The 251,260-nt window shown below is 37.8% G+C and overlaps 1 protein-coding gene and 1 pseudogene across 1 annotated transcript; both read left to right on the top strand.

Moving 5' to 3' along the window:
- Positions 1–71,185: 71,185 nt before the first annotated feature.
- Cngb3 (cyclic nucleotide gated channel subunit beta 3) lies at positions 71,186–245,460 on the top strand. Its single transcript, XM_051198109.1, has 18 exons — positions 71,186–71,296; positions 78,910–78,967; positions 99,670–99,796; positions 161,157–161,314; positions 166,118–166,267; positions 167,447–167,655; positions 175,454–175,504; positions 177,351–177,437; positions 185,530–185,594; positions 186,285–186,407; positions 190,169–190,310; positions 194,955–195,114; positions 197,824–197,921; positions 218,282–218,365; positions 225,164–225,282; positions 241,984–242,130; positions 242,443–242,617; positions 245,308–245,460. The coding sequence occupies exons 1-18, from the start codon at positions 71,186–71,188 to the stop codon at positions 245,458–245,460; spliced, it is 2,217 nt and encodes a 738-aa protein (XP_051054066.1).
- On the top strand, positions 150,871–152,175 carry LOC127232376 (TBC1 domain family member 20-like; annotated as a pseudogene).
- Positions 245,461–251,260: the final 5,800 nt, after the last annotated feature.

Genomic DNA, 251,260 nt, shown 5'->3' with positions numbered 1-251,260 from the left:
TTGCAGATAAGGAGGAGTGATGATCAAAGGGTTCAAGACGAGGCTGGAGAAACCCATAGAAACTGCTGACCTGAACAAGGGGGAGCTCATGGACTCCAGTCTGATAGCTGGGAAACCAGCATAGGACCAATCCAGATTCCCTGAATGTGGTGTTAGTTGGTAGGACTGGATACTCTATGAGGCCTCTGGTAGTAGATCAGTATTTATCCTTAGTATATAAATGGACTTTGGGAGCCCATTCCACATAGAGGGATACTCCCTCAGCCTAGACACATGGGGGATGGCCTGGGTCCTACTCCAAATGATATGACAGACTTTGAAGACTCCCCATGGAAGGCCTCACCCTCCCTGGGGAGCAGAAAGGGGATGGGATTGGGGTTGATGATGGGAACAGGGGGAGGAGGGCAGAGTATGTGAACTGGGATTGATATCATTTCAAATTTAAATTAGAAAAATTATATAAAAAGATTTAAGTAAATAAAGGATACAAATTTAAGTCCAGTAAATTTCAATAATCATTTTTTTCAAATACACAAAATAAGACTGGCCTGCTTATAGAAAGAAATTTAAACAAGGACTTAATTACTACCTTCCAGAAGTATTTATTGTAAAGATTGCAGTGGATAATCTACAAAATTCCTTTCAAATGTCAGTGAGTTAATTCATGATTTATATAGGTGATGTGATTATGAAACTAACAATAAACATTAATGATCCTTCCACAGAGCTGTGTGCAAAAAATCCCTATAGGCTTGAACAGACAGCTGTCACTGGCTTTCCTTTGATCATTTTATTTCTATCACATTTCAATAATCTGTACTTAGGAGCTCCTTTGTTGATTTATTCTATGCCCTTATTTTTCAATTCAGAGAAAATTTAAAACATTTGGCTTTCTTAAGTGTCTTTCAAATGTTCAACATATTCTGCATCAAATTACTATTCATCATCATTTTTTCAAAACCTTAAATTAAGACTTGATTTTAATTGCTTCTCAATTATATCTTACACCACTCTTTTGAGTTAGTTAATTTAAAGGAAGTGAAGTTCCTAGGAAGGAATAGCTTTAGATTTAACTTCTGTTGCAGTTATGAAACAGCTCCCTCAAGCAAGATAGTTTCATGTAACTTGGGGTTTTATTATTATTACTTTCCTCTCAGTTGTCACCTTAAATTTCCAAGTTTACCAATTCCTTTTCAAAAATAATATATAGAAATTAATAAGGATTCATTAGCTGTCACAGGTATAACACAAATTAGAGCCATATGCTTATTCTAATTATAGTTGCAAAGATTTGAAATAGTATGATAAAATATTCATAAGTGTTCACAATTTCAAATTTGAAAGCTTTCCTATCTGATTGTGCCCTTCTTCACTTCCTGTAACAATTTAATTTCATCCATCAAACATACATAATAAGAAAAATGATTGAGGTGGGGTAGTGATGGGGATAAGAACCATATTTATCAAATATCCAGTATGTTGCAGGAACAGTTATAACAGGCTACATGAATTAGGTAACCTCATTCTACCCCAATTCTAGGGGAGATGTTCTATATTTTGTCATCATATAGACAAGAAAATGGAGGCATATCAGTGTTAAAATGTGTTATCATGCTTTCTATTTCTGTGATAATCACATTGACTAAAAGAAATAAGGGGGGGAGTGCTTAACTTATATTTCCTCATCATAGTCCATCACACAAAGAAGTCAAGACTGGGGGTCAGGTAGAAGCAATTCGGGAAGCAAGGAGTGACCTGGGGGGGGGGAACTTATTTCCTGGCTTATATTCAACTGTCCTTATACATCTCTGATCACCTATGCAGGAATGGTATGGATGGCCCACAATGATGCTTTTACAGGACGAAGCATATGTTCTTAATCATGTGGCATTCATATTTTTTCCTAAATTTCACTCCTGTCAAGAAGTAAACAGATGACTTCTTCACCCTGCTTCCCCAGCTGTGATCTAAGAACACTGTTTTAAAACACCTGTAAGTCCGTATGCAGGTGAACTAATAATCACAAATAACTACTCTTGACATCATCTTTGCAAAAGGTAAAGTGAAAACTTCCAGTGAGGAAAATTTACAATGAACACAGGGCTGCAGATTTTAAAATACCGCAGGCTTCCTCCCATCTTCAGGAGACAGAGAACTTCTGAAGAGAAGCAAACCTGAAAGACAGGCCTTTCTATTCAAAGTAGGAAGTAAGTGGAAACTAATAGGCACAGAGCACACAGACAGCTGTGAAAATGTCTCCAAATTGTCTTGTCATTAAAGACAAGCTAAGAGCAGACTGGGAATTCAGGACTCTCACAGCCAGACTAGATTTTTAGGAGGCTATCAGTTGGTGAGACAGGATGAGAGAAGAGGCTGAATCACAACAGCCCCAGATCTGCCAATCTTAGATATCTGCAAGGAAGCAACAAGTCCAAAATGTTTCATTAACAGACACGTACGTGGTACTGTGAGAGTGGCTATAGGCCTGTAACTCAAGTATGTGGTGACTTCATCAATAGCCTTTTTTTTATTTTTTTTTTTTTGTAGTTTTATTTTTTTTCTTAAAAAATGTATTCTTTTTCCCTCACTCCACTTCCCATCCTCCCAGGTTTTTGCCCTTTCCATTTCTTAGAGGGGGTAAGGCATCGCTTGGGGAGTCAAAATCTAGCATATCGAGTTAAGGCAGGACAAATCCCCTCCCCTCTGTATCAAGGCTGAGCAAGGCATCCCACCAAAAGGAGTGTACTCCTAAAAGTCAGTTCATGTCCCTGGGTTAGGTCCTGGTGCCCCTCCCCAAAGATCAAATCACATAACATTTAGAGGGTCTAGTTTAGTCCCATGCATGTTCCCCAGTTGTCAGTCCACAGTCTGTAAGCTCCCACTAGCCCAGGTCAGCTGTCTCTGTGGTTTCCCCCATCACGGTTTTGACCCCCTTTGTTCATATGATCCCTCCTCCCTCTCTTCAACTGAAATCTAGGAGCTCAGCCCAGTGCTTTGCTGTGGGTCACTGCATTTGTTTCCATCAGTTACTGAGTGTAGGTTCTATTATGACAACTAGAGCAGTCACTAATCTGATTAAAGGGGAAGGTCCATTCAGACACCTTGTTCCTTATTACTAGGAGTCTTAGCTGGGGCCATCCTTATGGATTCTGAGAATTTCTCTAGCATCAGGTTTCTCCCTAACTCCATGATGGCTCTCTCTATCAAGGTATCTCTTTCATTGGCCTCCCACTACCCAACACAGTCTTCTTGATCCCCCATGTTCCTATCTCTCATCCCCTCTCTTCAAAGCCCCATCCCAGTTTACCCAGGAGATCTTAACTATTTTCTATTCCTGGGGACCTCCGTGTGTGTCCCTCTAAGGATCCCCCTTTTTAACCTGACTTCTCTGGGGTTGTGGATTATAGTCTTGTTATCCTTTTATTTAGATTTAAAATCCACTTATGAGTGAGTACATACCAAGTTTGTCGTTCTGGGTCTGGGTTACCTCACTTAGGATGGCTGTTTCTAGTTCCATTTTCCTGTAGATTTCAGGATGCATTTGTTTTTTGCCACTGAGTAATATTCCATTGTGTAAATGTACCACATTTTCTTTATTCATTCTTTGGTGGGCGGACATCTAGATTGTTTCCAGGTTCTTTTACAAATAATGCTGCTATGAACATAGTTGAGCAAATGTCCACGTGGTAAGACTGTGCATCATTTTGGATTTTATGCCCAAGAGTCTATATATTGCTGGATCTTGAGGTAGTTTGATTCCTAAAATCATATTGATTTTCAAAGTGGCTGTACAAGTTTTGCAAGATGCTACTACTCACTCCCACCCCCAATGGAGGAGTGTTCCACTCGCTTCACAACGTGTTTTTGATTTTGGCCATTCTGACAGGTGTAAGATGGTATCTCAGACTCATTTTGATTTGCATTTCCCTGATGACTAAGGATGTTAAACAATTCCTTAAATGTCTTTTGGCTATTTGAGAGTCTTCTGTTGACAATTCTCTGTTTAGATCAGTACCCCATTTTTAAATTTGATTATTTGGTGTTCTGGTGACTAGCTTCTTGAGTACTTTGTATATTTTGGAGATCAGTCCTCTTCGTACCATTTTCAAAGTGTCCCATAAGTTTGGGTATGTTGTACATTCATTTTTGTTGAATTCTAGGAAGTCTAATTCCTTTATTTCTTCCTTGACCCAGGGGTGATTCAGTTGCACATTCTTTAATTTCCATGAGTTTGTGAACTCTCTGCAAGTAGTGCAGACTTTAAGTCATGGTGAGCTGATAAGATACAGGGGGGGGGGTATTCTAATTTTTTTGTATGTGTTGAACTTTGCTTTGTTACCAAGTATGTGGTCAATTTTAAAGAAGGATCCATGAAGAGCTGAGAAGAAGATGTATTTTATTGTGTTTGAGTGGAATGTTCTGTAGATGTCTGTTAAGTTCATTTGACTCATCATTGTATCTGTTAGTTCTCTTATTTCTCTGTTAAGTTTCTGACAGACCTGACCAGTAGTTAGAGTAGAGTATTGAAATCTCACACTATTAATGTATGTGGTTTGATGTGTAATTTTTCTTTTACACATGTGAGTGCCCTTGTGTTTGTGGCATAGATTGAGATTTCATCTTGGTGGGTTTTTCCTGTGATGAGTATGAAATGTCCTTCTATGTGTATTTTGGTTAATTTTAATTTGAAGTCTACTTAGGATAACTACACCAGCAAATGCCCATTAGATTGGAAAATCTTTTCCCAACCTTTTACTTTGAGGTAATGTCCATCTTTGAGGTTGAGGTGTATTTCTTGTATGCAGCAGAAGGATGGGTCCTGATTTCATATCCATCTGATGTCTATGTCTATTTATAGGTGAATTGAGACCATTGATATTAAGAGATATTAATGAACCTGTTATATATGGTTTTATTGGTGGTGGTGGTGGTGGTGATGTTAGTGTTTGTGTGTTTCCCTTTGGGGTTTGATAGTGGGATATTATCTATTGCCTGTGTTTACATGGATGTAGCTAGCTTCCTTGGGTTAGAGTTTTCCTTCTAGTACTTTCTGTAGGGCTGCATGTGTGGATAGAGATTGTTTAAACCTGGATTTTTCATGGAATATCCTGTTTCCTATGTCTATTTTAATTGAAAGCTTTGCAGGATATAGTAGTTTCTGCTGGTATACGTGGTCTTTTAGTGTCTGCCCCTCCAGGTGTAGTTGAGGTCTTTTCCTCCAGGTGCAATTCCTCCAGGCCTGTGGCTCTGGTGGTTGCTGGTACAGCTTTCCCTTCAGGTGTCAGAGGAGTCCAGGGGTCTGGTGGTCACTGGGGCAGTGGTAGGGGATGGTTGGTGGCAGAGTGTGTTGCTGTCTGGTCACTGGGGGATACAGTGGCTGTGGGAGTTGGGGCCTAAGACCTACATACCAGAGATCTCCAGCTTGGATCTCAAACACTCACTGTCCCTCCAGTTCCAAAGGATACACTGGTGCAGCAACAAGGTATGGTTGGTGGTCCTGCAACAAAGTCTTAAGGACAAGTTCAGGCCAGAAGGGAGATGTTAACCAATAGTAGGTAATAGCCTGAAGTGTTTGGAGTCTATGGAAACTCATCTAACAAGAATTCATAAAAGATAAGCTATTTCTGACAGTGGGCTTCCTATTGTAACTAGTAATGGTATTGTTAGTCTTATAGATAACTTCATTTTAACTCTGTGTGTGTGTGTGTGTGTGTGTATGTGTGCATTTGTTATGAAGCTTCTACAGTCATAGGTTTCTTATAATTTTTCGGCATTTAGTGTTATTTTTAGTGTTATTTATGCTTTCCATAGTCCCTTCTCTAGCCTGATTTCACATCTCCCACCCCAAGTTAATGCTATTCCTTTAACTCTTTATATCACCGAATGCTATCTTCTTCTTTTTTTTTTTTTGAGGCCCTCCCTGCCCATGGCTTCTTACTAATTCATTGACCTTTATGGGTAACCTAAATGAAACACATATCTGAAGATTCAAGGCAGATATCCACAAATGAGAGAAAACATGTAACCAAAAGACTACCTCGGTTCCTATCATATGATCCGATATAGTCCAGATGAAAGTCCTCTCTTAAAGCAAAATGAAGATTAATATGAAGGACTCATACAAGGCCTTTATTAACATGCTAAAATAAAAGGAATGAGTGGGCTGAGACATGTTATAGTGCTTAAAAGAACTTAATGTTTTGCAGAAGACTGAGGTTCAATTCTCAGCACCACATGGTGGCTCACAACCATCAATAAGTCTAGTTCCAGAGGATTCAATACCCTCTTCTGAACTGTACAGGTTTTAGATATTTTCTTTTTTAAAAGAAAGAAAGGGGGAGGGAGGGAGGAAGAAAAGAAGGAATGAAAAAAGGAAAAAATGAAGGAGTGAAAAAACAAGAAAACTGAGCAACTTCCAAGAAAAATAGAGACAAAGGAAAGTGAAAATTACGAGTGTATGACCAAGATTTGGTAAATGGAGTAGATAATCCCAAATGCCAAACACTGAAAATATAAAAGCATGAGGTCTTTGAAAAAATAGAATGCATACAAAGGGGAAGCATGACATGATAGATCTTAGAAGGGGAAGAAAAGCAATGCCATTTTACAAGTGAAAGTCCATATCTGACAGAATAAGGTAATTAATATAACCACTGTCACAATAAAGGGTCTGAAAGGTAGTGCTAAACAAAGGAATCTCAGTACAATTCTTTTTTTTAAGGAGGAATTAAAATGAATAAGAAGAAAATAATGTCTATGAAAGATAAATGAAATTCCAGTAGATGCAAAATTGTTATTAATGCAAAGCAAACCCACGTAGAAAAATAAATGTTTAGTTGAAGAAAATGAAGAAATCTCAAGTCTTAAATCTACAGAGTCATAAAACACTTCCAGGGGAAGAAAAGCACACACAAAGAAAGGTTTAGCACAAAGGCCCAAGTGAAGCTCCCCATTTTCACCATTAAGCTGAGAACAAGGAATGGAACATCCTTTAAAATTATAAGCCAAGTCCTTTAATTTAAAGTTTGAAAATACTCAAAATAAAATGGAACTTACAGAAGAAAAAACATAGAAATATGATTGTTTTACTACTAGAATAAGAAGTTAGTGAACACTGTTGGAAAACAGAATAAATGTTCTATATAAATATGTAAACATAAATACAATCACTAGGATAAAATAATAATTACAAATACATAATAAATTATACCATATAAGAAAGCAATAACACAAATTCAAGACAATGCTAAATTTCTCAATTAAAACAAAAATTAAGGCTTTTTCATGACTCCCATCACCAGGCCTTGGCTAGAGGTGAGTCTGGGACCAATCTGTGTGGAAACTCCCCTACACCCTTCCCCAGGAACTTCCTGGGTTGGCCCCAGACCCCCCTGCCCCTGTGTACTGTTCCCTTCCAGAGCTCTCTTGGAGCTCTGATACAAAGCCACCCACCCCCAACAAGAGCCTGCCCTCCCCCTACCCCCTGCCTTACCCTGCCCACTGTCCCACTGCTGTGGTCGAGCACTGGGACAAAGGATTGAGCCAACAATCCTGCCACCTTTGGGGAAATTCCTGGAGCTGCTCTGAGCACACTAGACCTGCCTATCCACTCAGGACCACATGTGTGGCTTCTGATCCACACCTCCAGTCCTCTACTAGAGCTCCAGGCCCCTCCCAAAGATCTGCTTATCCCCACTGGGCCACTCTGATTTCCTGCAGACACAATCCTTGGCACCAATCACAGGGCCTCTGCCAAAGAGGCCTCAGCTGGAGAGTGCTAGGCCCAGGCTAGATCTGCCCATAAGCCTACAGAATGTCTTGAGTCCCAGCCTTCTGGATCCTTGACTCCCAACACCAGTCTTCTGCTGAAGTCTGATGTTTGACCCCGAACACTGGGCCTCTGCCTGTGGAGAGACCTTCTAGATAGCTTGGAGCACCCAGTGCTACAGACATCAAACCTCTGAACCACCTGAGCCCACCTGGGGATTACCATAGAGAGAAGGAAAGACCCCACCAATACCTACTGGAAGAAGCTATGGGAAGACAGCAATACAAAAAAAAAAAAAAAAAAAAAAAAAAAAAAAACACCTAACAATAGAAAGACAAGCATAACACCACCAGAATCTAGGGAATCTACACCAACTAGACCTGAATACCTCAAAGCAGATGAAGCAGAAGAGAATGACTTAAAAGTTATCATCATAAAAATGATAGAAGACCTCAAAGAAGATTGAGAAAATCCCTTAAAGAAATGGAAGAAAAAAACAAACAAAAAAAGTGGAAGAAATAAACAAATTTCTTAAAGAAAGTACAAAAAGCCAAGAAAAAAAATAATTAAACAGGTGAAGGAAATGATTCAAGACTTGAAAACTGAAATAGAGACAATAAAGAAAACACAAACCAAAGGAATGATGGAAATAGAAAAGCTGGGCAAAAGATCGGGAACTACAGATGCAAGCATAACCAACAGAATACAAGAGATGGAAGAGAGAATCTCAGGCGCAGAAGATAAACTAGAGGAAATAGATTCATTAACCAAAGAAAATCATAATCCATCAAATCCTTAATACAAAACATCCAGGAAATGTGAGACACCATGAAAAGGCCAAACCTAAGAAGAATAAGCATAGAGGAAGGTGAGGAAGCCCAGCTGAAAGGTGCAGAAAACATATTCAACAAAATCATTGAGGAAAACTTTCCCAATCTGAAGAAGGACACACCCATGAAAGTACAAGAAGCATACTGAATACCAAATGGACTGGACAAAAGAAAAAAAGACCCTTTGACACATAATAATCAAAACACCTAACACAGAGAATAAAGAAACAATATTAAGAGCAGTGAAGGAAAAAAAGCCAGGTAACATATAAGGCCGACCTATCAAAATTACACCTGTCTTCTCAATGGAAACCTGCAAGGCCAGAAGGTCGTGGATAGATGTTCTACAACTACTAAGAGTCTACGGATACCAGTCCAGGCTAATATAACCAGCAAAACTCTCAATCACTATAGATGGAGAAAACATGATGTTTAATGACAAAGCCAGATTTTCACAAGACATATCTACAAATCCAGCCCTACAGAAAGTTTTGGAAGGAAAACTCCAACACAAGGAAGTTAACTATGCTCATAAAGACATAGGCAATACATAATCCCACTTCACCAGGACCCAAGAGTAAAGCAGGACAAATATACTTACAATACCACTGCCAACAAAAAATCTAAAACAAACAAGCATTAACAATCAATGTTCCTTACTCTCCCTCAACATTAATGGTCTTAACTCACCTATAAAAAGACACAAGCTACCAGAAAGGATACAGACAGAAGGATCCATCCTTCTGCTACATACAAGAAACACATCTAAGCTTCAAAGATAGACATTACCTCAGGGTAAAGAGCTGGGGAATGATCTTCCAATCAAATGGGCCCAAGAAGCAAGCAGGTGTGGCTATCCTAATATCTAACAAGTTAGACTTCAAACCAAAACTAATCAAAAGAGATGAAAATGGTCATTTCATATTCATCACAGGAGAAATCCATGAATACAGTCTCAATTCTGAACATCCATGCCTCAAATACAAAGGCACCCACATTCCTAAAGGAAACACTACTAAAACTCAAATGTCACATAAAACCACTCTCACCACTAGGCAGGACCACCAATCAGAAACTCAACAAAGAAAAAAAAAGAAATAACAGAATTTATGTCTCATCTGGGTTTAACATACATCTATAGAACATTCCATCCAAACACAAAAGAATATAACTTCTTCTCTGTTCCACATGGAACTTTCTCTAAAATCAACCACATACTAGGTGGCATTACAAACATCAACAGATACAAAAGAATTGGAATAGTCCCCTGTATCATATCAAATCACCATGCTTTAAAATTGGAATTCAACAACACAAATTGCATAACCCTACAAATTCATAGAAAATGAAAAATGCACAATTGCACCATACCTGGGTCAAAGAAGAAATAAAGAAAGAAATTAAGGACTTTCTAATATTCAACGAGAATAAGGACACAACATACCCGAAGTTATGGGACACCTTGAAAGCAGTGTTACGAGGGAAGTCCATTGCACTAAGTGGCCATATGAAGAAAACAGAGCATAGTCACATTAGAGAATTAACAGCACAACTGAAAGCTTCAGAACAAAAAGAAGCAAACTCACCCCGGAGGAGTAGATGCCAGGAAATAATCAATTTGAGGGCTGAAATAAAAAAAAAAATAGAAACCAGAAAAACAATACAAAAAAATCAATGCAACAAAGAGTTGGTTTTTCTAGAAAATCAACAAGATAGACAAACCTTTATCCAAACTAACCAAAAAGCAGAGAGAGAGAACATGCAAATTAACAAAATCAGAAATGAAAAAGGGGACATAACAATGGACACAGAGGAAATGCAGAAACTTTATAGGTCATACTTTGAAACCTGTATTCCACAAAATTTTGAAAATTCAAAGGAAATGGATTGATTTCTGGAAAACTATCACTTACCAAAATTAAATCAAGAACAGACAAACAACATAAATATACCTACAACCCCCAATGAAATAGAAGCAGTCATCTAAAGCCTTTCAACCAAAAAAAAAAAAAGCCCTAGATGGCTTCAGTGCAGAATTCTACCAGAAATTCAAGGAAGAGCTAATACCAATACTTCTCAAATTGTTCCACACACTAGAAACATAAGGTTCATTGCCAAACTCTTTTTATGAGGCCACAATCAAGTTGGTACCCAAGCCACAGATAGTCACAACTAAGAAAGAAAACTACTGATCAATATCCCTGATGAACACTGATGCAAAAATATTCAATAAAGTACTGGCAAACCGAATCCAGAATACCAAGAATCTACCATGACCAAGTAGACTTCATCCCTGGGTTGCAGGGATGGTTTAACATAAGAAAATCTATCAACATGACCACCATATAAACAAACTGAAAAAGAAAAACCATATAATGATCTCCCTAGATGCTGAAAAAGCCTTTGACAAAATTTAACACCCTTTCATGATAAAGGTCCTGGAGGGATCAGGGATAACGGGAACATACCTAAACATTATAAGAGCAATAAAAAAACCAAACAGCCAACATCAAACTGAATGGAGAGAAGCTTAAGCCGATTCCTCTAAAATCAGGAACAAGACAAGACTGTCCTCTCCATACCTCTTCAATATTGTACTTGAAGTTCTAGCTAAAGCTATAAGACAACAAAATGAGATCAAGGGAATCCAAATTGGAAAGGAAGAAGTCATATTGTCTCTATTTGCACATGATATGATAGTTTACATAAGCGACCCAAAAAACTCTACTGGGAACTCCTACAGCTGATAAACACCTTCAGCAAGCTAACAGGATACAAGATAAACTCCAAAAAAAAAAAAAATAATAATCAGTAGCCCTACTTTATTCAGCCGACAAAGGGACTAAGAAAGAAATCAGAGAAACATCACCCTTTACAATAGCTACAAACAACATAAAGTATCTTGGGGTAATGCTTACCAAACAAGTGAAAGACCTATATAATAAGAACTTTGTGACTTTAAAGAAAAAATTAAATAAGATACCAGAAAATGGAAATATCTCCCATTCTCTTAGATAGGTAGAATAAATATAGTAAAAATGGCAATCTTGCCAAAAGCAATCTACAGATTCAATGAAATCCCCATTAAAATCCCAGCACAATTATTCACTGACATAGAAAGGATAATTATCAACTTTATATGGAAAAACAAAAGACCCAGGATAACCAAAATACCCCTGTACAATAAAAGAACTTCAGGAGGCATCACCATTCCTGACTTTAAGCCCTACTACAGAACTATAGTACTGAAAACAGCCTGGTATTTGCACAAAAACAGACAGGAAGACCAAGGGAATCCATTCCAAATACTGGTATTAATGCACACACCTAAAAACACCAGATTTTTGACCAAACAGCTGAAAGTATACAATGGGGGGAGGAAAGCATCTTTAACAAATGGTGCTGGCACAACTGAATGATGGTGTATATAAGACTGCATGTCTGTCGCCATGCATAAAACTCAAGTCCAAATGGATCAAAGACCTCAACATCAATCCAGCCACATTGAACCTCTTAGAAGAAAAAGTAGGAGGTACCCTTGAAACAAATTGGTATAGGAGACTGCTTCCTGAACATAACTCCAGGGGCACAGACACTGAGAGAAACAATTAATAAATGGGATCTCTTCAAACTTAGAAGCTTCTGCAAGGCAAAGGACACAGTGGACAAGACCAAAAGGCAGCCCACAGACTGGGAAAAGATTTTCACCAATCCTATATCTGACAAAGGGCTGATCTCCAAAATATACAAAGAACTCAAGAAACTAGTCAACAAAACACCAAATAACCCTATTAAAAAATGGGGTACAGAACTGAAGAACGAATTCTCAATAGAGGAAATAAAAAAGGCTGAAAGACACTTAAGAAAGTGCTCCTCATCCTTAACTATCAGAGAAATGCAAATCAAAACAACTTTGAGATACCATCTTACTCCTGCCGGGATGGCTAAAATTAGAAACACCAATGACAGTCTGTGCTGGAGAGGATGTGGAGAAAGGGGAACACTCCTCCACTGCTGGTGGGAGTGCAAAATGCTACAGCCATTTTGGAGATCAGTAGGAATTAGTTTACCACAGGATATGGCAACCCCCTCTTAGGCATATACCCAAAAACATGTGCTCAACTATGTTCATAGCAGCATTATTTGTAATAGCAAGAACCTGGAAACAACCTAAATGCCCCTCAAATGAAGAATGGATAAAAAAGATGTGGCACATCCATACAATGAAATACTACTCTGCAGAGAAAAATAATGGAATCTTGACATTTGCAGGTAAGTGTATGGAACTGAATTAGGTAGCCGAGTCACAAAAAAAGAGGAACATGGTACATACTTGCTCATATATGGATTTTAGACCTAGAGCAAATGATCACCAGCGTACAATTCATACTGCCAGAGAAACTATGGTACAAGGTATATTCTAAGAAATTTATATAAGGTACCTCACAGTAGGGGTAAGGGACAAGTCCCCCAGTGCACATGGGAAGGGGGGGCATTGAATGGAGAGGGAACTAGGAGAAAGAGGAGAGGAGAGGAAAGCATGTAGGACTGGGAAGATTGAGTCAGGGTAGGAATAGAAGACAGAAAAGAGAAAGAGGAAGAGAGAGAGAGAGACAGAGAGAGAACATAAAATAGGGAGTCATTATTGGTTTGAAGAGAAAACTGAACCTTAAGAAATGTCTAGAGAACTACAAGACTGTCTCCAACTAACAATTTGAGCAACCATGGAAAGGCTACCATAAATACCCTTCCTGGATAGTGAGATCAACAACTAACTTATCCACCATAATGGAGCCCTCATCTAGTACCTGTTAGAAACAGAAGCAAACACCCTTAACTAAACACTGAGTCGAAATAGAATCCAGATGCAGAGAGAGAGGACAAGATCAGGTTGCATAAACACATAGAGACAGCTGACCTGAACAAGGAGGAGCTAACAGGCCCCCTGACTGACAGCTGGGAATCCAGCATGGGACTGACTCAGACCCCCTGAATATGGGACTCAGCTAGAAGGACTGAGCAATCTAAGGTACCTCCGACAGTGGAATCAGGATGTATTCCTGGTGCACAAAAGGGCAGACACATCCCCCATGGAGGGATACTCCCTTAATCTAGAGACAGGAGAGAAGTCCTAGTCCCAACTTCAAATGAATTGACAGATTTACATGACCCCACGTAGATGGTTTAGCCCTACGTGTGGAGTGGGGGGGGGTCAGGGTGCATGTTAGGGGGCAGAGAGGTTAAGAGGGAAGAAGAGTGGGAGGGAGGGTGGCTGAGGGAACTGGAATCGACATGTAAAATAAGATAATAAATAAATTTTTTAAAAATAAGGAATTCAATAACATGATAACATAAAGATTTTTCATTGAATGCTAAATCACCTTTTTGGTTTGTTTCACAAAACACTCATAAATTAATCAAGACAGTTACTAAAGATAGGCAAATATATACAAAGCAAAAAAAATATATGCTAAAGCAACTTTTATTTGAAACACCAATGTAAAAAATATATGCTGCAAAAAATATGCAGTCTAACTCATATAACAATAATTATGTTAAAAAGCATGACAATGACAAAATAAGGATCTTATGACACACAAGAAAGTTATCTGTTAACATTTTCAATATGTGGCCTCTGTAAATATTACATGTTGTAGGAAATGCTCATATTATTGGGTTAGGCTAACATAACTTAAATTAAGAAAAAACAAACATTTACAGAGATAAAATAAATAATGAAAAGAAGTTTGTATATTCCAAATTATTTGTTTCAAATAAGAATAATAGATCGTAAAATATAAGCTCTCTAATTCAATAGAATTATTTCTATTTCTTATCAGTAGCTCACACAGAACAATATTTTTCTGCTATGTCTCACTGCTAAGTGTAAATTATGGAAATACTAATAATTTTTAACTGAATCCATGTACACACAAACACAAATGAAGGAATATAAAAGGACATAGTTTTTAGGGGCCAACAAAATGACTCAACAGGTAAGCCTGACAACATGCCTCATGCCTGATTTCAATCTCCACAATCCACATGGTGGAGGGAGAGAACCAACTTTTGCAACTTCTCTTCTAACATACTGGCTTTTTCACATGCATTCCCACATATACATATATAGACACAAATACACAGACAAACAAATATACATACAGACACACATGCATAAATGTTTTAAATTAACTTTTAAAAAAATTATCGAACTAGAAGTAAATTTTTAACTAAGCTTTTTCAAAAAAATTCTCCAAATTTGTTTCTTTTTGTTACAGGAGTAAATATTCGCATCTGCATTGTAATTTAACACTGCCATTTATAACAATATATAACACTTGTATAAATGACCTACTTAGAGCTAGAATCATTTTTGTCTTGTAGGTGGATTATAAGTACATTGAATTTTAATATAGAATTTTTAATATAAGACTATATGTAATAATAGTTCATTACAGCATATGCAAATCTCATATGTAAATGTACTTCCAATCAGAAATAAACCAACCAACCAGAAATTTAACTCTATAAAACTTCTATAAATCAGAAATAAATAGTCACACTCCCTAACATTGTATAGCAGAAACAAAGTACAATGAGTTCATTCTTTGATGAATGAACACTTCATTCAGGACAAGTGAAAAGAGTAGGGCTTATCATTTGCATAAATCAGTAATGGAGCAGTGTCTCCCCAGACAAAAAAAGCAGGAGATTTTTACTAAGGAAATTTACAATGCTCATTAATGGTAAAGGTGGACAAACTCCTTAGTATGCATACTTTGGGGTTATATTTCTTCATATATTGCAGGTCAACAAAATAGCACATGAGAATATCTTGGGTAAAGTATTGATAATACAATGAGCTATGTTAAGTCTCAGTCATCTTCAAAGAATGAGTCAGGACAACCCAACAGACTTGTCTGGTTCCTTGGATGTTTCACTGGAGAATACAATCTGCAATAAAAAATAGTATTGAAGGAATAACAAAAATCATCTAAATGGGCAATAAACACACACCCATGCACACACACACACACACACACACACATACACACACACACACACACACACATGTGCACACGCGTTGGATATTCCTAAAGCTGCCTTGCAGTTAGCACCACTACAATGTTAATAAGTTGGCTAATGAGAACACTCAATAAAATCTTGAGTCAATGGCAAAAATTTGTAAACTCTCTGCTTCAAAATTGAGTATACAGATTGTAACAAGTAAAACTGGAAAACTATCTGATAAATCTCTATATAGACATGAAAGAGATGGGCAGAAGGTGTGTTAACTTTCTTACAAAGTAAAGTTATCCTAGTTCAAGCAAACTCTCTTACATAAATCCAAATAAATAAATAACTGAAAAAATAAATGTATCTTATAGAAGGATGTAATTCCATCAAAATTTGGTAGCAGATGAAATCTGCTCAGTATGAGCAGAGGTTTAAAGGTTAAAGAGCAGTATGAGTACAGAGGATAAATTCTTACTTGTTACTAAACAAGAGGTATTTAGAAACAAAACCTGCATATTGATTTAAAAACTACAACCTTCTTCAATAAAGCATGTTGCAGCAAACATCCCTGTCTTTTGAATAGTATTTTAACCTCTAATCAGACTAACCAAAGATTAAATCAAAACATATCACTATAGCTTTATGTGAAACAAGATTCACAATTTAGAAAATATACTTAAAGAGTTCATATATATATATATATATATATATATATATATAATACATTAAAAATATATGTCCCACTTAACTTAATCTTCAAAATTATATATTATCATTTTAATGAAAATGAGTAGTTAAGGCTTAAAAGGGTTTAAGTAAATCTTTCTTTAGTTATCAAATAAAAAGAAAGGAAAGCAGACACTCAGCAAGCTAGACTTTTGCAATTTGGGACTGATATCAGCATATCTGGGTCATTGCTCCTAGAATTCAACCCTGAATGTTTTTTTCTAGTCTCATTCTTGTCCTTATTGGTACCCTAAATACAACCTCTTGTAACCTCTAGAGCATTCATCCATGTGGTTCCATTGCACAGAAAGATCTTACTGAAACAGTTAAGTAATATTAGTATTAGTTAATGAATATTAGTTTGTATTCACATTTCCTCAAAAGGCATTAAAGATACACACCAAATCCCTACTAAATGACTTGTTACCAGTGTGGAATATTCTACCACCTAGCCGTGTTTTCAGCTACCATTGTCTTCACTACTACTGAGAATTACCAGAAATGTGAAAGTGTGGGATGTGATCAATAAATATTAGTTTGTCATGCATACCCATATACAAATTTATCTACAAGAACAATAATATGAGAAATGTATTCTTTTTTCCTTCCTCGTTATAACTTTTATTCATAAGGACTCTTATGAGTTTATGACTCTTCCTAAATCAATTTGTGAAATGACACTTTATCTGTGAAATAGTGTTTAGCTTCTACATCTCTATAATATGGAAGTGAGTAAATCTATAGTATTTGCAAAGAAAGATAACAATCAAAAACAAGAAAACATTGCTCCTATCAAAGGAACTTTTCTTTTCCCCCAAGGATCAGCAATTCTTTATTTGTCATCAGAATAATTTTGCAAATATGTGTCATATTTAAAGAATTCTCATCACTACAGAGAATATAACCTCACATGCCTGAAAGGGGTACTAGTCAGTTATTCCAAAGCTCTGATCCTAAGGTCCAGTATTCTCCATCACAAGCAAATTTGTATTCTTCATACTTTCAATTAAAGAACAAACTCTAGTTGAAACACCCCCTTGAGATAAATTTTTACCAGAATATATCTATGTGAAGATTTTGAAGAGTATTTCCAATGCACAATAATCATATTCATTCCTCCATGATAATGAATAATTCCTCAAACACACATCTTATGAAATTCAGAACTGTGAATTACATGCTGAAATCATATAATTAATAATATACAAAGCGATGGTTAGAATTTTTATTAATAGAAAAAGATAACTGTGGGAGACAAAAGGAATTACGAACAATGAAACTATTACAGTGGATTGTCTTCAGAAACAACAGCATCTCTCCCCCACCCATCCTAAACTTCAGAATTCCCCTCAGCATCTTCCAAGTGAAAAAGCAGTGGTCAATGGCACTTGCATACAATTTCAAAGGCAGAATTAACCACTAATCATATTGTTTCCCCTTTGCAGGGGATAAAAATTATAAACTTAATTGATTTTAGCTAGTGAGATTGAATATTTTGCATAAACCTCTGGATGGTTTCCTAGGAGTCACATTAGCTCTGTTCTGAAGGCAAATAAGAACATGATCAGAATATTTTAAGACTTTAGAGACTTCCTAAATACTAGAACCCCTGAAAATACATGGAAATAATGTTCTTTGTTCTTCCAGTCTTGCCAGTGACATCCTAAGTGTCTAGTTGCCTACATTGATTCTTGTTATGCTTAGGTGTTGAACCTACACTCTGGTTTTCATTGTGATTCTGACAAAACTTCACATGACACTTGCTGTGGTTTTCTAATTAGCATCTTTTGAACAAATTAGTAAGTGTGTGACTTTGGCTGCTGACTTGATTAAGCCCCTGAGTCTTACTGTGCTTATTTACTTGAATTACAACTTCTGTCTACTGCCCACACAAGGTACTACTCAACCCAAGACATTTACATTTACTATTCTCACAGCATTTCTTCATTAACCATATGAAGACAGGAAAGAAAAATGCCATGGCTCTCATTCTCCAGATGGAAAAAAAAAGTATCACAGGAAGGAATACTAATAAGTGTAAAAAAAAAAAATGAAAGTAAAACACAGTACCCCACCCCAGTAAAAGGCTGAGTAAACCTTGAAACCTTGCCCCTCTTCATTTGTCTGTATGATCTTATGAGTCAATAATGTAGTTGACAGTCCCCACCAGAAGGTTTTAGTGCAGTCACCAGTTTTTCTCAGTAGAAAGAGTAAGCCCATGGAATAAAATAAAATTATCATACAGAAAGTCTTTAGACTGGATCTCTGTGAGCTAAGACATTTCTTTTAGTTGATCATCTTGCTTGTGAAACAATCCAGATGTCTGGGAAAACCCAGAACTGGCTTTAAAACTGAATTATAAAATTCAAATTTTTATCTCATTTCTTTACCTACCTCTGACTTTTTATTGCTTACCATTTAACTGAGCCTTTAAGTCATCTTTAAAAAGCTTTAACCATTTCTAGAGTCCATTTTACCTGTATTGGTCAGACACCAGTATAATACAAGCAGGGAGCATGTGGCATGAGAATTTCATTCTGTCCCTCTTTCCAGGGTATTCTAAGCAATCCCAGATTCCCATGGACACCTGGAAATGCCCCCTATCCTTTATGAGGATATTTTAAAAGTCTAAATAGACATGTCACATTTCAGAATTCATATACTCATTATTAAAAGTATTATGCTCAATCAAAACTAATAAGATATTTTTGTGCGTCTGAAGCAAAACCATGATGAGCAAGATCACCTGCCTCAGGAGGGTGACTGATTCACTCTCTGTTAAGTGCACAGAGACCAGTAGAGTCATCTTCCAGAGCTTTCCAAGAGCTCCACCAGGGGGATCTGGATCAACACTATCTCCTTATAAAAAAATATAAACACATATTTTATCTTTGAATATACAGCCATCTAAATTTAGAAACTCATTCTCATGAATATTTAAGTAATCAGTAAGCTGTAGTAATCATTCCTATTTTATAATTAAACAAGATGGGTTTTATTTTTAATTTAGGGTAAGTTTTTTTTTAATCTCTCTCAGGCAATCAAAGCAATTCTTGATGAATGTGTGATTTATCTGGTAAGAAACATCTACCAAAAGAAGACAGTATGCTTTGGGGGGGTGTATTAAATCAGATAAATTTTGACTGGTATCATTAAGATGATCTATAATTTTTTTTAATTTCCAAACTACAGCTTTACATGCCAAAATACAGACCATTAGCATACATATCTCTATGAATTTAGTGCAATACAAAATAGGAATACGGAATTACTTCCCTGCTTGCCCCAACACCTACTTTTTAATTATTTTTTATTATTTTGCTAACAAACTAAACATTTTAATAAAAAATCATGCCATTTGTATTTATCCATTCTTATGTACAATAAAGACAAAAGATTGCATTGGCTTACCTTAGCCTTAAAACATAATTACACAGAGATTTAGTAATAGATTTTTTTTCCTGTGCTTAAAATAATAATAATTCTAAACCAGCTCTGAAGGAATAGTCTCTGGAATGAGATGTGAGCATTTCATACTTAGAAGCAGGTAAGTAATGAAGACCATACTAATCTTTTCTAGTCTTGGTGCTGTGCTTGTTAGCTTAACAACACGGGGTTATCTATCCCCGCATAACACTGGTATCAAAAATATCATTGGCTGTTAGGTTCCATCATTTACTGTGTTTTAAAACAACACGTATTGTTAAGCGTTGTTGATATAAACCACATCTAGTACATATTGGTGTCCTTGATACAAATACGGATATTTTCGTGGAGCAGTATTCCATAATGAGTAACTCTTCTTCATCAGCATAAAATTGCCTAAAACTTGGCTCAAAATAAAGCATCCCATCTGCTGCTTTGCACTGCTTCTCTGAATTTCTCACAGAAGCAATCTAACTCGGGGAATTTGTCATGTCCTCCAGGCAAAGAGCATGAATTGTTTTCTGTAACTATTCCCACATCACTCACAGTTGTTGGGTGGCATTGAACAGTAATCTGGAATTATTAAGGAATATGAATCTTAAAAATGTATATTAGGCCTAAAATTTTTTCAAGTACTTTTAAGAAGGGATTGTCCCCTCCAATTGCATTGATTATAACATATAGGGAATTCATTGCCCAGTCAGTTGTTTGCCTGATTTTGTCCCTTACTTAATCCAGTCTTTTAGTATCATAAGTTTATTTTGAATCAAAATTATATTTGTAAACAAAACAATAATCATCTTTGTTCTAACCATCTTCTAGGATTTTGAACTCAAACTAATCATCGGGCAAACAATGGTCATTTCCTGTCCTCAGAGAGTTTGAAGTCTAGAAATGATAGAAGAGACATAAAATATAAATGTAACACACACATCAGTGCTAGAGCCGGAGGCACACAGAAAGGTATAGAATCTTAGAAGACCTGAGCTCAAATCTGTGGAAATCAAATCATTTGTTGTTTAGGATGTTCTCATGAATTAAACTCCTGTATAAATATGAGTTGTCACAGTTCTATCCTCAGTCTAATGACAGAACAGAAAGTTCAGGTAGTTGGAAGGACTGGCATCTTACTTTGCAGGACAAATTATTGAGTACTTTTCCACTTTCTGTGCTTACAATTGTCTTAGGTTTATTTGCCTAAGAATCCTACCTCAACTTTATTTCTGAAGTTAAATGAGTATATATATTAAGGAAGCAATATTAACATTAAATCCAAATTTCAAACAATTGAATATGATTTACCCAATTTTAAAATAAATCAGCAGGTAAAAGACCTTGTCACCAATCTTGACAACTGCAGTCCAAACCAGCAAGAGGAGAACTCACCTATGCAAGTTATTCTCTGATGCACATGTGTGCATACACACACACACACACACACACACACACTAAATACAAAACAAAAACTTAAAACTCAAGTGGCAAAAACATAAGTATTAATTAATGCTAGTGGTTCCATATCTTGGAAGAGTAAACAATTTGCAAATCACACATCAAATATTGTATTTCTCAATAAAAAGGTAATGTGTTAGAGTCAGATTCTGGGTAGAAAACACATATAGCCTAAGTAGTTGCTGTCAAAACAAATTTAATAAAATGAGTTAAGAGTTCACAAAACCAGTGAAAACCAGTTACATTGTTGGAACAATAGATCAGAGAAAGTCCCTACTGATGTTCACAAAGTAAAGGCTCACAGACCTCTGCTACCAATGGGCCTGAAACTGCCTGTAGCCTCCAAATGGTTGGTGTAGAGAATGCTGGGAAGCTCCTGGCAGGATTTCATACAGCCCCATCTGTTGAAGCCCATGAACATGCCTGCAGGGGCAATAATGGCTTCTGTTGCTCTTCTGCTTTCCAAATCTTGCAAAAGAGCCTCTCATGGGTAGAATCTAATCCAGAACCCTGCTGGCACAGACTCAGGAAATGCTATTACCAGGAATCTAGGAGAAAACATAGGAAGGAAGAAATGGTGCTAAATTTCCATCAGGCCGTCTGGCACAGGTCTCTAAAATTCAACACTCGTTTATTAAGAATACTTTTCTTTCATATTTTAAGGATTTATAAAATTAGCCCTTGCTCTATTTCTCATCCTATGCCAGCCTAGGAAGCTTATGCATGTAATTCATTCCCTACTTTTTTCCCATTCTGGAATTGCTAGGGAAATGCATGGTCAAGTTACAAGAGCACTGCCAACAACTACAGACAGGTACTAAAAGCAATGCTTAGTCAACATCCTGAAAATGCTAAATCCTCTTCCCTAATTTTATTTAAAAACTCTTTTGAAAAATCTTTCAAAATTATTGGAGTTCATTCAAGGAAATACTTATGATTTTTATAAAACTCACCAAATTTTAAAAATCAATATAGTAGTTACAATGGGCAAATGTGGACAAATACAGTGATGAGTATGTATGAATCACTCATAAAAATTCCATTATGAAGTGAAAGTAAAAAGAGAAAAATAGTAATATGTTTGCTTGTTACATACCACATTAATTATAAAAACTAAAACTGCAATGTAATATTACACATACACTAGGGATGGCTCACAAAACCACATTTTCTACCTTCAGAGAGGTATAGCTTAGCAGTTGTGTGAATCTTGACTTTCCAGGCCTCATCTTTCTCACCTCTAGACACTGACAGGATGAAATGAGATGATACACATTGAGCTTTTCAAACAGTGCTGACTGTTAAAAACAAAAAAAAACCCAAAACCTTGGGTGAATATTTTCTGTGATTGTACAGTTCAACAAGTACTCTATGAACATCTTCTTTATGCAAAAACACCATCTTAGGCCCTAGTAGAAATACAATACTGAAGCCAGTGAGCAACAAGACAACTGGCAAGATGAGAGTCTGGTAAGAGTGCCTGTTAAACCTAACCATTGAGTTGGATCTCTGAGAATCACACATGGAGAAGAGAAAACGGGCTCCTGAAATTATCTTCTAACCTGCACACATATACTGTGGCACACACAAATACACACACACACACACACACACACACACACACACACACACACACACAAAATAAGTAAATAAATAATTCTAAATAATTCTTAATTTTATTTTTTTAAATCATAAATCAATGAGCTTGCCTACATGGGGCTCATATTCTAGTAGAAAACAAAGGACTAGTAATATCAGGAGCAAAATCACTGGAAGTCACAAGTCAAGCAAGAGAGGGTATAAAAGGTGACTGAAACTATACATCAAATCGATAGAAAGGTCTGTCATAAGTGGTGACCATAGCATAAGAGATTTGGTAACAGTAAGTTATACTCATGCCACTGTCGAGAAGAGGGATGACCAGAACTCTGAAGCAGGCATGATTACAAAAGCAGCACATGCTGGTGCTCCCAGGGAGTGTATATGTGCAATAGGCTGAGCTGGAGAGAAGCTACAGCACATGTGGTCAAAAACAAAATGTGGAAGCCAGTGTCCAGGATAAGATGAGAGGCAGTCATTGAGTGTGTGAACCTCAGAGTACGGTCTGCTTACATTTTTATCTCAATGCCTTGCTAGTACCCATCCTGCAACCAGGGAAGCCAGATCATAGAGAAACTTCTAAACCACTTCAGAAGTTTATTAAATTTGAAATAATAATTAGAGAAGTTGATATGAACTAATTGATATTTGAAGAATTAACGTGACAGAATACGGTTGACAATGAGGATGACACCCGAATCTCTGAAAATGTACATGTGTTTTTCACATTACAAAGGAGAAGTACTGATGCTATTCATAGGAAGATTATCCAAGACAACAAACCAGGTATGCCTGATGTAACCATTTAAACTAGAACAAAGAAGCAGAAAAATGTCAAAGTGATTATGAAGGCACTGCTAGACATTTCTATGAAAAAAGTGGCCATGGTCCAAAAAGCAGGGAAATACAAACAACTCTTCCCCAAGCAATTCCACAGGAAAGCTCAAGTGTGCCATCATATTCTTAAGCCCGGTTAGACACCCATTAGGCTTCTGGAAAATAATATTCTAAGATAATATGTAGTGTGATATTCACTTTATCTCCTTTTGTGGCACTGACCACACCCATTGGGGGGTGGAGCCAGGCACAGAGGTAACCTGGGGAACTAGTTGGGAAGAGGCACACAGGAGAGCTCTCTCTTGCAAGCCTCACAGGGACAGGAGGACATCCAGAGGAATTCTTGGAAGCAGGAAACTGTTGGTGTTCACCTGTCTCTGTTGAGAGTTATTTCTCCCTGAATAAACATCTGTTCGGCATAATTGTTTATCCTGATCCACATGAAACCACAATATCTTGTGTCAGAAGCAGGATCTGGATTTTCTCCAGAAGCCGCTCCCCTCCCCCACCATTCCCAAATGGGCAGGGTCTAAGCAGGTGGACACCCCACAGCGTTGGGACATTTGCCTCTGCCCTAAAACAACTTTTCCTCCACAGCAACCCTGAGAAGGCACTCGCTGCTTCTCATTTTTGCCCATTTCCCCACTTTACATTCACTCAGAGCTGCATGGCACCTGCCCTACTTGTGTATTTACTGTGGTTAGCCCTGTGGTCCCAGCAATTCCACAAAGCTCCTTTTACTCATTTGTCTAACAAAATTTCACTTGCCATAGTTTGTTAAGAGCTATTCTACAGGGACCAAGATCAGAAGGATCATCTGCTGCCACACACTATTTGGTGGGATACCTCCAGGGGCAACTACCACAACTAAAACCATCAAAGTTGCAGGACAGCAGAATTACACCTTAGTTAATTGCAACATTTTTCGCAATTTAAGTTGATATAATATCTGAGATAAATTGTCCCATAACTATAGCAGATATCTTTCAATGCAGGACTTTAGGAATTCTTTTAATTCTTGTATAAAAAGAATGTTAACAGAAGAAAATCATGACTTAACCAATGTACACATTTTTTTTTTTTTTGGAAATAGCAATGGGTTTAATCATTACTATGATATTTTTAAAGAAATGGTTTTAGATTAGAGCAGATAATAAGGAACTTGTACAAACCATAAGAGAGTTAGTAATAAGAATTCAAAATATGGAAAATGACAATGGAGAGTTCAAAATTAGAACACAAAACATAGATTGTTAAGAAAAAAAGGTTCAGAATATTGAAAAGGATAATGGAGAGTTTAAAATTAGAACTCAAAACATAGAATGTTTAGAAAAACAGATTCAGAATATTGAAAATGACAATGGAGAGTTCAAAATTAGAATGCAAAGCATAGACTCTTTAGAAAAAAAGGTTCAGAATATTGAAAATGACAATTATGTGAAGCAATTATTAGAGTCATGGGCAAGGAATAACAAGGTAACCCCTAAGTATTGGGATCAATTAATATCAGCTGTCCTTGAAAACTCCATTCAATTAGAGGAGAGAGGAAGCAAAAGTTCTTGAAATACAGGGTTAAAGAAAGGTTATAAAGCTCCACAAGAAAAAATTATTGGTGAGGGTCTTTATGCTGACCCAGAAACTCAAGCTGCCTATGATGACCACACCTTGTACAGCAGCTTTAAATGCTTGGGACAAGGTTCATGAACTAGGGGAGAGGATAGAATCCTATACTAAGATAAGGCAAGGACCAAGAGAACGCTTTAGTGTATTCCTAGAAAGGATGTCTAGGGCAATACAATTAGAGGTAGCTAACACAGATTCTAGGCAAATATTCATAGAATCATTACCTTATGAGTATGCAAATCCACAGTGCAAACAGGTGCTTTGTCCTTTAAAAATCAAATCAGCACCCTTAGGCAAATGGGTCCTATATACAGCCAACATTGAGTAGAATGGCAATAATACTAAAGCTTGGGTAGGAGAAGACATATCTAAAGACCTGAGAAGACATCAAGATAACAGAGGTCTTAACTATGGTGACATAGAAGCTTGGGTAGGAAAAGCCATCTCCAAAGGTTTGAAAAGATAAAAAAAAAAAAAAAAAAAAAAATGTCAGATGTTTTAACTGTGGTAAGATAGGACATCTAAAAAGAAAGTGTAGGCAAATTATTTCTAGAAATAACACTCCCAAGAATGAATTTAACAGAAGGCCTCAGCCTCCTGGGTTATGTAGAAGGTGTGGCAAAGGCGGACACTGGACCAATGACTGTAGACCAACTAGAGACAAGCAAGGAAACCCTTTAACAGTGGGAAACTCCTTGGGGGACCTCTCGAAGGCCCCCATGTCAAAGATGTTCCAAACGTTCCCACTTATAGTGGAGGAAGTTGAATCAAACATGAAAGAAGAAAACAATAAATGTATATTTTGGCAAACCTCTATAAATTGTCATAGGCCTAGATTGACAGTTAAAATGAATAATAGACTATTTAAAGTAATACTGGACACAGCGGCAGATGTAAATATCATAACTAATAAATCCTGGCCTCCAAAATGGCCCCTGCAAGAGGTAAATGTTCAATTCTTAGGAATTGGAAACCTGTCTCAGGTAAAATAGAGCACAAGATGCATTAAATGTATAAAACCGGAAGGACAGAGAGGAAGGTTGAGACCATATGTGGCTGATGTAGCAATAAACCTATGGGGTCATGATCTATTAGAGCAATGGAATGCACAGATTAATATTCCTCCAGTATTACATATGAACCATAAACAACCTCATGAATGTGGAAAAAATATTATAAAGAACTATACAAGACAGACAACAAATATCCAGGCTGTACAAACCAGACTACAAGTGCTGAACAAACAGAGGAACCTAAAGCACTACCCTTAAAATGGCTAACAGATGAATCTGTATGGGTAGGACAATGTCCTATGACGTCTAGGAATTTAGAGGCTTTAGAAAACCTGGTAAAGGAACAGCTAAATGTTGGACATATCGAGGAATCAACCAGCCCTTGGAATTCTCCTGTATTTGTTATCAAAATGAAATCTGGTAAATGGAGAATGCTTACACACCTGAAAGCCATCAATAAAGTTATCCAGCCAATGGACTCTCTACAGCTTGGAATGCCCTTGCCTTCTTTGATACCTAAAGAATGGCCTATTATAGTTATTGATTTAAAGGATTGCTTCTTCACTATACCTTTACAAAAACAAACTAAAGAGAAATTTGCCTTCACGGTACCTAATTACAATAATTCTCAACCGGTAAAGAGATATCAATGGAAGGTTTTGCCACAGGGAATACTAAATCACCGCACCTTGTGCCAGGGCTTTGTACAAAAACCTCTAGAAATAATTCGGAAACAGTTTCCACAATCCATAATCTATCATTACATGGATGATATATTGTTAGCTAACTCTAAAGGAGAAATATTAGAAAAATATGTTGAGAAAGTAAAGGAAGTTTTACCTCGCTGGGGATTACAAATTGCACCTGAAAAAAAAAAATACAAAAAAGAAAAAAAGAGTCTATCAACTACTTAGGATATAAAATAGGTCTACAGAAAATTAGACCACAAAAAGTATAGATCAGGAGAAATCACGACCAGACTCTTAAAGATCTTCAAAAATTACTAGGATATTTGAAAAACTTGAAAATGGCCCCAAAAGGAGACAAGGACTTGAATAGCCCACAAATACTATCAGCTGCAGCTGAAAAGGAATTAGAATGGGTAGAAAAGAGGATACTAGAAGCACATGTGGACCGTGTGGATCCAAACCTAAACTGTATTCTGGTTATATTACCATCTAGAGAATATCCTTCAGGGATTTTTATGCAGAGAGAAGATATCATATGAGAATGGATATTCCTACCACATAAACAGAATAAAAAACTGACTTGATTATATACGGTAAATTAAGACTTCGTCAGCTAACAGGAAGGGACCCAGCAGAAATTATAGTACCTTTAACTAATGAAGAAAGTTCTTCCTTTTAGAAAGATAATTAATATTGGCAGAGAGCATGCAGTAATTTTTGGGGAATGATTAGCAACAATTATCCCAAAAGTGAAAGAATCAAATATATGAAGAAAACGATTTGGATCCTTCCACATATTGTAACAAAAACACCTATTTCTGTAGTTCATACATTCTACACTGATGCAAACAAATCAGGTAAGGCAGGATATAAATCAGGAAAAATAAGGAAAATGGTTCAAAGCCCTTACAATTAAGTACAAACGGCAGACTTGTATACCATTCTCATGGTACTTATGGATTTTACAGAACCCCTCAACATAGTTACTGACTCTCAATACACAGAGAGAGTCCTCTTACACATTGAGACTGCAGAATGTACTCCTGATGATAAGGAATTAACTTCACTGTTTATACAGGTACAAGATACTATCAGAAAGAGGACTCATCCTATATATATAATACACATCAGATCCCATACAGGTCTGCTAGGTCTCTAGCACAAAGCAATGATGAAATTGATCGGTTGTTAATAGGAAGTGTGCTAGAAGCCTCAGAGTTTCATCAGATACACCATGTGAACAGCAAAGGTTTAAAAAAAGGATGTTTCTATCACTTAGCAGCAAGCCAAGGAAAAAGTAAGGAAATGTCCTACTTCCTCATTCTATAACCAAACTCCTTTACCACCAGGCAATAACCCTAAAGGTATAAATAGAAATGAAATATGGCAAATGGATGTGTTTCACTTTGCAGAATTTGGAAAATTAAAATACATGTATCATACTATAGATATATTTTCAGGGTTTCAATGGGCAACTGCTCTGAGCTCTGAAAAGGCTGATTCTGTTATCACACACCTATTAGAGGTAATGGCATCCCTGCACAAATAAAAACTGACAATGCTCCAGCATATGTCTCCAGCAAATTGAAACAGGTTTTTGAGTATTATAACATAAAGCACATAACAGGTATACCATACAATCCTACAGGACAAGCTATAGTTGAGATATCCAATTGTACTTTAAAAGAAATGCTCCATAAACAGGCAGGAGGAAGCAAGACACCCAAACACAGATTATATAATGCTTTATTAACATTAAACTTTCTTAATGCTGATGAAAAAGGAAAAACAGCTGCAGAAAGACACTGGACAATAGAAAAAACTTCTGAACTAAATCAGCCAGTGTACTTCAAGGATGTATTGACCTCAGAATGGAAACCAGGATATGTGTTACGTTGGGGTAGGGGTTTCACATTTGTATCTACAGGAGAAGAAAAACTATGGATACCATCTAAGTTAATCAACATCCTAGTTAAACAAGAGAAACATCTTAATGAAGAGAAATGACAAGTCATCCAACAAATTAGGTCCCATGAGATGTGCAGAGACCTCACAAAGCTAGGGGAAGTGTTATGTTCTTGTTCTTACAGGAAAACAGAGAAAACCTATCTTCAAACAGCCAAAAGAAACTGAACATGTAGTTACCTACAGAAGAGAAGACAGCTCTCCAGAAACAATCACTTAATGAAGAGGAATATGATTTATGGTAAAAATATTTAATTCTAGTAAACTATTTCTATACAGAAACCTATTTCTCTTTACTATCTAGTATTCCTGTAGTCCAAATTCATGTAAACCAATGCTGGCTTTGGAGTTGGATTTGGCTGTCCTTCTCTAAATTCAAGCAGGTTGTTAAGATTAAATTGACGGTTTCTGCCTTAAATCAAGAAGCCAATTGGTATAAGGCAGAAGAAAACAAAATCTAGGGACTTGTTCACTTATAAGCAATTTTCTCTCTGAAATTTTCTCGTATACATTTTAATGCTTATTGTAGACTTTCCCTAATGCATACCTTAAAATTTTAAAATTTTACTGTAATATTGATGTTTAAGTTTCCACAAGGAATACTAACAATTCCTAACAGCAATCTTTGAACTCTCCAGAAAGAAGATGTGGCCCATGTCATCATTTCCACTTGACTCAACCTGATGCATCTGGACTACAAACATCACCCTAAAACCAATTTAAGACTGTTTTGCTTGAGACAACTCATGACTAGCTACCTATAATGGTGCACCTTCTTATTACACCCTGGCCAGAATTTCAAACTGAACTGCAGTCAAGCATTTTCTGCCATACAGTGACTAGCTACATATGTCACAGCCAGTTCTGTTGAGAAATTTGGTTGCTAAAAATTTTCTTCCCACAGGATCCCATGGAGCAATCATCGTTCCATTTCAGCAGGAAGTAACCTTAAGATAACAACGCCCCCTTTCCCTACTCTTGGGATTTGTGGATAATATTCATCTTCTTTGGGTTGGTTTTAGTTACTTAGGGCCAGGTATGGAAAGTGATGCTTAGACTCGGGTTTATCTTTTAGACAGGAATAGGATATGTTTGGGAAAGATATGGTTTAGATAGGATATAGATAGATTAGCCTGTCTTCTTGTGAATTATTGAGTAAGAGTGAGATAATAGTATTGTATAGCTTTCATTGTTATATATTCTTATTTGTGGTAAGCTATGTAAAATTAAGTTTATTTTCCCTTCCTGGAAGAATTGTATATTATATTGTGTGAAATCTTTCCACTTATGATGTTTTATGCACATTATTCTTACCATATTCTATGTACGTATACTTTTACTTATGTTCAAGACATTTTGTATATTGATACAATTTATGCACATTTATTCTTGCCATATTCTATGTATGTATACTTTTCTTGTATTCAAGACATTTTGTATATTGATACAATTTGGGATATTTATCATGCTTCCCTTTATAGTTCTACCTCTTGTTTAGACATTTCTACTCTTCCTCTATTTTAGGGATTTATATGTATGTATATATACATAGTTATACTGTTTAGGTATTTGTCCCTGCTTTACTCAGGGAAGTTTCATTCAGTTTTTTAGCTAAGTTCCTGAGTCATACAGATTATCTTCACTCATGTTTCCTTTACCTATGAGATTAGTCAGACATAGATGCTTAATCTTCAATCACTTCATAGACATGGCATTTAAATGTTTTAATTTTAGTACTGCGTTGACATGAGGCACTATTGCTCCTGACATCACCGTGCACTTTCCCGAAAATATGTTGGACACTGTTGTTGCTCCTTCTGGAGTTCATCCTCACTTCGGCTAATGGACTCTTGGGCAAAGAACTGTCCCCACCTTGACCACTGATTTGGACATGCAGTCCTTTTTGCTTGCAGCAGACAAATATAGAAGACTGCTGAACCTTGCCAAGTTAGGGTAAGACAGCTTTTTATCTCCCTGCTGTTGTTGTGGTCTGTCAAGTACTCTTGGCCTTAGCCAAAACTGGGTGTACCAGTGTTGCTTTGAGACCTTGCATGACTGTCCTGGTAGCCTGCTGTTTCTGTCCTCTCTGCACCTTTTGGAAGTTGCCCAGGTACACTTCCTGTCTACCCTAGTATAGTTATTTTCCTTCTCAGGTCTTGATGAGGTTGGAGATTAAACTATCACAACTATTATTCTCTCTTTCTAGTTAGATATATGAGGTACTAGACTTAAGTTTTCCAGCTTAGGACAACTCTATTGTAAATTCTGTTATGCCTTCACCCTAGGACTAGAAATGTAGGTCGTTTTGTTCTCAATTTTCATTTTCTTAGAGCACACTTGTTATTCACTGTTTTGTATAGTTTTGTATAAAACCTAAATCTTTTCTTTAGACTAAAATGGGAATTGTAGTGGGATATTTACTTTGTCTCCTTCTGTGGTACTGACCACAACCATTGAGGGTGGGGCCAGGGGCAGAAGTGACCTGGGGAACTAGGTCGGTAGAGGCATGGGAGAACGCTCTCTTGTGAGCCGCTCGGGGACAGGAGGACATCCAGAGGAATTCTTGGAAGCAGGAACCTGTTGGTGTTCGCCTGTCTATATTCTGAGTTTTTTCTCCCTGAATAAACATCTGTTCACCTAATTGTTTATCCTGATCCTTATTAAACCACAATAATAATAAGCTCATGTCTTCTCAGGTATGCTAGAAGAGAAAAAACACATGGTCAGTGTGGCTGATTCATGGCATTCAGTCCAGTGTCCATGGCAAGAAGACCTGCTGAGGCTACAACAACTTAGTGTTTATTGTGCTGTTAGAGACAGTAACAAGTGTATTCAACAGATTTGCTACATGGAGACTAAACACGAGGATAAACTGTGGTGATATGATTGAGGATGGTCCCCATAGGCTCGTATATTTGAATGCTAAGTTACTGGGCAGTGGCAGTACTTGAGAGGAGGAAGTGCATGGCCTTGTTGGAGTGTGTCACAGGGGGTAGCTTTGAAGTTTCAAAAGCCCTAGCCAGGCCCAGTGGCTCACTTTCTGCTGCCTGCAAATCCAGATATGGAACTCTCAGCTATCATGCCTCCCACCATGGTGATAATGGACCAAGCATATGAAACTGTAAGCAAGACCCAATTAAATTATTTCTTTTATAATAGTTGTGGTGGCCAGGGTGTCTCTTCACAGCAATAGAACAATAATTAAGGAAAACTGAGGACAGACAAGTACATGGTGTTTCAACACCAAAAACAACACTCTATCACAAAAGAAAAACTAACATGTTAAAATATTTCAGGTCCTCACTAGACCTACTATGAACACTTTGATCTGGTCTCTGGCTGTTCTTCCCAACTTTATCTTCTAACCCTCTCTTTCTATAAGTCCATCAAATACATTTTATGCTGATTCCAGATCTTCAGAGATACTGAGTATAAATGTTCTGAAATTTCTCTGATGAATAAATTCAAAGGGCTAAAACATGACCCATGGTAACAGAGTATAAAATTAAATGAGAATTCAATAAGGAAATACTCTAAAATCATGTACACCATTAAGCTGGAAACCCTAAAAGAAATGGATAAATTTCTAGATTCATTCAAACCACCAAAGTTAAACCAAGAAGTCAACATAAACAGACTCTAAAGGATGAGACTGAAATAGTAATAGAACACCTCTCAGATTTAAAAAAAAAAATAAATAAGTTCCAGATGGATTCATAGTAGAATTTTACAGACTTCAAAGATTTACATTTCTCTTTAAACTATTCAATACTGAAACACAAGGAGCAATTGCAAATTCAACCTACTTTTATGAAAGCAAACCAGGTAAACACATAAGAGAAAAATACAGGCTAATATTCCTGATAAACATAGACTTACAAAATATTTTCAATAAAATACTTGGAAAGAGAATAGACATAAAGATTATACCCCATGAAAAACTAGGCTCTATCACAGAAATGCATAAATGGTTCATCATAATATATGCAATTCAATAAATGTTATAAACCACAAAAGTAGATTTAAGAACAAAAATTATATGATCATGCCCATAGATACAGGAAAAAATAGCCTTTGACAAAATCCACCAGGCCTTCATGATAAAACATTCTAGAGATTTGAAAAATAGAAGAAATAAGGCCCCCAAGACATTAAAAGATGTATAAGAAAACCCCACAACCAACATCATCCTAAATGGAAAAATCCTTGAAGAAATCACGCTGATGTTGAGTATGAGACAGAAATATAAACTAGTGCCATTCCTTTTTAATATGATGCTCAAAGTACTAGATGGGGTAGAAAGGCAAGAGGAGAAAATTAAAGGGATCCAATTAGGAAAAGAAGACGTCAGACTTGCTGATATGTGTAGCTCTATATCTATATGTGATTTTTCCCCTTTTGGCTCTTGTTTATTTGTTAGTTTTATCCTCTTCAGGTTTATTTTTTTTTTAATCTTATTTTATTTATCTTTTTCTTCAGATACCTATTTGTTTTCTAATGTAAGAAAGCATGTGGATTTGGGTGAATAGGAAGGATCTAGAAAGAGTTGTGGGGTGAAGCATAATCAATATATATTGTATAAAAATTTTTCAATTTATTAAATCTAAAATAGAAAAAAATAAAATGTAGAAGCTTATAATATGGCTCAACAGGTAAGTATCTGCCCCTAGCCTGAGGAGCTGAATTGTATGCCCAGGACACACATAGTGGGAGTATAGAACCAACTGTCAGAGGTTGTTCTCTTACTTTAACATGCACACTGACTTTGGAGACACACATAAAATACATAAAAATTTTTAAATGTAATTTTTAAAATTGCCTGAATCCAAAGGATATTTACAAGAGAAATAGATAGAATAATTTGTGTGTGAGAATGTGTGTATGTGTAGTATAGTGTATTGTGTATGTGGTATAGGTGTTTTGTGTGTGTGTGTGTGTGCATTGCTTGTGTGTTACTGTTTGTGATATGTGTTATAAGTGTTTATGAAAATACATTCTATGGTTTGTGCATGTGAAACACACTATGTATATTTAAGTTTATGATGTGTGGTATGCATGTTTGTGAGAATGCATCATGGCTATTTGGGTATGTTATGAGTGTGTGTGTGTGTGTGTGTGTGTGTGTTATATGTTGTAAGGGATTGGTTAATATAATCACAAAGACTGAGAACACCTACAATCTGACATATGTAAACTGAAGGTCGAGGAAATTGGGTGATATAAATCCACTCCAAATCAAGTAAGTTTATAATGTCAATTCCCACTTGTACTCCAGAAGCCCAAAAATCATGAATACTAACATTCAAAGTGATAAGAAAATGGATATTTCAGCTTAGGTAGAAAGCAGAACTGACTGTTCTTCCACCATGTCTGACCTTGTCTTATGTTAAGAACTTCAGCAGATCCCACAATTGTGAGGATAAATCCCTTTATCCCTCTGAGCCCTATGAGTCAAATACTATCAGCTTCAAAAACACCCATACAGAAACATCCAGAACTATTACTTTTTCATCTATCAAGGTATGCCTTGCCTTAGTCAAGTTGAATCATAGGATCAACAATAACTAGTTTCTCCACTTGACAGTATGTATCTCACAAATATACAATAATGCTTGATTAAAGATTTATGTTTTAATCTTCATTTTTAATGATTCCAGTTTTCTTTCTAAAATAAAACAAACAAAAAAAGACCAACTTTTATTTCTTTAATGTATATAAATTCTTAGACTAAAAAGACTAATGGATGTTTGCTTTCCAGGGACATCTTCACTAAATGACTAATCTAAATATAAAAATATATCTGATTTTCCCATGGAAGGCTTCACCCTCCCTGGGGAGTAGAAAGGGGATGGGATGGGGCTTGGGAAGGGGAAAGGGGAGAAAGGGGAGTGAGGGAACTGGGACTGACAAATTTAAATATATATATATATATATATATATATATATATACACATACATATGTACATATATTTAAATATATGTATATATATTTGTATATATGTACATATGTATGTATGTATATATATATATATAGAGAGAGAGAGAGAGAGAGAGAGACAGAGAGAGAGAGAGAGAGAAAGATGTGTACAAGGAAGCCCACCTTAGAAGACCAGCTCCTGTTCTCACCTACAACCCTGGGAATGGTAAGTGTGGGATAGTTTCCAGTGTCCTGTTCAGATTGTCCTGAGGATTGAGGACTGAAGACTAAGGACTGACTGTAGGGGAGCCTGCCCTAGGAGACCAGCTAACCCAGAGTCAGACAGCATGCAAGTAACACCTCCAAGCACGGAAGCCCATAAGTGTGGGCCTGTTTCCAGCCTGCCTTCCAGAACCCTTCTATGAGCTTCTTGAGGACTGAGGACTGCTTGCAGGGGATCCAGTCCTAGAAGACCAGCCCATCCTGAATCTTCCAGCATCCTGGCCCAGCCTCAAACCCCAGGAGGAGTCCTGAAACCACCCACTAGAGTAGGAGAGCCATCAGAGTATAAGCCTTGCTTGGACCAACCAGAAGAGAACCTTGGTCCCATACCCACCAGAAGAGGGAGAGACCCTACCAGTAAACATTGGAAGAAGAGATTAGTAGACCACAATATAAGAACATAATCAACAACAGAAAGATTAATGTGATGCCAGCAGAGTCTAGGGACCCCAGATGAGCAAGAAATGAACATCATAATACAGATGACACAGAAGAGAACGACCCTAAAAACAACTTTATAATGATGATAGAGACCCTCAAAGATGTAATAAGAAAATCCCTTAAAGAAGGGAAGAAAAAAATTCAAGAAATGGAGGAAAAGACAAAGCAAAAATTACAAAACACAATTCAAACACTGCAAGGTTTGAAAGCTGAAATTAAAAAAAAAAAAACACACAATCTGAGGGAATACTAAAAATAGAAAAGTTAGGCAAACAAACAGGAAATACAGATGCAAGAAAAACCAACCAAATACAGGAGAGGGAAGAAAAATCTCAGGCATTGAAGATACACTAGGAGAAATAGATTCATCAACCAAAGAAAATCTTAAGACCAACAAATTCCTGACACAAAATATCCAGGAAATATGGGACACCATGAAAAGGCCAAACTGAAGAATAACAGGTATAGAAGAAAGTAAAGAAACCCAGCACAAAGGTGTAGAAAATATATTCACCAAAACATAGAAGAAAACTTTCCCAACCTAAAGAAAGACATGCCAATGAAAATACAAGAAACTTACAGAACACCAAATAGGGTGGACCAAAAAAGAAAGTCCCCCTTGCCACATAATAATGAAAAAACCAAACATACAGAATAAAGAATATTAAGAGCAGCAAAGGGAAAAGGCCAAATAACATATAAGGCAACCCTATCAGAATTACACCTGACTTTTCCATGGAAACACTGAAGGCCAGAAGGTCCTGGAGGGATATTCTGCCAACACTAAGAAATCATGGATGCCAGCAAAGCTTTTAATCACTATAGATGGAGAAACCAAGACATTCGATGACAAAACCAGATTTAACAATACACATTAACTAATCTAACCCTATAAAAACTTCTGGAAGGAAACCTCCAACACAAGGAAACTAACTACACCCACAAAAGCATAGGCAATAAATAATCCCACTTTACCAACATCCAAAAGAAAAATGGGGGGGGGGGACCCACAGAAATACCAACAACAACAACAAATCCAAAATAAACAAGGAATAACAATCAGTGGTCATTAAAGTCCCTGAATACTAATGGTGTTAAATCGCCTTGAAAAAGACACAGGTTAAAAGAATGGATATGAAGACAGAATCCATCCTTCCGCTTCATACTAGAAACACACCTCAACTCCAAAGACAGAAATCACCTCAGAATTAAGACTTTCCAATCAAATGGACCCAAGAAACAAGCGGGTATAGCAATACTTATATCTAACAAATTAGAGCCAAATACAAAGGAAACCACATTTGTAAAAGAAACATTACTAAAACTCAAATCTCACATAAAACCTCACACACTTATAGTGGGAGATTTCAACATCCCACTCTCAATACTAGACAGGTCCACCAGACTGAAGCTTAACAAAGAAGCAAAGGAACTTACAAATGTTATGACACAATAGGATTTAACAGACATTTATGGAATATTCCATCCAAACACACACACACACACACACACACATATTCTTCTTAGCTCCACATGGAAACTTCTCTAACATCGACCACATATTCATCAATATAGGTACAAATTATCAATAGGTACAAAAATATTGGAATAACCTCCTGCATTTTATCAGACCACTATGCTTTAAAGTTAGAATTCAACAACAACACAAATTTGAAGAAAACCTACAAACTCATGGATATTGAACAATGCACAGTTGCACCATTACTGGGTCAAAGAATTAATAAAGAAAGAAATTAAAGACTTCCTAGAATTCAATGAGAATGAAGACACAACATACCCAAACCTATGGCAAACTTTGAAAGCAGTGCTAAGAAAAAAGTTCATAGCCCTAACTGCCCACAAGAAGAAACTGGAGAATAGTCACACTAGAGAATTAACAGCACAATTGAAAGCTCTAGAACAAAAACAAACAAACTCACTTTGGAGACATAGACACTAGGAAATAATCAATTTGAGGGCTAAAACTAGGAAAGCAATACAAAGAATCAATGTAACAAAGAGTTGGTTCTTCCAGAAAATCAACAAGATAGAAAATCATTTATTCAAACTAACCAAAAAAAAAACAGAGAGAGAACATGCAAATTAACAAAATCAGAAAAGAAAAGAGAGAGACATACCAGCAGACAGACACAGAGGAAACCCAGAGAATCTGCAGGTTATAATTTCAAACCTGTAATTTGCAAAATTGGAAAATTTAATAGAAATGAAAAAAATTCTGGATAAATATCACTTACCAAAATTATATCAAGACCAAGTAATCAATTTAAATAGACCTATAACCCCTAGTGAAATTGAAACAGTCATCAAAAGTCGCCCGACCATAAAAAGATCAGGGTCAGATGGTTTCCATGCAGAATTCTACAGAAATTCAAAGAACAGCTAATATCAATACTCTTCCAAGTGTTCCATACAATAGAAGCAGGAAGGTCATTGCCAAACTCTTATGAGGCTGCAATTGCCCTGGTATCCAAGCCACACAAAGAGACAACTAAGAAAGAAAACTACAAACCAATATCCCTCATGAACACTGATGCAAAAACAATAAAATACTGGCAAATCAAATCAAAGAACATAACAGAGAAATTATCCACTATGACCAAGTAGGCTTTATCCAAGGGACACTGGGATGATTCAACATACTAAAATCCATTAATATAATCCAGCATATAAACAAACTGAAAAAGAAAAACTACATGATCATCTCACTAGATGCTGGGAAAAGCCTTTGACAAAATCCAACACCCCTTCATGACAAAGGTCTTGGAGAGATCAGGGATAAAAGGAATATGCTTAAGCATAATAAAAGTGATGTACAGCAAATCAACAGCCAACATCAAACTAAATGGAGACAAATGCATGGTGATTCCTCTCAAATCAGGAACAAGACAAGGCTGTTCACTCTCTCTATATTCCTTCAATATTGTACTTGAAGTACTAGCTAAAGCAATAAGACAACAAAGGGAGATCAAGAGGATACAAATTAGAAAGGAAGAAGTGAAACTGTCACTATTTGTAGATGATATGATAGTTTACATAAGGGACCCAAAAAACTCTACCAGGGAATTCCTACAGCTGATAAACACCTTCAGCAAAGTGGCAGGATACAAAATTAACTCAAAAAAAAATCAGTAGCCCTAGTACATGAAGATGATAAAGGGACTGAGAAAGAAAGCAGAGAAACATCACCCTTTGCAATAGTCCTAAACAACATTAAATATCTTAAGGTAATGCTTACCAAACAAGTGAAAGACCTATATATCAACAACTTTGAGTCTCTAAAGAAAGAAATTAAAGAACATATCAAAAAATGGGAAGATCTCCCATGCTGTTGGATAGGTAGGATGCACATAATCCAAATGACAATCTTGCCAAAAGCAATCTACAGATTCAATGCAATCCCCATCAAAATCCCTACACAATTCTTCACAGACCTTGAAAGAACAATACTCAACTTTATATGGAAAAAACAAAAGACATGGGATAGCCAAAACAACCTTATACAATAAAGGAACTTCCAGGGGTATCACCATCCCTGACTTGAAACTCTATTATAGTGCTATAGTCTGAAAAACAACTTGGTATTGGCACAAAAAAAAAAAAAAAATAGACAGGTAGACCAATGAAATCGAATTAAAACTCTGATATTAACCCACATACCTATGACCTCCTGAGTTTTGACAAAGAAGCTAAATTTATACAATGAAAAAAAGAAAGTATCTTCAACAAATTGTGCTGGCATAACTGCATGCTGTTGTGTATAACACTGCAGATAGGTCCTTATCTATCACCATGCACAAAATTAAGTGCAAATGGAACAAAGACTTCTCTCACATAAATCCAGCCACACTGAAACTCTTAGAAGAGAAAGTGGTACAGGAGACCGCTTCCTGAACACAACACCAGTAGCACAGACACTGAGATGAACAATTAATAAATGGGACCTCCTGAAACTGAGAAGCTTCTGTAAGGCAACAAGACAAAATGGCAGTCCACAGAATGTGAAAAGATCTTCACCCACCCTACATCTGACAGAGGACTGATTTCCAAAATATACAAAGAACTCAAGAAGATAGTTACAAAAACATCAAAGAATCCAATTAAAATTGGGATACAGAACTAGAGAATTCTCAATAGAGAAATCCAAAATGGCTGAAAGACATTTTAAAAAGTGTTCAACATCCTTAACCATCAGAGAAATACAAATCAAAACAATTCTGAGATACCATATTACTCCTGTCAGAATGGCTAATATCAAATACACCAAAGAAAATTCATGCTGGAGAGGTAGTGGAGAAATGTGCACACTCCTCCACTGCTGGTGTGAGTGTAAATTCATACAGCCACTTTGGAAATCAGTATGGAGATTCTTCAAGAAAATGGGAATTAGAGTACGTCAAGATCCAGCAATTCCACTCTTAGGCATATACTCAAAACATGCACATTCATACAACAAGGACATCTGTTCATCTTGTTCATAGCAGCATTATTTGTAATAGCCAAAACCTGGAAGCAAACTAGATCCCCCTCAACTGAAGAATGGATGGAGAAAATGTGCTACATTTATACAATGGAATACTATTCAGCAGAAAAACACAAGATCTCCCAAGCAAATTGGGAGCATGGAGGGTGGTGAGAAGGAGTTAGTAGAAAGAGGAGAGAAGTGGGCATGAGAGAACAGGAAGATGGAAACTGGAAAAAAATAGAGGAGAACAAAAAAAGAGATACTATAATAGAGGGAGCCATTATAGATTTAAGGAGAAATCTGGCTCTAGAGAAATGCCCAGAGATCTACAAAGATGAATCCAACTGACAATCTAACCAATAGTGGAGAGGCTATTGTAAATGACCTTCCCTGTAATGAAATTGATGACTACCTTATATGCCATCTTTGAGCCTTCATCTAGTAGCGGTCGAAGCAGAAGCAGACACCCATAGCTAAACACGAGCTAAATTCCTGGAATCCCATTACAGAAAGGGAGGAGTGATAAACAAAGGGGTCAAGACCAGGCTGGAGAAACCCACACAATCTGCTGACCTGAATAAGGGGAGCTCATGCACCCCAGTCTGATAGCTGGGAAACCAGCATAGGACAGACCCAGACTCCCTGAATGTGGGTGTTAGTTAGGAGGACTGGTCAGTCTATATAGCCTCTAGTAATGGATCAGTATTTATCCTTAGTATAGAGATGAACTTTAAGAGCCCATCCCACATAGCAGGATACTTTCTCAGCCTAGATACATGACAGACTTTGAAGGCTCCCCATGGAAGGCCCCATCCTCCCTGCGGAGAAGAAAGGGTATGGGCTGGGGTTTAGTGTGGGTAATAGGGAAGAAGGGTGAGAAAACTGGGATTGTCATGTAAAACAACTTTGTTTCCAATTTAAAAGAAAAAATATTATCATATAAAAATAAATAAATCAAAATAGACACATGCAATCAAGAATTACACATTTAATTTAGAAACATTACACCAAGGATATAGTATATGGGTTTTATTTTTTCAGCATGAAACATTTTGAAGGCATACAAAACTTCAAAATAATGCATTTTCCATCAGTGCTTGGCCTAGAAGTTATATGCTCAGAAATAACACAGAATGTCAATGCGCAAGGCATTTCAAACATATAAAAATTTTTATATGAGAAAAATATGGAAGTACTTATGATCTAAAGCTTTCATAGTAATGATCTCCGGTGTTCTGATCCTCATTGTTCCAAGGTTTTAATGCAGTACTTACAAACAGCCCCCAAAACATGTGAATCTGCCAATTAAAAAAAATAAAAGTTAACAGGAGCTAGGCATGGTAGCACATTTCTGAAATCCCCGCACTCACAAGGCTGAGGCAGGAGGGCCACCACAAGTTCAATACCATCATGAGCTATGTAATGAGTTCAAGGCAAGGCTAGTATATGTTGTAGAAGTTAGGTGTAGGTGGAGTAGGGTGGGGACAGGGAGGAAAGAAAGGAAGAAAAAGATGAAAAGGAAGAGGGAAGGAAGGGGAGAAGGGAAGGGAAGGGAAAAAGAAGGGTGGTTATTTATTTAAATGTGACTGCATGAAGAAGAGTCTAAATAAGGATTAACAGACTCTATCAAGAGAAAGAGAAATTTGAGAGAAATTTATAAAGGTAAGAGTCAAGAAAATTGGAGTGACAAGGACAGCAACCCAGAGAAAAGAATTCCTTAGTGAAGGGAAGGGAAACAGAAAATTTCAACAGGCAAACCAGATGGCTCTAGTGAAAGATCAGGAGTCCACATTCATGGCAAGTCCATAGCTCTCATGTCTCAAAACCAGTTGGGGTGTGGTGAGACTGTGACTTGAATCTGAACCGTGTAGTGAAGACAAAGGACAACCCTAAGAAAACTACTTGAATTCAATCTGCCACATCCCCAGGGCTGGTGACAGACTTGGAAAACAGTTTTTGAGTACTAGAGGACCAAAACAGAGCAAGCCAAAAGGTGTAGATGGCAGAGGGCTTAGCTCAAGCAGGAAACTGAGTGAGGAAGGTAGCCCTACTCTTAGTGGCTGAAAACAACCTTCATCATACAGACAGTAAGTCTGGAGCCTCAGGTCTGCAGCTGGATCAGCCTCTGGAGACCTGCCTTTTCTCCCAATCACAGCTATCCAGTCTGTCAACTCTGAAGCACCAGAATCTGCTTGACACCTGAAGCTGCATTCCTCTAGCAGGATGATTAAGACTTCAGATAGCTAAAAGTGTGAAGATGGGTCTCCTGAGTGTGTATGTATATCCCATTGCTGTGGTTACCTATTATACTCTCAACATACTTGGGAGACGTTGCCCAGCTACAATGTTAGACTCACAGGATAGTACATGCTGGAGAATCCTGGGATTGTGAGACAATGCCCAGTATATGGACACACAAGTTAAATGTGGCCAAAAGAAACCGCTGGGCATGCAAAAAGGTAAGCAAGTACAGTGAAGGCAAATGTGACAGACAGCAAACATTTGCCCAATACAAGCTTACACCAACACCAGCAAAAATATCTGAAGCTTCGGAGTCCAAACTTCAACTGACTCATTGCAGTTCTATGGAGAACATAGATATAGGCAAAACACTCATACATAAAAACATAAATAACCAGCAGGTCGGTGCACACCTTTAATGCCAGCACTTAAGAGGCAGAGGCAGAGGCAGTGGCAGGTGGATCTCTCTGAGTTTGAGGCCAGCATGGTCTACAAGAATTAGTTCTAGGACAGCTTCCAAAGCCACAGAGAAACCCTCTCGAAAAACAAACAAACAAACAAAAACATAAATAACCAAATAAATACCTTTTATAAGGTAAATAATTCAATCCAGGGCCTGAGAGAAAATTCAGAAAGAGGAGAAAAAAATCAGTAAAATTAATGAGGAAATTTACAACATAGATGAAAAGGAATGCATCATGGAAGACAAATATATCAAGAAAGTTGATATTAAAAAAAGTAATAGAATAGAATTAAACACAAGTCAATGAAATAAAATTTAAAGTGCAGGAGAAAGCATTACCAATGCCAATAGGTTCTATTAAGAAGGAAGACTAGCAGGGATGGAGGACATCAACCAGAGAAAAGATGACCAGGGTCACAACAACCAAGTAGTCTGGGATATAATCAAAAGACAAAGCCTGATAACCTGCAGAATAAAAGTAGGAGTGGAGATAAAATTGAAGGCATAAAAAATTTATTCAGAAAAATTGCATAAGAAAAATATTTTCAATATTGAACAAAGAAATGGTCATTGAAACACAACAGGAGGCATGTAAAACAATGAATAAACATGGCCAGAGAAGAACTTCTCAATGACATACTATAGTAAAGATGTAGTAAAGATACAAAGCAAAGAATTACTATTAAAACAATAAGGAGAAACAGCAGCTCTAATACAAGCACACACTATATTAATATTAGATCTCTCTAACAGCCCGAAATGCCAAGAAAGCAAGGAATTATGTATTCCAAGCTCTGGAAGTAAATAATTCAAACCATGTTTTCAATATCCAGCAATGCTGTCTTTTAAAATCAGTGTAGAAAACAAGACATTTCAAGACAAGCACAAATGAGGACAGTTCATACCAACCAAGTCAGCACCACAGTTATACTCAAATGAATACTGAGAAAAAAAGAGAAAGAAACTGCAGTTCAATCATGAAAACATAGAAGATATATTCATTAGATGAATAAATAAGCAAAAAAACAGAAGAAATATATTAGAGTAAATCAATAAACTAATAAGGGGGAGAAAAAGAAGAGTAAGAATAATTACTGAAACCAGAAAAAAAACACTAAAATTAAAGTATTAAACTTCTCAAATTACCAGCATAGAGATATAGGTTACCTTACTGTGGTGGCTGGCTTTGTGTGTTAGCTTGACACAAGCTAGCATCATCAGAGAGAAAGAAGACTCCGTTGAGGAAATGCCTCCATAAAATCCAGCTGTAAGTCATTTTCTCAATGGGGAAGGACCCAGGCATGGTGGGTAGTGCCATCCCTGGGCTGGTGATCCTGAGTTCTATAAGAAATCAGACTGAGCAAGCCTGTAAGTAGCATTCCTCCATGGCCTCTGAATCAATTCCCATCTCCAGGTGCCTTCCCTTCTTGAGTTCTTGTCCTGAATTTTTTTCGGTGATAAACAGCAATATGGAAACATAAGCTGAATAAACCCTTTTCTCCCCAATTTGCTTTTTAGTTGCAGTGTTTCATTGAAGCAATAGAAACCCTGACTAAGACATTTACTGAAAACAGTAGAACCAAGTATCTGTTGTGGTCAAAAAACACACCTCACTGGTTAATACCCACAAATTGAGAGTCAAACAATGTATGTCAGTTCAAGTAGATAAAAACCAAAGCAAACTGGTATGGATGTTCTTATGTCTGATAAAATCTCATTCAAACAAAATTAGAAGAAAAGACACTGCAGATTAATGAAAATAGCAATCAATCCATCAAGAAGATAACATTATAAAATATTTGTACCCAATTGTGGAGGGTCCAAGTTCCATAAAAAAAAAAGCTGTATTTGGCATAAAATACGTGATGTTTTGCTAAAATAATATAGTGGGTGGTTTCAATACTATATTCTCATCTTCAAAGAGGTCATCCAAACTAAAAATAAACAAATACACTTCAAAGTCAAAGTACACATCAAATGGGCCTAATAGATAATTGCAGAATATGCTATCCAAAAGAAACAAAATACACCTTCTCACTAGCCTAGGAAACACATAGGTCACATTATAGATCACAAAGTAAATCTTGAAAAACAAAAGGGAACTGAAATAACTTTGTATCTTATTCAATGTAGTAGGAAAAAGATAAGTTCATGTTCAGGGCAATCCATTCACAGTAGCAAGAAATTGGAGCCAGCTAGCTGTCTATCAATTGATGCATAGATAATGAAATTGTTATGCTTACATACAATGAAATTCTATTCAGTCAATAATGGTGAAACTGTGAAAAACACTGAGTGACGTGAAAGGCCTAAAAAGATAAACAGTGTATGGTTTCTCATATGCAGAGCCTATCATCAAAATTGTATTTGAGTGCCTGTGGAGGACAGGAGAAAGAAAGAAGAGACTCTCAGCAGGTGAAAGAGTAAAATGGGATATGAAAATAGTGCAGGATTGTTAGGCATGAAAAGATAAACAGAGTTGGGACAGGAAGAATGAAGAAATGGGAAGTGCATGAAGGGAGGGTTAATAACTAAGAATGTACAACAAGTGACAAATATCAAAACCTACTACCTTACAAATGAGTTTAAAAATGAGTTAAAAATCAAATTTAGAAAATTAAAATCAAGAAGAGATTGGCGTGGTGGTAGGACCCTTAGGGTGTAGACAATGCTGCTTCCAGAAGTTGGATGCTTTTAAATAAGGATATTACATCCATCAGAAGCAGAACACAACTTCTCAGCAACAGTAGAAACTTCTCTAAAATAGGCCACATTCTAGATCACAAAGTGAATCCTATAAAAACAAAAAAAGACTTGAAATAGTATACACTCCACATGGGTATAATATAACAAACCTGGTCAAAAATATTGGCTATAAAGTGCATAGGATCAGGGGAGGAATATATTATTATTTTTATCCAACTGCCTTCTAAACATTGGCTTTATACTCATAGAACAGTACAACTTAGCCTCAGACAAAGAAGCCCCCATTTTTGTGGAGGGCGTTGATTAATGCAAAGACTCCTATCTGATTAAACTGCTAAGCATACGAGACTAACAGTTGCTCAGCCTTAAATGACTTATCTGTATTTTCCATATCTCAAAGCCATGAGAAGAAAGGAAAATATCTTAAAGGAGCTAATGTGAGAAGAGAATAAAAAGAAAAGCAAAACACAATGCATGTGGTACAAAAGCAGAAAGGGGCTTTATGTGGGGGGAGGATGGAGAACTACAAGGGTACAGTAAGGAGAATGGTAGAGGGCACTGTAGGGATGAAAAAGATCAAAATGCAATGACATATGTATATGTGAGACAGACAAAGACAGAGGAAAGTTATTTGTAATAAAACAACTTTGTACTCTAACTGAAAAATAATGTTTTAAATTTTATGCTCTTGCAAAACATTTTTCATTTTAACAAAAAAGGAAGTGAGCAATACAGTAATTTTTCACCAGGCTGAATACATGCTTCTATTTTAATCCATTCAAGTTAATTTGACCAAATTTATGCCCCTTATCTTCACCCTCTGAGCCAGTCTATGGGATTAATAACAGACTATATCTGACGTACTCTGTAGTAATAAAAACATCCAATCTAAAATGTCACCTCGACAGTGGTGTATATGCAGGAGATGTGAGAGCTGTGATTTAATGGATTGGGGATGTTGTTACTGTAAGTGAAGGATAAATGAATAAATAAATAATCAATGGGTATGTGATCATGCATCTGTAATCCCAGGATGTAGGTGGAGCGGAATGACACAGGAGACTATAAGCTTTAAAACCAACTTGGACTATGTAATATAACCCTATCTAAAGTGAAAAGGTATGAAAGAAAGATGACAACCAATGACTCTAAACTAGAAATAAATTCAGAATAGAATTCAGTATGTATAAACACCTAAGAAAAACTTGAGTCTGTTATTTCCTTTTTTGGTGGACACATGGGAGTGACATTTGATTATTAAACCCTTGTCTGAGTCTGAAACTCTCTTCCTGCTACTGTAAAATGGATTCCAAGTAATAAAGGACTGCATCATAACCGGTGCGGGTTTTTTGTTTGTCTTTGTTTTCTCCCTACAGTTATAGTACATTTTTCTAACAAATAATGGTTTACTAGACTTGATGAAATAGAGCAGAATGGTGGCCAAATCTATTACCTCCACTCCTGCCAGCAATCATACACTCAGCATTCAAATTATGCTTTGAAAATAAGATGAAAGTGTAGAAAATCACCATGCAATAACCTATTGTATGCCTCTGTAAAGAGAAATGCTATCTGTCCTAAAAATAAATTACTTGTAAACTGCTGAATTGGGAGTTTGGTAATGAGATTAGGATGACGCCTCAGCAGATGAGGACAAATAATAGCACATTCAAATAAATCCTATCATCTCCTTATAAAGAATAAGTATAGTAACAAAGGAGGAATAACTGCAGAAGCCAGAAAGTGGTGTCTAAAAGTGGCTATCAGGATGCTACAGAAGGCATGTCCTGATACCAGAATAACTATTTAAATGGATTTTTGCAAATACAACCCAACTGAAGACAGATGTACTGGACCAGCAATATTCCAAATCATTATCTCTGGACTGATCCATGTCCACCAAGGATCAATCTCCCAGAATTTATTGGGCATTACTTTAGTTTTGCTCAGAGAAAAAGGAATTTAGCTATACCACAATAAACATGCATCATATTCCACCTGAAAGTTTAATATTTTGAGTTGCAATTAACAAGTGAGCATACTGGACAATACACTTGACTCTTGGGAACTTGGTTTGATAAGAATTCCCAAAGAATATTACTTGGGAAAACTTGGCAAATTAGCTTCCTGGCCTGCAGGGAACCTGACTCAGCAATGTAATGATCCTATCAAATAACGGATCTGACCTTGTCTAATCTGCCAGTCGGCTCTCCACATACGTACTTCCTTAACTGAAACAATTACCAAAACTCATGTAACAAAACTCTCAGCAAAGTAAGAATGGATTGTTCTATGCCACTTCTTATATCATTATTTCTTCCACAGTACAGGTTCTTAATCAAAAGCTACTTTGTTTTCCTGGATTTCATGTTGATTAATCTTAATATCACCAAGCAATTGGAAGATGGTATTATTTATGGTTCCTGTTTGAGCCTTTAGGAAGAAAAATGCAGCATAAACTTTACTGTGCTATCTCACCCAGACCATATCTTCAAGATGGGCCTATAAGGGACCTAGTACAATCTCATCTACTAATAATGGGGAAGGTTAGATGAGTAGCAAGGAGGAATAAATACATCAGGTAAAATAAGCTATCTAATATTAAATGACTTTAAAGTAAACTTTTCCTATACAAAAAATGAGTTGTAACAACTGTTTAAGTCAGTGTTTCTCAAACCAACATGCATCAGGATTAAGTAGAGGGTTTTAAAAACACAGATTGTAGTGATCCACTCCACAATTTAATTTTAGAGAACCAGGCATTTCTAGCCAAGTAGCCAGATGTTACTGACACTGACACTGGTCAGAGGTTCACCACACTTGAGGACCACTGTTTTTGTTAAAAGGAGCTTAAAAACTAATGTAAAAAGTAAAGGATTTAAAACAGTTCTTGTTAGTGGAAACTTGGAGTCACTTGTGTGTTGTTGTTTTCACTTTAATTACTAAAAAGTCAATGTAAAGAATCTGGGTAAAAGGAATAAGCCCAGGTCAACATCTGCATGTCCTTCTTGAATTCATTGATTAATTACTTAAAGGCTTGTTACCTCCTCTCATAGATTCATGAATCTCACTTATTGCAGCATTGTAGTTAGAAACATAGAAACCATTTCAACTCCAGTACAACACCCCTGGGTCTCATTGATAAAAAAAAAATAATTATAGTACCTTGTTCCTCCAGTGGGAGTAGGTCAGCCCTATCACATTGACAGGACAATTAAACATTTGCTATGAAAGTGTATTAGCATCTCTTCTGTATATCTCCCAAGAGGCCTCTCCAGCTTTGTACCAAGTTTCCATCCTTTTCAAAGAGTTTTTCATTGACCTCAGATTGCCTCAAAGTGTTATGTCACAAACAAAACTATACAACAGAAACTTTCTCCTTGCTACTTATGACCTGTCCTAGACACTTCTTGTCCATGTACCAAAATTCTGAACAAAATTGCGTGTCCCACCCAAGTCTCACTACCTCACAAGACTATCAGCAAATCTGACAAACAATGGTGCCCTATGAATCCTGAACCTTTCCACTTCCTTTGTGTGGCCCTTAACTCCTGAGACCCATTCTCAAACACTGCAATTGGATATTCTTAAAATATCTGTTTTGCAAAATTAGCATTAAAATTTTTTTCTCCCAGGAAATTAGAAATTGTAAATTTCAAATACTTTTAATCTAAAATGATTTTATTATGGAAATAACATTAAATAAAAATACCCACTTATTAGTTAAGATCTCCTGGGGGAGTAGAAGCAAGTAGATGATGGATGGGAACTTGAAGAATCCCATTGGCACAGTTAGGGGAGGTGTGGAGAGGGATACCAATGAAAGAGATATCTTGGTAGAGGGAGCAATTATGGGGTTAGGAAGAAACCTGGTGCTAGGGAAATTCCCAGGAATCCACAAGGATGACCCCTGCTAGGACTCCTACCAATAGTGGAGAGGGGGGCCTAAACTGGCCTTCCCCTATAATCAGAGTAGTGATTACCCTAATTGCTATCATAAAACCTACATCCAGTAACTGATAGAAGCAGACTCTAACCCATATAGCCAAGCACCGGATTGAGCTCCTGGAGTTCAGATGAAGATAGGAAGGAGGGATCATATGAGCAAGGGGGAGTCAAGATCATGGTTGGGAAAACCACAGAGAGCTGACCCAAGCTAGTTGGAGTTCATGGACTATGGGCTGACTGCTAGGGAGCCTACACAGGACCAAACTAGAAACTTGGAATGTGGATGTCAGTTGTGTAGCTTGATCTGTTGGGGTACACCTGGCAGAAAGGCCAGGACGTATTGCAGGTACATGAAATGGCTTTTTGGTCAGCCCTGATACAGGGGGGAGGGGCTTTTCCTGCCTCAATCTCAATTTGGTGTGCCAGACTTTCAATTCCACAAGGGAGGCCTTATCCCCTATTAGGAGTAGATGGGGTTGGGATGGGGGGGGGGTTGAGGAATTGAGGGGGCAGAAGAAGAGAGGGAGAGGGAACTGGGTTGATATATAAAATGAAAAAAAAATTAAATAAAAAATAATACATACTTATTGCCTTTATATACAGGAGGAAACTACATTTCAAAACTATAAGTTGCTTAAATGAATAACTGTTTAATGCTATAACTGTCTCACCAATCTTCATTCTCTAGCAGGAAATATTCTGTTCTCTTTGTTTGATCAGGTTGCCTCTTTCTAATGGCTCATAATGATGACTCTACTACGAGTAAAAATTATGCTAAGTATCCAAATTCTGAGTAGAGAAAGTGAACACACTAGAAATTGATAACACACAAGCTTACTTTCCCACTTTGCCCATGAACAGGAATGAACAAGTTTGTGAAGTAAAACGAACATAGCAAAAACTTTACAAAATTAAAATTTACTTTCATAAAAAAAGAGGATTTAGAAAACATACATTAAATATACCAATAAATATCAAGCAATTTAAGTCCTAAAAAAGTTATTTTAAAAATAATCTCTTTTGTTTGGGGAAATTATAATATAATTACATAATTTCCTTCCTCCATGCCATTACATACACCCTTGCTCTCAAATTCATGGCATCTCATTCTTTAATTGTTATTACACATATTTGAGATTCAAATTTTCATAAATACACAAATACAACCAATTCAGTGTGTTTATTGTTTCTTGTACATTTATAATTTCAGGGACATTCAATTGGTGTGTTCTTCCCTGGGAGGACTGTTTTCCAATTCTCACCCAGAAGCAGGGAATGATGCAGAGGCCATGGAGGGGTACTGCTTATTGGCTTACATCCCATGGCTTGCTCAGCCCACCTTGTAGAACCCAGGACCAGCAGTACAGAGATGGTACCACTCCCTATGGACTATCCCTTGCATTGGTCACTAAATAAGAATTGCCTTAGAGCTGGATCTAATAGAGATATTTCCTCAGCTGAGTCTCCTTCCTCTAATGACTCTAGCTTGTGTCAACTTGACACACAAAATCACCCAGTACACCATAAAACTTAGCATGTCTATTGGTGTCTTCCATCCTTCCCCAAGAAAATTACTCTTAGTAACAGATGGAGACAATTACAGAAAACTAGAATTTATTAAAATGCACAGTTGTTGACACACATACTTTAGCAGCAACCAAGAGCTATCAAATTGGACTTAAGACCTGAAAAACAAGATGTAAACCATACCCGGTTCTGAAAACATAGCCAATTTCCCAGGGCTAGAGAAGTCATGAATCTTGGAGAGGAAACTATAACTACCACTTTACTAAACAAGCATAATCCATAACTTTATCCTAAATACATGTCCTTATACTTATATATATTTAGTTCTCACCACTTTTCAAGGAAACTTCCTTTGGCAATACATGGAGACAATTACAGAAAACACAACTAATCAAAATGGAGCCCATTGCCAGTGGATACATCCACAAAATTTATATATCATGTCTTCATGTAGTAAAAATAAAATTAAAAAGGTGCTGGATTGGGTGACTAGGTCACTCAGTAAACTGCCTGATGAACAAGCATTAAGACATGAATTTGAACCATCTGAATGCATATAAAAAGACAGGCATGGTGGTACATACCTATAATAACATGCATAGATTGGGGAGGAGACAGGCATGGCTGGATAGCTCACTAGCCAGCCAGCCTGTCTGTTACATGCACTTTCCAGACAGCCTGGTCCCAGAGCCTCTTCAGTCCCAAAATAACACAAAGAAAAGCTATATTAGTTATAAGGCTGTTGGCCAATGGCTAGAACTTCTTATTGGATAGCTCTGTCTTAATATTAACTCATTTCTATTCATCTAAGTGTTTCCATATGGTCTTATCTTACTGGAGACTCCTCTTTACTACATCTCCCAGAATCCTACTTGTCTCCTAGTTCCATCTATCTTGCTTTCCTATTGGCCAATAGGGCTTTATTCATTAACTGATAAGAGAAACATATATACAGAATGACATTTCCCATCACCTGTTCAAATTAATGAGGCTCTCCAATAAGAGCCATTGTCTCAAAAATTAAATTGGAGAGTGCAGAAAACATCCTGATGTTGACTTCTGGCCTATGCATGCCAGCTTTTAGTCTTCATATATACTTACACATATGGACATATATCCCCTCACACATACCCAGATGAACCCACACTAACTACATACAACTACAATACATACCTATTTATTTTCTGAGAAAAAATAATGGTATACAACAAAGGTGGCCTAAACCTTAGAATTCTCCTAACTCATTTTTCTGAATGCTGGAATTCCATGTGTGTAGCAGCTAATTTGCTAGCCCTGCTTTATTCCCTTCTCGATTTTTCTGTTCTTTGCTTCCTCCTTCTCCTTATAATTTTCCTTCTGGTAGGCTATCACAAAAACATAATCTGACCTGGCTTAAGTTTCAACCTCCTGAGAGCTGGAATGGTTTTAGGTTATCTTATTTCATCTCTATACCCCTCTGTCATTCTATATTTAATAAAAATTTCATCTTTCCTACATCCTCATATCCCTACTGTTCTAATTTTCTATACACTTTTTCCTACTTTTTTCTCTAACAGTAGCAAATATATTAGTGCACAGGAATATCAGGTTTTTTATTACTTCATAAAAGGGTTGACATATAAGATATGATTATATTTTTATTTGAGTCTTCCTGTATTTTCACATTGTGCCTACTTTTTAATAAGAATTTGTTTCAAGAGAGCATTTTTCAAAATTTAATATGGATTGAGCTATGATCTCTAAGCCAGCGCTCCAGAAAATATGTGGAGAAGTCCTTCAGAATAATAAAAAAATAAACCACCTATGGCTGCAGGAAAAAATAAACCACACTACAATGATAATTAATCAAATGAGGAATAGGAAAACATCCAACATTGTAAAGTCTTTTCGTTTTTAAATATAACTTTTGATTTCAGCTTTCACTTTATTTATTGCCCTTTATCCCTCTGAAGTGTGTCTGCTTCTTTTTTGTCCTAGAGTTTCAGGTGTGCTGTTAAGTCACTAGTATAAGATCTCCAAATTCTTCATGAAGGCACTTAATGCTATGAACTTCCCTCTTAACAATTGTTGTGTCCCATAACTTTGGGTATGTTGTGCATTCATTTTCATTGCATTCTAGAACACCTTTATTTCTTCCTTGACCCAGTGGTAATTCAGTAGAGAGTTGTTTAGTTTCCATGAGTTTTTAGGCTTTCTGTAGCTTCTGTTGCTGTTGAATCCAGCTTTAAGCCATAGTGGTCTGATAAAATACAAGGGATTATTTAAATTTGGGGGAGTATAAGACTTGTTTTGTGGCCCAGTATATGGTCAATTTTGGAGACAGTTCGATGCAATGCTGAGAAGAAGATAAGTTATTTTTGTGTTTAGGTGAAATGTTCTGTAGATGTTTGTTAAGTTTATTTGAATAATAACATCTGTTAGCTCTGTTATTCATCTGTTTAGTTTCTGTTTGGATAACTTGTCCATTGACAAGAGTGTGGTGTTAAAGTCTCCCACTATTATTACATGAGGTATGATGTGTGATTTAAGCTTTAGTAATGTTTCTTTTTCAAGTATGGATGCCCTTATTTGGGGGGCATGGATGTTAGGAACTAAGATGTCATCTTGGTGGATTTTTCCTTTGGTGAATGTGAAATGCCCTTCTCCATCTCTTGATTAATTTTGGTTGGAACTCTGTTTTGTTAGATATTAGGATAGCTACACTACGTTGCTTCTTAGGTTCATGTGATTAGAAAATCTTTTTCTAATTCTTTACTCTGGGGTAATGTCTACTTTTGATGTTGAGGTTTTATTTTTTACTTGTATGCAGCAAAATGATGAATCCTGTTTCCATGTCCATTCTGGTAGCCATGTTTTCTTATTGGTGAAATGAGTTCATTGATATTGAGAGATATTAATGAGTAATGATTGTTACTTTCTGTTGTGCTGTCACTGCTGGTGGTGCATGTATGTCTTGTGTGTGTGTGTGTGTGTGTGTGTGTGTGTGTTTGTATGCATGTCTATGTGTAACTTTTATTGATTTTTTTTGTGGGTTTCACATTATGAATTCAATCCCATTTATCTCAATTCACCTCAAATCTGTCCTCTGATCTTGCCACCTACTCCCCCAAATCAAAACCAAATTTAAAAGAAAAACCAAAATCCAGACAAAACAAAGAGACAAAACAAGCACACTTTTCAATAAACTAAATACTGGTTGTTTTAGTACCTCAACAAAAGACCCAGGATAGCAAATTGAATTAAATTAAAAAAAAAAAAAAAGATCACAGTCAATTTAGTTGGGAGAAGCAGAAGCAGACTGGAGATGGCTATAAAAAGGGAGGAAAAGGTAAGAAATGATGAGATTATATTTAATAAACTTTTAACAAAGAAACAAATAGATAAAACCAGGATTTCTCTATTGGTTACCTCTAAGAAACATATCTCACCATCAAAGACACAAATAACCTTAAGGTCACAGGAAGGGAAAAGTTATTCTAAACACCTTGTTCTTCATAAAGATACAAAAAAAAACCATGTTTCAATTGGATGCATTTTTGATATATAAATTATATTTCAATAAAAAAAACCGTAGAATACAAAAAAATACACTATATAAAAAAAGTCTCTTTAATAAATGGTGATGAGAAAACAGGATGTCTGTAAGGAGCAAGGTTTTTCCTCCTGCCGCCTGGTCTTGTCCCACCACCACACCAGCCCCAATTAACACACTGAGACTCTGTATTTGATATAATGCTGTTGGCCTGGTACTAGTTTCTTATCAGCTAGCTCTGTTTTAAGTATTAACCCATTCATGCTGATCTATGTATTTTCACATGGTCTCCTTACCAGGGAGTGGGGCATGCATCTGGTCTCCCCGGTCTCTCCATGCTGACTCTTCCTTATTTCCTCTTTCCTCCATGTCTCCTAGTCCCGCCTATCTTGCTTTCCTATTGGCTAACAGTGCTTTATTCATTAACCAGTATGAGAAACACATATACAGAATGGCATCTCCCATCAGATGTCCACATGTAAAAGAATGAAACTCATATCCTAAGTATTAACTAGATACAAAATTCGGCTTCAGGGTCTGTGACATGGCTCATTAGGTAAAGGCTCTTAACTCTAAGCCACATGACCCAAGCTCCAATCCCAGAGCCAAAATGGTAGAAGAGAACTGGTTCCTACAAGTCCTCTGGCCTCCATATATGTACACAAGGTCAATCATGTGTGGGCACATCAAATAAATAGAACATAAATTTACATTCCAAATGAATCAATGATTTTAATGTAGGACTTGAAAATCTGAAACTGTTTAGAGAAAAGAGTTGAGACAATGCATCTTTAAGCATAGAAAGACTTACTGTATATGACTCTAGTCACTTAGGAAACAATGCCAACAACTGGCAAATGGACCTTATGAAATTAAGCTCTACATTGCAAAGGAAACAATTAGTTAAATAAAAAAAAAACATACAGAAGGAAAAAAAGTCTTTGCTAATTATACATTTGACAGAAGATTATTATCTAGACTATACAAAGAATGCAAAAAAACTAAACAAGAACTCAGACAGCCCAATCAGAAAATGAGCTAATGAATCAGACAGTCTGTTCTCAAAAAAGATTAAGTACAAATGGCCAATAAATATAAGAAAGCAATACTCAATTTCACAGTCCTTCTCAGAAATGCAAATTTCGACTTAATTGAATGTCTCTGCCTGTACCACAGGCAGAAGCTTTGCTTAAAGTTCCTATCTCTCTCCTGTCTTGTCTATGTCAAAATCTCCTACAGCAACTAAACAGCTGAAGTCCTTCATCAGAAGAATGAGCTTCAAAACCACTGGTACAAGTCTGAGGAAGCTTTTTAAGCAGTAAGAACAGTCATCTACTGTGCGATAATGAGAGACCCAAACACCAAGTGCTCTTGAGGCTTCAGGTTTGTCTCTTAGCCTCTGTGGATGAGGTGGATACAGCCACAAGTGAAAGACCACATTAGGTGCATGGAGAAAAATTAAAAAAAAAAAAAAAAACAAAGAGAGCTATGTCAAGGGAAGAGTGTCGAAGACCAGCTGCCCATTTAATTATCAAGTGTATCTGCTGGTATTAGAGAAGATTCTGAAGAACCTTGCCTGTGAGTTCATTTTGAACAGTACCCAAAAGTTAAAGGAACTGAAATCATGACTGACAAATATAGCAAAAAAGAAGAGAAACTCTGTTTGTTGTTTGATGACTATGACTCCATGGATAAGATTGTCATTCGGATGCTATGAATGAATACAGCTGTGGTGTAAGGAAATCCCTGCCAAAGCAAAAAATGGCTCATGCTTTATGTACCAAAGAGGTGAGATGATTTTGGAAAGTTTGGTGGTTTTGGTGGCAATGACCATTTTGCTTATAGAAGAAACTTTGTTGGTCATGGGTAGCCATGGGTAGTCATGATTGTAAGAAATGAAAGCAGTGGGGATGACTAGTATGGACTTGGTAATTATGTAAGCAATTTTGGAAATAATGTTATTGCCAATGATTTTGACAATTACAATTAATATTTCAAAGTTTGGGCCAACAAAGAGGAAAAATTTTAAAGACAGAAGAGTTGGTTCCTATAATGGTAGAAGTTATTATTTTTCATATATTTTTTGATTTAGAAACAATCACATTGTACATATCATTCTCTGTCCCTCCCAACCTCCCATGCCCCTCCAACCCACTCAACCCCCCACCCACTCCCCAAGGATAGTGAAGCCTTTCATGGGAGATCATCAACGTCTGTCTCATCATTTGTGGGAGGGCCTAGGCCCTCCTCCATGTATTGGGCCAAAATAGTATTCCTCTATGGAGACTGGGCCCCAAAATCCATTTGTGCATGAGGAATAAATACTGTCCCACTGTGAGAGGTTATATAGACTTCCAGGCCTCCTAATTGGCAAACACATTCAGAGGGCATATTTCCAGGCCAAGAATGATTCCCCAGCTTTATGACTGGGATCCATGTGTTCTCACTAAGTCACGCTTCTGTAGGTTTCTCCACCACAGACCAGCCTGGTCTACAGTGATAGTTCCAGGACAGGCTCCAAAACAATACAGAGAAACCTTGTCTCAAAAGAAGAAGAAGGAGGAGAAGGAGATGGAGAAGGAGAAGAAGAAGGAAAAGAAGGAGAAGAAGAAGATAATCATTGATCTCCTTATAGGGTAAAGGCAACACTTCTGCCTAGATTCTTAGTTGGGGTCATCCTGATGGATCTCTGAACTTTTCCCTAGTGACAGATTTCTCTTTAAACCTATACTGGCTCCCTCTATTAAGGTATCTCTTTTCTTGCTCTCCTCTATCCCATACCAATTCAGTCTTCCTGAATCCTCTTGTTCCCCCCCCACTTCTCCCCTTCTCTTTTTTCCAACTCACTCCCCTCTCCCCCCCCCAATGCCCCCAATTTGCTCAGGGGTTCTTATACATTTCCCATTCTTTGGAGGACCATGTATTTCTCTCTTAGGGTCCTCCTTGTTTCCTAGTTTCTCTGGAGGTATGGATTGTAGGCTCCTAATCCTTTGCTCTATGTCTAATATCCATATATGAGTGAGTACATATCATGCTTGTCTTTCTGTGACTGGGTTGCTTCTCTCAGGATGGTATCTTTTACTTCCATCCATTTTCCTTTGAACTTCAAGATTCAATTGTTTTTTTTTTCCAATGAATAATACTCCATTGAGTAAATGTACCAAATATTCTCCATCCATTCTTCAGTAGACAGGCATCTAGGTTGCTTCCAGGTCCTAGCTATTACAAACAACACTGCTATGAACACAGTTGAACATATGCCCTTGTTTTATGAGTGTATCTTTTGGGTATATGCACAAGAGTGCAACTGCTAGATCTTGAGGTAGACTGATTCACATTTTCCTGAGTAACCACTATACTGATTTGCAAAGTGGCTTACAAGTTTTCACTCCCACTAGCAATTGAGGGGTGTTCCCCTTTCTCCACATCCTCTCCAGCAAGACTGTCTTTGGTGTTTTTGATTTTAGCCATTCTGACAGGAGTGAAATGGTATCTCACAGTTGTTTTATTTGCATTTCCCTGGTGGCTAAAGATGTTGAACACTTTCTTAAGTGTCTTTCAGCCGGCTTAGATTATGCTATTGAGAATTCTCTATTTAATTCTGTGTCCCACTTTTTAATTGGATTGCTTGGTGTTTTGATGACTAGCTTCTTGAGTTTTGTATATTTTGGAAATCAGACCTCTGTCAGATGTGGGGTTGGTGAATATCTTTTCCCATTCTGTGGGCTGCTGTTTTGTCTTGTTGACTGTGTCCTTTGCCTTATAGAAGCTTCTCAGTTTCAGGAGGTCCCATTTATTAATTGTCGATTGGCAGTGCAGTGTCTGTGCTGCTGGAGTTATGTTCATGAAATGATCTCCTGTTCTAATTTGTTCAAGAGTTCCTGACACTTTCTCTTCTAAGAGATTCAGTGTGGTTGGGTTTATGTTGAGGTCTTGAATCCATTTGGAATTAAGTTTTGTGCATGGTGATAGATAAGCATCTATCTGCATACAAGCATCCAGTTATTCCAGAACCATGTGTTGAAGATGCTTTCTTTTGCTATTGTATACTTTTAGCTTCTTTGTCAAAAAGCAGATGATCATAGATGTGTGGGTTAATATCTGGATCTTTGATCCAATTCCATAGGGCTACCTGTCTATTTTTGTGCCAATACCAAGTTGTTTTCAGGACTATAACTCTATTATTTTGCTAAACCACAAAACTAAGATGAGTACAGCAGGAACAGTGGCATTGCAGAAGGTTCTAATTATTGCCAGGGAACAAATCTTAGTAAGAGAGAAAAGCCAGGAAATACAGGAAGCCACAAATTACAACAAATTTTGAACTTAGCCAACTACAGAGTGAGCATAACATAACAGCTACAAAGGTGACATAATTTAGATAATACTCTTGAGCTATGTTTGGATTAAATGTGGAATAGGTTATCTTCATTTCTGTTACATGAAATATGTAAAGCATTTCAACAAGGGATTTTCTTTTTTTATTTTTTATTTTGTTTTTGTTTTGTTTTGTGTTTTGATAATATTTTTATTTAAATTTGAAACAAGCTGTTTCACATATCAATCCCAGTTCCCACACCCTCCTCTCCTCCCCTGTTTCCCCCTCCCCCAACAACCCCCATTCCATCCCCTTTTTCCTCCCCAGGCAGGGTGAGGCCTTCCAAGGGGAGTCTTCAAAGTCTGTCATATCATTTAGAGCAGGGCCTAGGCTGTCCTCCATCTGTCTAGGCTGAGAGAGTATCCTTCTATGTGGAATGTGCACCCAATGTCCATTCGTCTAATAGGGATAAATACTGATCCACTGTCAAAGTCCCCAAAGACTTCCCAGTCCTCCCAACTAACAACACATTGAGGCAATCAGGGTCAGTCCTATGTTGGTTTCCAAGCTATCAAACTGGAGTCCATGAGTTGCCCCTTATTCAGGTCAACTGTTTCTGTGGGTTTCTCCAGCCTGGTCTTGACCACCTGATCCCACCATGCTCCCAATTTACTCAGGATATCTTGTCGGTTTCTCCTTCTCCAGGAGACCAAGGTCCTCCTTGATTCCTTGCTTCTGGTGGTATGGATCGTAGGCTGGTAATCCTTTGTTCTTTGTCTAAAATCTGTATATAATTGAGTACATACCCCCTGATCCCCTGATCCAACGAGAGCACCCTTGGAGCTCTGATACACCCCCACACATCCCCACCGTGAGCCTGCCCCCTCACACCCTGTGCCCTACCCTACCCACTGTCCTGCCGCTCTGGTTGAGCACTGGGACAGAGGGTGGAGCCAACAGTCCACCCTACTTCGGAGACTCCTCGGAGCAACTCTGAACAAAGAAGACCTGCCTATCTACACGAGACCACCCGTATTTTCCACCTGCTTGGTCTCTGACCCCACCTCCAGTCCTCTGCTGGAGTCCCGGGCCCCTCCCGGAGATCCGCCTATCTCTGTAGGTCCATTCTGAGTTCCTGCCTGCAAGATCCTTGACCCCCAAATCGGGGCCTCTGCTAAAGAAAGAGGCCTCAGCTGGAGAGTCCCAGTTTCCAGTGAGATCCAACTATCCTGCAAAACCTTCCCAAGTTTGAGCTCAGCCTTTGTCCTCTTCTGCCAGCTATTGGCCAGAGTTGAGTCTGGGCCCAATCAGGGCTGCCTCTCCCCTACAACCTCTACCCCCCCAACCCCCTGGGATGGCCCCTGATCCTGCTGCTCCTGTGTCCTGTCCCCATCGAGAGCACCCCTGGAGCTCTGATACACCCCCACACATCCCCACCGCAAGCCTGCCCCCCACACCCTGTGCCCTATCCTGCCCACTGTCCTGCCACTCTGGTTGAGCACTAGGACAGAAGGTGGAACCAACAGTCCACCCTACTTCGGAGACTCCTTGGAGCAACTCTGAACAAAGGAGACCTGCCTATCTACACGAGACCACCCGTATTTTCCACCTGCTTGGTCTCTGACCCCACCTCCAGTCCTCTGCTGGAGTCCCGGGCCCCTCCCGGAGATCCGCCTATCTCTGTAGGTCCATTCTGAGTTCCTGCCTGCAAGATCCTTGACCCCCAAATCGGGGCCTCTGCTAAAGAAAGAGGCCTCAGCTGGAGAGTCCCACTTTCCAGTGAGATCCAACTATCCTGCAAAGCCTTTCCAAGTTTGACCTCAGCCTTTGTCTTCTTCTGCCAGCCATTGGCTAGAGACATTGGCTAGTGGCATCTTCTACTGTATCCACAGCCCTGACCCCATCCCTGGGTCCCTGTCTGCTGAGAAACCTCCTATAGAGCTTGGATCACTCAGAGCTACAGATATTGACTCTCTGACCCACATAAGCCCACAGGGGAAGTACCATAGAGAGAAGGGGAGACCCCACCAACACCTACTTGGAGAAGCTATGGGTAGACAGCAACACAAGAAAACACCTAACAACAGAAAGACAAGCATGACACCACCAGAATCTAGGGAATCTACACCAACTAGAATGGAACACAACAACAAAGCAGAGGAAGCAGAAGGGAACGACTTAAAAATTACCATCATAAAAATTATAGAGGCCCTCAAAGAAAATGTGACAAAATCCCTTAAAGAAATGGAGGAAAAAACAAACAAAAAAGTGGAAAAAATGAACAAATTCCTTAAGGAAGGTACAGAAAGCCAAGAAAAAATAATCAAGCAGGTGAAGGAAACAGTTCAAGACTTGAAAACTGAAATAGAGAAAATAAAGGCAACACAAACTGAAGGAATGCTGGAAATAGAAAAACTGGGCAAAAAATCGGGAACTAAAGACACAAGCATAACCAACAGAATTCAAGAGATGGAAGAGAGAATCTCAGGCGCAGAAGATAAACTACAAGAAATAGATTCATCGACCAAAGAAAATCATAAATCCAACAAATCCTTAACACAAAACATCCAGGAAATGTATGACACCATGAAAAGGCCAAACCTAAGAATAATAGGCATAGAGGAAGGTGAGGAAGCCCAGCTCAAAGGTGCTGAAAACATATTCAACAAAATCATCGAGGAAAACTTTCCAAATCTGAAGAAGAACATGCCCAAGAAAGTACAAGAAGCATACCAAACCCCAAATAGGCTGGACCAAAGAAAAATGACCCCTCGACATAAAATAATCAAAACACCTAGCATGCAGAATAAAGAAAGAATATTAAGAGCAGCGAAGGAAAAAGGACAGGTAACATATAAAGGCAGACCTATCAAAATTACACCTGACTTCTCCATGGAAACCCTCAAGGACAGAAGGTCCTGGATAGATGTTCTAAAAATATTAAGAGAACACGGATGCCAGCCTAGGCTACTATATCCAGCAAAACTCTCAATCAATATAGGTGGAGAAAACAAGATATTTAATGACAAAACCAGATTTTCCCACTACGTATCTACAAATCCAGCCCTACAGAAAGTATTGGAAGGAAAACTCCAACCCAAGGAAGGCAACTACGCCCACAAAAATGTAGGCAACAGATAATCCAACTACACCAGAAACCAAGGGTAAAGCAGAACTAATATATTCACAATACCACTGCCAACAACAAACCTAAATCAAACAAGCATCAACAATCAATGGACCTTACTCACCCTCAACATTAATCCTCTTAACTCACCTATAAAAAGACACAGGCTAATAGAATGGATACGAAGACAGAATCCATCCTTCTGCTGCATACAAGAAACACATCTAAGCTTCAAAGATAGACATTACCTCAGGGTAAAGGATTGGGAAAAGATTTTCCTATCAAATGGAAATAAGAAGCAAGCAGGCGTAGCTATCCTAATATCTAACAAGCTAGACTTCAAACCAAAATTAATCAAAAGAGATGAAGATGGTCATTTCATATTCATTACAGGAGAACTCCATCAACACAAAGTCTCAGTTCCGAACATCTATGCCCCTAATACAAAGTCACCCACATTCGTAAAAGAAACACTACTAAAACTCAAAGCTCATATAAAACCTCACACACTTATAGTGGGAGACTTCAATACACCACACTCAACACTAAACAGGACCACAAATCAGAAACTCAACAAAGAAACAAAAGTAATAACAGAAGTTATGTCTCAACTGGGGTTAACAGACATCTATAGAACATTCCATCCAAAGACAAAAGAATATACCTTCTTCTCTGCTCCACATGGTACCTTCTCTAAAATCGACCACATACTAGGAGGCAAAACAAACCTCAACAGATACAAGAGAATAGGAATAGTCCCTTGTATCTTATCAGACCACCATGCTTTAAAATTAGAATTCAGCAACAACACAAATTGCAGAAAACCTGCAAACTCATGGAAGCTGAACAATGTGCAATTGCACCACTCCTGGGTGAAAAAAGAAATAAAGAAAGAAATTAAGGACTTTCTAATATTCAACGAGAATGAGGACACAACATACCCGAAGTTATGGGACACCTTGAAAGCAGTGCTACGAGGGAAGTTCATTGTACTAAGTGCCCATATGAAGAAAACAGAGCATAGTCACATAAGAGAATAAACAGCACAACTGAAAGCCTTAGAACAGAGGGAAGCGAACTTACCCCGTAGGAGCAGACGCCAGGAAATAATCAACTTGAGGGCTGAAATCAATAAAATAGAAACAAGGAAAATAATACAAAAAAATCAATACAACGAAGAGTTGCTTTTTTGAGAAAATTAACAAGATAGACAAACCTTTATCCAAATTAACGAAAAAGCAGAGACAGAACATGCAAATTAACAAAATCAGAAACGAAAAGGGGAACATAACAACAGACACAGAGGAAATCCAGACAATTTTCAGGTCATACTTTGAAAATCTGTATTCCACAAAAATTGAAAATTCAAAGGAAATGTACAAATTTCTGGATAACTATCGCTTAGCAAAATTAAATCAAGAACAGACAAAAACTTAAATAGACCTATAACCCGCAATGAAATAGAAGCAGTCATCGAAAGCCTTCCAACCAAAAAAAGTCCAGGGCCATCAACAACATACATCCAGAAGACACTAATAGATTGGTGGTAAAAGTGGGACATTTGCTCTTAAGGGAGTTGATAGTGAAGTGATTACAAGAATTTGGCATACTCTAGGTCTATAAGGTTGAAACCTGGAAACCTGGGATGAGATAGACTCTGAATCCTGGATAAAGAACTAGTAGTCATTCCCTAGTGATATTTCAAATTGATACACATTGAAATTCTCAGACCTGAAGGATGTTTACAATGAGTCTTGTAAATTTAAATGATGAGAAACAATTCACACATGCAAGGTCAAATATCAACATATGTATATATATATTTGCTTTTATCATTAAAAAATCACCAAACTGCTAAAACTAGCAACTATTTCAATAGCAGTTAGATGTATATTTTACTGGAATAAATAATATCCTAGTCCAGCTCAGAAGTTCCTGAGACATTAGAGCAGATTATTCATAAATTTAGAACATAAAAAACAAAAGGCACCATTAAAAGCAGCTTAAGAGGAAAGCTAATTGTAGATACACAATCTCTTTTGGGAATTAAACTTTTAATCTCCTTACGTAACACTAAATCATGACGTTCAATTAGCTGAAATGCTATTAGTTAGCTTACTGGATGAAAATGAATAAATACACAATTATAGTCTGTACTTGGTACAAAATACTGAAGCAAGCTAATCAATTTTATAAAATAAAGACACAACTTTACACACATACCTCATCCATAGTCACAGAACAAATCCATCACAGCATGATTACTGTTGATAATATACCAACATATGGATTTTTTTCTAAGCATTTATTTTATTAGTCACAGCCTAAATCAATATAGTATTAATTAGTCACAGATGCCACTTGCTATTAACGATTTACTGAAGGCACTTTTACTTTTTAATATCTGTTAAATTTGCTGATCATACATTTTAATTGTAAATTTAAAACTTGAAGTATTATAATCAAAGAAAAAGAAAGCATTTCTAGTTGCTGAAGTACTACATTTAAAATCATGTTAGGGTGCAAATTTCATTTTCACATGTAGTCACATTACACCTGTAGGTGACAGAACAAAAAAACAAAATCTAATATTTTAAATTTGGTATTATACAAAATCATCATGGCAAATACTTCTAAATAGAATTATACATATTTTATGATTTAAAAGTTCCTTTGAGTATCAGTTTCTATAACTCCACTTTATGGATTTGTGGGTCATTAAATATTCGATGCCATCACCCATACATAAACACTGAGTCGAACTAGAACCCAGATGCAGATTGAGAGGACAAGACCAGGCAGCCGAAACACATAGAGACAGCTTACCTGAACAAGGAGGAGCTAATGCCTCCCCCCCAGACTGATAGCTGGGAAGCCAGCATGGGACTGACTTCGGCCCCCCTGAATATGAGTCTCAGCCAAAAGGACTGAGCAGTCTAAGGGACCTCAGACAGTGAGCCAGGATGTATCCCTGGTGCACAAAAGGACCTTGCTAATACATGCCCCATGGAGGGATACTGCCTTAATCTAGAGGCAGGAGAGAAGCCCTAGTCCCTACTTCATATGACCTGTCATATCTACATGACTCCAACTGGATGGCATTCCCCTACATATGGAATTGGGGTGGGGGGATGGGATGGGAGGGTGGTTAGGGTGCATGTGAGATGGCAGAGAGGGTAAAAGGGAGGGAAGGAGGGAAGAAAGGAGGGAGAGAGGGAGAGGGAACTGGGATCAACATGTAAAATAATAAATTAAATAAAAAAATGCTTTGACTCCAAAATTTAAGTTCAAGGACAAGTTATTTGGAAAAAGGATTTCTATTTTGTTTCCACAGAAAATGAAAAGCTGTGGATTCCTTCCAGACTAATGTGATTTGAACAAGGCAGACCACCTGAAACAGAGTACCAGGTGATCCTACATTCAAAATAGCTGGACAAAGCATCCTTACATACTACAGCCAGGATTTCTGCATCTTCTTAGAATCCCCCATGACAGTGCCCCTTACCAGCAGGAAGTAGTTTGGAAAGAACAACGCCCAAATTCCCAAATATTGTCTATAAATGCTTGATTTCATTTAAATGGACTTAGTTATATAAAATAAATAAATAAATAAATTCTGGCAATAGACAAAAAAAAAAGAAATCTTAATGTACTAAGTTTTATTTAAGTACTTATAATTTAGCCTAAAATTAATAGTTTGATAATTCCATAAAACAAAAAGAACATTCCCAGTTCTGTGAGGGACTTTATATGAATCTCTTAGAATACTCCCTGTATCCTAGTTCCTCTGGTGATGTGAATTATAGGCTGGTGATCCTTTGCTCTAGGTCTAAAATCCATATATGAGTGAGTACATACTGTGTTCCTCTTTTTGTGACTGGGTTACCTCATTCAGGATGTTTTCTTCAAGTGCCATCCACTTGCCTGAGAATTTCAAGATACCATTATTTTTTTCTGCAGAGTAGTATTCCATTGTGTAGATGTGCCACATCTTCATTAACCATTCTTCAATTGAGGGGCATCTAGGTTGCTTCCAGGTTCTTGCTATTACAAATAGTGCTGCTATGAACATAGTTGAACAGATGTCTTTGTTGCATGGATGTGAACCCTTTGGGTATATGCCTAAGAGGGGGATTGCCGGGTCCTGTGGTAAACTAATTCCCATTTTCCCGAGGAACCGCCATACTTATCTCCAAAATGGCTGTATGAGTTTGCACTCCCACCAGCAGTGGAGGAGTGTTCCACTTTCTCCACATCCTCTCCAACATAAGTCATCACTGGTGTTTCTAATTTTAGCCATTCTGGCAGGGGTAAGATGGTATCTCAAAGTTGTTTTGATTTGCATTTCCCTGATAACTAAGGATGTGGAGCATTTTCTTAAGTGTCTTTCAGCCTTTTTGATTTCCTCCATTGAGAATTCTTTCTTCAGTTCTGTACCCCATTTTTTAATAGGGTTATTTGGTGTTTTGTTGACTAGTTTCTTGAGTTCTTTGTGTATTTTGGAGATCAGCCCTTTGTCAGATATAGGGTTGGTGAAAATCTTTTCCCAGTCTGTGGGCTTCCCTTTGGTCTTGTCGACTGTGTCCTTTGCCTTACAGAAGCTTCTAAGTTTGAAAAGGTCCCATTTATTAATTGTTTCTTTCAGTGTCTGTGCCCCTGGAGTTATGTTCAAGAAGTGGTCTCCTATACCAATTTGTTCAAGGGTACCTCCTACTTTCTCTTCTAAGAGGTTCAATGTGGCTGGATTGATGTTAAGGTCTTTGATCCATTTGGACTTGAGTTTTGTGCATGGCGACAGGCATGGGTCCATCTGCAGTCTTCTACACACCCTCATCCAATTGTGCCAGCACCATTTGTTGAAGATGCTGTCCTTGCCCCATTGTATAATTTTAGCTGTTTTGTCGAAAATCAGGTGTTCATAGGTGCATGGATTAATATCAGGATTTTCAATTCGATTCCATTGGTCTACCTGTCTATTTTTATGCCAATACCAGGCTGTTTTCAGACCTATAGCTCTGTATTAGAGCTTAAAGTCAGGAATGGTGATGCCTCCTGAAGTTCTTTTATTGTATAGGGTTGTTTTGGCTATCCTGGATCATTTGTTTTGCCATATAAAGTTGATTATAATCCTTTCAAGGTCGGTGAAGAATTGTGGTGGGATTTTAATGGGGATTGCATTGTATCTGTAGATTGCTTTTGGTAAGATTGCCATTTTTACTATGTTAATCCTACCTAACCAAGAGCATGGGAGATCTTTCCATTTTCTGGTATCTTCTTTAATTTCTTTATTTAGAGTCACAAAGTTCTTATTATATAGGTCTTTTACTTGTTTGGTAAGCATTACACCAAGATACTTTATGTTGCTTGTGGCTATTGTAAAGGGTGATGTTTCTCTGATTTCTTTCTCTGCCTCTTTGTCGTCTGAAAAAAGTAGGGCTACTGATTTTTTTGAGTTTATCTTGTATCCTGCTAGTTTGCTGAAGGTGTTTATCAGCTGTAGGAGTTCCCTGGTAGAGTTTATTGGGTCACTTATGTAAACTATCATATCATCTACAAATAGAGACAATTTGACTTCTCCCTTTCCAATTTGGATCCCCTTGATCTCCTTTTGTTGTCTTATAGCATTAGCTAGAACTTCTAGTACGATATTGAACAGGATGTATTCTAAGAGATTCATATAAAGTCCCTCACAGAACTGGGAAGGGACAAGTCCCCCAGAGCTCAGGTGAAGTGGGGGAAGACAGCGAAAGGAGAGAGAAGTAGGAGAAAATGAGGGGGAGGAAAGGAAAACCTGTGCGACCAGGAAGATTGAGCCTGGTTAGGAATAGAAGATAGGAAAGAGAGAGAGAGACAGAGACAGAGAGAGAGAACATAAAAGAGGGAGCCAATATTGGTTTGAAGATAAAATTGAACACAAAGAAAGGTCGAGAGAACTACAAGACTGCTCCCAACTAACAATCTCAGCTTCCGTGGAAAGGCTATCATAAATGCCCTTCCCGGAGAGTGAGATCAACAACTAGCTTCTCCATGGAGCCCTCCACTAATGCCTGTTGAAAATAGGAGCAAACACCCATACATGAACACTGAGTCGAACTGGAACCCAGAGGCAGATGGAGAGGACAAGACCATGAGGCAGAAGCACATAGAGACAGCTTACCTGAACAAGGAGCTAATAGGCCCCCAGACTGATGGCTGGGAAGCCAGCATGGGACTGACTCCGGCCCCCCGAATGTGGGTCTCAGCCAGAAGGACTGAGCAGTCTGGGGGACCTCAGACAGTGGAGCCAGGATGTATCCCTGGTGCACAAAAGGACTTTGCGAACATATCCCCCATGGAGGGATAACTGCCTTAATCTAGAGACAGGAGAGAAGCCCTAGTCCCTACTTCACAAGACCTGTCAGATCTACATGACCCCAACTGGATGGCATCCCCCTGCACATGGAGTTGGGGTGGGGGGATGGGAGGGGAGGGTGTTTAGAGTGCATGTGAGAGGGCAGAGAGGGTAAAAGGGAGGGAAGGAGGGAGAGAGGGTTGGGGGGGAGAGGGAGGGAGGGAGAGGGAACTGGGATCGACATGTAAAACAATAAATTAAATTAAAAGGATGCTTTGACTCCAAAATTTGAGTTGAGGGACAAGTTACTGGGGAAAAGGATTTCTATTTTTGTTTCCACAGAAAATGAAAAGCTGTGGATTCCTTCCAGACTAATGAGGTTTGATCACACCAGACTGCCTGAAACAGAGTACAAGCTAATCCTACATTCAAAACAGCTGGACAAAACAGCCCTACAGACTACAGCCAGGATATCTGAATCTTCTTCGAATCCCATCAAGACAGCGCCCCTTACCAACAGGAAGTAGCTTGGAAAGAACGACGCCCAAATTCCCAAATATTGTGTATAAATGTTTCTTTTCATTTAATTGGACTTTGTTATAAAAAATTAAATAAAGTAAAAAAACATAAAATAAGTGCCTTTGGTCTCCTTCAGGAAGTTATCTGATCTGTAGCTTATATACAATATAAACAGAGTTGTAGTATGTGATCCTTGCTTACTACTAATACTGCATTGCAGTTTAACAAATCTGTGCTGTGGGTTTACTGAGAACACTATGCTGGCCACAGAAACTGCTTCTTACAGAGATTGACTGGATGTTATTTCTGCCTGCAGCATCCTACCCCAACTGCACAGAGAATTTCCTGTCTTCAAAACGAATCATAAACAAGATGTCCTCAGCAAAGCTCCAGACTCTTATTTTATAATACACTAACACAAAAACAGACCAGGTTACTGTTTACATATGCTGGTACAACAGTCCTCACATGCCTCTGCTGTACAAGTTGTGATGATAGCCTCTCTCCCTCGCTCCCTCTTTCTTTTTATTTTGTTCAGTATTAACAACGTGACAAATATTTATTAAGTACTTGATTTGTACAAAATATTTTTTCTAAGTCACTGTATACACTACCATATATACTCTTCTCCAAATTTGATTGACATTTTCTCTGAATGCTTATAACTGAAAAAAATACCTGTAATTTAATCACCTTTTTCTGCCTTATGGAGTACATGTACTCAGTACAGTCAATTTTCATGGCTCAGCAAATATTCATGATTATTGTCTTTTCCTAGAAATATATACTGCTCCAATAAACAGACTTCTGTTTGTTTACTTGTAAGTCATTTTAGGGGGTTTAATGGACTGTTTACTGGTTATTTCCTTTATAATTGGTAGTTGTTCTTCTCTTTTGAAATTATAGTTAGGACATTTGAATTTAGTTCAGAGGAATCCCAGAAAAATGCTTAAATTTTCCTAATAGTCATAAATCAAAACAGGACTACAGTTGCTTTTGTAAAGTTTAAGATACTCTACTTATTGAAGCATTCAGCTTTATTGAGCACTTGTGTTCTTATTGCATTCCTTTGAGGGAACACAACTATTGTGATTAAATTTTCTTCTTGTTATCAGTCATTCCAGGTAAGGCAGTCTTTTGATTACTTGGGGGTGAGCTAAAAGAAGCTTACTTAAAATACTAATCTGTCTTACAAGTGATGTTGTAGACACCACAGATGGTAAGAAAAGGACACACAGTGATGTAATGTTGAAGTATAAATCAGGTGGTAATAAAGTGCCATATTTCCTGTGACCAGTAATTTAGTATCAGCAAAGCTTGACCACCATGATCTTTTAATTGCATTAAGTTTTCTTAAGCAGGAGTTTCATACTTCTTCAAGATACAAAGTGAAAGAGAGGGAAATGGGGTTTATACAGGTGTTATTGACATGCTTAAATAATCATGTATATGAAATTATCAGAACCAGTGCTAGAGGATCCACTACAGTTTTTTACTTAGTAGGAGTCATCTTCAAAAAAAGCTACCTTGCCTTGAAGGATTTATCAGTCCGTGATAGGATTTTAGATATTCTCACTGGGTGCTAATTTAGGGTGGGAAAAACTTTACCTCCTGTAGCTCTCAAGTCAGTTTTGTTTCCTGCTGAGTGGTAGGTTGAGGCTTTCTGCTTTTCTGAGGAAAAACAAGATGCTTTCTGGAAGCACTAAACCCTTAAGGCTAATATCCAAAAGAAAACATTCAATAGCTCAGAAATCAAAGAAATTTGAGCTCTGTGTAGAGAAAGAAGTTTCCCTATCAATTCTTGATCATGTTTCTGTAATTCTCAAAGGTTTGAGAGATGAATCTACACACACAAAGACTAGATCCTAAGGGCTTTTCAGCCAGTGATATGGAATTAACCAATGAATGAACAGACTAGGGAAGTTTAATAGTAAAGTCATGTTTCGCCACTACAAATGGGCACTTAGGCAAAGCAAATCATTTGCTTTAAATTTGATGGATACTTCATTTATTGATCATTCACATATATACCTTTATTTAAAATAAGGTACAGGTAGGAAAGTGAGCAATTAGAAAGGAAGAAAGCAAGTCAGTGGGCAATTTGATCATGTTTAAACAATTCAAATCCACTTGTTTAATCCTCTCATCTTAAATTATTCACAGGGGCATTTTGTTTCTCAAAGGTTTATAAACAAAGTGTAAATCACCCAAGTAGAAGCAATTTACTTCTTTTAAGCCAAAGCCCTGCCTAGCTAGGGAGTCACCTGAAGGAATTAACCAGAACAAAATCCTGATTAAACAGTTAATTGGCTTGTCTACTAATGGAAAGAAAAACAAAACGCATCTCTCTGCTTCAAGATTCAGAGTCACAAAATCAGAGGTGTTTCAGAACTGCCTGAGAGAAGATGCTTAAATCACTGACAGTAAAATTCAACAAAGTGAAGCCTATGGAAGGGAGGACTGAGGATGAAACCTGCCCTCACCTGAGTGGTCAGTCTCAGCCATCTACAGCCCAGGTATGTCCTTTATGTTCCTAAGGCAGTCTTGAGTCTCATCCTTTGTCTACTAATGGGTGCTAGTAAATGCTGCCATGCTGAAGATAGCTCTGCAGTTTTACATGGTAACATCGAGGTTGAGTACTGTTTTAGCCATGTTCTTATTAACTTATATGTCCTGTATAAGCATATTTTAAGAGAGGATAATACAGTTTAGGAGATGCATTTGGACTTGCCAGACCTTTAAATATAATTGTTTTCTCACAGGTTACACAGAAATAGTTAATAGCTGCTCCTCCTAAAGAACATTCGAGTTTTCTGCAGTAACTATATACTACACACTGTGTCAAGCCCTTTCCAAGTACCAGTATGTGTGAGACAGAATCCTGTTCTAACACTGCTAACGCACACCTAGAATGTGGCTGAGGCTGTACTAGACCCCATCCCATGGCCATTACTACAGAGACTTCATCATCAGCCAGACTGCGGGGTGACAGAGGAATGGGGGCTATGAATGAGCCCTTGCAGATAAGGTTCCCAGAAGCTACAGGGCACTTGAAAGAAAACAGGAAGAAGAGGAACATTTCAAGAGCCATCTCACCCCAAAGCAGCAATGCTGGAGGACAGCTTAGCTCATGAACAGGCAAAACTCTGGGTATAGCCAGTACCATGTGGCAGCTGTGATACTGGGAATTAATCATGAGACCTGCTGGCATCAAAAACTCTTAGCAGTCATGTCTGGAAATTCTTAATATCTGTCCTTTCTAAATACATGTGGGAAATAGATAAAACATGATTTTTTAAGTTCTATATTAAAATATGCTAAATGCAACAATCACAAAATGTTAAAATGCTATTTACACCTATAACAAACACATTTCAATTGTATATAAATAAATAAAAATAGTGTGAGTCCTATAGAGACATACCTAGAAAGAATTCAAATTGTAATATGCTTTGAAAAGTATCCTTAAAAGTTCAATCAATCAGAAAGTTCCTGGGTAATTCCAGCTTACCAACAGCTACTAACTACCAAAGTACAAAGTAAGCCCTATAAAAACATGTTCCTTCACTTCTGAATATGATGTTGCTCAAGTAAGTCAATATTTATGCAACATATAAAGACTATAATGAAAATTTTTTACAAATAATATCAATACATGATAAAAATAGTTGTTATTAATATTCATAGATTGTCTAAATCCTTGCCTCCATATCTATGTGCACATAATTAGCCATTCAAACAATTTTATATTTGATGGGAAATAACAGAAGTCTTGCCTAATTCAATGGTAACTGTGACTGAGAAACTTATAAAGTTATGTGATAGTGTTTAGTTCTCATAAATAGTATCTAAGCTTCCATATTACAGAACAGGAGACGCTCAAAGACATTGTTCCTAGCTGCTTCCTCAACTCTTCTCACATTCTTCTCCATATGGATACTTCTAATTTCATCTTTCACCCATACACAACCATATCTTGGATATTTGTTCTGGCTCTATCATCCACCTGACTTTGTAAAGACAAGATCCACTTCCCTCAAGATCTCCCAAGAAAATTGGGAGCATGGGGGGGAGGGAAGAGGAAGGTAGGAGGAAGAGGAAGGGAGATGTGGACATGACGAAGCAAGAAGATTGAGTCAGGGGAAGAATAGAAAACAGCAAGAAAAGAGATGCCATGATTCATGGAACCATTATAGGTATAAAGAGAAAACTGTCACTAGAAAAGTGTCCAAAGATCTACAAGGATGGCCCTCAATTGACAATCTAAGCAATAATGGAGAGGCTTCCTTAAATGTCCTTCCATGATAATAAGACTGATGACTGATGCCATCCTAAAGTCTTTATCTAGTAACTGATGGAAGAAGCAGACACCCACAGCTAAACACTGAGCCAAACTTATGGAATCCAGTTGCACAGAGGGAGAAGTGATGAGCAAAGAGGTCAATACCAGGCTGGAGAAACCCACAGAAACAGCTGACCTGAACAAGGGGGAGCTCATGGATCCAGTCTGATAGCTGGGAAACCAGCATAGGAATTACCCAGACCCCCTGAATGTGGGTGTTAGTTAGAAGGACTGGGCAGTCTATGGGACCTCTGGTAGTGGATTAATGTTTCTCCCTAGTATACAAATAAACTTTGGGAGACCATCCCACATAGGGGATACTCTCTCAGCCTAGACACATTGGGGAGGGCCTAGACCCTGCTCCAAATGATATAACACAGATTGAAGGCTCCCCATGGAGGGCATCACCATCCCTAAGGAGCAAAAAGGAAATAAAATGGGAGTGGGTGGAGAGAACAGGGGAGGGAGGGAGGGTGCCAGAACGGGAATTGACAAGTAAAACAAGCTTCTTTCAACTTTTTGTGTTTGTGTGTGTTATTTTTTTATTTTACATATCTATCCCAGTTCCCCCTCCCTGCCATGCACTCCAACACCCCCACACACATACCATTCTCCACATACACACACACTCCACAGGGAGGGTGATGCCTTCCAGAAGGGATCATGAAAATCTGTCAAGTCAGTTGGAATAAGGTCTAGGCCCTCCCTCCTGCCTCTAGGCTATAGGAGTATCCCTCCATGGGGAATGTGCTCTCCAAGTCCTTTCCTGCACCAGTGATACATGCTGGTTCCACTGTCACAGGTCCCTCAGTCTGCCCAGGCCTTCAAACTGAGACCCACATTCAGGTGCTCTGAGTCAGTTAATGCTGGGTTTCCAGATATCAGTCTAGGGGTCCATGAGCTCCCCCTTCATAGGTCAGCTGTCTCTGTGGGTTTCTGTAGCCTGGTCTTGACCCCTTTTGTTATCACTCCTCCCTCTTAGCAACTGGATTCCAAGAATTCGACTCAGTGTTTATCTGTGGGTGTCTGCTTCTGTTTCCATGAGCTACTAGATGAGGGTTCTATAATGGCATATAAATTAGTAATCAATCTCATTATCAGGGAAGGGCATTTAAGGTAACCTTTTCACTGTTACTCAGATTGTTAGCTGGGGTCATCCTTCTAGGCCTCTGTACATTTCTCTACAGTCAGTTTTCTCTTCAAATCTATAATGGCTCCCTCTATTATGGTATCTCTTATTTTGCTCTAGTCTATTCATCCCCTGACTCAATCTTCCTGGTCCCAGGTATTCTCCTCTCTTCCCCTTCTTTTTCTCCTAACTCCCTCCCCGTTCACTGGCCTGACAATCCCAATATGCTCAGGTGATCTTGTTCCTTTCTCCTTCTGTGAGAGATCTTACACAAATCTCTTAGGTTCCTACTTCTATCCTAGTTTCTCTGGGAATTATAAGCTGGTGATCCTTTGCTCTATGTCTAAAATCCATATATGAGTGAATACATACCATGTTCCACTTTTTGTGACTGGGTTACCTCACTCAGCAGGGTTTCTTCAATTTCCATCCATTTGCCTGTGAATTTCAAGGTTCCATTGTGTTTTTCTGCTGGATAGTATCCCATTGTGTAAATGTACCACATCTTCATTACCCATTCTCAGTTGAGGGGCATCAAGGTTGCTTCCATGTTCTTGCTATTACAAATAATGCTGCTATGAACACAGTTGTACAGATGTCTTTGTTGCATGGATGTGGATCATTTGGGTATATGCCTAAGAGTGGAATTGCTGGGTCCTGTGGTAAACTGATTACCATTTTCCTGAGGAAATGCCATACTGATCTCCAAAATGGCTGTACAAGCTTGCACTCCCACCAGAAGTGGAGGAGAGTTCCCATTCCTCCACAGTTTCTCCAGCATAAGCTGTCATTGGTGTTTCTAATTTTAGCCATTCTAACAGGAGTAAGATGATAGCTCAGAGTTGTTTTGATTTGCATTTCTCTGATGGCTAAGGATGTTGAGGACTTTCAGCCATATTGGATTCCTCTATTGAGAATTCTCTATTCAGTTCTGTACCCCACTTTTTAACAGGGTTATTTGGTGTTTTGACAACTAGTTTCTTGAGTTCTATGTATATTGTGGAGATCAGCCTGCTAAGGTAGTTTTTTTTTTTTTTTTTTTCCTTGTTGGTCTGGTCCCACTGTAGTGCCAGCCTCAAATAACACACAGAGAGCTTTATTAGATTTAATTCTGTTGGCCAGTTACTAGTTTTTTATTGGCTAGCTCTGTCTTAAATATTAACCCATTTCTATTAATCTTACAGGAGAGAGGGCCCAGACCTCTCTTCTCTCAAGTCTCTACATGTTGACTCCTCCTTATTACTTCCTCAAATCCTCCTTGTCTCTTAGTCACACCTATCTTGCTTTCGTATTGGCCAACAGTGCTTTGTTCATTAACCAATAAGAGAAACATATTTACAGAATGACATCTCCCATCATCAGCCCCCTGTCAGATGTGGGGTTGGTGAAGATTTTTCTCATCTGTGGGCTGTCATTTTGTCTTGTTGACTGTGTTATTTGCCTTACAGAAGCTTCTCAGGTTGAGGAAGTCCAATTTATTAATTATCAATCTCAGTGTCTGTGCTACAGGTTTATGTTCAGAAACCAGTCTCCTATATCAATTTGTTAAAGGATACCTCCCACTTTCTCTTCTAAGAGATTCAGTGTGGCTGGATTTATATTAAGGTCTTTGATTCATTTGGACTTAAGTTTTGTGCATGACAATAAACATGGGTCTATCTGCAGTCTTCTAGACAGCATCATCCAGTTGTGCCAGCACCATTGTTGAATATGCTTTCCTCCTTCCATTGTATACTTTTAGTTCTTTTGTCAAAAATGTGGTGTTTGTTGGTGTATGGGTTAATATCATGATTTTCAATTTTATTCCATTGGTCTACCTGTCTATTTTTGTGCCAATACCAGGCTGTTTTAAGGACTATAGCTCTATAGGAGAGCTTGAAGTTGGGGATGGTGTTGCCTCCTGAAGTTATTTTATTATACAGGGTTGTTTTGGCTATCCTGGGTCTTTTGTTTTTCCATATAAAGTTGAGTAGGATCCTTTCAAGGTCAGTGAAATATTGTGCTGGGATTTTGATGGGGAATGCATTGAATCTGTAGATTGCTTTTGGCAAGATTTCCATTTTTACTGTTTATTCTACCTGTCCAAGATCATGGGAGATCTTTCCATTTTCTGGTATCTTTTTTAATTTCTTTCTTTAAAGACACAGAGTTCTTGCTATATAGGTCTTTCACTTGTTTGGTAAGCATTATCCCAAAATACTTTATGTTGTTTGTGGCTGTTGAAAGTGTTATGTTTCTTTGATTTCTTTCTCAGCCCCTTTATCATCTCTAAATAGTAGTGATACTAATTTTTTTGAGTTAATCTTGTATCCTGCTACTTTGCTGAAGGTGTTTATCATCTGTAGTCCCCTGGTAGAATTCGTTGGGTCACTTACGTAAAGTATCATATCATCTGCAAATAGTGAAAGTTTGACTTCTTCCTTTCTAACTTGTATCCCCTTGATCTCCTTTTGTTGTCTTATTGGTCTAGATAAAACTTCAAATACAGTATTGAAGACATATGGAGAGAGTGGGCAGTCTTGTCTCTTCCTGATTTTAGAGGAATTGCCTGAAACTTATCTCCACTCAGTTTGATGTTGGCTGTTTGGTTTACTGTATATTGCTTTTATTATGTATAGGTATATTCCTGTTATCCCTGATCTCTCCAAGACCTTTATTATGAAAGGGTGTTGGATTTTGTCAAAGGCTTTTTCAGCATGTAGTGAGATGATAATATAGTTTTTCTTTTTCAGTTTGTTTATATGGTGGATCACACTGATAGATTTTCGTATGTTGAACCTGCAACCCAGGGATGAAGCCTGCTTGGTAATGGTGGATGATTTCTCTGATGTGTTCTTGGATTTGGTTTGCCAGTATTTTATTGAGTATTTTTGCATCAGTGTTCATGAGGGATATTGGCCTGTAGTTCTCTTTCTTAGTTGTGTCTTTGTTGGCTTGGGTCCCAAGGTAATTGTAGCCTCATATAAAGAATTTGGTAATGAACCTTCTGCTTCTATTGTGTGGAACACTTTGAGGAGTATTGGTATTAGCTCTTCTTTGAATTTCTGGTAGAATTCTGCACTGAAGCCCACTGGCCCTGGGCCTTTTTTGGTTGGGAGGCTTTTGATGACTGTTTCTATTTTATTAGGAGTTATAGGTCTATTTAAGTTGCTTATCTGTTCTTGATTTAATTTTGTTAAGTGATAGCTATCCATAAATTTGTCCATTTCCTTTGAATTTTCAATTTTGGTGGAGTACAGGTTTTCAAAGTATGACATGAAAATTCTCTGGATTTCCTCAGTGTCTGTTGTTATGTCCCCTTTTCATTTATGATTTTGTTGATTTGCATGTTCTCTCTCTGGTTTTTGGTTAGGTTGGATAAAGGTTTGTCTGTCTTGTTGATTTTCTGAAAGAACCAACTCTTTGCTGCATTGATTGTTTGTATTGTTTTCCTAGTTTCTACTTTATTGGTTTCAGCCCTCACATTGATTATTTCCTGGTGTCTACTGGTCCTAAGTGGATAGGTGGGTCCAGTGTGCTCAGAGCAGACCCGGAAGTTCCAGGGAGGTGGATTGGGTTGTTGGACCTGCACTCTGGCCCAATGCTCACCCTGCACACAGTGGGCTCAGAAAGACAAAGGGTGAGGGGCTAAATAAATTTTTAAAAAATCCACTTCCCCATTTTATTTGTCCTTTTCCCTTCCTTTCTACTGTAAAATGATTAGTTTTAAGTGCATTTCTATTTTCCATTGATATATATATATACACACACACATACACACACACATACACACACACACATACACACACACACACACACACACACACACACACACACACACATCGGTGATAGGAGGACTAGAAGTATTCAGTTGTATGTGGATAGTCATTTGTGTACATGCATGAAAGTCAGAAGTCAGCCTCATTCAGGTGCCATTCTTCAGGAACTTTCTCACACATACTGAGACTTACGGCCCACCATTTCAGCTACGTTGCTGTCCTGGAAGGTTCATGGATCTGTTAGAATGCAGCCCCCACTTTAGGATTACATGTATCTGCCACCTCATCTATCCTTTTATGTCAGGTCTTCATGCTTGGATACCAGTCACATTATCACATTACCAACCATCTCTCCAGCCTAGTCACAGTTTTGTTACCTGTTCCCCCTACTAGTGTTTGGGAGCCTATGTTTCTGCATTATAACCTGTGTTTTGTGTCAGTTCATCCCTCTAGGTGCACCATCAGATATCCACTGGCCATATCTACTCTGATATAACTCCATTTCAAATGAAAATATCGATTAAAGACATAAGCAAAACCATGAGGAGAACAAAGTTAGTAATGATGGGATGAATCTGCCACCTCCTCCCATTGTTTTAATTCTACCACTAAAGAGCCTGATGGACCAATACTAGTGTGATATGAGGACCAAAATTTGGAGGACCATGGGCCAGAAAAATATTGACAAATCATCTTGTTAATTGTGGTAGGAAAATGGTCAAATCTGATTCAAAGTTACTCAATGATAAGGCCAACAATATCTATTTATTTTAAAGATTTTAGGAAATCATAGATAGATGTTCAGTTTTAATAATCACATTGATATCTAAGTAATAATAGTGACATTTTATATTAAACTTTATTTTAGACTAACTACAATATCTATTTTGCTTCTCAAAGGGAGAAAACAAAAGTGAAACACCAATCACATGTGAAAAGCCACACACCAAAGAACAAGGTCAGAATGTTACCTGTAGGGGGGGAAGTAAAATATGTGTTTGTCTAAAATATGTTATTTGATTTAAAAAAATGTCCTTATCCAAGCAAATTATTGAAAGTTATAGACAGTTTGAAGAACTGAATTATTTGTGAAAATATTACATTTTCTATCAGCCTCTTATTCATTCATTTAGTACAATCACAGGATACTGTGTCTTGGGCAGAGGTATACACATGTATGAGTGTATGTGGGATGTGTGTGAGACAGACAGACAGACAGGCAGACAGAGATGTAGATATAGAATTGCAAATGTTTCTTTGACTGTACAGGTATGGAGGCCAGAGGTTGTCATCAGGTGTCTTCCTCAATTTCTTTCCATCTTATATTTTGAGACAGGGTCCCTGGCTGAAACTGGAACTCACCACTTTTAGCTATAATGGCTGGACAACAAACCCTAGAGATGCATTATGTCTGTCCCCCAATTTTGGAATTACAGACTTAAATACTTAGCTTTTATATAGGTGTTGAAGATCAGGGCTCAGTTTCTCAAGCTTTCCTTTACCCAGTCCTTTACCCATGTGCTAGATACCATTCCATGGCCTTGAGGTACAGTTATGATGATATATAACAATAGCCAAAATCTTTGTTCCTGAAGAAATGATGCTGCAGGGAAAATCAAACAGATCTTGAGAAGCGCATCATGAGGAATAAAATTCCAGGCAGTGAAGAGTTATTAAGACAATAAAGCACGTGTTTCAAGCTTCATTGCCCCTCTTCTCTGTACTTTCTCAACTGGAAAGTTCATCTGCCTTATGCTGCACACTCAGTTCTGCATGGATAACTCCAACAGCATATCAGGACAATTACTATTGTGAAACTCAATCCAGTATTTTCCAGCTAGCACTGTATATGTGTATATATGCATATTTTGCAAAAAAAATATGATTAAAATGATTTTTCTTTTTTCTTTCTTTTTCTTTTTTTTTTTTTTTTTTTGGTTTGTTTGTTTGTTTTTGAGGCAGTGTTTCTCTGTATTGCTTTGTTGCTTTGGCACTCACTCTGTAGACCAGGCTGACATCACACTCATAGAAATCTTCCTCCTGAGTGCTAGGAGTATAGGCATGTATCACTATCATTTTTTTTAATCTACCCCCAGCTCAAAATCTCACTCTTGCTTTATTTCTCTACCATAAGTTCCACAAGGTCTATACCTCATCTGCCTTAGTAATATTGCAGAAATTTATTACTTACCTTAAACTCTCAGCAAAGTGTCCTGAGCCAGGCCTTTATTATTTAAGTCGTGCCTATATGGACCTCAGGCACTAAGTGGTGTCTTCTATTTAGGACTCTGTTTCACTCAATTTTTCTCCTTTTCCCTCAAGCACAAATGCTATAAGCGTATTATTTTCCTGCAACTACCACTTTGATCCCACACCTCAGCTCAAGAACTGTGAGTGCCATGATAGTGCCTTCAGGACAAACAGAAATACCTTCACTTGGCTTTATAGAACCCAATGAGCTCTATTCTTAGCCTCTCTTGTCAGCACATCTCTCCTGTTTCCCCCTCTATGAAAGCTACATGCTGACAAAAAGAAATAACAAAAAAAGTGGAATATAGTATTGTTTAATATAACAACACAAAATTATTGACATAAAGGCAGAAAAAATTTTATATTTTGTTATACAGTCTTTATAGTGATTTGTATTAAGTCAAATGTTTGAAGTGAGGTACAGTCAATTTCTATTTGCCTGAATTTCTTATCTCTAAGAAAAAAATAAGAAATATGTGAAAACCATAGGCAAGTCTGCAAATAAAAGGTTTTCAAATCAAGTTAGGAACACAGCTGAGTGCTACAGGACTTGCCTAACATGTGAAAATCCTGGAATCAGTCCTTAGCCATGATGGAGAAATGTTCATTTAAACTAACAAAGAAAAAAAAAGATAAGTTGTTAGTGAATCAATTCCTATGAAAGAATACTGCTCAATTCAGAAGTATCCTTCTGAAAACTTGGCCCCATCCTCACTGGGTATGGACTCTTTACAAGATTCTGAAAAAAAAAACCTGTGTGAAAATAACTTACTGACATTAGCAGATAGATATGCTGCAGACATGAACAATTGAAAGGAAATAAGATTTTCCCAGTCAAAATAACAACATTATAATGATCCTGGATTTTTCTGCCACTTCAGTCTTATATTTTTATGATTTTACATTCTTCTCTCCATATACTTTTTTCAAAATGAAGAAATCTCTCTAGGCTTCTGAACAAACTTATTTATTTATTTTTCAGGAAATTCTCGGTTTTTACTGCTCCACTCATATTATTAAAAAAAAAATGCTTTGTGTTTTTAAGCAAATGAGGTGTTTCCATCACTGCCTTCCTTTCTGGGTTTCATGCCAGGTATGCATCACTTACCTGAAGACAAGCTAGGGAAGCATTCTGCAGAAGTTATACCTCTCAGATGCCATATACAGTCAGTTCTCTTAGCCTATCCGTTTTAAATGTTTACATGATGTATCGGAAAAAGAAGGCTTTATTTGGGTTAAAAACTCACATATAAAACTATCACCAAGAGTAAGAGTCATGTTCCAGAAGATATAGTTACAACAAAGGAGACTTGATCTCACTATTTTACAAGTGTGTGTGTGTGTGTGTGTTTGTGTGTGTGTGTGTGCGTACACGTGCCTGCATGCGTGCCTGCGTGCATGCGTGTGTACAGGCACATATATGCCACTGTATGTACATAGAAGTCAGAAGGCAATTTTCAGTAATCAATTCTCTAAATCCACCTTGGATTCTGGGATCGCTTTCAAGGTCTTCTGTTTATGTAGAATCTATTTTGCATGCTGGTCCATTCCACAAGTCCACTCTTGATTTTCTATTAATTTTCTGCATGCATGAAACAAAATATAATGATATCAATCTCACCCCCCACCCTTCATATTCCCCTAATACATCCCACTCCAAACTTCACATCCTTTTTTCCCAACATAATATTTTTATTAATCAATTGGGAGTTTCGGATAATGCACCTCAGCCATGTTAACTTCCCGGTCTCCCCCAGGCCCAACTTTCCCAACACTTGTAACCTACCCCCTCAAAAAGAAGAAAATTTAAAAAAAAAAAAATGAAGTCCAATCTCTGTCAGCCATAAACTCACTGGAGCAAGGTCAAACTCCCAGTAGCCAGCCCCTTAAAGAAAACTGAGTCCTCCCACACTCTCATTCCTGCCAGAACCCATCAACTGTGAAGAGCTACACTTCAGGATCCCTACCTCAATGTTTTAGAGCTTTTTCACTGGCTTCCTGTCTAGAATGTTGTGTGTGTGTGTGTGTGTGTGTGTGTGTGTGTGTGTGTGTGTGTGTGTGTGTGTGTGGTTGGAGATGTTAGAAGAGACAGAGTTTGTCACAGAAGCCTTCTATGTCTCTCATCCTCAACTGTGAGTCTGCAGTCATCGAAGCCACTGCACAAGTAGCTTCCTTGCTCTTTATAGTCAGCAATAGCACCACATGGCTGCTGGTGTCAGCTTACACCATGACCTCAGCAAGGTCTCTGGTAGCAGCACAGACAATGAACATCAATATGCCCTCTAGTGGGAGCACAGACAATGGACGCCTACATGGACCATGAACATCAACAGAGCCCTCAGCTGGAACATCACCTTTTTTATTAGCCACTAAGTCCAGTTAAGACTGCCCATATAGACACTTCATGCTTTTCCTTTAATCAAGTGAATATCATTATTCGATAATCAAAAATCCATTTTGTGGTATGTGTTCACATGAGTGTGTGCCTATGAGGATGTATGGGTATGCATATATAAATGTTGGAGATCTCTGAGTATGTATACACACACACACACACACACACACACACACACACACACAGACACACACACCTAGAGGAACAGGTATCTTCCTAAATTGTTTTCTACCCTATTTTTTGAGAGGAGGTCTCTCACCGAACCTGAAAACTTTAGGATTCTTCTTGGCTGTCTGGTCAGCGAGCATCAGGAATCTGATTGTCTCCACTAATCCTCCTCAGACACAGTGCTGGAGTTACAGATGCATGCCCATGTTTATGAAGCTTCTGCCTTATGTTTCTGTGCTTGTTCAGCAATGCACTTTAACCACCAAGCCTTCTCACTAGCCCCTTAGATCCTCACAGTTTTTAAAACATGTAAGCTTTATTTGCCAGAACAAAAAGATTTTCCATGATGAGTATAATCTTGTGGTCTATTGTGAGGCCTCTGGGAAGGGGAAAAAATACCTTGTTGCCTATCTGAAATAAAGAATCCAGAGCAACAAGTAGCATGGGACTTTACAGAAGAAAAATCACTCAAAAAGCCTAAAATTCTCCTTTATTTAACAAATTTTGTTTTAAAAAGCAGGTGAAAAAAAAATGTATGTGGTTTAATTTCTTGAACACCTATAAAGCTTCCAAAAAAGTTTTGCCTCAAAATAAAGAGAGGGGAGAAACAGAGAGACAGAGTCAGAGAGGAAGAGAAGGAGAGAGAGAGAGAGAGAGAGAGAGAGAGAGAGAGAGAGAGAGAGAGAGAGAGAGAGAGAGCCCTCAATTGGTAATACAAAACAGAAAATAATAGCAAATGGGAATACTGAGGAATGAAGAAACACTACAAATTTATAGGAGCCAAAAGAAGCCAGGAAAACAAAAGCTACACTACAGAGTTATCAAAATAATTCAAATGATGCCTTTTTATAATGAGTTGTTAGAGGATACAAATGGTTTGAAAATACAGCTGTACAAATACAAACACACACACACACACACACACACACACACACACACTCCTTAGTAACATAAACTAAGAATCACAACGTTAGGATAACAAAATTATCCTTAACCTCATTATCTGTATATAATGAAAACCTTTCATAGCTGGTAGTAAAAACTCTTTGGTGGAGTTTCATTTAACAGAGAAGCATTTAACTAAGGAAAACTGATGCAATTAACTATACAAACAGCTAGCTTCAAAATTTTCAGTTAGGACTAAGATATATTTAAGGAATTTTATCTTTAAAAAGCAAAAGTATTAGTATTTGAAGATAACATGTGATACATTATTGATATTTTATTTATTTATTTTTCTTATTTTACATATCAATCCCAGTTCCCTCTCCCTCCCTCTCTCCCACCCTTCCATCCCCGCCCCGATCACCCTCCCATCCCACTCCCTCCATCATTGAGACCTCATCTAGTAGCTGATAGAAACAGAAGCAATATTGATATTTTTATTTTCTTCATTCAAACACAAAAGTGCAATGTCACAAAATCTGCAGGTGTTGGTTTTTGATTCTAGAATTCTTATTTTCTGCAGAACATGGTTCCATTTATATCTATCATGGAAATGAAGAATGCATGACCTTGGAATCAAATAATTATAACTTATTAACATCCTCTCTTGAATTTAAATGACTACTTTTAGCTTTTAGCTCACTTAGATTAAATATTTCTTTAAAAATAGCAGAACCTGTAAAAATATGTGAATGACTTATGTAAGAATGATTTATTTATTTTTTCACTTTGAATTTTTTTCTGTTATATATGTTCATATTCATTTTTTTAATTTTTAATATTTTTCTTATTTTATATATCTATCTCAGTTCCCTCTACCTCCCATCCTCCAATGTCCCCAAAAATCCCCCCTATCCCATCTCTCATCTACTCCCCAGGGAGGGTGAGGCCTTCAATGAGGGATCATCAAAGTCACTCAAATCAGGCAAAAAGCCTAGGCCCTACCCCATGTCTCTAGGCTAAGGGAGTATCCCTCCATGGGGAATGTGCTCCTGAAGATTGTTCCTGCACTAAGGATACACTTGATTCCATTGTCAGAGGTACCATAAACTTCCAAGGCCTCTTAACTGAGACACATGTTCAGGGGTCTGGATAGGTCTTATGATGGTGTCCCAGCTGTCAGTCTGGGGTCCATGAGCTATCCCTTGTTCAGGTCAGCTGATTCTGTGGGTTCCTCCAGCCTGATTTTGACCCCTTTCCTCATCCCTTCCCCCTTTCTGCAGTTGGATTCCAGGAATTTGTCTCAGTGTTTAGCTGCTTCTATCAGCTACTGGATGAAAGGGCTCTAGCATGGCATATAAGGTAGTAGGTAGTCATCAATCTCATTATCGGGGAAGGGCATTAAAGGTAGCCTCTCCACTATTGCTTAGATTATTAGTTGGGATCATCTTGTAGGTCTCTGAACTATACCCTACTGTGAGATTTTTTTTCTTTAAACCAATAATGCCCCCCTCTATTATGGTATCTCCTTTCTTATTTTTTTTTCTATGCTTCCCCACACGTAATTTTACTGCTCCTTTGTGTTCTCCTCTCTACTCACTCCTCTTCTTCCCTTTTCTTTCTCCTAATTTCTTACCAACCCCCACCCTGCCTACTCCCAGTTTGCTCAGTTCTTGTCCATCTTCCCCTTCAGTGAGGGACCAAATATGTCTCTCTTAGAGTCCTCCTTTTTCCTAGCTTCTCTGGCAGTGTGAATTATAGGCCAGTGATACTTTGTTCTATCTCTCAAATCCATATATGAGAGAGTATATATCATTTTGTTTGTTTTTTGTTTTGTGACTGGGTTGCCTCACTCAGGATAGTTTCTTCTAGTTTCATCCATTTGCCTTCCACTTTCAAGACTTCATTGGTTTATTTTGGTTTTTGTTTTTATTTTCCACTGAATAATACTCCATTGTGTAAATGTACCACATTTTCTTTATCCATCCTTCAGCTGAGGGACATCTAGGTTGCTTCTAGGTACTGGCTATTATAAATAATACTGCTAGGAACATACTTGGACAGATGTCTTTTTGCATGAATGCACATCTTTTCGGTATATGCCTCACAGTGGAATTGCTGGATCTTGTGATAGACTAATTCCCATTTTCCTGAAAAACTGCCATCATGATTTCCAGAGTGGCTGTATGAGTTTGCACTCCCAATAAAAATGGAGGAGTATTCCCCTTTCTCCATATCCTCTCTGGCATAAACTGTCTTTGGTGATTTCATTTTAGCCATTCTGACAGTAGTAAGATGGTATCTCAGAGTAGTTTTGATTTTCATTTCCCTGATGTCTAAGGATATTGAGCAATTTCCAAAGTGTCTTTCGGCTATTTTAGATTCCTCTATTGAGAATCCTCTTTTTAGTTCTGTATCACACTTTTTAATTGGATTATTTGGCGTTTTGGTTACTAGCTTCTTGAGGTCTTTGTATATTATGTAAATCAGCCCTCTGTCAAATGTGGGATTGGTAAAGCTCTTTTCCCATTCTGTGAGCCTTACAGACTATAGCCGATTTCTACATCTTCTTAGGATCCCCATAACAGCGCCCCCTATCAGCAAGAAGTAGTTTGGAAAGAACGACGCCCAAATTCCCAAATATTGTTTATAAATGTTTGTTTTCATTTAAATGGACTTGGTTATAAATGGGTAATGATCACAACCAATTCTTTTTAAAGGTAAAAAGGGGATTATGGTATAGATATGAATACTTTGTTTTGGAATGGATTTTCATTTATTGATACAATTTAAGGTCAATTTTGTGATTAAGTATATTTCTCCTCTTGTTTAGATGTTGTGTTTATATAGCTCATTTAGAAATGTAATGTATAATTTAGTACAGATTTTACATAGTTACCTATAATAATCAAAACTTATAGCTTGGTGAGTTAGGTTTTCAAGATACACAGAGATGTATTTGAGATAAAAAGGCATTCTTCAAACCTTTCAAAGACCTACAAAATATGGCATTTAAAATGGTTTAGGGTTTTTGTGACAGTGAGACATAATTGCTCTTGACAATACCACCTGCACCAAAAAGGAAGATGGACATTAAAGAAACTCTTTATGGAGTTTGCTTCCAATATGACAAGACTAGCCATTTGGACAAGATACTGCTCTTGTCTGGACTGTTTGACTTTGTGATATATAAACTGGACATGCAGGACCCACAGGAAAGTGACTCCTGATTCATGATGGACATTGCTACAGAGTTCCTGCTTCATGGAAGAGTCTGCCAGACAATCTACAGGACACAGAGAAAAGTAACTGACAAACTGCCAATACAAGAAGACAGTTTAAAGTTTCCTGCTTTGCTAAAGACTCTGCCAGACACACTATGGCCTATGGGCTGAAGATGAAAGATTACAAATAAATTTCGGGTAACCAGACAGTGAGTTGTCTCTGTCATTTCTAGAGTTTATATACTATCCTTCTGTGGTCTTTGATGGAGTTAAAGACATAATTATGGTTATAGTTTTCCTTAGTTAAGCTTAAAAATAAATTACATATAAGACTTTAACTCACAAAGATAAAATAGATAATGAAATATTTTCTTCAAATCTTACTAAATGTTAATGGACTAAATAATGTTAACTGTGATTCTTATGTGGTAACTGTTATGTGATATATTTTGTTATGTTAAGGTTAAAACCCTTCTTTTTATTTAGACAGAAAAGAGGAGATGATGGGAGATGTCATTCTGTATATGTTTCTCATACTGGTTAATAAATAAAACACTGTTGGCCAATAGGAAAGGAGGATAGGAGGGACTAAGAGACAAGGAGGAAGAGGAAGTAGTAAGGATGAGTCAAGATGGAGAGTCTGGAGAGAGCAGTATGCGGCAGCCGGCTCCCGGTAAGAAGAACACGTGGACATACATAGATTAACACAAATGGGTTAATAACTAAGGCAGAGCTAGCTGATAAGAAACTAGTACCTGGCCAATAGCATAATATCAAATACAGAGTCTCTGTGCATTATTTGGGGCTGGCGTGGCGGCGGGACAAGACCAGGCAGCGGCAGGCGGAAAAACCGTACTCCTTACAGTGTCCTTTGCCTTACAGAAGCTTTTTGGTTTCAGGAGGTCCCATTTATAATTGTCGATCAAAGTGTCCATGCAACAGTGTTATGTTCAGGAATCAGTCTCCTGTACCAACTCATTCATGGGTACCTCCCACTTTCCCTTCTAAGATATTCAGTGTGGTTGGATTTATGTTGAGGTCTGTGATTCATTTGGACTTAAGTTTTGTACATTGTGATAGATATGGATCTATCTACATTCTTCTACACACCAGCATCCAGTTGTGCCAGCGCCATTTGTTGAAGATGTTTTCTTTTTTCCATTGTATAATTTTAGGTGGTTTTTCAAACATTGAGGGTTCATCGGTATGTGGGCTAATATTATGGTTTTCAATTCAGTTCCATTGGTCTACCTGTCTACTTTTGTGCGAATGCCAAGCTGTTCTCAGGACAATAGCTCTATAGTAGAGCTTGAAGTCAGGGATGGTGATGTCACCAGAAGATTCTTTATTGTACAGAGTTGTTTTGGCTATCCTAGATCTTTTGTTTTTGCATATAAAGTTGAGTATGGTTCTTTCAAGGTCTAAGAACTGTGCTTGGATTTTGATGGGTATTTCCCTGAATAGATACTTACTTTTAGCAAGATTTCCACTTTACCTATGTGGATCCTGCCTATTCATGATCCATTTTCTAGTTTATTCTTTAATTTCTTTGTTGAGAGACTCAACATTCTGCTATACAGGTCTTTCACTTGTTTGGTTAGTATAACCCCAAGATACTTTACGTTGTTTGTGGCTATTATAAATGTTGATGTTTTAAATTCCATTTTACTTTCAATTTGTGTTCTCTTCATTGTCTCTATCTCATTGTTGATTTCATTCTTCAAATCCTAAATTAGCTTAGTCATTTCATTCAGCCACATACTTTTACTTTCTTGGATATAATTCAGGCATCTATTGTCAGCCTCTTAGAGTTCAATGAAGTGTTTATGTGTCCTTTGAATTCCTTTGATAAAAATTATTGTTGTTCTTTCTAATTCTTTGTTCTCCTCTAATCCTTTGTGCTTAGCTGTGAATCTCTGTTTCTGCTTCCATCAGCTACTGGATAAAGGCTCTATAATGGCATTTAAGTCATCAATCTCACTATAGGGGAAGGGCATCTAAGGTAGCCTTTCCACTATTACTTAGATTCTTAGTTGGTGTCATCCTTGTGGAATCCTTATGGATTCCTGGGAATTTCCCAAGTGCCAGGTTTCTCGTTAAGCCCATAATGACTCCCTCTATCAAGCTTCCTTGCTCTTCCCTGTTCTTCCCCCAACTTGACCTTCCTAATCCCTCATGTTCTCTTCCATGGTGTAGAAAGGGAGAAGAGACCATCAAAGGGGTCAAGACCATGCTGGGGAAACCCACAAAAACAGCTGATTTGAGCAAGTGAGAGCACATGGACTCCAGATTGACAGCTTAGGAACCTCCATAAGACCGTACCACTTCCCCTGAATGTGGGTGTCAGTTGAGGGATGGGGACTTGGGCAAAGGAACCAGTATTTATCCCTAGTGCATGAACAGACTTTTGGAGCCCATTACTTATGGGCTCAGCCTAGATACAGGAAAGCCTTGATACAGGGCAGGCCCCAAATGATGTGACAGACTTTGATGATTCCCCCATGGGAGGACTCACCCTCTCTGAGGAATGGATGGGGAGGATGTGGAGGTGGTAGGGGGGAATGGGAGGACTTAAGGAAACTGGAATTTATGTGTAAAATAGTATTGTTTTAATTTGAATAAAAATAATTAAAAATATATAATTCTTTGTTCTTGAGTACAGCTAGGTAATTCTTGTTAGAGGACACCTCTATAGGTCTAGTGGATTTAATGGAAAACATGCTTTCTTATCCATTCATGTTGCTATCATTTTTATGATTTGGCATAGGCTATCTTTCTTTGGTTGTGCCTCTGACATAAGAATCTGCCCTGCCTTAAATTAGGCCAGTGTAGAGCTATGTTACTGGAGCTGGGGAAGATAAATCTGATGGGTGAGCTGTTTAACTTGACAGGCAAAGATGGCTCCCAAGCCAGAGGTGTGGAGTGAGGCTTGTGGTATAGAGCTGACATTGAGTAGAGAGGAAGATGGAAGAAGAAAGAAGCTTCTCACCATTCACAAGTAGCTCATGAATAAGCTGAGGGATCTGAAGTCGGGCCTGTAGGTGTAGAGATGGCCATGGGAGGAGGGAAGGCAGTAAGAGAAATGATAAGAGAGGTAGTTATGTCTGATGGTGTAGAGAAGGCCATGGGAGGAGAGGAGACAGGATAGAAGAAGTTAGGCTTGTGGATGTAGAGATGCCGATGGGAGGAAGAGAACCATAAGAGATGGAATAGGAGAAGGAATGGTGACTTACTCTGCAAAGGTGGCTCAAAAACAAAGAGAGTTCACAGCCAGGTTTTGGGGAAGGCTTGTGGGTATGCAGCTAGCAGTTGGTAAAGAAGGAAAATGTTACTTTTTTTACTCCTTTTAATTTTATTTTTATTGAAAATAAAGTTATTTTCTTGCAATATATTCTGACTATGGTTTCCCCTCTCTCATCTACTCCCAGATCCTCATCCCTATCCTTCTAACCCCATGCCAAAAGGTAAATAATAAAAGACAAATAAACAAGAATAAAACAAAATGAACACACAAACAAAAAAGGTTACAAAGAAAGAGCAATGTGTGCATGTGCACACACACACACACACACACACACACAACATAAATTCAAAATGTGAAACTACAATATACATGCAAAACATCACTAAGAAAAAAAATTCCCAAGGAAAGCCAATACTAAACTTTTAATGCTCAAATGTTTCTTTTCTTTTTAATAACCAAAACAAAATTCTGAGCTCTTGCCCCATTTTGTACTAAAGATAATATAGTGTCCACTAAATAATCACATGGCAAGTGCTCAGTGTTGTTCATACAGGGGAAAACTGATGTCTAGAGACAAATTTCTGAGTCTGGCAATGTTTCAGTTAGCCCCTGAAATTTCTCTTCCTCTTTGCCTATTATGCCTTCCCCTGACTATTGCTTTGTTTTGTTTTTGTTTTTGTTTTTCTGTGAAGTGCATTCCCATTTTTTGAAACAGTTGGTTTTTTTCTTCCATAATATATCCTGATTATGGTTTCCCCTCGCTATATGTTTCCCAGGATTTGCCACCTCCCCTAGTCCTGATCCACTCTCTTTTTGTCTCTCAGAAATAATCATGTTTCTAAGGGATAATAATAAAATAAAATAAAACTGGGAGGAGTAGAGGGAAGGAAAACCATAATCAGGATATATTATATGAGAAATGAATGTTTTCAATAAGAGGAAAAAAATGTTTAAAAGAGAAAGAAGTCAATCTTCAGTCTTGTCACTAATAGTTAACACACATGATTTAATTTTCCCTGTGAGTAATATAAAAATAAACCAATTGAACTAAAATTCACTAGTCTGAAAATCTTCTCTATGTAAGACCAACTAGTTTGTGTAGAACCCAGCAAGGATATTACCACTAATTTTAGTAGTGTGTCCACCTCTATAGCCATCAGCAAAACAATAATATGAGTATATTTTAATTATAAATTTTGTTGCAAACTATTCCAGTATTTCTCTGCTTCATCCAAGCAAAATTCAGTCTTATATAGTAAACAATTCCATTTACTGAACTGAAGTATGCTTTCAAAATAATATCAGATATGATAAACACATTGAGAAATAATAAACTTGTCTTGTGAAATTTCTGAAAATAGCAAAAAGCAAATATGAGTAATTCCTCTGTTTTGCAATGAGACAGAACATCCCAGTGTCAGGAAGTCATCATAAAATCTTACTAATAACTAGAACTAAGGAGACACTTAGGGAGTAGCAAGGCAGCACTAAAAGCTAACTCCATCTTTGGCCCTCACTCCTGGTGAATGTGGCTTCATTGCTAAGTGATCAGATTCCTCTGACTATTCATTCTGCACTTCCTTAATTTCCACATACTTATCTCCAAATCCAAATTATAGTACAGGTCCTCTCAGTTTTAGATAACACAAAGCCCTTCACACCATCACAGGTATCACCAACTGGCTGAGGATAGGCCACAGTCTTTAGGTCAAAGATGTAGCCATGTGCATCATCAGTGAGCAATTCCTGCATGGGATGCAGAAAGAGCTGCTCCATTGAAGAGAGAAAATGAAATAAGGAGAAGTTATTAGAAAAAACAACCTTATTAGAAATATCCACTAGAAGACCACAATCTAAGTTATATACTGACTGCTACTACTAATCTCATAAACTTAAAGAGAATCTAAACAACATAAAGATGGTGTTTATTTTTTCTTTTACATACTATTTTTTGTACTTTGCATGATTTAAATATACTTTTAGTTGAATTGCTTTTTGTGTTTTTTCTGCTAAGGAATGCAGCTGACTCATAAGAAATCACATTATGTTTTCCCGAGTCTGAGGCAGTATTAAGTAAATGGAAGCTCGTGTATGATCCACATATAAAACTGCTGAGGAGACCTGAAAAAGTTAATATAAACTTTTTTAAAGGCAATTATCCAGTCTGACTGTTGGAACACTGTGTTTATATTGATTTTTCTCAAATGGAGTCTTTATCTAATCCTCACAGAAATCCCCAAGACAAAAACATTTTTCATTTTATGGATGAAGAAACTGCTACCAAAAAAAACTTTCCAGCATCAGCCAGAGAATTAGAGAGAATTAGTAATGTAAGGAATAGAGCTCTTTATTCATTACCTGGGTGCTAGTAACTCACAATGTTCCTTAATATCTTCTCATAAAACGTGTTTTCTGGATGAATTAAGTTCAAGAAAGGGCCCTTCAAACCAAGTCTGGCATTGAGACAAGATCATATGATAGTCACATTCTCTATGCTTGATTTGCTCACTTTTATACCTGAGACAATATATTCCATTGTTTAAAATTCTCAAATATCCTTTCAAGTCTTTATGTCACTTTAAGATTAAGGACTCTAACCCACCTGACTTTCTATAGCATAGTGTCTAACATCCTCCTGATACCTCCAGCACAGGAGGCGTGTTGCCTCCCAAAGCAACACACTATAATCTCAGAATAATTGCTAGAATGCTTTGTAAATCCATGGAAAGATCCATATTTTGCCTTCATAAGAACTGAATCTTTATTTTTCTCTTTGGAAAAGAATTTCAGTGAATTTGCAATGACTCTTAGACCATTCACATATATGAAAGATTCACACACACACATCAAATATTAGGAGACACATGTATGTACTGCACTCATGTGTGTGTCTGTGTTGTGTGTGTGTGTGTGTGTGTGTGTGTGTGTGTGTGTGTGTTAACTGGTCCAGCCCCACAGCACCCCAGACCTGTGGCTACAGACACAAACTTCATGCCCAGTTTTCAGCTGAATGCTGGAGATCTAAACTCAGGTCCTCACCTATGGACATAAGGCACTTTACCCATTAAGTTATCTTAGATTTTAGCTAAGTTTCTTTAACATTCCTTAAATGGTCTGAGTTCCAGAATTCTTACCAATATTGAGTCCCTTGGATTTTCAAGATTACCTCCTCTAGATTTTATATTTTCCTTGTTCATTTATGAGTATCAGAGATAGCTCTTTTGAGAATAATATTTTAGGATAAGCTACTTTGTTGTCATGTTTGTCATCTTTCCTGTCATTTGAAAAATTACAGATTTATAATATAATTTTAAGCATAGTCAAAGTGAGAAATCATTCTAAGAATGTAATGCAGTTCAGCAACTATAAATTTATCACATGGTAAGTTAAACTCATTATTATGGGTGACATAAGATAGACACTTATTATGTACTTATTAAAACTATACTTATCATTATTGTAATTCCAAATGTCTATCCATTGAGTAAAGGTATCATTCACGTATGTGATAAAAATACCAAACCTTTAGGAAAATAAACAAGACAGTGGCTGCCAGTATCTGCCTCAGAGCTCCACGGAGTCTCAGAGGCTCCAAAAGGTCCTGTGGCTGTCGAAAAGGAGTCTGAAGAGCCTGCAGTAGCTTGGAAACAAATAAAAACAAATGTAGTCTTATAGGATGATGTTTTTAAAATGGATTCATGAAACTGGAAAGAAAGATGGCAGAACAGAATCACACTAGGGAGAATGAAGTGTCTATACCCTTCACTGCCACATTACAGTCAGCAGCTAGGATGACAGAAAGTTATCCTGTCATCAGATTCATGATGTGGATGCTGGGAACAAAACTTGGGTCTTCTGCAAGAGCAGCAAGCACTTTTTACTTCTAAGCCATCTCTCCAGAAAGATTTGTCTTTGACACAAAGTTCACAATATATTTGGTGTCCCACAATTAGAAATTCAACCAAAGGAAATCATGCCCTATGATAAACGTTCTAATAACAAAAGCATTTTAAATTTTCTGTTTGCATATGCATCTAAAAGAAAACAAGTTGAGTACATTTCTCACTTAAATATTATCCCAAAATAAGTTTTTGCTTGAATCCTTTCTCTTCTAGAATTTAGTTAGTGCCACTGATAAAATGCAGAAGGTTGATGGATTTCACATCATTTTCTACCTGAGTTGAAAAGACAGGCAGATGTTTCACATCTGCTCTGATTTCCATGATGCATCACTGCATCAGGCCAAGGAAAACTGGAAGTACATTACACAAGCCTTATGTGACACACTGCCAGTCTGGAGACAGGCATGTGGAGGGTAAACTCAATAGCAATTTTACACATTTAACAAAGGCAACCATGTCATAACACTTTGATTCTAAGTTTAAGTATCTGCTATGGGCACACATTCTGGGTGTGTCCCAGAACAACTGCACTGATGAGATCTGGCAATAGTGATGTCATGTCCAAATTACAGGAAGTCATACACTATCCATATGACCCGTTGTCTGTGTGTGAAGCTAACAACCAGCTCACTGTTTAGCTCTGTACAGTTGACAAACTTCCCCTAGATCTGAGAGCAAGATTTGCCATATTTTATATTTCTCTTTCATGAGGATTATTTAAACACTCTGACCATCTGTTCCCACAAGTAACTCTCTGTGTGAATAAAAAAGACACCCTCACTACTCACAGTTGATAGGCACCCTTTTTGTTCTAATCCTCTTGATTTGCTTTAAGTTGTTCTACTCTGAATTCAAGAACAGGTAATGCTGACTTCTCATCTTCATCAACAAACTATAAAATACTTGTTTCATAATTAATGGTGTATCCACAAATTGAGTTAGTCTTTAATTAATTCCTAAATCTCTTAGTATTGTCATAAAATCTGTCACTTTAGAAGGGTGAGGTAATGGCCCTGGAAGATATACAAAGGTATAAGGATCTACTTAGGGATAATCCAAAATGTGCTGTTGATAAAGATCTTAGTGAAAAAGAAAAATCATGTTATTATTACCAGCATAAAGCCATACTGCATATGTACTTGTGCTATAAATGTATGTGGTATAGCAGATACTAATGTAGATTTGGAAGAGTTTGTACCTAAAGAGATAGCTTAATGGTTAAGAATGCTTGCTGCTATTCCACAAGATGTAAGTTCAGTTCCCAGCACATGTCAGACTCATAACGACCTGTAACGCTAGTTCCATGGGATCCAACACCCTCTTCTGCCTCCATAGACACCCCAACACTTGTGGAATACACTCACAGCTCACAAAGACACACACACATACACGTAATAAAAATAAACCCTTAATTATAAAAGAAAACCTCTTCTCCTGGAGTCCAGTTGCAGAGTGGGAAGAGTGATGAACAAAGAGGTCAAGACCAGGCTGGAGAAACCCACAGAAACAGCTGACCTGAACAAGGGGGAACTCGTGCACCCAGTCTGATAGCTTGGAAACTAGCATAGAACTGATCCAGACCCCCTGAATGTGGGTGTTACTTAGGAGAACTAGGCGGGCAATGGGACCTCTGGTAGTAGATCAATATTTATCCTTAGTATATTAATGGACTTTTGGAGCCCATTCCACATAGAAGGATACTTTCATACTTTCTCAGCCTAGATACATGGAGGAGGGCCTAGGCCCTGCTCCAAATGATATGACAGACTTTGAAGATCCCCTGTGTAAAGCCTTACCCTCCCTGGGGATCAGAAAGGGAATGTGATGGGGGTTGAGGGGGGATGGGTGGAGGGGAGGGTGAGAGAACTAGGATTGATATGTAAAACAAGCTTGTTTCAAATCTAAATTTAAAAATTATCATTAAAAAAAGAAATAGTCAACTGTCACACTGTTTTACAGATTCTGCCTAGGCTAAATACTAACAACTTTTTGAAGTCATATTTAAAGTTATATTTTTGTGGTCTTTTTTAAACAGGTGTTCCTACAAAGATAAATGGACTTACAATGACCTATAAACACTATTATATCCAGACACCTATGAAAAGGCCATGATAACTTTAGGTTCTCTCTCTCTCTCTCTCTCTCTCTCTCTCTCTCTCTCTCTCTCTCTCTCTCTTTCTCTGTCACTCTGTGTGTGTGTGTGTGTGTGCACACACTCAGTCTTCAATGTGTCCAATCCATAAATGCACTACACATACACAAATGGAGACTTAAGAATTCTCCTTTGAAATATACAGTAACTCTGTCCATTATGAATATGAGAAAGGGTAGGCTACCACATTTTTAGGCAACTAGAATAATATGGTATGATGCTGGAGGTATGGGGAACAAATAATTCTTCTGTTGGATATAGAAAACTCTTAAAACAAAACATGCCTTGACACAAACACATAGGGAGCACAAATCCTTCTATCAAACACAGTTCAGCGCCACCAAAAGTGTCTGTTGTTCTTTTGCTCTGAAAGTTACTGGCTACTGATGAATTAATTAACATTCCATACATGTGTACCAGGACAGAGAACATGCTGCACTGCAATTTTGGGGAAGAATTCCAACACATTTCAGTGTTTCTTCTAGAAGATGGTCCTTGCACAGTTGTAATTACACTGGTGTTCTTTAGCACTCAAAATAATGTAAACACTTGGAGAGTCCATTTAAACATAATGAGAATATATTTAGTACCATATTTTTCTATCTCGTAGAAAAGTACTATAAATCTAGGATAAAAGTGGTCACCTGGGAAAGTCAGAAACTCAAGCTTTCTTAACCACAAACTTTTTAGAAATTGTAAGCAGTGACTCAGTTTTTATTCCTGAAACATATTTCTGAAGACTTATTGCACTGGAAGATTTTGAGGAATCATTGAAAATTTTATGTTAAAGGTCTTTATAATAAAAACTTTTACAATGTGATCACTCCTGATCTATCAATTTTATACATCTATATTTTTAATATTAGGTTGGTTTGTTTTACCTTTTATTGAAAATAGATTCTTTTCTCATATAACATATCCTGATATCAATTTTTCCCACATCTACTCCTCCCTGTTCTTCTCCACATCCACTCCCAACCTGATCTAATCCCTTTCTGTCTCTCCTCAGAAGAGAACAGTTTTGTAAAGGTTAACAAAAACATAACACAATAAAATATAATAAGATAAAACAAAAGCCATCACATCAAAGTCAGACAGGGTAAACCAACAGAAGGAAAAATCCCAGGAGAAGGTGCCAGAATTAGAGACACACTCAAAAGTCCCATACAAATGCTAACTGAACGCTGTAATATGTACAGAGAGGACCTGGGAAAGACCTGTGCTTACTGTTTCAGTTTCTGTGAGTTGATATGAGCTTTGTTCATGCTGATTTAGAGGGCCTTGCTTTCATGGTTTCATCCTTCTCCACTGGCTCTTATACTTTTTCTACCTCCTCTTCCAAAAGGTTCCCTTTGCTCTGAGGGGGAATATTATGGGAGCATCCCATTTAGAGCTCTGTATTCCAAGATCTCTCTCTTTCTCTCCATAATGTCTGGCTGTGGGTGTCTGTATTTGTTTCCATCTGCTGTAGGAGGAAGATTCTCTGATGATGGCTGAATAAGGCACTAATCTATGAGTATAGAAGAATAATATTTGACACTAATATTTTTTTTAACCAGTAGTATTTGGTTTTACACTAGCACTATGGGCTGTCTAATCTTTGTTTTTGTTGTTGTTGTTTTGTTTTCTTTTGTTTTTTTGCTTGTTTGGTTGGCTGGTTTGGTTTGGGTTTTTTTGTTGTTGTTTTGTTTTGTTTTGTTTTTGTTTTTTGTCACCAAGGAGTGTTAGGTATAGATTCCATCTCATAGAGTGAGCCTTAAGTCAATTCAGATGTTGGCTATTTACAAGCTTTGTGCTACCATTACCCTAGCATATTTTGCAAGAATAAAGCCACTGTAGACCAAAGAGTTTGTGTCTAAATTAGTATTTATATTTCTCTTTTGGTACCCTTCAGAGTACCTTCCTGTACCAAAGACACTAGGGTGTAGGGATAAAGGTTCAATACATGGACCAGCTCTATCTCTGCATGTTTAATGACTCAAGTGGATGTTGTCTCCAGCAATGGAGCCAAGCCATCAGTTTGTGGAGAGCAACCCATTGTCTTGCCAATATTATAGATTTGTTTGGGATCTCCATGGGAACTCTTTGGCCAACAACTCAATTGGATGGAACCCAGTTCAGGTACTAGATGTTTAGTTTCATGACAAAAAAAAAAGTCCAACTGGGATTCCATCCCCCCATTATTTGTACATTTGGATCACCTTCCAATATTAGTAGATTTCCACTGCACTAGGTTTCCCTCTACCTCTCAATTATAGCTGTCTCCCTACATTGCCTCCCTATTGTGACATAAACATTTTATACACTGTGAAGATGTGCCTTTGCCAAAGCACCTTCTGATTGGTTTAATAAAAAGCTGAATATACAATAGCTAGGCAGAAGATAATAGGTGGGACTTCTAGGGGGAGAGAGAGGGACTCTGGGATGAATCTAGGCACATACGAGCCACCAGAAAGACACAGAAGGAAGCAAACATACATTATGGAGGAAAGGTAATGAGCCACTTGGAAAAATATAGATTAGTAAAATAGTTTAATTTTTAAGTTATAGGAGCAAGTTGGAAAGAAGCCCAAGAAAAAGAACAAACTTCTATAATTAATAATAAGTCTCTAAATGATTAAATGGGAGCTGATAGACAAATAAAAGTCTGATTACACCTCCCTAAACTGTATCTTCCTGCCCCCTCACCACCTGATCTATTGCAAAACAATAATATTGATGATTGAGTCTTGTTTACAATTTCCCAAGTATAGTACATCTGCTTAAAATAAATTACTTTGGATAATGAACAAGCATTCAAATTTATCTTTTTATATTTTATAATTAATTTTAATATCTAACTATTTACTGTCTTTAACTTCTATAATTCAGTTACTTACCAATGAGGTGATTATTCTCTGAGCAAATAGCAATTCTTAATCTCAATTAGAGTCATACTTTATAGATCTGATGGAAAAAAATATTTCTGAATTGAAATTAGAGCTATTATATACTAGTTGGTGTTATTTCTATAGAAAGATAATCAAATCAAATTTAGAAATTTGATTTCATAAAAATTAGAATGTGAATTCTACATTAATGCCAAGGACATAAAATGACTGCTTTTTTCACTTTAATGAGTCTATCGTGAATTGATTTTAGTCATGAATCATGAATACTGTAATAAACCCAACATCACCTTTTGAGTGCCTAGAGCTCATTCTCTGCTTTGTTGCTATTACAAGGCATATACCATTTGAAACTTTTGTAATGTAGTAAACAAAATTTTACTATACTTTTCATTGGTCTGGCAGTATCTCCAGTTTAGCCCTCCTGTGTGAGGAGTCCTCCTGGAAAATTTTTATGGAAAGAGAATCAGCATCTCCAGTAAATTTTTGCCAGATAAAAGTGTGTCAAGGGTGTTTCATGTTTTTCTATTTAATATAATTTCTTTAACATAGACAACATCACTGAGGAAAATTCCTTCAGAGATTTCAGCACAGATCTTGACTCTGAGTGTTCATCAGAACCCACTGGAACAATGTCTGAGATTGAGCAAACCAGGACTAAGGAAGAAAGGCCATTCAGGTAAGAACTTCATGAAGCACATAGCAAGGAGATGTTGTTCGGGCAGCAGGAAAGGGGGGAGTGAGGGTTCTATTTCCCTCTTTAGTTAAGCAGGGAGTTAAGCAAACCACAACCACATCAGAACCTTACCTAGGAAACTAGATGAGAAATGAACAATTAACTCCATCCAGCAGTTCATTTCGCCTCACTGATCATCCATGACTACTAACCAATGTCCAGGCCCCCATTTGGCTGTATGCCAAACTCACACACCCACACAAACAGGCTGCCACATATGTGAGACATCTTACCATCATGGAAACAGCCCACATATTTACTAGACTTATAGGTTTTAAAAATAATTTTCCAAGTTCATGAAGAAATCACTATTTTGATTCTGTAAGCATTATAGTATTCCAGAAGGCTAATTATGATTTCTTTGGTAGAAAAAGAACAGCATGATAGCCAAAGACAATTAAAGAAACAGGCACTCTGTTTGCCACTGAAAGAATAGTTTTATAAATAGTGTGCATAAAATGACTTGAAATATCACCGAGATTTAAGTTTAAAGGTGAACCTACAAATTCATGCGTGTGCACACATAGAGAGGGAGAGAGAGAGACAGGGAGAGAGAGAGAGAGAGAGAGAGAGAGAGAGAGAGAGAGAGAGAGAGAGAGCTAAGAGTGCCTTCATTTTGCAGCTTGGCATGGTGTTATGTGCCTGATGATTCAAGTTGAATTGCTTAGCTACAGTTGCAGTAATTGCAATGGGTGTATGAAACAGTGAGAACATAAACTTTTCTTTTTTTAATTAATTTATTTATTTATTTTATATAACCAAGTCCATTTAAATGAAAACAAACATTTATAGACAATATTTGGGAATTAGGGCATCGTTTTTTCCAAACTACTTCCTGCTGGTAAGGGGCGCTGTCATGGGGGATTCTAAGAAGATGCAGAAATCCTGGCTGTAGTCTGTAAGGCTGCTTTGAAACATAAACTTTTCTAACAGGCAAGAAGAATTGTGATTTGAAGGACAGTGAAAATAATCTATTCTTCCAACCTACCTCATCCCAAACCATACTACTTTTCTTCTATGCTCATTGCCCCAGGACTTTGTTAAACCATTCACTGCTTATGGAAATCTTTATGAGTATCTAGGATTCAGCATACTTCTGACTGAACAATACATATTAGAGAATGCATTGTCAATGAGCACCAGCTTGGCTGCATATGAAGATAAACATGAGCTTTCTCACACAAAAACCAATATTTGACAAAAAAAGTAAAATCTAACATGATTTATGCAGAGAAAAGATTCTAAATTCTGAGTTAAAGGCTAGATTTTACAACAGAATATACAAGTACTTATATTAGTTAGATAGTTATTGATGTTTATAGGAGGCTTTTCATTGCTATTAGTGGGTCACTATTATCTTCACCCTGCAGAAAAGCAACCAGGGAACAGAAAAGTTAATTAGTTTCCTATAGTAACAGGGTCAGCTCAAATAAAATTACATTGCAGAAGACTGAATTCCTGAGTGGTACGTTTTCTTCCTTCCTACCAACACACTCTTCTTTAATCAGCAGCTTAACCTCTGAACTAACTTTATTTTAACTTATTTAAGCTTTTGCAGTAAGCTGTGATAACAGCTTCTCAAAAGAGCTGAAGTGGAATCCATACTGTTTCCTCTGCTTGCTCTGTTAGCCCCAACAAACTCCTTCCCATTCCTCTTGTATCTTCACTTCCTTAGGCTTTCTCTGACATTCCTAATTGGGTCATACTCCCCTCTGTAAGAGCTCTTCTATGGTGTATATCTCTGCAGGTATTCATGTGATTGTCTGAAGTCATCAAGCTCCTTCTTCTCTCCAGTGTATGCTTCATGAAACTAGGAATGACATACCAATACCAGTTCAATGGCTGCCACAAAGTAAACAATCAATGGATATTGATCACATTAATCAGTGAATGAACCTAAGCATACTGAACTTGTTTCTCCAGAACTCAATAATTTTCAAAACTTTATAGCTCAACAGTAGGAGAAGGCTAAAGTATAAACACCCAAGAATTCCTACTCAATTTCAGCTTCCTTAGGAAGAGTGAGCATGGCCAGCACTTTACATAGCTCTGGAGGAAGTGATGCTAGCCTCAAAGGGCTCAATTCTTCACTCTTTCCTGGACTATACGTCACCCTAACTATTCTGGGCTAACAAAATGTTCAATCTAGTTATTTTTTGTTCCTGACAGCTCTCTCTGCAGTGTATGTAGTAGCAATACAGATTAGGAATTATTGACAAGCTATGAGCTACACTCAAGCTAGCAAAATGCTCTTGCTTTCTTGGGGATGGAAAGTTTGTTTGTATCTTTTCTCAAAATTAAGATAGAATAAAACATGCACTAAAGGGCACACTGGAATCTCTGCTGACATATTTGATTAAAGCTAAAAGAAATGGTCTGATGCCATGTGAGAATTACAAAAGTTCTCTGTATTGACCTCATATCAACCAGTGCTACCTAGCTAGAACCATATAAAGAATAGTGTTCTACATATGACATCAAAAAGAACTCTTGAAGGGAAATATTATTGCACAATATTCCTATTGAGTCAAAATTCTTTTGTTACTTGCAGTTAACAAAAAACAGTATCTTCAACTTTGAGCAACATCAAGTCTAAAGTTCCCCTACTTGAAAATCATTAATGGTTTAGTTGATTATGGGCTCAGAGTAGTTATGTGAATAACTATTCATTGTTTCCATTTCTAAGTTAGGAAAAATATACTATTAATAAAATATTAACTTGAAATTATTTGAAATACATTTACTTTATTGTCTGAGAATCTCTGGGAAAAAGAGACTATTGGTCTGGGATAGTTAACCAATATTTGGGGATATTGTATGATGTAGATTTGCAATTTCCCTGTAATAACTGCAATGAGATATTACTGGTTGCATATTGATTTATGTCATGTTCAGAAGATGGGCAAAGGAGAATACCGAATAGATAAGGGCAAAGACACTGCCACATGGAACAGTCACAGTTTTCTATAACAGAAACCAATAACATGTATACATAGATGGAAAACATATTAAGAATTGGCTCATGATATAATAGAGGGGGGAAAGCCCTGGTCTTTATAGCCAGCAAAGAGATAACCAGAAAAGCCAACCAAGGATGAGTTAGAGAAGTTCTTATCCAAAAGCAGCAAGCACAAGACTCAAAGAAATCGGTTTTCAGTCTCCTATGTGAAAACAGGAAAAGGCAAATATTCAAGTTCAAAAATTTAGGCTCTGGAGACCTGCCAACTCAGTGACCCACCACCATTGGGAGAGGCAACTTGCTTTGCTTGCTCTTATAATGCATTTGTACTTTTCATCTAAAACACACCAGTAATGTTTTTTCATGTATCAAGGTACCATGGTCCTGTCAAGTTGACATATAAATTATCTCAATATTTCCATCCCATTATACACATAAAGGAACTGAAGGCATGCAGATGCTAGATTTTATGCTTCTAATATAAGAATCTCCTCACCTCTGCACATTCTTCTTGTCCTGCTAAACTCATGTATACTCAAAACTCTTAAACATAAATTTCTGTCCATTTGAGCACAGATACTAAATACCTTCATTCTGTTATAGAGTGAACTGCAAAGTTAACTATTCAAAAAAAATAAGCATTCAGTTAACAAAATAATCCCTGTGACTTGGCTTCAAATATTGTTTTTTAAGAAAAGAAATGTGAGCATAAATTTAAGTGCAGTGTGCCTACTTTGTTATTTATTTAAACACAAAAAAGAAGTGAAAATGTTACAAATGTAACAAATACATTTCTGTGATATTTTTAACTTGTCCTATATATGACTCTAAAGGAAGTCTAAAACTATTTTCCCATTCAGAATAATAACACTTATCTCAAATATATGTCAGTCAAGGAAGAGATGTTTTTTAAAGATATCTCAGAACTGCATGTCCACACTGATTATTGGAATCCATTTGTATTAAAGTAACTTTCAGATCTCTTTCCTTTTTTTAACTTTTCACATTTTCTGAATTGTCCATCTGAGGAAAAAAATTCTCTGTAAATCTTTCCTCAAAAATAAAAATCAATCAATTTGTTATCTTGTCAGAGAATCATTTAGCTCCTAAAAGACACAGGCTTCATTCTAGGAAGACCCACTGATGCCATTTGTTCATTCCCAAGAAGAAACATGTCTGTTTTCAGCATTCTATCTCAGCACATCCTTATTTTCTTTGGAAGGCGGGTGTTCGAGACAGGGTTTCTCTGTATTGCTTTGGAGCCTGCCTGGAACTACTTCTGTAGACCAGGCTGGCCTCGAATTCACAGAGATCAGCCTGCCTCTGCCTCCTGAGTGCTAGGACTAAAGGCGTGCTAAAGGCATACTCCACAAATGCCTGGATATCCTTTTTTTTTTTTTTTTTTTTTACATAAAAAAAGGTACAGTTTGATAGACACTAATGAATACCAAGCAAAAGATGTGTTTTGCCTGGAAATGTCAAATAGCTACATCTGAAAGGGGATACAGAGCTGAATGGTTGATAGGTTAAGTGGTTAAATGACAAACGAGCAAGTAAGTAAAGCATTCAGTGCCTGGGACAGGATGGGGTTGAGTCACAACTGACTTCTACAATAGAGGATGCAGTTTTCACTGCTACCCAGGATGGTGAGAATGAAGGTTATTTCTATGAATAGCCTGCTCTGTTCATAATAGCAATCAGTCTCTATTTGGGTGACTTTAAATAGGCAATCATTTCACAGCAGGAACAATGAGAGGAGAAGAGAATTCTGAATCTCATCAGCACTCATAAACAGGGATGTTTATTGTTCTGTAACTAGCAAAAGCAAGAATCGCTGCAGGAAAGATGCTTGAAAACCCATATGTGACTTTATAGCTGAAATAGGAAAGAAATGTCAGCTATCAAGTTTACAAATATAAAATGAAGTTCATACTGCAATGATTTGTAAGCTTGCGATTTTTAAATAAATAAATATAGGGAAACCAGCCATGCATTTGCCAGTTTTGAGTGAATTAGTGTGAAAATGATGTGTTAACACTTGTAGTCCTAAGTTAAGTCCCTCTATGGTAAACAGAGTCTTTGTAATTAATCATTGAAAAATGCTTAGAACTGGGTGTGGTAGCATATGCCTATAATCCCAGCACTGTGGAGGAAGAAGCAGAAGGTACAGGACTTAAAGAATAGACTTTGCTACACAGTAAATTTAAGGTCAGCCTGTGTTACATGAGACCCTGTCTCAGAAAATAAATGAATAAAATTAAAACTCTAAAAATACTTAACAGATTTTTAATCCATTTTCCATAATGACTATTGACTTCTCACACTAGCCATATGATAGATTAATATCTATTAAAAACTCTTCACAAGAAATGATTTAAAATATTAGCTAAAACATAAAATCATACTTTTGTGGCATAGCTAAAATGGTACAAAATTAATGAGATTTATGAAATTTTAAAGAATTAGGTTTGTTCTTGGAATTTTGTTGATATTCAAATGGCCTGGATGTGAATTAAAATGCAGTTAGTGAGACAGCACCAGGGCCTAAACTGGACAGAAGGGAAAACTGAAGACCCCTTCACAAACCAGGGCTCAAATTAGTAAACCATCAGCAAGTAAACTATCCTCAAAACCAAAGTGAAAATAAAACTTTCACTTGTTCTAACTCTAATTGAGGAGAGGGACTTTGATCGAACAAGGAATAGATAAGACAAAATAGGACTTGAAAAATGAGAAAAGAAAAAAAATAAGATGGACATGGAAGGTCATGAAAATGACAAGAGAAAAAAATTACTTCCCTGGGGATTGTGAGCTGTGAGTCAGTATTCAAAAAGGACCACAACAAAAATCCCTGACATCTATCTCTCATCAAAAAAATTTTAGATCAGTTAAAAACATAACATTTAGGAAGAGTAGACACCAGGAAATAATCAAAGTGACAGCCAAAATCAATAAAGTAGAAACAAAGAAAACAATACAAAGAATCAAAGAAACAAAGAGTTGGTTTTTCAAGAAAATCAACAAAATAGACAAAGCTTTCTCCAAAATAACCAAAACGCAGAGAGAGAACATGTACATTAAAATATCAGAAATGAAAAGGGGAAAATAACAATGGACACTGAGGAAATCCAGAAAGTCATCAGATCATACTTTGAAAACCTGTACTACACAAAATTGGAAAATGTAAAGGAAATGAACAATTTTCAGGATAGATATCACTTACAAAATTAAATCAAGAAAAGATAAGCAATTTAAATAGATCTAAATAACCCCTAATGAAATAGAAGCAGTCTTCATAGAAGAGTCTGCCAGACATTCTGCAACACACAGAGAAAAATGACTGACAAACTGCCAATACAGGTGGACAGTTTAAAGTTTCCTGCTTTGCTGAGGAGTCTGCCAGATACACTATGGCCTATAGGCTGAAGATGGAACATTGCAGAAGAACTTCAGGTGACTGATCAGGTAGCAAGATGTCTCTCTCATATCTAGAGTTCTGTGGTATTTGATGGAGTTGAAGACACATAGTTATGGTTATAGTTATAGTTTTCCTTAGTTAGGATTAAAGATAAGTTACATATAAGACTTTAGACTCAATAGAAGATAGAATATTTTCTTTAAATCTTGCTAAATGTTAATGGAATGAATATTATTAACTGTGGTTCTTATTTTCTAACTTTTTTGTTATATATTTTTGCTGTGTTAATGTTAAAACCCTTTTTATTTTAGACAGAAAAGAGGAGTTGATGGGAAATGTCATTCTGTAAATATGTTTCTCGTATTGGTTAATGAATAAAGCACTGTTGGCCAATAGGAGGGACTAGGAGACAAGGAAGATTAAGGGATAGGTAGTAAGAGAGTCAACATGTAAGACCAAGAGATCAGAGGTCCTGATCCTCTCTCTGGTAAAAATAAAACCACGTGGAAATACTTAGATTAATAAAAATGGGTTAATATTTAAGACAGAGCTAGTCAATAAGAAATACTAGTAACAAACTAACAGTAACAGGCTAATCGCTTTATATCGTAAAAAAAAAAAAAAAGAAAGAAAGAAAGAAAAAAGAAAAAGAAAAACAGAAATAGAAGCAGTTATCAAAAGTCATCCAACCAAAGAAAGCCATGGGTCAGATTGTTTCAGGCAGAATTCTAAAAACAATTCAAAGAAGAGCTTAGAAAGAGAACTACAGAACAATCTCCCACATGATCATTGAGCCAAATATACTCAATTGCAAATTCAAGAACATATCAGAAAAGTCATTTGCAATAATCAACTAGACAACCAGGGATGCAGGGATGGTTCAACATATGAAAATCCATGAACATAATTCAAATGTAAACATATAAACAAACTGAAAAAGAAAACCACATGATCATCTAACTATAAGCTGAAAACACCATTGATAAATTCCAACACCCCTTCATGACAAAGGTCTTGGAGAGATCATGGATAACAGGAACATAACTAAACATACGAAAAGCAATATACAGTGAACAAACAGCCAACATCAAACTAAATGGAGGGAAACTCAATGCAATTCTTCTAAAATCAGGAACAAGACAAGGCTGTCCATTCTCTCCATATCTCTTCAATATTGTACTTAAACTACTAGCTAGAATAAGAAAATAAAAGGAGATAAATGAGAGACAAATTGGAAAGGAAGAAGTCAAATTTTCAGTAATTGCAGATAATATGATAATTTACATGAGTAACTCAAAAAATTCAACCAAAAGAACTCCGATAGCAGATAAGTACCTTGAACACACTAGGCCCGCCTATCCATGCAGGATTACCCTGAGTCTCCACCTGCCTGATCTTTGACCCCCATCGCCAGACCTCTGCTAGAGGGAACTTCCTAGATACACTCTCAGAACACTAGACACACCTATCTGCACCGGACCATCTTGAGTCCCCGCCTGCCAGGTCTTTGATCTGATCCCTGGGCCTCTACTGGAGGAGCACCCTGAACCCTGCCTGCCTGAACTTTGACCCCCATTGCTGGGCCCCTGACTGAGAAGAGAACTCCTAGAGAGCTTGGACTACACAGAGCTACAGACATCAAAATTCTGACCCACTTAAGCCAAACAGGGAGTAACATAGAGAGAGAGACCCCACCTGCATCCACTGGAAGAAGCAATGGGAAGACCACAATACAAGAAAACACCAAACAATAGAAAGACAAGCATGACACCACCAGAATCTAGGGATTCTACACCAAATAGACCTGAAAACCCCAAAGCAGATGAAGCAGAAGAGAATGACTTTAAAATATCTTCATATGATAGAGGCCTTCAAGGACGATGTAAGAAAATCCCTTAAAGAAATGGAAGAAAAAACAAACAAAAAAATGGAAGAAATGAACAAATCTCTTAGAAAGTAAGGAAAGCCAAGAAAAAACAATCAAACACTTGAAGCAAACAACTCAAACAGTTCAAGACTTGAAACTGAAATAGAGATAATAAAGAAAACACAAACTGAGGGAATACTGGAAATAGAAAAACTGGGCAAGCGATTGGGAACTGCAGGTGCAAGCATAACTAACAGAATACAAGAGATGGAAGAGAGAATCTCAAGGACTGAATATAAAGTAGAGAAAATACACTCATCGACCAAAGAAAATCTCTTTTCTTTTTTCTTTTTTTTTTATTTAATTTATTATTTTACATGTAGATCCCAGTTCCCTCTCCCTCCTTCCTCCTTCCCTCCCTTACTTTTACCCTCTCTGGCCTCTTCACATGCACTCTAACTACCCTCCCCTGCCATCCCCCCACCACAGTTCCATATGTAGGGGAATGCCATCCAGTTGGGGTCATGTAGATCTCACAGGTCATGTGAAGTAGGGAATAGGGCTTCTCTCCTGACTCTAGGTTAAGGCACTTATCCCTCCATGGGGGATGTATTTGCAAGGTCCTTTGGTGCACCAGGGATACATCCTGGCTCCATTGTCAGAGGTCCCTTAGACTGCTCAGTCCTTCTGCCTGAGACCCATATTCAGGAGGGCCTGAGTCAGTCCCATGCTGGCTTCCCAGCTATCAGTCTGGGGGCCCATTAGCTCCTCCTTGTTCAGGTCAACTGTCTCTATGTGTTTCTGTAGCCTGGCCTGGTCCTCTCCATCTTCATCTGGGTTCTAGTTCGACTCAGTGTTTATGTATGGGTGTTTGCTCCTGTTTCCAACAGGTATTAGATGAGGGCTCCGTGGATAAGTTAGTTGTTGATCTCACTATCAGGGAAGGGCATTTATGGTAGCCTTTCCACGGATGCTCAAATTGTTAGTTGGGAGCAGTCTTGTAGTTCTCTAGACCTTTCCTTGGGTTCAATTTTATCTTCAAACCAATATTGGAGTCCCTCTATTATGTTCTCTCTCTCTCTCTCTCTCTCTCTCTCTCTCTCTCTCTCTCTCTCTCTCCTGTCTTCTATTCCTAACACGACTCAATCTTCCTAGTCGCATGTGTTTTCCTGTCCTCCTCCTTGCTTTCTCCTACTTCTCTCTCCATTCACTGCCCCCACTTCCCCTGTGCTCTGGGGGACTTGTCCCTTCCCACTTCTGTGAGGGACTTTATATGAATCTCTTAGAATACACCTTGTATCTTAGTTTCTCTGGTGGTGTGGATTATAGGCTGGTGATCCTTTGCTCTAGGTCTAAAATCCATATATGAGTGAGTACATACTATGTTTCTCTTTTTGTGACTGGGTTGCCTCATTCAGGATGGATGGTTTCTTCAAGTTCTAATCATTTGCCTGCGAATTTCATGATACCATTATTTTTTTCTGCAGAGTAGTATTACATTGTGTAGATGTGCCACATCTTCATTATCAATTCTTCAATTGAGGGACATCTAGGTTGCATCCAGGTTCTTGCTATTACAAATAGTGCTGCTATGAACATAGTTGAACAGATGTCTTTGTTGCATGGATGTGGATCATTTGGGTATATTCCTAAGAGGGGGATTGCTGGGTCCTGTGATAAACTAATTCCCATTTTCCTGAGGAACCGCCATACTGATCTCCAACATGGCTGTACAAGTTTACACTCCACCAGCAATGGAAGAATGTTCCCCTTTCTCCACAACCTCTCCAGCTTAAGTTGTCATTGGTGTTTCTAATTTTAGCCATTCTGGCAGGAGTAAGATGGTACCTCAAAGTTGTTTTGATTTGCATTTCCCTGATAGCTAAGGATGTTGAGTACTTTCTTAAGTGTTTTTCAGCCGTTTTGATTTTCTCTATTGAGAATTCTTTCTTCACTTCTGTACCCCATTTTTTAAATATGGTTATTTGGTGCTTTGTTGACTAGTTTCTTGAGTTTTTTGTATATTTTGGAGATCAGCCCTTTGTCAGATATAGGATTGGTGAAAATCTTTTGCCAGTCTGTGGGCTGCCATTTGGTCTTGTCCACTGTGTCCTTTGCCTTACAAAAGCTTCTAAGTTTGAAGAGATCCCATTTATTAATTGTTGCTTTCAGTGTCTGTGCCCCTGGAGTTATGTTCAGGAAGTGGTCTCCTATACCAATTTGTTCAAGCGTACCTCCTACTTTCTCTGACCAAAGAAAATCTTAAATCCAAGAAATCCTTAACACGAAACATCCAGGAAATGTGAGACACTGTGAAAAGGCCAAACTTAAGAATAATAGGCATATAAGAAGGTGAAGAAGCCCAGCTCAATAGTGCAAAAAACATATTCAACAAAATCATTGAGTAAAACTTTTCCAATCTGAAGAAGGACATGACCATAGAAGTATAAGAAGCATACCAAACACCAAATACACTGGACCAAAGAAAAAAGACCCCTTGACATATAATAATCAAAACACATAACATACAGAATAATGAAACAATATTAAAAGCAGAGAAGGAAAAAGGCCAGGTAACATATAAAGCATACCTATCAAAACTACACCTGACTTCTCTATGGAAACCCTCAATGCCAGAAGGTCCTGGATAGATGTTCTACAAGTACTAAGAGTCCACTGATGCCATCCCAGGCTACTATACCCAGCAAAACTCTCAATAACTATATAGAGAGAAAACAAGATATTTAATATCAAAGCCAGATTTTCACAATGCTTATCTACAAATTAACTATGCTGACAAAGACATAGGCAATAGATAATCCCACTTTACCAGAACCCAAGGATAAAGCAGGACAAATATATTCAAATACCACTGCCAACAACAAATTTAAAACATTAACAATCAATGGTCCTTACTCTCCTTCAACATTAATGGTCTTAACTCGCCTTAAAAAAAAGACACAGGCTAACAGAATGGATACAAAGGTAGAATCCATCCTTCTGTTGCATACAAGAAACTCTAAGCTTCAAAGGTAGACATTAACTCAGGGTAAAGGGCTGGGAAAACTAAGAAAGAAAACTACAGACCAATAATAACCCTCATGATGCAAAAATACTCAATATAATGCTGGCAAACAGAATACAAGAATACATTTAGAAATCATCCACCATGACCAAGTAGGTTTCATCCCTGGGTTGAAGAGATGGTTCAACAAAAATCTATCAATGTTATCCATCATATAAACAAAATGAAAAAGTAAAACCACATGATCATCTCACTAGATGCTGAAAAAGCCTTTGAAAAATTCAACACCATTTCATGATAAAGGTCTTGGAGAGATAAGGGATAACAGGAACATACATAAACATAATAAAAGTAGCATACAGTAAACCAATAGCCAACATCAAACTGAATGGAGACAAGCTTAAGACAATTCCTCTAAAATCAATGACAAAACTAAGCTGCCCTCTCTCTCTGTATCTCTTCAATATTGTACTTGAAGTTCTAGCTAAAGCAATTAGACAACAAACAAAAGGTGACCAAGGGGATCCAAATTGGAAAGGAAAAAGTCAATCTTTCACTATTTACAGATGATATGATAGTTTACATAAGCGACCCAAAAAACTCTACCAAGGAACTCCTACTGCTGATAAACACCTTGAGCAAACTAGCAGGATACAAGATAAACTCAAAAAATCAGTAACCCTACTATATACAGATGACAAAGGGGCTGAGAAAGAAATCAGAGAATCATCACACTTTACAATAGCCACAAACAACATAAAGTATCTTGGGGTAATGCTTACCAAATATGTAAAAGACCTATATAGCAAGAACTTTGTGTCTTTAGAGAAAGAAATTAAAGAAGATACCAGAAAATGTAAAGATCTCCCATGCTCTAGGATAGGTAGGGTAAATATAGTAAAAATGGCAATCTTGCCAAAAGCAATCTACAAATTCAAGGCAATCCCCATTAAAATTCCAGCACAATTCTTCACTGACCTTGACAGGATAATCAACATTATATGGAAAAACAAAAGACTATTGTAGTTTAATAAGGATCAGGATAAACAAATAGGCTGAATAGATGTTTATTCAGGGAGTAATAACTTAAAACCTAGACAGATGAACACCAGTAAGTTCCACCGGATGCTCTCCTCTCCATGTCCTGCCAGCAAGAGAGCTTTCCCAGGTTCCTCCTCAGATGTAGTTCCACAGGTCACCTCAGCCTTTGGCTCCACCCCCCAATGGGCATGGTCAGTGCCACAGAAGGAAACAAAGTGAATATCCCACTACAGTTCCCCTTTTAGTGTAAAGAAAAGATTTAGGATTAATACAAAACTATATACAAAACAGTAAATAACAAATGTGCTCTAAAAAAGGAAAATCAAAAACAAAACGACCTACAAAAGACCCAGGATAGCTCAAACAACCCTGTTCAATAAAGGATGATCAGGAAACATCATCATGCCTGACTTTAAGTTCTACTACACAGCTATAGTCCTGAAAACAGCCTGGTATTGGCATAAAAATAGACAGGTAGACCAATGGAATCGAATTGAAAATCCTGACATTAACCCACACAGGGACGAACACCTGATTTTTAACAAAACAGCTAAAAGTATACAATGGGAGGAGGAAAGCATCTTCAACAAATGATGCTGGCACAATTGGATGATGGTGTGTAGAAGGCTGCAGATAGATCCATGTCTATCACCATGCACAAAACTCAAGTTGAAATGGATCAAAAACCTCAACATAAATCCAGACATAAGGAACCTCTTAGAAGAGAAAATGGGAGGTACCTTTGAACAATTCAGTATAGGAGCTTGCTTCCTGAACATAACTCCAATAGCACAGACACTGAGATTGACAATCAGTAAATGGGACCTCCTAAAACTTAGAAGCTTCTGTAAGGCAAAGGACACAGTGGACAAGACCAAATGGCAGCCCACAGACTGGGAAAAGATTTTCACCAATCCTAAATCCGACAAAGGGCTGATCTCCAAAATATACAAAGAACTCAAGAAACTAGACAACAAAGCACTAAATACCCCTATTAAAAATGGGGTACAGAAGTGAAGAGAGAACTCTCAATAGAGAAAATCAAAAAGGTTGAAAGACACCTAAGAAAGTGCTCAACATCCTTAGCTATCAGGGAAATGTAAATCAAAGCAACTTTGAGAAACCATCTTACTCCTGCCAGAATGGCTAAAATTAGAAACACCAATGACAAATTATGCTGGAGAGGATGTGGAGAAAGGGGAACATTCTTCCACTGCTGGTGGGAATGCAAACTTGTACAGCCATTTTGGAGATCAGTATGGCGGTTCCTCAGGAAAATGGGAATCAGTCCACCACAGGACCCAGCAATCCCCCTCTTAGGCATATACCCAAATGATCCACATCCATGCAACAAAGACATCTGTTCAACTATGTTCATAGCAGCATTATTTGTTATAGCACGAAACTGGAAGAAACCCAGAAGCCCCTCAACTGAAGAATTGATAAAGAAGATGTGGCACATTTACACAATGGAATACTACTCTGAAAAAAAAAATGGAATCCTGAAATTCGCAGGCAAATGATTAGAACTTGAAGAAACCATCCTGGATGAGGTAACCCAGTCACAAAAAGAGGAATGTGGTCTGTACTCACTTAAATATGGTTTTTAGATATAGAGCAAAGGATCATCAGCCTATAATTCACACTGCTAGAGAAACTAGGACACCAGGAGGATTCTAAGATATTCATATAAAGTCCCTCACAGAAGGGGAAAGGAACAAGATTTTCTGAGAGTATTGGGAGTGGGGAGGGACAGTGAGTGGAGAGTGAGCTAGGAGTAAGAGAAGGGGAGGAGTGTAAAGTACTTGGGACTAGGAAGATTGAATTGGGGAGGAATAGAAAGAGAAGTGTGTGTGTGTGTGTGTGTGTGTGTGAGAGAGAGAGAGAGAGAGAGAGAGAGAGAGAGAGAGAGAGAGAGAAGAGAGAGAGAGAGAGACCATAAAAGAGGGAGCCATTATAAGTTTGAAGAGGAAACTGACTCTGGAGAAATGTCCAGAGACCTACTAGACTGACTCCAACTAACAATTTGAGCAACAGTGGAAAAGCTACCATAAATGCCCTTCCCTGATAATGAGATTGATGACTAACTTATCCACCATCATAGAGCCTCATCTAGTAGGTGACACCCACAACCAAACACTGAGCCAACCTGGAATCCAGATGCAGAGATGGGGGACAAGACCAGGCTACAGAAATACAGAGGCAGCTGGCCTGAACAAAGAGGAAGCTAATGGGTCCCCAGACTGAAAGCTGGGAATCCAGCATTGGAATGACTCAGACCCCCTGAACATGGGTCTCATTTAGAAGGCCTGGGCAGTCTAAGGGACCTTTGACAATGGAACCAGGATGTATCCCTGGTGCACAAAAGGACTTTGGGAATACATCCCCCATGGAGGGATGCACCTTTAACCTACAGGCACGAGGCAGGTCCTAGTCCCTAATCCAAATGACTTGACAGATTTAGATGACCCCTCCTGGAAGGCATCACCCTACATACAAAGTGGGGGGATGGATGGGAGTGGAGGATGATTGGGGGGCATGGGCGGGTGGGAGAGAGGGCAGGAGGGAAGGAGGGACAGATGGAGTGAGGGTGGGAGGGAGGGAATGAGGGAGAGAGGGAAAAGGGGAGGGAGGGAGGAAAGGAGGGAGAGAGAGGTTACTGGGATATATATGTAAAATAAAAATTTAAAAAACACCTTCAAAAAAGTGGCAGAATACAAGATTAACTCAAAAACAAACAAAAAAAAGTGATCTACTATATATAGACAATAAATGGACTGAGAAAGAAAATAAGAGAATATCACCATTTACAATAGCCACAAACAACATAAAATATCTTGGGGTAACTCTAACTAAACAAGTGAAAGACCTGTATAACAAGAACTTTGAGTCTTTAAAGAAAGAAATCAAAGAAGATACCAGAAAATGGAAAGATCTTCCATGTTCTTGGATAGGTAAGATCAACATAGTAAAAATGGCAATTTTACCAAAAGCAATGTTCACATTCAGTGCAATCCCCATCAAAATACTATCACAATTCTTCATAGACTTGAAAGAACAATATTCAACTTTATCAAAAAAAAAAAAAAGAAAGAAAAAGAAAGATAGCCAAAACAACCCTATACCATGAAGGAACTTCCAGAGGCATCACCATCCCTGTCTTCAAACTCCATTACACAGATACAGTTCTGAAAACAGCTTGGTATTGGCACAAAAATACACAGGTAGACCAATGGAATCGAATTGAAAACCCTGACATTACCCCACACACCTACAAACACCTGATTTTTGACAAAGAAGATATAATTATAAAGTGGAACAAAGAAAGCATCTTCAGAAAATGGTGCTGGCACAATTGGATCCTGTCATGTAGAAGATTGCAGATAGACCCATATCTGCCACCATGCACAAAACTTAAGTCCAAATGGATCAAAGACCTCAACATAAATCCAGCCATACTGAACCTCTTAGAAGTGAAAGTGAGAGGTACCCTTGAATGAACTGGTACAGGAGACTGCTTCCTGAATGTAACATCAGTAGTACACACACTTTGATTGACAATTAATGAGTGGGACTTCCTGAAATTGAAAAGCTTCTGCAAGGCAAAGGACACAGTCAACAAGACAAAACAATAGCCCACTGAATGGGAAAAGATCTTCACCAACCCCACATCTAACAGAGGGCTAATTTCCAAAATATACAAAGAACTTAAGAAACTAGTAATAAAAACACCAAATAATCCAATTTAAAAGTTGGGTACAGAAGTAAATAGAGAATTCTCAATGGAGGAATCCAAAATGGCTGAAAAACACTTAAGAACGTGTTTTCATCAGGAAAATGTAAATAAAAACAACTCTAAGATATCATTTTACTACTATGAATGGCTAAAATCAAAGACAGTATATGCTGGAGAAGATGTAGAGAAAGAGTCACACTCCTCTTCTGCTGGTGGGAGTGAAAACTCATATAGCCGCTTTGGAAATCAGTATGCAGTTCCTCAGGAAAATGGGAATCAGTCTACCTCAAGATCCAGTAATTCCAGTTTTAGTCATATACCCAAAAAAATGGACATTCATGAAAAAAGAACATCTAACTATGTTCATAGCAGCATTATTTGTAATAGCCAGAACCTAGATGGCCCTCAACTAAAGAATGGCAGAAAAAAAAAAGGTAGTACATTTATACAATGGAGTACTACTCAGCAGAAAAACACAATGGAATCCTAAAATTCGCAGGGAAATGGATGGAACTAGAAGAAACCATCCTGAATGAAGTAACAAAAAGACAAACATGGTATGTCCTCTCTCATATATGAATTTTAGACATAGAGCGAAGGATTACCAGCCTAACAGAAAAGCTAGGAAACAAGGAGGACCCTAAGAGAGACATGCATGGTCCCCCACAGGAGGGGAAAGGGACAAGATCTCTCAAGCAAATTGGTAGCATGGAGCAGGGGAGAGGGAGTTAGGAGAAAGAGAATTGAAGAAGAGGAGGGCAGAAGTGGGCATGAGGGAACAGGAAGATTGAGACAGGAAAAGAATAGAGGAGAACAAGAAAAGAGATACAATAATACAGGGAGCCATTACAGATTTTAGGAGAAATCTGGCACTAAGGAAATGCCCAGAGATCTACTAGGATGACCCCAACTAACAATCTAAGCAATAGTGGAGAGGCCACCTTTAATGCCCTTCCATGATAATGAGATTGACAACTACCTTACATGCCATCCTAAAGCCTTCATCTAGTAGGTGATGGAAGCAGAAGCAGACACCCAGAGCTAAAGTCTGAGCCAAACTTCCGGAATCCAGTTACAGAGAGGGAGAACTGATGGGCAAAGGGGTCAAGACCAGAATACAGAAACTCATGCACCCCAGTCTGATAGCTAGGAAACCAGCATAGGATAGTCCCAGACTCCCTGAATGTGTGTGTTAGTTAGGAAAACTAGTCAAGTCTAGGGGGCCTCTGGTAATGGATGAGTATTTATTCCCAATATTCTAATGGATCCCATATAGAGGGATACTTTCTAGACACATGGAAGAGGGCCTAGAGCCTGCCACAAATGATATGACAGACTTTGAAGAACCCTCATGGAAGGCTTCACCCTCCCTGGGGAACAGAAAGGCAATGGGCTTGGGTTTGGTGGAGGTGATAGGAGAGGACTGAAGGGTGAGGGAACTGAGATTGACATGTAAAACAACCTTGTCTCAAATGTAAATAAAAATTTTTAAAAACTTTGAAAAAAGAATAAATTCTTATCAGAACATTATTATGAACTCACCATAGTAAAATAAGAAGACAATTAGCCACTGATAAATCCAAATCTTTTTATTCCTAGTTATATTTTCTCATGGCCTTAAAAACTTAGGCAAACTTGAACACCTTCTAGAGGTCACATGCCATGATATGAACATAAACAAATAAAATTATTATAATCTTCAGAAAAAAACAAAAAGAAAGAAAGAAAGAAGAAAATGTGGTACATTTACACATTGGAGTACTACTCAGGGGGGCGGGGGAATGGAATCTTGAAATTTGCAGGAAAATGGATGGAACTAGAAGAAACCATCCTGAGTGAGATGACCCAGTTATAAAATAAAACATAGTATGTACTCACTCATATATGGATATTAGACATAGAGCAAAGGACCACCAGCCTACAGTCCACACCTCCAAAGAAGCTAGCAAACAAGGAAGACCCTGGAGAAGGAGAAAGGGACAAGATCTCCTGAGCAAGTTGGGAGCATGGGGGAAGGGGAGAGGGAGTTAAAAGAAAAAGAAGGAGAGAAAAGGAAGGGAGAGGAGGGCATGAGGGAGTAGGAAAATTGAGTCAGGGAAAGAATAGAGGAGAGCAAGAAAAGAGATACCATTTAAGAGGGAGCCATTATGGGTCTAAAGAGAAATCTGGCACTAGGGAAATGTCCAGAGACCTACAAGGATTACCCCAACTAACAATCTAAGCAATAGTGGAGAGACTACCTTAAGTGCCCTTCCCTGATGATGTGATTGATGACTATGTTATATGCAATCCTAGAGCACTCATCCAGTAGCTGGTGGAAGCAGAAGCAGAGACCCACAGCTAAACATTGAGTTGTAGAGTGGTAGAGACAGAGGAATGATAAGCAAAGGGAAACCCACAGAAATAGCTGACCTCAACAAGGCAGAGATCATGGACTCTAGACTGATACCTAGGAAACCTGCATAGGATGGAACTAGACACTCTGAATATGGGTCTCAGTTAAGAGGCCTGGGCAGTCTATGGAACCTGTGACAGTGGAACCAGAGTGTATCCCTAGTACACAAATGGACTCTGGGCATCCATTCCCCATGGAGGGACACTTTCTTAGCCTAGAGACTCAGGGAAGGGCCTAGGCCCTACTCCAAATAGCTTGACAGATTTTGATGATCCCTCATGGAAGGCCTCACCCTCCCTGGGGAGTGAATGATGGATGGGATGAGGGGGTTGTCTGTGGGGCGCATGGGAGGGAGAAGGAATTGGGATCGATGTGTAAACTATTTTTTTAAAATGTTAAAATTAATATAAAACATTCTTGAGGAAGGAGTGCTAGTCTGCCTAGTATTGCCATTTGCCTGAGTCAAGTATAGAGATGGGGAAGGACATTTCCCTGTGAAAGTAGCTGCCAGAAGTTGGGTACTGTGAAAGGAATGGGATTTCCACACAGTGAGGGGTTATTTACAGGGCAGGTGGCAGAACTGGTACACTGATTTATAGCATTTAGATTTTCAAGAAACAAAAAGATGTCAAAGTAATCTGGACAAGGGCATGCCAGTTGTAAATCATTGCCATCCTCTCTTGGTGAGCAAGAAAGGAACTTGAACATTTTGTCATTCAATAGCCAAGATGTTGGTAATGGAGCACTTGCTGGAGCTAGTGGATTGGTAGAGGAACCGGCCAGTTCATCTCAGATGTTGGCACTTGGCACTTGTTGTCAAAGCTACCCACCTTGAAAATGAAACATCTTATGTTTGGTTCTAGTAGATTCAAAGAGGAATGACAACTGGGAGTGTGTGTGTGTGTGTGTGTGTGTGTGTGTGTGTGTGTGTGTGTGTGTGTGTGTTCTTTTAAAACTTTGTAAGTGTAGTTTTAGGCTAAAATGTTGTTCTTATTATAAAGTACTTTTTCAAACAAGAAATATTTTCCTACCCATGAATTGTCTCAGCCATTCTTTTTTTTTATATGAAAGGTAATGTTTCTGTTTATTTTTTTCTGTGTTTCATTATTCCATAGTACCTGAACACTATGCTATACAGTGTGGCTAAAACATAAAACTGAAGCTTAATTGCATAATAATTCTAAACAAGTAAGTGTTTTCCCCAATGGTGCTGAGACAGAAACAGTCTACAAACTAGCTTATATGCCAACAATCAGCTTGGTGAATGGCTTCTACCTGACCTAGTGATTTGTTTCATTTTAAGTCTGCATACCCCCACTGTTCAGCAGTGCCCTGATGTATGTGGACAAGTCATAGAACAGGGCAACTTGCACTGGTTATTGTAAGATAGAAACAGCAGCAGAGCCAGGACTCTGCTACTTTGCAGTGTAGAAGCAGGCAGTAAGGCTGGTAAGTAAACACAATGGGAGGCTTTGGAAGAAATGGTCCATATGCTTCCACTATAAAATGTAATGCATGTCTGTGTGTTGTGTAGCAGTTTTCCCCATGCTGAAACCTCCCATCCTGGAGGGATTCTCCTTAAGACTCAGGATGTTCTAAAGACATGGATGCTCCTTGAGCCTCAAGAATAGAGAACTCCTAAGTCTCTATGAAACTGACTTATTGCACAAGGCCTCTCCATTCCAGAGTTAATAGAAATATTAAAGACTGATGAGCAGACTTGGGCAGCTGGGTTGCCTAGAAGAGAGACATTGACCTATTGGGATGCCTCTAAGTCATGCAGAGAGCTTTGGGGCTCTAGTTGCATGCTTCATTGCCCATGCTGTGGTGGGGTTTTGGTGATGGAGCTGTCATTCAGTTATTTCTGGACCTCTAAGGAACCCCTCACCCATACTCCTATAAGCAACCTCAGTAAACTTAGTGGCTCATCAAGTTGAACTTTGAAGGTATCATTTCTTTAGTTTGTCACTGATTCCTATCAAGAGTGAGTAGATATTTGCTCATGTCTCCCTGAGAACAGTGCCACACAGTACTCTGTTGTGGCTCTTTCATCAGCATTTACTTCTATTTCTCTGAATTAACTAAGTATGATATGTATAAGACTGATTCCTCCATTGACATGTTCACACACAGACACCACTCCAACAACCTTTCCCTTTCTCTCCTATAAAAAAATATATCATTTTCTCTTCTTTGGATTTTTATAGACAAATAAGCATGTTATAGCATTTTCCACACTTAATGGCAGCAAAATGACTCCCTGAGCACTATACAAGCAGTCACTTACTGCCCTGTTTCTCTCTGCTATCTCATAGCAAAGTTCCTCAACTAGTTACCTATATTTACTTTTTCTAGCTAATCTTATGCCATGATCTCTTAAACCTGCTTGAACCAGGATTTTACCTCTTCATGTAACCCTTTAAGAAAGCTTTATGGGTTTTTGCTAGACCAGAATCCCTAGGTCTTGCCTTATCCTACCTATCAGCAGAGATTGACAATTCATTGTCTTCCATCCCCAGATGTCATTCTATTGGGTTGATACCTTACTATCTTCTCTTCCTCACTAGTTAGTAACGGCTCATCCTCAACTCTCAATCTCTAAATCATTTTTATGTATGTTTTGTTATTATTTTACAAGTTCACACACACACACATGCACGAACACACATATGCACTCACCCCCATGCCCAGGAGATATTCAGAGTTGTTAACACTCCCATCACATTCTCCCATGCCTCATCTCTCCTGATGAAATCCTTGCTCTTTTCAAGCATTTTCCTAATCTGATGGATTGTTTTGACCCCTGAATCTTATTATTGATGTTGGCAGGAGCATGAAGATGTTATTTACTAAAACATGGAGAATCTACCAGTTGGTATGACACTAAAGAAAGTAACAATCCCTTCCTTAGCACTTATTAACTGTGCGTATTCCCTCAGTGAGGCTTGGGTTCTGATCAACCCCAAAGCCATGCATGATGAAATAAGTAGTGGTAAATCTAATCTTGTGCAGGTCTTATGCAAGTAAACACAGCTATAGTGTGTTTTGAGTGCTATTCTGTATTCTGTACAGAACTCTCTATTTCACACCATTCTTCTTCATCCTCTGGGCCTTGAGTTCTTTCCACTCCCTCTAATGCTCTCTAAACCTTGGTAGAGGCTTTTTACTTTCTTTGTTAGTCATATGTTCTCTCAGGATATGGTTTAATCCAGTCCACTGGCATTAAGCAACATTGACACATGAGAACTAGTACATTTCTGTGTCAGATTGGATCTCTGGCCAGAACACAGGTTGACTTACCAGTTGCCTATGTGCTGTCTTCACTTTGTTGTCAACCAGATATATCAAAATGAACATGTCTAAAACCAATCTTAATCTTCTCAGCTCTTCCAAACCTACTCTTTCTATGGAATTTCCCATTTCAGGATAAGGCATCTTTATTCAGTCCTTTGATCATACTCTGTAGTTAACCCATGCTATTTCTTTGGAATAGATCCATACTCTATCATATGCTACTTGACTTATCACTGCTATTACCCTGGCCTATCCTCTGCCATACACCTATTGCTAGAACCTAGTAACTGGTCTTGTAGCTTTCATTTTTCACCCTCAAATGAACTACATTTAACAGAGTAGATGGATAGGCCTGTGAGAGTGAAAATCTACAAGTCACCCTTTTCCACTCCAGAGTCTCCATGGCATTTCATCTCATGCTGAGTAAAATCTGAAGTATTTATGATGTCTCTCAGAGATCCATGTCATCTGCCTATCAGCTCTCAACACTCACTGTTTCTGTACCTTAAGCTTCCTTTTCTCCTGTCCTTTCTCTGTGACCCAGTCACATTAGTATAGTCTTCCTGAGATGCCATGCTTCTTTCAAAGTCTGCTAAAATACCATCTTGTTGAAAGAGCCTTTTCTGACCACTGTGTGAGAAATAGATAGCAATAGCTCACCCTCCTCCTCCTGTCTTGCTTTTGAACATAGCATTTGTGATGACCTATATACTATGCCTCTGTAAATGTGTACATCATCTTTCTCCCCCCACTATAAAGTAAAATATTTCAGGATGAGATATTTTATGTTTATTTCTATAGTCTTATTCTATGACTATGATAAATAAAGGCTAAATGAATATATGAATGAAAGAATTAAATCTCCAAATTGTATAATTTTGGAAGGTAGATAGCATGTTTCCTATAAATCTGTGAACATTCTTAAGTCTTTCCATTTAAAATATCATATTAATTTTCCTTAAATAACTCCATCCATATCCACGAATAAATCTAAACAAGCTGCATATCTGATTCCATAATGTTTTGATCATAAATATCATTAAATGTTTCCTAGTTGATTATACCAAAGTCACAATTTAATGTACTCTTAAGTCATTTAAGGTCAAGAGCCAAATTGAACTCTCATGTTTTAACTGGCTGTACAAGAACAAAAAGAAGATATGCATTTGATTTCCTCTCTACAACTGTTGGTTTCAGCTGCAGTTATTTTAATGACTCAGGTGAAAGCCAGATATGGAGACAGAGCTGTAATAGTAGGTGATCACAGTAGGTGTTCTGCAAAATCTAGGACATGATTTAAAACTTGAATGAAAGGAAAGCAATGGTTTAAGCGAGCATCATTACACACCACAAGGACACCAGGTGGTACGAAACCATAAGCCTTCTATTCAGGGCAAAGCTAATTGGAGAAAGACTGCTTCCCCCAAGATTAAGACACAAGTGTGTCCACATGAAAGACTTCTAACAGCTGCTGTGCTTCTACCTATTTGGGAGTGCAATGCAGTGTTTTCCTCACACTGACTAGCAAGGCCTTTCCTCACATGCTTTTATAATTAGAAGCAGAGAGTATTGCTGAAAATAATGAATGTTTTGTCTGAAGCCTATCAACATGTGTTTTGAAAGGAACTGAAAAGGAACATATGGCTCAAGTACACTTAAACAGGCCATGTTATCTGGTAGAGAAAAGGACTACGCATTGCATCCACCTTCTTAGGCAATACAACTTCTATTCAATCATCACTGTTTTCTGCTTAGATCAGTTAGCTGGTTTCAGCGATACCTGAAAATGTACTTCAAGTCCAGCTTTGAAAGATAATTTTCTAAATATTTACTGAAGAATATAAACCACAATATGAAGAAAAAAAACTATAGTTAACATACTTAGTTCACTACCAATAGGAGGTACCAATTTAAAAAAAAAAAAAAAGTACTGAGATAACAAGTCCTTATAATCTCCAACGTGGTGAAAATCAAACCACATAAATATCAGTTACTGAAGTGTCTCTCTTTGTCCACTCATCATCAAGAGTCTGCACTACCCACTATCTTTAGTCTGTGTCTCCCTAGGACCCAAACTATCTGAACAAACTTCTGTGTTGAAGCAGACCCAAATTCAGTACATCTGTCAATGTTCCAATGCATTGATCACCAAGGTCATATATTAAAGCATCTGTAGCACCACTCAGGAAAGATAGCACTACTCTCCAACCCTCACCTTCCTGTCTGCTCTAGCCTTGAGATCTCCTCTGCCCTTGGAACTCCACTTAGACAAAAATAAAAAAAATAAAAAATAAAAAACAAAACAAAACAAAAAAATCTGTATGCAGCTTTTCTCTCTTCTGCTTGCTGCAGAAGCTTACATGATTAGCTTGAACCCAGACAGATAATCCAGGATAATTCCCCCATTTGGAGCACTGTGACCCACAGGTTCCTGCTGCTATGTTTTCACAGACTGTAGGGGTGAAGATGTGATCCTTGGTCCTGGGGAGCATTCTGCCAGTGTCTTTAATTGTCCTCATACCCCAGAGTTATTTGATGTCAATAATTTTGTTTGTTGACCCATATTATAAAGTGGGCTGGTAAACATGGAGAAAGACGGAACACAAAACTTGAATAATGAAAGCTTTCCAAGACTGTGGGTTTAATTAGCCAAAGAGAAAGACTGCCTCGTCCCTAACAGAAATACATAGGAGACTTCTTCTCACTGTGAAATATTGGCAAAGGACTTGAGCAGATAATTAGAAATCCTAGACAATGCGATTCTTCCAAGGCAGTTTTGGGAAATCATAGGGAACAGCTTATTGTCTGTGGACAGTTTTAAATTCTTGGACATGAGCTAGTTTGCACTGATTTCAAGTCCAATATTTATCCCCAATCTATTTCTTAAATAACATTTCCAGTTCCACATTTCTGACTCTCCTAAATGAGAGAAACACACTAGCCCTTCCCCAGTGCTTGCATACGATATTTTAAAAGAGATGGGGATGGGGGAAGGCACAGACAGACCGACCTGCTTTGAATATCACCAGTTCTTTGAAATACTTAAGGCATGTTTTCTCATTTAAGCACGTTACAAGTGACAGATGCCAAAGTAGGCCTGCAAAAGTCAATTTGGATTAAAATTTCCTAAAGACTGCACAAGAAGGCCTACAGAATTAATCTGTGAGAAACCAGATTCATTGCCAGCTGGAAGCACATCATGTTATCACACCCCAGACATAGAGTTCCTTGTCTCACTGAGCTCACCCCTTACTGAAACAATCAACAAAGAAAGCTCCAGGTCTGGGATGCATCTCCCACGGCCACGCAGGCAGGAAGTTCTTCAGAGTCAGCTGTAGAAAAATGTCAAAGTCCACAAGCCTTTTCCGAATGTGGACCTACAAAAGGCAGAACTTCCTTCCCAGGACGCCCTGTCAAACCCTGACCCTTTTCTTCTTCACTGACATTTGTAATAGCTCCACTTCTGTTTCAGGTCATTACTCACCACCCCTCACTAACACCAGGCTGATGGTTTGCTTTCTTTCCCTTTGTCCCTATCAGAACCCATTTTTAAAATAATTTGCTGTAAATTTGACAGCTTCGAAGCAATAAAATTGGACTCAAATCAGCCATACTACTTATTTTTGATAGCTAGTTGACATAATCCTACATAAATTCTAGACAATAAAATTATCTTTACTGGCACACTTAATGTCTATTTGCTTCAATGGGTTGAAATTGAACAAATAGTGGAGGAAATCACTGGCTGTAAAGATGCCAATTTCATATTGGCTTCTGTCACTGTGTACATGTCTTTGACACATGGCCTGAGTGAGGCTTTCAATGACAATAAATAAGATATTAGGATAAGTAAGTTTTAAAGAGAGAAATGTGGACCACCGTGATTCTATTTTCCACTCTTTCATATTATCACATTTCAATAAATTCGTGAAAATCAGCTCTTCCCAAAAAAAGCAACCAAATTATTAATTTTATACTATTTATTGCTTCTCATGGCAAAATTTTGCTTATGTACACTATCACAGAACATTTGGGGAAAAAAAATATAAAATGGAAATAAAAATGCCTCCTAAATCAAACCACTCTTTCTTTGTTGAAAAATACAAATAAGTTCACACCACAAGACCTAAACAAGTCTTAACTGACTTGTAAGTTGTCTCTGGCAGTATTCAGTCATCTACCCTGTATTGCTCCCAAGGCACAATGGGCTGCTGAACTAGGCTAGAAATCAGTCACAACTGAGCTTGAGTTTGGCTCTGAACGGGTCTCACATCCATAAAATATGCTTACACTGCCCTCTAGTGTCTGTCTTCCAGATTCTATGCATTCACAAGCAGAACCAGAAAAAGATTAAAAGAAAACAATGGCTAAGGGGTAAAAGACGATAATTACAATAGAAATTAATAACCTTAAGTTGTACTTTCTTTTCCTCCTCCCAAGTACCAAATTTCTTGATTAGCAGAAGAGTGTAGTTACTTCACTCTAACCATGATTTTACCTGGAAGGGAAAGGTTTACTGGGACAAAAGCTATAAATAAACAATTGCACATTTGATTTAAATATTTGGAACTTTGAAAATGGTTAAATACTCTTATGTGAAATAAAAATCTAACAAATAAAAGAAGAAATTTTCTCAAGAAAAAACAAAAGTGACATCACGTCACAAATTATAAGAAAGATTATTCAAAATAACAAAAAGTTCAGTGAAGAAATATTGCACCATGATTTTGCCTTGTCACCTAATACAAAAGAGCGGAATACTTCTCAGAAGAAGCTAAAACTAAAATCATTTTATCTTAAAATTAAAGTGAATTTTCCTCAAACACATGAAGTGTCTAAACCCAAAAAAAATGACAAAAAGGCATCTGAATAATTAGCTTATCTCAAAACAAAACTGTTTAGCACCTACTTGACACATTAAAAACGTGCAAACAGATGAAAACAAATAACAGCTTCAAAACCAGCAGTTAATAAGTGAGAAAGCCTACCTTACAAGGAAGCATGCACACCTTGGCCTTCGAGTAACCCAAAACTGCTCATCAGTTGTGCCTCATGCTTTGTACAGATCATATTAACAGAAATATCCCAGAAGAATATACAGTGCAGGAAAAAAAAGAAGCTGTAAAACTAACTTTCTCATAAACTAATGATTTCTTTTCTTAAAAGTCAGATGATACCAAAATTCCTAGAAATGTCTATACTCACCACAGAACTGTGGTTGGTATGTAAAGCAAATGAAAAAAAAATAAAAAAAAGAAATGCCCATACCCAAAAATAGTGACTGTTTGGGGGGGTGGGGCAAAATATATCCTAATATTCTGAAATGTATAAAATGTTCATTATAAAAGGTGTTTCAATATCTCTGTTAATGTACTTGTATAATATGTATGCATTTTAAATGCAGATGATAGAACAATGACATAGCAGAGCCCCACCCTGCCCCTCCCCCACACACAGACACACTGGGGCCTCAACCTCATTGTGAAGCAGGTAGGAGAGAACCACTGATCCTCTCAGCCTCCAGAGGTGATAATAGATCTGCTTGTGCAGACAGAACCCCAGGACACTTGCCTCTGGCCTCAAAAACTCTCTTTTATTCACTTCCAAAGTACCTTAAAAATAGTTACTTCCTAAAATCCATAAAACAAAAAGAGAGAAGAACAGTTTTTTTGGAATGTCATTGACTTTAATTGAAAATAAAATTTTTCCATGCATTATATCCTGATAATAGTTTCCTCCTCCCAAATATTCACCACCTTTCCTCTTACTCAAATCCATACCCTTTGTTACAAGACAAACAGGTATCTAAAAGTAATGATAAAATAAATAAAATGAAAACAAGTAAATTGCAATAGGACAAAACAAACAACAAACATTTGGGAGGAAAAAAAAAGCCAAAGAACACAAGAAATGCTTGTAGCTCCAGAGACACACACATTCCACACAAAGAAATCCAATAAAAATACAGACCAGAAGCCATAACATAAAAGCAAAAGTCCTGAATGAGGAAGGAAAGGAGAAAGAGAGAGGGGAAAGGAGAGGGAGGGAGGGAGAAAATTCCCTGACAAAGTATTTTAAGTCACAGAACCTAAAATAAAATAAAAATAAAAATAAAAAACAGTGACTTAGTTTTGTGTTGGCAGTCTACTGCTGGGGTTTGTTTTGTTCTGTTTTGTTTTGTTTTGTTTTGTTTTATATACCCAGTAAGACTCCATTGAAGAAAATTAGTTTCTCCTTTTGAGCAATTATCAATTCAAGATAGCTTCTAGGTAGGGATGGAGGCTTGTGTTCACTTCTCTAAACAGTGGGACCCCATCTGTATTCCAAGGTCTCTCACTCTGCGGTGTACAGTTGTGGTATCTCTGTATTTATTTCCATCTATTGAAAGAGGGAGTCTCTCTGATGATGGCTGAGCAATACACTGATCTATAAATACAGCAGTATTTCTTTCAGGAATAATTTTATTGTTGCACTCCTTTAACAGAACAGTAGTATTTGGCTTTCCCCTATGTGCCCAACAGTTTTATGTCATCTTAACACAGGCTAAAGTCATTTGAGAGGAAGAAATCTCAATTAGGAATATACCTCCATAAGATTAGGCTGTAAGCAAACTGGAGGGCATTTTATTATTTAGTGATTGGTGGGGAAAGGCCCAACCCACTGTGGGTGGTGCCATCCCTGGTCTGAAGTTCCTTGGTTCTATAAAAAACAGGCTGAGCTAACCATGATGATCAAGCCAATAAGCAGCACACCTCTGTGACTTTTGCATCAGCTCCTGCTTCCAGGTTCCTACCCTGAATTGCTTCAATGATATGGAAGTATAAGCCAAATAAACCCTTTTCTTCCCAACTTGCTTTTTTTGGTCATGATATTCTTAGCATCAATAGAAACCCTAAAACATCCTAAATCCCAATTCTATCTAGTCTCAGGTTCTTGGACATTAGAGTAGTGTCAGGGATGGATTCCATCTCGTGGAGTGGGCCTTAAATCTAATCAGATTTTTGGTTGGATATTCCCACAAGCTATGTGCCACTATTGCACCAGTACAACTTAAAGGCAGGTAACTCTTATAAATCAGAGTTTGTTATTGGGAATGTGTTGACTTTTCTCCTTTGATAGTATAGTGAGTACCTTCCAGTGCCATGAACACTACTCAGTAGAGGTGAAGGGATCAGCTATACGTCTCTGTGTTCAGTGAGTTGTGTAGGTGGCCTTTAGCAATAGAATTTTACCATCAGTTGGTGGAGGGCAACCAATAGCCTTAGTCAATAGACTGGGTTCTTTGGGAGATCCCATGGAGCCCTGTTGGCCAACAACTTGATTATATGTAGGCCATTTCTGGAACTGGAGGCTTCACTGGGGATGAGAGATATCCAAGTGTGGCTCTGACTTTCCTGTTATTTTGCAATTCCATTTAGATTTCCTGTAGTTGGAAGTTTCTCATTCCACCCACCATTTGAGATTTGGCACTTCCTTGATGATTAAAGGCATTGAACATTTGTTTAAATGTTTCTCTTGAGAATTCTCTGTTTAGCTCTGTACCCAAGTTTTTATCAGGTTATTTGGTTTCTTGGTATATAATTTTGTTTTTTGTTAAATGTCTTTATATATTTTAGGTATTAACCTATTGGTTGTGCAGCTGGTAAAAATATCTTCCTGTTCTGGAAGCTGGTACTTTGTCCAAACTACAGTGTCCTTTGCCTTACAGAAGTTTTTCAGTTTTATGAGTTCCCATCAATTAATCAATGTTTTTTTAACCTCTGCACTAATAGTGTTCTGTTCACTATTTCTTTTCAAGGTTATTCCCCAATTTCTCTTCCATCATACTCAGTGTATCTGGTCTTCTGTTAAGGCCTTTGATCAATTTAGAGTTGAGTTTTGTGCAAGATCATGTGTATGTATTGATTTTCATTCTTCTAGATGCAGACCAGCATCATTTGTTGAAGATGCTGTCGTGTGTGTGTGTGTGTGTGTGTGTGTGTGTGTGTGTGTGTGTGTGTGTGTATTTCTACCTTTTTTTTTTTTAAATCAGGTACCCATAGGTGTGTGGATTTATGTCTGGGCTTCAGTTGATCCCATTGGTCAACATGTATAGTTTCATGCCAGTATCATGCTGTTTTTAATACTATAAATCTATAGAACAATTTGAGGTAAGAGATGCTGATACCTCCAGAAGTTCTTTCATTATTCAGGATTGTTTTAGCTCTCCTGGGTTTTCATATTTCCATATGAAAGTAAAAAGTGTCCCTTCAAGTTTTGTGAAAGATTATTAAAATGTTGATAGGGTGCTGATAGGGTTTGCATTAAATCTGAAGATTACTTTAGGTAGGATGGCATTTTTACTATGTTAATCCTACTGATCCATTAGCATGGGAGGCCTTTCCATCTTCTGATATCTTCTTCCATTTCTTTCTTCAATGTCTTGAAGTTTTTATTATATAGGTCTTTCACTTGTTTGGTTAGAATTACCCTAAAATTTTTTGACGCTATTGTGAAAGGTATTCTTTCACTGATTTCTTTCTCAGTTTATCATGTATGTATGTATGCATGCATGCATGCATGCATGCATGCATGTATGTATGTATGTATGTATGAAGGATACTGATTTTTGTGTATTAATTTTGTATTCTCTTGCTTGGCTGAAAGTGTTTATCAGATGTACAAGTAGAATTTTTAAGGTTATTTATCATACCATCTGCAAATAAAGATACTTTGACTTCTTCCCTTTCTATTTATATCTTCTTTATCCCCTTTAGTTGCCTTATTGCTATAGCTAAGACTTCAAGTACTATATTAAATAGCTATGGAGAAAGTGGAAAACCTTGCCTTGTTCCTGATTTCAGTAGAAATGCTTTGAGGTTCTCTTCATTTAGGCTGGTGTTGGATGTGGGAATTACTGAAAATCACATTTATTATATTGAGGTTTACTCCTTGTATCCTTAATCTTTCCAGACTTTTATCATGAAGAGGTGTTGGATTTTGTCAAAAGTTTTTTTCTGTATCTGTTGGGATGATCATGGTTTTTGTCTTTCAGTGTGTTTATATGGTAGATTATATTTATCATTTTATGTATGTTGAGCCATCTCTGTACCTCTAAGATGAAGCTTACTTAATCCTTGTGGATGATATTTTGATGTGTTCTTGGAATGGGTTTTAGGTATTTTTATTGAGACATTTTATACCTATAATAAGAGAAACTGATCTGTGATTCTTTTGCTTTGTTAAGTCTTTATGTGGGTTAGGTGTCAGGAGGATTGGAGCCTTGAAAAAGGAATTAGGCAATGTTTCTTCTGTTTCTATTTTGTGGAATAATTTGAGGAATACTGATGTTAATTCTTCTTTGAAAGTCTGGTAGAATTCTGCATTAAAACTATTTGACCCTCTTTGGTTTCTTGTTTTATTACTTTGGTTTTTGTTTAGTTTTGGGGTTTTTGTTTGTTTGATTGATTGTTGATTGATTGATTGATTGATTTGGTTTTTGTTTGTTTCTTTGTTTTTATTGGGAGACTTAATTATTGCTTCTATTTCATTGGGGGTTATAGGACTGTTTAAATTGCTTACGTGGTTTTAAGTTAACTTTGGTAGGTGGTATATATCCAGAAAACTATCCATTTCATTTAGATTTTCCAGTTTGGTGGAATGCAGGCTTTTAGAGCATGTTTTTATGATTCTCTGAATTTTCTTGGTGTCTGTTGGCTTTCCCCCATTTTCATCTTTTTTTTAATTTTAACTTTTTATTTATTCTTTTTGGATTTCACATCATACACCTCAGTCCCACCCACCTGTCCATCCTTTTGTGTCCACCCTCTTCCCTTAACAACCTCCCACTGAAAATTAGTTAATTAATTATTTTTAATGGAAATTATAGTGTGTCACAGTGAGTCTTTAGTCTATACATCTTTACTCATTGTAATGAGTCATTGGTCTTGTTTAAGGCCTTTGGTTTGTACTACAATATCAACATTGGGAATCCTCTTGGATATTCTGTTGTCCTGTGTCATGAAGATCCTGCAGCTTTGGAACTACAGGACTAGCCCCATCACATGGTACAGCAGTTCATAGCTGTTGTAGATGTTAGGATGGATCAACACCTAGCCTTGAGTTGGGACCTTGAATCGGTAGCTGAGTTGCCTGCTCTCCTGGCTCCTCACCACCAGGGCAAGTTCTTCAGCACTGCCCCTGCTAACTCATACAATGCCACAGGCATCAGGGGTCAGTGCCAGCTCTCCAGATCTTATGACTTCAGGGCAAGCTCTCCCTCCCACCACAACCAAATGGTAGATGAGGGATGGCACCAGCTCTCATACTTTCACTCCCTCAGAGCCAGCTCACCCATACCCTTGACACCAGGGCCAGCCCTACTGTGCTGCCCAGGCAAGATATGGGGCCACTCTTCCAAGTGTTATGGCCAATGAAGGGAAGGACCAACTCTGTGCAGCCCTTGGAAGTCAACATGATCCCAGGTAGTAGACCAAATTAAGAAATCCACATGGCCTTTGGTAGTAACATGGGCCATGGACATTGACACAAAACCCTGTTGTTGCCTGGCTATGAACTAGTAGCAGCATGAGGCGGGACTTTACTATGGTCTCAGGTGTTTTTGGAGGCTACTCAGAATGTTCCTCTCCACCCTAGTAGCTACAGATCTGCCTCTCTTTGCTTCTCTTTCTCTCTCATCTCTCAACCCATACTTACACATTGTTGAAGCTAGTGCTATAGGCAGGCCACATTTTGGGCTGGGTCTTTGGGTGTCTTCTTTATTCTGCATGGCAGCAGGTGGGTCTCTGGGTATCAAGTATCTGCCCAACCAAAGCTTCCAAAGGAAATAAATCTCTGGCCAAAGTTAGGCTGCACATTAAAAGTATAATTCAACAGAGAGTCATTCGGTCTTATGATTGAATTGCCACCACAACCAACTAGAGAGATTAGTCTGGACCAATGATAAGTAAACATGGCAAGAAATGTCAAATTTGTTGTGGGTCTCCATTCTGCCTGTACTACTCTTACTCCTAGGCTAGAATTTGGTTCTAGGAGTCATAGAAGCTCATATGGCACTGGACTTTCTCAAATGAAGAAGGCACAGAACACTACCACTTGTGTTTGTTACTGGTTCTATTAATGGACAGTGTAATTCGCCTTTTCCAAAGGAACAAGAACAGAAACTGCCCTCAAGTCTCTAGTTCTTCCTCTCATTATTGCGCTCAAACCACTCATCTTCCATTTTTCCACCACCTATTTGCTCACTTCTTTCTCTCCCATCACTACCCATCAGGCCCAGCTGGGTGCAGGTCCACATGTTATCCTTGTGCTTCCTGATGTGCCTAGGCTCAGCTAGAATCAGCCATAGTATTGTCTCAACTTTCAGGTGTCCATGATCTATTTTCTTGATGATCCTAGTCTTGGTACCTGCCTTGCACATTGCTCTCTCATCATTTTTCATAGCCTCCCCTCTTCGTGGTGGTCCTCTCTTGGTCCCTTCTCATCCACAGGAAGAGAGATGCTGCTGTGATCACTTTCAGAAGAAATTGAGTCCCTGGCCAAAGTTACAACTGCCATAGCCATGGCTGAGAGCACTGAGCATGGTGTTCAGACAACTAAGGCTGCCAGAGCAATCTTGATTCTCTCATCACTAATTTTATTAATTTGGATCTTCTTTCTCTGCCTTTTAGTTAAGTTGGATAAGAGTTTGTCAATCTTATTAATTTTCTCAAACAACCAATTCGTTGTTTCATTGATTATTTGTATTTTTTTTTCTATTTCATTATTTCACCCTTGAGTTTGATTAGTTCTTTCCATAAACTCCTTTTGGGTGTTAATTTTTGTTTTGTTGTAGAACTTTCAGGTGTGCCATTAAGTTACCAATGTAAGATCTCTCTAATATTATTATGTAGGCACTTAGTGCTATGTACTTCCTCTTAGAATCACCTTCATTGTGTCCCATAAGTTAGATTATGTAACATTTTCATTCATTTCTAAAAAGATTTTCCCATTAAATTCTGTCTTGACCCAGTTTTCATTCAGTTGGGAGTTGTCCAATTTCTATGAGTTTGTAAGCTTTCTGTTGTTTCTGCTGTTGATATCTAGCTTTAATCCATACAGATAAATAGAAATCACAATGTTATTTCAATTTTCTTCTATCTATTGAGACTTGCTTAGTGTCCAGGCATATGGTCATTGTTGGAGAAAGTTCCATGAGGTGCTGAGAAGGTGTTTGGGTGATCTGCTAAATAGATACTGCTTAAAATTGGTTTTATTGTGATGCCTTTCTCCACCTATTGGGGTAGAAATTTTTGCTAGGGATAGTATTCTGCGCTGGCACATGCAATCTTTCAGAGTTTGTAGAAGATTCATCCAGACCCTTCTGGATTTTAGAGTCTCTATTGAAAAATTATGTCTTATATGCCTTTATATGTTATTTGGTCTTTTCCCCTTGCAGCTTTTAACATTATCTTTGCTCTGCATATTTAGTGTTTTGATTATTATGTTCCAAGGGTACTTTCATTTTGTGGAGCAGTCTGTTTGGTGTCTGTATACATCTTGTACCTTGATAGGCACCTCCTTCTGGAGGTTAAAGAAATTTTCTTCTAGAAATATTCAAAAATCTTTTCCATGCTTTTGACCTCACTTTCTTCTCCCTCTTCTATTCTTATTATTCATAGAATGGCGATTTCCTAGATGTTTTTCATCTGAAATTTTTTTCGAAATAACATTTTTTTAAAACTGAGGTATCCATTTCTTCTGTCTTGTCTTCAATGCCTGAGATGTTTCCCTCCATGGGAGAGAGTCAAGTTCAGCCCCAGGAGAACTGGGGATGGAACTGGTGTGCTGGAATTGGATTGAGTAAACATTGCCTACCTGATCTTTCAGGTATAGAGTGCCTCCAAGTGATTTTATACTATGTAGGAGAAGTAAAGCACCATTTCTTCTCCTCCTCATTCTCCTCCTTCTTTTAATTGAGTAGTTTCTATTGCCTTTAATTTTTTTTAATAAATTTGAAACAAGCTTGTTTTACACATCAATCCCAGTTCCTGCACTCTCCTGTTCTCCCCACCAACCCCCATGCCATCCTCTTTCTGCTCCCTAGGGAGGGTGATACCTTCCATGAGGAGTCTTCAAAGTCTATTATATCATTTGGAGCAGGGCTGAGGCCCTCCCCAATGAGTCTAAGCTGAGAGAATATCCTTCTGTGTGGAATGGACTCCCAAAGTCCATTTGTATACTAGGGATAAATACAATCCACTACCAGAGGACCCATAGACTGCTCAGTCCTCCCAGCTAAACCATATTCAGGGAGTCTGGGACGGTCCTATACTACTTTCCCAGCTATCAGACTGGGGTCCATAAGCTCCCCATTGTTCAGGTCAGCAGTTTCTGTGGCTTTCTCCAGCCTGGTGTTGACCCCTTTGTTCATCACTTCTCCCTCTTTGCAACTGGATTCCAGAAGTTGGCTCAGTGTTAAGCTGCGGGTGTCTGCTTCTGCTTCCATCACCTACTAGATGAAGGCTCTAGGATGGCATGCATATAAGGAAGTCATCAATTTCTTAAGATTAAAAAAAAATTAAGATCCCTAACAAAAAAGTACAACAATCTTATAGGAGAAGGAATGATTATATGTTGGATTTTGTAGTAAAATTAACCCTGAGATAACAGAACAGTGACTGTGTGGTAATGTGATCCTGTTTCCTAATCTTTGAACTGCCTCACAGCCCAGAGGACACCTTTACAGAATGCACAGCTGTCTATCCAGACAGGATAGAAAGAGGATTCAGACACTAGAGAAATTGTGTTAAAAAATGTATGAGATATTCTCTAAAAATTATTGTATGTAACACAATTCACACAAAAAAAAAATATGGATCATTGTTTGTGTTAGAGCCTTGCATGTTTCAGGAAATATGTCAACACTGAGAAAAATTAAATCTCATGAATTTAGTAACACTATTGATGTTGACACATTTCACCAATTTACACTTAAAATGTTGGGGTCCCAATCTATGTTCTCTCTTTACTTTGCCGAAGATGTGTTTTCATAGTCATGAAGCAGTTGAATCTAAAATAAAATGGGGATTAGATAGCACATAAGCAATGAACAAATAGATCTCAAAGAAACTGAAGCAGAAAGAAGCAATGCCTGATATTACAATAGCAAAAGTCTTTTTTTTTTTTTTTTTTTTTTTTTTTTTTTTTTTAATGAAATCCTTATTCTGGGCTATGGAAGCAAGGATTTTAATGGGACTTCTATGTGGTATTTGTGCTATTACATATTTAAATGACATTTGACTAGATAATGTTAAAGCCAGCAGATACTGATCAAGATTGGAGATAATTCAAAATTTTTCCTTATCATCATTCTAACAGTTCATTCATTTGTGGACCACTGGTTTTGATTTATATGATAAATTGAGGGTTTTGGAGATAGGAGAAGAAAAAAAATAAGCTTCCTTTTTTATTGCTCCTGAAAGATCTTCTATTTATAGAAAACATTTGCTAGAAAGATAGCTTATTTCAATAAAAATATATACCAGGTGTTCTATGATAAGGCCAGGTAGAAATATATAGATTTATAGAAATGGGTTAATAACTAAGACAGAGCTAGTCAATAAGGAGCCATAGCTATCAGTCAACAGTTTATAATTAACATAAGTCTCTGTGTGCTTATTTGGGGGCTGAAGCACAGCAAGATCGGGTAAGAAAGAAAACCCCAGTCACAAGGCAGTGGCTCCACAGCAGTGAGAACAAGTTTTTTGGGGGTAATAAATTGGCAAAGAGCTGATATCAGAGGTGACAGCATGGAAGGGAAAGGGGAGAACCCAACTGTCTCTGAGACTTGCCCTTGTTCTCCCATCAGCAATGCCTTAGCGTTGAGTTAATCACTGGCAAGCAGCAAAACAAAACACAGAGCTTCAGGTTTACATCGTATTTAAGTGATGAAACCAATAAAAAATATGTTGCTTTTCATAGGATAATTCTCAGTCCTTGTGGCAAAGTGCAGTGAAACAGGAAATTTATGACTTTTCATCACTAAAATAGGTTTGCATGTTTAAGTTTTGTGGAGATTTTGCTGTTTTGTTTGGCTTGAAAGAGGCAATCACAGGGAAGAAGTGAGTGGAGAGAGAGGAGAGTAATTAAAAGAGTGTTATAGTTTGAGTTGAACTGTTGTCCCTCCTAACCCTTCTCAGTTTGAACACTTGGTTGCCAGCTGGTAGGACTGTTTGGGAGGTTATTTAGACTTATCTTGAAAGTAGGAGGACACTAAGGCAGGCCTTGAAGGGTGTTCCCTACTCTTAACTCCAGTCTAGTTGGCTGCTTCTCGAGCCACCATGATATGAAGAAACCACAAATTAATGCTACCTTGGAGAGTGCCACAATACCATGCCTAACATACCAGGGTGCACTGTATTCCCTGAACTCATGAACCAAAATAAATCCTCCCTCCATGCATTGTTTCTGCCAGGGATTTAATCACATTAAGGAGAAGAAAGCTAATACAAAATAAGAGGTACAATGGAGGGCCCAGTTGTAAGTGGAAGAATAAAAGCATGCAATGGAATGTTTGGTTCTAATTAACTCCCCTCTTAGGAAGTCTGAGAAGAAAGACTAAGGATTAGCCACCTGCTGCTATCAAAAGCCAGTGAGCAATATTCAGGTAAAATACTCTGACAGTCCTATAAATTTAACAAAAAGACACTGACACATTGAAAACATAGAAGTTGAATATTCACTAGCCAATGTCATCAGATACTTCCCACCCAGGCTCTCAACTTTGCCTTCAAAGATAATACAAGCAGATCTTTTTGGGTGGTGTAGACAAGAGGACCCAGTTTTGGCGCTACTTTGCAGGGAACCTGCCATCAGGTGGTGCCGCTGGGACCACATCCTTGTGCTTTGTGTATCCTCTTGATTTTGCCCATACCCATCTAGCAGCTGATGTGGACAAAGCTGGAGCTGAAAGGGAATTCAAAGGTCTTGGTGCCTGCCTGTTTAAGATCTACAAATCTGATGGGATTAGGAGCCTGTACCAAGGTGTCAGTACAGAACATTATCATCTACCAAGCTGCCTACTTTGGTATCTATGACACTAAAGGGGATGCTTCCAGATCCCAAGAATACTCACATCTTCATCAGCTGGATGATTGCACAGTCTGTCACTGCTGTTGCTGGCCTGACTTCCTAACCCTTTGACACGGTTCGTTGTTCTATGATGATACAGTCTGGACACAAAGGAACTGATATCATGCATACAAGCACAATTGACCGCTGGAGGAAGATTGCTCGTGATGAAGGAAGCAAGGCTGTTTTCAAGGGTCCAACGTTCTCAGGGGCATGGGTGGTGCCTTTGTGCTTGTCTTGTATGATGAGATCAAGAAGTACACATAATTAAATCTTCCGTCTCTCCCCAAGAGCAGGCATGTTGTATAGTACACTATATCTTGAACATTCTGGACAGATTCTCTGGGCTTGTCTGTTTTATCAGTGGCAACTATTTACCAGTTGAAAAGTGGGAAGCAATAATATTCATCTGACAAGTTTTCTCTTAAAGCCATTTTCATAATGACAATAATGATGGGACTCAATTATATTCTTTATTTCAGTCACTCCTGATAATAAAAACTGAAGAAATAAAAATATCTAAAGGCAAAAATAATAATTATGAGTAGTCAAAAATCACCATCTTATCTCACAGAAGTCCTTGGTTTTACCCTGTTAATATTTTATTTATTTCCAAGCCTGCCATCTGTTCTTTATTGAAATCCCAACTTCTTATCATTTCCTTAATCTCCTACCATTTTCCTGACAAACACCACTCCTTACTCCAGTATCTAAGTCTGCAGCAAGAAATAATATCTTGTTAATATATATCTGAACACAAATTTCCTACTACCTCTCCAAAACCAAGGTGAGTCTAATTCTATTTATAAAATAAAAGGCTTTTCCTTTCTAAGGAAATTTCAAATGTCACCAAATACCTCAGAAAGTGCTTGAAGGAATAGAAAATAAATCAAACTCCACAGACAAATGTTTCCTCTCTATTTGTAAAACTATTTTATTGCCCACTCAAAGCCTCCACCAAGAACAAGCTTGAAATGTAGTTTCTATTTCACTCCTGAAAGATAATTACCGTAGGCTATAAAAGTCACAGCAATGCTCACATACAGGTAGATCCAGTGTCATTTCATCCTCCTGAAAATGATATTTATATTTGATTTTCAAAGAAGATTTAAACAGCAAATAACATTGTTCATTTGCAAATAAATTTGAATCTCATGCATAAAATGAACAAATGCATTTTCAAAGAGGGAGATGATCAGAAGTCTAGAAACTCTATATCATGAGCTTATGTTGATCCCTGGAACAACACTAGACTGGATTATCAAGCATGATTTTTGAAAATGTAAATAATAAAACAGTGTTTCTACAGGACAAATAGTTTATACTGATAGAAAAATCCCTATTAACTTTTTTTAATTAATTAATTCTTTTATTTTACATGTCAATCCCAGTTCCCTCTCCTTCCCTCCTTCCCTCCCTCTTACCCTCTCTCCCCACTCACATGTACCCTGACCACTCTCCCCTCCAACCCACCCCCACTCCATATGTTTTTTTAATGAGTTTTTTCAATTTTCTTGTGACACCTTTCAAGCAAGATGAAGCATGTTCAATATATGAATTAGAATTAATCTGATCAAACAATCTAACTATGGGGTCCATATTTCATAATGCAAGGCTCAATTTCTTAGTTAGTGATCATGATAAAGTAATAGATGACACAATTCTCAAATCCATATGTGAAATGAGATTAGACAGGGCAACAAGTATATACTTGATAGGGCAAATAACACAGGTGGGTAAAGTACATTGAGACAGACTGGCTGCAGAACTTGACCCTATTTCTACTTGCTCTGATTTTTTTTTTTTTTTTTTTTTTTTTTGCTCTGTTTGCTTTAAAAAAAAATGTTGAATCTCACTAGAACCTCATTTTTCTCATCTGAAGTGGAAATAATGATGGATGAGCATCCAACTCATGGGGTCATTTGAGATTCAAATGAAAAAAGGGATTATGAAGTATGATTCAAATAGTGTTCAACATTTACCATGAATAAAAGTCTAAATTAAAATTTAAAATATTTAATCACTTCACTATAAACCGAGAGTGAGCATATTATAAAAAGCTGGAAGATTCGTCTGGGTGGCTAAAGATTGGCCAACATTGGTACTCAATTGCTCTAAAACTAATTATGATGATAATAAAATCATAAGATTTTTTCTAGAGGTATTCTGACAGAAAGAAATGCTTCAAGTGAAAAGCACCCATGTTAACAATGAAAGGATCTCAACATTGGAGCATGTGAAAATATCTTTAATAAATAGAATGATATAAATTTAAACCTCATAATGGGAAAGAAATGCAAATTATCCACAGATAATTGTTGTTCATTATGTGGAAGAGGTTAGATCTGCACTGTGTAGTTTCAGAGAACAAACTGATAATCAATGTGTAAAGTTCATAGAGCATCTTTTTATTCAAGGTAAAATTATTTATGAGAATGAAATGTAAAATTGTTCAAAATATTCATCTACTGGTCTTATACTTAGCTCCCCTAACATATAAATACATTAATATTTCTGGGCTTCTATTGCCCCTTTTGTTCACATAATTCCCTCCATTATGTAAACCCATCTGCTCTTCACATTGGTCTGTAGCACAGTATGCTTTCTGAGGGTTTCCAGAAAAGTCTCTTCACCAGTCTTACAAATGGCAATCAATTTCATGATTGTGTCAACCTCAGAGGTATTTTATAATTTAAGAACAGGTAATGAGACTCATCTTCTTAGTTTATTCAGATCCCTTTTTCATAATAAAAACAAGCACTTGATTGTGTCTTGTACCACTTAACACACTTCAATGTAATGCTACCCATCTTTTTAATAAGCTTCTTGGGAGCAGTGTGGCTTTGTATCTCTACAGCTAGTCAAACACCAAATCAACAATAAATGTCTATTGTGTGAAGAATGGTAGTGGGAGGGAGAGTCATGTAACATTAAACTAACCATTTTAAGGAAAAAGGTTAGAAAGGAGAATTTAGTGTAGTCATTTTGTGCATACGCCACCTCTACTTCTCTCAGACTTTTTCCAACATTCAAGTAATGTCCTTTTTCCCATTAAACAGTTTCTTCCATTCATTGCTTCTCCCAACTTCCTATGTTCAGCAGTGTGTATTGTCTGCCCCCAAGAATTTGTCTATCCTAGATAGTTCATAGAAAATGCCATCATTCACTATGTGACACATTTGTATCTGACTGGCTTTTTTTTTTTTTTTTTTTTTTTTTTACTTAACACACTATTTCATTCAAAAAGATTCATCTGTGATCTAGCCTGATTTGTTCTTCATTTGTCTATGGGTGAATAAAATTCCAAGGTGACTATATACTACAATTTGTTTATACATTTTTCTGTTAATGGATGCACTGCCAGTTTTCCAACTTCTGGATTCCATGACTACTGCTGTTATGAGCACATGTGCATATATGCTTACTAGTCTCTGGGGTATACACCTAAGAGTTACAATTCTACTGTTATGTTTTCAAGATTTCATGATGATTAAATCATTTTCTAACACAACAGTGAACAAAAAGTCACAAGGGCTCCAATTTCTCCTTTTCCTTCCCACCACTAAATTTTCATCCCTTTTAATTATGGCCATCCCTGTTGTTTTGTAGTGTCACTGTTGGATAGTGGACTTTAAAAACTTAGGCTGTTTTAGGCACAGCTTTAAAAACTACAGAAGAGCCTTTAATGAAAAACTCATTAAGTCCCTGTTCCAGAGCCCCACACAGAAGATCTTGATTGAAAACAGAATTCATAATTTTCTAACCATTTTTCAAAATTATAAAACTTGAACTTCTCCCTGCCCACTAGCAAAGAAAAAAAAAATATGTTCTATTCATGAAATTAAGAGCACTGTACCTACTCCCAAGTACACTGCTGGGTTTTCAGTATCCAGCATCACCACGCACATAGTTAAAGCCACTATAATCACCAACATTTAACCTTAATAAGAAGTAGTTTAAGTACCTGGCATTTAAAGGTAGAGTGGCAGAAATCACAATAACTCCAGCTTCTTATCAGTTGCCAAATTCCCTGAATTCGTATTTCTATAGAAAAGCCTAATATAAATTCCTCCTTTTCTTCATTTTTGCTTTTGCTTTTTGAGACAGGTCTCAAGCATCCCAAGCTGGCCCCAAACTCTCTGTGTATTTAACTTTGAACTCTTGGTCCTCCTGCCTCCTCTACCTCTCAAGTACTGAGACTGAAGGCATGTCCAGCTTCAAATATAAGTTAATTCCTGTTGATAGTTAACTCTTCTTTTCATATAAAATTTAAAAGAACAGATCTATAGTATAGCTGTAGTAATTTAAATATACTGTCTCATTTATCCTCCTTTTTAGTTAGCTCGTGGCCAAGATGAAGATCCTGTCACTTTAACTAAGATGAAAGAAAATGAAAATGTATGTTACCATTGATTTCCCTGATTTGCATAAAAATCTGTGACGCACATCCATAACCTGCATTGTTGAAAGTATATCAAATAGTGATCTCTATCAGCCATGACTGCATGCTTTTTAAACCAGTTCTACAGCTACGGCTGTTATGCCTCCTCAGAAATTAGGGTATTAGAACTGACTATTCAGCATACAACAGTATGTGACAGACTATAACAATTATTTGCCCAAGACTTTTAAAGTAATTTTGACTCTAAAGCTTGACAACAGCATTGATTAGAAAAGCAATCTGCATCTCTGAAAAAAACTTTGAAAATTCTTATACAGCACCATATGGTGTTCTGGATTTCCTACATTTTCCTGTATTATCCACCTTTGAAAAATATTACTTATATCATACATATTGGCAAAATAAACTAAAGGTAGTAGCAATTGGTTTAAATGTTAACACACTCACACTCTAGGACCTTTAGCTAATTTAGAATCTGAATAACCATGTAGTGTTTCACAAACACCTATTTTTCATATACATATATGTATATATATATGAAAAATATAATTTTTCCTTATTTTACATATCGATCCCAGTTCCCTCTCCCTCCCTCCCATGCCCCCGACCACCCTTCCATCCCATTTCCCCCCACTCCACAGGGAGGATGATGCCTTCCAGGAGAGATCATCAAAAGCTGTCAAGTCATTTGAAGTAGGCTCTTTGCCCTCCCTCCTGCCTCTAGGTTAAGGGAGTATCCCTCCATGGGGAATGTGCTCCCAAAGTCTCTTTGTGCACCAGGAATACATCCTGGTTCCACTGTCCGAGGTCCCTTAGAGTGCCCAGGCCTTCTAATTGAGACCCATGTTCAGGGGCTCTGAGTGGGTCCAATGCTGGATTCCCAGTTATCAGTGTGGGGGGCCATGAGCTCCCCCTTGTTCAGGTCAGCTCTTTTTTGTGGGTTTCTGAAGCCTGGTCTTGACCCCTATTCTTATCGCTTCTCCCTCTCTGCAATTGGATTCCAGGAGTTCAGCTCAGTGTTTAGCTGTGGGTGTCTGCTTCTGTTTCCAACAGCTACTAGATGAGGGCTCTATGATGGCATATAAGTTAGTCATCAATCTCATTATCAGGGAAGAGCATTTAAGGTAGCCTTTCCACTGTTGCTCAGATGGTTAGTTTGTTAGTTGGGGTCACCCTTGTAGGTCTCTGGACATTTCTCTAGGGTCAGTTTTCTCTTCAAACCTATAATGGCTCCCTCTTTTATGCTCTGGCTCTCTCTCTCTCTCTCTCTCTCTCTCTCTCTCTCTCTCTCTCTCTCTGTCTGTCTCTCTCTCTCTCTCTCTTTTGCTCTTGTCTATTCGTCCCCCAGCCCAATCTTCCTGTTCTCCTCTGACATCAAGAAAAACAAAAATGTAAGTGCTTCAAATTATAGAAAACTGGGGTTCTTGAATAAAGCCTAAAGTTATTCTTCCTTTCTTTACTTATTTATTATAAATTTTATTATTTAAAAAAACCTTGCAAATAAATTAAGACATCACACATCAAAATCAACCAGATCCAATGTCTGTACTACCAAATGAACTTAATTACAGTTAGAATTGGCATTTGAAAAGGAAGTTATAAAGCTTTACATTTTTTTTTACACTTTCAGTACTGAATTTATCTTATGCACCTATCCACCAATGAAAACAAAAATCCATGGTTGAACGAGAAAAGCAATTAGTTTCATGTCCTCCTTCATAACTTGTGTCTATTTCCTGAAGGTCCCCCATCTCTAATCCCCTAATATTTAGTCTTCTTCTTTTTTTTTTTTTTTTGTCTTTATGTTGTACTGTGCTCATATGCACATTTGCTACATATATACATATATTATTGGCAAGATTCTACTTATAAGACAAAACATGGTTTATTTCTTTCTGAGATTGTGGCCTGCCTTAATAATATACATTCTAATTCTATCTTACAAGTTTGTTAACTTCATTGTTTTTAAACCACTAAGATTAGTCTTATCAAACAATGTTCCTTACACTTTTTTGTACATTGAAATCATTGGAGGAGTTTTTTAAATGCAGATTCTGATGCAATATGTACCAGTATGGCAAGGATTGGGTGACTATAGGTAGTACAGTCATAGATTTCCATATTTCCATCTAAGTATACTAGAAATAACTAAGAGAATCTGGCATTGGGTTAATGCTGGTGTTGTTTAGCTGGCACTTAATCCAGGAAAGGAAAGTGATCTGGGAAAGATTATGGACTCTTTACTCAGTGTTCCCCAGTGGGAACATCTTGAAAAACTGTAGCTCTAGACAGCACAGTCTGAATGAATATCGACATTAATAATTTAACAAGCTGATGCCAATTTCCTTGGTTTTATTTGTTCTAATTTATAAATGTGGGTATTTGATATGTGTTTGCTTGTTTTTGAAGTACTAAGGATCAAGCCCAGGACCTTGGACAAGCTAGGCAAGCACTGTACCGCTGAGCTACAACCCCACCACTAATTTATGAAATATTATCACAAGTGCAAGTTCACATATCCACAACAACCAACAGGCAAACAGTCTCCTCAGTGTGCCCCTTTATAACCAAGTTTCCCTCCCCACCCATCCCTGACCTGGCAATAGTCAATCTGTTCTCAACCAGTATAATTTTGTCACTTGAAAAATAGTTTATAACTAGAAGCATTTGTCTATGCCTTTTGAATTAGGGTCATTAATTATAATTCTAATCTTGTGAGATTGTATACTGTGGAATGATATTCAGTTGTAAAGAAAAACATGAAATCTTCAAATTTGCAGATAAATGGAGGGAACTAGTATGAGTGAAGTAACCAGACCCAGAAAGACAAATGTTGAATGTTATTTCTCATCTGAGGCTCTTAACTCCACATCTTCAAATGTGAATATATAACTGGGAGTAACCACAGAAACCAAGAAAGTAAAAAAAGAGGTCATTGTAACAGGTGGGCGGTATGAACAATGGAGAGGAGAATACAAGTCATCCAAATGGGAAAAAAGAGAAATTTTTTTGAGGGGAAGGGGACTTTAATTAAAGATTCAGAAGTAAATAAATACAGAAGAAGGGATAAAGAGAGTAAAATAACAGTAAGGATGTCTGAAAAGCCATATGGGATCATACTTACAGCTTCCTATTGAATATATCTATAGTACATATAAGATATATATGTATGTATGTATTGCGGTAAATAAGGATCAGGATAAACAAATAGGCCGAATAGATGTTTATTCAGGGAGAAATAACTTACAACCTAGACAGATGAACACCAGGAAATTCAACCCGATCCTCTCCTGTCCGAGTCACGCCAGCAAGAGAGAGCCTTTCCTGCCCCCTCCCACCTCCTTCCACAGGTCACTTCCGCCCATGGCTCCACCCCCCCAATGGGCGTGGTCAGTGCCACAGAAGGAGACAAAGTGAATATCCCACTACATGTATGTATGTTTGTATGTATGTATGTATTTGAAATTCTCCCCTCAAGAGCCACATACTCTCTAACAAAAACCTCAACACCAGGCATGAGAATCCTTTTGAGTTGTTGGTTAAGGTTAGCCAATAGTCTCACAAACATTAGAGGCTAATGTTGCCACTGGTTACTTCCCTAGAGGTGAAAAGTGAGTCTCTATTGCTGAAAGATACCATGTACTTCATACAGAGAAGCCAGAGGACCAGATCTGGACCCACCCTGAAAGCCTCCTCTTTGATGACTAGCTTTCATGACACCAGAAAGCTCCATAGACGATTCCAAGGGAGGGAAGAAACCAATAGTCCTTTCCAGCTAGACTGTGCTTTTTTTTTTTTTTTTAAGTGTTTTAATTGCTACTACATGTATACTATTTATTTGTCTGTGTGCATGTTATACGTGGGAGTATATATGTTGCCAGTATAAGTGTGAAGGACAGAGAATAATTTGAGGGTTATTCTTTCCTTCCACAGTGTGGGTCCAGGGATGGAACTCAGGTCAGCCTTGGCACCAAACACCTTAGCCACTGAGTCATCTTGCTAGCCCTAGATTTTTCATTTGTACTTTTGTGCATGCTTGTTTATGTTTGATGATTTTTTTTATTAGTTTGTTTGTTGTGTTTTTTGCTAAAAGCTTTCTCTGGCATGGATGTACAAATTTGTTTAAGCATCCCTGAAGTGAAGAGTACCTGCATTATTATTAGTTTCGGGTTATTAGAGATAGGATATGAACATGAGGGTTTTTTTTCTTGGAAATTAGTTACATAGCCACATGGCAATTGCATGTTTACTACTATACAAAAACACCAAGCTGTTTTTCAGATTGGCTATACCGTTTTATATTTTGAGTATCAGTGTATGAGCTGGAAAGGCTATTATCTTTCCTTATTTAAATTATTTTTGCAAAAACTCAACTGGTCACTTTTAATAGTGACAGGAGTCTCTTGCCAACCTATCCTTAGAAGCAGATAACAGACCAAATTCACAGACTGGCTTAGCATTTGGTTTGGTTACTCTTTTGATTATAGCCAGCCAGAGAGATGCCTTTTGTCCATGAGTATGCAATTCATAGTGATATTTCAGTGTGTTTTGAATTTGCATTTCCTAATGGCTACAGACAGTAGGAGCCCTTTCCTGCATTTCTTTGTTATGTGTGTATTCACCTCTGTGAAATGCAAAATATCATTTGTCCATCCGATGATGAGATTGCTTTACTTTCTTACCATTGAACTTGAGAGCTCTTCATATGTTCTAGATACTAGATCATTGTCAGATCTATTGTCTGTAAATATTTCACTGTGTAGCTTAACTTTTCATCTGCTTAACACAACTTTTTATAGTCAGTTTCCGATTTTGATCAGGTTACAATTTATCTGTTTTCTTTTCATGGACTGAGCTGTTGGTTCAAATTTAAGAACTGTTTGCTAGCCCTGAGCCCAGGGTTTTGTAAAGCTTTTATAGTTTTATGTGTTCACTTTGAAGTCCATGATCTGTTTTGAGTTAATTTTTATGTAAGATGTGAGGTTGAGGTTGAAATTCTTTTGCCTATGAATATCCAGTTACTTCACCACCATATGTCAAAAGTGCTATCTTTATTTCTTTAAACTGCTTTTGCACCTTTATGGAAAAAAAAAAATCAGCTGGTGGCTTTTTAATGGTGACATGGGCATCCTGCAAGGCTGTCCTTAGCAGCAGATAACTGACAGCAATCAAGAGTATGGCAGTGACCCAGTCAGCACAGATGTCTCCATGAAAACATGAATGCTAAAATAAGAAGGGAAGTTATTACCAGCTGCTTGCATCTTTAGCAAAGTTGCAATACAGAGAGACAGACTTCCAGTACAGCTGCATTTGAGCTTCAGCACTGAGCAGACACTCCTCTGCCTCCACCTTGCTCATGGCTAGCCTCTTTTCAGTAGGCATTAGACACTCGATCCTTTCATCAATTGAAAGTCAAGTTATTTAAATTCCACTACCATGCCCAGCTACCTTCATCAATATTTGCAGTTTGGGTCTTACATTTCACTTTAACTCACTTTCTTCTCCCAACTGTATTTAAAACAAGGAAAAGATGCAACTAAAAGTGGCTCTCTCCTTTTTTTCTAATTAATTTTTATTTAAATTAAAAACAATCTTATTTTGTATACCAATCTCAGTTCCCTCTTTCTCGATTCTCCCATTCCTTCCATCCTTCCCCCATCCGCTCCTCAAGGAAGGTGAGGCCTCCCGTGGGGGATCATCAAATTCTGTCACATTACTTGGGGCAGGACCTAGGTACTCCCCTGTGTATCTAGGCTGAAGGAGTATCCCTCCGTAGAAAATGGGTTCCCAAAACCCTTTCTTGCACTAGGAATAAATACTGGTTCTACTGCCTCAGCCCCCATAGACTGCCCAGCCCCCCCCAATTGACACCCATGTTCAAGGTGCCTGGTTCGGTTTTATGCTGGTTCCCCAGCTGTCAGACTGAGGTCTCTGTGCTCCCACTTGCTCAGGTCAGTTGTTTCTGTGGGTTTCCCCAGTATGGTCTTGACCCCTTTGCTCAACTGGATTCCAGGAGTCTGGGTCAGTGCTTAGCTGTGAATCTCTGCTTCTGCTTCCATCAGCTACTGGATGAAGGCTTTAGGATGGCATATAGGGTAGTTCAATCTCATTATAGGGGAAGGGCATTTAAGGTAACCACTCCACTATTGCTTAGATTCTTGTTGGGGTCATCCATGTGGATCCCTGGGCATTTCCATAGTGCCAGATTTCTTTTTAAGCCCATAATGGCTCCATCTATTAGGTATCTCTTTCCTTAGTCTCCTTCCCTGTTCTTCCCCCAACTCGACCTTTCTGATGCCTCATTTCTCCCCCTCCCCTTTTCCTCTTCTCTTTCCCCTCCCCCTCCATCCCCTGTGCTCCCAATTTACTCAGGAAATCTTGTCCCTTTCCCTTACTGTGGTGGAGGTACCCATGTATGTCTATCTTAGGGTCCTCCTTATTTCCTAGCTCCTCTGGGGTTGTGTATTGAAGGCCTTTGATCTATGTCTGATATCCACTTATGAGTGAGTACATACCATGTTTACCCAAATGATGCACATTCCTACCACAAGAACATCTATTCAACTATGCTCATAGCAGCATTATTTGTAATAGACAGAACCTGGAAGCAACCTAGATGCCCCTCAATTGAAGAATGGATAAAGAAAATATGGTAGACTTACACAATGGAATATTACTCAGTGGGGGAAAAAATGACATCTTGAAATTTTCAGGCAAATGGACAGAGCCTCCTGAGTGAGGCTCTTTCCTTTAAATATAGGCACTGCCCTCACCTCTTCTTCAGTATCATACAGGATGTTCATTCTATATTCTTTATCAAGTGTCATTAACTCTCTACCTGGAATATAAATGATGCTTTTACTCATCCTTTTAGAGAAAAGAAACTGCAGGTACTTTCCAGTCAGTGAACTCTATCACTGAAAACTCTTTGCTCCCCACTCACTTTTAAAGAACCTGTCATAAATTCTAAACCCTCTGGTGCCTTTTAATCAGGAGCTGACAGACAGTCTGATTCTCCAGGACCCCAAAAGGTGAACCACCAGCTCTGTTCCTCAGCCCAGTATCCCAGTATGCAGAGTCATAGCCTTATCTGTATGGCTCATTATCAGCAGCCACACTTCTCTCTCCCTGGTCTGATTTCCTTCTGTGCTATTTCTGGTTTCTCTGAGACTCACATGCTATTTTACTTCATTGACTCACAAAGTCTTGATTTCCTTCTTGCTACAAATTGCCTTCATTTGCATTTAGATTATTCAATTGCTCTGAATGGGCCCCCTCCCTACCAGAAGCTTTTCTTGCATCTCTACTGGAAACCCTATGAATGAAGCCAATGTCAGCACCACCAACTCCTGCTTCCATCCCCAGACCTCAGCCACACATACTGCTGCCAAGGCAATAACGAAAATGCTTCAAGGAGATCCACATTTGCTTCAGGAGTTGGAATTGTTTTAAATCCCTCACGAGACCTACTTCATGATGTTCTCTACCTCATTCTAATTCATCCTTAATGGACAGACATGAACAGAGCACAAGACATCCTTCTACCATGTTTTAGCAGTGATGAGGCTTGCTGTGCCTTAACAGCAGGGAATGGAACCTCACTTACTTCTGTGTATTTTTTTCTTCTGTGTTGTAAGTGCTTCTGGACAGAAATTGGTTCTCAAGGAAGTTTTGGATTAGTTAATAGGTGAGTAGACCCACAGCCTGAGAAGACTTCATGATATTCAGTTTCTACCAGCACTTTTCTGTGCTAACAAAACTCCCAACATCTTCACCAGCATCCTCCTCCTTTTATACCTCATTATCTTTTAAATTACTTTCCTAGTGCATTAGTTTTCTGTTGCTGCAGTTAAAAAAAAAAAAAAAAAACCTGAACTAAAAGGGAGAGCAGATAGAGCACATTTATTCAACTGATGGTTTCAGAGGTTCAGGCTTATTATTGATTGATCGTAGCTTTAGGGCTTGGGGCCAGCATGCAGAGAAGTTGTTCAAATTCATGGCAGTCAGGAAGAAAAACGAGCAGGAAGGGGCTCAAAGTCCCTTCTAAGGCATGCCTCTGAAGATCTAACTTGCTTCTATCAAACATCTCTGTAGTTTCACTGCTTCCCAATAGTGCCCTGGGATGGAGACCATGAAATCTTTTGAAGGACATTTAAGATCCACACCATAACACTCAGTGTCAATAAGAAGCCACCCTTTTCTCCTGTTGGGGTCTTTGGGGGTTTTCTTTATCATTTTAGTCTTCTGAGATTTATGGCACAGATTGGACGACTTAAGCAACAAAAATCTATTTTCTTGTAGTGCAGGTGGCAAAAAAAAAAAAAAAAAAAAAAAAAAAGCTAAGAATAAACTATCATCAAGGTTGGTTGCTGGTGAGGGTTGTTCTCTGGTTTGGAGAGGTCACCCTCTTTCTGTGGCTCAAGATGTCCATCTTTCTCTGTGTGTGCAGAAAGAAAATACATTCTGCTCTCTCTCCTCTTCTTAGAAAATTGCCAATCCTGACATGGTTGGAACACCTCATATAGGACTTCACTTAATCTCCTTAAAGGACACGTCTCTGTATAAAGTCACATTATGGAAAGGGGCTTCCACACATGAATTCTGTGGGCACAAATTTCAGACCATACCATATTCAAGTAAGGCAAGTTTTAAAGTCCATTTAGGACAGAGACCAGCCTGCCCCGGCCCGGCCGCACTGGGGTTACATCCTCGGTGGGAGCCGCGCCTCAGGCTCCGCCGCCAGCCCGGGCTCCGGCTGGGGCCCGCGGGGATGGCCTTCCAGCCCTCACAGGGCGAGGGCTCCGCGGGCCGCTGGAACCGCGGCTCGGGAAAGGAAGAAGAAGGTGGCAGAGATACACCAGGCCCTGAACAGTGATCCCACCGATGTGGCTGCTCTTCGACGAATGGCAATCAGTGAGGGAGGGCTCCTGACTGATGAGATCAGGTGCCAAGAGTGGCACAAGCTCCTCAATGTCAACACCAGTGAGCCACCGCCTGTGTCAAGGAAGGATCTTCAACAGTTGAGCAAGGATTACCAGCAAATGCTGCTGGATGTCAGGCGGTCTCTTCAGCGCTTCCCTCCTGGCATGCCAGATGAGTAGAGAGAAGGGCTTCAAGAAGAACTAATCGACATTATCCTCCTCATCTTGGATCTTGGAAACCCTCAGCTTCACTACTACCAGGGCTACCATGACAATGTGGTCACTTTTCTGCTGGTGGTGGGCGAAAGGCTGGCAACATCCTTGGTAGAAAAATTGTCTACCCATCACCTCAGGGATTTCATGGATCCCACAATGGACAATACCAAGCACATCCTAAATTATCTGATGCCCATTATTGACCAAGTGAACCCAGAGCTCCATGACTTCATGCAGAGTGCTGAGGTGGGGACCATCTTTGCCCTCAGCTGGCTTATCACCTGGTTTGGGCATGTCCTGTCCGACTTCAGGCACGTTGTGTGGTTATACGACTTCTTCCTGGCCTGCCACCCACTCATGCCCATTTACTTTGCAGCTGTGATTGTGCTGTACCAGGAGCAGGAAGTCCTGGACTGTGACTGTGACATGGCCTCTGTCTACCACCTATTGTCTCAGATCCCTCAGGACCTGCCCTATGAGACACTCATCAGCAGAGCCGGAGACCTCTTTGTTCAGTTTCCCCCTTCTGAACTTGCAAGGGAGGCAGCTGCACAAGAGGCTGAAAGAAGGCAGCTTCTACTTTCAAAGACTTTGAGCTGGCATCAGCCCAGCAGAGGCCAGACATGATGTTGCGGCAGCAGTTTCGGGGACTTCTGCGGCCTGAGACTCGAACAAAAGATGTCCTGACCAAACCAAGGACCAACCCCTTTGTGAAACTAGCAGTGATGGGGCTAACAGTGGCACTTGGAGCAGCGGCACTCGCAGTGGTGAAGAGTGCCCTGGAGTGGGCCCCTAAGTTCCAGCTGCAGCTGTTCCCCTAAAAGCCCAAGGAGCCACTTCCTAATCCAGTGCACCAAGCTCTCCCCATTTCCAGAAGGCACTAGAGGGTGGAATTGCTGTAATTAAAGGGATCCTGTCAGGGGTGCTCTGTTCTGCCACCTTTGGCAGCTTGTCTTTTTGGCTTTGTGGCTAGTGGCAACACTGCCTGACACTGGGCTTAGTGGACCCGAGTGCTCTCTGCTTCTCCACTGTTGGAAGTGGTTCTGGAGCACCCGGCTACTCAATTCACTGCCTAGAAGAAAGTTGGGCCCAAAGATGCCCTCCTTACAGCAGCGCATGTCGTCTGTATCCTGAACAAAGCAGGCAGGAGCTGCCAACAAAGTCCAGCCTTGGGATAAAAGCTAGGGGAGGGGACTCTAGCCTGGAAGCCAGCTGGTCAGAGACAGGCATGAGCTGGGTTCTAGTTAAATTTTATGATCCCAGCCTAGAGATCACTTGCAGAGGAATGTTAACCCCCTGGACGGTGTTGCCTTTGTTTCCCTTTTCTTTCTCTACAAGCCACGTGACATTACCTATAAAGACATTTGTAATACTATTTTTATGATTGTATACTACACCAAACATAGCGAGTATTCTCACTTAAGAAAAATTATTACTTATGTATGTGTACAGGTGCCCACAGAGGCCAGAAGTGGACTTGAGATTTCCTGGAGCCTTGTGTGGGTGCTGGTATCTGAGTGCTAGTCCTCTACTAAAGCTCAAGCAGGAAGTGCTCTCAACTGTTGAGCCATCTCCAGCCTCTCTCTCATAGTTCCTTCATGGGAGATGATGATGAGCTCGTACTGGCCTAACATTTGTTTCCTTTTTTGGGGGGGAATAGAACTCAGGGCCATATACATGTGAGGCAAGTGTTCTACCACTGAGTAGTACCAAACTTTTTAGTAGTTTTTATTTTTGAGACAGGGTCTACCTAAATTACCCAGGCTGGCCTTGAACTTTTGATCCTCCTGCCTCAGCTCCTGATTATCTGGGATGACAGGACTGCACCTGAGATATATTCCCTGCTCAGTTTAGCCAAAGTTGCTTTGTGAACAGCCCCATACCCCACAGCGTCACTTCCTGTCTCCCTTCCTTATTTTCCACTAATCACCCCCTTGGCCTGTCTGTGTATTGATCTCCTCAGCTGCTAGTCTCAGGCTGGGAATGTCCATGGACATTGCCAGCATGTAAGACAGGTTTTTGGCAGGAATCCCACACCACCAGCCCCACTTACCCCTGGGCTCCTCCAGGTGGGTACATGGGATCCATGGGATCACTCGGTCTTCCTAGGATGGCTTTGTTAAAAGCAAAGCCAGGTTTGTTTTGTAGAAACTCTGGCTTGAAAACAGAAGTGCCTTTTGCTGCTTTAAAGAGTGTGTGGTGGGAAGCATCTACCTGGTTCCATTTCCTGATCTCTCCTGGGCACTCTTCTCCAGTCCTTCCATGACCAGACCCAAAGTGTCCCTGTGCTCACTGCACGCAGTGGGACGCTCTGCGTGCTGGGCAGCCACAAGCCAGAGCACATAGAAGATGTCCAGGCTGAGTTACACAAAGCACTTTAACCAAATCAAGCTGGGGTGGTTAAGTCATTCTCCATACAGGAACCCTACTCCTTACACAAAGGCATGTTCTGTGTGATTTAAAAAAAAAAAAAAAAAAAAAAAAAAAACACAATACTTAAGGGTGTGGAGAAAATGACAAAATTTGGTGGACTTACAAGTTTTACTTACCAATTATCTTAAATATCACCAATAAAAACTTCCTTGCTAAAAATTAAAATCCTCCTGCCCCTGCTTTGTGTGCAGCCTAAGACATCACTGACCTCCATTTTCAAATTTGGTGACATTTCTTTCTTTTAGACCTAGCTTTCTACTTGTGCTTCTAAGTTGCTTGTTTTTATGCTACTCATTGAATGTCATCAAATTCCAGGGTGATAAATTCCTAACTTTTCTTGCTCCATGTAACTCTTGCTAGTAATCTCACCTACAGAATAATTTCCAACATGTCCTCTAGACCAGTGGTTCTCAACATTTCCTGCTCAGTCCCTCTTCTGATACTCAGACTCAAATTCCCAGCTGCCTTGCATATGGAATGGTATTTAAAGAGATCTTTGTTCTTAATTCATAATTCCAGTTTAATATACACTGAACATTACTATACACTGAACATAGTTCTCTTTTAACTCCATTTCAGATGCCCATGTGGAGTCACAATCATACCTGTGGCTAATTCAGTCAGAGAGAGAGAGAGAGACAGAGAGAGAATAAAGTCTCCAAATTTGAATCTTACTAACTAGTACTTTATTCCTTCCTGTAAGTGCAGAAGTTTTGGCAGTCACATGCTTCTACAAGAAGCTCTAAAAACACTTTCCTTCTGTGTTCATTTATTTATCAAAATATTTAAAAACATTTTCCATTTACCAAATCTTACGCTACATATTTACGAGGATGGATTTTTAATGTACAATAAGACATATGGGCTGGAGCTTTCAACACTGGTATTCCTCCTTTACCCTCATGCATCTTTACTTCCTGAAACATGTGTCTCTTCATCTCCATTTGCCTTTTCTGTTTAGTCACAAAATAACCTGAAGAGAAACATGTCTATAGTTTCTATCTGTGCAAGGGCAGAGAAGAAGAGCAACAAGTCCTCTGGAAAAGAAGCAAGAGAAAAAGAAAAGAAAATGGGCTGCTACATTAATGTTTCAGGCAACACACCCAAAAATATGTAATAGTGGAAATATATTTCACATGTGTGAAATAATAGCACACTTTCTAATTCTATTTCCATAGTTTGCCCATAAGGTACATTCACACAGTATAAACTGGTGTGATTATGTGGCAATTCCACAGTCAGTTGGGGCTTATAGATACTTCAGGAAAAGGAGAAATATTCTCCTCAGATCTCTGGGTTTGAATTAGACATTTTGACAGTTTAAGTACCTGACTTTATAATTAATGACCCAACAACACTCAACTTTGCTTTTTATAGAATTCTAAAGCATTGGAGCAAATCAAATAAGGTCAAACAAAAAGTAAGAGGCAGCAGGTTCATTGAATAAGCAATCATTAAAAATCTATCTTGTCCTCAGTCTCAAAGACTATAAAGAAAATATGCTGCCTTGACCTTGAGATTGCAGTTTAGGGTGATTCTATCTACATAAGTTGCTTCAAATATCTTTTGAACTGATAGTCATCAAGTTCTTGCCTTCAGAACTATATTTTTAATGCCCACTTGGTAACACAAACATGACCCTATTACTCAAGATTCTGTTGGCACTTTGAACTGAATAGGCATACCAAAGTAAGACCTCATTTTTTCTTGCATGCACAACAGACAAATATCTATATTATGGCTTAAATCTTAAAGCATTTGTGATGGTTTAATGAAACCATCACAGGTTCATAGATGATAGTACTAATAGAAAATGTGGCCTTGTAGAAGTAGGTATGGCCTTCTTGGAGGGGGGGGTGGGGGTGAGCTTTGAGGTTTCAAATAATCAAACAAGGCCCAAACTCTTTATCAACCCAAATCTAGAACTCCTGGGTTCTTCTCCAGAACCATGTCTACCTGCATGCCACCATGTTTCACACCACAACAATATTGGACTAAAGTCTGAATGTATAAGCCAGCTCCAATTACATATTTCCTTTATAAAAATTATCATGGTCAGGGTGTCTTTTCACATTGATAGAAACTCTAAGACACACATACACTACATAGGTTCTGTGTGAAAGCATGGTTTCCAAGTGGTGGCACTGTTTGGGGAAATTGTGGAACATCAGGATATGGAACCTAGCTGGGAAGATTAGGCCATTAGGAGTGGGCCTTGAAGATTATACTCACCTCTTACTCTAGTGTGATCTTTCTCTTGGTTCAGTCCACTCAAAAGAGTAGTCATAAGCTTTGACATCTGAAAGAAGCATGAATGATAATTATAAGGAATGAAAATATGAGCATAGTAGCACTTGGCTTTAATCCTAGAACTCAGGAAGCAAAGGCTGGAAGAGCTCTGTGAGTTGAAGTGAGTTTAGATTACATAGTAAATTCCAGAGAGAACCTGTCTACCCAAAAATACAAAGAAAGAAGCAGGAAGGAAGGAGGGAAGGAAGGAACGAAGGAAGGAAGGAAGGAAGGAAGGAACGAAGGAAGGAACGAAGGAATGAAGGAAGGAAATAGTCTGGGGATCTATAATCCTTTGTAGATACACACATTGAGAGAGAAGGTAGGGATAGAAGTTCCTGAGTATGGCTTACCAGAGCATTTCCTTAAGTAGATTGAACAAGTTTCCCATTTGCAATTTGAAACCCCTAAGCAGAGGTGAGACGATGAGCAGATAGTTACAAAATATACTTGCTTAATTACAATTTATACTCCATAGTCCTATGCTTGTGTTTTTTTTTCAGAATGGAAGTTACTTAAAAGATGTTAGTTGAGTTTAGCCATTCTGATAAGAGCAAGATGGTATCTCAGAGTTGTTTTGATTTGCATTTCCCTGATGGCTAAGAATGTTGAACACTTTGTTTTAAGTGTCTTTCGGTCATTTTACATTCCTCTATTGAGAATTCTCTACTTAGTTCTGTACCCCAATTTTAATTGGATTATTTGTTTTGGTCACTAGCTTCTTGAGTTCTTTGTATATATTAGAAATCAGCCCTCTGTCAGATGTGGGATTGGTGAATATCTTTTCCCATTCTGTGGGCTGCTGTTTTGTTATGTTGACTATGTCCTTAGCCTTACAGAAGCAACTCAGTTTCAGGAGATCCCATTTATTAATTGTCAGTCTATGATACTAATGTTATGTTCAGGAAACAGTCTCCTTTACCAATTCATTCAAGGGTACCAGCTCACTTTCTCCTCTAAGAGATTCAGTGTGGCTGGATTTATATTGAGGTCTTTGATTCATTAGGACTTAAGTTTTGTGCATGGCGTGGATAAGGATCTATCTGCAGTCTTCTACAAACTAGTATCCAGTTATGCAGCACCATTTGTTGAACATGCTTTCTTTTTTCCGTTGTATAATTGTAGCTGCTTTGTCAAAAATCAGGTCTTTATAGGTGTGTAGGTTAATATCAGGGTTTTCTATTTGATTCCATTGGTTTACATGACACTTTATGCTTGAGAGGATATGAAGAAAGGAGTGCACTCCTCCATGCTGGTGGGAGTGCAAACTTGTACAGCCATTTTGGAGATCAGTATGGCAGTTCCTCAGGAAAATGGGTATCAGTCTCCCACAGGATCCAGTAATTCTACTCTGAGGCATACACCCAAAAGATGCACAACCATGCAACAAACACATCTGTTCAACTATGTTCATAGCAGCATTATTTGTAATAGCTAGAAACTGGAAACAACCAAGATGCCCCTCAACTGAAAAATGGATAAAGAAAGTGTGGTACATTTACACAATGGAGTACTACTCAGCGGGGGGGGGGGGGAAGAGGCAATGGAATCTTGAAATTTACAGGCAAACGATTGGAACTAGAAGAAACCATCCTGAGTGTAACCCAGTCACAAAAAGACAAATGTAGTATGTACTCACTCATTTATGGATTTTAGACATAGAGCAAAGGATCGCCAGCCTATAATTCACACCACCAGAGAAGCTAGGAAACAAGAAGAACCCTAACAGAGACATATATTGTCCCCCACAGAAGGAATAAGGGACAAGATCTCCTGAGCAAATTGGGAGGGGGGATTCTGGGGGCAGTGAGTGGAGAGGGAGTTAAGAGAAAAAGAAATGGAGAAGAGGAGGGGAGAGGAGAAATGAGGAAGCAGAAAGATTGAGTTTGGAGAGGAATAGAGGAGAGCAAGAAAAGAGATATCATAAAAGAGGGAGCCATTATAGGTTTAAAGATAAATCTGGCACTAGAGAAATGTCCAAATCTACAAGGATGAATCCAACTAACAATCTAAGCAATAGTAAAGAGGCTACCTTAAATTCCCTTCCCTGATAATGAGATTGATGACTACCTAACATGCCATGCTAGATCTTTCATGTAGTGACTGATGGAAGCAAAAGCAGACACCGACAGCTAAACACTGACCCGAACTCCTGGAACCCACTTGCAGAGAGGGAGAAGTGATGAGCAAAGGGGTCAAAACAGGCTGGAGAAACCTGCAGAAACAGCTGACCTGAACAAGGGGGAGCTCATGGACCCCAGACTGATAGCTGGGAAACCAGCATAGAACCAACCCAGACCCCCTGAAAGTGGGTCTCAGTTAAGAGGCCTGGGCAGTCTGTGGGACCTCTGACAGTAGAACCAGGATGAATCCCAGGACTTCAGGAACCCACTCACCATGGAGGGATACTCCCTTAGCCTAGAGCCACAGAGGAGGGCCTTGGCCCTACTGCAAATGACTAAACAGATTTTGATGATCCCTCATGGAAGGCCTCACCCTCCCTGGGGAGAGGATGGGATGGTGGGGTCAGTGGGGTGCATGGGAAGATGGGAGAAAAAGGGAACTGGGATTTATATGTAAAATTTTAAAATATTAAATAATAAATAAAAATATGTCAGCTGACAATAATTTCATATAATTTTTTCATTACTAAAATTCTAGTTTAGAAATATTTGCTGTTTTGAAGACTGTTATAAATGAGAATCTTCAGGGAGTCAGAACCATGGTCTAAGTGCCAGGGAATCTCAGACACTAGTGGGTGGATAGCTTTATTATGGGTCCATTTTGGTTTGAGTTTTCTTTAAGGGTTTCCATCTGTGACCACAGTGTTGTCTCCAGTCAATGCTCTGCTTGTTCATAGCATCATTTCTGGAAAAGTATAAAATCATTTATTTATTTAATCCATGAAAAATGTTTACAGAACACACACACACACAAATTCAGTTGAATTGTTTTTCTGTTGTTGTACACCAATTCACCACCCACTCAGAGGCTGACACCATTGCCTGTTCATTAGCTCCAGGTTTCCTGGATCGAAGACCCAGGGCTTGGCTAACCTCTCTCCTAAGTCTTCCAAGGCTGAAATCAAGGTGTCAACCAATCCAGGCAAGGGCTCAGTGAGGAGCTTTTGCAAAAGAATCTACTTTCAAACTCGTCCATGTTACTGTCTAAACTTGGATCCTCAGTAGAGCTGACCATATTGGAGTGAGCCAGCTCTGGTGGCTTAAGAGGAGGATAGATGTCCATGCCTACTTTCACCATGTGGTGCAAGCAAGTAAAAAATACCCTCCCCATCACACCTGACTCCTGTGGCAGCCAAGGGAGCTGACTCCCCCCTCTACCAGCTGCAGAACTTAGAAAAGTTGGCCCTGCACCTCAGCTGGGCATCATAGTAGAGCTGACCCTATTGATCAGTGTGGGTGTGCAGGTGAACCAGAACTGAGAATGGGAGCTTGGGAGATCTGGCCCTGCCCCTCATCTGTCACATGGTGGCACAGGAAGGGGGAGAGGTGCCACACCCTCGATGCCTGTGGTGGGTATGAGAGGTGGCCTGGAGATCATAAAAACAGGAAAGCTGTCCCTGACCCTCACCAGCTGCAGAACTCTGGAGAAGGGACCAAGCACCTGGCCAGGGCAACACAGTAGAACTGGGCCTGCTGGTATAGGTGTGGGAGAGCCTACCCTGAGGACATGAAAGCAGAACTGGTTCCTTCCCTGCAAAGGATGAACAGCCAGGGCAATGCCAGAGAGCTCACCCTGGTCATGAGGACGGAGAGAGCTGGAGGGCTGACCAACCCTGAAACTACCCATGTCTAGAACTATGGTTATGACTTGGCACACCCCAACATCCACCCAATCTATGAACTGCTGGAGCAAGTGAAGGTGCCAGTCTGGATGATCTAAAGCTGCAGGATCTCCATGACACAAAAAAACAATAGGGTATCCAAGAGGAGTTCCAATAAGGGCCCAGTACCACAGACAGGAATTCTGAATCTTCTTTGAATCCCCCATGACAGCGCCCCTTACCAGCAGGAAGTAGTTTGGAAAGAACAACGCCCAAATTCCCAAATATTGTCTATAAATGTTTGTTTTCATTTAAATGGACTTTGTTATATAAAATAAATTAAAAACATTTAAAAAAAATAAGGGCCCAGTATCAACAACAATAGAGCAGAAACCAGAGGCCTGGAGCCAGACCAATGACTCTTTGCAATGAACTCTTACCAATAAAGATATGTGGATGAGAGTAAGGTGTGTGACATACTGTGTCACACTACAGCTTCCATGATGAGATTTTTCTTTCTTTATTTCTTCTGTTTTTCTCTCTCTCTCAAATTGCATTTTATTTTGTTTTGGGGGAGAAGGTACAAGAGCAGAGGGTGAATACAAAGGGACAGGGAGATGAATGGGATTAGACACATGATGTGAAAGACACAAAAAATTTAAAAAATAGTATTCTAACATGTATATGGAAATGCAAAAGAACTAGAATAATAAAAACACTAAAAAATTAATTACAAAAAACCCTCAGATCCTTATAGTTATAGAAGTAAAGTCCTGTTTTCATATTATCAGCTATTCAAAAGTCACAGTCTTGGAGAGCTCCTGAAATTCTTCTCAGTGACCCTCCTTTTTAAAAATCCCTATGGGGTAGGGAATTTCTACCCAGTAACCCTTCCCTTCGAACTTTGAATCTCTGACTTTCTCTTCTGTTGTCAGCAAAAGAAACTCTGCTTTCAGAGGGTTCACATGATTTGATCAGCATGCTGTATCACCTTCTCATCTAGAAGTAAATCATGCTTTTATCATATGCTAACTCTAGGAGCAAAACCCACATGTCCATCATCCCATGAAGTCATGGTCTCATCTTAGGTCCTGCCTTTCATACCAGCTTTGCTTCTTCTAGAGACAGAATTTAATTGTGGAAGCACGGTCCTAAGGTTGTGTGTTGTCAAGATCGGCCATTTGCTGTTTGTGGAACTATAAATTCTTAATAGCATATGTGCTGCTGCATCAAGTACATACCACCTAATTTTTCAATGGCAATCTGTGTTCAACCAGAACTGTTTCCATTTTATTTTAGTGTTTTCATTGTATTGTCCAATTGCAAAAAGGAGAAATTAGTAATCTTGAATAATCAAGGAAAAGAAAATATGTATCTCCTTGGGGACTAATTTCCTTTTTATTCCTTGTTTAGCTTTAAGAACAAACTGCTTGAAGGCTCAATTATAAATGGAAATGCTGATGCCCAGCTACACAACCTGGTGGAAAGGATGCAACAAAAGACTGCCCTCTACAAGAGAGAACTGACAGAGGGAGAGTATTCACCCTCGTCAGGAGCCAGCCCTCATACAGGTCAGTCTTATTCCCTCAAAATACTAACCAGGAGAAGGTATAAGGGAGTGTGTATTTGAACAACTATTAAGTTTCAGTCCCAGAAAAGCAGATCTTGAGACAGTAATTTTAGAAACATTAATTTATTTTGAGAGTAATTCAAAGAGCTGAGAGTAGCAAGAAGCGACCCAGAAGGAAATTAAGTTGAAGATGTATTAGTGTGCTTGATACAGCAGAAAAATATGAGTAACTACAAGTAAAGAAGAGGAGTTAGGGAGTAGTTCAGTAGCTAAAGTAATTGCTTTGCAAGAATGAGGACCTGATTTCAGTCAGCAGAATCCACATTAATACACACATACACACACACATGCAGGCACATACGCACACAGTGTGGAGCATAGTCTTCATTTGAGTTCAAAGGAAGTGGAGACAAGTAGGTCCTTGGGGCTCACTGACCAGCATGCCTTGCTCACTTGGTGACTTTTAGGCCATAGAAGATTCTGTCTCAAAAAGAAATGCAGAACATGTCCCAACTTTATCATCTGGCTCCACATTCACACACATAATGCACACCCATACATACATTTGCAGCCACATACAAATGAACACTCATACACATATACAAAAATGGATGGGATAGACAAAATACTCAGTACTAGAGTACAAGCCCAGCTTGTGCAAAGACACAAGCTTAGTCTCCAACACCAAAAAACAAATAAATACAACCAGAAAAGCACAAGGAATAAAAAAAGAAAAATAGATAAAGTGGGTATCATAAAAATTCTAGCAAAGTGTCTAAGTTGACAGGCTGCTTGCCTAGAATACACAAAGCCCTGGGTTTGATTACTAGCACTGTATAGCCAGGTGTATAATTGCAGCACTGGGGCGGGGATGTAGGGGCAAGAAACTCAGTAGCTTGAAGCTACCCTCAGTCTTATAGCCAGTTTGAAGGCAGCCTGAGATATATAAAAGGTGTCTCAGTAGATAAAAGCCACTTGCTGCATAGCCTGACAACCTGAATTCAGATCCTCAGATCCTATGTGAAAAGCTGGAGGTAGTAGCATGTATCTGTAACCCTAGCACTCCTACAGCAACATAGAAGACATAGACAGAAGAATCATCCAGAAGTTCACAGGACAGTTAGCCTCAAGGGCTAAGTAACAAAAACAAGAGAGGGCCTGCTGCAAAACAAAATAGAAGGCAAAACCTGATTCCCAAAACTTATCCTCTGACTTCTATACACACATCATTGCAGGTGCACACCCATGCTCACATAGATCATATACAACAAAAACATAAGGAAAGAAAGAGGAGCACGTCAGGAGGAGGGACAAGACACAAAGCCTGGTTGTTCCTGGAGCATATTCTTGACTGCCTTGAACCTGTAACAACTTGCTCAAGAAAACTTTGAGATGGAAAAAAGCATAGTAAGCCCATATAAGGTGATCTCTAGGCCCAGACTATATGCAGAAGCCACCAACTATACCTGCTACAAGTGCTATTGTTAATATTAAACAGTACCCGTATTGTACAAAATGCAGATTACACAATATAAAAATAATAATGGAGAAAGGGGAGATTAAAAAACAGTCACCTGATGGAAGGACAATTATCAATGTTCTCAGTGATTACAGAAACATGGGTATAAAAAATAATAAGAACAATGGAGCCAAAAACAATTTACATTATGATTGATATTCTTCAGTATTTAATGGGAATAAGAAGAAAAATGAATGCCTAAGAACAGATAAAAGTCTAATTATAATGAAATGGAATAAAATTGAGGAAATCTGTGTTTTAAAAGCATACTATGCATTATACAGTAGTTAATATTTGAGGAGATAAGATTGAAATGAATCAAAGTTTTATAAATACATATTGAAAACAATATTTTGAAACTTGTTTACTCATAACTCAAAGGACATATATATATATGTACATATATAATGTGTTGTAACTTCAAAGTAAACCCTGTGAGCTGGGAAACATTTGATCTGAGATGCCTTGTGAATTTTAAACTGCTATTTCCCAAATTTCAGGGTTTTGATTCATTTTACTCAGCATTTTTCATATATATCACAGTTTTATTTCATTTTGTACATATTTAGGAGTACAACATGATATTTTATAATACATATAGAAAATAAAAGTGTAGTGAGGTAGTCCTTCTGTAGCACTGACCACGCCCATTGGGGGGTGGAGCTATGGGCGGAGGTGACCTGAGGAAGGAGGTCGGAGGGGGCCAGGAAGGCGCTCTCTTTCTGGCGTGACTCGGACAGGAGAGGATCGGGTTGAATTTCCTGGTGTTCATCTGTCTAGGTTGTAAGTTATTTCTCCCTGAATAAACATCTATTCGGCTTATTTGTTTATCCTGATCCTTATTTACCGCAATACATACATACATATATATCTTATATGTACTATAGATATATTCAATAGGAAGCTGTAAGTATGATCCCATATGGCTTTGGAGTTGGATTTGGCTTTCCTTCTCTAAATTCAATCATGTTGTTAAGATTAAATTCATGGTTTCTGCCTTAAATCAAGAAGCCAATTGGTGTAAGGCAAAAGAAACAAAATCTGGGGACTCATATCTTATGCAATTTTCTCTCTGAAATCCTAATTTTCTCACATACTTTTTAATGCTTATTGTTGTCTTTCCCTAATGCATACCTTAAAACTTGAAAATTTTACTTTAATATTGATGTGTAACTTTTCCACAAGGAATAATAATGATTCCTAACAGCAGTCTTTGAACTTTCTGGAAAGAAGATGGGGCCCCACATCATCATTTCCACTTGACTCAACCTGATGCATCGGAACTACAAACATCACCCTAAAACCGGTTTGAGACTGTTTTGCTCGAGACAACTCATGACTAGCTAGCTGTAATGGTGCACCTTTTTATTACACCCTGGCCAGTTTCAAATAGAACTACAGTCAAGAATTTTCTGCCACACAGTGACTAACTACATATGTCACAGCCAGTTCTGTTGAGAAATTTGGTTGCTAAAAATTTTCTTCCTACAGGATCCATTGGAGCAATCATCGTCCCATTTCAGCAGGAAGTAATCTTAATATGACTACGCCCCCTTTCCCTACCCTTGGAAATTTGGGATAATAGTCATCGTCTTTGGGTTGGTTTTAGTTATTTGGGATTGGGTGATGCTTACACTCGGGTTTATCTTTTAGACAGGAATAGGGAATGGTGGGTAAAGGTATGGTTTAGATGGGATATAAGTAGATTAGCCTATTTCCTTGAGAATTTGAGTATGAATGAGATAGTATTTTACAGCTTACATTGTTATGTATTCCTATGTGGTAAGCTATGTAAAATTAAGTTTATATTTTGTTATATTGTGTTAAATGTTTCCACTTATAATATTTATGCACATTATTTTTTACCATATTCTATGTATGCATACTTTTCTTGTGTTCAAGACATTTTGTATATTGATACAATTTGGGATATTTATCTTGCTGCCCTTTATAGTTCTACCTCTTGTCTTGACACTTATACTCTACCTCTATTTTAGGGATTTACATGTAGGTACATGTAAATAGTTATATTGTTTAAGTATTTGTTCCTGCTTTACTCAGGAAAGTTTTAATCAGTCTTTTTAGCTAAGTTCCCGAGTATTACAGATTATCTTCACTCACATTTCCTGTACCTATGAGATTAGTCAGATATAGATGCTTAATCTTCAATCCTTCATAGACATGCAGAACATGGCATTTAAATGTTTTAATATTAGTACTCCATTGACATGAGACACTGTTGCTCCTGACAGCACCGTGCATTTTCCCGAAAATATGTTGGACACTGTTGTTGCTCCTGCTGGAGTTCAATCTCGCCTCAGCTAATGGCCTGTTGGGCATAGAATTGCCCCCACCTTGACCACTGATTTGGACATGCAGTCCTATGTGCTTGCAGGAGACAAATATAGAAGACTGCTTGACCTTGCCAAGTCAGGGTAAGACAGCCATTCTATTTCCCTGCTGTTGTTGTGGTCTGTCAAGTTCTCTTGGCCTTAGCCAAATCTGGGTGTACCAACGTCGCTGTGAGACCTAGGGTGACTGTTCAGGTGGCTTGCTGTTTCTGTCCTTGCTGCACCGTTTTTGGAAGTTGTCCATCCGCATTTCCTGTCTACTCTAGTATTGTTATTTTCCTTCTCAGGTCTTGATGAGGTTGAAGATTAAACTATCACAACTATTATTCTCTCTTCCTAGTTAGATATATTAGGTACTAGACTTACGTTTTCCAGCTTAGGACAACTCTATTGTAAACTCCATTATGCCCTCACCCTAGGACTAGATATGTAGGTCATTTTGTTCTCGATTTTCCTTTTCTTAGAGCACACTTGTTATTCACTGTTTTGTATATAGTTTTGTATTAAGCCTAAATCTTTTCTTTAGACTAAAAGGGGAATTGTAGTGAGGTAGTCCTTCTGTAGCACTGACCACGCCCATTGGGGGGTGGAGCTATGGGCGGAGGTGACCTGAGGAAGGAGGTCGGAGGGGGCCAGGAAGGCGCTCTCTTTCTGGCGTGACTCGGACAGGAGAGGATCGGGTTGAATTTCCTGGTGTTCATCTGTCTAGGTTGTAAGTTATTTCTCCCTGAATAAACATCTATTCGGCTTATTTGTTTATCCTGATCCTTATTTACCGCAATATAAAAGTCATTAGTTTAAACATGAGAGTTTTGCTTTGCTTGCCTGCACAGAGAGGGTAAGATTTTCAAATATTCTCATTTCATCAAAATGTTTTGATCATCAAGCTAAGTTATGTTAACCTGTTAAAATATTTCCTTTCTTTCCTATAAAGTAAAGTCTACAGATGTATCACTGTCACAAGAGAAGAATTCTAATCTGAAAGAACACCACCATGGCATGTTGCCTTGCAGACTCCAGAGGGTACCTGCCAAAGGGTGCCTTAGAAGAATGAGAGTTCCTAGAAGCATAGATTCATACACAGGTACTAGTGATGCAAATCCCACTGGGAGGGCTGGAAGTCACCAGAACCACTTTGACCCTCAGGTACAGAGAGAGCTTCGATTTTTCCACACCACTATCTTAAAAGCATAATTTCATTGATGTGATCTGAAAAAGGTTTGTTTTCCTTTCTCTATTGAAGATAAGAGATAAACATTCCTGCCTGTTTTAAAACTCAGGCTAGGGCTTTTCTTGGCCCAAATAACATTTAAAAAGAAAGCCTCAAGGAACTTGGAAATATAATATGCATACATACATATGTATGTATGTATATATATATACATACATACATATATTCTGTCTTCTTCCATTGCTTCAACAAAATAATTACTCTAATCAGATTCCCTCCTATATCCTCCCAGAGACAAATGAAAGTAACATGTGAAGAGACACTGGTTAGCTAAATAGACTGGCTCTCCCTTCGCCCATTCAGAGCCAACCCTCTTCTTTCAGAGTGAACCCTTTTCTCCCACTTGCCATAGGCAGGCCTTAATTACTGAATACCAAAGATCCTTTGCTTCAGGAAGACGTTAGCAATGATATATCTAAATTTTCCAGGATTCTACTTTCCTGAATCCAAACAGTGAAGTTACCTCCTGCAACAGACTCAGCCTGGTCAAAAGACAAAAAGGACACTGCCCATTTTTGCTTCCTTTGTACAGCATGGTGCCTTCAACTCAAAACAGAACTGGGTCAAATTTTTAATAGAAGTTCTTACTACAAGTTTCTTGTCTACAAAGATATCTCAGTATATAATGTGCATTTCAGTCTATAATGTGCCTACCATGCAAGCATGAGAATCTGAATTTGTGTCACTAGCATCCATGTAAAAGCTGTTCTTGGTAGTGCATGTGTAATCCTAGAAAATGAGTGGAAGGAAGCAGATGGATCCTCAAAGCTTGCTAGGTAGCCAGCTTGGCAAGTAGGTGAACTGAGAGACTACACCTCAAAAAACTATGGTAAAAATGGCAGAGGAAGACATTCAGTGTCAGCCTCTGTTCTCTACATGCCAGTGCGCACTGTGCATTCACACAAACATGTGCACACACAAGGACACCACACATACATGTAAAGCTAGTGCCTCGGTTTGGTCAAATTCAGAAAGAAACTTCTTAGAGTGCTTGTGTGTACTGTTGGGGTGACTTCGGTTCTGTTTTGATAGATCGGATCTATCTCCTGTGGCTCCTGCTCGTCACCATTGCCTATCACTGGAACTGTTGGTTACTTCCAGTGCGCCTCACATTTCCATACCAAACGCCAGACAACAGGCACTACTGGATTATTACTGACATTATATGTGACATCATCTACCTTGGTGATATATTATTGATACAGCCAAGACTCCAATTTGTAAGAGGAGGAGAAATTATTGTAAGTGGAGTTTGGGGGAAGAAATTGACAGATGAGCAATGTACAATTGGACTGCAAAAAAAAAAAAACTAAATTTGCAAGACTGTTTTATTTAATGCTTGTATTTCTGTGTGTGAAGTTTTGTGGATGTCTGAATATTCTAATTCATCTTTCTTTTCGCCTCTCTGACTCATAAGTTGTTGCTCTCAGGTCTGTGCTACTGGTTTTATATTTAGGAAGTGGTCTCCTGTGCCAATGCATTCAAGGGTACTTTTTTCCTTCTTTTCTATCATGTTCATTGTAGCTGGATTTATGTTGAGGTCTTTGATCCATATGAACTTGAGTTTTAAGCATCAAAGTTCCTATATTTTACAGGATTGTTTTGGCTATCCTGGTTTTGTTTGTTTGCTTGTTTGTTTTTACATATAAAGTTGAGAATTGTGGTTTCAAGGTCTATGAAGAATTGTGTTGGGATATTGATGGGGATTGCAAGAATTTCTCTTTACTGAATTCTTCTTTCATATCTTGTATTGATTTGTATGTTCAGCTATTTCTTTGTATTCTCTTTGAATTAATTAGAAGTTTATTTTACCTTTGATTTAATTGTAGTTTTTATGATTATCCTTTTAATTTTATATAGAATTTTATCTAATTCCCTTTCACTGGTATCTTCTTCTATGGATTTGTTATTTTCACAGGGCTCATATACATATACATATACATATATATATATATATATATATATTGATTTGTGAGTCTGGGGTTATTGATTATTTTATTGGTTGGGTATTTACTGTTTTCTTACAGTCAAAGTGTTTCAATGTCCAAGTGAGACTAGGTCATGATAGATGTGAAGTATTTTTCATCTCCAGTGAACCAAGAATGTAATACAATATCTAAATTAGACCTGGTACAGTGCCCTATAAAACTGTGGGTATAAAACATTCACTGCAGCTACCACAAGTGCTAAATGGTTCCATTATTGTATCTGTATCCTTACAGGTGGTTTAAAATAATCATCTCTTTATCTTTAATAACTATTGGGGAATAGAGTGAGAAGGTAGAGTAGTATTGCTAAGATAAGTTTAGACTTGGGAGGGAAATATGGTAAGAATAGAGATTAGTATTAGATTAATTGAGAAAAAACAAAAGGTAGATAGATGGAAGTGGGGAGTTGGAGTACTGTTAGAATCTATAGAGTTTAAGTATTAATAAAGCTATGAAATACTCAGGTTAATAAGTACTAAGAGGAGAGCATGTGAATAGAATAAGCAGAGATAAAATAAGTATGAGAAAGAAAACATATATGATACTTATAGGGCTGATGGTGAACCATACACAGTAGGATGAATGCAGTCACACCCTTATGCTTTCAACAACTGTAACTTCACTGTACTGACCATATGGGTGGCTATTAAGCATAAGTATATTCAAATTTTGCAATTAAATAATATGAAGTTTCAAAATTCCCTACCATATTTTATCCATATTTCTAGTGCTCAACAGCACTTGGCTATTGCTGTGTTGCAGAGATTTTCACCAATTGTAAATTATGCTGGTGGAAAGCCACATAAGGCACTGAGAGACTTCAGAATTCCTTCAGGAGCCTAGCCACAGAGGAAAGACATGTGTCTTGCCATTTGCAAATCATAAGTCCGTGGTTGTCTTATATTGTAATGAATATCTTCTGATCTATTTCTTTTCTTTCTTGGCTTTCCAAATTCATAACATCTCATTCCTCATGATCAAAGCAGTAGCCTCCTTCAAAAACCAGAATTCTTATCTTTGAGAAAGTTTATTCTTCTAGATTTAGTCCCAGTTTGGAATTTCATAATTAATTCTAATGATGAAAAGCAAAACTGAAAAAAAAAATGTATTTTCGTGAGCATACACCCAAGTGTTAAACCTCTGCTTTTCACACACTTGCAAGATAACTAGTAGAAAGGGTGTCCCCTGGATGTCCACTGTGATTCCCTTATCATAAGTCTCTACAAGGACTACCCTCCAAGATCAGAGTAGGAAGGGCCAACTGGCATAATATATAGCAACTCAGAGTCATATATGTTATTAATAGTAGGGTTCTTTAGTCCTGAATATTTTTTGAGTATTCAGGAAATCTTAAGTTTTCAAAAATATGAAAAAATAATTTTACTAATTTTTAATTTCTGGTATATGCAGTATATTTAATTTTTTTTCTAAAGGCAGTAATAGCCAAACCAATAGCAAATATCTACTCATAATATTCCAAATGCAGACTTTAGAGCATCAGTTCACTTATACCCCAATCCAAGAGTTCACTGGCACCTTGATGAATGATGAAGGAAGGAAGGGAAGGAGAGAGGGAGGGAGAGAGGGAGGGAGGGAGGGAGGGAAGAAGAGAGGGAGGGAGGAAAAACCCCACTAATTACAGTCTGCATTATAGATGCACAAAATCGATGTTTGACAAATGGAAAATGACAAAATCACAAAAGGGAGACTTTTATTTTCAATTTCCTAAGAGATCTTTGCACACAATAGAGAGTTGAAACCCTAAAAAATAATCAACAAAAACACACTCAATGAGTTCTATTCAAAATGCATTACCACAAGTTACAAATATAGAACAGGAACTAATTGCTTTGTTTGCTCAAAAGAAGTTTAATGGTTCCTTTAATTTAGAGTAGGTAATTTTGGCCTTTGAAAGTTGATTACATTTGGTATGAAGTCTGTATATACTGAGTTCCCAACCTGAAGATCTCACTGTTTTTATCTATACATGCTCTCTTTAAGATATTCCATAGAAGTGAACACTTTATTTACTACATATACTAGGTAGACACACCTACCTACCTTCTGTACATATGCTATATTAACTTAATACATGCTGCACCAGGGCTGGAAGATGGCAGCCTTAATTCTGTAAGCATTTTTAGGGAAAACAGATGGAAGTGCAAACAGCCACAGTGAAAGAAACCTGGAAGATCTACACATGTTCTACAACATTTATTCATAAATTCTTCTGAAGATGGCTCTATATAGACGGATGTCCAAACACCACCATCAACAACAACAAAAAGCTTCCTATAAAAATTTCCTAACATGTAGGAGGACAGGGTCTCTGGTAGTGGATCAGTATTTATCCCTGGTATACAAACGGACTTTGGGAGCCCATTGGACATAGAGGGATATTCTCTCAGTCTAGATACATGGGGGAGGGCCTAGGCCCTGCTCCAAATGATATGACAGACTTTGAAGACTCCCATGTAAGTCCTCACCCTCCCTGGGGAGCAGAAAGGGAATGGGATGGGGGTTGGGAGGGGGACAGTAGAAGAGGGGAAGGTGAGGAAACTGGGATTGACAAGTAAAACAAGTTTGTTGCAAATTTAAATAAAAAATTATTATCAAAAAAAATCCTAACATGTAGCTGAAATCAAGTTAATAGTGGATATTATTTTATTTATACATCATATATGATTTTACTCATTGTGTGTGCCCATGACATGGGTACCTTGGTTTATGTGTAAAGGTAAGAGGAGAGTTGGATGTATCCTTCTACCATGTGAATTCTGGGATCAAACTCAGGTTATTAGGCTTACTGGGCAGGTCCTTCACTGCTAAGCAAGCTCATGTGCCTAACACTGGCTGTTGGCTATGACACACAGCTACAGCTTTTGATGGATAAACCCAATAGTCAAAAAGAATCTGTGTAAATGTTTAGTGCCCACTAACGACTATATCAATTAGGTCTTTGTTATAGGACACTACTCTAAACACTCACACCTCACAATTACTGCTTATAAAAATGACCTGAAAGGAATTACTCATTTCTTTGATATTTTTTTATTTAATTTAGATAAATAAAGCATAAGTTAACCATAATACACTAGAGAAAAGCAGACTAGGCTCAAATTTCACAACTGAAATATTCACTACTAAGATTTGAAGAAACTAAATTAACTCCTTTATTGAACTCTCTCTTCTACTTGTATAGTGAAAAGAGTACTATTTAATAAATCTACAATAAAAACTAAATAAGATGATTATGTACAGATACCCTAAGATATGACTGATAGAAGTAAATTGTCAGATGAATTCAATGAATAAACACCACACATTTAGCAAGTCTTCCTTTTCTCTTTAGCTCTCTTTCTTACCTGATAATAAGTTCCTGAAAGGTGGGAACAGTGTTCTATCCATTTTCCTATCTTAACCTTGGAATTCAAAGATTTTCAAGACAGGTTTGGGGGGAGAGGTGTGTGATAAAGCTGGCTCAAGAATTTCCTTTCTTTGAGTAATCCTCTAACTGCAGCCTCGCATTATACACTTTTTAAGTGTTTCTCTCTGTTCTGTTTTAAACTGCAGAATTGTTAATCAGAGAAAGTAAATAATGGGTAAACACTAACATCCAGTAGAGCATTCTCTAAGACTCTCTGTTAGGACAGGATTTAGGTGTAATTAGCATACCCTTCCTAAAGTAAGCTTCTGAGGAAGAAATGCTGTCTGCATAATAAGCAGGCTTAAAAGAGAGAAGGAACTAAATAGGGTGACATTTTAAAAGTAAGTGCCTAATTGTCACTAGTAAAGAGACTGATCCTCTTAAGGCTAATGGTGCCAAATTTATTAAGTGCTCAAAAGATTTTAACAGGGATTTTAAAATTGTTAAATGCCACTTTCCTTTAATCAGGCATTTTTAGTTGTGTTTACATTTATTCAATCACAGAATCATAGACTCTGAAAAGAAAGGTATAAATGTGGGGGGGAAACCTTCTGGTTGGTGGGGAAATGCAATATTTTAACATAGCAGCTTGGCACTTGGGTTGTGTCTGTCTGTATCAGAGAAGCTATGATGGAGCTGTCTGATTTTACTCAGTCTTTCTCAGCACAAATTTATATTACTATCAATGAAACCTGTCTATGCCTACCTACCTTTGGCTCAATAATCCTTTTTTATCATAGTACAAATCATTAAATGAGCATATCTTACATATATTTTAATATATTTTTGTAAAATTTACCATGTGTATGTGGGTTAAAAGTATAACTATAATAGGGAGTGAGAGACTAGGAACAGAGGTGGCTGGCATGTGTGTGTGTTTGTGCGTGTGAGTGTGTGTGTGTGTCCATGTGTTCATATGCATGTGTATATGTGTGTATCTCAATGTGCACACATATATGTGCACATGTATGTATCTTAACAAGTATATGGAGGTTATATATAAGGTGAGGTTAATGTATGGTGGCCTCCTTCAGTTGCTTTCCACCTTTATTTTCTGGAACAGTCTTCCACTAGCCAGGAAGATCATAGATTTGACCACAATGGCTAGCCACTGAACTTCAGCGATTTGCCTGTCTCTACTCACAGTCACCCATAGCACTGATTCTAAAGATATGTTAATATGACTATCAAGCTTAGGTTTTCATGCTTATGTGTCAGGCATTTTACCAAATGGACCATCTGCCTAGCCCCAACTAACTGATCTTAAACACTACTTAAAGAAGATTAAAATTTTCCATATTAAATAACATGAATGATAATAGTTAGATGCTGCGGCTTCTGTGTGCCCAAGTTCTAATACTGTAATCAATTAAGAGTTTATAAGAAACTTCTTCCTACATGTAACTGAAACATCTATATGTTAGAATTTCTAGGATGCTAGAACTGATTCCCTTAGGCCTCAATGTTAGTATTAAAAGCCTTTCTACTCTCGTGGCAAATAGCATACATTTATCGAGCACCTACTGAGGTTAGACCTGTCAGGAACTGAGAAAACCCGGGAGTAGTAGTCCTGGTTTTTATAAGAAATCAGGCTGAACAAGCTACATGGAGCAAGCCAGTGGCCAGCACCCCTCCATGGCCCCTGCATCAGCTCCTGCCTCCAGGTTCCTGCCCTGTTTGAGTTCTTGTCCTCATTTCATTCAGTGATGGATTAAAATGTGGAAGTTGAACCTCTCCTCCCTCCTGAAAAACAAAAAAATGTATGCCTAACTTTTTTACACAACTCAAGCATAAAGGAGAAACAAACAAGAAATACAGTGAACTTCTATGTTGTATTAACATGGGTCATTGGTACTATCTGTACCCTTCCATCTTAGCAACAACAGGAAGCTTGATCCTGGAATAGCCCCAACAAAGGCATTCAAGTGAGAAACTGACATGTTTCAGGAACTGAGAGATAAAGAAGGATAAGAAAACTTCAAAATTACTGCTGAGACAGGGAGAGCAGAGCAAGATGGACTACAAAAGAGAATTTGAGGGTTTTTATTTTTCCTGAAAATCATGTAGAGTCATAGAATTAGACATAAATAGGAATTAGGTTCTCTGATTTAGATCTTTGTCTGACATTGTGTAATGAATAGAATAGGGTGTGGGGAGTACCACTTAAGTCAGGAAGACCACTGCCAAGAGAGAGATTGAACAGGCGAGGCAGAGGGAGTAGTCTAGGCTGACTGGCCAACATGGATGGGTATGCTCAGAGGATATGCAATACCAGGAGTTCACACTTAGGCTTGAGGAGATTGGAGATAATACTGACTTCAGCTTTACTGGCTACAGCTCCTCGATGTGATATAAGAAGAGGAGATACAGATTTGATGTGGTATCTTTGAAACTTCACACATGGATGAGATTTTTCAAGAAGTAAACAGAATGAGAAGAAAACATAACAAAATTGTGAGACATGCATTTCTGACCTTAAGCAACATGCAGGTAAACTGAGGGGCACTTCTGCTTCCCCAAAAGAGAAAGTCTTAAAAATCAAAAATTATTTCAGAAAATGCCAAACGCTACAAAACTTTTATCCCTCTCTTTATTCCTCTATCTAGTCATGCCCAAAATATTTACTGAGTTCTAAGAATGTTCCAGTCACTGATTACCCAACTGTCAAAAAGTCAATCCTGACCTCAAGAAGATTACAGTTTAACCAGGGAGTCTGGTTTTAAATAAAATATACAAGGCAATGTGGAGATTGCTCAATGAGTAAAGGTATTTGCTGCACAGCCTGGTGATCTGAGTTTGACTCTCAAATCCAGGTAAAGATGGACGGGGAGAACTAACCCAACAAACATGTCCTATGATCTACACACACACACACACACACACACACACACACACACACACACACACACACACACCCCAAATATGTACACAACGATAAATAAAAGTTTACAAAGACCCAACAATCTATCATTTCAAAACATCCTGAGTTCCACAACACAAATGGTAAGTGTGAGCAGGTTCCTGTGTAGCCTTTGTACTGTTAGATTTATTGGTACAAAGAAGGAGGAAGACAAATATGACCAAACTCCTGCAGTTTAGGGGTGGGCATGAGCAAAGAGTGTAGAACAAAAGCAATACGGTTGACTCTCCTGGTATTCCTATGTTAAACTGGAGGACAATAAGAAAAAAGAAACAAACCAGATTCTGTGCTTGTGTTTGTGTGTGTGCACTTTTAATTTGCCTTGGTTTGGTTTTGTCTGGTTTTGTTTGTTTGTTTGGATTTTCATGTTTTGTCTTTTTATTTCTTGTTTTGTTTTTTTTTTTTTTTCTTTTGGGGTAAAGACCAGGAAGTTATGAATACAAGGAGGTGGGGAGAATCTGGGAAGAAAGAAAAGAATATGATCAAAGTATACTATAGAAAAATGTTTAGGTAATATGTGAAATTAATAAAAAGAAAACAATCACCATGCATTGCAGTATGTTTCAAAATTGCAAAAGGTTGGATAATGATAGTATAATTGTAGGCTAAGATTGAAGAATATAATAAAGGGAAGTAACTGTAAATATTAAAAAGACTAATAAATGAAATTTGCTAAACCTGATCAAAATATAAATGTATTACAGGTAGATTCAAATGAGCTGAAGAGACACTACAGAAGTTCTACAAAATTTCAGGTAGGTGACTCACAAATAGGGCCAGAACCATTTAAGCAGAACTACTTTCACTTTACGTCTCATTTCTACAAATGTTACCTTCATTTGTAACAAACTTCATACAGATGTGAATGTTTTATTAGACAGCAGTGAATACTCCTGACATTTGTTCCTCCATACTTCACACTACATGCATTCCGCTGTATCTGAAAGGGAACTTAAATATGTAAAAGCCAAAGTAAACAGCTGTCCATATTTAGCTCCTAAGTTAAATTATAGTTGGGGAAAGTGGAGTGTACCTTTTCTAGTCTACAGAATTTTAGTTATCAGTTCATGTGGTGTGGTGGTGTAAATTCTGCAAAATTATTTCTATTCCTATCCATTCTTCATATGAGAAGAATAAATAAACTGAAGAAGCAGTTATTTAGATGACACAGCATCTCCTTTTCTCAGATAAAAAGATGATCTTATGTCTTATAGTTATTTACTAATCTGTCTTCTAATTGAAAAGCAGGCAGGCATGGGGTTATCGAAGGTTACCTAAGCCATTTTATGACTTCAGCCTCCCCCACCAAGGACTGTAATTTAGTTCTTCAAAGTCTGTTAGCAAATACACTGCCCGTGCAAGCATTCAATGTTGTTAAGCTAGCTCTCTCTCTCTCTCTCTGTCACATACACATGCATTCACACATGCACACACACACACACAAACACACAAGCTCTGAAAGTATTTTTTGAAAAGAAAGTAGACAAAATTATATTGATAATTAAGGAATGCCATTGATTGCCAAGGTATAAGAAGGCCTGAATAATGTAAATACACAAAAAGTTTTAAAAAGAATATTTTAGCTATAATATTACAGTGTTTTCCAAGACTTTCTCTTATTTGAGTTGCTGATTTACTGTAAACAGAGCTGATTTCTACCTGTCTTTTAGCCTTTGTAGACTTTGATAGAAACTTTTATGTCAAGTAATTGGTAGCAAAACAACGCAATGAAGACAATGATAGAAATCACCGAAGAACCTAAGTGAACCAGAATGACAACATCCACTCTGACCCACAGAGAGATGGGTGGAACCTAAAGCAGTATCACTGCAATGAATTTACAAGAGTTTCAAGCAAAATCAAAACTAGATTTGATTTGAATTCCAGAACATCATGTTTCAAAGACTATGAAAATGCATTTTAACATTAGTATCTATGTTATTATTGAACTATATGAAACAAGAAAAATCAGAGCAAAGGTAATGTCTAAGGATAGTTCAGATACATGAAGATGAAAATGAAATGTACTGGCATAGACTACAAACTAATGTCCTTGTTCTCATGATATTAATGTCTTTAACTAGAATTGTGAATATTTAACTGAAAGCAATTTTGTATTAAATAGTAAATAATTCATATGGATTGACAACTTTTACATACTATTCTAGCTTAAGTGTGAAATGTCTCCTGTAAACTCACACTTGGTTCACACTAGATGGTGACTCAGTTTGGGAAGATTGCAGGGCCTATAAAAGGTAAAGCCTTGCTAGAGGAATTAGCACACTGGAGGCCAATTTGCTAGTTAGAGCTCTCTGGGCTCACTCTCTTGTTTCCTGAGTTAGGATGCAATGTGACCATCCACCTTTTCCTCCTGACCCATGCCTTCCCTGCCTAGGCCATGTCCTCTTCACTGAGATGAACTGTAAACCTCTAGATCCATAAGCTAAAATGAATTCTTTCATTCTGGATTTGCTTTGCAGGATATTTTAATCACAGCAACAGAAAAGTAGCTTGTACATATATTGGCCTGCATGAGTACAAATCCAAGCACAGGGAAGTAAGTATGCAAACTACCTAAATGTGAATATGTTTTTTCAACAGATGGATGTCATATCCCTAATGCCATTTGAAGTACTCTACATCTTCTTTGGATTTAATCCAATACTTAGAACAAATCGAATATTAAAGGTAAAGAAACTACATTTAGCTGTCTTCTCCTAATGGAAATCTTGCAGCGAGTTTAGATATGCTAAAATTAACAATGCTCTTTTTTCTGAATGACCTTCTATTTCTCAGACTTCATCAGTATTTTGAATTTTTTAAATAAAGAGTAGAAAAATGCCAATGTTACTATTGATGGAAATGACTCCTAATTGTTTCTAATCTATCTTATAACAGGTATTTTTTTAACATCCCAGCCACAGTTTCTCCTCCCTTCTTTCCTCCTAATCCCTTTCCCCTACTCCCCCTCTATTTCCACCCCTAATCAACTCCTCCTCAATTTCTTTGCAATAGGTTTTTTTTTTTATAACCCAAAGTAGGAGTGCTTTTTTACTTTTATAGATGACTAGAATTACAAATAAATGTTTTATAATTTTAATTTTTCTCAGCATCATTTATCAGAGAGTTCCTGAATGTTTAAAATATCAAGCTATGAAATGAAAGAGGTAGAAGGGGTCACCTCTAATTTTTTTTGATAATGTTGTTTATTTAAATTTGCAACAAGCTTGTTTTATCTGTCAATCCCAGTTCCCTCACCCTCCCCTCTTTCTCTGTCTCCCTCCCAAACCCCATCCCATCCCCTATCTAAACCCCAGGAGGGTGAGTCTTTCCATGAGGTTCAAAGTCTGTCATATCACTTGGAGCAGGATCTAGGACTTCCCCATTTTTCTAGACTGAGAGGGCATCTCTCTATGTGGAATGGACTCCCAAAGTCCATTCATATATTAAGGATAAATACTGTTCCAAAAACCAGAGGCCCCATAGACTGCAAAATCCTCCTAACTAAACCCACAGTCAGAGGGACTGGGACTGTCCTTTGCTGGTTTCCCAGCTATCAGACTGGGGTGCGTGAGCTCCCTCTTGTTCAGGTCAGCTGTTTCTGTGGATTTCTCCAGCCTGGTCTTGACCCTTTTGCTCATCATTCCTCCCTCACTGCAACTGGATTCCAGAGGTTCGGCTCAGTTTAGCTGTGGGTGTCTGCTTCTGCTTCCAACAGTTATTGGAAAAGGCTCTAGGATGGCATATAAGGTAGTCATCAACCTCATTATTAGGGAAGGGCATTTAAGGGAGCCTCACCACTGTTGCTTAGATTGTTAGTTGTGGTCATACTTGTAGATCTCTGAACATTTCCCTACTGACAGATTTCTCTTTATACCTATAATGGCTCCCTCTATTATACTATCTCTTTTCTTGTTCTCCTCTATTCTTTCCCTGACTCAATTTTCCTGCTTCCTCATGCCCTCCTCTCCCCTACTCTTTGCCCCTTCTTTCTCAGAACTTCCTCTCCCCTGCCCTGCTCACAATCTGCTCTGGAGAGCATGACTCTTTCCCCTTTTGTTGAGGACTATGTATGTCTGTCTTAGGGTCCTCCTTGTTTCCTAGCATTACTGGCCATGTGGATTGTAGGCTGGTATTACTTTGCTCTGTGTCTAAAATCCATATATGAGTGAGTACATACCGTGTTTGCCTTTTGTGACTAGGTTACTTCACTCAGGATGGTTTCTTCTAGTTCCAACCATTTGGCTGTGAATTTCAAGATTCCATTGCTTGTTTCTCCTGAATAGTACTCCATTATGTAAATGTACCACATTTTCTGCATCCATTCTTCAGTTCAGGGCCATCTAGGTTGTTTCCGGGCTCTAGCTGTTACAAATAATGCTGCTATGAACATAGTTAAACAGATGTCTGCTGTTCATTTGCTGTATATTGCCTTTATTATGTTTAGGTATGTTCCTGTTATCCGTGATCTCTCCAAGACCTTTATCATGAAAGGGTGTTGGATTTTGTAAAAGTCTTTTTCAGCATCTAGTGAGATTATCATGTGGTTTTTCCTTTTCAGTTTGTTTGTATGGTGAATTATATTACTAGATTTTCATATGTTGAACCATCCCTGCATCCCTGGGATAAAACCTACTTGGTCATGGTGGATGATTTCTCTGATATGTTCTTGGATTCAAAATGCAACTATTTTATTGAGTATATTTGCATCAATGTTCATGAGGGATATTGGTCTGTAGTTCTTTTTCTTAGTGTGTGTTTGTGTGGCTTGGATACTAGGGTAATTGTAGCCCTATAATAAAATAAAATAAAATATATAGAAAAGAATTTGGCAATGACCATTATGTTTCTGTTGTATGGTAAACCTTGAGGAGTATTGGTAGTAGCTATACTTCGAATTTGTGGTAGAATTCTGCACTGAAGCCATCTGGTCCTGGGCTTTTTTTTTTTTTTTTTTTTTTTTGGGAGACTTTTCATGACTGCTTCATTTTAAATAGGAGTTATAGGTCTATTTAAATTGCTTATTTGGTCTTGATTTAATTTTGGTAAGTGATAGCTATCCAGAAAATTGTCCATTTCTGTTAAATTTTTAATTTTTTTTTTTGAGTACATGTTTTCAAAATATGACCTGAAGGTTCTCTGGGTTTCCTCAGTGTCTGTTATTATGTCCCTCTTTTCATTTCTGATTATGTTAATTTGCATGTTCTCTCTTTGCCTTTTGTTTGAATAAAGGTTTAGCTATCTTGTTGATTTTCTCGAAGAACCAACTCTTTGTTACATTAATTCTTTGTATTGTTTTCCTAGTTTCTACTTTATTGATTTCAGCCCTCAATTTGATTGTTTCCTGATTTCTACTCCTCCGATGTGAGTTTGCTTCTTTTTGTTTTAGGGCTTTCAATTGTGCTGTTAATTCTCTTATGTGACTGTTCTCCAGTTTCTTCATGTGGGCACTAGTGCTATGAACTTTCCTCTTAGTACTGCTTTTAAAGTATCCCATAAGTTTGGGTATGTTGCATCTTCATTCTCATTGAATTTTAGGAACTCTTTAATTTCTTTATTTTTTCCTTTACCCAGGAATGGTGCAATTGTCCATTGTTCAATTTCCATGAGTTTGTTTCTACAGTTTGTGTTATTATTGAATTCTAACGTTAAAGCATGGTAGTCTGATAAGATACAGGGGGTTATTGTAATTTTTTTGTACCTATTGAGGTTTGCTATATTGTCAAGTATTTGGTCGATTTTAGAGCTGAGAAGAATGTATATTCTTTTGGGTTTGAATAGAATGTTCTATAAATGTCTGTTAAAGCCAATTGGGTCATGACTTCTGTTAGTTACTTTGTTTCTTTGTTAAGTTTCTGTCTGGTGTACCTGTCTAGTGTTGAGAGTGGGGTGTTGAACTCACCCCCTATATGAGTGTGAGGTTTTAGGTGAGATTTTAGTTTTAGTAATCTTTCTTTTACAAATGTGGGTGCCTTTGTATTTGGGGAATAGATGTTCAGAACTGAGACTTCATCATGATAGATTTCTCCTGTGATGAATAATAAATGACCGTCTTCTTCTCTCTTGATTCATTTTAGTTTAAAATCTAATTTCCCCAACCCTTAACTCTGAGGTAACTTCTGTCTTTAAAGTTGAGGTATGTTTCTTGTATGCAACAGAAGAATGAATTCTGTCTTCGGATGCATTCTGTTAGCCTGTGTCTTTTTATTGGCTAGTTAAGACTATTAATATTGAGAGATATTAATGAACACTGATTATTAATTCTTGTTTGTTTTGGATTTGGTGGTGGTGGTATTACGTGTGGATTTCCCCCCATATTTCTTTTGACTATTGGCAAAGTAAGATTGTCTATTACCTATGTTTTTGTGGGTGTACTTGACTTCCTTGGGTTAGAGTTTTCCTTCTAGAATGTTCTGTAGGGCATGATTAGTTGTTTAAATCTGGTTTTGTCATGGAACATCTTGGTTTCTTCATCTATAGTGATTGAAAGTTTTGCTGGGTGTATTAGTCTGGTCTGGCATCCATCGTCTCTTAGTGTTGGCAGAATATCCAGGACCTTCTGGCCTTCAGAGTTTCAATGGAGAAGTCAGGTGAAATTCTGATAGGTTTCCTTTATATGTTACGTTTTCCTTTGCTTCTCTTTATATTCTTCCTTTATTCTGTATGTTTGGTGTTTTGATTATTATGTGGCAAGGGGACTTTTTTGTGGTCCACTGTATTTGGTGTTCTGTAGGCTTATTGTATTCTCATTGGCATGTCTTTCTTTAGGTTTAAAATGTTTTCTTCTATGATTTTGTTGAATATATTTCTGCACCTTTGAGTTGGGCTTCTTTGCCTTCTATAGCTATTATTCTCAGGGTTGGCTTTTTCACGATGTCGCATATTTCCTGTATATTTTGTGTTAAGGAGTTGTTGAACTTAAGATTTTCTTTGCCAATGAATGTATTTCTCCTAATATATCATCACCACCTGAGATTCTCTCTTCCATCTCTTGTATTCTGTTGGTTATTCTTGCGTCTGTAGTTCCTGATCATTTACCCCACTTTTCTATTTCCTACATTCCCTCAAAATGTGATTCTCTCTCTCTCTCTCTCTCTCTCTCTCTCTCTCTCTCTCTCTCTCTCTCTCTTTCTGTGTGTGTGTGTGTGTGTGTGCGTATGTGTGTGTGTGCATGTGTGTGTGTGTGTGTGTGTGTGTGTGTGTGTGTGTGTGTGTGTATTTCAGCTTTCAAACCTTGCACAGTTTAAATTGCTTCTTGCAATTTTGGGGTTGTCTTTTCTTCCATTTCTTTAAAGGATTTTCTTACTTCCTCTTTTAGTGTCTCTATCATCTTCATGAAGTTGTTTTTAGAGTCATTCTCTTCTGCTTCATCTGTGTTGGGATGTTAGGTCTTGTTGGTGTAGAGTCCCTAGACTCTGGGGGCATCATATTCATCTTTCTGTTGTTGACTCTGTTCTTATACTGATGTCTTTTTCCAGTGTGTAATGGTGGGGTCTCTCCCTCTCATGGGGGGGTACAGGACCAAGGTTCTCTGCTATTGGATACAAGCAAGTCCAATACTCCAATGGTTCTCCTCTTCCAGTGGGTAGAGGTGGGACTAGGGTGCTGGTAGACTCTGAATGGGCTGGTCCACTGGAACGGGTTACCCCATGCACAATTCTAGTCCTCAGGAGGCTCCAAGCAGGGCACATGAAGGTGGGCTCCCTCCGTGGGTTTAGGCTAGGCCAGGAAGCTGGCAGACTCTGTATAGGCTGGTTGCTGGGACAGGTTACACCGTTCAGTCCCCAGGCCTCAGGAGGCCCTAACCAGGGCCCTGGAAGGCAGGCCAGAAACAAACCCACACTTACCGGCTCCCATGGGTGGAGGTAGGACTAGGATACAGGCAGACTCTAGACAAGCCAGTCCACTTGGATGGACTCCTCAATGCATGCATAGGCCCCAGGCCTCAGGAGGCTCCACTCTAAAATTTTATTCACCTAAGTTTCTATAATAATAGGAACAATGAAAACAGTTTTACATCCTTGCTAAAACTAAAATGCTCATCAAGATTTTGTGGCTCCTTATAATCTGAGCCCTTGGGAAGATGAGGATTTCCATTAGTTTAAAACAGTCTAGGCTACATAATAATTCTCCGACTAGCCTGAGCTACAGCATTAGATTCTGTCTCAAAAAAAACAAAAAGTCACAAAGCAGAGTTTACAGAACACAACTAATTTATGCAAACAAGAAAGAAAAAATGTTAAGTTTTAGATATTTACATAAATTCCTAAATACTACAAATATTTTTCAGAAACTAATTAAAGCAGCTGCCTAAGATGAAAAGGAAAATCAGGATGAATAGAAGCAACAGAGTTTTAAAGGAATATATTTAACACTGATTTTGTAATACTTGTATGCATTGACTATTAAAAGTGTTCTAAGACATACATGTTTCATAAACTCAGCTTCATTGGGTAACGTACAAATTAGAGGAAAATCTCAGTGTTTTTTTTAATGTATGTAAATACATAAATCTTTAAGAATAGCAATAGTTAAGAGTATTAATTGATCTTGCAGAGGATGCAGGTTTCATTCCCTGCACCCATATTCAAGCTCACAATGTTCTGTTACTCCAGTTCCTAGAGAACTGGCTCCCTCTTCTGCCAACTGTGGGCACCATATGTGGTGCAGACATACATGCAAGGAAAACGCCTGTATATACATGATTTTAAAAAACAAAAATAAATAAATCTCATTTTTAAAAAAGAATATTGAATACTTGTACCTCAAAAGACAGCCTCCTTAAACAAGAAAGATTTTATTAATTTAAAAAATTATTTTTAATTTCATACTTTTTTTTTTTTTTTTTTTTGCATCCTGGGAAACAAGTTGGTTATCTTTCCAGTATAACACTAGCAACAGTGATGGATCCTACAACAATAGCAGTTGCTACCACTAACAGCAAAGTAGACACTTTACTTCCATTATCTATTTTATTCCTCCTCACAAGTTCATGTTACCAGTGGTGGGGATGTGACTCAGCATAGTGGGAAAGCCTGCTTGTCCACACTGATGACATAGGCAGTACTCATCTTGCTCCAGATTATCTGCTATAATATTGGTAAATAGAGGTTAGGCATAAAAAACTTCCTTTCTATGCTTATGATTTTTCCTAAGAATACAGTCCTACTCTGTATCCCAACATCCCCCCCCCCCCAGAAACTGTAGAGGCCACTAATGTGACTTTGGAATATGACTGCAAATTGAGGCAGAACACAATGTTCCAAGCATCATACCACCATCCTGTCAAACTTAGAATCTCACAAGAAAGTTCAGGAGGCATGTGTTAAAAAAAATACTTGATTTTCAAAAAGACTCTTTCAAAAAGATTCTTATGAATTTGGGAGTTTATATAGCTTTTGAATGAAAGTTTATAAAATGATCATCTCCGAATCCATGTTAGGGAGCCTTCTACAGTCAGCTTTTTAATATAGGATATTACATAAATCAATACTGATCTTTTTCCAGCTGCAGTGTCCTACCGTTCAGTTATTTATAAAGGTGTTATTTGAATGGACAATTCTCTAAGGTAAATATTATCATGTACCTGTCTCCAGGTCATAAAAAAAACATGCTATGAACACAAATTTTCTCTACTATGAACACATTATTTCTCAAATATTGTCCTTAAAAGAAAGCTCCAGTAAAAGCCCAATAAACAAGTAATCAAAATTTGAAATAATAATAATCTCAGGTTTTTTGAGGGATATTTTCAGGAATTTTAGGGAAAAACATATCATTTTTGCATATTTCTAGCTAAAATATATATATATCCTAAGATACAGCAGCCACATGTAAATTGGGGATTTTTGGAATAAGTATTCTCTGAGGACTCCTGTCTATAAGATCTTCCCCTTCAAAGCAAATTCAGCATATCAATGAAGGTAAAGAGCTAAGGTAGGAAGTAGATTTTTCCAGAGTCATGTAATGACAAATACATATCAGCAATAGGGCTGGCATTTAGCTCTGGTATTCTTGGTGAGCCCATGGTTTTATCCCACACCCTATTTCCTATAGAAATGTAGGAGTGAGAATAGGATAGAATAAGAGTATCCAAACAATGTGAAAGCTGAGACAAAAGTTGAAATATAAAAGAACATACAGCATTTGTCATTCTGGGCCTGTGTCACTTCATTTGATGTGATTTTTTTCTAGTTCCATCTATTTACCTAAAAAAATGTCATGGTTTCATTTTTCCTAATAGTTGAGTAAATATTCATTTATGTGCATGTGCCACATTTAAGAAAGAATCTTCAGAGAAACAGCAACTCTATTTGGATTAGTTCACATGAAGTCATTGAACCTTCAGATAACAGAACTCAAGCCTTTGCTAATACTTAATGAACTTCATATTTTGAAAATATATATATATATATTATATATATACATATATAAAATTTGACACCTCTTACTAGAAATAAAGCTACTGTTAACAACAATATACCTTTGTCTTTGATTTTAATCATTGCAAAATAGAGTTTTATTATATTCATTAGAAAGAAACCCATTATTGGTTTTCAAAAAGCATCAAAATAAGACTATAACCAAAGGCTAGAAATAAAATAAAGCACTGAGCTTTATAGGTTTCGCAGTGCTGTCAAGAGAAAATACCAGTAAACATAACATGTTTTTAAAGACATGCATAAATTATTTCCAATGAACAAAATATGTTACACATTTTTTATCTAAATAAACATGTAGTTAAATTACTTGTGCATTTCTTCTTATTATTTCTTTTCAGTACACCTCATTCTTTGAGTTTAATAATCGCCTGGAGTCTATAATGGACAAAGCATATATCTACAGGTGAGTATCATTGTTAAATATGGAGGAAACAGAAAGTGATGGAAGAACATTTTAGACAACATTTAGGAGAAAATGACTACACTGCTCAAAAACATGGGACATTTTCCCATTTTGCTATATAATGTTAAGTGCATGATCCAAAGTGAATTAGACTGTTTCAAGTCAGATTAAAGCAAGGAAGCCATAGTATGAAAGAGGACCTATTGTGTTTCCATTTAAACAATAAGAGATGAGTTCACTCTTCCCAGTCAGCTGATGACAATTCATGTCTGGTCTAAATTTCACTCATTTGTCATTCTGAACTTCATGAGCTCAGAGACCTTCAGTCACAGTTCATCACAGCATGAAGTCCTGTGAGCCTTTCAGATATCCAGGTAAATCAGTGTAGCATATTTTATGAGATTCAAAATGAAAAAAATGACCCTCGAGGCATGTCTTTCACAGAGTTGACTCACACCATCTGTGCAAAGAAATGAAGACTTTTTTTTACACTCTGTCAAGCCCATTCAAGAGTCTGCAGTCAAAGAACATGGGATGTCACCTATGCTTTCTCTGCACAAATAAGAGTTGACACTTGGCAAATCTAAAGCAAGATGGTTCATTGGAGACACAGAGCAAACTAAAACGTTGAAATCAGCTGCTTTCCAGAAACAATGTCAACCCTTATTTTCCATTTATTCTCTCTGACAGAGTCATTCGAACAATTGGTTACTTGCTGTTTCTTCTGCACATTAATGCCTGCATTTATTATTGGGCCTCAGACTATGAAGGAATTGGCACAACTAAGTGGGTCTATAATGGTGAAGGAAACAAGTGAGTTCTAATTTTGAAAGAGACGCTTATTTGTTCTTCTTAATTTTCAGTTTGGGCACATGAATTTTGATAAGCGAGAATTTTCCTCAGTTTATATAGGCATGTATTAGTTGTACATAGTAATAAATTTGTTTATGGTATCTTTTCATAAGAGTAGCAATGTACATTAGCCATATCCACACCTCTAAATAGCCTTTCTTATCATCTTCCCACTCCCATTGATCCTATCCCCTTCCCAACTTTCAGGGTGTGTGTGTGTGTGTGTATGTGTGTGTGTGTGTGTGTGTGTGTGTGTGTGTGTGTGTGTGTTTATGAGTTTAATTTGGATATTTACTGAAGCATGGGTGAAAGATTATGGACACATAGGCAGCTTACCAGTAGCTATGCCACTGAAAACAATTGTCAGTCACTGTTCACCATAAGCAGTAGAACCTCTCTTGTGTGTTAGTATGCTTTCAAGTGAAAAAGCACAAAATAGATTAGAAAGTAGAGAGATTATCTAATACAGAGCAGGTGTGTGTCTGTGTATATGTGTCCTAGTTCGGTGGGCAAAATGTGATTCTTACTGTGAACTATAATCTAAAAGGTTTGAAAACCTCTGCTTAAGGTAACCTAGCAATAACGTAACTTAATAACTACAATGATGGTTGTTAGTAACGATTAATGTTAATTATTTAGGGGGCAGGTCCAATAGCTAATTAGTTGATCATTGAAGGGTTTTATGAATTTATGAAGGAGCTGTATCCACTTACTAGACTGAATAAAGAATAACAAGACTCATAAATAAAACTTGATAACTAAGCAGCAAGTGTCCCATGAATGAAACAGGTCACTTCAATTTTTTAATTGTTCAATCATTACAATTTGGGTTGTTCAATAACATTTCCTTTCAGGAAATACAAGGATAAAGTAAACTACATTAACTTTCTGCTCCAGTTAAATAACATTGGATATATTGCAAGACAATGTATTCACTAGAAAAAAAGTAAGTCTCAGAATTCCTTTTAAGGGCAACCCATAGCAACCTTGGGATGGAAAGCAAAGGTAATGAAAATATCTCACAAAATTATATACTACCCAAAGCAAGTCAGTTATGTGTACAGGATTATAAGTTTTTTTTTTACTTTTAATCCAAACTTATTTCCTAAATATTTTTTAATATTACAATATAATTGCACCATTATTCCTTTTTCTTTATTCCCTCCACGCCATCCTATATATTCCTCTTTGCTCTCTTTCAGATAATGGCCTTTTTTTTTCATTAATTGTTAGAAGTGATTTGTTTTTAAATCTTATAGTCAAAAGGCCCACTGACTGTGAAACACACACACTCACACACACACACACACACACACACACACACACACACTTTGTGATGCTACTTATATGAATTTCCAGAATAAATATATGATCCTATTTACAATAACACCAAATGGGATTTAAAAAAATAAAACTAAGAGGTCCAAGGCACATATACTGGAAACAACAGTGTGAAAATGAAAGCAGGTGAAACAAAAACAAATAAATGCAATGACAACTAGATTCATGGATTGGATGATGATTATCATTCAAATGTGACCTACTCAGGCAAACCCTATCAAAATCTAAGTGGTATCTTATACCCGTCACAAAAGTCAAGTAACTGGATTAAATACACAAATATGAGATTACAAACTATGAAACTATTTCAAAGAAAGCAGAGAAGGCTAACTCTATGATCTTCTTTGGGCAATGACATGTTCAATATGACTCCTCAAACACACGTAAAGCAAAAATAGACACACAGATTTTCATCACACTAAAAACAAAACCTTTAACAAAATACAAATACAACCTACCAAACTGGATAAAATATATACAAACCATATCCATAATAATGGGCTAAAGTCCCAAATATGAGAAATTCCTTCAATTTAATAGCGAAAGCCTTCAATAAATAATAATTTAAATGACATTTCTTGAATGAACGCTTATGGAGATGGCTGGTGAGAACATATATGGATCTCTATATCATTAACCATCAGGAAATACATATCAAAACTACAATGCAATATCATATTGCCCCAACTAGAATGGCAATAATTAGAAAAAGAAAACAGGTATTGTAGTAAACAATGGAAAGGAAGCAGAAAAATGAGAATGTCCATACACTGTCAAGGGATTGTAAATTAGTACAGAAAACAGAATGAAGACATCTCAAAAAATGGGGGGGGGGAGTCTTTTTTATTATTGACATTCGAATCAGTATAAGTTTGATTTGCACTTGCCTGATGATCAATGACATTGAGGTTTTTTTCTTATACATTTGGTTATTTGAACATCTTTCTAGAAATATTTGTTTAGATTTGCCCAATTTTTAATCAGATTGTTTCTTGAGTGCCTTCTATGTTCACAGAGGCATAATTCTTATTTTCACATTTTCTTTAAGTTCAGTGTTAAGTTCTCTTATTGTTTTTACTTGTATCTGTGTGTTGTCATGCATTAAAAATTTATAGAGAGTCTATGTATAAAATCCACCAGATGGAATCTCCTTGAAAAGATTTATCTGCCTGGAGTGTAGATATTAGAGATGAACACCCTTGACTAATTAAGCTAATCCTAGAAAATCAATATGATGCCATCTAATTAAATTACAAATCTTACCTTTGGTTTGGCATGTCTGGGTGTGCAAGACATGTCTGAGAAAAGAATCCAAAAATAAACCACAAAGCATCAGGGCAGAGAATTTCCAATTAATGTAGCATACTATTTAATATTTTAAAAGTTCAAAGCTAACCCTTGAGACTTGGAAAGTCAATGCCAACATTTCATATTTAACTGTCAGTCTTAACATCTATAAATAAGGTAAAAGTAGATAATACTGTGTTTGTTCCTATTAACACTAAAATGATGTATAATAGAATTGACCACATAGGAAAAATATCTAGTCCTTTTCCTCTCTTGGGAAGTATTAAATTTAGTTAAGTTTCCTCAGTTTAAAGAAACCCACAGATTGAGGGAAAAGTGTATGGGAAAAAAATATTTTCAATTAGAAAAAAAAAAAAAAAAAGAGGTCCATGTACCTTAAGACAGGCAGAATATGAGAAAGCTCAATTTAGCCATACGAGAAAGATAAGTAGAAAGTTATCCTGCCATCCCCAACCAGACCTGCACAAGCCTAGACATATAAGAGAAGAAGCTTCCTTGAGCATTCCAAGAAGAGATCAAATGGAAAATAACATAGAAATCCAGACAACAGTAAGACTCATAGGACAAGGAAGCTGACCTCAATGTGTGTTCCCAGATGTCTCCAATCATCCCAGTCACTCCATCCCAAAGCCCACTCATTGTGGAACATAGGCAGCATGTCTGTGTTAACTCTCGTACAAATCTCTACCCAAAAATTAGAAGCCTGATAAAATGGACCACCAAATTTGTAAACAGTAAATATCCTCCTCAGGTTTAAAAGTTTAAGCCAGGCGTTGGTGGCGCACACCTTTAATCCCAGCACTTGGGAGGCAGAGGCAGATGGATCTCTGTGAGTTCAAGTCCAGCGTGCTCTAGAGAGCTAGTTCCAGGACAGGCTCCAAAGCTACAGAGAAACCCTATCTCAAAAACAAAAAAAAAAAAAAAAAAAAAAAAAAAGTTTAGTCATGTCCTAGTGTTTATTAAGGAGTTTACAATAGCATGAACAATGTTTGCCCATTCCTTATGAACTTTGTGTGTGAACAAAATGGTATTACAATGATATGTAAAGAAAAACCTACGCATCTTTTTTATAGGTATCTGAGATGTTATTATTGGGCAGTTCGATCTTTAATTACTATTGGGGGCCTTCCAGAGCCACAGACTTCATTTGAAATTCTTTTTCAACTCTTGAATTTTATTTCTGGAGTTTTTGTGTTCTCCAGCTTAATTGGTCAGGTAAGCACACAATGAATCCCTGATACAAAATATGTCCATTTTTAAGAGGCTAATAAATATCTATAAATTTTATGGAGGAAATATTGAAATCTATGGTTCTTTTTCCCATTCTTCCTTCTTTTACTACCTTTCACAGATTTAATAGTGTGGAATAGAATGTGCTTAAACCAACATTACAACATTGACTTGTTTTTTCATTTTGAGACACTCTTGACATGTAGTCTAGGCTAGCCTCAAACTCATGGTCCTCTTTCCTCTCACTGAAGAAAGAATTCACATTCTAAGCACTGGAATTATATATCCATGCCAGCAAACCCAGATATTTTTCATTTTTAGCCATTAAATCTTCCAGGAAACCTGCTGGCCAAGTTTGCTAGGATATAAACCCTTTGAATTTACAGTAAAACCATTATAATTCATAATATGTAGCAAAGTCTAGAATCTGAGCCAGGTATTTCATGGAGCATATATTGTTGCACAGCATATGGCAAAGCACACAATGCAAAGTGGGCCTGTGACATGCGAGAACCAAGGAGGTAGTAAAATTATTCAGTACAACATGGGCAAGTCCTACCAGAGACACCTCAGACTCATTAATTTTTGCTCATTATATGTTATGAGTAGTTTTTCCCTTCTGGCCCCAAATAACACAGAGACACTGTATTAGATATAAAGCTGTAGGGCAGTTACTAGTTTCTTATCGGCTAGCTCTGTCTCATTTATTAACCCATTTCTATTAATTTAAGTACTTCCACATGGTCTTATCTTACCGGAGAGAGAGGCTGGCGTTTTTCTCTCTCCGTCCCCCATCTTGGATCTTCCTCTCTACTACTTTCTCTCTCCTCCTTGTCTCCTAGTCCTGTCTATCTTGCTTTCCTATTGGCCAACAGTGCTTTATTCATTAACCAATACAAGAAACATATTTACAAAATGACATCTCCCATCAATTATGCATTCAGAAACCTTTGATTGTTTCCAGTTTTTTGCAGCCCCCACATTCAGTTATGCAACTACATACAATGCATGATTTAAGACACTGAGTACTATATCACAAAAATCAATAAACCCACTACAAAAACTATTGATTCTTAACTTGCTTACAGTAGTATGAATAAAATTCATTCTATAACAATAAGAACTACTATCCATGATATTTGATACTGCTCAAAAATTGTCAGAAATCAAATAATGCATTTATTAATGTTAAGTGTCTGCTAAACATGGCAAGTGTCAGAGGACTTTATAAGCCCTCTATTTTTCAGAAAAGAGAAGCCTCTCAGGTTACATGGAGCAGATATAAGAGAGGCATTTTCAAGAGCCAAGTAGTATTCAGTTAACCACAACAGGCAGTTAAGTTAATCAGAGTTAGTTATGGAAATATGTCATTGGTAAAACATGGAATGTGTTTGAGATCCAGAAGGCAATGATGGGGCAAATGATCTTTAGAAACAAGTGCAAGAATAAAATATTTTAAAGATTTTGAATGCTAAATTTGAGTTTTACCTTGACAACAATGGGAAGCAGTCTAGGGAGGGTATTGAACATGGAGATTCAAAGTTCATTATAATATGAACCAGTGTTTTTAAATGTGTTTTATTACTACTTGGGTGTGGCAAGTCTAAGAGATCAAGGACAATTGCTACTGAAAGGATTAATTTGCTATGCTCACAGGTCTGAAAAGGAGGAAGCATGATACAACATGAGGATGTTGAGCAAAACATGTAATTACTGGGAGGAGGGTGCAGAGTTGCATCTGATTAACCATTAAGGTCAGCTAATTTGAATAACTTCATCAGGCTTTGAGATGTCAGTCTATTGGTCTGGTACCTAGGACTGTCATGTACAACAGATCGTGTCTTAAATGTGGGGAGAGACTATGCAAGGGCTATATAACGGGTTAGTTAATTTGAATTATAAAAAGCACTCTCAGAAGAATTGAGTCACTATCTCTCAGAAATTGGCTATAGACGTAAAAAGCAGTCAAGGCTGTAGGTCAGCAAGCCTCCAAATACAAATACATAAAAGTATAGAAAATAGATAGGTAGTTAATCTCAATGCACAGGGGCATGTCAACTTCAGCTTAGACATGTTAACAAACTATACAGGGAAGTTAGAACAACAACTTCACTTTAAAAAAACATTTAGGTATTGGAAAATATTGAAATATTTGAAATACTGAAATTTTGGAACCTCAAGAAGATAATATTATAAGGGTAAATTATCATAGCAATGGATGGAGACAATTATTAATAGTTGAAATATAAAGCTAGCTGGATAAATTTTCAATTTTAATTAAATGGAATGAAATACCAAAAAAACACATTATGTCATAATATATCATAAAATCAGTGTGTGGTGCATTCATTGTTTTCTCATTTTTATGGATGAGGAGACTTTAAAGAGATTAAGAGTTTGGTCAGGGTGTAATATCTGTCATACACCTTTAATCTCACCACAAGAGAGGCTGAGTCAGGAAGATGCCAGTGAGCTCAAGGCCAGCCTGATCTACATAGTGAGTTCCAGGACAGCCAGAGGCTCTGTCTCAAAAAACAGAAACAGATTAAGAGGGATTGCAATTCATACTGTCTTAAAATAGAGTGGTATGTGAAAAAATGGATGGTCAAAGTAAAATCTAACACACATTGAGCCCTTGGTGTGTGCAAATCAATTTTCAAAAGACTAGAAAATTATGTATCTGTCCTGAAATGTCAGGACTTGGGAAGCAGAAGCAAGAGAAGGTAAAAGTTCAAAGCCACCCAGTCTACGTAGCAAATTCCAATTCAGCCAGGACTGCATTGCTGGATTCTGCCTCAAAAATCAATAAAGAGGAAAAAGGGGAAATGATGTCTGCCCAGCAGAGTGAGAGTCCCTCACCACTGAATGTTTCCCTTGGACTGCCACAGCTGTACCACTTGAGAAAGTCTGAACTCAGACTCTACTTTAGACCAACTGAACCACAACAGGCATCCCAATAGCTCTTGTGGTGATTCTTACACATGTGATAATCTAATAAGTGTAGCACACCTGCCTTTCAATTGGATTTGAAACACAAGAAACACCTGCACAAGAAACACCAGAAACTGTGGTGGTGCTAAAGTACATGAGAGAGTAAAGCTGGAGATAAAGACTTCCACCTTAAGCTCTCGGAGGGAATAAAAAATGCTAGGAAGCAAACAGAAACAAAAGTAAGACAACTTGCAATAAAATCTCCATGTTTCAAAACCCATGCATATGATCATACCAGTGACTGTGCCTCAAAATTAACTATCATTCTTCATGCTGAATTCTACTGTCTAGTAAAACTTACAAATCCTCTCATTGTCTAACTCGCCAACCATGACATCCTTTTGTAGACTGGAACTCGATGTGGAATGCATATTGTCCTCATTCCCCTCATCAGTGAAACCCAACACTGCTGAAGTACAGTACATAATACGTTCAGATAAATACACTCAACATCATTTAAACCCACCTAAATGTGTCCTTGATTCCAGAGAATACCCTGGTTAAATCTCTCAACCCAACCTCTAATAAATATATGTCTGACAGTCTTGGAGAACTGGATAATGTGGCACATGAACAAAGAAAGAGAAGATCAAGGAACTGAGACTGTAGAATAGTTGGAGAGCCATTGAAGAATAAAAGTCTCTGAAATGTGGCTGTAAAGGAATTTTCTGGATAGCTCTTAGCAAATACTTTTGCGGAAAAAAAATAGATTCAATTATTTCTAAAACTGTAAACTGAGGAAGCATCACTGTGAAAGATATTTGAGATATACTTTAAAAATCATAATAATAAAAAGTAGGGTTTTTTCCCATAAGCAGAAAAGGCTACACAGCTACTAGAATGAATGAGCAAAGTATTAGTGTGAAAGTGAAGTCTGGCTTTCCGCCCATAATAAACCCACAGTCAAAGCAAATTTATAACCACTTGCTCCTCTCTATGTGAGAGGAAGAGCCAAGCAATATATCTTTTTTGTGCTGAGACCTTAAAGATCAGCTTTTAACCTAGAGTGGGTTTTTATGGCTGAGTTATAAACATTCGAGAACTAAACCTGACAGTTCCTTGAGGATTGTCACAGTGCAGACAACGCTTCAGTAATTTCAGCACATTTCAACTTCTACTGAATACTGTGCCTTGAACGTGATAAGATTTGATTTTATCTGTATAAACAACATGAAAGGAAGAACAGAGGCTAAAATTGCATGATGAGTTGAGCCTATAGAGCCAGCCACCCTGGCTGATCAGTGAAGGGTACTTTCATAGAGAGACTTGTCAAAATCCAACTAGCCATTCTTCTGCAGGATAATTGCTCCACTCTCATTACACTTCCCTTGCATCTGTGCAGGGATTATAATGGCCTTAAAATGTCAACTCTCATTTTCATGATAATATATAGCTCTGTGACGATTGTGTGCATTCACCTGCGTTATGAAACCAAATCCTCACAAAAATCTCACATGGTTGATATAATGGGCCTTATTATTGTCAGTGAGATAATCTAATTTCCAACATTTTACTAGGAGCCAATGTCAGGTTGTTAAAGTCAGACAATCATGGAAATAGGAGGGGGTGTTGTGTAAGAACAAGCAATTCAGATGAAATTTGTCTCCGGGGTGTGAATGACCATGTTTATGCTTTTAGATGCGTGATGTTATTGGAGCAGCAACAGCCAATCAGCACAACTTCCATGTCTGCATGGACCATATCAATAACTACATGAAAAAATACTCCATCCCTCAGAGTGTGCAATATCGAGTTCGGACGTGGCTGGAATATACATGGACCTCTCAGAGAATACTAGGTGAGCACAACAAATGATGGTTACATTACTTTAAACCATATTACACAATAAAAATTATGTGAGGTAAAAGAGGAGATCTTTGGATTTGAATAACAATTTGAAAAACAAATGATCTCTCAGATATTAATTTAATATGAATAATTTTTCTTAAATGTGGATACATATTTGAAGGCAAATCTTGGAATAAAAAGGTTAAATTTTACTCAGTGCCTAACAGATGCTAGGAATACACAATTTCTCACATTATTCACACACACACACACACACACACACACACACACACACGGGGGGGGGGGAAATTAGGTGTCATTGACCCCTTTTCAGAAGCAAGAATATAGCAGAGGCCCTAAGTGCAAACTTTGGCCAAGAACTCTTAACTGGAACTGAGCCCTGAATCTGCCCTCCAAACTCGTGATCTGTCTGTGACAGCTTCTCTCCCTGGGAGCACAGTATGCAAAAAAAAAGCACAAGCTTCCAGGTCATTTTCATTGCACAGCATGGTTCTCAGTTAGTTCTAAGAGACCATTATTTATCAGTGTTGTCTGCTCTGCAACTACAAAATTGGAGCTCAAAAAATAATTTTTACTAAAGCATATAAAGCAAGTTATGGGCCAGTTGACAATAAATTAAACTGTTAGTTTCTTTTATAAAATAATAAGAATTAATATTACTGAGATGTCAACTTCCTTTAGTGGAAATATAAGGTTCTCAAATCACAATTTTTCCTCAGAGAAGAAAGGGTCTACTGGTTCTGGCCACAGGACTTTCTTCTACCAATCTGGCACTGAGAAGAAACTACAATTTCCCAGAAAGATCAGAGCACCATGTCCCTTCTTTTTAGTCCAAAGATACCCATGAGAGCAATTCTAACAGGAAAAAAAGAAATACCACAAAGTGTGGCTCCTCGTAGCAGCTACAGACACTGACTCAACTCTGGCCTAGAGAATAACAAGAGACAAACAGCCCTCAGAAATAAGAAGCTGTACTTTAAAGACTAACTTATTTTAGATTGTGTGTATGTGTGAGGACCTGCATGTATTTATGTGCACTGCATGCATGCCTGATGCCTACAAAGGCCAGAACATGGCTTCAAATCCCCCAAAACTGGAGTTACAGATAGTTATGAGTTACCATTTAGATACGGAACTGAGTCCAGGTCTCTGCAAGAACAGCAAGTGCCCTTTATCACTGAGTCTTCTCTCTACCTCCCAAGCTATGTTTTTATATGAAAGATGGCATGGAATCCTTTGGAGACAGAGGTACGTGAGTCTCTGTGAGTTGAAGGCTAGCTACTCCACACTGGAAGTTCCAGGCCAGTCAAGACTATATAGTGAGACTGTCTCAAAAAAAGCAAATAATTTTTTTAAACAAAACATCCAAGATAATGCATCCTCATGAACCCTGAGCATATTTGATCTTAAGAATGGGCAATTTTTTAATTAATTTACTGTCAATCTGCAGGTCCATCATTTAAATACATATAGGAAAAATCCATAATGTATTCAGATTCATTATTGGGTTTATAAGCAACCAAGCAACAATAATTTAAATTTCTTCATTAGATTATGTTCCCAGCTGAGATTCCTACTAATTTGTTCAATCCAGCAAGTCTCTGAGTTTAAATTATTTTGGGTTTTTTTTGTTTTGTTTTGTTTTTTTCTATTCTGTCTGCAAAGTAGAAATGAACATCTGGCCATAGGATTGTTATAAAAGTTAAATAAGATCATGGACAAGACAGACCTCCATATGCCTTCAAACACCATCTACCACTCATTGCCATTTGTCATCCTTAGGCTGACAGGGCTGGCAGAAACAAGAGCTAGATCCTTTTCCTACCTCAGCCTGTTCACTAACCTTTGTCCCATAGCCATTAAATGTAACATCTTAAAGTTTCAAAAATAATGTTCTGGAATATTCAGTATGCCATTTGTAGTTAAAATACTTCATTCTGTCGGGCTGGAGAGATAGCTCAATGATTAAGAGCACTAGCTACTTTTCCAGAGGTCCTGAGTTCAATTCCTAGCAACCACATGGTAACTCACAACTATCTATAGTGGAATCTGATTCCCTTTTCTGGCATAAAGTTGTACTTGCAGATAGACCAGTCATATACATAAAACAAATAAACAAATATTTATACTTCATTGCTCTCATGAGCAAAATAGCATGATTGTGATATATGAAGGGCTGGGTTTGGTGGAATTACCTGTAATTCCAGCACTTGGGAGGACCCAGCAGGAAGTTTTCTATGAGTTCAAGGCCAACCTGGGCTTCACTACAAGACCTTGTCTCTCAAAACAAGGACACATCTGAAGCTCCAGTGCAATGAAGATGAAGGAGGATGGTCACTAGAACCCATTGGCCAACTAATCTAGACAGTAAGTTCCAAGGTCAGTAAGAGCCCCTATCTCAAAAACCAGAGTGAAGAGTAATCAAGGAAGACATCAATATCCACATTTAGCCTCTACACAAGCATACATGGCACATGTGCACACATAAATTAAAGACACAGTTGTGCATGAACACATACATACAGTCTTGATGGTAGGCATGTAGCTATTCATAATAAAGATACTGAATTTAAGATATGCTTATTTATAAAACATTTGCATTTTTGTTATTTTCACTTTCATTATTTTTCTACTTACTCTTTGATGAATTGTTTTACTAATTATTCTACTTTTGGTCCATGTGTTTATTTTTACAAAGATGAGTCCAACTTGTTTGAGAGCCTACCAACAGCAATGCGATTATCTCTTGCCATTGACACAAACTTCAGCATCATCAACCAAGTGGAGTTGTTCAAGGCAAGTACTTTTATAATAGAAAAATACAATATTAATTTATTGTAAAAATCTAAGTTCTCACTATATATGGAATTTGTGGGGGTTTTCTTTTTAGTTTTTATTACATTTTATTAATGTATTTGTTTGGTGTGCACATGTGGGAGATTTGGAGGGACACACATGTGCCAAGGTGTATATGTGGCGATCAGAGGGAAATTTACAAGAGTCAGTGGCTTCAGAAGGCAAACTGAGGTGAACATAGTTGGCAGCAGGTGCTTTTACCTCCTGAGTCATCTCACTGTTCTGCCTTATGTTCTAACAAAGTCAAAATAACCTGTATAGTTTACAAAAATCAAAAAGATTATGGGTCCCTGCTCAACAGACAACTTGCTCTTTAGAAGCCTCTCTGTTCTAATTAGTGTCAAAGAAGAGTTCTTCAGCCAAGTTCTTCAGAATATTCGTGCATAAATTTAAATTTAATTAAATTCCACTGCTCTGTCTTTGTTAACACGTGCATCACCTTCCATTTATGATTGTGCCTTAGTAATGTATTATGAATCAAGTTCCCAAGATCAGCTCTGCATTGGCCTATTCATGTAACTATTACTAATGCTTTAGAATTAGCTTCTTTTTTCTTTAAGGAAAAGTCTTACAGTATAACACTAGTCAGCGTAGAATCTGCAACAATAAAAATAAACCAATTTTAGGATGGTTTGAATGATGGTGTCACCATCAAAATTCATACTGAAATTCAATTTCTATATTAAGAGGTATGGCCTAGAGCTAGTGACTGAGTCATAAAATTCTATCTTTTTGCTATATGTCTTTTTCTAGGGAGGCATGAATGTTTATTCACTCCAGACAGGGCAATGATGACTGACAAAATGATTCTGCCCAAATATAGCCTAGGAAACCAATGAGTTTGTAGGATTTGCTTGCACAAGCATAGGTAAGGAGTTACCTGCAGAAGCACAGGTCACTCAATAGCAGCTGCATGACAAGAAAGTCTGCCCCAGCATCAGTGATGACTCCCAAAAGCTGAATCTCTGAAGTTCCCTGCCCAATGTCTAAGCAGCTCTTCTTCCCAACCAACTGCTTCCTGCTTATATAACCTTGCAGACAGGCTTTCTGAGCGTCATTGGTCTTACAAGTTCTGCGAGCCTCATAAGTTTCATTACCTTCTTTTTTGAGTACCCTCCTCACTCAAGGAGGAACTGTTGGAATTTGCACAAACAGACTAAGATCTATTTGTTTGGAGTGATAAACTCCTGCATGGAAATGCCACATAAACAATTTCATTTCCTAACCTTGTGTTCCTGTGAGACATTCAAGTTAGAACAATAATTTAGACCTGTCCATATATTGATGTCTTTTAAGCATGATATCAATGCGAACACTGAATTCTAGCAAGGACAGAAAATAAAATGTAATCCATGCAGAAGCATATATCTTGAAATACAAAATTACTACCTCTTGTCAGAAGATGAAAGAATAGAAGCGGTGTGGTGAGAGTCCTAGGCAGAGTTACTCCAAAGCCCAGCCCAACCACTGACTGACTCTGTATGTTACTAGAAGCAGGCCTATATCAAGGACTCTTGACTGTGGTCATCTCTAGTTTTACATAAGGATTATGGAAAAATTATAAAGAGTGTGATGATATCCAAGTTGCCAGATGACACATAACAGAAAAGAATTGTGATGACTTTAAATTATATTTTTTTTCAATTAAACATTTTAAGCAATGAACAAAGCCAAAATTGACAGCAACAAGTGGAAAAGTAAAATTTAGAACTTACAAATCAAATTAAATATTTCAAATGTTAAAAAGCACACTAGTTCTTTAAGAATTCTTTTTATATCTAAAATGTTTACTGACTTCAAACTCTTGTCAAATCACAGGATTATAGATGAGATTATCCTAAATTTTTACCTATATAGATTTTGTGGTTTACTTAAACTACATGAAGTCTAACATATCAGGTCATAAATAATAAGTTTTAAGAGTGACACTGAATTTGAAACTTCAGCTATAAAGAGCATGAATTGAGGAGTAGGGCAACTGATATGACAGAAACCTCATCAACAGTTGCTTCTACAGGGGAGTCAGGGATGAACATATCAAACAGGAATGTGTCTATAGTACAAAGCACAGTTTCTGACAGAGAACAGTTGTGAGACTTCTCTCCCATATTAATTAAGCAGTTAACAGTTGTTGTAGGGAGGAAGGCAACTTAGAGGAGATACAGTTGACTCGGTGTAGCAACTCACCTAGTGCTCCCTAAGTAGCATAATTAAATTCTGGACAAAAGTGGGGTTGTTGTCATTATTGTTCATACTGCTGCTGCTGCTGCTGGTGGTGGTGGTGATAGTGGTGGTGGTGGTTGAACTAGCATCCCACTGTATAACCCTTCTGGCTTAGAACTCAACATATAGACTAAGCTAGCCTTAAACTGGTGGAGATCCATGGGGCTGTTTCATTTGATCTTTAATTCTAGAACAAATAGAAACAGACTGCAGTGTTATATAGCAGTTTCCTCCAAAATAAACCATGTCATCTTAGAGGGAAGATCATTAAGACCCAAGATGTTCTAAATGGAGATGAAACATTGCATCCTTCAGGGTAACTGTTTAAATCCAGAATGTCATAAACAGAAGTTTCTTAATACTCGGAAAGTAAAAATTAAAAAGCTTCAAGAATTTCTTTAAATTGATCAGCTGTGCTAGAGCCCCTCCCTTAAGCTTATATAAGCAATAAGGACTCGTAAGCTGTGCAACTTTGAAGAAACTCAGACAAGTTGAGCTTCCTAGACAGGGATGCTCCAAACTGCTTAGAATAATATTCTCAAACCTCTCCAGATACCCAGATGCCAGCAGGCTGTGAAGTGTGCTCCAGGTTTCCAACTTTCATGAGCTGTCATGCGTGCAGGGGTGGGCTTTAATGATGTAGCTGTCTTTTAGTCATTTCTGTTCCTGTGAGTAACTCACTCACATTTTTGTAAGTAACCCTAATAAAACTCATTGATTCACCAAGTTGAAGTTTGGTGGTGGTATCTGAACTGCAGTCTGCCATTTGATTCCCTATCTGGGGTGAATAGATGTTTATTCATATCTCTGCAGAAACATATAGAAAAGTTTTTTAATTACAATAGTTATTAATTCCAAAGAATGCTAAGTTACTATAAGGTAACTTTGCAGAGAGGTCCCTCATAATCTTTCAGTTCCAAAAATACTATCACCCTACCCATTGGTTTACCAAATCCTTGCATGTTCCCCAAGCACTCAGATCTATTTGGAATGAGATTGTCAAAGATAAGAATGAAGCCATTATTTACCCTGGATCTTAATGTAGATATATGTGTCTCCACAAAAATACAAATATCTGCCACTTACTCGGCACCTACCTTGTGGCACCATGTAGCAACTTCATTATTTCTTTCAGGAACTCTCTAGTTGTGGAATGAATCAGACTTTCCAGTTTCAAAAGTTGAAGATGTAACCTCTTGACCTCAGCAAATGATCACACTTAGAGATAAGACCATTAAAGGGCTGATTAAGCTAAAGGGAGTCAGTAATCCTGTGTGACTTCTTAACAAGAAACAGAAATGTGGAATATAAAGAAAGACACCAGGAGAGACATGAGAAGGATGAACATTTCAGACAGTGGAAAGACAGCCATCTACAAAACAGGGAGAGAGGGAACCAAAGATACCAAACCTGCAGACATGACCATGAACGTCTAGCATCCAGAACTCTCAGGACAGGGTTTTTTCTTCTTCAAACCACATAATCTGTCATATTTTGTTATGGTAACTATAGCAAACTAATAGACCCTTTTTTGTTGAAAATAGGTTCTTTTCTATTACAATATATTTGGAATATAGTTCCCCTCCCTCTGCTCTTCCTAGTTCCTCTCCATACCCACCTACTCCCTTTCTGTCTCTCATTAGAAAAGGACAAGCCTCTGAGATAACAACCAAACATGACAATATAAAATGCTATAAGGTGAAGCAAAAATGTTCATATAAAAGTTGGCCACACCAACCCAAAAGGGGGAAAAAGTCTTAAGAGCAGGAAATAGAGTCAGAGACCCACTCATTCTCAAAGTCATGAGTCCCATAAAAAATAACAAGCTAATAGCATTAGTATGCACACAGAGGAAATTATGTACCCTGTGTAGGCCCTTTGCTTGCTGCTTCAATTTCTGTGAGCTCATATATGCTTTGTTTTGTTGATTCAGAGGGAAATCCTAGTGTCTTCCATCCCCTCAGACTCTTACAATCTTTCTGCCTCCTCTGACTCAGGATAGCCTGAGCTTAGAAGGGAGGAGTTTGATGAGGACCTCCATTTATACTTTCTCCACATAATATCTGGCTGAGGATCTCAACATCTGTTCTCCTCTGCTGCTGGAGGAAGCCTCCCTGGTGATAACCAGATAAGGAACTATCTATGAGTATAGTGGAATAGCATTAAGAATAATTTTTTTTTAATCAGTTAGGTTTGGATTTACCCTTGGTCTCTAGGTTATGTAGTCTCTGGTTCCTGGTTACCCAAGCAGTCAGTTTGCAGAGAGTAACCCTATGTTTTTGCATCAGCCAGGATTGTTTATGGGACTTCCTAAAACTGAAACGTTCCTATCAAGCTAAGGACATGGTCAACAAGATAAAACAGCTTCCTACAGAGTGGGGAAAGAGCTTCACCAAGCCTGCATCTGACAGAGAGCTGATCTCCAAAATATACAAAGAACTCAAGAAACTAGACATCAACCTACCAAATAATCCAATTTTAAAAATAGAGTACATACCTAAACAGAATTCTCAACAGAACCTCTGCCCCAAATGATATGACAGACTTTGATGACTCCCCATGGAAGGCTTCACCCTTGCTGGGGAACAGAATGGGAATTTGAGGGGGAACAAGGGAGGAATGGAGGATGTGGGAACAGGTATTAATATGTAAAACAAGCTTGTTTCTAATTTAAATAAAAAATTATAAAATTATACATACTAGGAGTCCTTATTAGGATCACCTTCATAGACTACAGGAAGTTTCCACAGCATAGATTTCAACCCCATTCTCCTAGTGCTCCTCCAATTCCAGCCATCTTTCCTTGCACTCTCTCACTCTATCCCTTGTCCTCCAGCCTGATCCTTCCCACTCCCATCCCAACCCAATCCTTCCCACCTCTAGTCCATCTATAAAATCTATTCTCTTTCCCCTTCCAAGGGAGATTCATGAGTCCCCACTAGACCCTTCCTCTTTACCTAACCTCTCTGCATCTATAGATTGTAGCTTGGTTATCATTTACTTAATGGCTAATAACCACTTGTAAGAGAATACCCACCAACTTTGTCTTTCTGTGTCTGGATGACTTTTTTTTTTTTTCTATTCCCATCCATTTGCCTGCAAATTTCATGATGTCATTTTTAACAGCTGAGTAATACTTCATTATATATATATATATATATATATATATATATATATGTACAATTGAAGTTTTTATCATATACGTCTTTCACTTTCTTGATTTGAGTTACACCAAGATATTTTATATTACTTGAGGCTATTGTGAAACGTGCTTTCCCTGATTTCTTTCTTAGTATGCTTGTCATTTGTATATGGGGGTGCTACTGATATTTTTTAGTTACTCTTATACCTTGCCACTTTGCTAAAACTATTTATCAGGTGTAGGTAAATTTTTTGGTATCACTTAGGTATACTCTCATATCATCAGCAAATGATACTTTGACTTCTTCCTTTCCTATTTGTATACCATTTATCTCCTTCAGTTGTCTTATTGCTCATGCTAAAACTTCAAATATATATTGACTAGATATGAACAGAGCTGGCAATCTTGCCTTGTGCCTGAGTTTTTTTGAGAGTCTTTCCATTTAATTTGATGTTGGCTATAGACTTTTTGTAAATAGCATTTATTATGTTTTGGCGTGTCCCTTTTATCCCTAATCTATCCAGGACTTTTATCATGAAGGAGTATTGGATTTCATCGAAGGCCTTCTTGCATCTATTTGTTCATATCGTGAATTACATTGACAGATTTTCATACATGAAACCATCCCTGCATCTCTGGGGTGGAGCCTACTTGATCATAGCGATGGACTCGTCTATGTGTTTTTGGACATAGTTTACAAGTATCTTATTGATTTTTTGCATCTATAGTCATAAGGGAAATTAGTCTGCAATTCTCTTTCTTTGTTGAATCTTTATGTGATTTGATTATCAGGACAACTGTAATCTCATAAATTAGGCAATGTTCTTTATATTTCTATTTTGTGGAATAATTTGAGGAATATTGGCATTAATTCTGGTAGAATTCTGCCACAACAGAAGTCTGTGTCATTTTATTGGGGAATTGAGACCATTGATATTGAGAGATATTCCAGTAATTTTTTAATTGGTGCTGGTAAGGTGTGTGTGTGTGTGTGTGTGTGTGTGTGTGTGTGTGTGTGTGTGTGTGTGTTTGCTTCCCTTCTTTTGTTTACTGTTTTGCTGGTATGAGCTTACTTATTTTAATGTGTGTGGTTAATCTCCTAAGGTTGGAGTTTTCCTTCTAGTACTTTCTGTAGGGCTTCATTTGAGATAGATATTATTTTAAACTTGACTTTATCATAGAATATATATCTTATTTTCTCCATCTATTGTCACTGGAAGTTTTGTTGAGTACACTAATCTGGGCTGGCATCTGTGGTCTCTAACTGTTTTCAGCACAACTGTCTAGCCCCTTCAGGCTTTTAGAGTCTCCGTTGAGAAGTCAGCTGTAATTCTCAATTGATAGCTTTGCCTTTACGTTTACTTCATCTTTTTTCATTGTAGCTTTTAATATTCTTTCTTTGTTCTTCTGTGTGTTTATTGTTTTGACTATTAAGTGGCAATGAGACTTTCTTTTCTGGTCCAATATACTTGGTGTTCTGCAAATTTTTGTACTTTTATAGGTATCTCCTTCTTTAGGTTAGGAAAATTTTCTTCAGTGACTTTGTTGAAAACATTTCTGGTTCTGAACCTTTGAGCTGGGATTCTTCTTCTCTTTCCATTATTCTTAGGTCTGGCCTTTTCATAGTATCCCAGACCTTCTAGATAATTTGTGTCAGAGCTCTTCTAGGTTTAACATTTTCTTTTATTGGTGAATCAGTTCCTTTTATTGTAAATTCAGTACCTGAGATTCTTTCTTCCATCCATTGTATTCTGTTGGTGAAGTTTGCCTCTGTAGATCCTTTTCAAATGTCCATAATTCCCTCAGTTTGTGTTTTCCTTGTTGCTTCTATTTCCATTTTCAGTCTTGAACAGTTTTATTTGTTTCCTTCAACTACTTGTTTGTATTTTCTTGGCTTTCTCTAAGGTATTTATTCATTTCCTCTGATTGTGTTTTCCTGGATTTCTCTAGGGGATTTAGTCATTTCATCTCTAAGGACTCCTGTCTTCTTCATATGGTTGCCTTTAAGGCCTTTTTCTTGTGCTTCTGCTATGTTGTTTTGGGCCTGTGTCAGTACAGTACATGATGGTGGGAGCACGTGGGATAGAAGAAGATAACCTCATGGTAGCTAGAAAGCAGAGAGAGGAAGACTCAGGGCGTGGGTCCCAATACTCCCTTCAAGGAAACATCCTAAATAATCTGATTTCATTTCATTAGGCCCTAAATCCTCAGGAGTCCAGCAACTTCCACTTCTCTGAAGTACTATCACCTGGGAACCAACTTTTAACATGTGATCCTTTAAATGCATTCCGATCCTACAGCAGCAGTAAGGATGTAGGAGAAGTGTCATGAGAGTGATCCCTCCTCAGTGCTTCACACTTAGCATGCCAAAGACAAACACATGTGTGCTTCTCTATTGGTCAGGCCATCTCAGCACTTGGTAGGTAAAGGCAGAGAGATCAGGAGCTAAGGTCAGCCTCAACCACAGAGTGATATTGAGGGAAGTCTGTGATATACAAGATTCTGTCTTAAAATAAATAAATAAACAATAAATACTCAAAATGTTATGTACTTTTTCCCCTCTTAAAGCCTGTAGAAAAAAAAACAGGAGTTTCTAAAACTTTACTTCATCAATCCAGGTTAGTCAGTAAGGTTTTCTACTTTGACATGGAGCTATTGGTTTTGAAATAGCTTAATGATGAATTGTCACATTTTTTCCCCCATTAAAATGGCTGCTTGAAGATTCATTGTTATTTCAGGCCCAACCATGATTATTAAACTTATCAAGAATGATTCATTTCCATTATACTGGGTAATATTCCCTCTTTTGTGATGAGTTATTATTCTCACTTTGATTTTTAAATGTGTATATTTTTATCAAATTAAGTAGGGAATTCATACTTTGCTTTGGCCAATAAATTACCAAAAAAAATGGAAGGAAATTTAACAAAAGTTCTGCCATGCCACCTATTGGCTAGGATTAGAACTGCATATCTAAAAAAAAAATAGCCTTGCCAATCTACAGAAGTAAACTGGGAGACCTTGAAACATGAGTATATACTACCTACAAATAAAAACAACAACAACAAAACATGAAATTTCTGACCATTTGCTACTCTGGGACTCTGGGAAAAGTGCAGACCCCATCCTGTACAGAATACTGTACAAAGTGTGACATGTGACTCACTTATGACTGATGGTTTCTGAAAAATCCGTGGTTTGCTCAGTAAGAAATATCAGGAGTCATTTGCATGTGAGTGACAGTCACATCAGGAATAGATTGGGAATGGGAAAGTGACGCCTACACTCACACTCAGATTCCAGCTGTGGGGGCCTATTCAAGCATAGGCCATGCATCACTTCACCAGGGCCTGAAACTGGAGTGCTATAGGAAAACCGTGGATCGTTGCCACCAGCTTTGGTTTTACTGCGTGACTGTCAGTCATGAGGTGCTGTTACTAGGCTTCTCTCAAAGTCTGAGCAGTAAGCTCTTAACTTAAATGAATCCTGGTCCTTCGCATCCTGAGTTGCTAAGGCAGAAACCTGGCAGGGAGGCACCACCCGTAACAGCACGTATACTGTCTGCTCTTTAGCGCCCCGTAGGACACTTAGGAAAGTATAATTATTACTGCTGCTGAAGGGAAAAAAAAAACCTGAAGCAATCAGTTCACACCAGAAAAGCCGACTTCTTGGCGTGACCCTGCACTGATCCTAGAAAGATGAGTTAGATTTACCTTCAGGTTTCCATCTAACTGAGTACTTCTTACTTTTGGAACATGTAAAGTTCCTGGAAAAAACTATATTCCTAGTAATATCGAATCATTGACAGTTCTTAAAGGAAACTGCTGGAGAAAGATACTACTAGTGTTTACAAACATTGAGTGTGTATGGCTAGATCTCATAGGATCTAGACTCTGTGTGAATAAGCTGTGAACTTACTCAACCTTCTCTTTTTTAATGATAATGAAGTTTAAGATAGAACAAAACATTTCTCTTTACAGTAAGCAAAACCAAGTTGGTAAAATTCCTAAAGACCATTCATTGCTTGAACTTGGGAGTCACTCAAATTCACAGTGAATTAGAAATCAATTTAAAGATCCATTTCAAAGAAAACATACACAAAAAGTGTGTAGGGAACCTAGAAACAGAAAAGAAGGAGCCCCAGAAAACAACTTTACAACTGTGCTCCTGAATTTCCTAGAACCAATACACAACAGTTAGGTTATATTTTAAATAAAAAGTGGGATTTTCCACACCTCAATTCACATCTCCAGAATCTTTACATGAATATTGAACTCAATTTTTAGGCAGCACTAAATTTCTCATTGTCAAAAATGAAACCATTTCTCCCATGAACGATGACATATATGACCCACACCCTACACCAGCTCTTCAGTGGTGACCAGATCAATGGGGGAAAGGGTCAGGTAGTCTTGGAGTCTGCCCAGTAGACATTGTTTGTGCTGTTTAAGTAATACAGCCATGCTGGAAATCTTGTGGAATCACAGAAGTGGGAAATCAAATCTAAAGACTCTGTTGAGGTAAATGATGATCCCATCTTGACCACTGCTTTCTGGAGATGCTACAAGAAAATCCAGGAGACATTTATTGCCTGGCATGACAAAAAAAATCCAAGGAGATGATCAAAGGGCCTGAAAGATGAGGCAGGGAAAGACAGGATGCCTACACCCATCCCATAGGTAAACAGAGTAGAAAATGTCAGCTGTACAGAGCCTACCATCAGCCTTTTTTTGCACTGCCCCAACTATAAGGCTTAAAAATAAAGTTACCATGTATGCTTCTTAGCTTTTTGCCAAACTGCACAGGCTAGAGCTATCTAACTAGAGTCAATGGAGAAACTGCCTCTATCAGATTGGCATGTAGGAAAATCTATGGGGAAATTTCTCATCTAATGATTGATGTGGAAAGGTGCCAGTGGGGGGTGGGGGACAGTGGCACCCCTGGTATAGTGGTTTGAATAAGAATGGTCCCCCAGAGGCTCATACATTTGAATGCTTAGTCATCAGGGAGTGGCCCTTTTTGAAAAGGATTAGGAAGTATGGCCTTATTGAAGGAAGTGTGTCACTGGGAGCAAGTCAGGAAGCAGTGTTCCTCCATGGTCTCAGCTTCGCTTCCTGCCTCTGGTCCCTGCCCTACTTCTAGAGCTCCTGACTTGGCTTCCCTTGGTGATGGACTGTGATTAGTACATGTAAGTCAAATACACTCTTTCCTCCCTACCTTGCCTTTGTTCATGGTCTTTTTCATAGCAATAGAAAGCAAAATAGGACATTATGTCTTTCCACAGTAGTAGATCAGGGTTCCATTTCCAAACCTGGGTTCAGTATAGACTAAGAAGTAGCTAGCCCTTGTGATATTTATTGTCAGGTTCACTGAATGTTTGCTGTTCAATAATACACTGAAATAAGCCCACCCATAAATCCACTGCAAAACAGATGGAAATTGTAAGGCATTAAGGAAACTGTGCCCTGAGCTACACAGAAGAAAAATCCTACTAAAGAAGAAGAAAAAATAGTTGGTGATTTTAAAGGCCACAGGAAGCATCTGCCTGGTCCCTCTGTCCTCTTATTCCATAGAAACTATTCTGGAGTTCAGTTATGTCTCTTAACAGCTTTTGGAAACACTTTGGTCTCTAAACGGAAATTATCAGTAAGTAAAAACAAAAGTGCACTATCTGTCAAAAGCCTGTTTTGACTCCTGGAGCAGTAAATGTAAATATCTTTAATACATTATATATATATACTTATTATTTCAAGAGAAACTTTGAATATGTGGGTACTATTTTTTTCAATCCCACTTTACAAGTCCCTATGCTATTGAGTTTGGGCAGTTTGTCACTGGTAATGAAAGACAGCTGGTTAATGAATGCATATGCAACCAACCTCCTGCAAGCTACAAGTACATGTCTAATACTACCCCATGGTCACAGACAAGAATTTGTACTGCTGCCAAAATTGCCAAATAACCTAAATAAAATAGAACTTCAGCACAAAAAAGGAACAAAATGGGAAATTCACCAACAGTGGCTCCTCTTGAATTTCTACAATCTGAAAACAACCTGATGACTTCTATCAAAGAAAGTCACACAGAAAAGGGAAAAGAAATTAACGCATGATGCAATTCTTTTTAAACATATAATAATGGAGTGGGTAAATTGCTTGCCACAAAAACTACTGGCCTAAAGTTCCAGTCCCAGAACACACATGGCAGAACATGTTAGTTATCGATCTCATTATCAGAGAAGAGCATTTAAGGTAGCCTCTCCACTGTTACTCAGATTGTTAATTGGGATCATCCTTGTAGGTCTCTGGACATTTCTCTAGATTCAGTTTTCTCTTCAATTATGGTATCTCTCTCTCTCTCTCTCTCTCTCTCTCTCTCTCTCTCTATTCGTCCTCCAATCTTCCTAGTCCCGCAGGTTCTCCTCTCCCCCCCCCCTTTCTTCTAACTCCCTCTCCACTCACTGCCCTCCCATTCCCAATATTCTCAAGAGATCTTTTCCTTTCCCCTTCTGTGAGGGACCTTGTATGAATCTCTTGGAATCCTCCTTGTATCCTAGTTTCTCTGGCAGTGTGAATTATATAGGCCGGTGATCCTTTGCTCTATGTCTAAAATCTATATGTGAGTGAGTACATACCATGTTCTTCTTTTTTTTGTGACTGGGTTACCTCACTCATGATGGTTTCTTCAAGTTCCATCCATTTGCCTGCGAATGTCAACATTACATTGTTTTTTTTGTTTTTTGTTTTTTTTTTTTTTTTCGTGCCGAGTAGTATTCCATTGTGTAAATGTGCCACATCTTCTTTATCCATTCTTCAGTTGAGAGGCATCTAGGTTAATTCCAGCTTCTTGCTATTACAAATAATGCTGCTGTGAATATAGTTGAACAGATGCCTTTGTTGCATGGATGTGGATCATTTGGGTATATGCCTAGGAGTGGGATTGTCAGGTCCTGTGGTAGAATGATTCCCATTTTCCTGAGGAACCACCATACTGATCTCCAAAATGTCTGTACAAGTTTGGACTCCCACCAGCAATGGAGGAGTGTTCCCCTTTCTCCACATCCTCTCCAGCATAAGCTGTCCTTGGTGTTTCTAATTTTAGCCATTTTGACAAGAGTAAGATGATATCTAAAAGTTGTTTTGATTTGCATTTCCCTGATGGCTAAGGATGTTGAGCACCTTCTTAAGTGTCTTTCAGCCATTTTGTATCCCTCTATTGATAATTCTCTATTCAGTTCTGTACCCCATTTTTTAATAGAGTTATTTGGTGTTTTGTTGACTAGCTTCTTGAGTTCCTTGTACATTTTGGAAATCAGCCCTCTGTCAGATGTTGCTTTGGTGAAGATCTTTTCCCAATCTGTGGGCTGCTGTTTGGTCTTGTCAACTGTGTCCTTTGCCTTAGAGAAGCTTCTCAGTTTGAGGAGGTCCCATTTATTAATTGTTGATCATAGTGTCTGTGCTACTGGTATTATGTTCAGGAAGCAGTCTCCTGTACCAATTTGTTCAATGGTACCTCCCACTTTCTCTTCTATGAGGTTCCGTGTGGCTGGATTTATGTTGAGGTCTTTGATCCATTTGAACTTAAATTTTGTGCATGGCGATAGACATGAGTTTATCTGCAGTCTTCTACACATCATCCAGTTGTGTCAGCACCATTTGTTGAAGATACTTTCCTCCTTCCATTGTATAATTTTAGCTGTTTTGTCAAAAATCAGGTTAGTGGGTGTGTGGGTTAATATTAGGATTTTTTATTCGATTCCATTGGTCTACCTATCTATTTTTGTGCCAATACCAAGCTGTTTTCAGGACTATAGCTCTATAGTAGAGCTTGAAGTCGGGGATGGTGATGCCTCCTGAAGTTCCTTTATTGTACAAGGTTGTTTTGGCTATCCTGGGTCTTTTGTTTTTCCATATAAAGTTGAGAATTATCCTTTCAAGGTCTGACTCTTATTCTGCCCAAACATGTTAATAGAGATTCATATTTCAAATAGTCCAAATGGTCCTTCTGGGAAACCCTAAGGAAGGCTTTGGGAACTGTTGATGTAAATGCTTGTGTCTTCTTGCTGCAAAAAGGACTAATCAGCTGCTTCTCTATTTTAGGGCTTATCTCCTAGTTAGTTTAACAAGCCCCCATTGATTTGTTCTCCTTGATTGCCAGTGAGCTCACCTGATGGCAAGAACAGGAATGGTAAAATGTATGCCTCTACAGAGAGGGATCTTCTCTTTTACTAACATTTTAATAAATAACAATTATTAAAGTCCCATCTGTTCTCACAGCCAATCTCCCTTCTTCTTCCCCAGAAGGTGCCACTAAGATACATACTTTTAAAATATCTTTACAAAAAATATTTTTTATAATTTTGTTAGACATAAATCATAAGAGATTAGTTTATAAATTTATTTTTCATAAACTAATAGTATAATTAATATACTTCCTATTTTCCTTTGTGTAAACTATACTATTTGAGTAACTATATAAAAGCATATATGTAGTTTATTTCAACCCCTTTTTTGATATTCAAGCCTAAGAATTCTTACCATTTATGCCACAAACATAAGGGCTCCTAAGTGTTTAAAAAAAAGAAACACTACTATGGATTAAATCACATATTGACCCCCACATACTGATAGTGGAAGACTTCAATATCCCACTCTCACCAAATGACAAGTCATCCAGACAAAAGCTAAACAGAGAAATGCAAGAGTTCACAGATACCACAAACCAAATGTACCTAAGAGATATTACAGAAGCTTTCACTCAAACACAAAAGAATATACCTACTTCTTAGCATCTCACAGAACTTTCTCCAAAACTAACCAAGTCTCAGCCACAAAGCAGGTCTCAACAGATATAAGAAATGTGAAATAACTTCCTGATCCCTATCAGACTACCTCATATTAAAGCTGGGTATCAACAGCAAAAGAGAAAGCAGAAAGACTACAAACTCATGAAAACTGAACAACTCTCTACTGAATTAAAAATGGGTCCAGACATAAATAAAGAACATTTTTCTAGAACAGAATGAAAATTAATACACAACATACCCAATGCAAGCAATGCTAAGAGAAATATTCTTAGCACTAATTGCCTTCATAAAGAATTTGACATCTCATACTACTAGCAACTTAACAGCACACCTGAAATCTCTAGAACAAAAAAAAAAAAAAAAGAAAGAAAGAAAGGAAAAAGAATACTCAAGAGAAAAAGATGACAAGAAATAACCAAACTGAAGGCTGAATACAAACAATCAATGAAACAAAGAGTTTGTTCTTTGAAAAAACTCAACAAGATGAACAAACCTTTATTCAAACTAACTAGAAGACACAGAAAGAATATCCAAATTAACAAATCAGAAATGAAAATGCGTACATAACAGTCACTAAAGAAATCCAGAGAATCATAAGGACATGTTTCAAAAAACCTGTACTCCATCAAGATAAAACACCTAAAAGAAATAGTTTTCTTTACAGGTATGACTTACCAAAGTTAAATCAATATTATATAAACATCTTTAAAAGATCTAGAGCTCCTATTGAAATAACAGCAGTCATTAAAAGTCTGTGGACCAAAAAAGGCCCAGGGCCATATGGTTTTAGTGCAAAATTCTACCACATTCTCAAGTTATTCCACAAAATAGAAACAGAAGGAACATTGCCAAATTCATTTTATGAGACCACAGTTACTCTAATATCCAAACCACATAATGACTCAACTAAGAAAAGAACTACAGATCACTTTACTTCATGAACACAGTTGCAAAAATAATAAAATGCTTTCAGAGGGGATCCAGGAACACAGCAAGATCATTGACAGGATCAAGTAGGCTTCATCCCAGAGATGCATAGATGGTTAATATATAGAAATCAGTAAAAGTCATCCACCCTATGAACAAACTAAAAGAATAGAAGACCCACATGATCAGGTGTTTGCCAAAATCAAACACCTTTCATCATAAAAGTCCTGGAGGCATTGAGGATAAAAAGGATATACCTATTTTTTTTTTTTTTGTTCTCCTCTATTCCTCCCCTCATATTCTCCTCTCCCCTCCTCTTCTCCTCTCCTCTTCTCCCCTTCTCTTTCTCCCAAACATTAGTGGATAGGCTACCCTAAATGTCCTTCCCTGATAATGAGATTAATAAGTACCGTATATGCCATCCTAGAGCCTTCATTCAGTAGCTGATGGAAACAGAAGCAGACATCCAGAGCTAAAGTACTAGAATCCAGTTGCAGAGAGGAAGAAGTGATGAGTGAAGGCGTCAAGACCAGGCTACAAAAACCTACAGAAACAGCTGATCTGAACAAGGGGTTGCTCATGGACTCCAGACTGATAGCTGGGAAACCAGCATAGGACCTACCCAGACCCCCCTGAATGTGGGCCTCAGTTAGAAGGCAGTCTATGGGACCTCTGACAGTGGAACGAGGATGTATCCCTGGTGCATGAAAGGACCTTGGGAGCACATACCCCATGGAGGAATACTCCCTTAGCCTAGAGGCATGGGGGAGGGCCTAGGCCCTACCCCAAATGATTTGACTGAGTTTGATGATCCCTCATTGAATGCTTCACCCGCTCTGCAGAGTGGATGGGGAATAGAATGGGAGGGGGCCTAGGGGAAAATAGGAGGATGGGAGGGAGAGGAAACTGGGATCGATTTATAAGAAAAAAATAAATAAATAAAATGAATAGAAAAAAAGGGGGGCTATACCTAAACATAATGCAGCATGCCTATAGCCAACATTAAATGGAGAGAATCCCAAAGCAATTCACTAAAGTCAGGAACAAGACAAGGCTGTCAACTCTCTCCATATCTAGTTAATATATACTTGAAATTTTAGCATGAGCAGTAAGGCAACTGATGGAGATCAAGGATATAAAAATTGGAAAAGAAGAATTCAAAGTATCATTATTTGAAGATGAGATAATAGTATACAGAAATAATCCTAAAATTTCCACCATATGCTAAATGTATAATAAATACATTTAGCAAATTTTAGATACAAGATTAACAACAACAACAACAACAAAATCAGTAACCTTCCCCCATATGCAAATGGCAAACAGACTGAAAAAGAAATCATTGAAACAATGCCTTTCACAATTACCTCAATTAAAAATATGTTGGCGTAACTCTAACCAAGAAAGTGAAAGGCTTGTATGATTAAAAACTTCAAGTCTTTAAAGAAATAAATTGAAAAAGGTATCCCAAGATGGAAAGATCTCCCATTCTCCTATATTGATAGGAGTAAGAGTGAAAATGGCCATTCTACCAAAAGACAATCTACAAATTCAATATAATCCCCATAAAAATCCCAACACAATTATTCTTCACATACCTTGAAAGGACAAGTCCCCACTTCATATGAAAAAAAAAAAAAAAATAGGACAGGTAAAACAATCCTGAACAAAAAAAAAAAGATCTGCTAGAGATAGTAACATACTTGATTTCAAGTTGTACTATGAAGCTATATAGTAATTTAAAACACCTGTGTATTAGCATAAAAACAGGCAGGTTGATTAATAGAACTGAATTAAAGACCCGGAAATAAATCTACACACCTATGGACATATGTATTTTTGTTTATTTGTTCGTTGCTTTTTATGAAGTAGCCATAAATACACACTTGGAAAAAAAGAAAACATCTTTAACCTTTAACAAATGGTACTGGTCAAACTGGATTGATTCTGCATGTAGAAGAGTACAAATAGATCCATATTTATCACTCTGCATAAAACTCATGTTCAAGTGGATCAGAGACATCAACTTAAAACCAACCACACTGAACCTGGTAGAAGAAAAATGGGGAATAGCCTCTAACTCAATGGCACAGGAGATAACTTTCTGAATAGAACACAGCATGGGCACTAAGATCACCAATTAATAAATAGGACCTCATGAAACTGAAAAAACTTCTATAAAGCAAAGAACCTTGTCAATAAGACAAAGCAGCACCCTACAGAATGGGGGAAGATTTTTTTTAACCAACTCCACATCTGATAGAGGACTAATATCTAAAATACATAAAGAACTCAAGAAACTAGATATCTAATTAAAAATGTGGTACAGATTTAAACAGAGATTTCTCAATAGAGGAATCTCAAACATCTGAGAAACACTTAAGGAAATTATATACCTCCACCAGAGAAATGCAAATCAAAACTATACAAAGATTCCATCTTACACCTGTCAGAATGGCAAAGATCAGTAGCAGAAGTTATTACTCATACTAATGAGGAGTTGGAGCAAGGGGAACATCCCTTCATTGCTGGTAGAAGTGCAAAATGTACAGCCACTATGAAAATCCATATGATGGTTTCTTAGAAAATTGGGAATCAGCCTATCTCATGACACAGATATACAATTCTTGGGCATATATGCAAAGTACTCTCAGTCCTATCACCAGGACATTTGTTCAGCTATATTCACTGCAGCTTTATTCATAATAGTCAGAAACTGGAAATGACCTAGATGTCTCTCAACTGAAGAATGAATAAAGAAAATGTACATTTATGCAATGGAATATTATTCAGCTGTTTAAAAAATAACATCATGAAATTCACAGGCAAATGAATAGTATTAGATAAAAGATCATTGTGAGGTAACCCAGACACAGAAAGACGAGTGGTATGTGTTCACTTATAAGTAGATATTAGCCACTAAGTAAATGATAACTAACAAAAAATCTATAGATGAACAGAGGATAGGGAAAGAGGAAGGGGTCTTGGCAGGGGCTGGTTGCTTATAAATATCCCTGGTAAGGGGAAATAGAATAGATTTTATGGGTAGACTGGGGAGGATGGTGGACGTTGGAATGGGAGGGATCATGCTGGAGGGAGATAACATGGAGAGATAGAGTTCAGGGAAAGATGATTGGAATTGGGGACATTGGGGGATGTCGTGGAAAACTAGTGCAGTAGAAACTTCCTGGAATCTATGAAGGTGATCCTAATGAGAATTCCTAGTAATGGGGGATACAGAGTGTTACAAGGCTTTCAGTGAAGGGACTGGGTTGTATTCAGTTGAGTTATTGGCCAGAGATGTCTTGTGGAAATTCATAAACAACCCAGGCTGATGCTAAGACAAAGGGTTGTTGTCTGCAAACTGACAATGGGCTGCATTGCCAAGGACAACATCCACACAACTCATTGAACATGGAGAAGGAGAGGTAGTACATAAATAGAGACTCCACTCCAGTCTCTTTGGTATGGGAAGGTACTCAAGAGGCTACTAAATTAAGAGAAACATGGACACTAACCCAGCTATAAAATGTTTGACAATCTGTCCTGCCCCCAAAATATGCTAGGACAATGTTGGCAGAGAACTTGTGGGAGTGACTGAACAATAACTGATTTTACATACACCTACTCCATCTAACAGAGAATCAGACACTAGATATCCCAGAGACTTAGGGTAAAACCAAACAAAACTAATCAAAACAAAAAAAAATAACAAAAAAATCAATAAAATGACTTCCAGTGATATTCTGCTATACTCATAGATCAGCGCCTTATTCAGTCATCATAAAAGAGGCTTCAGAGAACAAATGTAGAGACCCCTAGCCAGACATGTAGATCAAGAGTGTAAAGTAGAGAAGGTCTGAATCAAATACCTCCCCTCAGAGCTTAGGGAATCTCAGGGGAACTAGAAAGATTATAAGAGTCAGGGGAAGGGAGGGTTCTGCTCAGTGCTTAGCTGTGAATCTCTGCTTCTGCTTCCATCAGCTACTGTATGAAGGCTCTATGATGGCATTTAAGGTAGTCATCAATCTCATTATAAGGGAAGGACATTTAAGGTAGCCTCTCCACTATTGATTAGATTCTTAGTTGGAGTCATTCTTATGGATACCTGGGAATTTCCCTAGTTCCAGGTTTCTCCTTAAGCCCATAATGACTCCCTCTATCAAGGTATCTCTCTCTTATTTTGCTCTCCTTCTCTGTTCTTCCCCCAACTCAACCTTCCTGATCCCTCATGTTCTCGTCCCTCCTCCCCTTCTTCCCTCCTCTTTCTCCTCTCTCCCCCCTATGTTCCCAATTTACTCAGGAGATCTTGTCCCTTTCCACTTCTGGGGGGGGGGGGGGGTGAGGGCAGTCCACATATGTCTCTCTTAGGATCCTCCTTGTTTCCTAGCTTCTCTGGAACCAACCCTCAGCCTTAATCCACTGTTTCTCCTCTTCTGTTCTGAAAGGGACATGTTTCACATAGTTATCAAGTTGCAGTAAAGACTATAAGCACCTCTCATTATATTTAGACTAGGCAAGGCAATCAAGTATGAGGAATAGGTTCCCATGAGCCAGTCAGAGCATTGGAGATAGCCCCTGTTCCTACTGTTAGAAGTCTCACAAGTAGACCAAGCTATACATACAATAGACATATATGTAGAGGTCTTCAGTTGGCCTCATGCAGGCTCTCTGGTTCCAACCAATGTTTGAAGTGCTATATGTACTGCTTTCATATGTATCTTCCTATCATTATGGTAGAGAAAAAAGATATTTACATAAATTTAAAGTTAAATAATATCAAAAATTTTAGTAATGTTGTTTTACAAAAGAAAGCTGTTTAGCAAATACTGTGAGTTATGAAAATCTGAACATGCATATGCATAATCTTTAATAGCTGTTGTTAATTCAGCACCATGTAAAGTTTCATTTATGAGTATTTTTATAGACATTTTACAATTTAGGAGAACAAGAGCATGATTGATTTCTAATAGGTATGAGAGACAGAACTCACCCTAAATATTTCTTCATCAAGTTACAATCTCTTGATATTAGTATCTTATTTTCTATAGAGTTTAGAAAAAGGCAAGTCCATATCCATTGCAAGTTAGCATTTAGTGAGGAAGACAGATGTCTATTAACTATTTACTTTTAATACTTTTAAAATAATTTAGGATGTTTACTTTTGTTCATGTCTGTAAAAGTATTGTTCTCCTTATATAGGGTTGTGACACACAGATGATTTATGACCTATTGCTAAGATTGAAATCCACTATTTATTTACCTGGTGACTTTGTCTGCAAAAAGGTGAGTGCATACTATTTTCAAGTGCACAGTTAATAATGCATTGGAAAAATGTGAACATAGGTCAATAATTTATTTGAAATAAAGTCTGTCCAGAGTGACTTCTATATTATATTCTGCAAAACAACAATAAAGGCTCAGAGTTCAAAATGAAACAAAATAATATAAATTCCATTGCATATGTCATAGAATAGACATGTAGGTAGACTGTAAAGGTATTTGAAAAGGTGTAAATAACCAATCAAATACACAATCAAATTTAAATATTTTTAATGAAAAACAAAATATAGAAGTGATAGGTACTTTTGCTTTTTCTGCTTCCATCAACAATGTGTTATTTCAATTTTGCCCATACAGTTAGTAGATAATCAATGCCAAATTTTTAAATTATGAATTTTATGACTATAAAAGTATTACATGTTTATTATGTCTTAAATAGAAAACATATAAACCACAAACATGAAATTCTATCATGAAGAAATAATATGTGCCCATATATTGTGCCTGTCTTTCTATACAGATTGATGTGTCTCACTATGTTGGCCTGGTTGGCCTGGAATACACTATATAGGCCAGGCTATCCTGCAACTCATAAAGAATCTGCCTATCTGCCTCTCGAGCATTGGGATTAAAGGTGTGTGTCAGCACACCAGTCTCTGATCGTTATCTTAATAATTAAGAACGTGTCTATAATCAGAGCACTCAGGAAAGGCTGAGGCAAGAAGAACACAAGGTCAAGGTCAGCAGGAGCTACACAGGGAGTTCATTTACAAAGCACATTTTTTTTTCAAAACAGAGAGAGAATGAGATGCAGAATTGTATATCTAGAGAAACTAACACAATGTTGATGTGAACAAATTAAATTTAAAACTGCGACATAAAATTATGTGTGTATGTAACATTAAAGTAAAAGTAAAATGTCTAGGAGGACAAAGGATACTCACAGCTGTGATACAAAAGAAATGGAAGGTAGATGGGTATGGTAGGATATGTTCAACATGTCCTATATACTTGTATAAAAATTTTTAAGAAACAAATAAAATTTAAAAGTAAAGGAAGGTGAACAATACAAAAAAATTGGAGATGACCTGAGGCCTTGGAGAGTTCACAAGTGGGTGTAGATAAAAAGCACTTACTCCATTCCAAAATGGTGCAGATTGAATACCAGGTTATAGGACAAAAGCAGGGGCAGATGCTGGGATACTTCCTGAAGAAGCCTATGATAACTCTTGGGAGGTAAACTAAAGTGGTCCCAGTATTACCTGAGTATGGAAAAGAACTAGTTTGAGTCAAGATAGATAGGAAAGAACTTATGTCTACAGGATGAATGTAGAGAACTACAATAAGACATTTGTTAAAACAATTTCAATTTATTTCAAAAGCTAGGGTTTTTGTTTGTTTATTTGTCTTTTGGGGGGGTTGTTGGGTTTTTCTTTTTTTTGTTTTGTTTTGTTTTTGAGACTAGGTTTCTCTGTATGGCTATGGCTGTAGACTAGGTTGGCCTCAAACTCACAGATCCTCCTATCTTTTCCCTCCCAAGTGGTGGGATTAAGTTATACACCAGCATTGCCCAGCTGCAATAAGCAGTTTTTAATATTCTGGAACAAACCAAACAAAGTCCTTCAGGGGTTTACAATCTAGTACTAAGGTGTTCAATTCACAGTATGTCTGCATCATGTGAACAAAGGAATCTGGGCTCCACACCTAGACATTTAGCTGCTCCTGATGAACTCCACATATTAGCCTAAAAAAAAAAAAAAAGAAAGAAAGAAAAAGAAAAAATTCCATCTGATTCTAAAATACAGCCATGAGAAAGACTGACTTGATTGAAGAGAAAGGAAACAAAAAATTAAATTAAATGAATGCATAACTGTAAAGTGTGTTCATATATAAAGAGGAACAGAAGTTGGTAGAGGAAGGTGGAAAATTAAGGCACTTAGTTATATTACAAGTTGGGAGAGAGAAGTTGTCAGTTTGTCAGCTGTAACCTTTGTAAAAAATCTAAAGATAAATCATCCTTTAGTAAAAGAAAAGGAAAAGGAAATCGATGGACTAATTTTTTTTATGAGAAATTGCAACAATGATCTGAGAGGCAAGACAGAACCTGTCATATTCCAGAAATGGAAGCAAATGAGGGACTAAAATAGTGAGGAAAGACACAATCAAATGAGGTGTGAACTATTTCAAACACATCACATGGAGACATCAGCAAATAGGTGGAATCAATCAGAAGAAAGAATATGAAATTGGAAGTGAATGCCTGGCAACTGGAATATAATGAAAGCTGGCTTTGAGTGTTCAAAGCATGGTATGAAAAAGAAGGCTGAGGCTGTAACTTCGAAGACACCAACATCATAAAGATCAATGAGGGTGAATGAGAAACTGCAACTGAGAAGAAGGAGCTGTCAAAGATAAAAGAGGAAGGAGGGAGAGGTTCTAGCATACTGGAAACCAAGCACATACACACATAAACTCATCCAGGTAGAATACAGACTGGTTGTAAATGAAATAAAATCATGCTCATTAAAATGGGAGAGAAGGAAAACTGAAGACAGAAACGGCACAATTTAAGAGTTCCTTTGGGGGCAGTGTCACACTGGAATGGCATAGACTAAAACAGATTCAAGTTATTCCAGTGGCTGAAGGGGCTGCTTATTGAGATAGCACCCAGAAACTTTAGCACTTACACCTTGAAACAATGCAGATTTGCTTAAGAAAGTGTGAGATATGGGATGCAGCTTTCGCATTTCTAATTTTATCATCATATCAAATTCATCTGATAATAAAAACAAATGAGTAGATACAGATGAGGAAAGGAAAGACAAAGGTAGAGGGAAGAGTAGGCAGAAGGCAAAGAAGACAAGTCACTCTTTTTTGGTTTTGCTTTAGTTTTTAGGTTTGTTTTTATTTTTAAATGAACATTTGTATAATGCTAGATATTGAGGAGAGAAGAATAGCTGTTACTTGACCAAAGTTTAGGTAGCTGAATTCAATTTGATATTTCCTTAAATGCTTGCAGAGAAGGGGAAATAAAAAGAAGTCATATTCAATAAGAGGTTACCTAAATAACTGAAGCAATGGCCAGGTTCAGATCTGATATTCTAAACTTCAAGACAACTTAGGAGTTTTCTTGGGATGCTCTGCTGCCATACATAACATAACCACAGAGCTTTTCTTTTCTTTCTTTTCTTTTCTTTTCTTTTCTTTTTGTGTGTGAAATTTCATCTATTTTAATTTTTTTCTTATTTTACATATGGATCCCAGTTCCCTCTCAGTCCCTCTCCCTCCCCCTCTCTCCCTCCCTCCCATCCCCCCCAACACCCTCCTACCCCACCCCACCCCCCCAACTCCACAGGGAAGGATGCCTTCTAGGAGGGATTAACAAAATCTGTCAAATCATTTGGACTAGGCACTCCCTTCTGCCTCTAGGTTAAAGGAGTATCCCTCCATGGGGAGTATGCTCACAAAGTCCTTTTGTGCACCAGAGATACATCCTGGTTCCACTGTCAAAGGTCCCTTATACTGTCCAGCCCTTCTAACTGAGACCCATGTTCAGGGTATATGAGTCAGTCCAATGCTGGTTTCCCAGCTATCAGTCTGGGGGTCCATTAGCTCTGCCTTGTTCATGTCAGCTGTCTCTGAATCACAGAGCTTTCCATGTTGCCCAAAAAATAAATGACCCAGAGACAGATATTGGGGTTCAACCTGAAGATTAGGGAAGCAAAGCAGCTGGCCACTAGCTGTCACCTCAAGCTCAAGCTGAAAGGGCTAATGCATGCATGAGCTCTTCACTAAGCCTCAAACTGCTGCCTCTCAATGTGACTGGAGAATCCTGAGACTTCAATTTCTTCCTACACTACTTGACATTGAGCCTTCCTATCTGGAAGACTGGAAAATCAATGCCTCCTATCTTCAGTTTGGCTGGAGAATGAATGCCTGATCCTGAGTCCTTGCTCCTGTCTTATATATCTCTTATGAGTCCTGGGATTAAAGTTGTGAGATATAATTCTATGTTAGACTGATTCACTCTTGTGTAGATCTGGGTGTCCTTGGACTCACAGATATCTACCTACCTCTTAATCCTGAGTCCTAGGATTAAAGGTGTGTACCACCACCTCCTAGCTTCTGGATGCTGGGATTAAAGGTGTGTGCCTGGCTTCTACAGCTTGTGGCTGACTTTGCTTTCTGAATTCTTCAGCAAACTTAAATAATTCATAAATAATATATCACTACATTTTCAAGGCTTAGACATCTGAGACTTAATTGCCAAAGATCTCATCCAATATTTCTGCAGTGGGGTTTTGAGAGTTTCAGCCTCCAAAGAAGCTCTTCATGGTGCTAATGGTCAGTCCAGGGGTCACACTGTATCATTGCTCTTCTCTGATAAGATATCATGTATGCCATGATGCTCTCCACTGGCCTTGGAAATAGCCTCCCATAACAAGAATCCCAATTTTGGGGGCATACACACCCATTAACAGTTACCTTGCTCTATCTGAAGTGCATGCCTTTCAACTTTCTCCAAATTAGCACATGAAGCAGTCATGTCAGATTCGATCTTGCTTTATATATGCTGTCAGCCTCTGTTCTCTTGAAGTGATGTCTACTTCATCTGAATCTAATTAAACTTGCAAAAAAAAAGTTTAAATTAACCCAGAATATGCAAGAGATAGTAGAGTTTGGACTCATTGATTATACCTGATCTCCTTGGGAAATTATCAAAATGATCATTAAAAATAATTAGAAATACTGAACTATATTTAAGTACCCATTATGTTCTTGTACTTCCAGTCAGTTGTAATAACTATCTTTGAAACATCATTCCATTCCAGCTCCTTGAAATTACTTCATGCAAGAAGAAGAACTATAATAATAGAAATATGACCCTGGCCTACTGATCCCTTCAAATGACTTTATTTTTTAAATTGTTCATATTTTTTCACTGGTTATTAAGATCTCAGTTTTGATACTGTACTCATCATTAGATATAGTATATCTGTATGTGTGTCAGGTGACATATGTGTTGTCAGTTTTAATGCTGTCACTTGCCAGCTTTGTATTTTTGCTTGAGACACTTAGCTTACTTAGCCTCTATTTCCAATTTCAAAATAAAAGAGGAAATAAGAGACATCTGTCATTGGGATTTTTGCAAGAATTAAATGAAGTACAAAATATTTTCCAGATTAAAAGTGCTGTGCTCTGAAGAAATAAATATGTGATTTAAAAAAAAAAAAGAGGAGCTATGCAAATATTCACTATCTTGATGATTTTTTAAGATTTATTTTTATTTATGTATATGCATACATTTCTGCATGAGTATATACTACATGCATGCAGGTGTTCAGGAGATCAAAAAGAGCATCAGATCCTCTGGAGCTAGAATTAAGGCAGTTGTGAGCCACCTAATGTGAGTGCTAAGAATTAACTGTTGAGCTAAGCAGTGGTGGTGTAGACCTTTTAAACCCAGCACTTGGAAGACAGAGACAGGCAAATCTCTGTGAATTCAAGACCAGCCTGGTCTATAGAGGGCATTCCAGGACAGGCTCCAAAGCTACAGAGAAACTCAGTCTTGAAAAATTAAAAAAAAAAAAAAAAAGAAAAGAATTAATTGCTGAGCTATCTCTATAGTCTCCAATTTTGGTAAATTTTCAAAGTACTCACAAAGGCAAATTATTAACATTGAAAGTATATCAATAGCTATAATAAACCCATATATACTTTAACTTCTGCTTCAACTTATATTTCATATAAATATATGTTAAGAATAAAAATTTTGGGTTTTCAGATATGAATTAAGAGGTGAAATTTCATAATTGTATACTCCAACCTGACAATTATAAAGCACTTGATTTTCAGAAAAATAACCCTAGGTATCACAGGACTTTAGAACTCCCAGAAACAGTTAAATTATGTTTTCTTCATTCATAAATAAGTGCCTTTTATACATCATGCCTTGCACTCAGCACTGGAACAAAGTAGACTCTGCCTCAGTTATGACAGAGCATAAACTATAATCAATGCAACTTAATTTGTCAGTATCCCCAACTGTATGTCTTTGCTATATACTATATATGAAGCTATAAATATGTTTGTTAAATAATGTTAAGTGATTCTAACCTACAAAAACTAAACATGCCATACAAGAATTGTATTAACAATTCTTAAATGGGAATGGAAATATAACTACTAGTTTAGACAGCAGGGACATATCAAAAAATCATTTTATTTACATTAAATGTTTAAAATAGCTACATATGGTTTTGGCAACTTTCCTATTCTATTGATATTAATTTGTATCTGTCTAGGAGGTACAAAATAGCATCATTTTTCAGGAACTATACAGACATTCTAAGAGGTCAATTGTTAGTTATTGCTCTGAATTTGAAATTCATCAAATACAAACAAGAACTTAGTGAAAATAATTGTACTGTCACAGTCTGGAGTAAGAGCTTCAAGGTTGCCTCTTTCCCAAATCATACCTCATTGACACAGGCAGAAGATAGATTTGACTTTGAATGGTTGGAACTTGGGCTCTTCTGTTACACTAAGCATCTTCTTTAGGGCAGAGCAGTGAAGACCAAAGGGAGAAAACTCAGCTGTCCATATCATGAGCTACATCATCTGCCCATGCCTCCTCCTGAAATAACACACTGACCAGTCTTTAAAAAATACTTTCACAATGATATTCCTTACTTCTTTTATTTGTATTTGCTCTTCTACAGGATCTTAGATTTCTTCATTTGAGTTATAATTGTTAAAAAATAAAATGACTACAATTTCCTTTTCTCATGAGGCATTTAGGGAGAAATTGGTAAGGAAATGTATGTCATCAAGCATGGAGAAGTCCAAGTTCTTGGAGGCCCTGATGGTGCTCAAGTTCTGATTACTCTGAAAGCTGGGGCAGTGCTTGGAGAAATCAGGTATTTACCTTGTAAATGTCTAAGCCCATCATTTGTCATAAAAGGACAATCGTAAGTTATAAAATATGTAAATTTCTACTGAAGTTTATCAAATGTCTGATATTCTGCTGAAAGTGTTGGAAAATCGAGTGTGTTCACATTTCTTTCACTTTTTAATTCTTTCTCTCAAAAGACAGCAGTTACATTCTTCAGTTCTGGAACCTAGATCAGTGCCTAGATTGCAAATGATGCTCACCCAGTGTTGAATTAACATGCATCTTAGTAAATGAATAGAAAGTAGCAGAGTTCTCTAACTGCTAGAAGACTTTGTTGGGCCAGCAAAGGGGTTTTGAGTAGATTAGTGATATGATTCTGAATGTGGCATTCAGTTGTCTCAGCCTAAAGCCCATTTTATCGACCTGTTGTCTTAGTTCCTTACTTGACCTTACTCTTCTTCATATCCTTTGTTTTACTAATCAGTTACAATAGTATATATCATAGAGGTTGGTAAATTAGGTTAATTTGTTTAAAATAATTTGTGTGTCTCATCTAATTTTTACTCAATAGCTATAAGCTATTCTCATCATTATTTCCTATTGGCCAGGAGAATATTCTGCATAGAATAGAATAGAACACAATAGAATGAATAGAGAAGTTCCCAAAGCAAGAATATAAACAACAAATTTAGTCATGATGTGAGCTAACACTTTCATGTATTATCGAATTTAAATGTATTCATTATTCAACAAAAACTTATTCACTAAGTATCTAGTACATGCTAGATTGTGCAATAGCACTCATAACTCAGGGAAATCACTCTAAGGAAAATAGTCAAATTGTTGTCCTTCGTTAAGGTAGGAAGAAATTGAGAAAAGTTACACAAATAACTAATATCACAAATTCACACTGTAATGTGTTATGAATGTACAAGATTGTATGAAACTGATAACAGAAGCTACTGTAGATCAAGTAGTTGAGGATGAACACTATATATAAAATATTTGCCCCGAGCTTCAAGGCAGTAAATAAATATGGAGCTGTTTAGATATAGGCAAACGCCTAAACATAGAACAAACTCATCTGGTCTATAGCCAGTTATATCAAGGAAAGACATCTTGGCAGGATGACACCAGAGGTTGAACCAGGACTAGGTTCAACCAAGGGTTGAAGGCCTTTTAAACCATAGTAAGAAATTTATGTTTTATTCTCCTATGCAAATACTAACCAGGCCTGACCACACTTAGTTTCCAGTGTTAGATGAAATCAGACATATTCAGAGTGGTATGGATATAAGTGTGCTAGTCTCAATATGAATGGATGTCAATAAAGGGTTTTAAGCAAAAGAATTTGGTATGATTTTAAAAGACAACTCCAACAGATTTGTAGAACAGAGACGAGAGACAGGTGAGAATATAACAGAGGAAATCAATTGCACACTAGCTGCAGTGATTCCAGTAAAAGATGGCAAAGTCCTGAACTATAAAGCTCATGCTTAAATGCTATTAATTATTTTACATTAAGAAAATTGTCACTTCAAGTTACCAAGTATCTTGACCAGAATAAGAGCAGCCATGAGTGACAAAAGTAACATTCTAAATTAAGTCCCTATGGGTAAGGGTCCAATGTTCTTACCATATCCCAAAGGCTTTGATTCAGCCAGCTTCCCAGCAGCTAAGAAGTTACAGACAAATTCAGGTGACTTCATATAAACACATGGGTTTCTGTTGGTAACATTGCTTTGTTTTAAAATAGTTTCCTCTTTCTTAGCAACTAGAGAGCCTGCACTGGAGACTTGGGAGAAAAACTTCTTAGACTGCCTAAGACATGTATTCTTAGTCTGTTTTCCATCATGTTCCTTACAGGAAGTCCTTTCAAAAGTAATTTAACATTTCTGTGATTTAATAATCACTGTTATCTGCAAGGCCATAAAATATACAATAAATCTAATCTGAAACATTACAAAAATTAATTAGCTGACCTTCCCAAGGGCTGTATTCTCTGAAAAGTAAAGCTTGTAAGTCCAAGTGCATTAATTGCTGATATTATCAACACAGGAGGAAATGGGCCAAGAATAGAACACAGGTGTTGCTGGTTAACACTAAAGTAAGCCTGCAGTCCTGACTGCAGCATCCTAAGTCCCTCTTAGCCACTTGGATCTCAAAAGCCTAGTTGAAACAGTAAGACAGACCTTCTGTAAGCCTGCAAGTGTCTCCTTGATTCGAGCAAAGGCAGGGGGTGGGGGTGGAGGGTGGGGTCTTTGCCTTAATTCACTTCTTAGCTGTAGCAAAAAAACAAAACAAAACAAAACAAAAAAAAAAAAAAAAACCTGATATGCCTGACTTTCCCAGATGCTCATGGACTTCACAGGCCCACATCTGTCCCGCAGCCCTAGGCTCCAGTCATGTATTCCAGATGGAGGCACGTTTTCCAAACAGCTAGACACTAAAAAGATCTTGTAATGGTGTTTACTACTCAGCAATGCTGTGTGTGACCTTTGTTTAAATGAGCTAAATCTAACACTGTCACATAACTTTTTTTTTTTTCAAACTTCTTTTTTCTTAGGAAAACCTAAGAAAGAAAAAGGTGTAGAGATTTCAAGGGCATTACATATTAATGCAAAACTGCACAGCTAAAATAAAGATTTACAGCCTGTCATGGAGAAAACCCAGACCATATTCCCAATTAACATCCACGAAGTACTAACACATTATGCTTAAAAAGGGAGTCACAGGCCTGCCTGTTCTGACTCCATTCTTATCCTCACAAGCATGTGCAATTTCAAATCTTATTTACCATATAGATTTAACCACATCTCGTCTGCCATTTTTCTTGAAGTGATTGAATTTATGCCCTTGTATTGCTCTTATGATTCCAGTAGGCTTCCTGCAATGACCCAGAAGTAAGAAACTGCTTCCTCAAAGGCCTCAGTGAATGAAAGCTTCCATACAAGAGGCCTAAATGTTTGGGTTGGGAGTAAAGATGAGCACATGGGCATCTGTTATGTTAGAATACCATTTCCTGGATGATTCCCACTCATACTTCAAGAACTGATTCAAGAGGTCCCTCTTTAAAGACATCTTTTCAAAACCCAGAAGAGATTGTAACTCCTTGCTGTTTGCTTCCATGGCATTTCATTTATTATGTTTCAACAATTACTATTAATTTGTAGTTAATTTGTTTAGACAGGTCTTTCAAGAGATTGGACTATTAAAATGTAAGAACTAGAAATTATTCATCTCTACATTACCAGCATTTACATGTAGTCTATACAGTACATAATAGTTTTATTTTTATCCTGGCTAAATAAAAAATAATGACAGCTCCAACCAGGTGATTAAATGTTCAAGTGCCACACAGGGGCAGTACATCTTTCAGATCTGGCAAGCATTTGAAACTAGTTTGTGTGTTAACTAATCCTTCACTGTAACAATGCCAGAGGTAATTAACTTGTAAATGCTTAGGGTCATGGGTTGAGAGTTCTTCTCCATGGTCAACTAGCCCTGTTCCTATTATCCCATGTTGACATGGCCAAGTTACCAAGAAAGGCCACACTGATGCTCAGGTTCTGGATCACCAACTTTGGCCATGGTGGCAACTGAGGTAGGTGCCTGTCATGGCTAGGACCACAGCAATCTGGGTGGTCTGCACTGTCATCAGTGGCCATGGTGTTGACTGGGCCAAGTTGCTGCCAGAGACTGTGTCTGGATCTGTGGCCCTACTGCAGCCAGGGTCTGCATTTGTGGTGCCTATTACCACTGGGGGGTCATGTGGATGCCAGAGTCAGTAGGTAGGGAATACCTGAAGTTGTGTTAGGGCATGAGGGTCACCCTGCAACCTAGCTGATGTCTATCTGAGTGGCCTGTTCTGGTACGTAGGGATATGGTGATATCAGAGATGGGCTTCTGATAAGGGCTATGTCTGGATCCATGGTCCTACAACAGCCAGGGTTTGTGTTGATGTTTGTGGCCAGTGGTGGCCCTAAAGGCCACACAGAAGCCCATGGTCTAGGCTGCAACCTGTGGCCATGCCACCACCAGGAACACACTGTTCCGGGTGGTCTGTACTATCACCTGGGACCATGATGTTGTCCATGCCGGTGTTGCTACTGAGGGCCATGTCTGAATCTGTGGTTCTACCATAGCCAGGGTCTATGCTGATGTCCTTGCCTCCTGATACCATAGAAGGTCATTCCAATGCTAGGGATCTGAATAGCAAACTGAGACCATGTTGGTGTCTGAGGGTCTTGCTGCCACCAGGGCCATACTGGTCTGAGTGGTCTATACTGCTACCAGGGCCATGGTGATCTCCAGGTTGAGCTGCAACCTTGGGTTGGCCTAACCTAACATCTACTCTATCTATGACTGGTCCTGAGAAACAATAGCTGCAGGATCCCCAATGACTCAGGGCAACAGCAGGATATTCAAGGGGAGTTTCAATGTTGGTCCAGTGATGATGGTGTGATGTGGTGATATATTGTTTATGACTTATTAAAACCACTGAGGATCAAAATATCAAAACAGCCACATTGGTTAGCCATAGAAGCCAAGCAGTGGTGGCACACACCTTTAATTCCAGCACTTTGTCCAGGAGACAAAGGCAGATGGAACTCTCAGAGTTCAAGGCCACTCAAGGCTACACAGATTAGATTAGTCTAAAAGAGTAACAGAGTTTATGTCTTCAATCATTGAACTCATGAGAGGTGTTTAAGACAGACAGGAACAGGGTCTCAGAGCTGGCATTCATTCTCCAACCACATTAAGGATAGGAAGGCATTGATTCTCCAGCCATGCTGAGGAGAGGCAGCAGTCTGAGGCTTGGTGAGAACTCTAGGAGACAAGATCAGACCTTTCAGTAGAGGTAAGAGCTAGTGGCTTGGCTGCTTTACTTATCTGACCCTCAGCTTGAACATCAGTATCAGTCTCTGAGTTTTTATTTTTCATGTTACAATGTGTGAAAGGCCTTGAAGCAGACCAATGGCTCATTTTCAGGTGCTGGTGGAGCTGATAGGACAAAAGGGTATACTGAGTGACACACCCCAGACCCAGTATCACTAGGATGAATGAAGAAGTGTTGGAAAGATTGATGAGCGAAATGGTTTTTTGTTTGTTTGCTTGGTTGATTGGTTGGTTGGCTTTGTTTATAATTGATTTGGTGGTGGTTTCTTTTTGTCATATACTAAAGGGGTGAGAGGAAGATATGGAAGGATTGGGGGGATAAACAGTATTGGGATACATGATGTGAAATTTCCAAAGAATCAATGAAGAATTATGTTATTTTTTAAAAAAAAAAATGCCTCAATAAGACCAGGCTATAGGCAGGACTGTGCAAAATTTTCTTAGTAATTGAGGTAGGAGAGCCCAGGCCATTGTTAGTGAGGCCACTCCTGGTAGGTGGTTATTGGTTCTATACTAAAGCTAAGCTAAGTAAACAAGGTATGAGAAACAAGCTAGTAAGTAGCACTCCTCCACTGTCTCTGCATAAGATCCCACCTCCAGGTTCCAGGCATGCTTGAGTTCCTGTCCTGACTTTCTGCAGTGATGGACTATGATGTGGAAGTCTAAGTCAAATAAACCCTTTATCCCTGTCTTAGTTCAAGTTTCTAATGCTGTGAAACAAAACAAAACAACAAAAACAAAACAATGAAAAAACCCCACTATGACCATGACAACTCTAATAAAGGAAAATATTTCATTGGGGGGGGGGCTGGCCTACAAAATTCTAGAGCATCTAGCCTGTCTACTTGTGTATTTCAGGTTACATGTTTTATAGAGGCATCCTGCTGTTATCTTCTAGTTCCTTAACTGGGCACACTCTGTCTAGCTACAGGGAACCTTTTGCACAAGAGGTTACTTCCACTTGCATACTTTTCCCACCCACCTCCCCCACCACCCACCTTTTCTCCATCTCAGCTTGTTTTGGGGGCTTCTTGGATTTCCCACTGGAGGGACCACCCAAGTCTCCTTGTTACATTATCTTGTCAAACTATATTCATTATTTAGACCATTTATCTTTTTAGCTGGATGTTCATTGGTACATTTATTTCATCATCACCACCCTCAAATTAGAAGTACCAGGACAGCCACTATGGCTGTTCCAACCATGTTCTCTCCCCTGGAAGTACTAAAAGGAGAGCTAGAATGCAGCCCACACCCCCCTCCTTGACCATGAGCCCCAGCTATTTGCTCTGTCCCACCTCTGTGCTTTTACTTTGTAAAAAGCAGAGGGCATTCTTCTACCTAAGATTTGGACCCACAATACCGTATATTCCCAGAAACACTACATTTCTCTAGTTTGCACAGACGCTGAACAGGCTCCCATGGTCTAATAGATATCACATGTAATTTATCCTACATTTGGCCCATAAGTGTGCATAATAAATAACTTGTTCATGATGTCATAGTCAGCCATTGCCCCTTGTCATTACTAAAAATAGCACTGCTAGATTGATTTATCTTTGTAAAATTACTTCATTTTTCTCTCAAGTTATTTCTTTCAGGTGTATTCCCCAAAGTGGATTAACTGGGCCAAAAAGTAGAAGCATTTCTATAATTCTTCAAGTATGTGAGCAGATAATTTTCACAAAACAGTGAACCCATGTACAATATAATTAACAATGCATAGCTCTTTTCCCATAGCATTGCTGACCTTGCTTTATTTTTTCCTTTGTTTTGAATTTTAATAGGTTGTTCTAATTTGCATTCCTCTAAATAGTACCCAGAAGAGACTAGGTAGCCAATAAATATTTGCTGAGTGAATTCCTTTGCTAGGAGCCAATTCATGATCATTAACTTCCACACTTCACTCACTTTCTGTTCGTTGTATCATCACATATTACAAGTTATTTAAAAGAATTAGGTGCTTTAGATTATTTGGTTTCTGTTCAAGATATTTAAGTACTGGCTTTTATGGTCAAAGTGTCCATTTTGGGGAATTATTTTCTATTTATGTTACCTCTATATTACTGTGAAAAGGTCAAATATTTTGAAAACTAATTTTGCTTTCTTCTTCACTCTGTTTATATTTTTTCCTGAACATTTTTTTAAGGAGAGGCACACCAGAGAAACATTTACATTTGTATTTTAATGCTTAATTGAAACATCTGTTATTCTTTTTTCTAGTTTTGTCTTCTTTTTATGAAAGGCAGATAATAAGTATGTGTGTTAGCAAGGATAAGAATACTTAATACTAGGAAACAAAACCCTGCATTTCCAATCTCAAACATGAACAAAACCCCAATTTAAAAAATGTACTTACACTTTTACCACACTCCCCATAGTGTGGTCTATAGCTGTACAGAACATTTTTTGCCATATCATATTTCCATGAACAATTACGCAATCACTACCATTTCCTACACACATGTTCAAATATTCTCAAGATCTCTCTGCAAATAACTCAATGTAATACTAAAGTAGGCTCTTTACTGCCATTTGGAATATATACTAAAATCATAATTCTTTTTATGTGTATGTGTGACTATGTCTATATACATGTATGCCACAAGTTTACAGGTGCCATGGAGACCAGAAGGTACCAGATTCTCTGGAGCTGGAGTTACAGGTAGTGATGTGTCACCTGACATGGGTGCTGAAAACCAAACTCTGAAAGAGCAGGAAGTGCTCTACACCACTCAGTGGTCTCTTCATCTCCAAGTCAGATCTTGACATACATTATCAAAACAGCCTGAGCTTTTCCTAATGTCTACTGACATAATGTGTGATTAAGAATAATAACCATGATATAATTTAATATCACTAGAATTTTCATACAAGGAGAGACCCTTGACTTGAAATTAGTTCTTATCTTGGTTTTTAACTCTGTGTGTGTGTATGTGGTATGTGATGACATATACATGATTGTGTAAGTGCATGTACTTGTGTGTGCTCATACAGAGCCCAGAACAGGACATTGGGCATCTTCCTTGTTCATTTTCCACATGACTGCCTTGAGACAGGGTCTTTCACTGAACCAGAAGTTTGTGTTTTCAGCTAAGCTGGTTAGCCAGTGAGCTTTCAGGATCTGCTTAGCTCTGTACTTTAGTGCTGGGGTTACAGTCACTCCCAGCCAAGTTTTGGTTTGTTTGTTTTTCAATGTGGGTGCTGGGAATCTAAAGTCAGGTCCTCATGTCTTCCTGGCCCAAAGCACTTAATGGATCCTAGACCATGGCAAGAGCCTACCAATGTTATCATTAAGCACAAAAATATTGGGTCTTAGTTTTGAAAATAAAAGCACTTTTAAAATTAAAAGCTTTATTTAAAAAAAAAAAAAAAGAAAGAACTTTTTTTAGTCACCATGATTCCAAAGGAACAGGCTAATGTATTCTCAATTGGTAACTGTTTTATTACCAAAGTACCCTTGTAAAATATTCCTCTGATACTTAAAGGGACATTAATATAAAGGACACAAAGTGATACTACATGTTATTCTATTTCTCTGTACTCCTCCTTAGATATTTACCCAGATTCATTCTTTGTTTGCTTGGCTACAGCCAATTCAACTCTGAAATCAAGAGCTGGCAGAGAAAACTGAACCAGATAGTTGACAGCTGTGAAATCTAAACTAGCCAACTTTGTTAAAAATTCAAGTGCACAGGAATTCTTCTATATATATATATATATATATATATATATATATATATATATATATTTTTTTTTTTAATCTAGGCTACCATGTGCTTGTCATTTTAGCAAGTACTTGATGAATATCAAAGTATCTGCAAAGAGCAAGATAGCCAGGCAGAGTTGACCCCAGAACATCCTCTGTTGTTTGCTCACCAGCAAAAGTTTTGTGAGAATTTATTCTTAGTCAAGTTGGAAAGTTGTCAGGGAACAAAGTGTTTCCTTACAAGATTGACAAAGTCCCAGGAACAGTCCACAAAGGTGATCTGAGCTCCTGTCCCCAAATATAGCCCAGCTGGAAATTTGCTTAATGAGAACAAATATTTGAAGTTTTAGTTTCTTTCTCAACTTTGGAGATGATGCTTTCCTCACATACAACATTCAGAATTAGTTTTATTTCTATTGTAAGAAATAATTCTACACGAAAAAATACATGTCAGACTAGAAATGTCTTTATTTTAGAAACATTTCTATTTCCTGTAGTTATCAAAGCATTAATGGTTCTGAGTTGTCTTGGTGAGCTGACTAGATTTACACCCCATGCCAAGATTTGTGGTAAGTCGTTGTCTGAAACTGCTCACTTTCCTCTGCTAAATTCAGCCACAGTGATGCACAATTTTCTTACAGGTTATAAGGAATTAGTTAGATTAATATATAAAAACAACTTACAAAACTCTCTGGCTAAAAGTAAACACTGGGTAATGTTAATTTGGGATGCTACTATCATCAATAATATTACTATTTGCTTCATGTGAACTTTTCTCCTAGCCACAAATAATTAGAGGACCTATGCTAATCATTTTGTAATGTCAGAACCAGCTCATTATGGTGTATGGCATATATATATATATATATATATATATATATATATATATATATGTGTGTGTGTGTGTATATATATATATATATATATATATATATAATTTATGTCTGTTTTTCTTGTTTGTAACTTACACAGTGAGCTCTGTATCTTTTCCTGGAGGGCTGCATGCCAAACAACAATTACTTATATATATGATCTCACACATCTTGACCTACTTATCAAAGCTCAATATGGAATATGTAGTTCCAAAGTACATCCCTTGCCTAGCATACTCAAGGGTGGGCTTTCTGGAATGCACTGTACTGAATGACTCTGCTCCATCTAGCATGATAGCCTTACTAAAATGTGTCTGAAAACAATATATAGCTAGCACTGATATTCTTTTCTATACTCTCTCTGGTATCTATTTACTCAGAGAATATGGCTCCTTCCAACACTTCATAAAGTGCCCTCTATAAAGTCCTTCAGGAGACATTTCTAACTATCTTCAGAACATTTACTTTTATAGTTTAAATTACTGAATGCCAAATTTAACCATCCAAAAGCAAAATTTAACCTTTAAATAAATTTCACTCATGTTCCCATTGTTTTTCTTCTGTTTCTACATTCATCACTTATGCTTTTATACTCTGTTATCTCCTGTGAGTTCTACTAAATATAGTTACTCTGTTAGAGAGAGCTGTGTAGTACAATGCACAAATTCAGGGGTCTCCAACTGCACTGTACTAAGAAAGAGAACTATAGACCAATATCCCTCATGAATATTGATGCAAATATACTCAATAAAATACTGGCAAATCAAGAACATATCACAGAAATCATCCAGGGATGGTTCAACGTGCAAAAATCCATCAATTTAATCCACCATACAAACAAACTGAAAAAGAAAACCCACATGATCATCTCACTGGATGCTGAAAGGCCTTTGACAAAATCCAATGCCCCTTCATGATTAAGGTATTGGAGAGATCAGGGATAATAGGAACATACCTAAACATAATAAATTCAATATGCAGCAAACCAACAGCCAAAATCAAAATAAATGGAGTGAAATTGAACACATTTCCTCTAAAATCAAGAACAAGACAAGGCTGTTCACTCTCTCCATATCTCTTTAATATTGTACTTGAAGTTCTACCTAGAGAAATTAAAAAAAAAAAAAGGTGATCAAGAAGATATAAATTGGAAAGGAAGAAGTCAAACTTTCACTATTTGCAGATGATATGATAGCTTATATAAGTGACTGGAAAAATTCCACAAGAGAACTCCTACAGCTGATAAACACCTTCAGCAAAGTGGCAGGACACAAGCTTAATTCAAAAATAAAATAAAATAAAATTAGTAGCCCTACTATATACAGACAATAAAGGGGCTGAGAAAGAAATCAGAGAAACCTCACCCTTTACAATAGCCACAACAACATAAAATATCTTGGGGTAATACTAACCAAACAAGTGGAAAACCTATATAATAAGAACTTTGAGTCTTTCAAGAAAGAAATTAAAGAAGATACCAGAAAATAGAAAGATCTTCCATGCTCTTGGATAGGTAGTAAAAATGGCAAGGATCTCAACATAAATCCAGTCACACTGAACCTCTTGGAAGAGAAAGTGGGAGGTACCCTTGAACTAATTGGTACAGGAGACTGCTTCCTGAACATAACACCAGTAGCACAGACACTAAGTTCAACAATTAATAAAATGGACCTCCTGAAATTGAAAAGCCTTACAGAAGTAAGGCAAAGGACACAGTCAACAAGACAAAAGGGCAGCCACAGAATGGGAAAAGATATCGACCAATCCCACTTCTGACAGAGGGCTGATTTCCAAAATATATAAAGAATTCAAGAAGCTAGTTAGCAAACACCAAATAGTCCAATTAAAAAGTGGTATACAGAACTAAATAGAAAAGTCTCAATAAAGGAATCTAAAACTTCTGGAAGACACTTAAGAAAGTATTCAACATCCTTAGCCATCAGGGAAATGCAAATCAAAACAACTCTGAAATACCATCTTACTCCTGTCAGAATGGCTAAAATAAAAAACATCAATGACAGTTTATGCTTGGGAAGATGTGGGGAAAAGGGTACACTCCTCCACTGCTGGTGGGAGTACAAACTGGTACAGCCTTTTGGAAATCAGTATAGCAGTTCCTCAGGAAAATGGGAATCAGTCTACCTCAAGATTCAGCAATTCCACTCTTAGGCATGTACCCAAAAGATGCACATTCATACAACAAAGACATCTGTTCAACTATGTTCATAGCTGCATTGTTTTTAATAGCCAGAACCTGGAAACAACCTAATTGCCCCTCAACTGAAGAATGGATAGAGAAAATGTGGCAGGCACATTTACAAAATAGAGTACTACTCAGCCAAAAAAAAAAAAAAAAAAAAAAAAAGGGATCTTGAAATGTGAAGGCAAATGGATGGAACTAAAAGAAACCATTCGGAGGTCACAAAAAGACAAACATGGTGTGTACTCACTCATATATGGTTTTTAGACATAAAACAAAGGATTACCAGCCTACAATCCACACTGCCAGAAAAGCTAGGAAACAAGGAGGACCTAAAGAGAGACATACATGGTCCTCTGGAGAAGGGGGAAATCTCCTAAGCAAATTGCGATAATGGGGGGAGGCGAAAGGGAGTTATGAGTTAGGAGGAAGAGGAGGGGAGAGGTGGGCAAGAGGGAGCAGGAAGATTGAGTCAGGCAAAGAGCAAGAAAAGAGATATCATAATAGAGGGAGCCATTATAGGTTTTAAGAGAAAGCTGGCACTGTAGTCCAGAGATCTACAAGGATGAACCCAACTAACAATCTAAGCAATAGTGGAGAGGCCACCTTAAATACCCTGCTGCTATAAGGAGATGGATGACTACCTTATATGCCATCCTAGAGCCTTCATGTAGTAACTGATGGAAGCAGAAGCAGACAGCCACAGCTAAACACTGAGCCAAACTCCTGGAATCCTGTTGCAGAGAGGGAGGAGTGATGGATGAGCAATGGGGTCAAGACCAGGCTGGAGAAATCCATACTAACTGCTGACCTGAACCAGGGGGGAGCTCATGGACTCCATTCTGACAGTTGGGAAAACCCAGACCCCCTGAATGTGAGTGTTAGTCAGGAGGACTGGGCAGTCTATGGGACCTCTAGTAATGGATCAGTATTTATCCCTAGTATAAAAAATAGACTTTGGGAGCCCATTCCACAGAGAGGGATACTCTGTCAGCTTAGACACATGGGGGAGGACCTAGCCCTGCTCCAAATATATGACAGATTTTGCAGACTCCTCATGGAACTCTGCTCCCTGAGGATCAGAAAGGAGATGGGATTGGGGTTGGTGAAGGGAACAGGGGAGGATGGGATGGTGCAGGAACTGGGATTGACATGTAAAACAAGCTTGTTTCAAATTTAAATTTAAAAATTTTAAAGTATTGTTATGCAACTGAAATAGGTATTTTGAAATAAAACATTCCAATGCAACTGAAAGAGAATACTAATTTGATTCTTAGAAACTAAGTAATGATGGCAGAAAAATATTTAGGTCTTTGTTTTCTAATATTAACTCCTTATGTTTTAATAGATGCATAAATGGTTAACATGCTAATTCATAAGACGCAATTATATTGACTCTAGCAGATGTTTCTGGAAAGCACTTGTCAATGTTGTATGGAATGACCAGTGAAGTCATATGTTTGATACATTGTGTGTTTGTTTTTGAATTAATTGTTGTTTGATCAGAAATCTTTTCCTTTAGCCAAATTTTCACAACCTCTCAATTCAGTCATGCTATTACATACAAGATCATAGCACATATTTTAAGATGCTAGGATATGTACTATATGTATATGTAAATACTCATCTTAATCTGTTTTCTGTTATTGTTACAAAATACTAACCTAAATACCTTTTGAGGAAAAGAAATCATTTGACTCTCAGTTCTCTGAAGTTCTTCCCAAGCAGTGAGGTCTAAGTTGTGGCTTCGGCTGAGACTGTTTTCTTGAATCATTAGATGGCCACTGTGTCATATGACAGAGAAAGCATGTTGGCTATCTTTATTTTTTTTTAGGTTGGTATTATAACATTTATTAAAATAATGCTATGAGTTAATAGAATCAGCAAACAACCAAAAATTAATATGCAAGCTATGTAAAATTCCAACTGAAACCCAGACGGGTCTAATGTATTCATTCATCAGCTAATTAAAAGCCCAAGAAAGACAAGACAAACAATTGGCTGTTTTCAGTTATCAAAACTGTGGATTTTGCATTTTGTATCCTTTTCTCAATCAAGAAGAAAATTCTTTTGAATGCTATATAACATGCACATAAAACAAGATAGAAAAATACATTATAAACTTGTAAAAGTGGCTGTAATTACATTATCTTACATGTTTCTCTTAGGCAATAGGTTGGTTATGATACATATATAGCATGAAACTACTAAGATAATAAAGAAAAATAGTATGTGTCAGCTGTATGGTAACATACCAGGACACTCCCATCTACCCACGCTAAAAAAATACTGTCAGGAAATACTGTCATAATACTGTCAGGAAAAAAGTCTTAAAAACTACATACTTTAATAAGAAAAAAATTCAATAGAGTGATAATACTGACAACCAAGGCATTCATAAGTTTTCAAAAGTTTATTTATAACCAGCATCACTCATAAAAATCACAGTCTATTGTTTTACACATTTACTTTCTTCCCCATGAAAGACCTTTGATAAACATCTAAAATATCCAGGTATAACACAGCTGAGATGAGACTGGATCAAATACTCCAAATACTGGTACTGGTTTTTTTGATTTTTTTTTTTTCCTGTTTTTTTCTTACTATCACCTCAAGTGTTCTCAGTGTCATATATTTATTCATGCTGGCTATCTTTAGAAAGCAATTTTCTTTTCTTTTTTTGGGGTGGGGGTGGGGTGGGGTGGAGAGAGACAAGCTCTCACTAGGTAGCCCTGGCTAACCTTGAACTCACTATGTAGACAGACTGTCCTGGAACTCACTGCTCTGTCTGCCTCCCTAGTGCTGGGATTAAAGGTGTGTGCAGCACCACGCCAAGCTGGAGCTCCATCTATTAATGAAGGCCCTGCCTTCGACACTTCATTAGCACCTAAATAGGCTATACTACTTCCAAGTAGTATTAATGTATCAATTTAGGAATGATTTTCTACTACATGAATGTCAAGAAAAGGTTTCAAACAACAGGGGTGTCTGTGTGTCTGTTGGTAGCTGACTTTCACACAGTTTCTCTAAACACACTGTCTCTTTGATAAGCTCACAAGAACTACTTCAGTTTCTGCACCCATCTCTGAAGGCCACTTTATGTCTTTTTGCATATCACAAACTAGGGGTGAGAATTCATTAAGAGATTTTGCCTTTTTCATGACTGAATATCACAAGAGCACAAAAAGCCAGTCCTTTAAGGATAACCAGTTTCCTGTAGCAGATAAAAAGAGGGTTCTGTTTTCAGCAAAATCGACTAGTAATATGTTCATAAATGCGTATCTAAAATGATGATTTGGTTCCTAATCCTGCAGCCTTCTCACATAATGATATCATGATCTGATGATGTGCCTCTTCTATTCCCTCTCACTGTCTTGAATACATTGTGGGACTTAAAACTTCCATGAATGAACAGAAATATCAAAAAAAAAAAAAAAAAAAAAAAAAGTCCTTAAGCTATCTAAGGTCACAACAAGTAATGGGTCCAGGATTAGAACAGATTCTAGCATTTCCTCTACTATTGCTCAATTCAAGCATCTTTTTAACCTGGGGACATTTAACTGTAGCATCAGTTATTTGTCCTCTGGCATGGAGCTTTCGGGAAACTCTACAAGGTGCTGTGGCTATTGAGGGAGGGGCCTTCTTTCTAAGCAATTTAATGAGTAAAACTTTTCACCAGTGACATTCTGGGGAAGCATTTTGTGGATGAGAAGAGAAAAAGATGCTATTTTAAACATTGCTGAGAGAGTTTGGGCAAAATCCATCTGGCAGACAGACTATTTCTTCTGTTCAGAAACTCATCAAGCACTCCAAACTTGCAACCTGTAGGCAAGTTTAATTAAAGCTTGAGAAATCTCAAAATACCCTGACATTTAAATATGTGATTTCCATTCCTTCTCATATATTTGGCATGCTCACAGAGGTTCTCTGGGGTTCAGATTAAGCTCCCCAATGACATTCTGCCCTGCCTAACTATTGGATTACTCTGTATTAAAAACCACAGGAGTGTGGCTGAAACTACCTTATCCAACCCATGTCCTCCCACTTAATAGAGGAGCAGGAAGGCAGATAGAAACTTGTATGGATGAGTTAGTAAAAACACTATTGTCATGAATACTGTGATGGATGACAGCTAGCTACAGCTATGTAAATAGATTATATACACTCATGTATGCATAGAATGCTGTATAGATATGTAGATGGATGAAGTAACATTTGTTTCTTTTGTCTTCTCTGGAAAAAGCAGTCATTGACTAAAGTAAACAAGCATTAACACAGTCACATTAAAGGATTCTAAACATGTATGCTATGTCTTGGAGGGGTAATTTCACTCTTCAGTGATTTGGAGAGCCTTAGCCTTCCCTCCCCAACCCCCATCTTTAATGTTAGGTTCAGAGAAATGCCCAAGTTTGCTTTAGGTCCCTTCCCCAGCCTTTTCTTTCTGCTTTGGTGATTGTTTCTTGTTTTGTTATGTTTTGCTTTGACAGTGTACTGTTATGCATTCCAGGCTGACCTGATCTTTTCCATCAGCCTCCCAAATGCTTAGATTATAAACTGTACTACAACTTCAGTCGAGCATTTTTCACAATTCATTTCTCTCTCCTTTCTTAGCATTATAATTATTCTTAGCAAGGAATAGTGGCACATACCTCTTCATCTACTCTTAGTACAATCCCAGCTCAGAGAATGATGCCACTCACAATTAGCAAGTCTTCTGACCTCTATTAATATGAGCAAGATTATCCCCTCACTAGACAATGTCTCATAGGCTCTCTTTTCCAGGTGATTCTAGATCGTCTCAAGTTGACAATTAAGAGGAACCATGGATTAAAGGCGGTAAACACACAGTGTTTGCTGAAGATTCTGTATTTCCCATTGGGAAGAATTTACTGTTGAAGGAAAGTCAACATCTTAAGAATTTATCATGTGATACCAAGTTTAAAATACCAAGTTGAAAATTAAATTTGCAATTTTGAGATTTAAAACAAAAGTCACCGGAGTGTTATCGAACTGGTGACTGGAGACCTGTTTTTCTTTATCTCACAGCCTCCTGGCAAAAGAGGGAGGAAACCGTCGAACTGCTGATGTGGTGGCACATGGGTTTGCCAATCTTTTAATACTGGAGAGAAAGACTCTCCAAGAAATTCTGCGCCATTACCCATCGTGTAAAACGCTCCTCATGAAGAAAGCCAGGTACGACCTGTAAAGCCCCAGCAGGACCACATGTGATGGTGCACACTTAGAATCCCAGCACTTAGAAGGCTAAGACAAGAGTCCCAAGCCAGATAGAACTAGAGTGAGATACTATATGGAGGGGTGAAGAAAGATGGTTTTAATCTATAAAATTTAAGATAGGGCTAATTGTGTTACATAGAGTAAGTTACAATTTTCTTCATGAGATACACCCCAAAACTGAAAGTCAAAGTGGTGGGAGAAATGACCACTCTTTAGGGAGAATTTGCAGCTTCTGTCACAGAGCTACTCAAAACATTCTCTTGTCTCCAGAGTTCTTTTAAGCCTGAAAGGAAAGAGCCCACAGATGATCCCTCCACAAACAAGACCTGCCTTTCTTTGCCCGCCAAAGGAAGAGACACCCAAAATGTTTAAAGCTCACTTAGCAAACACAGGAAAAGCAGACCTTGGAAGTCTCCTCAAAGGCAAGAGAGAACAAGCCACTCAGGTAACAAGGCTGATTGATGGGAACACACGAAGGGTGGCTAGCCGCAAAAGTGGGGAATGCAGCGTGGTGTACATTCAGGCATCGGGCCATTCAGACTAATCTAACTCTAGCAATTGTGCTTTATATTGACATTTATTATTTAAACTTTATCTTCTTTAATCATTACATGAAATCGCTGGGTCACCTTAATATACATATTTATAAATATACCCAAATTTAATTGTTTATGAGTTCTGTTTGAGTCAATCTCTTTACTTACTATAATTTATTGGTAACCCCAAATCAATACATGTTTTTGTGTCATTCATGACAAGTAAAATATTAAAAGGAAAAAAATAAAAAGAGGTCATTTGATGGGTGCATTATCAGTTAATCTCAAGTTTTCTCCTTTTTTTTTCCTTAAAGCTTTATTTAATATATATATATATATATATATATATATGTATGTATGTATGTATGTATGTATGTATGTATGTATGCCTGCATGCCAAAAGAGGTCAGCAGATCTTGTAATAGATGGCTGTGAGACACCATGTTGCTGGGAATTTAACTCAGGGCCTCTAGGAAGAACAGTCAGCCAGTGCTCTTAAGCTCTGAGCCATGTCTCTAGCCCTTTACTCCTGTTTCTTATTCTGACTCTTGTGTAAATAAGTGGCCAAAATAACCTATTTGTTGCCACGGCTGTTTTATTTTGAGGTTTTTAGTTTTTAATTTAACTTTTTATGACTTTGTTGTACTAAGAACAGTACTTGAATACTTCCCAGACTTAAGTACAAAATTTTACAGTATCACTGAGGGAGGAAATACAGTATTATAATTTTTATTATAGTTAGTAGTTAGAATCAAATTATCTATGAGCTCAGTATGGGAATGCATAATTAATGGGTTAGTTTGCTACACTAAATAATGTATTTATAAAGGAAAACATACAACCAAAAAAGTTAGATATTGATCAATTGACAAAAAACCATGTCCTCTAAGACTCATCAGAAACTGGCCCTGTATTTCCCCTGGGAGCAATGGTTATATGTGCTACTTCAGTGATCCGGGTAACTTGATAAAACAAACAACAGTTCTAAAAACATGACCACAATAACAGGAACCATGGTATTGTAGTTACCTTCAAGTTGCTTTGACAAAGTATCTAATAAGAAGCAACTTAAGCAAGGGTAATGTTGGCTAACAGTTCAAGGGGTTGCAGTCCAGAACAGTGGGAAGGCAGGAGCAGGAGACCAAATGGTTACATTATATCCACAATCAGGAAGCAAAGAGTAAGCAGGAGGTGGAGGCAAGCTACAAAATCTCAAGGCCCACATTCACAGACTCACTTGTTTCCAATGAATCTCAACTCTTCCTCCTAAAATTTTCTAAGCCAATCCCAAAAGTTGTCACCACTTGAGGACCCAGTAATTTAAACACATGAACCTATGGGGGGCATTTCACAACACATGGTAACAAATACATACACATGGAAAGATAAATATATAAGTCATGTCAACAACATGCCAGTGAACATTTTCACAAATATTTAATCAACATGTAACAAAATATTAAAAAATAGGAACAACCCTACATATTTCATCAAGCCATCTGGGTCATAAACAGAGGCAGTCAACAATTTGGATTAGGTCACAATGAGCTATGGTACAAACTATTAACCAACATTCAGATTTACTCTGAGCTACCTGGTAATTCCTAGGAATGTAAAGACAGTGAAACCATACCTTTTTCTCTTTTTGTTTTTCTTTGGTGATCATAATAAATCTGTGTGAACAGATATCGAGAAATAGAACAGGTATTCACGCTTTCTGAAGTTAGTTATGTTCTCTTCAACACTTAGAAATGGGTAGCCATGAACCTTTCAGAAAATGAGGAAAACAAATATTACAAAACGATCACATTTTAAGATCCTAAAACTTGGATATTTGTCTCCTACACATTAACACTGTGGTGAATAATAAGAGTATAATGTAAAACAAATGCTTTACTTGTAGCAACCTAAAAATAACAATTTGTACAAGAAACACATGTGCTAAAGATGTAAGATTTCTACAGATACTAATAATAATTAAAAAAACAATAGGTTGGGGCTAGAGAGATGGGTCAGTGGTAAATGTACCTGCAGCCAAATTGGCCAGCCTGAGTTCAATCCCACATAGTAGAAGAATCAACAGCCTCAAGCTGTCCTCTAACTTCCACATGGACGCTGTGGCATATGACCCACATACACACAAACACAATGTAAATTAATAAAAATATCTCACGTATTAAGTAAGAAAAAAGATACGCAATTTTCCCTGAGGTTCTGGCATTATTTGGAAAGAAACCAGACTTTTTTTTGCAAATTGAATATATTTTTATTAAAAAATAAACATATATCATCTCCATAAAATAAACATAGTACACAAATATTTAAACACAGGAAATAGTAAGAAATGGCAGTGAGCAGCAAGACAGACATGATCCCTATATTCACTCCATTCAGATGTTTGATGGTGACTCAAATATTTCAATTATGGTTTCAACACTAGTTCTTTATTATGGCTTCTTCTATAAAAAAAGGTGGAAGTTCCAAAGGAAGAGAAAAGAAAGGAAAATAATATGAAGATAAAGGAACAGAGCCATCAGGAAAATCATTGGACAGGTCCAACTTCAGAGTAAGTTCTATGACAGCACAGTAAATGCCCCAGTTGAGTAAAAAGGCAGTTTTAGCCAGGGGATCTGCCTATCAATCACTCATCATCAGTATGGCTCCTGCTCATGAGACTGGGGGAAAACTTCTGATAACTGAAGTCAAAGACAAGGCTAAGCAAATAAGTATTATCTTTAGACGTAGGTGGTAGCCAGGATCGTTGCTTAAATTAATGAGGGAAACTAATCTCACTGGGGCCCTTGGAAACTTCCAGGCAAATCTGCTATTTCATTTCCATGACAATGGTTTTATTCATCCACCACTCCTAGTGTCCATTCCCATCAGCTTTGAGCGATTGCTGTTTCTTTTAAATGTCTATTATAGATATTTTCCACTTCTTTTCTGATGATGTTTCCTTGTTCCACTTTGATAAACTTGATTTTAATGCTACAGTGACTTAATGTCCTTTTGACCTACACTTTTGTGCTATGTAATTTCTGGCACAACACTGTTAACATTGGCTAAATGTACAAGGTAGACACATCTTACCTCTTATGTATAGTACAAGAATGTGAATGTTTTTAATAAAATATACCATAAATCAAGTGGTTTCTATTTCAGTAAGGGTGAGTCACTAAATTCAGCAGCTGACACTAAACTGAGCTAATGTCATGGAATGTTCTGAATGAGAACTCTGATTTTCACCCAAGGCCAATATCTGGCAGCAAGATTACCAAACCTATAGAGACAAAAGACCAAATCAAAAGCTAAACTTCTTCACTTTAGCAACCACAGCTACTTAAAGCCTCACCCAGTGACATACAATATCTTGCACAAACCTTTGGAACCCAACTAACCTGCACAGTCTCTCTCCCTCACAGAGGTGCAAACCTTTTCTGAGAACTTGCTGTGGAAGGAACAGCAATTGCTAAGGAAGGAACAAAAATTGCTGAAAAACACTTGATTATTAATGCTGCTAAATTAATCCAACATATTTATTTTAAAAATGTGTTGACTTCAAATTTTAAGTCTTATGGACAGGTTACTGGGGAAAAGAATTTTTATTTTTGTTTCCATAGAAAATTAAAAGCTGTGGATTCCTTCCAGACTAACATTGTTTGATCAAGCAAGACACCCTAAAACAGGTGATCCATTATTCAAACCAGCTGGGACAAGGCAGCCTTGCAGACTACATCCAGGATTTCTGCATCTTCTTAGGATCCCCAAGAAGGCGCCCCCTACCAGCAGGAAGCAGTTTGGAAAGAATGACACCCAAATTTCCAAATATTGTTTATAAATGTTTGTTTTCATTTAAATGGGGTTGGTTATAAATGGTTAATGACCACAACCAATCTCTTTAAAGGTAAAAATGGAATTATGGTATAGAAATGAACACCTTATTTTGGAATGGATTTTCATTTATTGATACAAATTTAAGGTCAATTTTGTGATATGTATATTTCTCCTCTTGTTTAGGTCTTGTGTTTATATAGCTCATTTAGAAATGTAATGTAGAATTTAGTACAGATTTTTGATAGTTACCTATAATAGTCAAAACTTTAGTTAAGTTTTACCTATTATAGTCAAACTTATAGTTAAGTTACTTAGGATTTCTAGATATACAGAGATGTATTTGAGTTGGATAAGCATTCTTCAAACCTTTCAAAGGCCTACAGAATATGGCTTTTAAAATAGTTTAGGGTTTTCCTTGACAGTGAGACATAACTTCTCCTGGCAACACCACCTGTGTCAAAAAGGAAGATGGACATCGAAGAAACTCGTTATGGAGTTTACTTCCAATATGGCAAGACTAGCCATTTGGCTGGACTTTTTAACTATATGCTTTATAAAGTAAACATGCAGGAACTATAGGAAAGTGACTGCTAAAACAAGGTGGACATTGCTACAGACTTCCTGCTTCATGGAAGAGTCTGCAAGACAGTCTGCAGGAAACAGAGAAAAGTGACTGACAAATTGCCAATACAAGTGGACAGTTTAAAGTTTCCTGCTTTGCTGAGGAGTCTGCCCAACACACTATGGCCTATAGGCTGAAGATGGAACATTACAGAAGAACCTCAGGTGACTGACAAGGCAGTGAGTTATCTCTGTCATTTCTAGAGTTTATATATTATCCTTCTGTGGTCTTTGTTGGAATTGAAGACAGATAGTTATGGTTATAGTTTTCCTTAGTTAGGATTAAAGATAAGTTACATATAGGACTTTAGACTCACATAGATAGGATAGATGATAGAATACTTTCTTTAATTAATTGATCTTGATAATGTTAATTGACTAAATATTGTTAACTATATTTCTTGTTTAATTGTTTTATTATATGTGATTGTACTATATTATCCCTAGTGCACAAATGGGCTTTGGGAGCCCATTGCCTATGGAAGGATACTCTCTCAGTCTACATACACCAGGGGGGGGGCGGCGCTAGGCCCTACCCCAAATGATGTGATAGACTTTGATGATCCCCCATGGGAGGCCTCACTCTCCCTGAGGAGTAGATGCGGGTGGGATGGGGGAATGGGTGGGAGGAGTAGGAGGACAGGAGGGAGAGGGAACTGGGATAGCTATGTAAAGTAAGATTGTTTTTAATTTAAATAGAAATTAATTAAAAAAGAAATTCTTACTTGGACTTTGTATTCTTTTTGCTCACTTGTGTCACTAGTCTTGAACATGCTATTTCACATGGCAAAAGCCACTGGCAGCATCACATTGTGGCAAAATCAGGTAGTAGCACCATACTGGAAAAAGTGGACCCCTTCCCAAATAAATGTCACTTAACTTACTTAAAGGGTGGCACTCTAGCTTCTCTGGCCCAACAGATGCAGAGCAGGGTCAAACACGCTACTGTAATATTTTCCAGACTCTTCCTGTAGCATTCCCTTCACTCAAAAGCTACTGGATTGGAATTTCTTGTTGTCTTAAGCTTTAGTACTAAGTAATAAGATTAGGAGGGCATACAGTACATGTCATCAGATTGACAGATCCTCACAGTTTTAGAAATCTACATGTACAGCTGTTTACAAAATCTTCAGGTTAATAAAGTACACTTCAGGAAGTTGTCCTCAGACTTCAGTTAGCACTAAGACAATTACCAAAGTGGTAAAAGTAATAAATACACACAAAATTTCATTTTTTTTTTTTTGGTTGTTGTTGTTTTCTCGAGACAGGGTTTCTATGTTTTGCTTTGGAGCCTGTCCTGGCACTTGCTCTGTAGACCAGGCTGGCCTCGAACTCACAGAGATCTGCCTGCCTTTGCCTCCCAAGTCTTGAATTAAAGGTATGTGCCACCAATGCCCAGCTGGCAAAATTTCATTCTAATTAATGCCATTAGTATATAGTGTTGACTTCTACATAATATGGCTGATTCTAAGTCCCAGAAGATGGCCACTGTAATAACATTTTGCAAAGAAAATTTTAACAAATTAAATTTGCTCAAAATTGTACAACATGAATATATTCAATATGCTCTGTGAAAATCAAAAACTTTTTTAAAAGGTATCATTTGAATGAGTTGACATTTAAGTTTCACAAAAGGCTGGTTGACTTTTTTCATAATTTAAAATACTATGAACAGTTTTTAAATAACAGTTAATATTATGAGCAAAAGGTCTGCAAAGAAGCTGTACCTAAAAAATCTAAATGACATTATTTAGCCTATAAAAGCTAAATAATCATTAGAAAGTCAATGATTATGGAGTGGTTGGACTGTTGCACATCTAGGTCCCAATTACAAATTTTCTTGAGCTATCTTTAGCATCCCTGATACCCATTCAGTACCCACCAACATGACATAATTAGGTAAGTCCCTTTAGAATGTATGAACAAGTTCTTTTGTTTCCACAGACCAAATGCTAAAAATGTCAATTGACAGAATCTGGGACCTTCAACAATGATTTCCCACATAAATTGTAACCAATGTGCCTTATCTACCTACTCTCCAATATATGTGAAAGGTGTCTTGACTGACAACTTTCTTTGTTCTGTCACTATAAAAATTTCATAAACTGCTGTCACCTTTGAAAATGGTATTTGGGTAACCTATATCTGTGACCTGGAACCCAATATTTGCCTCCAGAATAAGCCATCTCTTACTCTTTTGACATGAGACTTATGTTTTTGCATCAACAACATGTAGGAGTTAAGGTATGTAGAAGTGATTTTGAGACAAGAAAGAATCTGATATGAAGAAAATAAATAAAAGGAAGCATGGTGAGTTTGTACAGATTTTCACTCTTTGTATTTTCATAGAATGCAAATACCCCATTGCAACTTACACTCTTCTGTTGCTGATTATGCATCCTCTTAAATTTTCCTGTTTCAGATAATACCATCTTTTTATTTCTAATCAGAAACAATACATTTCAAGAATCAATCAATAGCGTCAATCAGTGGCTTTGCAGTTTTCTTTATAGTGGTACTGATGAAGGACAGAAAGACCAGGAACCTATGGAAAGTAGGAGAAAGAACCCTCATCTAGGAGTCTGATTGAAACCTCTGACCAGGGGCTAGAGAAATGGCTCATGGTTAAGAGTATTTGATGTTCCTACATTCAAAACAGCTGGACAAAACAGCCCTACAGACCACAGCCAGGATATCTGAATCTTCTTCGAATCCCCCAAGACAGCACCCCTTACCAGCAGGAAGTAGTTTGGAAAGAACGACGCCCAAATTCCCAAATATTGTGTATAAATGTTTGTTTTCATTTAATTGGACTTTGTTTTATAAAATTAAATAAAATAAAATAAAAATAAAAAAATAAATAAACCTGTCAAAATTTTCTGGACAATGCCAGCATTTGGATTTTTTTAAAAATAAGTAAATTTCTTATTGACAGCAAAAAAAAAAAAAGAGTATTCGATGTTCTTCCAAAGGACCTGGGTTCAATTCCCAGTACCCACATGGTGTCTACAACCATCTATAACAAAATCAAATCTCTTCAGACCAGTTGAGAAGCATAAATTGTAGTAGAATTAATATTTGCTGAGAAGGTTGCCAGAATGAGACTTTTAGGCTTTTTAAAGAAGTTCAAGTATACAAAGTTGAAAAATCTACCAAACTGCATTGTTACGAAACTTCACTGGTGAGACATAATAACCCTTTCATGTTGAGATGGTTTAGGATGAAACAGCAATGGCCTAGGAATAGGCCTGGAAGTAGATTATGTTGAATGAGGCCTCATTCCTCCCTCAGTTACAACGCTGTTAACCCAGTTTACAGTAAAGAGATCCCATTTTAAGTCTGATGACCTGGATTTAAACCCAATCAAAGAGAACTGACTTTTGAAATCTGTCCCCTGGTCTCTGTGTGTTCACTGTGGCATGCACATGTGTGTCCTTTCCCCACCACCACACAATAAAAATACACTCAATGACTTAAATAAAAATATATTCTACATTCTGGCATCCCTGTGATTTAGAATTTACCTTATCAATTGTAATACTTTAAGGTGTTCCTCAGGAACCAACCTGTGATCTCGTTTAGGTTTCTTGGAAATACCTTGAAGATAACAGTTCAAAACCCAGCAAATTCTGTAGGACTGTTAAAAAAAAACACACACATACACACACAAGGAAATACAATTCTCCTAGAGAAGCCCATGCCCACACACTGGGCTGTGTCCTTTTATCTAAGCAACTCTCTTTCTCTTGACTGTTGTTTATTTCCATATTAAATCATTTTTTTATTAAACAAAATCCTGCTTCTTACTGTCTAGTTCTCAAGCCATCAATCTTGAGTTTGCTGTAGTCAAAGTCCTTAACAGTGGAAGGTAACTGCTCAGGCCGCTGAGTACTGTGGGGCTGTGGCTCTGTCCCCTTTGCTCCTGGCTGTTCCACATTTAAAAAATCTTTCTAATTTTGCTTTCTCTTTCAGTTCCAGCATGCATTTTCTGTTCAATCTAAACAAAGATTCACTGTCCACCTGAAATCAGTTCTATTCCCTAGTCTAGCTTCTGGGTCCTCTTGCCATAGTGTTGGTCTAAATCACCAGCTTTGAAC

This window comes from Phodopus roborovskii, unplaced genomic scaffold (assembly GCF_943737965.1).
Source record: "Phodopus roborovskii unplaced genomic scaffold, PHOROB, whole genome shotgun sequence".
Classification (NCBI taxonomy): Eukaryota; Metazoa; Chordata; class Mammalia; order Rodentia; family Cricetidae; genus Phodopus; species Phodopus roborovskii.
The sequence above is the reverse complement of the archived record's forward strand: the minus strand, read 5'-3'. Positions and strand labels throughout refer to the sequence as shown.

Bases quoted from the DNA above. Each gene is read 5' to 3' on its own strand.
- Cngb3 (XM_051198109.1), top strand. From the start codon at position 71,186: ATGCTTAAATCACTGACAGTAAAATTCAACAAAGTGAAGCCTATGGAA. The intron at 78,968-99,669 runs GTCAGAATGTTA...TCTTTAACATAG, and splicing joins GCCACACACCAAAGAACAAG to ACAACATCACTGAGGAAAAT. The intron at 167,656-175,453 runs GTAAGTGGAGTT...AATGTATTACAG, and splicing joins TAAGAGGAGGAGAAATTATT to GTAGATTCAAATGAGCTGAA.